At 44.0% G+C, this 234,803-nt stretch overlaps 4 protein-coding genes and 7 long non-coding RNA genes across 19 annotated transcripts; 5 read left to right on the top strand and 6 right to left on the bottom strand.

Annotated features, from left to right (window-relative positions):
- The first annotated feature begins 1,464 nt into the window (after positions 1-1,464).
- On the top strand, positions 1,465-28,423 carry LOC111858802 (ubiquitin carboxyl-terminal hydrolase 13-like). Its single transcript, XM_023840894.2, has 21 exons — positions 1,465-1,650; positions 3,227-3,352; positions 5,226-5,286; positions 7,185-7,306; positions 8,239-8,381; positions 8,467-8,651; positions 9,361-9,455; positions 10,098-10,285; positions 13,183-13,254; positions 13,525-13,630; positions 14,579-14,704; positions 16,586-16,739; positions 17,411-17,585; positions 18,013-18,101; positions 20,037-20,159; positions 21,312-21,335; positions 21,766-21,909; positions 24,071-24,231; positions 26,092-26,305; positions 26,800-26,884; positions 27,768-28,423. Exons 1-21 carry the CDS (start codon positions 1,540-1,542, stop codon positions 27,862-27,864), a joined length of 2,601 nt encoding a protein of 866 aa, XP_023696662.2. The 5' UTR covers positions 1,465-1,539; the 3' UTR covers positions 27,865-28,423.
- A 1,913-nt stretch (positions 28,424-30,336) lies between these two features.
- LOC111858797 (PEX5-related protein-like) lies at positions 30,337-102,536 on the bottom strand. Of its 3 annotated transcripts, none has more exons than XM_023840884.2 (14): positions 101,928-102,536; positions 67,665-67,769; positions 61,513-61,624; positions 57,627-57,836; positions 56,257-56,359; positions 55,271-55,358; positions 52,001-52,096; positions 41,270-41,389; positions 40,775-40,918; positions 38,131-38,201; positions 36,062-36,250; positions 35,031-35,196; positions 33,736-33,893; positions 30,337-32,946 (listed from the first exon to the last, which is right to left on the bottom strand). In XM_023840884.2, exons 1-14 carry the CDS (start codon positions 101,946-101,948, stop codon positions 32,757-32,759), a joined length of 1,773 nt encoding a protein of 590 aa, XP_023696652.1. In that variant the 5' UTR covers positions 101,949-102,536; the 3' UTR covers positions 30,337-32,756. The 3 variants fall into 3 exon arrangements, with proteins under 3 accessions (XP_023696652.1, XP_023696653.1, XP_023696654.1); XM_023840885.2 differs by lacking the exon at positions 101,928-102,536 and adding an exon at positions 68,127-68,227; XM_023840886.2 differs by lacking the exon at positions 67,665-67,769.
- LOC111858799 (retinal rod rhodopsin-sensitive cGMP 3',5'-cyclic phosphodiesterase subunit delta) lies at positions 72,992-146,879 on the top strand. Of its 6 annotated transcripts, XM_072704340.1 has the most exons (11): positions 72,992-73,068; positions 73,305-73,363; positions 75,461-75,529; positions 76,108-76,228; positions 76,539-76,698; positions 82,421-82,513; positions 82,663-82,773; positions 142,474-142,589; positions 143,820-143,945; positions 144,756-144,861; positions 145,540-146,879. In XM_072704340.1, the coding sequence occupies exons 6-11, from the start codon at positions 82,506-82,508 to the stop codon at positions 145,619-145,621; spliced, it is 549 nt and encodes a 182-aa protein (XP_072560441.1). In that variant the 5' UTR covers positions 72,992-73,068; positions 73,305-73,363; positions 75,461-75,529; positions 76,108-76,228; positions 76,539-76,698; positions 82,421-82,505; the 3' UTR covers positions 145,622-146,879. The 6 variants fall into 6 exon arrangements, with proteins under 6 accessions (XP_072560441.1, XP_023696656.1, XP_023696658.1 ...); XM_023840890.2 differs by lacking the exons at positions 72,992-73,068; positions 73,305-73,363; positions 75,461-75,529; ... (2 more) ...; positions 82,421-82,513; positions 82,663-82,773 and adding exons at positions 139,330-139,419; positions 139,537-139,609 and having other exon boundaries at positions 142,501-142,589; XM_023840891.2 differs by lacking the exons at positions 72,992-73,068; positions 73,305-73,363; positions 75,461-75,529; ... (2 more) ...; positions 82,421-82,513; positions 82,663-82,773 and adding exons at positions 139,344-139,409; positions 139,537-139,609 and having other exon boundaries at positions 142,501-142,589.
- Positions 113,157-134,269, top strand: LOC111858800 (uncharacterized). The gene is made up of 4 exons (XR_002841685.2): positions 113,157-116,996; positions 132,016-132,132; positions 132,821-133,343; positions 133,695-134,269. It is a non-coding gene; the product is annotated as an uncharacterized lncRNA (long non-coding RNA).
- A 563-nt stretch (positions 146,880-147,442) lies between the features above and the next one.
- phb2b (prohibitin 2b) lies at positions 147,443-157,074 on the top strand. Its single transcript, XM_023840925.1, has 10 exons — positions 147,443-147,552; positions 148,264-148,393; positions 148,619-148,703; positions 149,312-149,391; positions 150,992-151,176; positions 152,606-152,735; positions 153,889-153,992; positions 154,954-155,031; positions 155,533-155,609; positions 156,244-157,074. Exons 1-10 carry the CDS (start codon positions 147,532-147,534, stop codon positions 156,269-156,271), a joined length of 918 nt encoding a protein of 305 aa, XP_023696693.1. The 5' UTR covers positions 147,443-147,531; the 3' UTR covers positions 156,272-157,074.
- Positions 157,075-166,538: 9,464 nt separating this feature from the next.
- LOC140581464 (uncharacterized) lies at positions 166,539-176,141 on the top strand. Its single transcript, XR_011984538.1, has 4 exons — positions 166,539-166,689; positions 170,946-171,002; positions 171,097-174,145; positions 175,906-176,141. It is a non-coding gene; the product is annotated as an uncharacterized lncRNA (long non-coding RNA).
- Positions 170,020-173,600, bottom strand: LOC111858786 (uncharacterized). Its single transcript, XR_002841680.2, has 2 exons — positions 173,541-173,600; positions 170,020-172,784 (listed from the first exon to the last, which is right to left on the bottom strand). It is a non-coding gene; the product is annotated as an uncharacterized lncRNA (long non-coding RNA).
- Positions 176,142-180,267: 4,126 nt separating the features above from the next.
- On the bottom strand, positions 180,268-189,704 carry LOC140581465 (uncharacterized). Its single transcript, XR_011984539.1, has 3 exons — positions 188,532-189,704; positions 184,208-185,526; positions 180,268-183,854 (listed from the first exon to the last, which is right to left on the bottom strand). It is a non-coding gene; the product is annotated as an uncharacterized lncRNA (long non-coding RNA).
- A 259-nt stretch (positions 189,705-189,963) lies between these two features.
- On the bottom strand, positions 189,964-194,893 carry LOC111858809 (uncharacterized). Its single transcript, XR_002841690.2, has 3 exons — positions 194,747-194,893; positions 194,214-194,408; positions 189,964-193,801 (listed from the first exon to the last, which is right to left on the bottom strand). It is a non-coding gene; the product is annotated as an uncharacterized lncRNA (long non-coding RNA).
- An 18,965-nt stretch (positions 194,894-213,858) lies between these two features.
- Positions 213,859-216,652, bottom strand: LOC111858806 (uncharacterized). Its single transcript, XR_011984549.1, has 2 exons — positions 215,415-216,652; positions 213,859-215,151 (listed from the first exon to the last, which is right to left on the bottom strand). It is a non-coding gene; the product is annotated as an uncharacterized lncRNA (long non-coding RNA).
- Positions 216,653-217,446: 794 nt separating this feature from the next.
- On the bottom strand, positions 217,447-219,371 carry LOC111858785 (uncharacterized). Of its 2 annotated transcripts, none has more exons than XR_011984550.1 (3): positions 219,203-219,371; positions 218,885-218,960; positions 217,447-218,518 (listed from the first exon to the last, which is right to left on the bottom strand). It is a non-coding gene; the product is annotated as an uncharacterized lncRNA (long non-coding RNA). The 2 variants fall into 2 exon arrangements; XR_002841679.2 differs by having other exon boundaries at positions 218,885-218,947.
- Between the last annotated feature and the right edge of the window lie 15,432 nt (positions 219,372-234,803).

Genomic DNA, 234,803 nt, shown 5'->3' with positions numbered 1-234,803 from the left:
AATTTTTGCCCAATCATCCAGAAGAGCATTGGTGAGGTCAGGCACTGATGTTGGACGTGAAGGCCTGGCTCACAATCTACATTCTAGTTCATCCCAAAGGTGTTTGATGGGGTTGAGGTCAGGGCTTTGTGTGGCATGTTCTTCCACACTAAACTCACCCAATCATGTCTTTATGGACTTTGCACTGGGGCACAGTCATGCTGGAACAGCAAAGGACCTTCCCCAAACTGTTCCCACATAGTTGAAAGCATAGAACTGTCCAAAATATCTTGGTATGCTGAAGCATTAAGAGTTCCCTTCACTGGAGCTAGGGGGCCCAGCCCACCCTCTGAAAAACAACCCCACACCATTATCCCTCCCCCACCAAACTTTACAGTTGGCACAATGCAGTCAGGCATGTAATGTTCTCCTGGCATCTGCCAAACCCAGACTCATCCGTCAGACTGCCAGACAGAGAAGCGTGATTCGTCACTCCACAGAACACGTTTCCACTGCTCCAGAGTCCAGAAGGGGCACAACTCCATTCAACGCTTGGCATTGTGCTTGGTGACGTGAGGCTTGTACGCAGCTCCTGGCAATGGAATCCCATTCCACGCAGCTCCTGGCACCAGGTTTTAGTGCTTTTGTCTAATATAGAGATTTTTCATAGGAGCGATAAAATGGTCTTGTAGACCAACTTTTCTGAGAACTTTATGTAATTTCACATTGTGACACAGGTGTTTTTTGGTTGTTTTGTTATCTATTGAACAACGGCAATGCTGCCTAATTCTTTGTAGTGGTCAAATCTGAATTAATTGATTTTTAGCGCAATCTTAAAAGCTTGTGAAAATGATGAATTTCTATGATAACTGGCATACTTTGTAAGATTTTGGTATGGCATGTAGTTCATATTGAACTTCCAATCTGTCGGCCATTGATGAAAAGTGTCTGTTCTCAATAAAATGGCAAATGATCTTTAGTTTTTAATCAATTATATATAAACAAACGGCATATTCAAATTATATTACATGAACGAATGTTAACCCTCTAACGCAAACGCTGGGGTTGAATGAGCGCTCGAAAGGGAACAGTGACCCCTATCGGCAAATAATAAATATGAAAATTTTATAACATTTTCCATTACATCGAGTTTTAGATCAAGCAATGAAAAATTAGTTCAAATGGCACTTTCGCCGTTTGAACTCATTTCTCATTGCTTGATCTAAATTTAGAATCTGAATTATAAAATATCTTTAATAATAGTTGTTATATTTAATTAAAAAACACGTCAAATTCGTCAATCAAGAAAAAAAAAATACTACGGCAAAGGGTAAAGAATGAAAGGTATTTTTTATTTAATCTGGCTAAAAGACTAAAATAGACCCCCGTGATATAAAAATCTAGGTCTGTGTAAACATTGCCCATGTTTTGTAGTGTCGCTTTCTCGGGATGCCGGAGGAATGTAGTCTGTGCGGGTTAAAAATAGCACCTCTGCCTGACAAGCGCTCCGAGGCTCTGGAATAGCTGTGGCACTGTGGATCCGGAGGAGGTAACGCGAAGATGGCCACGGATTTAGGGGAGCTCATGGTGCCCTATATGCCCACCATCAGGGTGCCAAGAACTGGAGATAGAGTTTTCAAGAGTGAATGTGCCTTTTCTTACGATACCCCAGTAAGTCCGCAGTTTGACCCGGGTCGCGCTGGACTAACCGCACGTTTCGTTTAGCCCAACATTACTAGAGGTTAACCGGTTAAAAACTCTTAATAAACTATTGCCGAACACACTCTAACACTGAAAACAAATTTCTGTCCATAAATACATTGTCTGCCATTTTTTAATATATTGCTGATGCCACTGACTACAATCAAGACATTAGATTTACTAAAACAAATTAAATCTATTTGGTTGAGGTTCCTAATAATAAGTTTATCCCGTTTCAAGAAAATGCAAAATACAAAAGAAAATACGATCTTACTATTGTCTTTTACCTAACCTTACATGCATCCGTTTTGTAAGAACTGAAAACTTAATTGTGGTACTTGTTATATTCTGGTGTAGCAGTGTTTTTGATATGGATGTATGACAATGAAATGGCTGTTTAAAGAAGGACATGCATCTGTTTATAATATATATATATTAATTTAAAGGTTGACAATACTGAACATGCACAATCATAAACAATTTAATGGTTACTTGACTGTCTGGAGGCCGTGCCGTCTGATTGAATACAGGATATTTTTATCTGCTGTCTCTTGCAGCTAGTGTGTCACATTAATGATTCCGTAAGTGTTTTTCCGGATTGTATAAAACCGCGGCCAAATCCCAGGTACGCAGTTTATCTGCAGTGTTTTCCGCAGATTATTTGGGGTCTTTGAATAAAATCGTGATTATGAAGCTTTTCCTATACATGCATAGATCAGATATTTGTTCATTATCAAGCCGTTTTACAAGAGCTCTGTGGCCTCCAAATTTAGCTGGACTTTTGAGCCAAAGGAAATGTTTGAAAAGCACCAGGGAGTCCAGCGGCCTCTCATAAATCTTATATCTAATATATTTAGCGTATGAGCAAATTCTTTGATAAACTTAGGGGGAAAAATATATAACAGGGAAACCTTATTATACTTGGACCGCAACCCCAGTAGGACAAGATAGGAAGGAAGCTACTAATTATGGGGGGGGGGTGGGTGATATAAAAAAAAATTCAGGACGTAATTGGACCCAAAATTATATGCTTTCATGGGGCCCAAAATCTCTAGCTGCACCCCTGTCATATGTACATCTAGCAAAGATATCCCCTAATATCTAACGCTGCATTCAAACACCATGTGCTTCCCACATGAGAATGTAAGCATGACTATCACGCTTTCAAACTCTCACGTCCACACAAGGAATCTTATGGCAAATCTGTATTATTCCATTATACACCTAAAATTAGCTACATCAAAAGCGCTGGGGTAGTTTGCAAACCCTACAGACTTACTTACATAAATGTGTGTAACACACAAATGCATGTGCAGACTTGTCTCGAATTGAAAATCTCATGCCAGCCAGCTGACCGAAGTTGGAAACCCTGGTATGATATTGTCATGGTGCTCACTTATTTCCAGTTTGTGAACCATGTGAACTGAACTGGACTTTGTTGCTCTGGTTTGTTTGGCGTGGGAAAACCTGATGTAAGGGATCTTTGAAATCCTTGAGAGTTTCCACACTCTCATCCTCCTCGCATCCAACCTGTGTCTGTTCCCAGGAGTCCGATGGTGGCCTCTATGTGTGTATGAACACATTTCTGGGCTTTGGGCGAGAACATGTGGAGAGACATTACCGCAAGACTGGACAAAGCATATACCTGCACCTGAAACGCACCGTCAAGGAGGTAGGGATTAGGACACGCAGGGCTGTGTTTTAAATAGTCCTACAGTCTTTCAGCACCTTATTATACTTCATGTTAATGTTGGAAAAGCATAGTGTCAAACTGTAATATAATTCAATATGATAATTGCACACAGCAATTGTTTGAGAATGTAAACAATATACAAATGTATAATCATTAATTCCTTGAGAAACAAGATGTATGTGTGCATGGTCTATAGTGAGAGATCCTGTGTGTTTGATATTTGTAGATCTCATTCAGGCAAGCTGAGGTACTCCTCTTATGTTTGGATGGTTTCATGTCTCCAGTATACATTTCTAAAATATTCAAACAAATTTTACGGTGTTTTAATTTTAATTTAGAATCTGGTTTTTTTTTTTTTTTTTTAAATAGGCAAGCAAATTTTATTGTATATTTTGCAATGACAATAAATGTGTCATGTCCCATGCCTTAAATTATTGTGTTTTCACTCTATTGGTCTGGCCTAGTTTGAGTTGCACTTTGAGTTGAGCTTTTTCTTTGCACTATCTGACCCAGGTGTCTGGTGTCAGGCGAAATAGTGGAATTCATCATGTTTGATTCATTGCCAGGTGTGATAAGGAGACAATACGCTTTTGTTTCCAAAGGGATGTTAAATATGGAGGCGCAGTACCAGTCAAAAGTCAGGATAGAATCATTTGCTTTTCAGCAAGATAACAACCCTAAGCTCACCTTGAGGTTATGATGTGAGTATTATCTTCTGAACAAGAAATGAGATGGAGTGCTGTGACAGATGACCTGCCTCCCACAACCCCCAAAATTAAACCCTATAGAGCTGGTTTGGGATGAGTTGGATTGAAGAGTAAGTGCAACGTAGCCAACTTGGTGCCCAGAACTTGTGGAAACTCCTTCAGAAGTCTTGGAGAAGCGTTCTAGGTGGCTGCATGGTCGGATGCTGGTTGAAAGAATGCCAAGAGTCTGTAATGCTGTGTAATAGCTAGAGTCTAAAATGTTGAGATGTTGAACACTTATCTTGGTCATTGAAATATTAGATATGTATTACTTCATTGCCTCAAGGTCTTTCACTATACCTAAAATAGAGACAAATCCATTAAAAGCAGGTGTGTTCAGAATATTCACTGGTACTGTATTTCATTTGTTGATACTTTTTTACAGAATATTCACAGCATGGCTGAGAGAAAGTGGTTCTGGGCAATTAGCAATTCAGTTGAAATATGCACAGTGTTTTCCATATCACTCTGTGAAAAATTCTGTCTGGGACAAGCATCTGTCCCCATTTATCTGTTAATGTAAACAGGATAATTGGATTCCGCTCCTCATTTTCACAGAGCAGGGGCTGCTGGTATAATCTGATTCCGTGGGTGGTTAATTGGCCCTACAGGAGGTGACTGGCTGGCGGGATCCTTCCCACCAGCTGTTTCCAGGCACTTCTGGTTCACTGCCGCCGCCATGCTTAATGCAGCATGGGAGCTTGTCAGCTGGTACCGTACCTCGCGACGGGTCAGTAGCAGCCAGTGGCCACATCTGGATCAGTTTGACCCAGTCTGATAGGTTCCTCCATACACTGCGATTATGAAGCTTGTCACTACGGATTCCCCACAGTTGCTGAGGAATCTGTTAAGCTTTACTGGTTGTTCAGGTGGGCAATGTGTGGCTCAGCCAGTTAAGACTCTGCGCCCATAAGCAGAAGGTCGTCGGTTCCAATTCCAAAGTCAGCAGCATGATTTCAGCACTGGGCCCCTGAGCAAGGCCCTTAACCCCCAATGTTCCAGGGACTGTCTGAAACTCTCTTTCTCGTTGTATGTTGCTTTGGAGAAAAGCGTATGGTAAATAAATAAATCCAAATATTTCTGATGTTTATTGATGTTTTTCACAGAAAGCCACTCATGCTGCAGGGGGCGCTGCGCCGCGAAGACGGAATGGAAAGGTGTTCTTAGGTGAGACAGCTCTCGGCAGCGCCACATCTGAGCAGCGCACAGTTCGAATTCAGTCTCCAGTCTTGGAAACGTCCGAGTGTCTCAGTTGTTTTCCTTGTGACGTGTGACTGCTTTGTTTAACGTGCAGCGGCTCTCGGGAGGAAATGGACTGTGAAAGTTCACAGTAAAGCTGTGGAGTTTACAGTTAAACCTTAATTATTCATACGCCTGCTATAAAGTTTACAGTTCGACCAGGAATGTTTCGTGGTACAACTGTGAACTTCCGTTTTACTTTGAAGTTCATGGTCAGCTCTTCTGGTGTTTAATTATTCTGACAGTGAAGTTTACAGTTTGACTGTAGATTTCACAGCAGAACTTTGAAAAGTGTCCCAATGCGCTAAAAAAAAATCATGGTCGAACTGTGAGAGTGCAGAGTAAAACTGTCAAACTAATTTTCATTTTTACTATGAAATTTCACAGTGCATTGTGGGAGGGCCGTGTGTCACGAAGCGAGATTTGTTGGTTAGCTCGATGATTTGTTGCAATTTAAAGTATCCAAGTTTAAATGGACTTAATCTTCCTTCACTTACATTTAGCCTGGGCTATCTTAAGTCTGGGAAGTTATCTTGCTAACCCAAAAATCCAGCTTTGTGATACAGACCCCAAGTCCTGTGTTGCGTATTATGTCGTTGTTGCAGCCCAGGTCTGTTTGTACACAACAGGTGGCTCTGTCATGTGGTGCTTTTACCAGTTGACAAATCAAGTCTCCTCTGGTGCCGCGTCTGAAAAGTGACGCTGAGCTCCGGGCCACCAGGCCCAGTGAAGACTAAATATAGCCCATTTATTTGTATCTGATCTAAATCTAACATACCACATGTCTGGCCAGGTGCTGCCCGCTTTTAGGCTGGGCTGGCGGGGGGGGGGGGGGGGGGTTCTTCTTCCTATTGGCTGGTTTCAGACAGCTGCTATTCTCCATCAACCTCCATCAACGGTAATGCACAATTTCTGTGGGTGCGGGGGGGCGATGTTTTCAGGCCTGAAAACATGAAGCGGGTTGGTTCCTTTTCACAATCGTGACCCTTTGTCTCCAGCAAGTTAGCCTGGGTGGGCTGTGGGGTCCAGAATGAAAGATGCCCCTCCCGATGGACGTTGCCTTGACAACGGGCAGTTACATGACTCAGCCCGTCATATGATGTTTGCCCATGCTCTGTGCCACACAGACATCCTCTGTTGCCACCGGTCCGGGGAAAAGTGCAGCGTCCGGGGCACGAATTCTATACCAGCCTCATGATCTAACCATATTACGCCCTTCCTGTGATGCCATACGTAGTCTGGGCAAAATGTAGGTGAACGAATATGAAGTCCATTTAAACTGTGGCACCTTAAATCCGACAAGTTACCCCGATAAGCCAGGAACCCCGCAGCCACTGGGCTGTTTGCTGGTTTGTTTACGTGGTGATTATGCTAAGAATAGATGTGAGCATTGTCAGCTGTAATGACATGGCTCTCATGACCCAGATTCACATGGCTTCCACTTAAAAAAAAACACTCTAGTCCACAGTCAGAATTCCTGCCTTTGTTTGCCTTTCATTCAAGGAGAAGCCCCTTGAAAACCAACAAATGGATCCTGCTGTTGTACCCTTGTGCAAAGCCTTCAATGTGAATCTGAAAGCATTATGGGTAGAAAAACGGTGTTTTTGATGTGAAAGCGTCAGTCATGCACGTAGATGTAAATGTCAACAATGGTGTCCCGCATATTAACATTGACGTGTATGAGTTTAACAGGTGAGGTGTGAGTGATATGTGAGAGCAGCGGCGATCGCATGTCGCATCCAGAAACCACGCCGTCAGCTGAAAGCCAGACACAACCTGCAGACCCTGGTGAGGTTTTCCAAAACGTTTCATATGTTTCCTTGAAGATATCGAGCTCAACCGGGATTTCAACGGGGATGACTATGACTATGATGACGAGGCCAAGCTGGTCATATTCCCCCAACACTTTGAGATCCGGCTTCCCAATATCGAGGAACTGCCCGCACTGGTAAGGGCGTTTGCCTGGGTGGGCCACAGACACGTTTTTTTATTTACGTTTAAATGTCTTTGTGGCCTGTTTTGTTTCACAATTTTGACCTGGAAATGCTGAGTAATGAAAATTTATTCATCCATTTATCCAGTTATCCATTCATTCATTCATTCATTCATTCATTCATTCAATCATTCATTCTCCATCACTTATCCGGGGTCGGGCTGCGGGGGCAGCAGCCTAAGCAGGGATGGCCAGTCCTCTCCCTCCCCAGGCACCTCCTCCAGCTCCTTCAGGGGGACACCAAGGCTTTTCCAGGCCAGCTTATATAATCACTCCAGCATATCCTGCCCCAGGTTCTCCTCCCGGATGAACATGTCCAAAGCACCTGCCCAGGGAGGCCTCCAGGAGGCATCTGAGATAGATACCCAAACCACCTCAACTGGCTCCTTTCGACGAGGAGGAGGAGCAAATGGCATCAGGGGCAAATGATTTTGAAAGGAACCATCATGAAAATTTAATGTATTTTATGAATAAGAACAAAAAAAAACCCAGATGCTTTATTACATTGATTAATTACTTAGATCCAAACAGATCTCGGAATTCTCTCTTCCATGCATTTCTGGAACTTGTTTGTTCCCATCAGCCTAGATCGTTTTTTATCACGGAAACTTAAAAATGATCGTAGACTTTCTCTGTGGTGCGCTGACTTATCTTTATATATTTGTGTACAACCCCACAAGTCTGTTATCTGTTACATTTCAGTAAGAGCATCCCTGATTGGCTGGGCTTGTTAAGCTGTGGCCAATCAGCAGGACTGCAGTTCTAAAACATAGCCATCACAGTTTTTAAGAGACCTGCACATAGAATATCCAGATGACCTTTTTGGTTTTTCTGTACTTCTGTACTTGGTGATTTCAGAGTCTCATCTGCTCTTCTGACCTCTGCAGGTGACGATAGCATGCGACGCCATGCTGAATGCCCCGTCCCCCTACAGGAAGCCTGAACCTCTACCCTGGGATGATGAGATCCAAGTATCAAAACATGCCCGGGGTCTCCAACAGCTGGACAATGGGGTTCTGATCCCCCCCAGGTAAATCATTCAGGGTGTAGGTGTGATGGGGCAAGCTGTTCGCTCAGCGAGCTGAGAGATGTGGTCTTATTGCCCGTCCCAACAGAGGCTGGAAGTGCTCCAGGTGCGATTTGCGTGAGAACTTGTGGCTGAACCTGACGGATGGAGCAGTGCTGTGTGGGAAGTGGTTCTTCGATGGTACAGGAGGCAACGGACATGCACTGGAGCACTACAGGGAAACCAGTTATCCCTTGGCGGTTAAACTGGACGCCATCAGTCCAGATGGGGCAGGTGAGGGCCTTCATTCCCAGCTCTTTGCTTTCAAATCACCTGCATGTTCATTGTCCTGTGAAATTCTGTAATCCATACAACGGTGATAGCTATCAATGCAGTGAATAAGGGCTGCCAACCCTCACACATCTCACTGTAATACTCATGCTTTCTGACTCGTGCTCACTCAAGAAATATTGCAGAAAATCCATATTATTCCATCATAAATCAAAATTTAGCTACATCAAAAGTGTTGGGGTAGCTTGCAAACTCTATAGACTACTTACAAGGTAATAACATGTAAATGTGCGTGCAGACTTGTGTCGAATTTAAAAACCTCACGCCAGCCAGCTGGCCGAAGTTGGCAGCCCAGCTTGAAAGTACCGGAAACTCGTCCTGTTTTAATGAGAACTCAAAGGTTTAACAGACTGTGGTGATAAGGAAGTTTAATCTGCATTAGACCAATGGTTCGCAAACTATGCTATATTGGAGGTAGGCAGGTTCCCCTCTAGTGATATGCAAACGTATCAGTGTGTTTAGCGTTGGTCATGACGGCGGTGCGCGGTAAGGGACAGTCGACAGCTTTTACCGTTGCCACTGGTCTTGGTCTCCACCCCGGTCGACAGCTTTTACCGTTGCCACTGGTCTTGGTCTCCACCCCGGTTGACCAGCTTTGAGAACCACTGCAGCAGGCGTGAGTCTGACAGCCACGTGACCGTTTCTTCCTCAGACGTTTACTCGTTCGATGAAGAGGAGGCTGTGCTGGACCCTTGTCTGGCGGAACACTTGGCCCATTTTGGCATCGATGTGTTACAGAAGAAGAAGGTGAGCTGGTACTCGAAGCGGGGAGTGGCGGAGGCACCGTTACCAGGGGCTCTGGATACAGTCGGCCCTTCTGCGTCACGACATTTCCCGTTGCAGCGCTGATATATCGCGGGGTCCGCATTAGAAATTAAATGGTCATTTTTTTTGGAGTTTTTGGGAGTTTTGTGAAAGCCGTAGATGACATACAGAGGCCAGCAGACGACACAGAAAATGTTCAGAAACTCATAAATGCATAAAATATATATACAGTGCTGGCAGAATGCTCTAGTCCAGGGGTCACCAACCTTTTTGAAACTGAGAGCTATTCCTCAGGTACTGAGCCATACGAAGGGCTACCAGTTTGTAACGCACCCCTAAACTTATCTAAACTTCATGTGTAATAAACATGTTTTAAATGCTTTTTTGTTAGATATTGTCATTTTCAAATCTATATAAATGCAAATGTGATTAAAGAAGAATAGCAGCAGGATAAAATTACATTTTTTTGTGCTATTTTTAGAACAGGTCCGTGGGTGACTCGTGTGGTCCTTGGGGCATCCTGCTGCCCGCGGGCACCATGTTGGTGACCCCTGCTTTAGTCCCTCCCACCAGCTTTGTTCCATTCGTCGCTGCTTCTCGCCCCCCCCCCCCCCCCCCGTGCAGCCCGAGACGGGCCGCATGACCAACGGGCTTCCAGCACACCCCGGCGAGTGGGAGCTGATCCAGGAGTCGGGCCACAAGCTGAAGGCCGTATTCGGCAGCGGATACACGGGCATCAAGAACCTGGGCAGCAGCGGCTACCTGGGCACCACCATCCAGGTCTTGTTCAGCATCCCAGAGTTCCAGAGGGCGTGAGTAGACAGCAGGCAGACGGGCTCCCACAGACGACGCTTTTCACTGCTCTGTTCTTAGGCTGCCCTCTGATGATGAGTCAGCGCCCCATCCTGGGTTACTCCCTGCCTTGTGCCCTGTGATGAGTCAGCGCCCCATCCTGGGTTATTCCCTGCCTTGTGCCCTGTGATGAGTCAGCGCCCCATCCTGGGTTATTCCCTGCCTTGTGCCCTGTGATGAGTCAGCGCCCCATCCTGGGTTATTCCCTGCCTTGTGCCCTGTGATGAGTCAGCGCCCCATCCTGGGTTATTCCCTGCCTTGTGCCCTGTGATGAGTCAGCGCCCCATCCTGGGTTATTCCCTGCCTTGTGCCCTGTGATGAGTCAGCGCCCCATGCTGGGTTATTCCCTGCCTTGTGCCCTGTGATGAGCCAGCGCCCCATCCTGGGTTATTCCCTGCCTTGTGCCCTGTGATGAGTCAGTGCCCCATGCTGGGTTATTCCCTGCCTTGTGCCCTGTGATGAGTCAGCGCCCCATCCTGGATTATTCCCTGCCTTGTGCCCTGTGATGAGTCAGTGCCCCATCCTGGGTTATTCCCTGCCTTGTGCCCTGTGATGAGTCAGCGCCCCATGCTGGGTTATTCCCTGCCTTGTGCCCTGTGATGAGTCAGCGCCCCATCCTGGGTTATTCCCTGCCTTGTGCCCTGTGATGAGTCAGCGCCCCATCCTGGGTTATTCCCTGCCTTGTGCCCTGTGATGAGTCAGCGCCCCATCCTGGGTTATTCCCTGCCTTGTGCCCTGTGATGAGTCAGCGCCCCATCCTGGGTTATTCCCTGCCTTGTGCCCTGTGATGAGTCAGCGCCCCATCCTGGGTTATTCCCTGCCTTGTGCCCTGTGATGAGTCAGCGCCCCATCCTGGGTTATTCCCTGCCTTGTGCCCTGTGATGAGTCAGCGCCCCATGCTGGGTTATTCCCTGCCTTGTGCCCTGTGATGAGTCAGCGCCCCATCCTGGGTTATTCCCTGCCTTGTGCCCTGTGATGAGTCAGCGCCCCATGCTGGGTTATTCCCTGCCTTGTGCCCTGTGATGAGTCAGCGCCCCATCCTGGGTTATTCCCTGCCTTGTGCCCTGTGATGAGTCAGCGCCCCATCCTGGGTTATTCCCTGCCTTGTGCCCTGTGATGAGTCAGCGCCCCATGCTGGGTTATTCCCTGCCTTGTGCCCTGTGATGAGTCAGCGCCCCATCCTGGGTTATTCCCTGCCTTGTGCCCTGTGATGAGTCAGCGCCCCATCCTGGGTTATTCCCTGCCTTGTGCCCTGTGATGAGTCAGCGCCCCATCCTGGATTATTCCCTGCCTTGTGCCCTGTGATGAGTCAGTGCCCCATCCTGGGTTATTCCCTGCCTTGTGCCCTGTGATGAGTCAGCGCCCCATGCTGGGTTATTCCCTGCCTTGTGCCCTGTGATGAGTCAGCGCCCCATCCTGGGTTATTCCCTGCCTTGTGCCCTGTGATGAGTCAGCGCCCCATCCTGGGTTATTCCCTGCCTTGTGCCCTGTGATGAGTCAGCGCCCCATCCTGGGTTATTCCCTGCCTTGTGCCCTGTGATGAGTCAGCGCCCCATCCTGGGTTATTCCCTGCCTTGTGCCCTGTGATGAGTCAGCGCCCCATCCTGGGTTATTCCCTGCCTTGTGCCCTGTGATGAGTCAGCGCCCCATCCTGGGTTATTCCCTGCCTTGTGCCCTGTGATGAGTCAGCGCCCCATCCTGGGTTATTCCCTGCCTTGTGCCCTGTGATGAGTCAGCGCCCCATCCTGGGTTATTCCCTGCCTTTCGCCCACCTGGGATAGGCTCTGGATTCCCATGACCCTGAGTAGGACATGCAGGTATATAGAAGATGGATGGATACATGGGAGTTGCATAATAGTGCAATTCATTTCCTTTATAGAATTTTTTCTCCTGTTTTTAAACATGATTAAGGTCAATATTTAACGTTAACAGGAGGCACAGTGGGTCATACCTGCAGGGCTGTGTTTCCCAACCCGGTCCATGGGGACCCCCAGACAGACATTTTTGCTCCCTCCCAGCTCCCGGTAGCAAAATTTGTGGGTCTGTGGGTCCCCAAGGAGCAGATTAGGAATCGCCGCTCTAGGGTCATGGGTTCAAATCCTAGCTCCACTCTGTGTCATGCACATGAAGTTTGCCGGTGCTTCTGGTACCCCATAGGTTTTTTCAGGTAGTGCTGTTTCCTCACACGCTCCAAAGACATGCAGATTGGTTTGTCTAAATCACCCACAGAGTGTGAGTGTGTGTACCCTGTGATGGACTGGCATCCCATCTGGGGTGAACATTAGCCATGTGTCCTGTACTGCCAGAGCCAGAAAAGGCGATAGAAGATGGATAGAATGTTCTGATGTAATATTACATATTAACATTTGTGTGGAATCTATTGTTAACATTAACAGACATCGGGGAGTGGGGTGGGGGGGGGGGGTTCACAAAGCAGGATTTCGTGCTTAGCCACATAAGTTGTTGGATTTAATGTAAGTGAATGAAAATAAAGTCCATTTAGCCCAGAATACCATAAATCCAACAACTTATCTGGCTAAGCAAGAAATCCTGCTAGGGTCACATATGTATCTTATACATTGTGTATATTAGGGGTGGGCAATCTTATCCACAAAGGGCCGGTGTGTGTGCAAGTTTTTGGGATAACCTTTAGGTCAGCTGTTCAAACCCAGGTGTGAGGAATCTTCAGCCAATCAGTCCACTAATCAGAAACCTAATTAGGGAGTTACAGCGAAAACCTGGATACACAGCGGCCCATTCTGGGTAAAATTGCCGACCATGTCATGTCTTGTCATGCATGTCATGTTTAGCACACTGTTTTCTCCAAACTTGTTATTTTTTTTCACTTATCCCACAGGTATGTGGGGAATCTACAGAGGATCTACGATTATTCTCCTCTGGATCCAACAAAGGACTTTGGCACACAGATGTAAGTGTTGGGTTTTGAGTCTCGTTGCATTATGTGGATGAAAATCATGTACTTGCCTGAGAATCCTCGTGAGGAGCTTATCGCTAATGCTAACCAGTGTCCGCTGCCCACAAGATGGCACAACAAATCCAGATTTACTATAAGGCACCGTTTCCTGGGGTCAGATAACCTGGTTTACAGTAACGCACGGAAAGGCAGAGGTCAGGCGGCCTGAATGCTCTGAATTGTGGCTTTGGGGGGTTTATTTACCGTGCGGCTTCTCCCCGGCAGGGCTAAGCTGGGCCACGGCTTGCTGTCGGGGCAGTACTCCAAGCCACCGGTGAAAGCCGAACTCATAGAGCAGGTGGTGAAAGAGGAACACAAGGCGCTGGAAAGGGTAGGTGACGCCTGATATCTACCAAGAAGCTGCCAAAGTGTCATTAACCTCCCTTTGGGGGAACGGTAGCCATTCGGCCATGTAAATGATCAGTGTCGTGTTTTGAAATTGAGACCCTTATGCATGTTAGACCTCAGACTTGGACATAATCCTTTCCTAGAAATTCTACTTGCTAGTGTTTTTATTTTAGATATTGTACTTGACTTGAGAGTCAATCCTCAATCGATATGGGCTTCATGGTGGACGACCCGGCAATATGGAGTTCAGTGTTTCCCAACCCGAGCCGCGGGGCCCCCAGTCAGTCCACAGAAAAATGGAGGGGATATTTTCCTAAATTTCTTAAGCCAGCCACTGTCTTGCCACATGATGCATGGTGAGGTTCTGCTAATGACGCCGATGACATAACATTAAACAAACCTTCTAAAACTGCAATGATTCGTCGATTTCAAATTGCAGCACTCAGTGAGCGATCAATATCACTTGCTTCCCCCCAAAAAATCTTATTTCTGTATTAAAAAACACGGATATAATTCAAGCTTTTATTAAAATGATTATAATATAACAAAGTATTACTAATTCAAGCGTTTATGAATACAATTATAATAATATAATACAATATTACACAATAATAATTTAAGCTCTTATTAATAAAATAATGATAATAAAATATGTATAGTTTTATTGGATAGCATTAAATTATTTTTTCATAATATATATTTTTGTGATTGCCCATTACTGCCCCTCCTTAACCCAATTTTAAATTAATCCCAAAATAATGATAACTATATATGAGCAATTTGTACTCTACAGCTTAATAGTACGGGAACAACAGAGCAGAGTATCAGTCTCGCTTTAAGGTAAATGATGTACTCGAATATGACCTTGGAGCACATGGAGAACGTTCCTCGTGACCCTCAAGGTTTGTCTGATGCTCCCCTCCTCCCCCAGCCCCAGCAGACGGGCATCTCCCCCAGGATGCTCAAAGCCCTGGTCGGCATGGGACATCCAGAGTTCTCCTCCAACCGCCAGCAGGATGCTCTGGAGTTCTTACGGCACCTGATCGGCATGGTGGAGGTACGTGTGGCTCTTCGATTAAGCCCTACATTGTGCCAGATTAGTGCAAAACCAGTTCATGTGTAATGAGTAATGGTTGGGATCACTGGGCATTGCCAGACACTTTACACCATTAAATATCCAAAGGAATCTGGGTAAAATCAGCCGGTGATTGATAGTGATTCATATTTCCCCTGGAGTGGGTCTAGAGGCGACATTTATTCCTTGACTAGATATATATGCTTTGCATTGAATGAAAAATTACATTATATGATGTCGCATGGGTATAATTCACAGTCAGACCTACTATTTCAAAATTACCATCAGAGTTAAAACCAAAGTGTGACTAAACAGACATGGAGGGAATGGATCAGTCTCCATGAGACTCTGCCTCTCGGGTCACGTGTCCTGCTGATCACTTGTCACATGGTCACGTGGACGGGAGGCTTTGGCCAGTTTCCTGTGAAGCTCTGTGCCCTCTGGCAGCGGCACAGCTGTCCCTAAAGCAGCTACCTCCCTTGGCTAAAATTAGGCCCCCTCCTCTCATTACACATAGCACATAATGCTTCTAATTTAGCCCACCGCCAAGACATGACCAGACTTGATTGTACATCATCATCTCATTAAGGAACCAAAACACGGATAGCTTTGCTGAAGGCCGCAGACGATTCTTCTTCTTATTAACATCCCTCTAGTCGATGCTGATGCCCAGTCACCTCCCACATGTCTGGTCTTCTTCTCCAGATCTTTTGATTTCCCAGTGGCATGTGCGTTGTTGTGATGATTGGGTCCCTCCATCTTGATTCTACACATCTCCATCCTCTTTTACCACAGAGTTTTCCAAGCATTCAGGTTTTTGCGAAAACGCTGGGTTTTCTTGTAATATCCCCAAATTCATGAATGTTTATTTCATATTGCCTATCTATCTATCTATCTATCTATCTATCTATCTATCTATCTATCTATCTATCTATCTATGGTAGAGTTCAAGTAAGGTAAAGTTCAACTTTATAAAATGCTTTTCAGACAAAAGTATATCTGTCGATTATGTTCATATTTATCATTTATATTCATCCTAATTATTTGTTTGTTTGCTTATTTAATATGTTTATCTTTTGAGACTAGTGTAGGATGTCTATTCCAACATGGACGTCTGATATAGATTTACGCATCCCCTGATAGAGAATTACGCATCCCACTGGATGGAAGTTAAGCTTAGATGGGCTGTGGTACTAATCTGAATTAAACTGCCTGTCGATCCCAAGGTAGAATAACAGGGAGAAAGCAATAAGTCCTTAGTCTACAGTAAAGTTCCTTAAGCTGTTTTAGTTCCCCTTGGCTCTCTTGGCTTAAATATATCTCTGTGTCAAATATATTTTTAATGCCAACAGTATTTTTAGGGGTGTATTTCTGTGTTCTCTTAGAACAGGGGGCCTGCTGCTGGAAAGCTTTAATTACATTTCCTCTGCAGTGGGGGCATTAGCCAGAAATGGTTATGCTTCTTATCTATGTCACACACGATATGTCTATTATGCAGAATCCTATTTAAACCAGTTGGATTTCATGGAATGGCTTATAAACCTTGCATATTATCCAGAAACATCTTTGGCATCTTACACTACTGGATTTTCCCCACACAAGCATCTACACTCTCTTCTTGGTTAGTTTTTCTCAGTGTTCATATGGGGATTCTTAGCCAAAGTCCTGGCAGGCCCCAGTTTCTGCATTTATTTCTGAAGTTTATATAGTCTACAACTTCAATACTGAAAAAGAAGGCTGAGTTATTATAGGAATGATTACCTCAAGTGCTGAGTTGATACCGGCCATTACCAGCAGAGGGCGCTGTCTGACACTTAGTGTACTGGATGATATCTTGCCTGCTCCGGTACCTCGCCTCCACAGAGGTCCAGCGGCAGCTTTGAGAACCCCAGTGACGTGTTCCGCTTCCTAGTGGAGGAGAGGGTCCAGTGCTGCCAGTCTCGGAAGGTGCGCTACACCCAGAGGGTAGACTACATCATGCAGCTGCCCGTACCCATCGAGGCCGCCACCAACAGAGGTGAACACTAGATGAGTGCGGAACAGTGAACACATGGACAAAGAGTACTGCATGACTTTTTAAGGAATTCTCACAGTGTCAGCGCTGACCTTGGTAGGCAGTACAGAGTTTAAGGGAGTTTATGTAATTCTCTCGGGATTCGATGGTACCCTAATCTCCATCCATCCATCTCTTGTCAAGCACTTCTGCAGTACAGGGTCACAGTGAGCCTGGGGCTAATCCCAGAAAGCACAGGGTAGTGGACACTCTGGACAGGATGTTTTTGCTAATTTATAGAACTTAATTACATGTACTCTAAAGCAGTGTTTAGATTTTACTCTAAAGCAGTGTTTAGATTTTACTCTAAGGCAGTGTTTAGATTTTACTCTAAGGCAGTGTTTAGATTTTACTCTAAAGCAGTGTTTAGATTTTACTCTAAGGCAGTGTTTAGATTTTACTCTAAAGCAGTGTTTAGATTTTACTCTAAGGCAGTGTTTAGATTTTACTCTAAAGCAGTGTTTAAATTTTACTCTAAAGCAGTGTTTCCCAATCTGTTTCTTGGGGACTAACAGACAGTCTGGGTTTTTGCAAAAATGTAGACTCCCTGGCAGGGAGCAAAAACATGGACCGACTGTGGGTCCCCGAGGACCGGATTGGGAAACACTGCCCTAAAGTCTTTGATTGCCTTTCAGAGGAGCTGCTGGAGTATGAAGCGAAGCGGAGGGAGGCGGAGGAGAACATGACTCCACCTCCGCTCCCTGTCAGGGCCAAGGTCCCCTTCGCAGCCTGCCTGCAGGCGTTCAATGAGCCCGAGAATGTGCCGGATTTCTGGAGCTCTGCCCTGCAAGCCAAGTCCGCTGGGGTCAAGTAAGCCGGTCGCTGCCAGCTGTCTGGCTGAACCGCAGGGGGTTATTGGTTTATAGCTCAGCCAATCAAATCGCGTATCAAATCAATTTGTATTTTGTGGAAAAAAAAAATTGTAATTCAATTAAGTGTATGTATTTATTATTAACAACAAACGCAATTTGCTGTGAATATTAGTACAGTCAATCCATCTTGCATAACCACCGTACACAGTTACTATCGGAATAACCATCAGAATAACCATGCTTATAATACTAACAAGTTTTATATGTGAAAAATACTTTTATCCTACTCCTGTTAAAACATATATGATATAAATGCTTGTTTACTTGGTTTATAGAGTTATCCTATGTGTTTGAAGCTAAAAAAATGCTATGCCTATCAGTAAATCAGGATGTATAAACCTGTATTCTTGTGCCGATGTTCCCAGAACTTTCCGTTTTGCCTCATTTCCTGACTACATGGTCGTACAGATGAAGAAGTTCACCTTCGGGGTGGATTGGATCCCGAAGAAATTAGGTATGAGCAAACTTTAATTTTGATTTTAAGAGATCAGTGACCTGGTCTGTGGGTACTTCAGCGATTATGCGCATGGGCTTAAACTGTAAGCTGTGACCTTGGGCAAGTGGCTTGAGTCGTACCTAAATCAATCTGGCAAAATACGTTGATGTACAACTGAAAGTCACTTGGATGAAAGTGGTATCAGTGAATATGTATATATATAATTTGTATTTGACAGTCCTGAAAATAAACCTGATGAGATCAGTCATTCGTTTTGTTACATTTCAATGAAGCGAAGCCTTTTATGAATTCTTTATGTATGACAGCCCAAGGTGTGGATATGGCACCCAGACTGAAGCATTACCACCGCGAACCAGTAGGTGGGGCTCAGAGGCTGCGTTACTGCTGAGTAACTGCTGAGTAAGATGTGCGAGGACAAAGCGCAGAGCGGAAACTCAACCTCCGTCTGATGTTCTCAGTTTACCTGAACAAAAAACACAAACGCTCACCTTCGGGTTAAATTCCTCTTAGCAGACATATCCCTGCAGAAAACAAACCCAATTAATGTGTATCTGTTTGTTCAGTATTATGTGGCTATAGTACTCAGATACTCGGTGCTATTGGACATTTGAATGTAAAACACTATACTGAAAAAGATCTGAAGCTTTACAATGGAATATTCTATAACATCCCATAAGAGTTTCATAGTGTTCCATAAAAATATTCTATGACATCACATTTCCCATCCTGCTTTCTCATGGCCCACAACAAATGGTTGTTTCCTGTCCTGCTGAGTGCCTTATTAGCTTATTCTGGCACATTATCGAGGGCGGTACAGTGGCACGGTGGTGCAATGGCGAGCAGTATCACCTCACACCTCTGGGACTAGGTTTCGAGTCTCCTCCCTGGCTCGCTCCGTACGTGGCGTTTGCATGTTCTTCCCGTGTCATTGTGGCATTTGCATGTTATTCCCGTGTCCTCCTGTGGTGTTCTCCAGGTTCTCTAGCTTCCTCCCACGATCCACAAACACGCTGAGGTGAATCGGAGTTGCCAGATTATATATATGCACCCTGCCTTGCGCCTATAGCTTCCAGGATGGACTCTGGACACCCGGGTATAGAAAAAGGGTCAGGAAAGGAAAGTGAGACACCTAGTGTTGTGGAGGTCATTACTGACCGCGTCACACAGTCCCAGTCACATGACATGTTGTTACTTCAGTACTCTTAGTTTAGTCATGTTCATCAAACTGAAAACTTTTATATATATTTCTGTTAATACGATCCCTTTATTTTTATCTTTAGTATGCCTTATTTATATTTTATAGATGTAGTTAATTGCTCAAGGGCCATAATTGATGCATTTAAAATGAAGTAATAATGAGCTGTATGTGGCCAGAGTTGGACTGGCATCCCATCCAGGGTGTACACTGGCCTTGTGCCCTCTGCTGACTGGGATGGGCTCCAGACCACTGACAAGGATAAGTGGTTGGAAGATGGATAAATGAGTGGATGAGCACTGAATTATTAATTTTAAAGGGCCAAAGATGTCATTTTTTTTTACTCCTAACAACAACTGGTTTAACTTAATGGGAAAATGAAAGTCTTCGGCTCGTGCCTTGAGGTTGGCAGTTTTAATTAATATCTTTATTTTGAAATGTAAGTGATTCATCTAATCAGCAGCTCCGTCACGCCTAATAAAAATCAATTCTCGAAATCGGCTTGTACCATGTGATGTAATGCCCGGGTCTGGGAAAGGCAGAGTAAGTGATACAGTTCTGGTTCCGTCCCAGCATGCATTTTGTTTCTGCCACTGAACAGGGCCAAACACCTGGAGGTGTAGGGGTCAGACTCTGACATACAATCTTATAACAAAGTCTGAAAGGTGGTTTCAGTGCAGCTCTCTGTCTGACCCCTTATGTCACTCTTGGTCTTTCCCCGGCGGTTTCTTTCGCAGACGTCTCGGTGGAGATGCCAGACTTCCTGGATCTCTCTCGCCTTCGTGCTACTGGGCTGCAGGCAGGGGAGGAGGAGCTTCCTGACTTGGCCCCGCCCATCGTCAACTCACAGGACCCCCGAGGTACCGCTCTGCTCGTGCGCCCCCCTTCCCCCCCCTTCACTGTCACACACTCAAGCTGTTCGCTCCGTTGGGCCGTGCCCCTGGGAATTTACATCCACTGATATTGATGCACTACCCGCCCCCCCTCCAACAAGGCCGCATCGGCCATCCCATGAACCCTAGCCCACCCGTCACCCCCCCCAGCATCACCGTCAGACTGTTGCATGGTCACCGCTTCCATCAGCTCCGGCCTTGAGGAAGCCCATGCGATGCCTCTGATGAGCCATCTGTGATTGAGGGGGGCCCACATACGGCCCCCAGTGTGTCTGCGGGGGCCCAGGATGGCTGATCAGCTGCAGAAACTGGCTGCATCATACCACGCCCATCTCTGTAGCCAGCATCATCCTTAATAATAATCACATCATAACGATTCCTCTCTTTCTTAAAGGGGAGGGCCACTTGGTTTAAACCATAAGTGATTTGGACCCTATTTAGGGGGGCTTCAGCCACCACATTTTATATCTGTATTCTTGTACAGATTTCCTACAAATTTTTTGCCCCCCGCACACAGAAAATTTTATCACCAGGGACACAAGAGGGCAGGGAGGTGGGGGTGGCATCCCGTACGTGTCAACCCTACTGGGGGCCCTTAGGGCCCACTTAGGGGTCAAATCCTAGAACGGCCCCCATTTTAAACACATTATTCATCGTCTATGTTTATCCTGTATGGTGTGCTTGTTAAGCAGCTTTGAGACACACACACAACCTTTAATGGCCTTTGCCAGCCATAAATATCCCCCCCTGAAAGAGTGATTCGCGGGAACAGCAAACATCTGCTTCTGAGACGCCGCGCCGGGGAGCACAGCCTTCAGACAGCCTGCGCTTTCAGTTGCAAATTCCCGCTGCGGCTCTCATGCACGGGCGCACCAGTATCAATACATCTGTTTAGTCAGCAGCAGCGAGGAAACCGCGGTCATAACGGCGCATTCATTGCGCGGCCGCTTCTGTTTCGGAATGACAATGCCTTCCGATTGGAGCCTCTTCATCGGCGGCGACACAGGTGACCCTGTTCGCTTCCCGACGACCCTAAATGCGGCTCGATGACGAGCAAAAGCGATCTGAGCACCAAGCGCAGAGTCACTCAGGGCTGTGTTTGTCTCTTCTGTTTTTCAGGGAACCCAAGTACCTTCTCTGATTGTAAGTATTTATCCCGCTCTGTCCGACACTCCCGTTTCCTCACTGCGCTCATTCAGAAGCTAAACGAGCCCCTGTCTTTGTGCCACTCTGACAAGCACACCGGTCGAATGCTAACTTGGCTTTTGAGTATATCTTCGGCCTGTCGAAATGCCTATGAGAAATAAGTAATTGCTAGCGCTGGTGCTTTTTCATCCCCGTAATAAATGCGATAGCAACTATGAAATAATTAAGCAAAGGAATGTTAGGGAGGACAGGCTAGTGGGTCTGCTTATCTGCCCGTTGTTCTATATTGATACACTTCAGAAGACAACTTAAGTAGTAAACAGAGGGATAATGAGGTCTCCAGGGAGTGCTTTGTTTACGCGTAGAGGACGGGCTGTGCTCAGGACCGGCCTGAAGTAGCGTTCTGCATTGCGCCGGCCTTTCTCAGATCCGGAAATAGACGAGTCTTCGGTGGCACAGCTGGCGGAGATGGGCTTCCCCCTGGAGGCGTGCCGGAAGGCAGTGTACTACACGGGAAACATGGGGGCCGAGATGGCCTTCAGCTGGATCCTGGCCCACATGGAGGAGCCCGGTGAGTGAGGATCTGACCCGATGGTGCGGAGCTGGAGGCACAGCAGAGCGATCGAAGCCACCATGCGACACGTGAGCTCAGAGGCGTCAGAAGCAGGTTGACTTTGGGGGGGGCCGAATTTGCCCCAGCGGTGGAGGGGGCGATGTACAGCATATCGTGTGGGAAGGAAGGTGTGGGCGGAGCTTGCTGATTGGGGGATAGGTTTGGGATAGGGTTAGGGTTAGGGTTAGGGGGAAAAGATCTGATCCACCCTATTTCTGACGCCCCTGCAGGAGCTTGACGCAGAAGAGCAAATTTCCTAAACACTTTCAGTCCATTTTTTGTCGTTTTTGAGACGAGACCCCCGGTGAGCTAAAGTCAGGCTTCCTCCTCATATGTTACTGTGCTGGGAATCAAAACCTAACTCAAACCTCATGTAATCCAACAAAGAACTTTTGTTAAACTCCAAAAATTCACTAAGCTGTGTCCCATTGATCGATTAAGGTCTGGAAATTTGCTCTTCAGTTCTGACTATTTCAACCACTAAACACAAATTTAAGATTACAAAAAGTTGAAAAGCAGAATATTGTAATATTACAGAAATAAATAAATATTAAAATATTCAAAGATAATAATAATAAATTAGTGGATGACATATAAACCACCTAAATTCCTAATGGAGAGAAATGCAAGAAATGCATAATTCCCACAAGAAGAGCATTGTGCTAGAAGTGTAAAGGTTGTGGGTTCAAATCCCAGGGATCATGCATGAAATTGTAATTGTATCTAAAGTCACTTTAGATAAAAACATCGGATAAATGAGTAATTTCACAAAGGAAAGTTGTAATTAATAATCAAATAGTTCATAAGACAATTCCAAAATGTCAGAGAAAGTGATGTAAGATTCGTTTATTTTTGTGTTGTTTATGCCGAAAGCTTTGCAGAATCGTCACTGGCAGCTGGGAGTGTAGCTTCAGCAAGTCGCCCGCTGTTCACTTAGACATATTTAACGGATATTAAGAGCTCACGCATTGCCTGTTACACCCCATTTATCTTCAGCCTGAGAGCTGGCAAATTAAAAGCCGGTGCACTTCGAGTCCCACACTTGAACCGGTCCTTTTATAGCTCCGATCCCACGGCACGGTGAAGCGGCGAGGGAGCGAGTCCTTAATGGCGTGGTCTGGGAAGGCGGGACAGCCTTTTCCTGTTCAGTGAGCCCGTGATTACAGTCCCCGCGTCTCGCCCTCGGTGACCTGAGCGGAAGCCCAGGGGACCCCCTCGCATTAGCGTTAGCGGCTGCGTCCCGGCTGCTTGTGCGTAAAGGTCGACTCATTAATGGCCGCCGTCCCCTCAGCCTTGGGGTCATATGAGTACCTTTTACTGCAGTTCCCTGTTCAGCCAGGAACTGGGCGCTTACTAACCACCGTGGCGCATGAATGATTAATGATGTTTCCTGTTTTGTTCTCGGCTAGGCTAAAACACAACAGTGCGTCTTTACTCAGTAAAAAAAAAAACAAACAGTGCTTTTACCTTTGGACTCCAGAGTGATGCTGGCTTGTCTTTAATGAGCAAAGACTTTTTTGCTAAGGCAGGCTTGTCCAGATTTGCAGCTGGTCGATGATAGTTTGAAGGGTAGACTACAGCCAAACACCAAAGGCGGTTTGAAAGGTATCTGCTTATTAAGTGTGTTTTTTAAAGGATTTCTTCTCTAACAAGCCCTATGAATTACCATATAAAATGTCTATAGGTTCTCGCTGAAGGCATCTCTATTTCTGTAGAGATTACTTCAAGCATGCTGCAATTTTCCAAGCCTTGGGGGGGGGGGGGGGGATATTTGCAGACTACAATTGCAGCTTCTGTTTCGTTTCAAAAGCATCACAGGAAACGTCCACAAAGTTTTCTTTGAAATACAGAGATATTTTTCAGCTCGAATATGGGGCCACCAATTAATTCGCCGGACTAATTCTGTGTCAGTTGTGTTCGATGTTTTCTTTCTTGTTAAAAATGTTTGCTACTAATTAGTTTTCATTTACAGGTCATGCACAGTCGTTCTTCATCGTTTTCAGGGCTGTAGTCAGTGCCCTAAGACATGGCTTCACTCAGCTTTGTGATTTAACTGATGAAACTCTGAGCAGTGCAGGCTGGACCCGTGACTGATCTGGTCCCTCTGTCTTCTGTCTAGGCTTTGCAGAGCCCTTACCTGTGCCTGGCTTTGCTGAAGCTGCCCCCTCCGCCCATCAGCTGCCCTCCTTCCTGGGGGGAGCGCCCCCAGAGGAGAGCGTGGCCATCCTCACCTGCATGGGCTTCGCCAGGAAGCTGAGCATCCAAGCCTTACAAGCCACGGTGAGTCTCTGGGCTGCCAGCTCGGGCACCTTGATCGGGAACCAGGATCCGGGTCCACATCCTGGGCAGAATCCAGATTCCAGATCCAGTTAAGGAATCTAAATGTGGCACTGGATCCTAGTCTTGATTTAGATCAGGGATTTTTATATAATTTCTGGTTTAGTTACAATAGCTAATTAGAAGAGTCTAGCTGGAGGAATTATTGTCTAGACGGAACCTGAAAGCTAGACGGAACCTGAAAGCTAGACGGAACCTTCCAGGCTGAAAAGCGGCATCCTACAGGCTCCACGGCATGCAGTAGAGATCCTCTCTTGGACGTGTGTTTAGTTTAGCATGTTATTGGTAAACTGAACATTAAAGGTGTCTAAGGGACTCTCAGTGTGGGCATGTTCATGGGTGTAAATTATGGGGGGTGGGTTGCAACCCCCTCAGTAATTAGAACCGGCCAATACAACCCCCCCCACCCAAAATTCATATTGTCACGATGAATGGGTGTTACATCCTTGGCTATTTTGCTGTCATTTCATGCAATAATAACATGTTTATCTTGCTGGTAGAGTAGCATTAAGTCATTCATTGGAAGGGGTCTTGGCGGCGCAGTGCATAGAGCTACTGCCTCACACCATTGGAGTCCACTGCTCGAGTCTCTGCCCTGGCTCTACGTGTGTGGAGTTCGTATGTTCTTCCTGTGTTGTTGTGGGGGCTCCTCTGGGTTCTCTGGTTTCCCTCCACATCCACAAACGTGCCAAGGTAATTTGAAGATGCCAGATTGCCAGTATGTGTGAATGGTGAGTGTGCCCTGTGATGGGTTGGTGCCCCATCCTGGGTTATTCCCTGCCTTGTGCCCATAGTTTCTGGAATAGTCTCTGTGACCCAGCATGGGACAAGCAGGTGTCGAAGATGGATGGTCGAGAGGCGTCTAAAGGCTCAAGCCATCTGCTGTATGATCTTTGTGCTAAATTGCATATGTTGTCCATTTTACGCATGTAGTTTGAGGAATAATATGTACATAGTGAAACAATTTAAGCATTCAAGGTGAAGCCAGTCATGAGGACACTGTTTAAAGCCGCGTTGCTGTTTGTGGGCACATTGCTGATGACGACAGATGCTCAACGTTCAGAGACCTTCAGCGTAAACACAGGGCCGCGATTCTGCTTCTCTCCGCATGTCCTGCGGCTTTCTGTCACGCCGTGACGGCCGTGTCGTCTGGAGCCTCTCAGCTCGCAGGCCCTTAATAGCTCTGCGTCGTGGTGGCGTGGAGGGATGGAAAATGCAGAATGCGAGTTCAGCCTGGGTCAGATTTTTTAGGGTCAGCATCTGGAAAATGACTGGGAGGCTGTGATGGGTTTACGCCAAGAACAGTGGGAGAGGCTCCAGTCGATACCTGGATCTGATTTTGTGACTATTTATGGTGCGAGAGAAAGAAGAGAAAAAAATGTGTGTTTGCTGTATCACACTCACCATTTTATGTGCAGGTCCTAAGGCAATAGAAAAGAACTGCCCTAATAACAAAAAAGAAAATGTATAGCATGACAAAAACATAAAATAAAAACATTCAATTTCGGAACAGCTTCACAACTGCAGGGTTTATAGTTTTATTTCAAAGTCCACACATCTTCATAAAGCCGTCGCAAAGTGTTATAAATTGCAGACAACATTTCCAAAATATACTCAGTCCACGGGATGTGTTTTCAAGAAAATTTCTGTGGATTTTAGTTTTTAGGAATTTAATAAAACATGTTCATGTTGAGCATATGAGGACTGAGTGAGTTTTGGTTCCCTCAACGAAAATTTCCCCCTTAGGTGAATTCCAAGGTGGGATTTAGTTACTGCAACGTGTTTGTCTTTCCTGTGGGTCAGAATAACAATCTGGAGCGGGCCCTGGATTGGATCTTCACCCATCCCGAAGGCGAGGAAGAGAGTCAAGGCCCGTTTGAGGCCGCTGAGGAGGAGCCCACAGAAGATGACACCTTCTCCAACGGCTTCGCCTTCTCCAGCACCAGGGGCCTCAGCAGCTCCCCCCCATCCCAAGACCAGCTGCCCCCACCCCCCCGGGTGAAGGACGGACCTGGCCGTGAGTTTGGCCCCTAGCCCGCGTCCGGGTGTGCCTGCTTTACACCAAATTAAATGTTAAGAAAATTCGTTATCGTGCTTCGGAACACAACGCAATAATTTCATCATTCCGACCAATTTGGACACAAGCATGTCATGTTACCCAGACGATTCCAATTCATAGCTAGAAGTTCTAGACCTAGTATTAGACCGTTTTAAACCAAGTTTTTCTGTTGCTGTAGCAGAATTGCAGGATAAGTAATGTGTTGTGTTTGACCTGGAGTCGCATAAGGCTGCCTGGCCAAGGTTGTTGATTCATCATTAGGACACAATGAACTGGGAAACAGAGATGGAGCTGAAAAAATGATTTGTGGGGAGGTTAAATAGCAGCCTAGTGCAGGTCTGAAAAGCTCGTCGGAAACTCGGTCTGATGTTGTTGTTCGGCTGGGAAATGGAGGGAAGGTGGCCTAGGGTATCTGTGTTTAGCTCCAGTAAAATTCCCTTGTTCTTGCTCAGGGTATGAACTGTTTGCCTTCATCAGTCACATAGGAACGTCGACAATGTCTGGCCATTATGTGTGTCACATCAAAAAGGAAGGAAGGTGAGTGTATTTTTATAGCTCAGCAAGTCTTTATGTTGGAAGCAGGATCATTTCCGGTTAATACTGCTAAGAACATGTCTGTCAGTCAACAGCATTTGTATATTATCGATGTAGAACCGCATTTCTCACCCCAGGCCCCAGGGACCTCCAGACTACCCATATTTTTATTCCCTCCCAGCTCCCAAAGCACCTTAGTGTGTATGTTCTTGATTGCTTGATTGTTTAGTTCAGGTGAGCTGGGAGGGAGCAAAAATGTGGGCTGGCTGGGAGCTGGGAGGGAGCAAAAATGTGGACTGGCTGAGGGGCTGGGAGGGAGCAAAAATGTGGACTGGCTGGGAGCTGGGAGGGAGCAAAAATGTGAACTGGCTGGGAGCTGGGAGGGAGTAAAAATGTGGAATGGCTGAGGGGCTGGGAGGGAGCAAAAATGTGGACTGGCTGGGAGCTGGCAGGGAGCAAAAATGTGGACTGGCTGGGAGCTGGGAGGGAGCAAAAATGTGGACTGGCTGAGGGGCTGGGAGGGAGCAAAAATGTGGGCTGGCTGGGAGCTGGGAGGGAGCAAAAATGTGGAATGGCTGGGAGCTGGGAGGGAGCAAAAATGTGGAATGGCTGAGGGGCTGGGAGGGAGCAAAAATGTGGACTGGCTGAGGGGCCCCCAGGACTGGGTTGGGAAACACTTATGTAGAATGTTGCTACTACTAGACATGTTTAATTTATTAAGTAATTTTAATAAGTAATTTAATGAGTCATCTGCACATCGGGTTATAGGAGTCTTGGTTTACCATATTTTTTTTTTAATAAGTGCACAGACTGACCTGACTAGTTTTATTACTAATTCCTACTTAAGTATGCAAACTGGGGCTTGATGATTGCTTTGCTCCCATAGGTGGGTGATCTACAACGACCATAAAGTCTGCCTATCAGAAAGGCCTCCCAAAGACTTGGGGTACATCTACTTCTACCACCGGCTGTCATGCAGCTAGGGCCGGGTCCACGGCTGACTCGGAACCCCAGGAGGAAGAGGGGCGGTTTGGGAGCCGCTGGAGTGCCCAAGGGGCTCGGCACCTGCCTATCATCATCAATCGGGAGGGGGGGGGGCTTCTCTCAAACACGACACACAAGAGCCCCAATCCACCAGCATCTGCTGAAACGTGTTATTTGTGAAAGGTAGTGAGGAGATGCTTGTCAGTTTAGCTGTTAGTGTGAGCCATCTCTCTTTCTTTTTATTTTCCGTGCCTTTCACTCATTCAGTTTGACATTTAGAACAGGAGCCTTCAACTTCATTCAGGATCTGTTGCAGAGAACACCAACACCAAGTTTTAAATCGTGGTAAACAGGAACCGTGTACAACTGGCCAACGTAATGACTCCTTCTACAGAGGCCATTACCGGGATTAAATCACTGCCGTAATCATGCTGCCTGATGAGTAGCCCTGCCTTTAAGTGGCTTGTAGGCTGTCCCGGCTCTGAATGCGTCTTTTTGAACCTGGGGGTTGATTGAGTGTGCCCAGGGGGCAATGCTGTGAAATCAGAATGTGTCGGGGGGGGGCGGGTGGGGGTTGGGGGGGTTGCAGATGCCAAGGGTTTGGGAATGAGCAAGCGGATGTATCTCGTGCGTAATTTCACTCTGAAGACGGGGGTCTTTCGAGAGCCGCATCCGCCCATGATCCCGTCGCCCAAAGAGTCACAGACTCGTGAGGGAGATGCCCAGAGTGATTGTCCTGGTGATGTCTTGCCTTTGTTTTTACATGAAAGCACTTTATGACAGAGATAATGTGTCTGAAGAGACGATTGCACACAAGTCCTTGACTTATTTTAGGAAAAAACTCTAACATCACAAAGCATAAAAAATTAAAGCTAAAAATGTCAATTGTTTTATACCAAATCATCTTCTTAAAATGCGTAGTGCATTTTTCTCAACTGCCAAATTGTTTTTCTGTGGCCTATATACAATACAAATGAAACTTTAAGATTTTTTTAAACCAAAAGTATAAATCCATCCAGATTCATGTCTTGTGGGAGACATAGTATTAAGGTTTGTTTTCTTCCCCCAGTAATCACAATTTTGCTGTATTTCCTTGGCCTAAATACAAATCAGCAGTGGATGCCTATGTTTCAAATAAATACAATTTCTGGTTAGTCATCTTCATTGGGGAATCTGTCATCATTTTTTTCACAGGGGACAAAGATACACATGAAAGTATCTTTCTATTTGAGCCTTTGTGTTTCAATCAAATTAAAGTCAAGACATTGTTACTGAACAATGATGTAAACAGTCATGAGGAGCAAAGTTTGTATAACAATACGATGTGTCTGATGGACAGTGAGCTGATGTGTGTGTGCAGTTTTGACTTCTCCAAGCTGAGCCGATCGGCAGTATTCTCTGCTGTCTATCTGCAGAGTCATTACTCCTCCACCCTCAGTATACATAACAGAGCCATTTCAGACAGGTATTTTGATATCCATTACTGCCAATAAATATTAGACTGTGAACTCAGTACATTGTCATTCGGCGTCGTTTAGGACTCAGTTTTGTTAAAAACTGAATAACGTCGTTATCATCATAAATACATTTTACTTGGCACTAAAGACATCGTAATTTGCATATTTCCACTGATTATTGCTAATATAAATTATTTTAATTCTTTAGTTTTTTTACCCCCATCTCTATTCACATTTTTTTTTTATATTCTCATAGTTGTCACCGTTTTGGCTGAGAATACTGTCGCACAGCTCAGCAGCAGTTGTCATGGCTACGGTATGTCTGTCCCCGGTTCGGTGCTGACCTGTGTCGCCAGGAGCGGTCAGACGGAATTTGCCTGTCATGCCTCTCAGCACATCTCCGTTGAACTATGACATTAAATAAATCTCCACATACAATTGACCCTTTTTTATTACTGAGTGATGATACATTTAAGAATATCTTATTTTGTTACCTTATATATGTTCTAAAATCTAATCGCACCATGTAGAGTATTATAGAGCATACCTGCACACCCCAACATGGCTGAAGGTTACAGTTATTATTTACTGGTGTGTTAATTAATAGGATCCCGCATCGTTTCTGTGCCCATGTGCTGCAAGGTGACCAACGGCACCATTACAGACGAGGCTCTCTCCCATTACCCAGTGTCTGTGGTCCATGCCGTGATTCTGACGCATCTTTCATTGTCGGTGTTTCAGCCCAGTTAAGTTTTTTACTTGCTATTTATTTGCATTATTGTTACTCACAGATCGACAGCATTTACCCTATCGCGCTGTGAATTTGACAGGTAAGTTTGGTGTTACTAAAATGTGTAATTAATTATTATGATCCCCGGCTGGTAAATATGGGTTTTAAGCCTAATACGGAAACTGACAATTTATAACCGGGACAAAGGCTTTGAAAATGTGGACTAAATAATATAGATGGCGACTGGGAGAGGGCAGCAAAAAGCACATAACACCCACACACCATGGCAGTGTATAACAAGGCTTTATTCTAAAACGCGCTAACATGTAGGGCTTACCGTCTCGTCGCCGATTTACGCGGACTTCTGCTAAATTGCACTCTATTACCGCGCAATGTTGCGTGGTCACAAACTCACCATCATGGAGCAGAACATTTCTCATCATTACTCATAGCGTGGCCTTCTGTCAGGTTAATTAAATGCGCATTAGCTCAGTAACTTTCTGGCTGAAAACACAAAACCAACCCTAACGTGCTGTTTACGCAATAATTACACGTAGGCAACATATTTGAATATCTACAGCAATTACATTTAGTTACATTGTATTTACAGGGTACTGCCCAGGTAAGGTAAAAGGAGACTAAACGATGGACAGTATGCACTATTACTCTAATATATAGTATTAATATATATTATCTACACTATTCCAGTCATAAAAGTGTCTTTTGTTTATGTACTTTATATATGTGTATATAAATAAAGATTAAAAAGTGCATTGTAAAGAGAAATATATTCCATTAACTTGAGTATGCATTTTATGTACAGTACGTATAAATAAGAAACAATAACAAATTGGCTTGTGAGTCTCATGCATAAAAAAGTAAATCGGCATTCAAAAATAAAGGAATTGACTAGCTCTTGCATGCAACCTTTGTGTATTTATATTTCAATTTTAATTATTTCTGGAGCATGCCATAAACTGATTCACCTGAGAAAAGTTTTTTATTTTCTAAAAAAGTGTTATTTTACATCCTAAATAAACTCACGGCTATGCATTCTGGTATATAATAGAATATATATATTTTATATATATATATATATATATATATTTAGTTCTGAAAATACATTTGAAAACTAAGGGAGATGTATTATTCTTCTTTAAAACACAGGCCACTGACGTAGTGGACCAGAGCTGTTACCGTAACGCTACGTCTGATTTCTAAAGGAGTACCTTGGTAACTCTACAGAAAAGTTAACATCTCGACACGGATTGTACATTTGAGTACAAGACGTATCTTAATGGCAAGGGCTGGGTTTTTCTTCTCCACTGACAAGGAAATAAATTTACTCCAGCGATGCTAACAAATTGATACGCGTCCCACATGGATAAGAAATGTAATTTGTTCTCCGGATGCTCTCTGGATGTTTTGCGTTAAATTGATAAATGCGATCTGCAATTTTATTGTATTATTTCAGCCGTGCGCAGTGTTTGAAGGTGTCATTTTCCTCCGAGTTGTTCTAAATGTGGGGATCGCAGTGAATTCTTATTGACATTTAAGTATCTCCTCACCCGAGGATGGTAAGGCTATAGTGCCAGAAGATTCTGTACTAACAGAGGACAGTTGTGATTAATTTGGCGACCACTATGTATTGGCCTATACACCCAGTATTGCTTTAAATATTCAACTCAGTCCAATAACTCGGGTGAATGTGTCACGCTACTTTAATCATTGTTCAGACCTTTAAACTTAAAATGTTAGAGTAAAATTACTTATGCGTTTGATCAGTTTTGGATACTGAGGGTCGACTTCATCAGATACTATTTTGGAAAAAAGAGTTTTAAAACTCTTTTTTAAAAAATAGCATATATAAGACTCTGGGTCTACAACGCAATGAAGACTGTTTAATTTAAATATTTACCTAACATCTACCATCCATTAATAGTTTGAATAATCATTTGGAGATAAAGTTATATCACCTGTATTAGTTAGTAAAGCGGTACTATGCTTCATTCAGACTTTAACTGAACAATCATCTGACTCAGTGGGCCTTGTAGGGGCAAGATTGCTTCATCGATGGATTTTTTAGAACCAATCAGAAAAATGAGGTAGAAATGAGGTTTGTCTCAAGACAAGTATAAGCGTTTCAGCATGAAAATTCCTCCAGTAAACTGCAGCCTCTTAATGAGCGCTCAGACAAATATGCTTTATATCCAACTGGGTTCGTGCCCCGAGAACCTCACAAGTCCTGAGTCTTGGAATCACGTTAAGAACATTTTGGTCTCTGGAGGGTAATTTCATGTATAATGGGAATGGCCATAAACGCAAAGGGCTGTGGTTCCAATTTGTCTTACATACACTATGTTCTGACTGCTGATCCATTCCATAACTGTGTGAAGCCTTTTGCATTGCAGCTTGACAGAACCATCGCTATCCTCTGGTGAACAGACTCCACTATGCATTTCAAGCTCGGCTGGACAAGTTCTTCTAAGGCATACTAGCGCAATCTCCTTCTGGGAAACTGAGCGCAAATCCATTGCAACTGTCGATCTTCAAGCACTGATAGGAGTTCCAAAAGTGCACTATTAAATGGCTTTTTTCATAGCGTGCATTAAAATGGGTGGAAAATAGGGCAAGAGTGTGGTGAAAACAAGACTGAGATAAGACTTTGGATTCTCTGCCGTTTTTGGATTTAAAGGGTCTGAGGTCATATGTCCATGTTAAAGGCCTTCATAAGTAAGTCCAGGTCTCCTACACTGGCTGCTTGGAACAGCTCTGGCTGGTCCATCATGGACAGGGCTATTCTGAGGGCTGCCCAGATGTTGCTAGACATAACATGGTGGCTCCTGTTCTTCCTCTGTTGATTCAGGGCTGTTAGGAAGTTACTCACCGCCTCCCTGTTGGCGAGAGAGAGAGAGAGAAGCGATCTTGGATTGCAGGGGTGTGGCTTAAGTGATCACAGAAGCATTTAAATGGCAAGGGAAAATTCACGAGAAACAATACTACATTCATATGCTCATATATTCTGTTCTATATTCACATTATTATGATTAATACTAAAGGATACTATTGATGATAACAATAACAACAACAAGAACAACAACACTACCATCCATCCAGCCTATTCTGGAGACTACTGGCACAAGGCCAGGAACAACCCAGGATGGGGCGCCAATCCATCACAGCAACAACACTACCAAGGGTCTTTATCACAAAGTGAGATTTGTTTGTTGGTTACATAGATAACTTATTGGATTTAAGTATTCCAATTTAAATGGATTGTACCCTCATTCACTTAGATTTACTCAGACTACCTTAAATCCAACATGTTACGCAGCTAAGCCAGAAATCCAGCCACACAAATATGCTCATACTAAAGGTGATAAACTGCCTATATCACAAAGTGAGATTTGCCGGTTAGCAAGATAACGTGTCAGATTTAAGGTAGCCCAGTTTAAATCTACTTCGGTATCTTTGTTCACTTACATTTAGCCCAGACTACCTTAAATCCAACAAGTTATCCAGCTAAGCAAGAAATCCAGCTTTGTGATACAGACCTCAGGAATCTATGTGCTGGGCTTGGATCCTGTGATGTAAATATGATGTGGCGGATTGCATTAGTAAATGCCAGTATGTGTATTGTAATGGGGGGGGGGGGGGTGGCACGGAGGGTCGCGCACTCTGACCTGTGTGCGCCAAGATTGATGCAGCTGATGCCCAAATTGTAGCGGGACCTGATGAAGCCTGGCTGTAGCTCCAGGGCCTTGGTGTAAGCCTCCACCGCTTCCTCGCTGCGGTCCCCGTTAGCCAGAGTGGCCCCGAGTCGGTTCCACAGCAGGTAGTCCTGGGGTGAAGGTCAGGGGGCAAGGAGAAAGACAGCACCTTTCATCCAAAGTCATTTCCGCTCGATGAGTCACTTTCTCAGGTTGCGGGAATTATCCTGTGTCTTAAGAACCCTGACTGCACAAATTACTCATGATTGGTTTTAAGATGGAAAAAGGTTCGTACATTAGATGCCCGTCAGGAGATGGACTGTGATTTGTTTTGCTGCACTCTATTACTATTGCAATGATATGTTATTTTTGCTCTAGTGTTATTTCAAATTCAAGGTGCAGAGCACACTGCTCCAAATGGCTCACTTGCTGGATCCTTTTTAAAGGTAAAAAAAGAAAACCTGCATTAAAGAATCCATTAAATTCACTGGAGCTGTTTGATATTTTTGTTCTCTCTGATTGATCTACACCGAGGACGAAAACATCCCTTCAAAACTGCATGTCCGCAGTGAGTTCTGGCTATGCAGATTTAAATGTTAATGGACCTGTTCCAAACACCTCCAGATATTCCTCACGCAGTCCTAAAAGGAGCATCGCAGCCCATTTCAGCTTCCAGTGGGATCCATTTAGTCTGCTTTGCCTTAATCCTTTTGTCCTGCAACCTTTACCTAAGTGAGTAAGTCAGTAAGTTGACGGACGACGGCGACGTAGGGAAATGATTTATGGTCCTAGTGACTCACATTAGGGGATTCGTCAGTGAGCCAGTTTGCAGTGTCGATTAGGATCAGGAGGTTAGGGATGCCCGTGGCGTCCCTCACCGACGGCGTGAAAACCGTCTGGCAAGTCGACACCCTCTTAGAAGTTTCTCCCTAGGCAGCCACCTACAGTATGTCGCCTCTAGGATTGACCGGCCCTACATTATAGTAATACCATATACCTCAGTATTCTGCTTATACCACAGTATTAACCATAGCATAAAATTTGCCATAGAGTGAAATTGTTGGGGAACTTTTTTGTGAGGAATCATTAGCGTTGCTTTTGAAAATACCGGTCAAAATACCGTTTACCGCGGTATAATGTCCGGACGGTATGACAGCATGAGAAATTAGATAGCGGCCAAAGCTTATTCCCAACGCGTGAGTTTGATTGACGAACCCAAGTTTTGTTCTCCCGGTATACGTCAGACGGGCAGGCGGGATTGGGCCTACCTCGGGTCGCACAGACAGCGCGGCGTTGAAGGCTTCCACTGCCTTGTTGAATTCGGAGCTGAGGTTGAAGAGCACCCCCAGGCCCGTCTGCAGGTCCGGGTCGATGATATCGGGGTTGTGCTGAACGGCCTCAAGAAAGAGTTCCTTCACGTCGGCCAGCTGAGGGCTGAGGGCACAAAATTTCATCTGATTGCGTGAAATACATATAAACAAAGAGCATGCGTATGTACACATAGGCGCGTGAAATACATATAAACAAAGAGCATGCGTATGTACAGAAGGTGATATTGCTATTACTGACTGTTACCGACTATTAAAAATTACAGGTATGGTTAAAATCTGTTGATCTGTGGCATTCTATAATAATTTAGACCAGTGATTCCCAATCCGGTCCTCGGGGACCCACAGACGGTCCACGTTTTTGCTCCCTTCCAGACAGTCCACATTTTAGGGAGCTGGGAGGGAGCAAAAACATGGACTGTCTGCGGGTCCCCGAGGACCGGATTGGGAAAATATTTTTTAAATTTTAATGCATATTTTTATATAGTAATAATTTGAAATAAAAATCTGTAATTTGCTCTTCAAATAGGCAAAATGAATATGTAAATATTGCACAACATATGAAATATTAAAATCGGGATCCTGAAAGAATGTGGGACTACGTTTTGTGTGACAGCAAACGCCTGTAATTTGCACACTGCGATTCATACAGAGATAGAAAGTTCAGGTTCACAAAGTACAAGTCCAGACCAATATTTTGTTTCAACCAATCAGTTGACTATAAAGAATCACAGTCACAGAGTACTCAACTGGCTGGCTGAGATACAATCTCACAGGATTTGTACTTTCTGAACCTGCACTTTCCACCTCTGATTAGAGGACCCTGAAATAACAGAGGGATCGTTCTACTGATGGACAGTGCAGTTCCCCGCGCTGAGAGACACGAGGAGCTGAAAATGCAGCCTAAAGATAAGCAGAACTGGAGGGCGGTTGTGTCTCGCCGGCGACGTTCTGGGGGTAACAGGCCGTACCTGGTCACGCTGGAGGCACGGGGCGAGCGGGGGGGTTTTGGGGACCTCCTGGCCAGGTGCTTGTAGCGGGGGTTGTGGCAGATCCACCTATGTAGGGCTTCGCAGGCCTCTTGCCGCATGCCCGTGTTGGTCAGGCTGACGGCCAGAGCCATGAGAGCCTGCAGGTTGTTAGGGTGCAGCTCTAGACACCTGAGGAGATGTGAAGCCAATGGGGGGGGGTGGGAGGGAGAGGTTTATGAACAATGTCTGTTACTCTGTACACCCTTAAGCTCACTGGTCCCATCTGCTCCAGTTCATTCACATCCATCCATCCACTGTCTATAGCCGCTTGTCCTATGCGGCGTCGCACCCGAGACGGGGCGCCAACCAATGGCAGGACACTCACACTTCCCGTATTTTTACTCCTCTTTCCTCATTCTTTTCTATTCCCGTCTGTCTCTACTTTTCAGTATTTGAATGCCCGTCACTTAAGGGACAACAATAATAAGAACTGTTAATTAAACCGCCAGTATAGCAATGGTAGCTTAAGGGTTAGGGAAGGCTGTTTATGAGTGAAAGGCTGCTGGTTTGAATCCCTGCTCAGCAAAATGTCACTGGGTTACCCTGAGCAAAGTACTTCTTTAATGTGAGAAAACTGTTAATAGCGTGAACTTGTTGACCATCTATTCGACACACGTGAAATGACACCTGGGTCCGGCCTGACAGGTTAGCACACCCTTATCAAGAAGCTTAGGCCAATTAACGCTAAATTGTGAGTGACTTTGTTAAATCAAGGCTGGTTTCCTCCTCGCAGCGATTTCTCATCCAATTATGATTTGCAGAGCCTGGAACGGAAGGGTCCTTCAGACATGCAGTAGCATCCTGTTTCGCTTCGCTGTCTTTTGCTGTTGTTTTTTTTTCATTGTGAATGTCTAATGAAAATAAGAAACAATTAGGCTTTAATTGTTGTTTAGTTAATGCTCCACTCAGCCACTGCCCCAGGGATAATTACGAAGTGTCTTATATTTAACAGTATCTCTCAGCCTTTCAGCAGTGTAGACTTTACCTTTCCAGCTAATCTTTTAGCATAATTTATGTTTTTTTTTCCTTTGGAAGAGCAGTAGCTGAATTTCAAAATTTTCAGAAAATGCTACATTTATTGCCAGCCTGAGTTATGGTGGGTGTTTTTTTCTAGGGCTGCAAAGCACCAAAAATGGAATCAGTTAAAGCAGATTTAGGTGCCATGAAGATGATGCCTATCTGTGATTTGTTGAATGCTCCTGGTAATCCTGTTATTTTTGGAATTTTTAAAAATTGAGTTATGCAATAACATGGCAAATCAGGTTCTTTAAGGTGGGAAAGTTCCTGTAATTTTCTCAAACTGGGATTTTAATCTAGATATGTTGTAAATAATTCCACAAGAAAATAAGGATATTTATTAATGTAATGTATGTGTCAGAACTGATTAGGAGGGTTTTGGCAGAATGATACTGACTTCTTAGATCACGGTTTCCCAATCCAGTCCTTGGGGACCCGCAGACGGTCCACTTTTTCACTCCCTCCCAGGTCCATGTCAGACATGGAGTGGGAAACACCGCCTTAGACGAAGACGTGAGATTTTCCTGACATTTTAGTGCTGAAATATCATTCAAGGTTAAGTGTCTGAAGCTTGAGCATTTCAGCGAGGAACCAAACATCCCTTAGCTCAATTAGCCGTTCTGAGTGAGGGCGACGTGCAGAGCGGTAAAAACAAACCCATCAATAAGATGGCTGTAAGATTTGCTTCCCCTGGGACGCTAACAGATGTATGTGACACAGGGGTAGGAGGATGGAATGGGGAGTTTATTACGTTTTAACAGAGCGAGAAAACAAAATGGCCTCCATAGATGGCTGCATTAGCGCTAACATAGGGATTAACAGACCAGGGAAGGACAAGAGCCTTCAGACACGCTTCTCCAGTAAATGAGACTGTTTTATACCATTAATAATTATTAACTGACTGCAGGTGAGCTAAGCAGCTTGGCTCTGACCTTGCCCTGCTCCTGGAAAATCCACACCCCTGTAGAGATCCATGCAGTGCCCCTCCTTACCTCTGGAGGGAGACGATAGCTGCTTGCTCATTCTCGTTCTCCGCTTGTGTGGTCCCCAGCACCTGCCAAGCCTGAGGAGACAACGGGGTCGAACACACAAGAAAAGACAGAGAAGCCCTTTAAAATGAAAGCTGTCCCAGGTTGGACACTGTGCTCCGGTACTGACACCGTAAGGTAATTCAATGGCGACACACAAGCCCTCAACCTTGAATGCTTCATCAGAATGATGTGCTTCATATATTTTGAAGCTAAACAGCTCCTATTATTGCTTACATTACTAAGCAGACTCTTACCTTAGGCAATTTTCATAACTTGCAATTTTACTGCTTAATTTTTAAGTGCCTTATCTCTCATATGTGGAATGTGCAACCTTCTGATTTCCTAAATCACTATCTGGCTGCCAGTTGACTCTCAACACAGCATTAATTAAAAGGAGAATTAATGACATGCCACAGTGCTTAACCTGAGGTCACGGCAACATAGACTCTTTCAGGTGCAAAGAGTTCATATAAAATCTCTTTCAGCTCAGAAGAGGTTCCATCACAGTCTCTTTCGTTTGAGAGGTAACCACTCCAACTGTCTAGGACCCTAAACCAAACTCTAACTCTAACTGAGCACAACAATAGCAAACCAGCAGCATCCATTAGCCTCGTATTGCTGGTACTGTCATTGTGGGCGTGGCGAAGGAGGGACGGCCCACGTAGCGGATCTCGGCAAACAGGGTTTTATTAAGGCGTACTAAACAAAAAGGGAGCAAAGACAGCAAAATAAGTAGGCAGGAACAAGACCTAAACTATAGCTAAACAAAAGTAAAATAACACAAACAATACATGTAAGCAAACATGGGATCAGGGGAACAGAGAATCACTAGAAGAGGGGGACACGGGATGACCAGTGACACCTCCTGGCCAGACAGGGAACAGGCATAACAAAGGGGTAGGACAGGAACCGATTCTGACAGGTACTTGACCAAAGTACTGGGTCAAGTTGATGACTCAGGGTCTTTATGAGCCCCTAGTGTCAATGGACAGAGCAATAATCTATTAACTGTACATCCCAATAGAACAGCCTGTACAGATTAACTAACCCTGTACGTCTACCACTGGTCTATTACAAAATCAGTGCAAGTCTGCAAAGCCCTTCAAGAATGATGCCAGGTTAGAATATAACTACCCCTCTGGGGTTTTAGGTTTGACGTCCATGTGGTGACACAGGGAATTGGTTAAGGATGAATGAAAGCGCTGCTAGTTAAACTGTAAAGGAGTCTGGTGAGGCAGGATTAGATGCTCGCGGGACGTCCCCAAGGCAGAAGCGTGGAGACGTGCCAGTCCACAACAGGAGTGCAGAATCAAATCAACCGCAGTGGGAGAGGAAGCATCTGCGCTAAAGGAAAGCACAGGCGTATTTTTGGAAAATCTCGGCTGGTGTTCTCTCTCTTTCTCCCCCAGTAAACAAATCCACGTTTTAAATAGATCGGATGTGTCATCTAAGGGTGACCTATATCACACGAGCAGTGAGACAGTGTAGCACTTAAGGACGTGGACTTATAACCCAAAATGTACTGGCTTAAACTCCAAGGGCTGTCAATACTGTAGTAACCTTGTGCGAGGCGCTGGGTGCAAATTTCTAGCAATCGCTGTATACAGTAGAGGAGTCTAAATTCACGTTTTTGCTCACGCCAATGGATCAAATGGACCCTCTGTGGGTCAGTGAGGACTGCGTTGGGAAAAACTTAGTCACTTGGGTAAAAGCATCAACAAAATGACAAAATTGTGGTATTCTTTGGTGTGGAAACAGCTGATATAAATGCACAAGTCAAATGCTGATAAACAAAAAAAGCACAATAATGTCATCCATCCATCCATCCATCCATCCATCCATCCATCCATCCATCCATCCATCCATCCATCCATCCATCCATCCATCCATCCATGTTCTAGATGTAACCCGTGGAAGAAGTGTGGCAATGGTTATAGGTAATAATATAAGTTCATAAACCTAGTAAAGGGGGCTTAAAAGGGTTAGATGTATATTGCTAGTAATGTATGTAGTGATAGTAAGTTGACCAATTCTGTAAATACTAAAAAAAAAAAAAAAAAAAACGTGTTCATGTATTGTTCTGTGTTTAATGTTATTTATAATATTGTTTTTATGGTATTATTATGGTAAGAATATAATTGAAATGTATGTATAATTGAAATGTATAGTTTACGTTAAGTAACCAGTGAACCAATGAGAAGGGAGTATGCGTCCGAGGGTGGGAGGAAGGAGGAGGGAAGAGAGGCGAGGGAGGGGCGAAAATGGCATGAGAGCAAAGGGCGTCTACATATCCCCGATTGGTCTATGCAGGGTTAGGGGGGTCTACCCCAGAAGCTATGGGCACGCGGCTGGGAATAACCCAGGACAGGACAGGGCAACCCAATAATTAAGAAACCTTAATTAAAAATAAGAACATCGGAATGCCTTGTGGTCACTTAAAACTCCTTTTCCGTATAATTTTCCCCGCCAGACCCTCTCTGGCTATGCTCACTAGAAAGCCATCTGAGAAACAGCCAGGGTGTCGTGTTGAAGTCCATGCTGAGGTAACCCTTGGTGGCAGCCCTCGGAGCAGCCGAGGGTCCGTCTCACGCTCTCTGTCCCTCACCTCTGAGTCCTGCGGGTCCTGGAGTATGGCAGCCTCCAGCAGCAGCACGGCGTTGGGCAGGTCCCCCTCCCTGGCCTTCCTCAGCCCCTCCTCGAAGGGGTTGGGCCACTCCCGGTACGGGTTGTCCGTTTGGAAGTAATACCCCTGACAGGGATACAGGCAACAAGAGAGCAGCCAGCTCCAAACTCCCTCTAATCACTCAGATGAAACAACGAAACATTTGGACTTTTGATTTGAAGCAAGTGTAAGAGCAGCTTATTCCTGTATCTATTAAACCATTGAGGTATTATTAGATGTATGGTCGGAACAGGATGTTCGGCGATGTTCGCCATTGTCTTTGGAGATGCAGATAAAACTCCTGTAAAAATTCTCTTTTCGAAGCCGCTTTTTGCCTAGGGCATCTACTGCCTCACTCCCTTTGAGTGTCTGCGTTCCCTGGACATGAATATATGCAACAGAGCGACGTCACGTTGGGCGGCGTGTGAAGAAAAGCACCTTTTCATGTAGCGAGACGGTAGGATGAATGGTGCCTTCGTTCTCAGCCTCTTCCAGCCAGTTCCTCCGCACCAGCTCCTCCCACTCCACCTGCATCTTGTCCCAGAATTCTGTGTCGGACTAGGGGAGTGGACAAGAACGCCGGGGGAGGAGCAATGAGTAGCCAATCATGACGCTGAAGAAGAGAAAGGACACCTGCGTGAATCAGGTAAGCATGTGCTCTGTGATCAGCTAGCATCTTAGCATAGTGAATTGCGGTACAATTTTAGCATACTGAATCATAATCATGAGCAGTGCCTCTTTATCACAGGACGTGTGGCCGGACTTATATTTTCAGGCCATTATATTGCCAGTAGATTCAGAAGATCTAGCTTAACGTTCAACTGTCTGCTATTGCTCTTTAAACACAAACTATTCCTGCTGAGCTTATTTAACACTCGTGCATGGGTACCCATGGTGATCTGCCTCGCATCCTCCATGCCCGCTGGCGCCGCCAGCGAGCCGCACCATTAACCAGGCGCCTCGCTGCGCTCTCAGGGCCAGTGCCCCATGACCGTGCCCCCGAAGGCGCGTCCTTGTCAGAGGCATAAGTGACCCCTGACCTCTCCCGCTGTGTCGCCATGGATTACCGCTGGTCCTCGCAGGCATTGACACAGAAGATGTCAGAAGTGCCAGGAGACGCAGGGATTAGCGCGTCCGTGTTGGCATGCATGGGCAAAAATTTCAGATCTGGTTTAGTGAGCCAAGACGGGGAACCCCCCCCAAAAAAAAAAAAAAATGAATGCTTCATTGTAGTGATAGAATTAATGGAGTTCCATTGTGTTCAGCTTAACCCTCTGTCCAGGAGAGATTAGCTACCCAGCCAAGTGTAAAACAGGCTAATAGCAGGAAGTGGGCTACACTGATATCGCTGCTTTTCACTTGGCTCTCACAAGCGACTGTCCATCTACGTCACATCAGCAATGGAGACGTGAGGCGTCTACGGCGGCGGCCAGACAAGCCAGCAGGTGATAAATCGTCAGTATGTCAGGGCTTTGTTTTTATTTTTTTTACTAGAATCTTTCCATTCTGCTAAGCTTTTGGTGCGCAGGCCTTCAAACATCAAACAAACATGAAGTATTTGTGCATGACTAAGAGCAAAGCACTTTTAATCTATCAGTCAAACAAAAAAATAAGCAGACGAAGATACAGACTCCAAAATAAACCACCTAAAAAAGGCCCGCAAAGGTTTAGCATACACGTACATGTGCAGGGTCTTAGCGGAAAGGCTGGCTGAAATCTGGACTGCACTGGAGTTGAATGTCACAACACGCCTAGTAAACCTGTGAAGCTTAAGATTCTCCCAGTAATTGTTCTGGAAGCCAATGTGACAGGAATCAAGCGAAAGATCCGATTCCTTTCCTAATTTATTTCTTTAAGTTGGGTTGCAACTTTGAACTGACTAAAGCTCCTTGTGGCCAGCGTCCGAGACTCAGCTTGCCGGTGGTGCTTATGAGAATTCCTAAAGTCACAGCCGCGTGAAATCACCAACACCCAACCCCCCCCACCCCCCTCCTTGAGGCAGAACTCTGCTTTTGGGACCAGTGACATCAGCAGCGGGTTCAGCGGTCCACTAGGCCATAGTGAACACAAGCTGAAATCTACAGAAGCCTCTGGTAAACCATCCCTGTTATTAAGCAGGCGTACCTCACCATGCCTGTCCACTGACTTTAAGATGAAGAACAGGAGTACTTTACACTGAGCAATTAGTCTTCTGCTGTCTTGCAGAGGGTGGCGTGACATTTCCTATCAAGCTAATTTCGTGGCCTCTGTCTCAGCACCAGCGTTCCTGCAGGCCGCGTCTACTGACTTCTCTGACTACCACTTTCAATCAGGCCTGACACCCCATCTGTGATTGGCTTACGTAACGCAATATGGATGATGCGGAACAGTTCCCGGAGCCAGGTGCTCTGCTGGGGTGGGCTACAGGCAAGAGCTTCGGCTAGGATACCCTGGCTGCTGCTCACGTTGGAAGACACCATGTATCCAGCTGGACTGAAGGATGCAGATGACTGAGCGGGTGGGGGCCGACTCCCGGGGTGGGTCTGTCTCTGTCAGCCATACCCCTAAATCTGTCACAGCTGTGCGCGTAGGTTTTCCAACAGGGCTATTTAGGATGGGGGAGGTTCCAATCATGGAAAGCACTTTATAGGCAGAAAAGTGAACACAAACTTTCCAAAATTTGGGGATGGTGTTTGGTTCAGGGGACGGTGGTTGAATTGGATTTTGATGCTGCGCCTGTGATCAGAAGGTTGTTGGTTTGATTCTTAGGGTCAGTAGAGTGGTTTCACCACTAGGCCCTTCAGCAAGGCCTTTAGCTGCCAGTTCCTCCAGGGTCCAGCTGATCATGTTATCTCAAAAAAACTGTATGTTGCTATGGATAATAGCGTCTGCGGAACAAACTTAACAGATGCTCCTTCAGCCAGCACTGGACGCACAATGTGGGAACTGTACGAATGAGCAGTCTCAGGGAAAGAGATTTTTAATGGGCTTGGTAATGCACAAAACAAGCGTTTTAATGAGGTGACGCAGCTCAGTGAGACCACACAACTCGCTCATTAGAGCGATGGTACAGAGCCGGCATCATGGGATTATTCAGATTACACAGAGCCAATTAAATCCTCACTGTATGCCGATCTTACTTAATGCAACTGGCAGCGCTAAAACAAAGAGCTGCTCGTTTGACCTCTGCCTTTTGCAGGAAACCGTCTGGGATAAATTTATGTCAGTCCGATGTAACAGGTACGCTAAATTCCTCAATAATTTCATTTCAACACAAAGTGAAAACCTCACAGTAACATTTTTGACTAATTGTCATATGTGAAAATAATGCAAATGACCTCAGCAGAAATAGCCAGCTGTAAAAACCACTGTAAGCTTATTTACATTTGCACTGTGACTGTAAACAGCTTAAGTTCCTCAAAATTAAACCGTGCGCTTAGCAGAACCTAATAAATTTTAAAATTTTATAGATTTAGGGCACTCCGGCTCAGGTGCAGGAGGGAATGTGCTACTCAGGAAGCAGTCATGCAATAAGATGCAATAATGTAGCACAGAGTGTTTGGTACAATCACATGCCTGCTGTTGTGCATAGCCTGTTCGCGTTTCATTACCCTAAATAAGGCACCATCACGAGGAAGAGAAACCAGCATTATAGATGGTCAAATTATCTATAACAGCCATGTACTGTGAGGGTAAACGCAGCCACAAAAAAGTACTAATGGAATCGTCAATTTATCTACCTTCAGCAATAGATTTTCCGGTTAGGGCAGTGAGGACCCAGGTGTATTCCAAGAAGCACAGGGTCACAAATCTACCACAGGGCACTTGTACAACGGCACGAATTGGAAATTTACAAGCAATTCATGTGAAAAATGTCCATCCTTCGATTGTGAGATGGAATATTTGCAGGCAACTGACACAACAGACAAGCATGCAGACTATGCAAGACTACAGATCCAGTGCTGTGGTTTACATCACTGCCTACTCTGGCACCCTATTAAAACACACGCATGCACACATGAAACATTCATTTATCTATTTATACAAAAGGATATTTACTGAAGCAATTCCGTTAAATTAGTTTTCTCCTAAGTGCAACCATAATTGTTCACCTTGATGTTCAACCCACGACTAAAAGCAATACATTCACTACTAAATAAATCTCTACACTGTAATCTGCTGAAATCCAATAGGCTGACCTATGATTCCATTAGTCTGAAATGTGCATCTGAAAAAAGGAGAGGGGGGGGCACAACTGAGCAGAGGGCAAACCAGGATTCATTTTTTCACGGAGGATGTTGAGGAATACAGTAGCACGCTTCCTTCCTTCCTTCATTCATTCATTCATTGAGCAGCACCAGTTAAACTGCACCACATTCAGCTTTTTGCAGTTTACCGTGCTTCCATTCGTACTGCATGGTGCATCAGCTAGACCTCGGCAAATAGCTGCTTTAATTCTGCACCAAGACACCTCATTTAATTTAGGTGAAACATACAAGCTGTTGCATTATTAATTATGCAGTGACAGCCATCGGAAGACAAATTCCCCATATCCTCCTCCACTGGACCAAAAAAAAAAAAAAAACAGTGCCTGAAGTGACTATCTGTGATATACTTCAGTTATTTAATGCAGCAATAAATGCTGAACAAAATAAAAGCTTTAAAACATGTAACAATAAACACCTTTCCTTGACAACTTCCTTCCATGTTATCATTTATCAAGTCATATTCCCATGATGCCTTAGTTCTAGTAGCAGGGAGTCATCATCCCAATACAATGCTTCCTAAATCCTGGCCATTAATAGCACGACCTTCAGGATCTCCTTGTGTAACTGGAGATAGGGTATTGTTTGTCACATGTTTATTGTGTGACTACTATACTGACCCACTACCAAACGTTATTCTCCCAGTCCTCCAGTAGAAGTGCTTTATTCTCTCTATGGCCCCCGTAATGAAGCCCCCCAGTGGCACGATCGTGTTTGAAGCTGCTTTGTCGTATCAACACAAAACAACAGAACCAGAAAGAAAAATATATCATGCTAAAATATGGCAGGGAACATCAAGCAACTCGCAATATAGCTAGTAGAAAAAATTTAATACTTCAATATGATAAAATACAATGTAATTATGTTGTTTTTTTAATCCAAGTGAAGAAATCCCCAATGCATTATCAAAGTCTTTGTAATATATTACAAAAGTTTGCTTGGTCAGACATCGATATGCCTCTACTGACACGCGGACTTAACATCGATGCAAGTTATTATTCCGACACTGAAACAGTACAATTCATTTATTGTTACAACCCTGGAATTTAAGAGAACCAAGAAAATGCACTTCTGTCAAACATCGACATTCTCCTATTTGTAGGCCTGGCGACAGAATCCGAATTAAGCTGAAAAGGTCAATTTGCTTACATCTCACGTTACGCAATACAAATCGTAAGTGTTGTGTGATTTATTTCACAGCAGAACACAAACTTTTGCCTCCGACATCTGACAAAATGGGATGTAGCCATTAAATCCGTTTTATAATACTTTTTAAGCAATAATTTGATAATGTTGGAACACTGCATTGTATTGAATCCTTTTGCTATCGCTGCGGAATTCGATGAGGCGGAACAAAAGCAAGGCCGTGTTAGTAGGGCAGTCGCCTTGCAGACGGACTGAATCTCAGACCGTGCAGTTTGTGCCCCATTTACAAAGGTGCTACATTTCCAGGTGGCATTTGGTTACATCTAGTCAGAAGCAGGTCTCCAAACCGACATGAGGAACAAAAACGAAACGCCAAAACAAACTGTTTTAAATTGAAATTTTTTTTTTGATTGTTCCGTAATGGAATGTTAATTTGAATCGCTGATCAGTTACATTGTTTTTGTTTCCATGTAACTTAGAATACTCTACTTCAGATTCTTTTTGTCTCGCCTCTAAACCCTGAAATGTGTCGCATTCTTTCATGGAATGCAGCATTTTATGTGCATTAACCATTTGCATAAAAACCAGAATATTGCCATTTATTTGGAGTATGTTGGTTTAAGAGGGATGGCATCTGGAAAATCCATTGTGAACATGAACCAGCAACTAATATTTGTTTTAAAAATGGGCCGTGGTGAAGCGACTTCTAGGGGCAACGCCGGCAATCTGCAGCGGCACTTGCAGTGATAACACAGAACAGTGTACCCAGTAAGTGCTACAGAACACCAGAGGACGGCCTGATGAATTTCGATGGGGGGTCATAGTAAAACGAAAACCCCCCAAAGACATCCGAATGTCATTAACCCCTTGAGTTTTAACTAATACCTGCGCGGAGCTAATAACTCTTAATGGTAGATCATTTCTTTTAATAGAAGACTGTGGTTTCAGGAAAATTATCGAATTATCAAATACTAAAAGCAATGGAAATTGGTTTTGCAGTCAATTCATCCAGTATTCGCAATGTGGCGCCAAGTCTTGCTCTGGGACGGGAGTCAACAGCTGAAGAACAAACTAAGCGGATGGCATCTTATGCTTAAAATTGATCCTGCAACATGCAGAGAACAATCTGTCCTTGGAAGCAATACACACAGCAGCAACAGAGGGCACCTTGTGTCTGCACAGAGGGTCGGCAAATGTGGTCGACGAGACTGGGAAGCATCTGGAAACACTGGAATTAACTGCAGATCCTGATGGCATGGATACATGTACTGTAGCACAATGTGTGATGTTCAGTTCATACTTTGACGATTAGCAAATCAAAAATGCATTAAAAACAGCAAAAATCACCTACCACAATTATAGAAGGCACGTTGCAAATGATGCACACAGAACAGAATCGCTGTTCTAAAAAGAACAGATTGTGCGAGGTACTGGCGTTCTGCATGTGACATTCTTCAATGGCTGCATGAGCTCTGGACCTTAAATGAGGATGTGTCCCCAAACATGAAAGAGCGTGTGCGTCAGAATCAGAGGACATTTCTGACCTAGTATAACCTGTGCGGCAACACCTGCAAAAATGCCACAAAATGTCTCCAGTTCACAAAGCTAACCATTCAATGTGTGCGGGTCACCGGCAAAATCGGCTGCTATTTCACAGAACAATATGTCCAGTACCTCAAAAGATGCGAAAGAACAAACTTGCAGATACTTTCGTAGCTGCTTCAGCTATTGATCCCACGTACAGAGCACTGAACTGAAAAGGTGAGAATTCACCTGTCCTGCACACGGGGGGGGCTATTCAAAACCTCCCAATACTGCGACCTCGGCAGAGCAAACTCTCCCCTTGTCATCCAAAGATGATGATGAGATTGAGCAGATGGTGATTGCAAGAGAGAGAAAGTCGACCACAGTGATACTTCCTCACATCTAGACCATGTCTTTTCCATCTCTTGGACGCTTATTCAAAAGAAGCCAATCTAAAATGCGGTGAAAGTGTTTTTAAGTACTAGTCTCCCATGTCTGTATCTAACTCAGACTTGAACAAACGGGCTAAAAATGTGATCGCACTGCCTGTCACAAAAGCGGGAGTGGAGTGTGCATTTCCCCCTCAAGTTCCTAGCATCATGACAAGATTGTAGAGGGCATTCTCTGCATCCGCTTAAAAAGGCAATCTGAGCTGTAGCCGTCTGTTCTGCTTTTCTGTCCCGAAGGTACCATTTTTCCAGTCATTTGGTGAGATTATAAATAATGGCTAGTAGGCTTGGTATGCTTATTAGATCGAGTTTTGTGTTTGCCCGTATTTAAACAATATTTGGTTGGTCTTCACGTTTCTGAGGCCCACGGGTTTCAATATGTAGCTGTTAGCTTTTCCAAATTATTTAAAGTTAAACAATTTAATGCCCACGACAATAACTTAACAACAAACATGAAAGAACACAACGTATCATTTATTATTCTAAGATGCAAATCTTAATATTCATACTAACAGCTTCACAAAGAGATAATATGCCTATAATTTGTTTTCAGATTCATAATTTGTTTTATGCATTTATGCATATTAGGCATTTATTTGTTTTTAGGCTACAGATTCCTTTGGCAACAAGCATACAAGCTAATTAAAATCACAAAAGCAAGCTGCCAAGCACGAGACAATAGCACAACAAAGAGTTACGTCAAACAATGGACGCAAGAATGACTTGCGATGTTATTTTATCTTTAAATGCGAATGTTCTTTTGAGCGTCTGACTCTCATTCCACCATGCAAGCAGAATCAACAAAATAATATAGAAAAATATGAGTAGTAAAATATGAGTAGTACCCTGTAAATATGACAGTAGCTACATGAAATGTCAGTGCAGCCAAATAGGCTGCATCAGCTCTTCCTGTTACCAAAACTCGTCCTGTTTAGAGTAGTGTTTCCCAACACTACTCTACTCTACTCTACTCTACACTACTCTTTGCAGGGTCCTCAGGTCCCTGCAAACCGTCCATGTTTTTGCTCCCTCCCAGCTCCCTACCAGTGGTAGCAAATCGCAAGTTATTGTCGGGAGTAGATCAACGACTTAGCTAAGTCTGGGTTGAAGAAATAATGCGATTCCTAAGTTGTAACAACTTAAGGGTTTTTCCCATCGACTTGGGAAAGAAATCCGTTGGGTTCTACTTTCCAAATGGTCGTGAAACGATAGCAGCCCATTTGACAGATCATCCTCTAGAACAGTGTTTTGCAATCTGGTCCTCAGGGACCCACAGACAGTCCACATATAAGCTTACACTATTTAATTTGGTGATCCTTCTGCCTTATTTATTTATTGTGCAGTCTGGAGTAGCGGCAGTTTCATGTCACTGCTAGTGCCCCACCGCATTCATGCCTGTGACCAATATAAATCTCGAATCTTGATTCTGGACCGGCGACTCTCGGTGAGCCTCCCCAGCTCGGAAGTCGACCAACTTCCCGCCTCCCCAGCGGAGACCGGCAGCTTCCCGTCAGTTTTTTATTTATCGCCAAATACGCTCACCGGCATGGCGGATGGTTGCCCTGGCGACAGATCCGCCCCGCAGACACGCTTTCGGAAATCGGGACTCCACTGCCGTCGTTATCCAGGGGCGGAGCTCTTATCAGCACTCGTGCAAATCACACGCAAGCGCAGTATTCAATTAGCTGCTTCTGGAAAGCCGTTCTGGTCTGTTCCCCTGCCTTTCGCGAGCTTATATTAAATACCAGCTTTGCTGACCCGCGGCTGTTTGCCATTATTAATGCTTACAGCACGCAATTACATAGCTAGCATTCACCTACCGCCCTCAGCATGCAAAAGATATATAGAGTCTTATTCATGAATGAATCAGTTCAAATGTACGGCACTTAAAAGAGCGAGGAGGCCGGGAGATGAATCCAGAAGCAGGTATCTCACAGGAGCCAGCACTCGAGTCCTGATTAAGATTTTTGATCGATCGACCGTCTCGTCCGCGTGCATCGCTCATGTCTCCCGCCTTATGGGAGCATTCATGTTCAAACCGGGCCGGGAGCAGCGCGCATGTGACATTCAGGAGGCTCCTGGTGGTTTGGACCGGAGTCGAGAATTCAGGCTGCATCTGATAAGCCTGACAGCTTTGGCCCGAAACACGATCCAAGCCCGAGCAGTGTGGCTATTTTTAAACACATGCCTCACCTGTATGTCAATATTTATATTTATAAATTCTGCAGTTGATTTTCGATGTACAAGGTAGCTTATCATAAATACTGCTGTTTGTTACTGATTAAAAAAAAAATTCCAGTATTTTTAAATGGTGAGTTCTGCCATTACATTTCTCAAGTGTGAAAGAATCCAACTTTTTTTTCCCCTTAGTATCTAATTTTTAAACAAAGATCCATCCATTGCTTTGCTCCTACTTTGACATTCTTCCCTCCCAACACCAGTCATGTGCTTTCCATAGATTCCTGGTCCACAGCATCCTACCACAACTCACAGTGCACATTCCCACATAATGCTTTTACTGGAAAATGTGACTGGACCCAGTTCAAAATATTAGTTGTTCATTCACATGTATCTCTTTTTGGCTGAAGCTTTCGTCCAAAGTGACATACAAATGAGATGGATAATGATAATAAGCACGGAGTAATTAAAGAGTCAACTTAGGTCCCACTTAACGTTAGTTTCCAATGATTGGGCAGAAAGAAGTGCAAGATAGTTGTGGGGGAAATGAGCTACTCAAACCCTGCTTAGAAACCTTCCTTATGTAATCAGAAATGTTTGTAGTTTGGCGGCCAGACTCTGACACAACCTATAATCAACACACAATTATCTTCTCAGAGAAAAGAAAAGAAAGTCTGAATGCAATATACAAAAATGCAGAAGACCACGTAGTGGTGCCATGCAAACCCTCTGCCGACGGTCTGCAGTAGACTGCGAGCCTGTTAGGGTCAGAGGTAGGGGATGAGGTCCTGTCCTCCTGTACGTCAGGCCTGGTGAGAACCTCCTGCATGTTGTGGAGGGTGGTCAGTGTTTCCTATCCCGGTCCTTGGGGATCCTCCAGACAGTTCACTTTTTTGAAAATGTGTGGACTGTCTGGGGGTCCCTGAGGGCTGGGTTGGGAAACACCACCCAAGCCAGACAGCTTGCTGGCAGAACCGGACGTATCACCGACAGCTAAGAGACCCTGAAGCTTTGTGGCCCTGGACTGATCGCAGACACCGTGCACAGTCACGTAGCCTGAGAATTCCGATGCACGTCTCACTCCTTAACAGCCCGGCAGCCTTGTGGTGTATAAAAGCGGGTCGAATCAGGTCACCGAGTGCAACTGCAGAAACCAGAGCAGATATATCCACATGAGAATGGCTGACGCCGACACTTCTCTGTTGCAATAAGTGGGAACATTGTGGAAACAGCTTTAAATAACTTTCGGCTGATGGTTTCATGAGCGTACCCCCTTACTGGACAGAGCCTTGTCCTCCGGCTGCCGGCTTGTCCCATAATTACCGTCTTTTGGGCTATTTATGTGCATAATTCCGCAAAAAAAAACTAAAAAAACAGATGGTAATATCTTTATGAGACTAAATCCTGGCAAGAAAATGACTACGAACCTTAAATAATGGTATGCAAAGATGGTGGAAAAAAAATGTCGGAGCTTTCAAATTAAATGACCCCTCGGCACAGAAAATGTCGTTACGGGTAACCTGCCTGAAAACGGACCGTAAAGCATCATATGAACAGGAAGAGGAATATGGTCGAATGTGAATAGCTGTCTGACTGCTGGAGAATGGTGGAGACCCATTCTCTCTCACCTCCACTGCTGCCTTGGCCTTCTCAAACTCCTCCTCCAGGGAGTGGTTTCTGGACAGGAAGGCTCCGCCCCTTCTTTGGTCTTTGCTGAAGCGACGCTTTCGGCCCAGGCAAAGGGAGACAGATACAGTTGAGGGGTCAAATCAAGTAAAGACAACGGGGCCTTTATTGTCTGGCCAACCATGTACAATAACACAGAAAACGCTGTCATGTGATAACGAACGGTGCCACATTCAGCAGCAGAAAAAATTACAGCTCGCAGTTACATAGCTAGCATTCACCCCCTGCTCTATTTTTAAACAAACCTGCATCTTTAAATCCTGGTTTAATCCTGGTTCTGCTGGCAGAAGGCTACACTGAGCAGCAGGATGTTTCCAGGTTCAAAATTTCTAAGACAGCAGTACACAAAAATAAGGTGAAGCAGGAGACACTGGGAACGAGCAGAAACCAGCCAGGTAGAGGGCGGAAGCGACTTTCTAATGCCAGAGACGTCTGTTAACTTATCCGACAGCTTCTCATGAATCGAAGGATGACATCAAGTGACCTTCAAAAGGAATGGGGAACATTAAGTGCAGGTGTGAAGTGCACTGCTAGGACAGTTTGTATCAGGCTGCTAGAAGCAGGACTGAAGTCCCACAAAGCAAGGAAGGAGTCCTTCATTAATGAGAAACAGAGAAGAACCAGGCTGCAGTTTGCAAAACAGACATGGACCCTTAAATTGGGAAATGAGTGAAAAACAATCGTGCTGTGGTCTCTTAATTTGTTCCGGAGTTGTTTACACATAAAATGTAGAGAGGACAAGTGCAAAAAAAAAAAAACACGCAATGCAAACAGTGTTGGAATATTTAGAATTTAGGCAATGATGGTAGCAGCAGAGTTGCAAATACAGTCGACCCCTCCACACTGCGGGGGTTGTTGTGGGGGTCTGGCCCCCCGCAAACTGTGTGAAATTTTAGCCTCTTTGGTGAGCAAAGCAACGCATTTCAGATTTTAGCACAATTTAGGGCATGTAAAGATACAGGAAATACGGGATAAGATCACTGAGCGTGAGGAAGCGCCATCAAGACGCTCGGCTTACTCTGAGCACTGCACATATATTTTAAGCATTTTTGAGCTACTGAACTTTCTGTGCGTCCTTTTTGTGTTTGTGTGCCGCCTGCGGCTTTTGAAAAACCCCCAAAAAATTCCCATTTAATTTCTTATGCCGACTCCACGATGAATCGAAACCACAAATGGGAAAGTCGCCATGCAGAAGTTTGCTGCAAATAGTATGAATATTATAAAAGAAAAGAGTACATTTATACAAACTCCAACTCATTCCTTGCTTCCATCTGTACCGTTATAGCACGTTACTAAGCAGTCATAGCTCGCTACTCTGGTGTTGCGGTGGAGTTGCTGGTTGGAGTTCTTGGTCTGCATGTGTCCATTCCTGTCCATGTCCTGTCCAAAGCTAGACCTAGACCTGTTTGTTTTCTGTTTTTAGACGCCGGTCTCACCATTACAAGTGACACCAAATAGTGACATTATCAACACTGTATGTCATGTCACCATCTGTGTTTCCATGACGTTACTCATACTATTAGATGTCAAAGCAAACTGGTCAAACTTGGTCTTGTACGGTAGTTAACCTTTGGATGCTGGATGCTGAGGACAGGAGCTATGCAGCAAAATGCCCCGGGGGCTTCTGGGACGAGGACCGGTCCCCGCCAGTCTGTCACTGTCTGCTTTGCCTGAGGCTTACTCTTCTCGCTACAATCTCCAAAGTTTGGTGCATGTGTCACCATGGTCCAGGGTGACCCACTGGCCCTGTTTGCATAAAACCAAAGTCCATTAAACTGTGTCCCAAATTTTACTCTGCTTCTTAAAAAGAAGACTCGAGCTGCAAAGAATCCCACAAGAGCTGCATTGCCGAAGAGAGAAAGTTAAGGGGACAGACTCGTCAGTCCATCATGCGTAAGGTGGAGGTTGTTTATTTTAGAGAAGGACTCTCATGTCGTATTTGCAGACCCATCGCTGATTAAGATAAACGATTAAAGACGACAGCGCATCCCTCGGGGCCGGCACACGCGGTGCAGGAAATGGAACCACATGCCTGTTGAATAATTCACACACAACTCGTCCGAGAAGGGCAGGCGGGAACCAATCACCATGGCCCCCCTCCAAAGAAGACTACCTGACACAAGCGAATGACCCTCCCCGCTGTGCCAGTTGCAGAGGGACCTCTGGGAATTTCCCCTGGCATGCCTTGAGAAACTTGCTGCCGTTTGCAAAAAATAGGGCCTGCTTTGCTCTCCTCTCTCCCTCCTGAATGGTTCCGTGCACCTGGTATAGAACCAGCAACACCTGGATGCCATAAAAAGTTGTTTTCTTTTCCAAGTATAAAAACGTGTGAGCTGCCGGCCTTTGATCTATACCTCATCGTGCAGGAACATACCTGTAACATCACCTGCAGCAGACATGTCATTGCTCTTCTACAGAGCAATGACATCTCTAAAAGCAGCTGAGATATACGGCCAACCTTACCCGGAACACACACCTGAAGCTACAGAAAAGACTGTTCTATTTTAATTCTTTTGGTTACTTCATGTTTCAAAACACTACAGTGATGCAACAAAACGTTACAGTCTTTCATATGAGACTGACTGTGGGGGAGCGTGCCTGCAGTTGCTCCCAGGCTACCATTTTTCATTCTGTGACTGTTTACTGAATGTTAAGACATGGAAATGTTCAAAGTGTCCAGTTTTCCTGATGTTGGATTCCCCGATTTGTACATTGCAAATGCACCCATGACCTTTGTGGCATAAAGAAACAGCGTTATCTACTGCCATACCCTTCGTTTGCTTTTACATTATTAGTCTTTGTTGGAGCAGTAGATGTATTAGTGGGATAAAACAATATTTTATTATAAAACAATAATTTGAAGATTAATTGCATTAGAAGGACGTTCACTTGGTAATGTTATGTTGAGATAGACAGAACCTTTGTTAAAATGTAAAATACGAAAATAACAATCCATTAATGTTACAGTAAGAATGTTCTCTGCCATCTTTGAGAAGATCTTCACATAACATTGACTGAAGTTCTGAGAACATTGCTGCTTAGCTGGAAATGAGTCATGTAACTAGTTTAAAATCACAGCTCAGTAGTCTGTTACCAAATTCGGAAACATCTTGCCTGATGAACGTTCATGTTCCAGAAGATCTGCTGAGGGCAGTATAAAAGTACATTCCCTGCCTTGGTATCTTGGCCCTGATACAGTAAAATCCAAGTACCTGAGATACTCCTTCCAGCTCCACACTGGTATTTACATCCAGAGAGTATTTTGTGTTGGACTCAGGAGGTGTTTTGTATTCTGTGGTCCTGAGAATGGAGAGAGTTCACAGTGTAAGTAAATCCTCAAGTATTATAAAACAAGCCATTTAAACAGTTGTGCCCTTCAGGTGGTCATGCAGCAGGAATTACCAGCTATGACGGCAATGATCTCATCGCCACAGCCTCGACCATGTTGCACGAGACACTTCCTCTCCCAATTGTTGGCCCACATGTCACTCTTCACAGTTAATATTGGAGTTTCAATTGACACTTGTGGGGTGAGGAAGTTAAATCAATGCAACAGAAGGAATGTCCTTCACCGTCAGCAGACAATTTACATCTTACTGAAGACCGCTAAAGCCACCACTGCTAGCTTAAGCTGAAATACATTTAACTACAGAATTTGAAAAAGGATTCTTATACTGATGAGGTTCATTTCAGTCAAACCGGCCAAAGAATACCTGCTTATCAGACATAAAAATGCAAAATCAAAAAGAACATAAGTGAAATGATTTAAAAAAAATATATATTCTGTTTTAGATTCCACAATTACCAGTTTGCCCAGCCGAATGGACTATTTAAAAAATACAATGGGATTTCAAAACAGCAGGAACATTTTAGGTAGTGATGTAATTTGGTTTTGTATTATAATGGCCAGAAGTGAAAAGTTCAGGTTCAGAGTATAAATCCAGAGTATTTTCTTTTAACCAACCAGTTGAGTACTCTTTGAATGTGACTCTTCATACTCAGCTGCTTGGTTGAAACAAAATCTTGGTCTGGATTTGTACCTTCGGAACCTGAACTTTCCACCTTTGCAAGTAGGTGTGTTGATGTGAATGCGAGGTGAATACAGGTATTCAGCCAGATCTGCAGACTTCCCATAGACAGACATAATCTTCCTATGACCACCTACTGTCCGTCCAACAGCACCAGGACGGTATCTTACCAGAGGAACTCGCTGGATGAGTGGCGTGAGGAACACCTCCTCTCCAGCTTCCGCTTGCTGCTCCTCTCCCGTTCGGGGTGCAGGCTCACATCATCCCATTTGTCTGGGGGGAGGAAACTGGCAATGAGCGCTGGGCCCCCTGCTGGGAGCTCACATGGGTCTCTAGACAAGACTCTGACCTTCAGAAAACAAGCCTTCAACAAGCAAGGAATACAGTCAGCACATGAAAATAAAATGGACACAAAGGTCATGTTTGCGGAACTGTAAACACAAAACTGACTGTATTGCTTCCATTAAAATTGGCTGACAAATTATTTGGGCTCATTAGTGAATTAGGTGCATTACTTTTCAATGTCAGCCTTTTTTTAATTATAAAAAATATATATATTCAGTGTCTTCAAGGTATGCCCAGTCAGCAATGTCCTATAAACATGGCAATGCAGAAAATCAGTAGCCCCTCCTGCAAATAATTTAACAATATCCCGCAATATCTTTGGATGCTGCAAGAATCTTTTAACTGAAGGTAACAGAGTCAGATAAACGTTAGAAACATAAATGAATCTACAGTACTATGCAAAAGACTTAGGCAGTGAAAGGAAATGTTTAAAGCTATTTATCTGGGCAGTAAGTGTACATTTGCCCAGAAATCACAATTTAACATTAGAACATAGGATATTAAGAGTAACACAATAGAAACTAACAAGAATTTCCTCTGTTCTCCAAAAAAGTTACTGATTTCTTGTTAGATGGCAAGAAAGACTGTTTCAGTTCCCAAACCTCTCCCCAAGGGCACCTCAGTCATTCCATGAATTTGTTACATATCACAACCAGCTCACTTAATTGATTAATTTAATTAGTCTGAAAAGTGGGTGAGGTATTGATTTCGCCGTACGAGGTGTCGAGCCAAAAAGCACATGGTTGTCTTGGATGGTTGCTGCAAATGCTGGGTTGATTTCAGGAGAAGCTTCGACATGGTTATTCTAACACACTTTGACAGACATAATATCATAGTTTTACACCAACATAAATATTATTTAAACATCATTTTTGTTCACTGCTAAAGACTTTTGCACAGTACTGTATATGGAATTTACAAATCTGTTAAAGGTTCTGTTTCAATTGCACGAAACTTTCTCTGTGTAATATAGTAGCATTCACACAGCTTGTAGCTGTCAAACAGAGACCTATGAAACACTCTCATTTTTATACAATATGATTTACCATCTATTTTGTGTGTGATCATTCAACCAGACACTTTCTCTGAGTTTAACCAAAGAGATTTTTTTCCTGACGTACAAACTTGCCAAGTTTTGGCAGGAAAGTTTTCCAGACCTGTATTTACTTGTAACTGTGTCTCTGCAGCTCCATACCTGAGTCCAAGGACATTCGCTCTGGATTCCAGTAGCTCGGAGTCGTCTGCTCCATGTCCACCTGGATCAGTTCCGTCTCATCCGGCTTCTTCCTGCTGGTGGTGCTCCGCCGGCTCTCCCCACGTGACAACAATGGGCTTTTTTTGTCCTTGCTCTTTCGACTCTCAGTGGGCTCCCCGAGGTCCAGCAGGTCCAAGGCTGTGGAGAGGACTAGACAAGGAGAATCGTACTGGTACCTCAGAAGTTCCCGCAGATGTTCCCTGTGTGATTAGAATAGGATTCCCTGTCTTTAAATCTGAACTTGTCATAGCAAGCTGGTCAATTTATTTCTGTTAGAAATAAAAGCTATACTCTACGAGCATCTGTATCAGTAGGTCTGCTGAAAACGTAATTTGTTTGCAGGCAATACTAGTCAATATCTGTTCAAACCATAAATCAGTTGTTAATTTGCATTTAAATTATTTACTATTGATGTAATCATAAGATAAAACGTTTAGATCCTAAAAGACATATTAACTGCTTGACTATTTAATCATAGATATATTGGTGAGTTTATTGCATCCGGTTCAGAATCTAATTCACCAGTAGCCTGATTCAGAGTTTCAGACATGATCATTCCCAGTAACTACTTCCACCTCCAAGTAATCCTCTTCTATAATCACCCAATACCTCATATCCCGATATGGTCAACGAAGACTTGCTCTATCTTGGTGGTTTGTCCTCAGTCTAGTTTTCTGGGAAGGAGTCTATCTCTTTCTGACTTCTTGGTCTCTGATCTTGTGTCTGTCTGTGATTTAGATTTGTTTTCTTAGTCCTCATGCCGACTTGTTTTGCATCACGGATCTTGTTTGCCCAGCACCTGATCTTACTCATCCTAAGACCTTCGTCTTTCGCCTGACTCATTTGTCCCCGGTGCTTGAGTCCTGCTCAGCTGCTGTGTGCCTCATAGTTGGCACCCAAGCTCCTGCCAGCACTGAGCACCTGGAGCCTCGAGAAGAAAGGACCGCCTGGCACAGAACCTGACCGGAAGGGTGTACCCTTCTGCCTGAGATGGTGTTCTGTGCTCAGAACCTTGTTAATTAAGTTCTATCTCCTATAATTCTGTCCTATTGTCATGACAGCCTCAAAGGTTTGGCTTTCTAAAGAATGGGATGAACTTTACCAGAACAAAAAAAAGAATCATTTGAAGGATATAACATTTTACTATCTCTCAATGCAGCCTCAAGCTCTCTGTCTTGTCGTTTTTCCTGGCGTCTGTCCACCGTACCGTCAGGTGTAAGTTAAATGTCAAATCATCGTTGTCTAGCGGAAAATTCCTACAACAGATACATCCATCCATCCGTCCCTCCATCCATCTATCCCTTCGTCTTCTCACCTCTTGTCAGGGTATTAACAGAGCTTGGAGTTTATCTCATGTACCACGGGGCACAAGATCAGGGTTTGCCCAGGCTAGTCCACTGCAGGTTCCCACGTTCACACACACATCCATTCATGCATCAGGGGGATTCAGAGATACCAATAAAACTGTGTGTCTTTGGACTGCAGGAGGAAAACGGAGAACTCAGAAGAAGCCCGGGTAACACAGGGGGAACATGTAGAACCCAACACACACAGCAGAGATGAGATTCAAACCACCAACCTTGGAGGTATGAAGTTATAGTGCAGCCCACTACACCACAAGCATACACGAGCCTATATTGCACGTTCTGCACCAAAGAAAAGTTCACCAGGAAAAGTGGGGCATGATTTTGAATGTATGCATTTGTTTATCTGGTTCTATGCCATTGATCGATCACTTAGAGCGGCCATCTGTTGGTAGTTAGGCTGGGCACAACCAGTTAGAACAGCAACATGCGGTAGAGGACCACAGAAAAGCACAGGAGCCTAATTTTCATAGTTCCACTGATCTGACCAAAGGGGATTAAGTGTTCAAATTGCATCAAAGAGAAGAAAACGTTTTCATGGCATAATGGTGATAGGAATATTTTAGCCTTGTTAGCCTAAATTAAGCAGGCTCCATTGTATAAAGCTTCATAACGATGACGCTGGAAAACATGCTAATGCAGAGGTTTTTAATTAAACGGTTGGCTTCACCTGTCGCTCTCTCCTCAGCCAAACCCCGGTGGTCTCTACCCCCTTTTCTAGTCTTAACCTCATATGATCTTTCAAAATAGTCAACTGGGACACAATACCTCAGGCAGCGTCATTGTGAAATTCTATCATTTTGTTTAATCCCTGTGTCTAAACTGGAGAATTGGTTTTGAGGAGAGTTTATATTTCTACGCCGAGACTTTTGTCTGTTTTTTCTTTTTTAAACCAGCTAATTGATTCCCACTGGGAAACACACTGTTAGACAGAGACCTGTGAAATGTGCTCATTTTCATACAGCACCATTCACCATCTATTTTGTGTGCGATAGTCCAACCAGACACTTTCTCTGAGTTTGCCCAAAGAGATTTTCTCCCGACTTACAACTCAGCTTGTTATAACTTGCCGAGTTCTGGCTGGAAAGTTTTTCAGACCTCACCCACACTTCTGATTAAACTTAGCCTGAGGGCATAAAGAGTTCTCCACCTTTTTGGATTTGCTTCAGCTGCTCACGTCCATCTAACCTCCATCTGCATTACGACCAGCAATCGTTCCACCTCAGAAGGTCAGGTGCTCTCTCCTCAACAGGCCCCAAGCCAAAAGACGTCCAAACACAAGCTTTAATCCGCTGGAACGTTACTTAATCGTATGGAATGATATACTTTAATGATCCCTAGCAGAAACTTCTGGAAGAAAGAGCACTGAGCCACTGATGTTCTATTTGAATTATAGTTCAAATAAAAATCACCAGCACATTCACTAACCTGGCGCTTGTCCTTCACATGCCTGTTTGACCGTGACACCCCCCCAGCAGTAAATACATAATGGGAGGGTGGCCGGCTCGCTTAACCATTAAGTAATTATTCCTCTGGAAAGTCTGGATACCTCTGCCCTCTCCACACGATTAATCTGAGGAAGTTCTCAGTGGGATGTCACACAAATCAGGAATTCTCGCTTCCAGGTGGGAGAGGCACGCGGTTTACTGACATACACCTTCAGCTCAGTCTTTCCAGACTCTTCTCTGCTGATTCACTGAAGCTCATGGCCTCTTAGTTATAAGCTTGCAGCATTTGACAATTAAACAGTTAACTTCACCTTCTTTGATAGGTAAACAGTTTGTTAGTATATAACTAATTAATTAATTTGCCAAATAGACACTGGCAGCCCACTGTAATTGTCTAGCTGCACCTTTGCAAACTGAGAGTTTTATCAAAATAAATCAAAATCAATGCATATGTGCAGCTTACTGTCCATGCAGTGAGTTTAAAAAATGTCAACGGTTGATCGCACTTGTGTTCTTGGCAAGAGCATTTTTGCTAACAAACTTGTGATGCAGTGAATCATGGGATTGCCCTTATTTGGCGAGGATGCAACCGATGCATGCTTGATATTTGCAGATGGTAAAGGACGACATTTGGAATTTTTCTGTCCTCTGTGCTTTGGTTTGCAGCTGGTTGTTGGCAACCTGGTACGTAAAACAGGTACAATCGCACACAGGTACGTTCAGACACACATGTTGAGAAACGCCTAAAGAGTTTTTTTTCCCCTGGGAATATGAAAAGAACTAAGCAATGCAAAAGCCTTTAGCACATAATCGACTCTTCAAGGGTGTGATCGCTCCAGACCAGCATAAAAAAATAACAATCTCCTGTCAAGCATCGCAACATAACAGGTCAGCCTGGCCTCAAAATGCCACATTACTGCTAAAACGATGTGGAGTGATGGCCCACATCAAGCTGTGAGGGCAGGAGGGAGAGTCGAGCAACGGGAGGTATGGACCGGGGGGGAGGAGAGATACCCGCGGTGTTGGAGGTCACTGGGCGGGCGGCTGCATCGCACTTGGTCTCGGTGAGGAAGTCGTCGATGGACGGACTCAGGAGTGGCCGACTCTCTTGTTGTTCGCTCACCAGCTGCAAGTGGAAGGAGACGGTTTGCTCAGGGACGTTCAAAGCATGTTCAGGCCTGTGGCTGCATCTGAGCGCATAAAATGAAAGGATACAGGTGGCGAACATATGTAGTATTTATGGGGAGCTGCTCTTCAATGCTGTAAATGACTCCCAATTATGCTGAAAGCAAATACAAAATAAACCTGAAAGACAATCAAAATGCTGCCTAAAACAACGTTCTTGCCCATGCCGGACCCCCCCCCAAACCCACAGTACAGCAACACCCGAGGCCTGAATGCGCTATCAACGCATTGTTGACCAAATGCTCCGGGCCCTGAGAGCTGCAGCCTCCCCAGGTCTGCGGTGACACACGCCCGATTCCCTTTAACAAGAGCACGGCCGAAGGACAGCGCATCAGACCGGAACGCGCCTCCTGTGCGTCTCGCATCGCTAGAGCTGCAAAGCCAACCGTGATTGATGCATCCGCCGCACCACCAGGGCCTTTAGTCGTTCCGTTATGTTTATTATAATCACCAGACAGGTTTAATGCACATGCATAGATTTGCTTGCTACCTTTATTGTCACGGTTTTCACTGTGTTCTCCTTAAAGCTGATTGCCCTGATGTAGCTTCCATTACTGAGTCTGTTCCGTGTGATGAAATCATATAAATCATCATTATACGTATGCTGTAGCTTAAAAAAACAGCCTGATTTGGCACTAGTGTTTAAATCTGCTGTCCCCCCCTCCCCCCCCCCCCCACTGGCATTCGTGTACATATGTTTACAACGTTAGCACACCCTGAGGTCAGCCTATACGGAGACAATCTGGCCGTGCTTCTGTGAGTCTGACATAACGTGAGAAACGGCTAAATCGAATCAAAACAATGCCCTCGATGTTCATTCCAGGATTAGAAATTTTGACCCCTGCTGTGTTTTTAGTATTGATTGCGTGTCCTATTCTTCTGCCGAATGAAAGAGGAACATTCAAGAAATATACGGGAAATTCCTCTTAATCTGTGTCGGAATTTGTCCCATGCCCACGAACCCTACTATACAGGTTGTGTGTCCATCTTCCACAATGGAGGACACAGCAGACTGCGGCAATGTCCTGCCGAACAAATTGTAGGTTATTTCTTTTGTCAAAAAAACATGCAATGGTAACAATAAGCAGAATGATAAAAATGGCTCATTCTGAAAATGACAAAGGAAGCCAGTTAACAGCTACAGGGGTCAAGGAATGAATCCATTCCCTTGTCTTTGAAATAGTGCATCTCAGTAGCTGTTTGCATTTATTAAGCTTTTGTCATGAATTTATTCTTTAAGGTGAGGGTGGTCAGAATTCCTTCCTTGTGTCATCTTCTAAGCCCTGTTGTTGCCTTGAAATTGCCTGGTCACTTGGAATATTTAAGTCTCCTGAAATTCATTTAAGGTGGGAGAGAGGTGTGGACTCCTAGACAGCACTCGCAATGATGTATCTATTTGTTTGCGTCAAAGAGAATACAAATACAGTTCTGCTGAAAAAGGATCAAGATTGTTTTCTAGCTTTGCGTCTATTCAAAGTGTGAATCACGGGTCTGATGTTTTTAATATTGGACGACCTTGACATCAACAAACAGCATATGGCTTGGAATATGGCCGGAAGAGGCGGGGAAGTCCTGAAAGTTACCACACAGGTTCATCAGCAGAGTCGTACATTATGTAGCAGACTACGTTTACGTTACTAGTAATGAGGTTGCGTTCCAAAAGCTCTCTCTCCTTTTTGAAAGGAAAAGCAGGACGCTTGCTGAAATTACTAAAAAAATGATGAAGAGGAAGGAAGCCCCAGGCACATCGCGGACCAGCACTGCGGGACTGTTCCTCGCCGAGGGAGCGGAGACGGGCAAACTGCTCCTTTTTATTAACTCGCAGTAGGAGCTTTCTGCCAAAATGCCTCTTTCCCCCTAGAGCGCCTCGGATCGGAAGGAGGAAAGAGATTAACAGATACGGGGGAGCGGGATCTGGAGACTCGAGCGGCATCCATCCTGTGGAAACAGACGAGCAGTCGTACCCGAACAGCATGCGACACGAAACATTTTCCTGCAGTTGGTGCATGTGATGATGGGGCTACTTACCTCCCAGCTTCCCTCCTCTTTCCAGTTCCACCCTGTGCTTGTTCTGCTGTGTCTTTAACACGCCCCAATATTGGCCAATAATCTTCCGGCTCGATGGATTCTATTTACCGTTATGCCTTAGAATTATGCTTCTCAGACTAAAAAATGAAAAATGCTATTTGCTAAATTAAGATTGACGTAAGCTAGTTTCCACACTTATGTAGGTTTGATGCAACATATATGTGTTGAACCCATGGGGGGAACTCTAATAAAAAGAACGCAACCCATCAGAGCCATTATTACTTGGAACTTATATTGAAATTTGGACAGAGGCTCGTGTTTGAACAAGCTTTATTTACAACTGCGTGGCTAACAAGCAGCAAGGCCTCCGCAGCTTAGAGCTTCTCCTGAAATGTGTGGCATGTTCCAGGTGTCTTATTGGTGATTACAAATGCAGGGACGTACAGTAACTGGCACCGTTCTGACATTGATATTGCTTTCGATACAGCTGAATGGCTGGAAAAATTACAGTATCATGCAGTGACCCAGAGCAATGAGGCACACTGAAAAACAACATCAGAGAGATAATGCAGCGCACAACTGACTCCTACAGTGTCCTTTATGAGGAATGACAAACAATCTCAATCGTCTGTTTACTGAATCTTCTAGAAATAGGCTTCTTACTTCATGAAGTAACTGGAATCATTAGATTTTTTTTTTTTTATTGTTCTGGAGGCGATTTTTCTGGAGGGTTGAGGAATTCAAAAACAAGCTTAGTGTTGTAGACAATGGCAATCTGCAGTAAACTGGTTGACAGTGCTTACTGAACAGGGAGAGATGGTTTGTAGTACTCTGGGGCTGTCGGACACTCGCCAGTGGAGAACTCACAGAAGAACAGCGACAGGAAACTGAACTGTTGTATGTCTGTGACATAATGTTCAGGTGGAGTTTCCAGGGCCTGAATCTAGTCCTTTAAATTTATAACAATAGTTATTTTGAGAACACTGCGCCCAGCTGAATCCTCTCTATCTAAGTCCCCCAGCAGACAGTCCTGTGTGTGTCACAATCCCCGGAGAGGCGCCGTTTGTTCAGTTCATTGTTTGCGAGAGATAGTGCCGGCTTTATAAAATGACATGCAGCACCTGCAGTTAATAAACCAACTTGACATCCTGACAATGACATTGATCACAATGCTTCTCTTATTATCAGTAGGTTATTAGATCGTGACGCACCTGCTGTGTGCGCGATCACACTTGCAGAGAGATTGTCGGCTCGCTTTTATTGCATCATTTGCATCGAGAGCTAGAGCTTGCTGATAGCGCTTAACTCTAGGTGCGAGTGTGAATTGGTCTATTCCAATATTAACTCAGCAAACCTCAGGAAGAACGTCCCTCTTAGTGTGGCAGCAGCACCTCCTCTCCACATACCCACCCCCTTGTACCCTTTAAACAGCTTTGACCATGGTTGCAGTTCGCTGTTCGATGCCTCGGACCCCAGACAAAGCAGGAAACACGTCGAGTGTCCTATCTGCTGACCGCTGTGGATTCACGGCAAAATCACCTGTGCGATACAGTCCAGAATCTCACCAAGTCAGCAACTAGTTTTCCAGTTCTGGAAGCGCATACATTATCCAGCGTTTGGATGAAAGCTTGATGCTGAATAGGAAAAAAATAAATAAAAACATACATATGCATGAAGTCGCTAACAGGACCGGTCAAGCGGAAAGCAAAGGCATCCATCAGAGGAAATCGGAAGAGGGTCGCAACTCATGTGGGTACGTCGAATGTATCTGAAAGAGCCCTGATATGCATATGGGCCATACTGGTTCAGTTTCGCGATGCTTCAACCGCTCCGCACTTTTGCAAGCTCCGCCAGCCACTCGCCGACAGATGTACAGTAAAAATTGACAGGGATGCAGCAGATTGCATACGAAGATATTTTTTGCATCATTTAGTTTGAGCGCATGAGGGGAGACGACAGCTGACCCCTATGATTATTTAACAAGATTTAGTAATTGCATGTTTACTACAGAGCAGACTGAGAAAAATTATGCCCACAAGTATATCCCATGTAGTGTAAACATTCACTCATATAGTCACATCTATTTGAAACAAATTAAGTAAATTATATGAAAAAAACAGGCACTGGAGGAACGTCTGGGCAACTCGATAGCTAAATTAAATTTGCAATACAGACATAAATAGCTTAAATATACATACATTCTGCAGTGAAATCCACCCTTCCTGTGTTGATATGAAAATATGAATTCGGGATGAGACCGGACTAAGTCACGGTGCTTGCGTAAAGAAATCGATATTAAGGAACAGTCCTGGGTTATCTTTATGCATATTTATAGACATTATATCAGTTAAATCATATTGCATGCAAGACTTTTTTGAACAGTATGAATCAATAGTTTCTATTTACGTTTCAGTCAAAAAATTGTATTTTTATTTCTGTAGCTAGGAAAGAAACAATATATTACAGATATAATATTATAAATAAATATTAATTTACATTATGTAAGTCTGTCAATTTTTGGCCATTATCAAATTCACAGTTTGTAAATATTAAGATATTTTACTCTGAGTATGCCTTTGTGTTATATTTAAATGAAAATATATTTTTTAAATTGACAATATGGTGTGTAATAATAGCAGACACTTTTACACAATCTGTCCAGGTTGTGTAAAACAGGATTAGCCTCATTCTGTTTGATGGTGATATTTTGGTCACATCCGGCTTCCACACCAGTTTACCCAGTACAGGCTCTCACAATGGGTCATGTTTGTTTTTTTTCTAATATGTCATTATAGCATAAACACACAATTAAGGAACTGACTCAAACGGTGGATATAACAATGCAGGCGTCTTGTTACCTAGTTGCATAATAATTTTAATCATTTTGATACATCCTTTGTAGACATCATTTTCAAAGGAAACGGGTAGATCATAGTATTATTATTATCATGTTAGTATTCTGATGAAACAGCCTGGTGAAATCTGAGAGCCTGGAAAATTGTGAATTCAGGTATGAAAGATCCACACTGTGACTGAGGACCCCAACTAAGCTGTGGGATTCCTTATTCCCAGACATATCACTAAATTGATGTCTAAATTCTAATACGAACTGCAGAAGGTATCCAGCTGACATCAAAAGGGTTTAAAAAAAATTCAGAAACTGAGATCCAGGTTCATAAATAAGAAGAAGACAACTGAACAGAAAAAAAACAGAAGTTCCCAGTAAATGAAAGAAGACAGAGCTGCCCATTTCCCCAGGGCCTCGCAGTTACTTACAGGACACATCAAACCTAAGAAGCACACACAAAATGATAGCCACCTGAGAAGCGAATGCAGGACGGGCGCGCGGCAAGCGCTGGCAAGCCAGGAAGGTCGCAATACTGGCGTGCTGCAGCGGCCGCAGAGTCACCGTGCAGCGCAGCACCACAGCAAACAGACAGACCACACGCACACACACACGTATGCACACACGGAATGTGTATCTGCGCTTCCAAATCTCACAAGTGGATCAGACTGAAAAACAGGTCACTGGAAGCCATGCAGGCGGTCATCCGTTGCATTTTAGGAATGCAGACACAAAAACAGAAATTCGTCTAGCTGCTTATGAGGTACCAGGGCACAGGATTTCCTGTCACCATGAAATGCTGCCTTCCTGACTCTTAAGCTGGGTATGACTCTCTAAAGCACACCACTACTATGAATTTGCCGAGTCTTAAACGTTTATAACTATTAATAAAGCCTCCATTACTGTTCGACACAGTAAGAGATGGGCCTGTTTTGTTTTATACCCCATAAAGCAGCTTGCGATGACAAAAAGCAGACTGATACATTTAGTTATTAGTTTTTTAGATGTGGCATTTATGGTGAAAGATAAGGTATGGGATGTTACTGATTTTTACTGACCCCAAACTAGGAAGTACTTCCTGTTGGGTCACTGCGATTGGTCTGCCCACCTTGTCTGTCACAGTGAGGAGGGGTTTTTCTTCCGAAGACGCCTTACTTGGTATCTCCTTCAGCACCATGGCAACAGTCTTATCTGCGGCCCTAGAGTCTTTCCCCTACAACAGTGAAATCAACAATGACTTGTATCAGGACAATTCGTTCATTTATTCAGTCCGTTTCCCCAGAACTGGCACGTTACAAAACTCAGCTGTGTATTTCATAGTAGCAACGGCAAACTACAGCCAGGCAAAAGGGGGAAAAGGAAAAAAAAACAAAAACGTATTTCAGTCACATTTGTTTTCACCAGACATATATCACAGTTGCCCATTTCCGGCGACCCAGCTTCACACGCTAGATGAAAAAGATTCGCGGGGAAACAAAGAGCGTGCGCAAATTAAATCAGAGCAGCGGGAAGCTTTACCTCGCACGGCATAATCCAATTTGTTACGCATTTTAAATGACTAGATTTTTACCTTTCGGATTGCACGGATCATCGCTTTTCTGACGCCATCCTGAGTGAGATATCTTTTAAGAACAGGCCTCTGAGGGCCCTCTGAGGAATGGGAGAGCGGGAGTGGACACCTGAAATTAACAGAACAGGTTCCAAAAAACTGAATTAGCTAACCAAATGCACACTAGGTCTGTCTGATGTCATTTACGATTTACAAAAAAAACTTTGTTTTTATTCATTTTCCAAAGGAAACTTCAAGTGATGTCATAGGGTATTGAATGTCAAAGAGTGACAACTAAAGACAAGGTGCATTATTGCGATTTCATGTTGTTAAAATGCATTCATGTGGGAGGGGCAAGAGAGGGCATCCAGCCAATCACAATCAGACATGCTGATTAGCTGGGAGGATGCACTGGTCAGAACGAAGGGCATTCTTTTTCAAAAAATGGCAAGAATTAAACATACACCTCTCTCTCTCTCTCTCTCTCTCTCTCTCTTACTGTGAATTGTGCTGTGAGTCGGGACTTGACAGGCCCCTTTTCACTGCAATTTGCCACTGGTGCAAAGATCAAGGCCTGGTTTGCCGTATCTGTGTTTAGAAGATGAGTGCGTATTCGACACACGCTAACGGCTACATACAGACGGGAAAAGGCGTCAAGGAATGCATAAAGGATGCTCAATGCTAACAATAAGGAATGATGAGGGATTTCTTTGTCGGTGATGTGTTTCTTCACGTTTTTGCTATATTCTGCAACATCTTCTCTCTTGGACTATCTGTATTTTGGTAATTAAATGCTTCTAAGCAGCTCTTCGACCCCTAGTCGCTGCTGATTACGAATCAGCATTATTCGCGAAGGCGTATTTAATCTACCGCAAGCTGGGGCTGCCGAATCCTCAGCTCTCTTAATTGCAATATGACAGAAATGCTGACTGCCAATAATTAAAATGCTCCAAACATGTAGCCAGGTTCATCTAATTGCAAAAGAAGTGCTTAAGTTAATTAGCATGCCACCACATTTCTGGGCACTCGCGCAATCCTGTATCTTTTCCTCTGAAGGGTCTCAACATGTAATGATGGCTACGCACCAAATCTGTCTTAAGTAGCCATAATCTCTATTTACTACACAGATGCTACGCAGAATACAGATTCTACACAAGTGTGGTTTATACAGTGTCCATATCGAGCATATGTTAACCAGATGCCATCTCACCGATTAATTTCTTCCTCTGAAAGTCGCCTATTTGCAGGGCGTTTCGTACAGTTAGCTCTATTTAATGACATTAATCACTGTACACCTTTGCCAGGGAATGGGAATACTTCCTGTACAGGATATACTGTTATCTGGTAGAACAGTGTTTCCCAATCCGTTCTTTTGGGACCCGCGGTCGGTCCATGTTTTTGCTCCCTCCGAGCTCCCCTCCAGACAGTCCACTCCGACTGGGAGCTGGGAGGGAGCAAAAACGTGGACCGACTACAGTAACAAAGGAACACTACAGTATAAGGTTACAGAGAGTCTGGAGCTGATCACAGGAAGCAGTGGGTACAAGGCAGGGATGCCAGTCTATCACAGGGCACTAGGCTGGGGTACACCCTGTACAGGATGCCAGTCCATCACAGGGCACTAGGCTGGGGTACACCCTGTACAGGATGCCAGTCCATCACAGGGCACTAGGCTGGGGGTACACCCTGTACAGGATGCCAGTCCATCACAAGGCACTAGGCTGGGGGTACACCCTGCACAGGATGCCAGTCCATCACAGGGCACTAGGCTGGGGGTACACCCTGCACAGGATGCCAGTCCATCACAGGGCACTAGGCTGGGGGTACACCCTGCACAGGATGCCAGTCCATCACAGGGCACTAGGCTGGGGGTACACCCTGTACAGGATGCCAGTCCATCACAGGGCACTAGGCTGGGGGTACACCCTGTACAGGATGCCAGTCCATCACAGGGCACTAGGCTGGGGGTACACCCTGTACAGGATGCCAGTCCATCACAGGGCACACGCTCACCAGCACAGACACAGAGGAAACGTGCAGGACCCCATGCAGAAAATGGTGGAGTTCGGAATCGCACCCGTGACCCTGGAGATATCAGGCTACTGTGTCACCAACCCAGACACTGTGAGCTACCTCCATCAAGGAATGACATTCCTATTTACTCCTCAACACATGCAGGAGTGGTATCTAAAAGTTTGTAATAAATAATGACAGCTGGCGAATATCGCGTTTGTGATCTTACTCAAACAGCCGTAAAGTTGCCAGATGTAAATTCTGCAGATACTGAAGTGTACGAGGTTGTGGTCAGCTCTCCAATCAGCACCAAGGACAGCTGCCGGTCGCACGTGGGCTCGCATACGGGTCACAAACGAAGCCGCTGTTCGGAGTCCCACTTTTCCTTTTTAGCACAGCACCTAGGGTCGTCCAGTGGAGATCATACTGTAGTGGAATAGTGTAGTTTCTCTGGAATAGTCCTGCTGAGTGAAAAATCTACCAAAGTCATGGTTTATCTCTCACTGAAGGCGACTATTCATACTGACAAGCCTCGACATTGCAGTGGTCTTTTCTATTTTCTGACTCAAAGAGAATTTTAGTTCTCTATAAGTGAGGCCTTGTGGGTCATGATGAGAGAGACAGCAGCCCAGACTCTGTGTTTCGCAAAACATCCCTGTGTCCTTAAACTGATTTTATCAGTTTACCAGGTGATTTTTGCTCTGATTTGTCTCTGATTCTCCTTAGATAGGAGAACCTAATAGCCAAATGTAGTGACAGCTTCTCCAAAAGCATCTTTATATCTGTAGTGACATTCAGTTGACGTAAACAGAACCTGTCCTGAAGAAAACAGTCTTTTTTTTATTAATCACCTGTTTATAAAGGAAAGTATTCAGCTCTGAATTGTTTATAGACTCACTACTTTACAAGCTTAATCCTTTTCACAGTGTTCAAGGATCTTAGAACCAGGCAGCTGAGTAAGGGAGGTTTGCTTACAGCTGATTCTGTTCAGAGACCACAGTGTTTTTTTTACCAAGAGCTCTTTTATAACACAGGCTGCCTGACTATTTCTTTTATCGCCTCACAATGTCTGACTCAACCAGATTAAGCACAACCACCCAGCTCACTCACGCTTCCTGTGCTGCTTCAGAGTGAGGGACACAACCAGGATTAACTGATGAATAGTTAAGATAGTAAAAGCCAATGGCTTTAAAAGAACTCGATTAACACAAACTGTCAGGATGGATATAGAATCCAAGAGCAAAAGCCACCAGCTTGGGGTGGGTGTCCTACAACAGTGTATCTCAATCCGGCCCTCGGGGACCCCCCAGACAGTCTATGTTTTTGCTGGGAGGGAGCAAAAATGTAGACTGTCTGGCAGGGAGCTGGGAGGGAGCAAAAATGTGGACCGCCTGAGGTTGCCAGATGACCCTTGCTGTTTTATCTTTGAATTTGGTACTTAACCTGAACTGCTTCATTAAAACATTCAGCGGCATACAAGGTCAGATATTATCAGCTCAGATGTTAGAAATACCACCCAGTAGGCAGAAACCCTCAAACAACTGATCTATTCTAAGTATGTCTTCTGCTGGTGTTGAACTGAGTTGGTTTTGATGTGGTTAAAGTGGTACAGAGTGTTCTTTAAAATCACAATGGCATCTTAACATCTATACTGCCAGGTAGAACATCCAACTGTCTAACCATCATGTCTAGTTATCTACATTTACTCAACACTCTTTATCCAAAGTGTCTCACAGTACAACAAAGGGTTGCAATTTATGTGTAGGATACAAATCCGTAATCATTGCAATGCTAACACAACACTCTACTCGGTGAGCTACACAAGCAACCAGGTTCTTGGGGAGCCTGAAAACCCATCCAGGAAGCACAGGACAAAAACACACCAGAACTCTTTCTCCATGATGCCAATCCACTTACATCTGTCTGGTAGATTATTGTTACAGAACAGGGATTCTGTCCTAGAGCAGCAGGGATTAAGGGCCTAGCTCAAGGAACCCAGTGGTGTTATGGTTAGTCAACCCACACACCTCTGGGTACAGAGCATTAACCCAATGAAATGCACACTATACACTACACACTACGCACTTCATGCACACTACGCACTATTTAGAGACGTAGTTCACCCAACTGCAGTGTTGGGCTGAGTGCTCTGTGACTGTCACTCTTTATGCTCAACTGATGGGTAGAAACAAAATCTAGGTCTGGATTTGTAGCTTCTGGGCCTGAAATGCCCAACACTGTCTAAGTGCATTGCGTTGGATTGTGGGATTAAAGCCAGTATACAGTGTCCAGTACCCTGGACAAAAGCAACAGGCTATGCAGCTACATTTTTTATTCATGTAGGGAGCGTAGTGTTTATCATTGCTGTGGAATAGCGACTCAGCATAGCAAACCAGCACCAGGCACCTTGGAGACTGATGACAGAATATTGTCACAAAAATCCCAGTGGCTGGTCTGTCCCTAGAGAGTTCCCACCTGGCTAAAAATCAGCATGGCCAATAATAGGAAAAGTGAGTGCTGTCCTGTGACTCTCCAGGGGCCATTGCTCTGGTGCAGGAAAGCCTTTTTCTGGAATATGCCAGTATGCTAAAAATTAAACTGCATTTCTTACCAGATTTTTCAATCAGTAACAGCCTAATCCGTTCTGTGTTTTGCCACAATGCACTTTCCGGAATAAAAAAAACGTGGCAAATGACGGTCATAAACTTAAAAAGAAAATATTCAAGATAAAATGTAGTCGGGTCATGTCTGATTGGATGAACACATGTAAATACTTGTGGTGTTTCAGGTGTATGTTCCGTTGGGAGAGAAGGACTACAGTGACGTCACTTTGTAGTACGGGAATGAGCTTTGCAAAGCTCATTGGGATTGCTGTGCATACGTTACTGAAAAAGCCGGGAGTTAGTCGAAGCGGCTGTTGGGTGCTGAGTAGCTACAGATAACTTTTTTTGTAAGTACAAAAATGCAGACATAAAATACTCGGTAAAAGTTGTAGAACTCTGTATGAAAATAGATCAATGGATTTCCTTCGTTGAAGGAAAGTATCCAGAGTAAGGGGATGTTAATGTAATACCTTCTTTCACGTAAGATTATCGTCGTTTGGTTGGTCGAACACTGTGCATGGTAATGGCGGGTTTTCTAGGTGGACGATATTAGCGGATTTATAAATTATTTTATTTCATTTAGTTCTGAGTCATCCAGAGGATCGAGAACCTACAATAGTGAGTTACGGGGGTAACTAAGTTGTAAGTATTTCCGATGTCTAATGTAAATGTAGGTAATACATGACAAATGTGTCGTGTCTGGTGCTTATGTTTTGTGTTTTGTCCTCCTAGTGTCACCACTGCCGTTCATTTTGTACTATTTTAGGAGTATAGAGAATATTTTTATTTGACACCTCGAGTGTGTTTATTTATTTAAATACTTGTTTGATATTTCCGCAGTGCAAGGGGAGAAATACGTTTTTTCCGAATTTAAAACCAAATAACATTGTGTATGTTATTTCTGTTCCTTTTCTGTATTCTTTTATCTTGTTACACGTTTTGAAGGAAACCGACTTAGACCCTCTTAGTGGTCTCGCAGATAATAAAGATCCCCATTAAAATATATTTGTTGGTGGCGTGGCGTGTGTCTCCCTATCCCGCGCCGACAAAAAAAAAAAAATAGATTATTTCCATCACAAAAACGCAGTGGGCACGGGGGCCTTGAACACGAGTTGAATGATGACCACACATTTGATGTACTTTCGGAAACCTTTGCAATTCAAGCCAGAGTATCGTTAACGTGCGTAGAATAATACAAACTCAGGTTTATCATCCGATTCAGTTTTACTCCTTATTTTCACAGAATTCTAATTCTAGTGACTCTGTAAGGTGGGACACGATGGGGAAATGCATGTCAGTGGCTAAAACGAAATCAGTTGAGTAGATTTATAGATTCCATTTGGGTTATTGCAGGCATTATACCATTAAATGTTCCTTTCCTTAGCATCCCCAGTACACATGACCAAACCCTTTTACAGACCCTTTATTGCACGGGGTGTTCCCCTCCTGCCGATGACAAAAACAGCTGTTTATTGCTTTTTCGTTCCCCCGCTGATTTTGTTGAACCCATTTCAACTCCCATCACCAAACAAAGCTTCCTGCCACCTCAGTATCTCACGTTTCCCCCATCCTGTGTGATGTGAATATTTAGGGAATACAATATATATATATATTTTTTTTTTTACAAAATAATTTTTAGTTTATGTTCCAGGGAAAGAAACAGCACAAACACACCCTGTGGTTTTCACTGACTTGTAAATACGAAGCACAGACCTGCCTTCAAAGATCTGATTTGAACTCTGCAGAGACGCAAGATAAGTGTCTTTGTGCAAACATCTGTTTAGGGGGTGATTTTGTGTTACCAAAGAATTAATCACCAGATTTCTGCAGCACCAACTCTAATTAAGTTTAGTTGGCCCTGCCTGAACTATGTCAAGAAATAAATCAGACCAGCTGCGTATTGTGACAGCGTCCTCCATACAAACCAAGTTACTCGTCCTCAAAGGTGTTTGAATACATCTGTTTAGCACCAACGAGTGACTTTAATGTACAGAGTCAGTAAAATACAAGCAACAATGTATCGTTCCTTATTCTGCCTATATACTGCTCCAAAGAAACGTGGATTTCCTCCACCTGCCTGACATGATTCAAAGGTGACTTGACTTGATCTGCTTCCGGGTGACCGTAAGCATTCCACCTTCTTGGTGAGGCTTGGAATAAGGTTACTTGGTCTATTCCTTTCCCATGACCACATATCCTGTGGCATTCCTGGATGGGATGCGAGTTCAAAGCAGGACACACGCGCTGAGCACTGGGCAATTTATAAATACCAACTGAATAACCTGTAAGACAAAACAAGAACTCCAGTGGACATCCTTGAGAAAGTAGGAATCGAATCTCACAGCCATGGAGGGAGCAAACTTGTTATATACTGAGTCAGTGCACAACCCAGATTAGCCAGTAAAAGACAGAATATCCAAAACACCCATCAGTCCGGCATCTCGGGTGACGTGACTCAATTCAACAGCATTCACCTGCAATTCCCCACAGCTGCCTGATCGATATAACATGGACACTGCGGGATGCCACCATATTTTTAGCCACCAATGTGAGAATGACGACAGTAAAAAAATCACTTTTAATTTAATGAAAGCTCCCTTGTTATTCCCTCTTCAGCATACTTAAATAGAGACCCCAACTCCCCCCAAACAAGGACATTTTCTAATGTATGTTGAAAATGACGCCTGTTGTGGCAAGCAGATTGTTAAGCACTGATTTCCATTCTTGTTTTTCAAGCAGGGGCTGAATTATACATTAGCTGTAAGGTTATGGAAGGGTATGGACAAAGTATGAAAATCATATACTCAGGTAAGCATACTCTGCAGACACACTTCAGGGGTAAATACGGGAGTAACTATACTGTTATAGTATTTTGTATGTACTCAAGCAGAATCCCAGTTTTAAATTGCTTAATAAAGTACAGATTCTGGAAAAAAAAACTCAATTACAAAATCAAGAGTATTTATACCTCTGGTAATGCATTAGGTGATAACTGGTGATTTCTCTCCTGCCCCTTCACCACCTTAGCTACTGTGTGGTGAGCGTACTGGTGCAGAATGGCTGCCGTTGCATCATCCAGGTGGGGGCTACACAGTGGGGGTGTTGAAGTGGCCCCCCATTGGCTCTGTATAGTGCTTTGGGTGTCTTGAAATGCTCTATATAAATGTGACATTCATTCAAAAATTTTCCTTCAAGCCTTCCACCGAACTCTGTCTCCCAGAACTGCCCCTCATGACACCAGAAGCCCGTACTTTACATCCTCAATCATGATATAAATATGCATGAGGACCTGGAGGAACCATTCCTCCAGCCACTAGACATCAAGTCCACTCTTCTGCTACCTGCCTACCACACCTACCTCCCCAAATTTGATCCTTCCTCCTTAGCCACAGCCAGAAGCTGCCCTTCTCAGCCTCCTTGGCCGGCATCGCTTCCTAACCCTCCAGCATCCTTCAATAGATGCCAAGTAGATGTTCCCATGAAGGCTCACCAACCCACCTCCACTAGGTAACTAAGAGTTCTTCCCCATTCTTCCTCTAATGCCCCCACTCTTTTTTTCCCCTGGGATTGTAAACTGGACCATTATAATTTTACTGTCTGCTGAATACCTTACTACAAAGTCTTAAGGAGGTTGTGTTAATGTAGCAGGAACACATAGCTGCTAGCTAAGCTGTACTCATATGGTCCAGTGTAGACGAGAGCCAGGATTGTTCCAGCTTCCCTCGATATGAGACCCTGCACAACCTCTTCGTGCTTCACAAAGTGAATCAGCGGTACTTGTGGGAGACGGTGATCCGTTTGCCTTTACTCTGCACAGGATCTCGGCCAGCTTGCACCAGTCGTACTGCCCTTGAGCTCAGGCGATCTACAGTACAACATAACATGCTGCTGGCTGGCTCTTGCAGCACCAGAGAGGGATTTCCTCGTCATCGCCATACCACCGGGAAAGGATGTCAGGGCTTGGGCGAGTATCACAGGTGCGTGTGTGAGGAAACGTCACTCAGCCAAAGGTCAGCCCTCCCCCTCACTCTGCCAAATGTGCCCCCCCCCCAGAGTAACGGGCAGCCTTGTAATCGCAGGCTGACCGCTTCGATCTTATGCATGAAACAGTCGCCCTCCGTGATGCTGAACTTGTCTCCAGTGCGGAATGGGTTGCGGTGGTTACTAGATGTTGACTTATTCTCATCAGGTTAGATTTTCATCTCACCGCGCACGTTTACCGGCGAGTTCGTATGTGACGCACCCCCGGAAACCCTCCGTTTGAAATGCAGCTCGGTAATTGTGGTCAGAGAACATCTGGCAAGGTGACGGTCAGATCAATGCATTGTAAGGGGCTGTTTATAGCTTTTATTTACCCAGTCAGAACTAAATTTACTGCTGTGATCGTTGAATTTAGGTTCCAACCAGTTGGACACCAAAAGGCCGATTCAGATCAATGGCACAGGGCCGCCCAAAACTCCGGAACTGTCACCCGATGAGAGAATATTTTGACTTCTGAATTGCACTCAGGGTTCACGTCACATAAAGATATTTTAAAGGCCAATCTTAAAGGCCTGAAGCTGGCATTATCTGCCATTTATGACAGGTTGATGCTGCTAGATGGACTCGGTATGCAAATGTACAGCAACTTGTGAGGCTAAAACAACGATGCATTCCAAACAAACAGTGACAATTTAAAGCAATGTTTCCCAACCCAGTCCTCGGGAACCCACAGACGGTCCATGCTACCAGCTCCTCGCCAGACAGTCCACATTTTCGCTCCCTCACAGCTACCTGGGAGGGAGCAAAAACGTGGACTCTCAGTGGGTCCCCGAGGACTGGATTGAGAAACACTGACTTAAACATTCATAATGACTGAATCGCTTAACCTCAAAGTAAGGTCAGACCTTCAGTTTTTTTCCCTGGGGTACATCTGAAGTATTGTGGCGTCATATTCTATAAAAGTCCTGGGTGCACTAGGACCTCGTGGTTCAGTAGATGCTACTGGAGACACTTTTCCCTGTACTTAAAAGCCTGCATACTGGACCTAAAGTGGAAGTCAAATGACTCTCCTTCCTTCTGTAATAAAAGTACCACACAATGCTTCTAGAACCTTTTATTCTTGGAGCCAGAGTAAATGAACATTGTAAACATGCCATGTCCATTAGAACCACGATTTGCAATAAAGTAATAACAGTGGCAACATTGTTGTAAAGGGAGTGCATTGTCACCTTCACTTACAGGGATGTAAATAATACTTCAGCTTTAGCGAGAGACTTTTATTATGAAACGTAGTTGAGACGTTTTTTGTCCTCACCTGCTAGGCCCGAAAATGATCCAGAGCTGTGCTATAAACGGAAAATGATGTGGCCCCCACAGGCCCTAGCAAGCCTCGACCCGCTCATGGATCTCATGGCCAAGATAAGTGGAGGACAGATAACGTTGGCTGGCTCCACCCCCTTTTGTCATTTTTGGGATGGGGGCGGGGGTGAGAGTAGGGCAGGATGTCAGAGCGCATGTGACCGAGGGAACATCGCGAAGAACATTACGGGATTTAATAAGTGGCATGTGGGTGGTCTTACAGGTCACGCTGTCTATTAGTTTGAAGTGGGCAACGCCCGTTTTGCCACGTACTTCAGCAGCTCAGCCCCAGAGCAGACGGGCCCGTTGCAATGATTCATTCATCACCACACAAACATGCCCCCCACGACACGCAGCACGGTGCTGGGAAACCTCTCGCCTCCGATACCTCGCTGTCCCAGCCACACCAGGTGACAGTTAATATTCTCCTCATCCCCTGCAGTCCAAGACCTGGATTCTGAACACCTTCAATATCATCCTCGCAGGAAAAAATGAGCTATAAATATTTTAAATGGGCTATATAATAAAATCTAATTTCCAAAATTACCCTGGGTACCTTGACAAATTATTCCTTTATACTGGTACGCGTGCACTGAATTATATTTTAGCTAAATGTAAAATGGTTTAGCTTTATTTATACGTGACATCTGATATAAAATGTAACAATTTTTATGAATGGATTATCCGCTTAGTTGGTCTTGTTGTGGTTACAGTTACTATAGGCGACACTGTAGTCAGGGAAGGGCTACGGGTATTTAGCTAACTTCATACCTGATTAATAGCGTGTTTCCGTTTCCCCACCCCCTCAAGGACTCCCCAGTGACCATCTGGCTTCCTGGTCCCGCCTCACTGGCTGAAGCCCCCCCCCCACCACACCTGCTCTACCATGACCCAGCAGGTTTCCACGACAACCTTATAAACACAGCAGATCCGGAATGTAATAATCCCGCAGGATGCGATCACTGAGGCAAATAAGCTTGGCCGTGACGCTTTGCCTCTCCCACAGCCTTAGTCTTTGGTTTCCTTCATTAAGGCTGAGTTTCAGTGAATCTTCAGTGATGGCCATTATTAAATACCTGCAAGTTCACTGTGCCCTTTTCTCCGAAGCCCCTGTGGCCAGCCTCCCTGCCCTCTCAGGGGTCCCTCTGATTCCGATCCCCCAGGGCGTCCCTCCTTCCCGGCTGGGAAGCTGTTTTTCCACGTTGCTGCAGCCTGGGTTTCTCCGGTAGTTTCTCAGCCGCTGAATCACAGGGATTCCCTCTCAAATAAGCGTGACGATCCACTCCGAAGAAACATCTAATCACTACTGGAACTGTAGCATATAACTGTGGTCAACATTTGTACCATTTATAATTATAATTTGTTTGTAATTTTACTGGTATTTGTACAGCCTTTATGGGTTTTTTTAATTTTAGATTCATTTCTGGTCAGTAGTTCTGCATCACTATTTAATTTCCCACTTGTGATGTTTGTATTCGTCTGGTTACTCATCCATTAATCCATCCATCCATCCATCTTGTAACTGCTTATCCTGTATAGGATCATAGGGGACACAAGGCCGGTGAACAGCCTGCATAGGATGGCAGTGGCCCTGATCATCCATCCATCCATCCATCAATCCATGAATTTCCTAAGCTCTTCATCAGTACAGGATTATTAATCATACTTTGCCTCCAATCATTTTATACCAATGACCAGAGTGATTTTTAATCAGCTTACCACAGTCACAATTCTCTGCTTTGCAATTCAATATAAAATAGAACAAAATTGATTCATTTAATTGAAATGGTCAGTATAACCAGGGACGGATTATGGGTTGTGTGGGCCCCTGGGCAAAACGTTTGCGAGGGCCCCCAGCACCACCACCACAACCACCACAATTCCCTCCATGTTTCCATCAGAGGCCCTGTAGGGTCAGGGGCCCTTGTAGGCAGAGGATCAAAGAATGTAGGCCCTCTAAAATAGACAAACGAAAATACATTGTTGATAAGCGTTGCAAATTGTTTTGGGCTAGGGGCCCCACGGGCCCCCTGCACCCCAAGGGCCCCTGGGCAGCGGCCCCGCTGGCCTGGTCCGTAATCCATCCCTGAGTATAACGCAGTGCAAGTGTGAACTGCCAGCAGCCCAAGTGCAAAGCCACACACTGCAGTTCTTTTACTGTAATACAGGGCTGACTGACCTGGGGGCTGTACACAGGCCTGCATGGGCCATCTGGCTTGCTGGGTGTTTTTCCAGTTGCACGATGGGTTTGTGGGCCCCCCCCCCCCCCTCCCAGCCGTCAGAATTTATCATGGGACAACCTGCTCCTGATTGGCAAAATTTATCATAAGCAGAGGTGGATAGTTCATATCCAGAAAGTAAAAAAAAGAAAAATCCAGACCAAGATTTTGTTTCAACCAACCAGTTGCATAACTCTGTGACTGTCACTGTTGATTGAAACAAAATCTTGGCTACTTTCTGGACCTAAAATTCCCACCTCTGATTGTAAGGAATCTCAAAGTCCAGGACTGAGTTTTAATTACAGTCCAGCCCTGCCTGTATGCCACACGGGGAAATTCCTGTTGCCATGGCTCCCATCACTGTAGTTCCCATCACCGTGGTTCCCATCACTGTAGTTCCCATTGCCGTAGTTCCTATTGCCATGGTTCCCATCACTGTGGTTCCCATCACTGTAGTTCTCATTGCCGTAGTTCCTATTGCCATGGTTCCCAGCTATGCCTTCTCCTGTATAATGCTGACCCACTGATTTGTTGCTGGGAAGGTCACACCTGATGAGGTGGTAAGGGGGGGGGGGGTTGCGGGCAAAGCCCCAGTCACCCACAGCCTCACTGGAGGGCTGGACCTGTCTGGGCCTGCCAGGCTTTCACTGCTTTCTGTTTATAGAACAGCTCTAATGAGGAAGGGAAACCACTGCGTCACTCCACTGGGGGTGGGTGGGAGGGGGGTTTCCCTTCCTGTCCTATGTAGGGGCCTGACCTGATTAACAGCCACCCCCCAGCTGCGACCCCCTTTAAGCAACAGTAATTCGTTTCCGTGAGGGACCAAACCTCCTTGGTGCGCAGTGAGGATACGGCCCGTCAGCCGTGGCGTGGTGCAGCCTCTGCGGGCACCGGCTGGTTAAGCCCACCTGCAGGGAGACGTCCCCTTTGTTCTGCCTTAATCAGTTTACGCCGATGCTGCTCCCTCCGATCAGAGAGCCAGGCGGCCCTTTTATCCAGCTCTCGGTTTCGGAAAATAAAGCTCCTCTTATGTGCCGCTCCGAAGCCGGGGTGCGGCGGGGTTTAATTTCCGGAAGCTCCGAAGTCGAGGCCGCGTCCGAGAACAGACACCGGAGACGGGCGTCTGCCAGGAACGCCAGCGTGCCCCACGACCTGGGGATGTTTTTTTAATTGCGCTCTGCGGACGCGATCGGTCATGCCAAGACCGAGACACGTGGGATGGGTCAGACGCGCGGAGGTCGTGGCTCGTCCAGCCGGCACGGCCGGTGGCGGCACTCAGCCAGGTAACTTCCGCCAAATCCGGACATGGTTAGTCAGCGCCGGATGTTTACGAGGGCCGGACAGTCATCCTGTCTGAACCTAGGGGACAGCAGTGTGCCCCAGGGTAGGTGTGTTGGCCCGGTTCCCCCGACTGGTGTCTCCCCAGTGTCACACTCCCCGCAGGGCGCCGTGTGCCATGTAAATAGTTTAACATATCCATCCATCCATCCATCCATCTACTAACTGCTTATCCTGATCAGGGGTGTGGGGAGACCTGGAATCTACCCCAGGCAGCACTGGGTACAAGGCTGGGGTGATGGCATCAGTACATCATAGGGCTCTTACACCTGTCTCTCTCTCTCTCTCTCTCTCTCCTTCTCTCTCTCTCTCATGCACAAACTTTTGGCATTTTTAGTTTTTTGATTGCATTTGCAGGTCTTTGTGGGGACCTGAAAAATGGTCCCCACAACGTCAAAGTAACAAGTATTTATTACATTGTGGGGAACATTTGATCCCCACAATATAATATAAGCATAATCCACACACACGTTTGTATTCTTCTCTGTGGAGACTATCCATTCATTTTTATTGGGAAACCTTAATCCCAACAATGGCAGCCTTAATCCCTACCCAGCGCTAACCTTAACCATAAGTAACCAAACAAAATACAAGACTTTTGACTGTGGAGAGGAAACTGGAGTACCCAGCAGAAACCCTCGAGGCACAGGGAGAACATTAATTTGATATTAATTTAGATTCACTATATTAAATTATCTGTAGTAGCATCATTATGAATAAACTGATAACAAAATGCTCCATTAATGCTGTACAAATGTTTTCAGGACTTTTTATTTTATTTTTTATTTTTTAATTCCATCAGAATGTGAAGGAAACATATTGCATGCGGGAGCAGTAGGTACAGCGTAACTGAAGAGGACCCATAGCCGTCCGTCACGCTGCCTGTCATGTCGAGGTGAGCATGTCTATGCATCCGTCTCGCTGGCGCGTTTTGCCACCGGGGAAAGCTTTGAGCTGCTCTGTCAGTCCGCTGCTACGTTTTCCCAAAACAACAGCAAAAAAAAAAACAATTTCCTCCCATCGGCACTCTGTTTTTCCTCCCAGGTGTAGCCGATACGCTTTGTGTTCTGTGATCTCCCATGTCTGCGTGGCACCGTCTGAGTCATCAGGAAGACATGTCTGCCCCTGGGCTTCTCCCAGTCTCACTTTTTCCAGGTCAGTGTTTTTGGTGCTCGTCTGAGTTCTTGCTCCGCGCCTCACCTAAGCAGCCGTAAAAAATCAGGTCTTCAGGACTCCGGCGGCCCGCTCGGGTCGAACAGATTAGGTGGAGGCTTTGAGGCTCGTTGCTTCGGAAGCAGGGTCCGCGGTCCACGTAAACCGTTGCGGCACCATACACGCCGTCTCCAAGCCCAGCGTGATGCCATGCGGGAATAGCTATTTGTTTTCACCTTGCAGATTACCGCCATATTGTTGCTCGTGCTCCCTTGGCGATTTGTGTCCCTCGGGTTTGTCAGCTGCGTTGCCAGGATACCTCCTACGTGGAAAAAAACCCCCATGATTCCGCAGAGCGGAAGGTAAAATGGTGGCTGAGGGCAACGGCTTGAAGGTTGACGGTTCAAGTTTCGGGAAAGGTTTTTTGTACTCCTGCCACCCTTGAGTATACAGTAACCGCTTCACGTTTGTAAGGGTGACATTTCCGAAGATCCCAGTGAACGTGAAAAAGTTTGCTAGCTGAACGATAACATTAAAAGTCTATTTATCACCAATTTCTAAACAAACAGCACTGTACTGTACGCTTGGCCTGTTAAATTGCCATCTAGATTTTTATTTAACATACAAACCATCTAAATTATGCCCCTGTAAATGAGCATTAATTATGGGGGGGATAATAATCAAAACCACCCAATACAACCCGCTGGACCCCCTTAAATGGGTGGAGACTTCAACCCCCCAGTACTCAACCCAAAGTGATGCCCTTTCCCCTGTATGTACAAAGTCATTACTATGAGCACAGGGAACACTATGTTTTATAACCACTATTAAAAATGCAAACCCCGGCCCTTAAAGGTTTTAGAGTTACTGCGGGAAATGCAAGATTCCACAGTCACAATGACAGCTTACATGTGAGTGATGCTGGTGGCCAAGACAATGAGCACTGTACCCAAGCCAAAACTTTTAATACTAAAGATATACTATGCATTTACAGTACACTAACAAATACTAAGTATCACTAATATTTATATATTATATGATTTGACATGTTCCGAATCATTTTTGGTATTGTTTTTGGCTTACACGTTGCGTGTAAGTTTTTGCAATCCTTCAGCAAGCTCCAAAAATATTTCCATTTCATTGTTCACGGCCAACTCACAAAAAACCAAAACCGCTAATGTCAGATCCATGAATGGGTGACTATATAAATTTTCATATCCATTCATTGTCCTTGTTAATGTAAATGTGTACAGATCACCTTCAGTCCTTCTGGGCTCCGGCAAAATATGCATCCTGCAAAATGTGCCTTTAAAACTTATTACGTTCGTGCCCTGGAAATATCCAGACTCAGTCTAGGTATGTCTAGCGAGGCATTAGCTTCCGGAAAGCTTTAGCTGTCAGTCTACAGGGAATATAGCTGGAAAGATACAAAACAGTTCAATTCTTCCCGTGGAAAGTGTGGAGCTCTTAATCCAGGTGAGTCGTTTAGAAGGAAGTGGAGTCATTCTCACTGATTCCGATACGGGTGTCTATACCTTTATCATACTGCTGGGTAACTGGCAGGGAACACGGTTTGGCTCTCAAAGTCGCACCATATTAAATCTGTATATATCAGCATGCTGTGTTAACACAAGCGTTTATACATTTTTGTTATTATTATTCTGATGTTGTCGTTCGGGCTGCTAGCTGGATACGGACAAAGTCAGCCCAACTGGACCTCACATGCATGTCAGTGTCATCCGCGTCCATAGCGTGAGAGATCTGAGACAGATTTCACGGCAGGGATCTATATCAGAAGGACAGCAATTCTAATGGCAGATAAAATGGACCCCAGTGCCACCTCGTATAGCAATCCTTTCTAGTTTCGTTCCTTCTAGTGTTGTCAAACGTATCAAAAGTATCGATGTATAAAACTGTTGCAATGCTGGATTTTTCGTGGTATTGATTCCGCAGCCTGCACTCGCAGTTCGCCGTCACCGCTGGGGCTCGCAGGCTACCAGCGCGCATGCCCACGCCGGAGTGCAGTTTCACACCTGCGCTGTTATTGATGACCGGTTCCGAGGTGTCGTAAGTCTCAGCACCGCGCTTAATCGATAAAGAGTGTGACCTGAGTGGCGTCTGGATATGCTTGGCTTTGCGATAAATGAAGACGGTAAACCACAGGACATCCTGTGCCACAAGTCGCGCTGCCACATAATACTGACAACGGGGGCAAAAGTCACGAATTTAACGAAACACCTGAAAGACCACTACGAGACGTTAGTTTCCAGAGATAGGTATCTTATTTATGAATGAACGAAACATTAATCTGTACCTGCCTTACAGGTCAAAACATTTTTTTGTAGTCAGTTAAATATTTCCGCATTAAGACCATTTCCATAGCCAGGGGTAGGTCTCGTCAATCACATTATTGATACCGTCCCCTTCATAAGCTGTGTGTTTTATTTATTTTTTAACTGTTTATTTATTTAACTAATTTATTTCATAATTAGTCATGTGAAACATTAGTTAGTCGAATTTTTATTCAGGTGAATATTTAGCTTCAATTTTATTTTTAGCCCTTAAATTTTATTATTATCGAGGTCGGACCTCGGTGACCTCATAGCTGGCTACGGCCCTGATTAACACAACGGTCTGCAGTAATTTTTACCTGTGGATTGTGTTTGCTCCACACGGTCTTGTGAGGTCATGTTGCTTAATGTTGTGCAGTTGTTATAAGTGTTTGTGCTTTGAGACAAGATAAAGAAGGCATGTAAAAGTAATGCATATCTGTTCCGTTATGCATTGTAATAATATAAAGTAACATCTAATTCTTAATAGTGTTTTTTTTGCTATTTGTGAATCTCTGAACATGATTGCCGCACAATTACAATGGCTGCTACCAGACTTAATATTATGCTCTTATTGACAAATCTGTGCGATGGATTTTGTAATATAGTGACATGTGTTTACAAAAGGTTTTTGCAGTTGAAATAAATATTTTAATCAACTTACATTATATACTGTGAGTACTGAAAATAGTATAGAATTTTAATACTTATCTCGTGCGCACGCCGAAAGTAAGAGCATTTTATTCTTTTGCCCGAGTCCCTTCAGGTGCTGCATATTTCTTGGTATCTTATCCAAGTTAGAGATTTTGGTATCATGACAACAGCACTTCCTACTTCAGGCAGCAGAGCTGTGAAAGTCACCTGCTTTTTTCACCCAAATTTAAGCCCTATTGAAATGCCAAGTTTCTTTGGTGGAACATATCATCTAAGCCACAAAATGACAGCAAGACATCACACGCGGCCCATATCCTGCTTATATTTTGCATGACATTAAGTAACTGGTCGTCCTTGCCATTAAAGGCAGACCTGTTTCATTTCTCCCGGAAAGCATCAAGTGCTTTGATTTAAATGTTACTCAAGCTTGTTGTCTTCTTGCTGGAAGGTCAAAAATGATAGAGATTTTTCCCATGGCCAGGAGTAAAGGGCTCTAATTTGTTTATTTTCTCTTTGGATGGCCAGTAAGGTATGACATTTTTTCATGGGGGGGGGGATTTGCTAATGATGGGGGGAACAAGGTAGTGGCCTTTACTTTGAGGAAATTAATGATGTTTGCAAGGCCACTGTGTCATATGAGTGGAGGTGTTTGTACAGTGGGGGCTTTATGTGTCTTGTTCCCTCACCCCGTTCCTTGCTACGTGACTCTTCCTTGAGCAAAGGACAGAGGTGTCTGTCTGCTGGCTTTCATGCAAACTCAGGTGAAAGCCCTGGGAGATACAGGAAGGTGTGATTGGAGCAGGCGTGGGACCTGTCGCTCCTTACCTGAACGTGCTGGTGAAATGTAAACCAGACACGCAGCGTTCAGGGCACCTAAATTCACACGCTGTCCTCCATCTTTTTATGTATTTTTATTTCTCTAGTAAACACTTTTTTCTCTTTTGAGAAAAGAGGGACAGACAGTCCCTGGAGCACTTAGAGGTTGAAGGCCTTGTTCAAGGGCCCAGTGCCGAAATCTCTCTGCAATGGGATTGGAACTAGCAACCACCCGATCATAGACACAGCACCTGTCTCACCTAGAACCTGAGCATAGTTCCGGATCATCCAAAGGCGCGTCGCTCATTATTCTGCCTGTAAAGTGGAGACCTGATGTAGGACAAGCACACACACCCCCCCGCCCCCCACCGGAATCTTCTTGTTTGTTTTCCAGCTCGGTGAACTTTATCAATGGGCGTGGCCGGCCAACATTACTCCAGAGGGTGACAGGAACGGGGTGGCTGGGGAGCCCTATTGGGGGAGACGACATCGATCCTAAGCCAGACCTGGGCTTGGCATGGGGGGGGGGGGGTCCAGTTTCTGTATTTCATTCACGTTTTGTTCCTCCCTAACCAAAGGTATCAAAGATCCATCGGGCCTCTCAGTAGAAGAGGGCCACTAGAGTGTCATCAAATGGGGGGAGGGAATGCTTGCACATGTAGATCCCTCGACGGGAAGTGGGACTCGGAGAGCGAGGGGGAAAAACTCCGCTGCCGTCAAACTGTCGAACACAGCCTGATGAGTGCGACCCCCCCTGCTAATCGCCAAGGCCTTAAGCGACTCGTCTCCTGCCAGCTCGTACTTAAACCCCCCCCCCCCCCCCGGCTGATAGCCGGTGATCAGGTAATCACGCCACTCATCGGCACCTAGGCCTCACTCCCGTGTGGCACTTTGAGCTCCGGGGGTCTAAGGAAGGAGTTACTCCCCCATGAATGGAGGGCCGCGGGCGGGTACAAGGCACTGCTGCCTCTCCGTCGATTCCAATTTGATTTGTTGTCAGCGAGCGATAAAGGTGACGCAGCTCAAGCTGAATCGGCTCGTTTGCAGCGTTCTCCGAGGTCTTGCCATTTTTTGGCATTTCTTTGTTTCTCTATTAAAAATGTTGAATTTCAAAAGGTTGCCTTGACATGCTACTATGCGCTACTATGGTGCACTTATATATAAATCTCTCCATGCCAAAAAAAAGATTCCCTGTTAAGCCGGGTGTCTGCATTTGGGATGGCGAGGCGGGACCGGAGAACAGGATCTTTATTTGGGGAAAACGAGATGCCCCCCGCAAGGGGAAAGGGAATGGACAGGATGATCAAGAAGGACTGACGAGGAAATGGACGCAGTGGGGGGTTGGGCGGGGGTAGAGCTCATAGAGTGTGTGGGACGTGCTCGTGAGGTGTTAAAGGTCATGGCTTCTTCCAGGTCAGCGAGGGCTAAAAAAAAAAAACATACCTATTTATACACATCACAGGGGACAGTCAGAAGATATCAGCTGATCGCCTGACACTGGTCACCTGACTCTCCTTCCCAAGATCTCCCATCCCCTTATACGTACCTAAAGGGACTGCCCCCCTGCCTCGGGTTCGTGCCACACAGCATCTCCCATGGTCCCATTCAGGCTCTCATTCTTCATAGCTGAGTGATGTCACAGAAGGAGCACAGGAGCATGAAGGATTCCAGCTGCGCCGCGGCCCTGAGTCGCATTCAGAGCTACGCGCACCTTTCAGAGGCAGTAAGGGCACACGTGTGAGCCTGCTGAAGCAGCACGTTCGCGGGACGGCTGCATGATCCGCTGGCTGCCAGAGACACATGCTGTTTTGCCGAGGGCGGCGGTGGGTGGATTCCGTGGGGTTTGGCCGGGGCACGGTCTCCAGCAGAGGGCGCACTGGACGGGGGGAGAAGGCGGAGCCATCTGTGCTGTGACTTCCAGAGTCTCATGTTGGGAGCCCAGGGACCTGGCCATAGGGTCAAACTGACTTTGCCCTTGTATCTCTCTCTCTCTCTCTCTACTTTTATTCTTCTCTACTCCTCTCTCTGCCCCCCTTTCTGCCCTTCCGTCTCTTTCTTTGTTTATCTCACGCTAAAGCCCGAGCACGCATGCACAGACGAGCACGCATATGCCGAAACTGACGCGCACGCGGGGAAACTTAAACACACGCGCAAAAACACATAAACGCACCGATGCCTCAGTAAATAATCCCTGCTCAGTTTCCCTCCTGCGGTGCCATGGGAGGCATCAATTCCACCACAACAGCTGAAGAAAAAAATGAGTTATAAAAAGCAACTTTCCAGAGCGTACGATAAATCCGCCGGCGGAATTCCCATATTGGTATAAATAGGAGTATGGAGGTCCTTCTAGGTATCGTACAGTGACGGAACAGCCAAGGGTGTAATTGAAAATGAAATCCCGGTAAACAGAAATATGTGTCTGCTCCCCCGGCATGCCACTCGAAAAAATTGAATCATGAAGTAAAACCCTGGATAATTGAATTTACCCTGCAGCACAGAGGTCAGGCGAAGAAAACCCCTTCTTGAGATGTACTTTTTGAATCGCCGTTCTTTCTTAATTGGCTCTCCTTTTCCGTAACACAGGTCTGACCTCACGTGAGACTAATCGACCAGTCAGTTTCTCTAATGGGGAACGCCGTGGCCCTTCAGGTGCCGCGTGAAAGCCGACAGAAAAGAGTCCAGCAAAAATCCTCACGCCTTCACATCCAATCGGAAGATGCGGAGGAGGACCAGCCAGTCGGAAGATGCGGAGAAGGGCCGGCCAATCAGGAGAAGCGGAGGAGGGCCGGCCAATCAGAAGAAGCGGAGGCGGGCCACGGGAGCTTGGACTGAAGGTGCCATGCTGCTGGGTCAGCAAAAATAGCAACGCTGGACAACGGAAATAGAAACATGAGCTGGAAGCAGGGGCGCTACAAACAGAGACCCCAGGCTTTCGTGGTTAGCGGCCCCCCTCAGCTTACCACACCCACGCAGGGGCCCAGACAACTGCACACATGCTGAGAGGCAGCCTGCAGAGGGGGCCCCATCTGCTTTGCTGGCTAACCCCAAGTTCCTCACTCCCAGCAGGTGCGACAAGCTTCAGACATGCGGCGGATCAAGGAAAGGGGGAAACTCACCCTATCTCACTCTGCGCTGCTGATTCTCATTGGTTCAGGCCTCCCTGGACTACCTGACATTCTTTGCACGGTGTTTCAAGGAGAGTGAGATTGGAGGAACATCTCCCACGGTTCAGGAATCCAGACAATAAGTCTCCAGATCATAAGTCACGCACAGGTTAACTGTTTATGTTCCTTAAGCATCTATTTGCATCTAATACATAAATACGTCTCTGTGCCTCAAATTTGCATACAGATGGGGTTTCTGTCAGGGAATCCCCTCTCCACCTCTGTACGGAGGTGCGTGGAGTGGAGGTCTTTCACAAGGTGGGACAGAGGATACAGGAGAGCGTAGTTCAAACATGCAAATTGCTTCATTATTCAAGGGTTTGAAGTCGGAAATGCTGGTTTCCGTGAGACTCTGCCTTAAAGCCAGAGGCTGCTATTATGGGAAACGGGGCTCAATGTTTGTCCGCTTCGCAGTCATACAAATACAGCGCCAGAGACGATCCAGATTAATGCAGCAGAGCGCAGCAACATAACGTTGGTAACAGCCTGGTTGGGAACTCATGAAGAGGAAATCTGTATTTCCTGATTACCATTCATTAGTCATAAAAGGGTGTTTTGCTGTTGGACGTTCATTCATTCATTCATGAACGCACCCACCCAACAAGCCAGTAAACACAATCCAGAAACTACTTGCCTAAGCGACAGATCATTAACAAAATGTAGCAATTTAGAACATTGGTAGTTTATCCATTCAGAAATATGTTCTTCACTAGGACAACCTTTATGTAACTTTATGTAAATCTATCAATATCGGTCAGCTACTAAGAGGATGGCACAAACAATTAAGAAGAGCTTTAAAATGCAGGATTCCCAGCTAAACGGGTCTGGGTCACGCATTACTGTGCCTTGCTGGCCCGCGGACAGTAAATCACTCGATTAATGGTGACTTTGACGACTGCTCCTCTCTCCCCAAGGCTCTGTTTTGGCAGACGGCGATGTTTGGCCGCTCCGTCATTAGACGGAGGCAGGGCCCTTGTCGTCAGAAGCCTCGGCCTCTCAGGAACGTCGACGCCGCGGCGCTAATGAGTTTGCTAGCATCGCTGTCTGCCCCCTGCACCCAACGGAAGCGGAGGAAGGACATCAGATCTGGAGAGCCGCTGCTGCCCCCCCCTGCCCCGTCTTTTTCATCACAGATAAGCTTTTCCGCCTCCATCTGACCGTTAATAATGCCATCAGCCGGCCCTGGGAGGCAGCAGGCTGTGTCCTACAGGAGTCCGCGTGGACGTAATTAGCCCCTGCATGCGGCACGGGGCCTCGGCCCGCACACTGAGCCGCCACCACGTAGCTGCGCTCGCTAGTCTGCGATCAGTCGCGGCCCCCCTTCCTCCCGAAATGCCATGTCGGCTAATTGGGGGAATTCCCAGTTGTGGGTCGGGAAATAATCGGGTACTGAACAGACATCAGCAACCCTCCCCCCCCCCACCCCACCAAGGCCAGGGGGATAAAATTCCTGGGCTGGAATTCAGTCCCACTGCGATCCTGGATGGTGAGTCTGGAGATTTTTTTTTGATGGAAGGGGGATTATCCTCTGCTTCTGTAATGAAAACGACTTCTAAACTCCATCACTTAAACTTGTGTCCTACAAGTACGTGCTCGGGCCAGTTGTGCAGTAACCCGCTCTGCCAGTGAAAACGGTTTATAAACGCTGATCCAGATGTTCACTGCGTGACTCCTGCAGCTGGGCCGCTGAGCGGTTTGCTCACCACTGTCCCTTCAGCCACATCCAGCCTTCTCCTCGGGTACAAGAGCTCGTATCTGAAAGTCACAGATGAGCCCACTGATGGAATTAAACTCGATGATCGCTGTGCTGTGCCTGTTTCAAACACCCCCCCCCATCAGAACTGAAAGCCCCGCATTTGAAGTGCAGATCTTTAGATTCTTGGAACCTTAATAACTATCAATTTTGGCCTCTAATTAGTTCGATTTTACTACGTAATGTGAAAACTAGCACAATTAGGAAAAGGCTCTGTCCCCCTTGAGTCATTTAATGATATATTCATTTAGGCGAGATGTCATATGCAAGCCCATTAGACTAACAGAGCATCTGTAATTGAGGGTTACAAAGATAAGAATTTTACTGTTTCGGAGTTCAATCTATTATCTGGCTCACTGGGCAGAACTTATGTCTGTCTGATGGCACGATCATAAACATATACTATTGAGCGGAGAGCTGTGCCGGGTGCTCTTCAGTTATAGCGCTCCATTTGGGGGTCTCTCAAAGTATTTTTGATGACTTCCGGCATCCATCTTCACACTGTCGGTGCTGCCACCGCCTGCCACAATTCCGTACGAGCGGAAGCTGAGCTATCGCTGTTTATATTGACCACTTACAGGAATGAATTCCCGCTTGAAAAAGTACTCACCTGGGACGTGAAGACAGATTTTAATGTCTGTTCACTGAAATTAGGTTAATATAGTGGCTGCAGTAACATATCATTGTATCAATATCAATCCCTTATATTAGTGTTTCCGAATCCGGTCCTTGGGGACCCACAGTCGGCCCATGTTTTTGCTAATTCCGAGCTCCCTGACAGTCCACTTTTTTTTCTGTGAGGGAGCAAAAATGTGGACTGTCTGTGGGCCCCCGAGGACCGGACTGGGAAGCACTGCCTAATACAGCTAAAAATTCTTCAGGGTGGGAGGGGCATTGTAGGCCCCACCCATCTTTCTGTAGAATCACCCTAGCAACAGAATTCTGTTTCTCCCTTGTATTTGCATTTGGAGGCCATGTGGTTTGCAAGGGATTATGGGTACATACACATGGGAACTGAGGTGATGGTGTTTATTTATTCATGTCTGAAGAGTTTAAATGATTGATGAATCATGTTCCTCAGTATTACTCCTTTATGTTGGTGGTGATTTTTATTTAAATTTACTCCTCAGTGTAGCCCACCACAGACATCACATTTATATTTATGATATCATATATATTTCGAACGATGAAAACACAGCCTGTTATATTTCATAAATTAAAATGAAACACATTCCTCCACTGTATCGATTTCCTGCTTGCCATTTTTAGACAGACTGCGTCGTGAAATGTGCTGTGAAATTGATTGCGCAAGATTATTCAGATGGAATCTGTTTGACATGAAACATCACCGCGCGGAGCCCGCCGGAGACTCGAGAGCCCAAAATTATAGGTTTTGCAGACGCTGGGCGTCGCAGCAAAAGTTGCGTCCCCATCAAACGTTACGCGCCATGGGTCTGATCCATCCTGCGTCACACCGCTGCAGTGTAAAATTAAATTGCTCAGATCACCCCTGAAGTATATTAAAAAGAGGCTTGAGTGATCCAAAGATGTCAGAATGCTGCATGAGATACAAGAGACAATTAAACAGCACAAGGAAAAGTACAGACAGAGTACAAATACTCCGAAACCATTGCAAATTTTTCTAATGACCGGCAGAAGTTGCACAGAAATCAAGCACTGTCACAAAAAAGCCCCCAGCATATTATATCAGCGCCCGCTGCATCACGTGGAAAAGGCCTGTCCACACTGCAGCGCCCCCTGCGTCACGTCAAAAAGGCCTGTCCGCACTGCAGCGCCTCCTGCGTCACGTCGAAAAGGCCTGTCCGCACTGCAGCGCCCCCTGCGTCACGTCGAAAAGGCCTGTCCGCACTGCAGCGCCCCCTGCGTCACGTCGAAAAGGCCTGTCCGCACTGCAGCGCCCCCTGCGTCACGTCGAAAAGGCCTGTCCGCACTGCAGCGCCCCCTGCGTCACGTCGAAAAGGCCTGTCCGCACTGCAGCGCCCCCTGCGTCACGTCGAAAAGGCCTGTCCGCACTGCAGCGCCCCCTGCGTCACGTCGAAAAGGCCTGTCCGCACTGCAGCGCCCCCTGCGTCACGTCGAAAAGGCCTGTCCGCACTGCAGCGCCCCCTGCGTAACGTCGAAAAGGCCTGTCCGCACTGCAGCGCCCCCTGTGTCACGTCAAAAAGGCCTCTCCGCACTGCAATCACCCTCTGCCCACTTTGTATTTTACACGACAGTCACTTTCAGGCACGTTTGTTTTCCGGGTCAGCAAATCGACATCTGCAGACAGACATGTCCCTAATCTCTCTCTGCCGTTCTCCGTCTTCATGACAGGTGTAGTTCCTGCTTTGCTTTAAGATTCTTTTTTTCCCACACAGAATACTAGATTACCGCACCTTCATAAGGCATTCATTATGCATTTATAGAATATTCAGTGCACTGTCATAAGGCATTCATTATGCATTCATAGAATATTCAGTGCACTGTCATAATACATTCATAATGCATTTATAGAACACTCATAGTCTCATTTATCTATACCTTAAAATACCTTAACAGCTTTAATATACATCAATAACAAACATTATCAGATTAAATGATTGTAATGTTTGTTATTATCATATAATGTTTGTTTTTCGTGTATATTAAGGCTGTTAAGGTATGTTAGGACAGTATTTCCAAACCCTGTCCTCGGGGAACCCCCGGACAGTCCACATTTTTGCTCCCTCCCAGCTCCCAGCCAATCAGGAACACTGAATATCTGGTACAAGCAAGCTGGGAGCTGAGAAGAAGCAAAAACATGGACTGTCCAGGGTTCCCCGAGGACTACCATGGGTTGAGAAACACTGTGTAATGATATTAAGGTATACTTACATGCTTCTTATGAATGCTCTATAAATGCATTATGTAAGGGCATTGAATGTTCTATGAATGCATTATAAAGGCATCATGAAGGTGCAGTTAATGTAAAGCATTACCGAATATTACTTTAACAGTGCACTAACAGATGTGAAAGGACAACACAGATTACCTTTAGAAAGCAGTATGCTAAGCTTAAGCTCTGACAAGTCCCATTTGGCACGGGAAGCGGCTGTTTCAGACAGTCTGCCCCAACGTCCAACCACTATTTCTCAGGCTGCTTTTCAAATGAGACATTAATCAAAGCGGTTTCTCTTGTTGGCATCATAGCTGATTTGGCGTGTCCTGCAGTTGGAGGAACTGGGTGGTAGGCGGCTGAAACATAACAAATTATCTGGCACAAAAAAAACATTATTTTATTATAATGATGATGTTTTTTTTGTCATTTGCACTAGTACAGGTGGACTGGAAGGCTTGTTTTCATATATTCTATTTGGTTTCCGCTGAGACATTCTCACACATATATAGAGGTGAGGGCACAGGCCACTTATGTGGTGACCTAGGAAAATTGGAGTGGGGGCGGGTTAAGGGCCTTGATCAAGGACTCAATGGAGATGTGACTATTCTGGTGAGCCTCTAACCGACAACTTGGCACACATCACAAGCTCAGAGGCTTAACCCAAAGAGCCTCACGTGCACCACCCTGCAAACCCAGAGGAGAAACACCAACGCTCACTGTACCATCCAAGCCAGGATAAATGCTTCTGAACATCTTGATTGAACATCCTGAAGCTAGAAAAGAGCAAGAATGGAGTGTGACCATCTAATCCATGTCAGCAGGGAGAGTCTGTAAACTACACTGTAAAATCAAATATGTTGACTTAGCTTAAAAAAAGTATGCAAACTCATTGCCTTAAAAAAACCAAGTCTAATGAACTTAGTTATAGTAAATTAGTTCAGCTTAATTATTCTAAGTAGGTAATACTTAAGCTTACTTTTTATACGTAATTCTCAATAAGTGGGACTTATGTAGCTTACATTTTTTAAGTGAGCACTACTTAATTGTAATTATTGACCTCACCATACCAATTTCAGTAACTGATTTTCTGGCTCAGTTTACATACTGCCTTTAAAATGAAGACTGCTGTACAATAAGCATTTGCAATATATGTAAGAAATCCACTAAAAAGAATGAAATAAACAGTTGATATGCATCACATTTGTTTTAAATGCAACAGAACACATGCACAATTAGTCAAATTTTTTAATCAATCCTTTATTGTCCCTCATGGGGAAATTGTTTTTATGCCTCTCTCAAGTAGCTCTTTGTAGAGCAAGCTGTCCACGAAGGGCAGCCACCTGTAGTGGTGCCCAGGGAGCTGGGGGTTAAGGGCCTTGTACAAGGACCCACAGACATACTGAAGCTGGGTTTGAACTGGCGACCGTGTAATTACAGGCATACAGGCTTAGCCCACTGAGCCACATGCTGCCCCCAAATGTAGGAAACGTATGAAAACACTGTGTGCTACACTGTAAAACCTGACTAGTTAGCTCAACAAACTGTTTGAGGAAACCGATTGCCTTAAATCATTTAAGTTTATGAACTCATACAATTAAAGTAAAAGTATTTTTTGTATTGAGTAAAGGTAACAAGTATTTATAATTTAAGCAACTTAGTTAAATAAAGTTGAGGATCAGCTGTATTCATTAACCATTCCAATTAAAACGATCCAGATTTCACATAAGCACTGAGTTCTTGCTGTGTGCTTATTGGTAAGTCTCCAATAATCATGCACGTGTCACTAATGTCAACGAGAGACAGCTGGATGAGTCCTTCAATCAAGGAAACAAACCAGTCACAGCGCAAGAACTGAACTATTAATCCCAACACAGAAACCATTCAATTTTAAAACAGTTTGCAAAACCTTAAGTAGCTCATAGTGTCCCTCCTGACGTGGTTAGGTGGTCACCCTAAGTCTGTGTGCAACAGCAAGCAGACATTAATCAGCAAGACTGACCTTTCAAACCTCTCATACGTATCGTGGTCCATCTTATTATGTTACGGATAGCTACTTTCCCAGCATAAACACTTTCACTGCCTAGCCTAACAATATTTATTGCTAGAGGGAGAGAAATTTGTCCAGCTAAAAAGCACTCAGCAGTCAGTTTTAAGTGCAATGTAGTCCGACGGTATCCAGAAGGTAACTGATGCAGCATCTTTTTAAAAAAATCCATGTAACTGGGCTTAATTATTTCAATTATTTCTCTTGCAACTAATTTGTGTCTTCGCAACTTGGGCTGGTTCGGTTCCCTAGTGATTTTACATCACACACGGACCGGTATTCAAACACGTGTCTTTTAATTACACATTGACGCTCCAGAAGCGAATCCAGAGACTGGGGATGGATTGCGGCAAGAAATGCGACAGATGTCCAGCGTCTCGGTGACAAGGGTGGAATATCAAAGGTTTGTGGAGGGGGGAAGGGGCCTGTTTCACCTTGGAGAAAAATGACACGGTGACAAAAACAAGACACCTGCCGGCTTTTCCCTCCAGACCCTCAGGAGCAACACGTCCTGAGCACCAGTGTAATGCAGAATGCGATGCCAACATCAAGAAAAGTCAACACATTACGATCCTGTTGATGAGCCTTCTGAGAACCTATATGCTAATGGCTTTGGTGGATCTATGACAGCACCGCAAACCGGGGCTTCGACACGCAAACCTGCTGCCATCACAGCTGTGGCCTTTACTCAGCATAGCAGATGCTTATAACTTATTATGTTCTTTACACAAGTTGCAGGTACATTTCAGAAGGGTATAGTGCCATTTCCTCTCTCCTGGGATCTAGCCCAGATGAAAATTTGCAATTTATGCCTCTGAGCTCGGAAAGAACAAGGCGGGAACGTGTCCAAGTGCCCGATCAAGAAATAATAACTAGACGAGTTGTTCGGAAGCCACAAATACATGGCGGTCGCTCACGACAGCTTGCAGAGCACCTCTCTCTACTGTAACAGAAATTTCCGGCAAAGATCAAATGCAGCAGAGGTGAAAGGGGAGTTATTAAGGTTATTAAATGGTTTTATGAAGCAGATGTGCATGGATAAGTTTCTCGGCACTCTTTAGTCACTCACCATGTGGTTTTTAATGGTGACAAGAACACCTGGAGCTGTGTGGATGCAGAGAGGCGGCATGCATTGTTGCAGCAAGCATAGATAAGCAGCTGCAGTCAGGAGGATGCTGATTGGCCATTCGCATTATTATCTGGAGGTATGAATGAATGCTTATGAAGGACTCTAAGCAGGATCGGGAGGGAAGTGAGCAGCAAATCATGGTGAATCTCTGCCAAGCCACAGCCATCAGCTGGGACTCAACAAGGTGTCTCAACCAAATGAGCTGGGAAGCTGGCAGTGGAGAGGAACACAGATGCCCTCTATCAGGGCTGACAAGTCACCCTCATCAGGGACGCCCTCTGCTGACGGAAGGCCGTCGGCTTCCATTCGGACCATCAGCTGTGCTTGAATTTCCATCACTTCTACTCGCGGAGCTCAAGCTTTCAATCGGTGTCAGATTTGAAGCCCCAAACGTGCAGGAAAGCATCTCTCCAACATCATCTTTTGGCAGTTCCATTTTTTTCTCAAATGGCTAATGGAAAAATGTCTCCCAAACAGTCATGTTACATAGGAAAATATAAGAAAAGCATGCTGGGATATCCCATATATTATGGATGGGGGCTGTTATCTCCTCTGCTATAGGCAGATACCCAGATTCCCAGTGCAATAATACTAGTAGGATGAGTCACACCGTGATACACTGACGACAGTGTGCACATCAGCAGCTCCAGGAGTGCGCACACGTGCAGAAAATTGCTTTCCCTTCCCAAGGAACAACGGATGTGGATTTAGGCAGCTTTGCTCTCGACCTGAGTGGGTTTACCTTAGCCCCGGTGCACAGCGATTCCGGAAGCGGCTGGCTTGCACGCGCCAGGTGACAAACTCGCTCGCTCGCCAGACCTCGCAAACCTGCCAGCGTGGCATCTGCAGGACTGGATACATCTTGGTTTGCACAAAACAATAACTTGGAAGGTGCACAAATAGCAGAATGTGCAAAAGTGCTTTTTTTTCCAGTTATCCTAAGAAGCATCTTACTTATTTTTCTGATAAACAATATGGCAGAATTGAAATGGAATATTCAATTGGAATACAATACTGCTTTCGATATCCAGATATTAGTGATGAACTAGTCATTATTAATATTTAATGTGTAGCCCTTAAAAAAGAAAGCTAACACTCAACTGATTGAACCATTTACTCAGTACTCAAAACATTCTCTTCATCGACCCACCCTTCTTTTCCCCATTTATTACGTGTGATTCAATTCACGCAACATTCTGTTCAGAGAGTTGGACTAACAGATGAATCTTGACAAGTATTCAATATTTTCATAACAAAGTCAGATGTTAGTAATTAGAAAGTGGAGAGTCTTTCTTGGGAAATTTAGCCTGTGGAGTATGTGCTGAATTGTAGGTCTATTCAAACATGTCTTCATTATGTTATTATGCATGTTTCATAAATGAACAACGGCGAAGTGTGGCTGAATGAGCAGACAAATCATCTGACACTCAGCAATGACATCGTCCACTCGTTCCTGCAGCTTCTGTGACAGGGTGAGGGCGGTATCACGTTTCACCCACCGTTGTCTGAAAGGAAAAGACTAGCATCACAGGTTAAAAATAGGGAGGTGGGGGAGGCTGCGATATATCGAGTGTCCGCAAGACGACGAGGAACGTCTGCTCGCCGTTAATCACCCCCCAGAAGGATCTTGGAAACAGCCCAGACTGAAAGCACTCCATTACAGATCAAATCAATTTTACCCTGTGATAAAAGAATACAACACAACAACGAATGCCAAGGATGTTTCCGGAAGAATTAAGTCTTAAGTCCAGCACCAGCACTATTCATCTGGACAAGGATGAAGCGCTGGAAAGTCTCAGGACAACTCGGAGCTACTTTTTGATTCAGAAAGTGAACAAGATTCGGTCATTCACATTATGCTAAATATAAGTCATATTTGAATACGTGCTCAAATAAAATAAATAAATATCCACATCAAAGCCACATGGACTGTAAATACTCATTCAATTAGACATATACTGAGGCATGATAGTGACAAAATCCACATAATAAGCAGCAAAATATGTTTTGTGGACCCCAGTAGGGCATTAAGCCCGTGCACAAGAAATAAGAATTTCACTGCACCACTTATCTCTGCAGTATTTCACGTAAGAGAAGAAGCATGAGAAATTCATTTCATTTGCTGGTTCCCCCAAAACTTCAATGCGTGGAAGGCGAGTAACATCTGCTTTCAGCTGGCGGAAGCACATGCGTGTCTCACATTTGAATCAAGAGTATTACTTAGTGCCTGTTTACAGATACACAAATCACAGTCTTGGTTTTCTTTCTTGGCATTCCTCCTCGAGTGTTGCATAGAGAATTACTCTAAATAAAATAATCCTGGTTCACTGAGAAGCTGAATAATAACGAGCTCTGATGCCAATAGCAGTCCGAACACAACACTGAATCTATTATTAAATGGAGAAAGACAGCCAAGACATTAAGTGAAATTAAATTTATAAGTAGGAATAATAAAAGATCGATCTGGTACCTTGGGTGTTTCATAATGTAATTTGTATTCCATAATGTATGGGCATCACATTCAGAAGGCACTATGAATCATACTGGCCAGGTTGAGAAAAATGACAGGATGCACAAAAAATGTGCTCATGATATCATATCACTTTCCATAAAAGCCCAGGTGAACCGCTGTCCTGTGTTGCTGATCTAGTACACTTTGGTGCTAAGAAGAAACACAAGGAAACAACTACATTTCGTATAATTGTCCTTTAAATGAACTGTCTCCTTAAGTCCAAATGGGATATCCTAGAAACAGCTGAGTTAGCTTCAGTAAACAGTCTGAGTTAACACCATGAAATATTAACCCCTGAGGGTAATGCTCCGTGAACTGTACAGACTTAAGTACTCACGGAAATGGGACTCTCCGAGAAAATGCCAATGAGTTCATCCATTAAAGTCCAATCTGCGAGATTGAAGTTACAAGCTTATGCCGATGTTAAACTACAAATTCTGTCACCCCTTTAGGCAGGCAATGGGTCTTCATTTATGTGTTTGGCTTAAATTCCACTCTCAGTCTGCCAAATGGCTTGATACACAAATTATTTTCACGGGGCAATAGACATTTAAGCTTTAAAATGTGGCTAAGAAACGTATTTTGTTTGCCAGATCATTTGATGTGAACTTAATTAAGGGAATGTAGGCCTAGAACCTGCATAATTGAGATGTTTAATATTCTCCTTTAATGAACATACAATACATATCTATATCTCACACAAATGACTACAATGCATATACCTATAGTTTGCATTCAACATCATCAATGTATGTAACATTTTCTTCTAATATTGCATCGAATCTGTATTTGGCTAGTAAACAGAATGGTGATTGTCATGGCTTGTATTATGGAAACTTAATTGCAATGCAGTGACTGTCAGGACATCTAATAATCCAAATCCTCAGCAGCCTATAGGGTATTACAACACGCACGTTGTTGCATATCGGTACTTTTGTTGCTCAACAACTGAAACTATCACGCTAAACCAAAGTTGAGTAACTTTGGACCCAAATGTTCCAAAAATAATGAAGGGATAATTGGCAAACACTTTTCGTATGAAAAGAATATGGCACACAAAGAGTTCATAGATTATTATTATTATTATTATTGCTGCTATTAGTAGTAGTGGACTAGTAGTATTAGTATTATTGTAGACTGAATGTTGTCCCGGTATATGTCTCCTGTATAACTAAAGATTGCGACTGAAAACATGATTTGGGAATCGTGTGACTCGTAGGCAAAGGCGAACCTCAAGGTTAAAAAATGACCACACTACCTTCGTTTATGACGTTAGGTTCATAAAGTACGTCAAATGCCCTGACATGTCAGGAACTGCAAAATGTGATGATCTGAGACGTTGGATTAACTACCCACTATTAAGAGTTATCTCTAGATTATCTTTTGGCTTTGTAAACACGCAATAATTACCTGCGGTCTTATGTATGGAGCCCTTTTTAAGTTGGTTTGGATCTTTTTTTTAGGGGGGGGGGGTAGTTCACATAAACTGCACATGCACGTCCTATTAAAATAAACCACAATATCTGAAACATTAAAATAAAACACCCTTACCCCGATTCACATCATTCTGTGACGGGACATACAGAGACGCGCATAACACGTGAGTTACTGTCAAGCATTTCATCTTAATTACTCCTTCCTGGACCCTCTTTTGTATTATGGCTGTTTTGCATCGTCATGCAAATACAGAATATTTAAGCATGAGGATGTCCTTGGCAGGAGCTGCGTCGCCGAGCCAGTGATACGGAGTGTGAAATTCCGTTTATATTTGTAAACCCTGCGCGTATCCGTCTCGCGGAAATTCTTCCGCAGCCGCCGCCACAGAGACGGTGGCAAACGCGACACCCCAAAATGCAAAAAAGAAATCGAGCCCTTACCTGTAAATGCCCCTGGTACATATTGAGTAAAAAGTCAGATATTTTCCCCACCGCTGTCGGTCAGTTGAGTACTTGCTCTACACCGTGACTGCGGGGTCTCATATGTGCGAAGTGACGCTGAAATCCGCTCCTTAGTTTTGGGTCAAAACTACCTTTCGGCGCGGCGGACCGGAGCTGCGCCAGTCGGCGGCGGCGGCCGAGGAGCTGTCCTTGCCGAAAGTGCTGAAAGCCAGAGTTGCCTCTCTTTTCCGGGCCGGTGTTTTCACACACAGAGAAGGCTTTTATGCACCGGCGAGAGGGAAGTGAAGTGCCGGAGCGCTCCCGACGCTAGGCGCTCCGGCTCCGGGGACGCGACGGGACAACTTAGGAAAGCCGCGAAGGACCGCGCCTGCGACCTCTGCGCACCGGCTCCGCTGCCTTCGCTCCGCTCCCCCTATACTTTCACGCCTGCCATCTCTCCAGCGCGCTTTCTCCGTGCTCCCCGGCTTCCCTCACTCCGCTCCGCTCGGCCCCGCGCCCGTCCCAGCCCGGCTGATATGCGCGCAGCTGGAGCCGCCTCCTCTACTCACGTGTTTCTCCCAGAAGGACATAAGTGAGCGGAGAACAAAGGCAGGGGGTCTGAATGGGCATGAGACAGCGTCACCCTAAGAGACGCCTCTCTACTGATCAAGTTATTATTATGCATTATCTTATGAAGAGAAGAATATAAGACACACAAAGAGTTCATAGATTATTATTATTATTATAAGTAATAGTAGTAGTCTTTTTATTAGCATTGGTGTTTTTCTGCTACTGCTGCTTTGTTTTGTAAATGATTTATGCAAAACAAATGGGGTCAAAGGTAACAAATGTGCACAGATTCTGACATCGCACTTACTGACATGGCAAGCGCGTTGTGGTGCCACGTAACAGATACAGCTGGGGCTGAGTGCCTAATCCCGGGAGCCGTGGGGAAGTTCACGCATCTTTCTAAAGGCGGCTTTGCTAAGCCGCACTGTGGATAAGGATGGTGGTGACAGCACCGAACATCTGCTGTTACTGACTGTTATTTTCTGTAAGCGCAGAAGCATGTCAAGATGTAGCTAAATGTTAAAAATAGTTGGGCAGTAAAGAATAAAATAATAGCAATACTTAAATTGCTCCAATGAAAGGCTTTTTTGGGGGTGGGACGGTGGTGTCGTGGTTAGCATGGTTGCCTCACACCTGTAGAGCCCAGCGTTGAGGTTTCCAGGTCATCCTTAGGTCTCAGTGGTGTGTGAGCGCGCCCTGCAATGGGCTGGTGACCCATCCTAGGTTGTTCCCCGCCTTGTGTCTGTAGCTTCCAGGATTCACGCCCCCACAACCCTGCACAGGACAAGTAGGCATGAAAGATGGATGGAAAGGTTTCTTTAAAAATATGACCGATCAATCTAATAGGCATAATACTCTATGCAAGTGTAAAATATTATTATCATTGCGTAATATGATCAAGACATATATTTATCTTATGATATAAAGGTAGCTGTCTTCCTCAGGGATGACTCACAGCTCCCCGTCTATCACTATATACTGTAAGACAACCTTCAGTAATTCGTAATTAATAAGTAATTGATCTTAATAATATATAAGCTGAGGTTCCGGGAAAGCAAGTTGTGCAGCATAGTTTGTGAATAGTCCTATCGTCTGTGTCCCTGTGGTCATGTGATGGGCCTGGTACCATAAACACTAGAGACTGTGCTGAATTCATCTTACACTAGACCACGGCCTGTCTGCAGATCCAGTCAGGTGTCTCCTCACTCTGTCATGGGCGTCTGGCACATCTTGGACAGGGCTGCATTTTAGGAACAGGATACGAAGGCAGAAGTATAGCAGAGACCAGGAACATGGTGTAAGTGAGACCCATCCTACACCCAGAGGTCACAAGTAACGCTGGGCAATGGTGCGATTGTGGTGTTTTTAAGCAAGCAAAATGATTTCTTTTCGCATGGTGTTCAGCATGGATTAGCTTATCGCATGGCGTTGCATGGTGATGGTGGCGCAGGAGGTAGTGCTATCGTTTGGCAACCAGAGGGTTGCAGGTTTGAACCCTGGGTCCTCCTGACCCAGTCAAAGTGTCCTTGCGTAAGACCCTGAACCCCAAATTGTTCCTGGTGTGCAGGTTGGTGCCTTCACGCCCAGTGTAGGAATGTGTGAATTGTAAAGTGTTTTGAGTACTCGTAGGAGTAGAAAAGTGCTATATAAAATGCAGTCCATTCACATTATTTCCCGTAAAGACTGTTCTTTTTCGTCTGTGAAGGTATTTTCCTGTCTTTAGTTAGCAGGTACATTGCTTACGTCACCCTCAGTTCCTCTTTTTTGAACTAAACTCACCTTCAGTTCAAAGCTGGGTACCTAAAGAGTTTATTGCCCAATGAAAAGTGTTTCTGTGACTTTCATTACATGGAAAAAAAACAGAAATATATATTTTCATTATGAACTGCTGTAATATAATAATAATTCTTGATTCCAATAACAGAAAAGAACCAATATGTTTATGTAAAATAGTTTGATATTTTATTATTAGAAATATACTATTTTATATTTAATCTATTAACATTTATTTATATATATTATACTGTCTCTTTTTTAACAATGCCAATTCTTCACTGAGCTCCTATTGCAAAAATATTCTCTTTAATTTTCAAGCATGTGTCTCCAGGTAAAGTGAGCTTCAGCGGACCACACGGTGAGAACCCCATTTACAGCAATCAACAACTCTAACTTCCATCGGAGAGCCCTGTCGGTAATATTAACTTCCGCTTCCCACCGGAGCATAAGCCTTTAGTGGGAGCGTCTGCTTTTGAATGTGTCACTTCTCGTAGCTGTAAGGGCATTCCCCGAATGCGTATCCAGTTAGCCTACATCGCTATTGTCGCTGGAAGTGCTAATATGGCTCACAGCTTTTGTTTTTTTTTTAAGTTTTCCAAGTAGCTTTTTTTGTGATGATTAATTAGCCACTAATGATTTCCTGTTCAAGTGAAGGGAGCATTTACATACTCTGCTGTCGGGATTTTCAAAGGCTCTCCAGAAGAATCCAGAATGTATTTCCAGTATCCGAGTCCTGACAGGGTGGACGACCTTGGGGCACCTGAAGCAGACCAGCAGAATGATTAGAACAGCGACATTTTGGGCTCGAATGGAAGTGGAGGCATGTCTACATACTGTAAATGTCTGTGGATGCTTGGTTAGATGTCAGGTCTGAATCGTTTTGACAGAGGACTAGAAGTGGCACAGGGTCAAAGTCCATCAAACAAAAAATGTCACAATAATTACATCCAATACAGCCATTCGTCATGATGGAAGACAATACAATTATAGTAATTATCAAACCCTGCAGCCCTCTACTAGGATGCATGGATAGATGGATCTATGGATGGATGGTTTAATTATCAAAAATAATGATTTGAAAAGAAGAAAAAATGTGCAAACAATATATTTTGAAAGTACAATTCTGGGAATAGAAAATAAGCAAAGAAGCCATTAACATTTTATCAGTGTCTGCGGAGTTGTGAGTCATTCTAGCACCTCTAACGACAGTGTAGATGTAGAGTAACTAGATGTGTCTTCCAGGAGTGCCCTTACAACAACGTGAAGTAACACATTCAAAGAGGGAGCAAGCAAACTCTGAAACCTGGGGAGATGATAAGTCAGTAGCATTAAGTAGCAGTTAGCATCGACCTTCTAAGAACATGAGTGCAACCAGACTGCGCTGGACAAAATGCAGCTTACGGCTTAAACGCCCAACACCTTGCTGAGGGCATCGGCACGCACAGCTCTCTGTGAACAAGACGAAGGTCGTTCTACAGAACTTGGGAGCAGGGTGTGAGCTAAGCCTCTGATCGGAAGGTCGCCGCTTCGAGTCCGGCTTCAGCAGAATAGTCACATATCTGTGGGCCCTTGAGCGAGGCCCTTAACCCCCAGCTCCATGGGTGCCACTGCAGGTGCCCAGGCTCGCTCTCACCTACATGGAGAGTAAGGTGGGGTAGGTGAAAAGTCAATTTCCCCATGGGGATCGGTAAAGTGTCATTAATAGCACATACCACAGACAAAAGTGCCTCAAATTTATTCAAGCACTCAATAAATAAAAAAAAAAAATTCCCAGAAACTTGTCAAACAACCAAAAGTTAAATATAAAATTTACAGCATAAACGAAACGCTTATTTAGTAATGCAATAAATCTGTCAGTGCATGTCCATAAATTCAAAATGGGCTTTGCAAAATCAAATCAGGTTTAATTTCCTCTTCTAAATGTCCTTGATATCAAGGGCATTCTTGCAGGATACGTTTAAGAATGATCCATCTCGTCAGCTTGCATCTCCCCACAGTTCTGCAGTCCAAACATGCATCTCCAGGTGTGACAAACAGCCCGAGCTCTGCATCCCCACCACGGCGTCAGCTTCTGTGGGGTTCTTGATAGATTGTTTTTGATTAAACTGCCTGTTTTGCATGCCAGGTAGTTCAGAGTCAATTTCTCTGCAGCTCCTTGCGTGTTTTCTGTGCATGTGTTTCAAAAGACAGTTTTCCTTCACTGACGATGTCTTTCTCTTCCATCCGTGCCTGTTATCCTCATGTTGTGCTAGTTTCCTTTGGGTTCTCTGATTTACTCTCACATTCCGAATACGTGCAATAAGCGTGTCTGGTGTCTCTAAATTGCCTATATTGTGTGTGTGTGTGTGTGTGTGTGTGATGGACTGGTATCCCATCCAGGGTGTGCCCTTTGCTGCCTGGTACAGGGTTTAGGTCATCCTGTGACCCTTACCCAGGATAAGGACTTGCAGGACGGATGCTATTTATTTCAGAGGATTCCTGTCTTTGGGATTCTCTTCAGCTCCTGCAGATCAATAAATTAATTCAGCACCATGCAGCAGGAGACAAGGAGAAAATTGCGTGCAGAAAACTTATGCCTGATTTTATTACAGTCATCGCTATCCCTCAGCTTTCTGCAACTCTCAGCGAAGAACCGTTTTTCCCAGCTTAACCAAAAACTGTTCAAAGAAAGCTCTTCATTTCTGACAAGTGAATCTGAATGTGATAAAGAAAAAGAAGAAATTGTAACACAGGAGTAGGTGATTAAACACTGCTGTTTGCTGCTTACTGGATGATACAGGATTACCGCTCCTGTATCAGCTGATGGACTGAATCTGTAACACGGATGAGAGAATGTAATGTCTTGTGTGATGTTGCTTTGTGTTTATAAACATGAGAATTAATTTCTAAGGCCGTTTTATCCAATTCTGCGGTTAAGAATATCACAGCGAAGCAGATATTTTTACTCTGAAAAATGTTCTCGTTTTTTTTTGCTTGTGTAAACAGGAAAAAGGGGAACAAACATTACAAAAATTATTTCACTGCTTCCCATTAAACCACCATCCACCTGAATGTACTTTCAAGGTTAGCAGGCGAGTGTGTGGCTCGGCTGGTGCTGTTTGTTTACCTTGCCTGCGGGCCTTTGCATGTGCAGTTTGCATGCTGTCCCTATATTTATATAGCCTTCATATAAGTCCTCAGATTTCCGCCCGCAGACCAAGCATAGGTGACCCTATGTCTCTAAAATGTCCTTGCTGTGCGTCCCTGTGCATTCCAGTGTGTGTGATGACCTTTGACCTGTGCTGGCTTGTCTGTCCACTGCATCCTAACCCTTGACCTCAAGAATGGATCCTGGATAAGGACGTAGGTTTGGTTTCTGCATGGTTGGGGGACCATATCAGCCCCGAACCACCCGCCACACTAAACGCATCTACAATATTGGCAAGGGAATATCCCCACCCTCCATGCCTAAATTCACACTCCTTGGTTCAGGAGTCACTGTTGGAATGGAGAACATGGACCTTTAAGTGTCAACTGCACCATGACATGGCGGTAAACCAGTCCGTTGCAGAAATGCTCACACGTTTCTGTAGCTGCTTAGCTAGGGTGACCAGATAATCCATGTCAGGGAGGTGACTTTGAGCTACTTCAGGTTTTACAAACTACTTTAAAGCTGAAAGGCTCCTGTGCTCGGCTAAATGGTTCAGTTCTTGTTGTGCTTTGACTGGTGTGTTTCCTTTATTGAAAGATTCATCCAGCTGTTCACATTAACATTAGTGACACATGCATGATTACAGGACACTGACCAATCAGCAAACAGCAAGAACTCAGTGCTTAAGTGAAATCTAGGTGCTTTCAATTTAATTGGTAGTTTAGAAATCCTGTCCTAGTTCAAAGTGTCCTCCCTGACATGGATCACCCTAGGGTTAGCCTCTCTGCACCAAGGAGCAGGAACCCAGGAGCCAGCGATGTTCTTTATTTTCCTTCCTCTTCCTTTATTAAGCCTTAAGTGGTATTGGTGTAAACTGGACAGGAGAGGAGGTCTGACCTTGTACACCAGGTGTGACATAGCTGGACTAGGAGCAGTGATTTTAGATCAGGGATAGAGAACCTGATCCATGGAGGGCCGGTGTGGGTGCGGGCATTTGCAATGGCCTCTGAATCAGCCAATAACAGTGGGTCCCCAGGACTGCAGCTGAGAACCACTGCGTTATCATTGGCTGATTGGGAGGTCATCCCAAAAACCCGCATCGGCTCTCCATGGATCAGGTTCCCCACCCCTGCTTTGGAAGGATGGGGGTGCTGGATGAGGGGGCGTGATGGGGAGAGGAAATGAACTATAGCTCCATGCTATGGTGCGGTACACTCAGATAAAGGCATGTTCCCAAACCAGTAAAGAACAGGCTAACCGGCATTGCAGCTCCAAAGTAATCTAGGACTAAGACTTTGACTCCCCCTCGCAAAGCACTAGTGTGAAGTGATCGTCTACGGCCTATGGGCCGAAACAGGAAACGGGGCATGGAAAGCGACAGAAAAACAAACTGGGGAGTAAATGTGACAGAGAATGACGAGGGCAGGAACTGGGTACTGTAAAGGGAACAGCACAGAAGAGGCTCCTGCAATGCTGTTATTAAAATTGATTGTCTGCAGTGCTGACTGTAATCTCACAGTTAATTAGCTTCACAATGCCCTTCATGTCTGTTCATTTTACTGAGTGTCATAGACTCCCATATAAATCACGAGATTTATGGACACAAAAATGGGTGAATAGGCTACCATGTTTGGGGGGGTGGGGGCTTGGGGGGAGTGCTATATTTATAAAACAAATGGAATCTCCCACAAGCAGCCTTTCTTGCTCCTTTATATCAGTGTTTCCCAATCTGGTCCTTGGGGACGCCCTAGATAGTCCACATTTTTGCTCCCTTCCAATTTCAGGTGGGAGCAAAAACGTGGACTGTCTGTGGTCCCCAAGGACCAGATTGGGAAACACTGCATTATATCACAGAAGCCAAATAGAGGAGCTGTTCCATACAATACAGTTGCCAAGTATTTGAAGTGGGTCAATGATCTGCCAGATACTTAATTACACTACATTTGGATTGCATGCCATAGGGTGGCTGGACCTCGTTAATTAATGCTGCACAATGCCAATGACAAAGCATGTTAAAGACTTTCTGAACATTTCATTAGTGTTACACCAGTTTTATATTAAGTCTACTACATAAGTATACATGATTCTGTAATTATTTTTGACCCTTCAATAAATAATGTCAGCGTTCATTAATTAATAAGTATTATTAATTAGTAATTCCCCACATAATTATTCTCAGCCTTTAAACAATTAAGCAGGCTAAAACAGAAAGCAACTGATCAAAATTAGTTTCAAATTAGTAATTCATTTTGGTTTTTTTTTTATTCAATAAATAGTGTATATGTATCATTTCAAGCACTGCATGTGCATTTTCTAATAATAATCGATTACCAGTTACAGTGTAGCAATCAGAAAATTCAGCTTAATGTATAAAAAATGGCGCAACTAATTATCTTGATTTTATGTGATTAAAATTACGCATTTCATTCAGATAACAGCTTAATCAAAGAAAAAAAAAGTGTGTTAATTAATAAAGGCCTCAGCAGGAATGAAAAAATGAGCAGGCAGTGATGCCCACAAGGGTGACAGCTTGACACCTGCTCTTGCTGTCTTGGGTTGGGGATAAGACATTCCTGCGGAGTCCCCCTCGCTGACCCTGTGTGCCTCTTCTGAATCTTATCAGCTCATTGAATCATCGGCGTAAGACTTAATTGGCGTCCGGCGAGCTGTGACATCTCTGGTTAATGGAGTGAACGTGTATCTATGTATCCAAAGTCCAGGTGATGTCTATCTGCAACTAGTTTGCTAAAAGCTCAGAATTAGCACCTGTCGTTTGTCCCATGTACGTGTGTGTGGCTGGGGCTGTGATTGGCTGTTTGAGTCTCTAACCCCCACCTCTGCTGTCAGGGTTCACATTCTCTGCAGTCTTTGCAATAAAATATCCCCACATAGCAGACTGAAAACAGACAGTTTCTTATTTTTTGAGAGTAAATTCGCCCCCCCCCCCCCAATGCAGAAAGGCAACAGTGTCGATGTTAATAGTGCCTTGCCATTCAGTGTGTACCACAAAAGTGATAGTGATGAGTCTTGAAGGACACCAGCAATGATACTGGATAGTTGTTCGACTACCGGATCTCATTGATGTTCTGGAAGGGAGGCATCAAATCCATAACAATGTTCTAAAGCTTGAGTGGAAAAAACGGGTTACCGTCATGAGAATGTGCGTCACAGTCGCCCAAAACTGTGACAACCCCTTTTATTGCTGTACTTGTCAATTCTGGTAATTTAGGGCATCAGTGGCGAATGAAATTAGTTCTCTGAGTCTGTTCTGGGAGGTGGACTGCGTTCATTCCAGTGACAGATAAGATGACTTGTCCTCATCTCTGCTCTCCTCTGCTACAGAAACTCTTGCAGGAAAATCAATTTTGTTTTTACTCATTGGGTGTGATCGCATGCTCCACGCTGTCTGAGAAGTTCTGACTATGGTTCAGATAAAACCCATTTCGATCCATCCATTGCTCTTCTGTACCCATTTGCCCTATGTGGGGTCAAAGGGGGTCTGGAGTCTATCCTGGAAGCTAAGGGCACGAGGAAGATTTTATCCCAGGATGGGGTGCCAGCCCATTTCAGGGCACACTCACAATTTTGCAACTCCAATTCACCTTAGCATATTTTTGGACTGTGGGGGAAAACTAGAAGGAAACTCCACGACAACACAGGGAAAAGATGCAAACTCCACACACATGGATCCACAACAGAGACTCAAACCCTAGTCCTAGAGGTGTAAGGTAACAGGGCTACTCGCTGCACTACCCTGCCATCTCCATATAGAAATGTGGAAGAAAATGCTGATTATGACAGCGATAAAATCCAACCTGCTACAATGTCTCTTCGGTCATTCAAACAGCTTTGACCCTCAAACTCACTTTTTGTCCATCTGATTGCATTGATGCTTCGTGCTTTTAAATGATGATCAGGACTCTTTCTTTCAATCCTTGAGTTAAGCCGACAGAGGCACTTTCCAATCACTCATGACCCTCAAAGCAATGCTACTATCAAATATTATTTCAAGAGATGGATAGTTCAGGTCCAGAAAGTAAAAATCCAGACCAAGATTTTGTTTCAACCAACCAGTCACAGTTACACAGAACTCAGCTGGTTGGCCGAAACAAAATCTTGGTCTGGATTTTGACTTTCTGGACCTGAACTATCCAGTATGGTTATATATCAGAGTATTAATGCACATTTAAGCCTCAGCCATTCCTAAAGAATATGGTGCCTTTGGGGTCCCATGTGGGTTATCAGTGGAAATATAAGCACTGTAAATGTAATAAGTGAAGGCTTACAGTCATCGTGTCCCATGAGGCAGAACAAGGCCCCTCCCATACAGCTTGACAGGCGTCATAATTAAAGAGGCATCTTCAGAGCACAAGCAATTGGGTCAAACCACATTTGTTACTCCATTAAATACGCAAAATAAAGTTAACATCTGCCAAAAAATTCTTTATTACTATACTATGTAATAGCGCTCTGATAACACGTTTCAATATGGCAGTGTTTCTCAACATTAAGCAGGGGGTGACAGCAAGTAGAAAATGCTACTTGATCTCTCCGTCACTCAGCCATTGTGCTGTTTTAATGGATATTGGTAGAACGCTCCGTCACACTCTTTTTATAGAAATCCAATTTCCCAGCATTCATGTAGAAATGGATTGATTTCTGCATTGTTAATCCCCAGCACACTTGTCTGAGATATGGTAGTTCCACTTATTTTGATGATAGATTTAACAAATGTCCTACATTTTCTATTCTGATTCGTTCTTATTAATCTTTGAGCAAATTGAAAATATATTTAACTTACCTCATTTTTCATTCTTTATCGACAAGACCACAATAAGAATGCGTCAGAATGCCACGTTTGTTTCCGAAGAAAATATATTCATTATGAAAATATTATGTTCTATTGGTGTTTGTTTTGATGCAATCTAGGAATAAAAGCAAACGTCGTAATTGACACAAACACACGACTTTTTGTTCCCTCTAATGGTAGAGATTTCCAGAATAAATGGTCAGCCATTGTCGTCTTTTAAAGAGCTTTGAAAATGGGAATGTGGAAACAGATATTCATTCCATCACAGATGATTAGCTCAGCGTGGATTTTACTTAAGAAAATCACTTTTTTTACGCTGGGAAAACTGGAGATGTGTAAATCCCAGCCCTATCAATAACTATGAAAATGGATGGGTGTTAACTCACAGGTATAATGTTTTCTAAGATACAGATGTCTATCCTTACAAATATCCATTGTCTTTACAATCTAAGAGGACATAATTCTGTCCTTTTTTTAAATAATGAGCAGTATAAACATGCCAAGTTTTATGCATTTATTTACAATGCAGCACAAACATTTTAAAAACACCAGCAGCACTGGTCACTCTATCTTCATTGTCAGATCTATAAATTAACATGTTTCCATTCGGAGGTTTAAATGGGGGGGGGGGGGGCTTAAATATTAATGCCATGCTGATTATTCGGTATTCAACAGCAGCCTGGTTCAGATGACCTTTCCTGGCCTTAAACCAGAATTGAATGGGAAGCAATCCTCATCTGAAGATAGGCCGTGGGTTAGGGGTCACTGAGACTGCATTTTTAATATCTCGTTAACGTAGCACGAGGTGAGAGTGGGGTGAGGTAAAGATGCTGTGTCGAGCAGGTCCAGACTTGTCCGCATCCGCACTCACTGGCTCACTAGCGACCACAGTTTACACCTTTGCTTTAATTAAAACAGGCTCATTTTCTCTGTTCCCTATAAGGTTGGCTTGCCAGGGGATGGGCAGCCAGCTGACCTTGGACCTGGTGACGTATTTTCTCCTCCCTACTGGAGAGTTTTTCGTTTTCTCTCCTCCATTGTCTTCTGGTTTTCTTTCTTCCTCTCTTCCATCTTCCCTGACCCAGTAATGTATTGCCACCTACTCTTGTCAAGTGCCTTGGGAACGAGACTGTTGAAAAGTGAATTGAATTGAATTGATGCTCCGCATCTCATCCACTTTAGCTTCTCACTCTTGCACACGTGTGCACGTGCACTTACCAGCATGCCACACATGTGACTCGTGTGGCACTGCATTAAATCCAGATGAATAAACGAACAAAAACATAAAAATTGTTACATGAAGTTATCCATGCAAGACAGTTAATCTCACGTGGACCAGACACCTGGCAAGCTGAAATGGGCAATAACTGAGAACCGGACCATTTGAATTATAGGAACAAAAGAGTGTGGTGACTTTGAGGAATGAGCTCCTTCTGTTTTTTTTGCACTCGTGCTATCTCACCTTTCAGAAAACACACACTCCGGATGAGTGCATGGGATCTCTGGCCATTATTCTCAGTCTCATCCTGGTGAGTCGTTTATCACGCTCATTCGCCCGCTTGGTGTCATAAGGTGTCAACACATGGACTGAACACTTAAATGGAAGCTCCTTTCATGAGCCTCTCTACTTGGATGGCGGCAGCTATGTCGGGCATCTTTTGTGCCCTAATTTGGTGCCCCGCTTCATTTCTGTACCATGCAACTTTTCATGGGCTCCCAAGCAAAGAGACAGTAAGCAGCAGATGAATTACAGCCCAGTCCTTAAACACCGTACAGTCCCTAACTGAGTATCATTAATATAACTTGAAAAATTCAAGAACATAAGAAGAAGTGTGCCGATAAAAGTAAAGCTGGATGCACACCAGTCCGACGACAAAAAATCGAAAATCGGCTTGGTGTGGTCCAAGCTTAAAGATCCATTTTTGACCACTCTTAGTATAACAAGAAGACACTGGAACATTCCAGAAAATACCATAGAAGGTCACTGATGTTATGGACTATGGACTCTGGATTTCCCCTTCTTTTAGTTCTGTATAAACACTTTGCTGAGGGTAGGTAGGTTCACTCAACGGCAGACATTTCCTTCAAAACAGCCATGACATTTAAAAAGCCTTTGAATAAGTTGGGGGGATGGGGAGGGGGCAGAGGACCATTTGACCCACATCACAGAAACCGGGGATGTAATACCTTCCCCATCCATCCCAGAAGTCCCTCAGCATGTTAATGTCGCCTTCATTTGATGTGAAATGGTAGCTTTGTTTTGGTGGGTGGCGCGGCTAATTGAAAACTTAGCTTGCTAATTAGCGGATTAGCGGAACCCTGTCCACCGCCGCCTTGCATTTCGTGGCTGTGAATATTGCCGCCTCCCATTGCCTGGGCTTTTCGGCACCATGAGGGATTCTCGCTCTTTGATGCAGAAGTGAGAACAGAGAGTTAAAGCACACAGAAGAGTGCCTTTATAAGGGGGCCTGAACACAACAGCTATGGAGCATGCTGACCTCTATAAAACCTCTATATGATTTTCTAATCATCTACTTTGTTGTACTCTGCCAGCGAAGCCCGACTCTCATAATGTTCGTCAACCAACTGAACCCTTCAGGTGCAACCTGGCCATCCCTAAGGTTGGATCTCCGGAACAATTGCAAAAAGACTCGGTTTGATAAATGCAGATCAAAACAAGGATATTTTTTGCAGACTAAAACAGGCTAATGAATAATGCATCAGATCAGTAAGTGATATGCACACAAATGCCATCCATCTCAAATCACTTGCATATTAAAGCATGCATGACTGTTGCAGAAGGCAGGGCCTATCGCAATGTGGATTTGACAGGTGTATGAAGCAGTCATCGCAGTTATTCAGCTCCTACATTGGAAGTTTAAGAACCTCATTTCCATGTAAATGACTATTAAATGGGAAGCAGGACACCACTAGTGCATTCTGGGTCGGATATCCAGCCTGAAAGATTCACAAGTTCCACCGTCCACAACAAACCATACCATGAACTTCCATGCCCTTCCACGTGACCTGGGCGCACCTGAAACATTTCAGACCTTCGAAACACACTTTTCCCCTAAATCTCTATTTCTATTTTTGTCTTATGGAGATTTAAGCAGAACACCCCCCCCCCCCCCAACCACCACCTTTGATCTATTAATACCGGATGTGGTGAGGTGTCCGCAGCATGTGCCATGATGAAAGCTGGATCAAAGGCCAGTTGTAGTTAATTGTGGGGATTCTAAACGACAGGATGCCCATTGATACTCCAATGGGATTTACAATGAAAATGATAGGGACTCTGTATTATGATTTGTAGGCCTATTCCTCCATTGTGTAATGGTTCTAACTGAGCCTAGGCCATACATCTGCTCTTCTGCTAATGATCTACAGGAGAACCAATGACACACAACTCACAGCTGGACAAATAACCATCATCATCATTATCAGTTTTTGCTCAGGGGGAGACTCCAGTTACATGATTAAAATATGCTGGTTATTAATATTTTAATTACCATCCAGTCTAGTGCCTAAAAATGGGGGCCTATTACTCTTTTCTTGTGAAAATGGCCACTAGCCGTCTGACCGTCATTTTACAGAAGAAAAATAAAACCTTAATGACCTCAGATTAGATCCTGCTTTTGTTGCCCAAGATGAGTTCTCTCACCAGAGGCTGACTTGCCCAGACCCTTCCCCGTAGGGCTGACTCAGGCCTTAGAAATATACCCTTGACCTGGACAGCTGAGAGTGATTAGTCTGTAGGAGGTCCTCACTTATCCAGCTCCAGGATCATCACTGGATGGGCCAGCTGCCATGAAGAACCAATGACTTCTATGAGAATGCGGTTGGAGTCAAAAAATCTGACAGCAAGTTAGTTTGAGAATCACAGCAATAAGAACAGAACCTGCCTCTTCCATAAACCATTTTGAGTTATTCCTACTATTCTTCCTTCTGCTCAAAACTATTCCTGCTGTGATGACTGGATTTTTCTCATCCAATATCGACCACCACCAAAACCACTACCACAATAACCGTTCCCGACAATAAGAATAGACATTATGATACTCAAATTTCAAAATCTGGCTTTATAACTCATTGTTATACAATGTTTTGTTCTCTGTTGACACAAAGAGCCTTGAATTTAAATATCTGTCAGCAAAGGAAAAGATTAATCATTGATTTAGCTGTCAAAGACCAATAGTCTGAACGCCGACCTTCTGCACCTTGCAGAAAATAACCATCTATCTGAATCCAGGATGATAATGGATTATTGAACCCAAACAGAGCTGGCTGTCTCTTCTTTAAATTATATTTCTAATTTAACTCTTCTCTTCAACTTTACATTAATTCATTGGCATATATAGTTTCTAAACTAAATAATAATCTTTGTTATTATGTTAGCATGTGGGGATATTTGCATATAATTTCTGTTTACTGAATGGCAGAACTGTGGAATTTGACACGGGGCACTTTCCTTAAAACCTGCTGTTTGTGGCAAAAAAATAACATCTCGCCTTATCTCATCTTCTGACTACTTTTCCTGGTGAGGGTCGCAGTGGCAGCATGCTGAGTAGGTAAGACCGGACCTATTTTTCCAAGTGAGTCATCCAGGTGTCATCCTCATAATGTCCAAACCACCTTAGCTGATTCCTCTCTATCTGCAGGAGCAGCGGCTCTTTTCTGACATCTCTCTGGACATCCAAACTCCTCACTCCATCACAGAGAGCAAGTCTAGCAGCCCTGTGGAGAAATGTCATGACCTTGTTCTTACAGCTGAAGACCATAGGTGAGGAGAGGGAAGTGGACTGACTGATCACCATGGACCTCCGTAGTCCTGGAAAAATGCAGTCACAGCACTGCATGCCCCTGACCTCAGCACATGGGCAAAGTTTTTTCTGGACGTGCGAGTTGAATTTATCTCACACAGAAGCTTCAGCCAGATGTTTCCAGCAAACCTTGACTGCCCGTCTTAGTCATCTTGGCCCATCTCACCATCTTTATATACACCAAATCCAACTCACTACCCAATGGTGTTCAGTTAATGGTTCTACCCTTCTTTTAACCCTTGTCCAAAACAGACTACATCGAGTCACATGACATGACCACAAAGACGATCATTAGCCTCCTTGGGTGCTCTGGCACCACAAACACTTACTGTAAGAACATCCAAGGGTTGCGAGGCGGAGACTCGAACCCAGGTCCCAGAGGTATGAGGCAACAGGTTTAATTTTGGGAGGTAATTCTACCCAATCATTGCCCTTCAGATATTTCCATTTTTACCTACCTGCCAGTAGAAGCACAGAGTGCATGAGTAGTACCATTTAGTGTGGTGGTTCTCAACCTCTTTTACACTACAACCTAATTTTTGCCATACCAATTCAATTCAACTTATGTCAAGTATAGGTTTAAGTATACGTTTAAATTAATGCTATGGTCAAGCACATAGTGCACTCTGCAATTTATGCCAATCAATGCCTATTGCACAAATCTGATTGGATGTGTCTGTGAATTTTAAATTAAACATCTGTGGTTTATCTTCCTGGATTGGTTGAGTGTTAACTAGTCGCACTAAGCAGTTGCAGACCCAAGACCTGTTTATAGGCCTAAAGGTTAATTCTAGGATTGGGGCTGGGAAATCTGATCGTGGATCAGCATAGGAGCTTCCTGGTTTTAAAATGCTTACATTTCCAGCTCTGCCTCATGACCCTTTCAGAACTTGCCGCGACCCAAAGTTGGGTCGTGACCCATGTGTTGAGAATTGCTTATTTAGTGCACCTCACCCGCTCTCTCTAAGAAGGCCATGTACTCCGGAATACATGCTTACATACAAATAGTCAATCAAGCTAAGCCCTACCAGAGGCTTAGGCTCAAGTTCTGTGAATCATTAAGATGTACAAACCCCTCCAACCGGTCATGGTTCTTGGAAGAGTAAAAGTAACATGTTAGACTGATTATAATCAGAATGTGATCCCACTCACCTTCAACCGAGCTCTGCTTTGATACATAAGCAGTCAATTCTTCATACTGACTGTTGTGTCCCTGGGGGTAAAACACTGATTAAATAAAAGAACAAGTTTACACCGGTTTACACTGGTATATGAAGCGATTACATATAGATTTCCTAAATCTCATAAGCCTCCCAAATCACCAGAAGGCAAAGTATTATGGACATGATCGCTGTCCAGCAATACCAGTTTCTGATAGGTACTACTAACTGTTAATCTCACTATGGAGGGGAGGGGGGAGACTGGAGGCTGCAATAGTCTGCAGTGTAAATGTGGTTAATAATATTTGGCAGATGTAACCCATTACAAGGAAATGCTCATGTAGCCCAAATTTTGGACTTAGAGTCATGTTAAGTGTTGTTCTCATAATGTTCTGGTCCATTGATACATCCATCCATCCATCATCTGCCGCTTGTCCGGGGTTCGGGTCGCGGGGGCAGCAGCTTCAGGAGAGGCACCCAGACCTCCCTCTCCCCAGCTACCTCTACCAGCTCCTCGGGGGGGACACCGAGGCGTTCCCACGCCAGCCGAGAGATATAATCCCTCCAGCGAGTCCTGGGCCTGCCCCGGGGCCTCCTCCCTGTAGGACATGCACGGAAAACCTCTCCGGGTAGCCGCCTAGGAGGCATCCGCACCAGATGTCCAAACCACCTCAACTGGCTCCTTTCGACGTGAAGAAGCAGCGGTTCTACTCTGAGGCCCTCCTGGATATCCGAACTTCTCACCCTATCCCTAAGGGAAAGCCCAGACACCCTGCGGAGAAAACTCATTTCGGCCGCCTGTATTCGCGATCTCATTCTTTCGGTCATTACCCATAGCTCATGACCATAGGTGAGGGTAGGGACAAAGATGGACCAATAGATCGAGAGCTTTGCTTTTTGGCTCAGTTCTTTCTTAGCCACGACGGACCGGTTAAGCGCCTGCAAAACTGTAGACGCCGCTCCGATTCTTCTATCCAGCTCCCGATCTCGCTTACCCTCACTCGTGAATAAGACCCCGAGATACTTAAACTCCTCCACTTGAGGCAGTACGTCTTCCCCGACCCGAAGAGGGCAAACCACCCGTTTCCGGCCCTCTAGTACCCTTGCAAGGGTATAAAGCTGGTCCAGTGTTCCACGGCCAGGACGAAAATCGCATTGTTCCTCCTGAATCCGAGATTCGACTATCGATCTCACCCTCCTCTCCAGTACCCCGGAATAGACTTTCCCAGGGAGGCTGAGAAGTGTGATCCCCCTGTAGTTGGAACACACCCTCCGGTCCCCTTTCTTAAATAAGGGGACCACCACCCCGGTCTGCCAATCCAGCAGCACCGTCCCTGACCTCCACGCACTGTTGAGAAGGCGTGTCAGCCACGACAGCCCCACAACATCCAGAGCCTTCAGGTACTCCGGGCGGATCTCGTCCACCCCCGGGGCCCGGCCGCCACGGAGCTCTTTAACCACCCTGGCCACCTCAGCCCCAGTGATGGGCAAGCCCCCCCCAGCACCCTCGGGCTCTGTGCCCTCAGATGTCTCAAAGGCAGTGTGCGTAGATGTATCTGAGGCAGGGTTGAGGGGGTCCTCAAAGTATTCTTTCCACCTCCGGATGATGTCCCCAGGTGAGGTCAACAGCCTCCCCCCCCCACTAAAAATAGTAGGAACCAGGAGCTGCTTCCCTCTCCTGATACTCCGGATGGTTTGCCAGAACCTTTTTGAGGCCGACCGAAAGTCACTTTCCATGGCCTCACCGAACTCCTCCCACGCCCGGGTTTTTGCTTCTGCGACCGCCCGAGCTGCGTTCCGCCTGGCCCGCCAGTACCCGTCAGCTGCCTCCGGAGACCCCCGGGCTAATAATTCCCGGTAAGCCTCCTTCTTCAGCTTCACGGCCCCCCTCACCTCTGGTGTCCACCATCGGGTACGGGGGTTACCGCCACGACTGGCACCGACCACCCTGCAGCCACAGCTCCGTACGGCCGCTTCCACAATGGAGGTCCGGAACAGTTCAGACTCAATGTCCCCGACCTCCCCCGGCATGCAGTCGGAATTCTGCCGGAGGCACGAGTTAAAGCTCGAGCGAACAGGAGCCTCTGCCAGACGTTCCCAGCAGACCCTCACTATGCGCTTGGGCCTACCAGGTCTGACCGGCTTCCTCCCCCGCCACCTGAGCCAACTCATCACCAGGTGGTGATCAGTTGATAGCTCTGCCCCTCTCTTTACCCGAGTGTCCAAGACGGAAGGCCGCAGATCAGATGATACGATTATAAAATCGATCATCGACCTGTAGCCCCGGGCGTGTTCGTACCATGTCCACTTATGGACACCCTTATGCTCGAACATGGTGTTCGTTATGGACAAACCATGCATTGCACAGAAGTCCAATAACAGAACACCACTCGGATTCAGATCAGGGAGGCCGTTCCTCCCAATCACCCCCTTCCAGGTCACACTGTCATTGCCCACGTGAGCGTTGAAGTCCCCCAGCAAAACGATGGAATCCCCCCGCGGCACGCCAAATAGCATACCGCTAAGGGAATCCAAGAAGGCCGGGTACTCCGAACTGACATTCGGCGCATAAGCGCAGATGACAGTCAGAGACCTATCCCCGACCTGAAGGCGCAGGGAAACAGCCCTCTCGTTCACCGGGGTAAACTCCGTTGTTAATGCACCGAGCTGTGGGGCCACCAATAGCCCCACCCCAGCCCGGCGTCGCTCACCCGCCGCAACTCCAGAGTAAAAGAGCGTCCAGCCCCTCTCCAGGAGATTGTTCCAGAACCCAAGCTATGTGTTGAGGTGAGCCCGACTATATCTAGTCGATACCTCTCAACCTCACGCACAAGCTCAGGCTCCTTCCCCACCAGAGAGGTGACATTCCATGTCCCGAAAGCCAGTTTTGTCAGCCGGGGATCGGACCGCCAGGGCCTCCCTTGGCTGCCACCCGATCCACAATGCACCGACCCCCTGACATTCCCCTTGCGGGTGGTGGGCCCACCTGGGGACAGTCCCGCGTGCCTCTTTCGGGCTGTGCCTGGCCGGGCCCCACGGGCCAAGGCCCGGCCACCAGGCGCTCGCCAACGGGCCCCTCCCCCAGGCCTGGCTCCAGGGTGGGGCCCTGGTGACCCTAGTCCGGGCGAGGGAAACGGGACTTTGATTTTATAATTTTTCATGGGGTTCTTTTGGATTGCTCTTTGTCTGGCCCCTCCCCTAGGACCTTTTTGCCTTGGGAGACCCTACCAGGGGCTATTGCCCCCGACAACATAGCCCCCAGGTTCACGGAGGCACGCAAACCCCTCCACCACGATAAGGTGGCAATCCAAGGAGGAGCCATTGATACATTAATAAATAAATAACACAACCAGAGTGACATTAAGAAACATCACATGCATAATTGCGTGATATGTCTCCAAGCTTATGTTGTTCTTGCTCATTTGACCTGCAATTTAAAGAAGGGAACTGCAGGCCTGTCATCATAGTGCTACAGAACTTGCTCTCACATTTATCATCCAATCAGCAAGCAGACTCCGAGAAAGACAATGCAAAGGACTTACGGAAAAATATATATATATTTCATGCAGATGTGAGATCTATTTATATGCACATAAAAACAGTGCTTTTTCTGGAAAGTAAAAGGTGCTGTGTACTAATAATTTAGTTTGTGTTTCTGGTCAGGTCTTTTAATGAGGAGTAACAGACTACCATATTTGTGATAATATCAGCATAATTTTCCTAATAAGTAAAAACACTTAGCGTACAAAAAATGTATTCTGTTATTTCCTAAATTACTTATGTATTTTAAGGTTTTCGAAGGGATACATTTTAAAAGTAATTCCTAAAAAGGATTCAGTAGAAACCATCACCAAAAAAACATTGCGTAAAACTTTAGTAGATTCATTTGTGGATTTTGATTTAGTTTATTTTTGTCTGCGTTTGAAAAGCTATTGTGAAGTCTTTTTACGCCAGAGTTTAATGTCTTTGTTGAATCAAACCAAGGTACATGAATTCATTATTCATACAGGGTTCATACAGAACTCAAACTGAATCTAAGAAGTAAATATTTTACATGCTTCAGTGTTTTATTGTTACACGATAACATTCACGCTTATTGCCTTCTAGTGATCTTTGTCAAGGCAGTAAAAAGACACCTGAAAATTATTCCTGAAAAGGGCATCAGAATTTCACTGTGCCACCGATCTCCTACAATGCTCATATTAGAAAAGGTTTACTTGGTCTTTAAGCCCGTTTCGTTTAGTTCATGCCACGATACTTTGTTTTTATTTACTTGTTTTTCGGTGATAGCATCCTGACAATATTGTGACCAGACAATATGGTCATTAGACGAATTAATCTTAAATGTTTGTAAGCAAGTACAAATTGCTGGACTATGAGTATTGTATGAGTACTGCTCTTGCATAATACCTTATGCAGGACTCATGCAGGATTATTTGATCACCTAAAGCATCTGTAATCATCACAAAATAATGTCGGGTTCATGAAAAGTTATCTTGGGGCTACTTTTTGAAAATACTTTTCTATGAATTAATGTTTCACTACAACTTTAAGAAACATTGAGTTTCTGATTTCTATTTTACTGGCCAGATGGTTTATTTTCAACATGGAGCCAGCAGATTGAGTTTTTGCTCAGCAAGGCCATTTTCACGCTCTGAAACGTAAAGCCCTTGAAATTCATTCAAGTTTTGGGGACAAACGATGCATTTTCTCCCCTTGTCTGGGCCCAGCAGACGTGGAGCTGCAGAAGCAGCTTCGGTGGTTCTTGTCAGCCGGTGGGGAGACACAGAGAAGCAGGTCATGGCTGCCCTAAAAGAGTCCTGGGCAGCTAGGGGGCATTTATTGAGGGATTGCTTGGGCACTAGGAGGCTGCAAGGGTGGGAAAAAAAAACATCCTGCAGCCAGGTTCTCATTTTTTTGATCTCGTTCCCCTATGACACGATTCCTCATGGTCCATGAACAAAAAGGCCCCCACCTAAATAGGCATTTGGCAGCCTTGATGCCCCGTGTGTTTGGACAGTCATGATTTATCTGCAGCCTAATGTATTTATCATGAAGGTACGTGGGCGTGAGGAGGCAGTACCAGTACGGGGGAGGTTTCCGCTTGTCTTCTTTCACACGTCCTCGGGATTCGGTCGCAACCTTGCGACTCCAGATACTGGCTGGGGCTTCTACACGATGGCAGGGGGGGTCGCAGGTGGAGATGAAACCTAACCCCTAATCCTAACCCTAACCCCTAATCCTAACCCTAACCCTAAAACATCCTGACTTCACACCAGTGCACATCAGTGATAAAAAAATTTATTATTTTCAACTGACATACTCAACTGATGGCTCGAAGTTATTAGGTAATACAATATTTGGTATTTGCGCAAAATTCACCTAGTTGAATAAACTGACAATATATGGGGAACCAAGAATGTGTGGGAAGAACTAAAGAATTTTTACAGAACCTACTGAAAAAGACTTTCACAAATGACTCAACCACCCATACTAGGCTATGCCCCCCAGGTCTTCCAAACATCAGTGACGTCAAACTCAAAATACTTTTCTGAAAGGCTTCGATTCATTTCAGGCAGAGGATTTGAAGCATTATTCTGAAGTATGTGTCAAAAATGGAGATGTGACATAGCTTTGCTGATACAGATTTCGCTACATTGTAATGTTTTTGAGTCTTTCAAATTGCTTCACTTCTGTATAGCACCAGAACATCCATCCATACATCCATCTCCTAACCACTTATCCTGCTCAGGGACATAGGGGGCTCCGGAACACGTTGACCCAAAAAGACCTCTAAATAAAAGGTACAAAATTATAACCCACATCCCCTGTGTGTGATTGGCTGATACCGGGCATTGAAAACTGTTTTCAAAGTTCTAAAAAGCCTGTCTAAACCTCAGTTCTTTGAGAGGTCATGCCTCACTCTTCCAAGGGTCTCGCACCAAGGCGTGTTATTACTGTAATCTGTCTCAGTGTATTCAACTACTGAGCAATTAGATAACAGACACCAAATGCGGCAGCATCAAATCAACGTTTACTGAAGATATCTTTAAATCATTGGGACTGGACTGACTAATCAACACAAGCGCAAACACACTGACCTACACTACCAAACTATCGTACACACCAACCTGTAAATGCTCTTTAGCACAATATTCAATACTGGATTACTTTTTGCACTAATTCCTAAATTCTTGCTGCTATGTTAAGGAACGTCTACTGTTTCTCCACTACCTCAACTCATCACCTCAACACCATATTATTATGTTATGTTATGTCTTGTTTATCGCACTTTTGTTGTTGCTCTTGTTTGCACATTCGCACGTGCACTTTATTCTATGTTGTAAAATTATGTTGCCAATCTGTCTTGTCTCTGCTAGCCAGCTAACTAGGCCTCTTAGCTAGTTTTAGTTTTTCTGTTAATTTATGTTGTAAATCTATGTTGCATGTAGCACCTTGGTCCTGGAGGAACGTTGTTTCGTTTCACTGTGTACTACCTGTATATGGTTGAAGTGACAATAAAGCCTACTTGACTACTTGACTTGACTTGAAATCCGCCACAGGAATTTTTGTTTTGTTGAACACCATTTGGCCACCAGGTGTCACTGTGATGCAATGTGTAGAACGTGTTGAAAGATCTTTTCCATTGTTCAATTGTTTTAATCTCTCACAAGCCTCATTTCTGTCAACACTAACAAATATACAAGCATTTTAACGAAAACCAACCAATAGCACTAAAATTCATCCCCATTCCTACACAGCTGAAAAGATCAATTGCATTCAAACACATTTCCAATCCCGCACACCTGACTGAACACTAGTACTGTATTATCTGACTACTCACATGGCATATACGCCATCTTGATTGAAAGCATTGAATTGCCACTTCTTGGTTGTGTATGAACTGTGTACAAATTATACCCATAGATATTACATTGTCTTCTGATACCAACAATGAACGTTACACACATGCAAAACAACTTTGCAGGATGTAACCTTACAGTCACTGTGCAAGGGGATGTCTCCCATTACAATTAAGAAAAATCCTTTTGTTTCCCAGATGGCTTGGGAATATCTATGGATCCCCCAGAATGAAGGACAAAATGTACTGTTAACTTACAATATTGATTTTGAAGAACTACATAAACACACTAGATATTAACCTGTCATATAGCTTTTCTATTGAGTTTGCTTGCATATAACATCAATTGCATCTAACTTGCAATTTATTCAAACTAGATTTAAAAAAAAAGTAAATATGAATGTATAGAATGTGTACGCATATGAATATTATAATGTATTTTTTTAATGGTGGTTTTAGTAGGGTGGCAGCTACCACTGTGTGTGCAGTGGGTACCACTGTCACCTCACACCTCTGGGATCTGGGTTCGAGTCTCTGCCAGGATTCTGTGCGTGTGGAGTAGGTGTGCATGTGTGAGGGTGCCCTCTGATGGGTTGGCCCCCCCTCCTGGGTTGTTCCCTTCCTTGTGCCATTAGGCTCTGGACCCCCCGCAACCCTGAACAGCATAAGTGGTTTCAGAAAATGGATGGATGGATGGATTAGGAGAATACACTTTTGTAAACTAACAGAGAATAAAACCACAACTAATATTTTTACTGAGCTTATCTTATTCTGTCAAGCTGTTGTTCTAACAGAGTTCAGAGTTCTGACATAGACATTCAGCTCACGAAGACTCGGAGATTATTTGTGGTCAGTTCACACAATCCATTCACTCAGACTCCTATTCAGATTCTCAAGATCAGTTTGTCATTAAAGGAAACTGACTTTCTGACTCGTTCTCTGAAGATCTGATCTTTGCTTGGAGCTGTTGCTCATTCAGTTTCTGAAGTTACACTTGAATGTGGCACAGAATTAGATACAATCAGTATCAGACTCTGATACACTGCAAATCCCCAGGAAGCAGTTGTGAAGTCATTACACTCCCATAATACTCAGATAAAATGTAATTAGATGCTCCAAACTTTTGAGCTGAGCTGCCATTGCCTGTAGCAGGTGCACTTTGTCTTGCACGGGATGTTTGACTGAGTTACTGTCTCGAGAGACGATCCCTGGGTGATTGAACAACCCCTCCACTAGCATCATGCAGTGTGTGATTAGGGTCAATCCCCAGGGGTCTATTTTCAGCACTGCAACAACCTTGTAGATTCTCATTGTCCAGCTTAGCCATGGATCTTCAGTATCTCTGAGCCCATTTAGCAAGGATTTTAGAAAAGGACTCTATTGATTTTTGAAAATGGACTTTGAGCACAGGATCAGAACATCCAACTCACATGAATATAAAAATGCAGCTTCCATAGACCTGTGCTGGCTCAGAGGATAAAAGACAGATGCGTGGATAAATGTGTAACGACATGTTCAGCTGTTATGCAATCTTGCCATTAAATGTCGCTTTCGGTTCACAGAGCATCAAGGACACCTTTAGTGGCCTCCTTGCATTCATAGTGCTCTTGAACATCTTTCATTTCATCCTCGGTAAGATCTCTCCATTATAAAGATTGTGTCGTGCGTCTCCATTCCCAGAGAAATCTTTTCAAAAGAGAGAAATACTGCTGGATGAGGAACAGGTGGGAAAATAACAAGGGTGGTCAAATCTGGTCCCGTAGAGGCATCTAGTAACCACCTGGGTCCTTATTATCCAGGCAGATGAACTTGTATCCCAAAAGACAGGAGGTCTCTTTGCATCTAAACACCACACTAAACGAAGGGTATCTCAAAGAGAAGCTGAGCCTCAATGATTTAGGTATTTACTGTAGGTTATAACTGCTTTTTGATCAAGATCATTTCAACTTAAACCCATAACAATTATTTATTCAATCTACTGCTCTATAACGGATTAACTCTCTGTGCGTGTATGGGTGCTAACACATGCATGTTCATGTCTGTGTTGTCAGGGTCAGCCCTTGTGGTCCTACTGTATCCCTTCCCCATTTGACCAGCAGGCGTTGCTGGTCATCCCGTCCTTCATGTTAGTCTTTGTGTTTCCCTTGTTCTCTGTTAGCCTCATAGCTCGACACATTGAGCATTCAGTTGTCTGTGAACCCTTCTGTCCTGTGTTAGAATCCCACCTCCTCTGTTTTTGTATTTTGATCCCTAGTGTTTCATTTGAGTTTCTCTAGTTCTTGTGTCTGATTTTGTAGTTGGTTTTTGTTTTGTTCCTTGTGCCCCTGCTTGTGTCTTTACCTGCTTGTAAGTCCGTAGTGTTGGTTTCTGTTTCCCTGTTTCCTTGGTTAGTTCTTAGTTTCCCTGTTTTGTTCCTTTGAGTTTATTAGTTTCACCTGTGCCCTGTTTTCCTGGTCTGTTAATTAGTCTCACCTGTCCTGTGTTAGTCTTATTACCCAGTTTTGGTTTCTGTATTTAAGTCCCTGCTTCTGTTCTGTTCTCTAGTGGTTCGTTGATTGTGTTTGATTGTGATGTTAGATATTCTCAGTGTTAGATGTGTATTTGGTTTTTGTTATTTAGTCTTTGTTTATCCCCTTTTAGTTTTTGACCCCTCGTGGTCTTTTTGGTTTTGTTGTGTTTGTAGTGTTTTCTGTTTTGTTTAATAAACCCCGTTTTTGTGGTCTTGGTGCCGGCAGTGGGTCGTCCACCTTTTTCTGTGTGCACTATGCCACATCTGCTCGTCCGAGCCGCCCGGATCCATGACAGAACGAACCACTCCCAAGGACGATCCCCAGGCTCCAGAACACCTGCCCCCCCTGAAGTTCTGGTCACCATCCAGGCTCGTATGGAGGAGCTCCGCGCTCTTCAGGCCGTCTGGAAACGGTTATCCCTGACCCCTACTGTCCTCCAGTCACCATGGTTGTGCCAGGCCCTGACAAAAGCCGGCAACCAACTTATCCAGCTCTCTCCTGCCTCTCCGGAGGAGGAGGTACGTAGAATGGAGAGGGTTTTTTGGCACCTGGTGGACCTGGCAGGGTCGCCTGAGGTACCTGACCCAGGTTCCAGGAAACAAGCTGCCGCTGCAATGTCAGAGCCCTGTCCAGCGGATGTCGCAGCCGCCACGATGCCCAAACCCTGCCCTTGGGAAGTCGCAGCCGCCGCCGAGATGCCCGAGCCCTGCCCAGGGGAAGTCGCAGTGGCCGCCACAATGCCCGAGCCCTGCCCAGGGGAAGCTGCAGCCGCAATGCCCGAGCCCTGCCCAGGAGAAGCTGCAGCCGCCGCCGCAATGCCCGAGCCCTGCCCAAGGGAAGCTGCAGCTGCAATGCCTCAGCCCTGCCCAGGGGATCCCCACATCATCGTGGCAATGCAGCCTAGGAGCGCAGCGCACCTGCCTGCTCCTTTGCTGCCAGCGCCAGCAGCTCGCCCCTTTGTAGGGACGCGTCTGGCTCTTAAAGGGGCCAGGTCGGTTGGGGACGCCATCCCGCGGGTCCCCAGGATTCCTACACGGGCGACATCCCCTGCCAAAGAGCAAACCCCTGCTCTGGTCTCCATGGTTTCCGAACCTCCAGAGGTTCCAACACTGGCGGTCAATACTTTGCCCCCAACTGTTCCTGACCCGCCAGACCTGCCTGTTCCTGACCCGCCAGACCTGGCGGCTGCATCGCCACCCTCAGAGGTGCCTACTCCGCCCGAGGTCCCGCCTCTGCCTGCGGCTCCGCCTGACACCCCGGCTCTACCTGACGCCGGCACCTCTGCTCTGCCCCGGCTTCCTCAGCCTGGCCCACAGGGGGCCGCCGCTGCATACGTCGCTCCACCTGAGTCTCCCATGCCTGGTCCACAAGGGGCTGCCGCACACGTGGCTCCGCCCACGCCCGGCCCACAGGGGGCTGCACACCTTGACTTTGCTCCTGCATCCCTGCCCGAGGCCGTCCTGGCCCTGAGGCTCAACTTTCAGGCTCCTGCCTCCACCCAAGCGGACCTTGCCTGGTGCTGGTGGAGGCCCAGCAGAGGGCCAGGCCGGTTCTCTGTTTCCCGAAAGGGGAGACGGGGACACACCAGGTGGACCAACCGCATAGATCCAGGTCCTTTTCCAGTAGGCCCTAGTCCATTACGCACTTCCCCATCATCCTCCAGTGTCTGCCTCCATCACTGTCCAGTCTCCTCATCCTCCGGTGCCTGTCCCCGTTCTGTAGTTGTCTCTTCCTCGTCGCATTTCAGTTCCAGTCCTGCAGTCACCTCATCACCCTCCAGTCCTGCACTCCCTTCCTTGTCACCTTCCAGTTCCCATCCTGCAGTCTCTTCCTCGTCGCTCCCCAGTTCGTCTCCTCGTCAATGACCTCTGGTTCCCGTCCTCGTCCTGCAGTTCCTTCCTCCTCGCCCTCCAGTCGGCCACCAAGCCCACATCCTACCCAACCTTTCCCTTTTCTGTTTCCTGGCCAGCTGCCCCAACGAGTCCCATTTCGGCCCTTCCCTTTCAGTTCATCTGCCCCATTTCAGTCCCAGCCTCATGTCCCTGGTCCTTTCCCTCGCCCTGCTCCTTTTGTTCCTTTCCCTTCCGGTTCCCCAATACAATTTCATTTTCCGCCTCGTGTCCCTGGTCCTGTTCCTCAGTGTCCACGTCCGTTTGTCCCTGGTCCCCAAGTTCTGCTCCCTGCTGTGTTCCCTCGTCTAGTCTTGTCCCAGCTCCTGGTGTCTGCTCTGTCTGTTTTTGTTCCCCTCTTGTCTGAGTTCTTGGTTTTGTCTGTCCAATTCCTTGGTTTTTGTTAGTGGTTTCCCTGTCCTGTTCTGCGTCTTGTACTGTCCGCCCGTTCTGTGGCCCTGGCAGTGCCCTTGCGCGTGTCTGGTGTCCGCGCGTTAGGTGGGGGGTACTGTCAGGGTCAGCCCCTGTGGTCCTACTGTGTCCCTTCCCCGTTTGGCCAGCAGGCGTTGCTGGTCATCCCGTCCTTCATGTTAGTTTTTGTGTGTCTCCTGTTCTCTGTTAGCCTCATAGCTCAACACATTGAGCATCCAGTTGTCCGTGAATCCTTCTGTCCTGTGTTTGAATCCCACCTCCTCTGTTTTTGTATTTTGATCCCTAGTGTTTCATTTGAGTTTCTTTAGTTCTTGTGTCTGATTTTGTAGTTGGTTTTTGTTTTGTTCCTTGTGCCCCTGCTTGTGTCTTTACCTGTTTGTAAGTCCGTAGTGTTGGTTTCTGTTTCCCTGTTTCCTTGGTTAGTTCTTAGTTTCCCTGTTTTGTTCCTTTGAGTTTATTAGTTTCACCTGTGCCCTGTTTTCCTGGTCTGTTAATTAGTCTCACCTGTCCTGTGTTAGTCTTATTACCCAGTTTTGGTTTCTGTATTTAAGTCCCTGCTTCTGTTCTGTTCTCTAGTGGTTCGTTGATTGTGTTTGATTGTGATGTTAGATATTCTCAGTGTTAGATGTGTATTTGGTTTTTGTTATTTAGTCTTTGTTTATCCCCTTTTGGTTTTTGACCCCTCGTGGTCTTTTTGGTTTTGTTGTGTTTGTAGTGTTTTCTGTTTTGTTTAATAAACCCCGTTTTTGTATTCTTGGAGCCACCAGTGGGTCGTCCACCTTTTTCTGTGTGCACTACGCCACGTCCTCGCGTCCGAGCCGCCTGGATCCATCACATGTGTGTTTGTCCATCCTTTAGCTTGTGTGTGCTAGTCTGTATCCCTCAAGAGAATATTGCAACACAAGAGTCCCTGCACTGCTGGGGAATTTGCACAGTCAACCCAGCCGCAGTGATTCTGTTATCTGCAGCCCAGTTGCCCCTGAGTGAATCAAGGGCTTGAAAATTAAGGAGTCACCTCCATGTCAAACCTCAGTGGTCCTATGCAACCATAATTTATGTACACGATATAAAACTAGATAGCCATTCATCTCAACAGTTCGTGCGTGCTTTTCCAGGATAATTACTATCACGGAGGATCTCAAATGGTGCAGAGGTTCACAGCAACTCCTGTTTTAAATACCCAATTTGCCTTTCCTTCCAGCTGATGGTCTGACATCGTAAATCCAAATGATGGCTGGACAATATTTAAATTTCACAGGAGTTCTTCCGTAATAAAAACGTCAATGTGTTTCAAGGTGTTTGTAGCTCATTTGGGCAAGTTACATGCGGCATGTCCTACATTTTATTGGAGTGGGTCCAACGTCTCCCAGGTTACATTAATAAATCTTTATTGAAAGTCTTCAAACGGACATAGTGATGTCGTTAGTTCATACAGACATGCAAAACATATTTCTATGCAGAAGTGTACTTTTACCAGCTTATGAAGGGTCGTTAAAATCCTTCATGTAAATTAGCATAGATAAGCATGCCAACCCAACCCTGCTTAGAGGACATATCTAATATTCCTGGGACAAAGCATCATATCGGCGCCTCTGTTGGCATCCAATCGTGTGACTAAACCTCAGTCTCCCATCCCTACAGCCGACATACTACTTGCCAACACCCTTAGCTACTTTCTCGGATGGCTGCACGTAAAATATATAAAAATAACAGTATAAAATAAAAAATATATGAAATATGTTCAGATGTACATAATCTATACATAAGTGATAAGATCAAATTGACTGTGCTGTGTAATATAAGCGCAATGTGCGAGACCTGAGGAATGTACCGACAATTTTGACAGTATGATCTGAATGTAAACAGTACTCATTGGATTATGGGTAATATAATATAATATAATATGGGTACAGTATATCAAGAATCCAAGTATTTCTTTTTAATTTTTACTATAAAATTATTTAAAAAAAAAAAAAAGCATTTATTATAAGGCCTTTCTGGATAACTAACTAACAGGAAGTTGAGCCTTAGTCTCCGAAGTTACATTTACATGTACAGTTACATTCAATGTCAACAAAAATCAATCAGCCGTTTTTATCAGTCTGGTCTTGCTTTGGTGATAACAGCTGAAACAACACGGAGAAGGAACCTGTGGCTTTTGGAGATGTGCAGACCTCGCCTGGAGATGTGCAGACCTCGCCTGGAGATGTGCAGACCTCTCCTGATCCTACTAGGAAGCTTCAGTTCTGTTGCCGTTTCCTTGAGCATATACACACGTTTGCATGATAATTTGAACATCATACATTATATAACTGCTATTTAATATCTATACATTAATGAACCGATTATCACAACATGTTGAGATCATTGTATACGATATGAATATATATGAATATAGTATAAACTGATGCTCCTTGGGTTACGATGGTCCATGTTATGATATTTCAATTTTATGATGGGTATGATTATTCAATAAATGACATGAGATATTCAGCACTTCCCAACTGTAGGCTAATGTAAGTGTTCTAAGCATGTTTTAAGGTCGGCTAAGCCAGGTTATGAGGTTTGTTAGGTTAGGGGAACTGTATGAAAATGCATTTTCGCCTTACAATATTTTACCTAACCATAGGTTTATGAGAACGTAACCCCATCATAACCTGGGAACATCTGTAGTAAAATCATTATATATGTGACATATTCATTAATATCCATTATTTACATCCATTATCGTATTTATCATGGCTTTATTTGTTTAGAGATGTTAAAAATCATAGCATGCTGTCTCAACAGCTGTGACAGAAAACCTATTTTTGGTGGAGAAAGATGAAAGGAAGCAAAAATCGTATTAGTAAAAAAATAAAAAATAACATGAAATGTTCAGAAGGTGAAATATGTCGGTCTTTGAAGGGGTTCTCTTTTTTTTGTCAACAGTCTGCTGAATGGTTCTGGCACTGTTTCGCTTGCTTCACTTGCTGATGAACTGGGACTGGGATGAACTGACCAGATCCACGGCTCATGGTTTTATGGATAGCGACGCAAAAATCGAACAAATGGAACAAAACAGAATGTAAACAAACAGAACAGAGCTACAAAATGCAATGGCCAAAGAAACAATATATTGTTATAGTGATTTTTCAGATTCACGTTATTGATCCCAGAGGGAGGTTCCTATGGAGATCAAAGACGAAGAAACTGTCACAGCCTGAAGCAGTGAGACAGGAGATATGAGGCTTCAAAATTCACGTTTTCACATTTTGGTTCCTGCTTATTTCCACTGGGTTATAATACCAGGTCATCTTTCCCATCACTGTCAGCCTCTGCCATTATTTGAAACTGTTGACTCTTCCATCTTTCCTCAAAGAAAATCCAGTCCTCCTTGAATCTTTTGCCGATTGTTGTCAACCAAAAACAGCAAACAGCATTTCTTTCCCCCTCATGCTACCCTGATTTTCAGGTAAATAAATGGAAAATGAACAGTTACAGTGTATGGATGTTTCAGAGTTAATGCATGTACACCTCTGAATTTAGATGGTATGTTAAGACTGCAGTCCTTTAACTCATACCCATTAGCAGCTGTGCTTCTAATTTAAATGGGGATCATAACTGCGGCCACGTGCCTTTGAAAAAGTAGGGAAAATATCATTTCAAAAAGTGACAGTTTATTTCCAGTTGTTTTATTAGAATGAATATGCAGGTGTTACAATATGCCCACAGAGAAATGTAATTCTGTGACAGATGTTTCTGCATCAAATTGCTGCTCCAATTGGTTTGTTTTCCCCAGTGTTCACTAATGTTTTTTTAAAAGCCTGCCTGAAAAGAGCCCACACATGAAGATGTGAGGAGAACATGTCACTTGGTATCTTCCCTGCGGTGCCACGAACTCAACAGCGATGGGCTGAAGTCATCAGTTTGTGACACATTAGCAAAAGCACGGGTGGGCCCTTCCAAACTCGCCAAAAAGCATCGCAAAGTGCCTGCGACAGAGGGGTAACCCGGCAACCGCTTTGATCTGTCACCGTGTTCCATTTTGTGATGTCAGCGCTTGACAGCGGCAGATGGCTGCCTCCTCGCTGACACGGCCTGTCAGAACCATCCCCTGAGAGCATGAGCGCCATCTGGCTGTGGGAGCGGCTCGTGACAGCTCGGCTGTTATGGCTTGTAAAGCAGACACATTGATTGGGGCGAACTTGTACAACAGGCAGCGGCCTGCAAGAAGGCTCACACAGGTGGGGCTCACACAGAAGGAAGGGGATATGCGTAATGTTAATTGATTAAACTTACCAGAGCTGTTAATGTCTTGATTACCTGTGCAGTCTTACTCTGATTCTGTACCTCTATTCTCTTCACCTGTATGTGTAGCTCGTAAATTAGATAGATGGGTAGGTAGATAGATGGGTAGGTGGGTGGATGGATTGATTGAATGATTGATACTCAGTAAAGGAGTTTAAGTATTCCACTATGGTATTCCATGGTCTTCTGTGCTTCTATGATCATGAGAAGTGGATACAGGTGACCAAAATGAGGTTTCTCAGCAGGCTTACCAAACTCACTCCCAGTGACATCATGAGGAGTTTGGAGATCCAGACGGACCTCAGGTAGGAGTCAGCTGTGGTATTTTGTAAATCATATAAGAATGCCATCTGGAGGGCTCCCAAGGATGCTGTTCTGGGAATGTCCTACTGGGGGAAGCCCCAGGGGGGGTCCAAGGCATGCTTGGGGATCATCTCCTAGATGGCTTTGGAATACCTAGCGATCACCCAGAATGAAGTGAAGCCTGTGCCAATAGCAAAAGAGCTCTGACCTGCTTGGTATCCTGCCACCACGCCGCCCAGCATGGTAAGAAGATGATGATGATGAAGATGATGGTGAACGATAGTAACTGAGTGTCATATAATCTTTATTTAAAATACAGCTTTAAATATTTCAGTCCATTGTTATTTCTGGCAACAGTGCTGAAAATTGCAGTCAGATTAATGAGTTTAGAGTATCTTGTGGCTTTTGTCTCAGTTTGCAGGAGTGGAATGTCAATTCTGGCCCTCTGGTACAATCAATGACGTCTGATAGATCGTGTTTTGCAGTCATCTGCCAATCACTAATCGGCCCTTCAGAAGAACTACTTTTGATACCAATTCTGTGAATAACGCTGTGTAACTCCCGTGAACCGTTTTCAGTACCTGCATTCTTGTTTTGTATCATCTGAGTATCTAACATAGGCTCCAACTGGATGGATGGATGGATGGATGAGCATGCAATACCTATATACATTATGACATGGCTGTCAGAGAAGTACTTCGCCCCAGAGCACCTTGCTAAGGCTTAGCAGTACAGTTGTATAAAATGGGCTTTTTAGATGTTCAGCTCTTCCGTACTGTCAGGGTTACAGCTGCATTTGGGAGAGCAGATCTCACAAGGCTTTCTTGTGGATGCTCACAGTTCAGGAGTCACTCTGATCAAACAAAAACAAGGGATGGAGTCAGAGAAGAGGACACATGAGAGAGTGTAAGCCGGCCCTGTGTCTGTCCCCACCCCACTCCATCAGGGCGAATTTCCTGAGTCTGAATTCAAACCATGGACCTAGGAATGTAAAAATGCTAAAATTATATTGAGATAAAATGCCCCTCTCATGTATGACTATCGACAACTTTATAGGAATGTCGCTTCTTCAAAGACTTAAAGTTTTGGGCTGTGAATTGTCAGACGATTCTCTGTGTTGCCTTCATTTACTGTAGCATAAAATACTGCTTGACTCTATGTCTCTGTCTATCATTTCACCATATCCTGCAGCCCTAAAAGATCTGTTTCTTCATTTCACCTTTTCAGTTTTGTGTGATGTGTTACTGAAGTGTCAGTGCTCACTGGCTCAGATTTTTTTCCCACAAACAAAAAGTAAAAAGGTGTGTTCGAAACTACCAAGAGCTCAGCTTTCATTTTCGTCTTTTTTTTCTTAAAAAAGAAGATGAGAAGTGGTGAGACTGTTCGCTACCCATGGAAGCTTCATGGAAATCTCTGCCAAACTATAAGTCCCAGGATTCACAGTCTGGCCGCTAGAATTTAGATTTAGGACAACCCTTTTTGGGCTATAAAATTTACTATTTTCTCTGCCTCTTGACTGCAAGGAGGAAAGGCTTTCATCTGAAACCATCAGGGCAATGACAGTGAGAGTGCCCTATTAATAATCATAAACTATGCTTCCATTCATCCATCCATCCAACTGTTTATACTGGTCAGGGTCAAGGAGGGGCTGACTCTCCCAGACTGCACAGGGTACATACTGGGGTACATACTGGATTGTAAGCCAGCCCATCAAAGTAATGATAAAATAGCACAGCATGCAATTTTTATATTGAGGTAAAACTGGCTTCTTCTAGATCTATATAAGTCAACTTGATTCAGCATCTATGTCTGATATTTGACCTTTTGGCCTTTATGATATCATGTGATTTATTAATTCAGTGTACTTTGAACTATCAACAACACCAGACAGAATCCACGATGCTACTAATAGCTACTTTATATTGATAATCTGAGTTGCAGGGGAATTTGGTGTTAATGTAGTAATGTAAGGCTAATGAAACAGATTTCATTCCCAGATTGGGTACGAATAACAGGACGCTGCGTGGTTAATAGCGAAATAGTTTCGGTATTGTAGTCATCAGTCTGAAGGACACTGTGTAATGTGGGTCGTTCCCACTATGACATTGCACCAATAGAATTCAAGTTTTTTAGTGTACTGTCTGTGCAAACGATAACCATTTTGTCTGATTAAAAATTTTTTGACAGGCTTTTGTGAAACTAGGAAATATATACGTCAAAATATACCCTGTCTCAATGTTCAATTATTATGAAGACATACGTCAAACCCAAGTAATTTAAGAAAAGCTATATCTGCTGGTCACACTGCCTTACACGAACTATTTAAAAAAGAAAATAAATCATTTATCTGGCATTTATGGGATTCAGTAGCAGTAAAGAACGACAGATCCATTTAAATTAAATAAAGAGTTCTTCGCGTCTTTTAGTCCCATCATTTAAGCAGAGTTACACAGGTCAAGGGCAGCCTAGACTAAGAACATCCAAATATAGCCATCCCTCCTCTCCCGCAAGTTTCCGGGAGTCACACGCAAATTGACAGTAGCGCCCTGATCCTTCGCGAATGTCGTGCATTGTCGCACAAGCACCCCCGCCACGCCCATGAAGCCTGTCAGCTTTCACTAGGATTGGGGGCTATCTATTCTCTTAAAAGTCATACCATCAAACCGTCCAGGGTATTATACCGCGATATTGCGGTAGGCCTATATGGCATTTTGAGAAACAGCGCCACTCCGGTATGTCCAGAAAATTATTACCATAATACCCCATTACCGTATTACCCCCTAACCTTAGTCGGAAACGTTTCCATAGCTATGCACCCCCCCCCCCCCTCCCCCGGTAGTCCCTCACCCGCCTCCCTGAAATCAGTCATGTCTAAGGGATGTCAGCAAATATCATACAGTTTTGGACCTGGAAGAATATGACGCTATAGAAACTTTTTTTTCACAAATGTGTACAATATGGCATACGGTTGTTCGTAATCATTTTCACCTCTGTATTACGTACGTTTTCTATTGAACACTTGCACACAATTACCGGTTCCGTAAATGTCTCTTCATGGGTGTAAATATTAAAACAATGACTTAGAAATTAAAATAAATACATAACACTCATTACATTTTAATACGTCAAACACCACTCCTGCGCGCCATCATTAGCAATATCAAGCCTTGGGCTATGGAAGATAATTATAGAGGGATTGATGCAATCAGAAGTCTTTGCACTCTAAAGGCAGCAGATGGAAACGTGTAGAGCACAAACATTAGCTCTGTCCTCACTGTCAAATCACGTCTTACAAACTTGAAGAGATTTTAAGGATTAAACATTAATGCAGCCCGGGAATTCAATAGTCTCCATGTGAAACCATGTGAAAAACAACGTCCTTCAATAGTTGACGATACTGATAATTTAAAAGTGCAGACTAGACTTTAATAATTACGACAAAGGGAAATTAACACTTTGATGGATTTGTATCTTTTTCCTTGTGTGACCCAAAATGTATTGAAAAAGCCGCTACCCGCTCTTACACTGCCATCTTCTGTTGAAATACTGTAATTTCACCTTACGCCTTGACTGAAAATTCTTGATATGTTAAACGCATTTCGGTGTATTCATTTTATGCAAATAACTAACGAATATTTTAATGTAAGAGAAAAGTAAATGGAAAAATATCAAAATGAGAGACAACTTGAAGTGTGTGATAACAGTGCCACCCACTGATGTTTCTATGCATGGGTACTGGGTCAACTTTTATACACTGAGTACCGTAGCAAAAATTGTCCCAGGCAGTGTCATGCTGGTCAGCAGACTATTACTTTTTACTTGATTTGTTCAAGTCTTTGTGAGTGTGGAATTGGGATGACATCCGGCAAACTTTATCTGTGCTCACAGGGTCGGGCAAGTCCATTCGCTATTTATGTACAGTCATTTCCAGATATGACACTAGGTACAACATTCCTCTTCGTTCCTCGACTCCATCCAGCCAGTGGCGTCGCACAAATAGCGCGTGCGGACAAATAATGCGTTCGCGCAAATTTTGGGGATGTCATGCTTCAGATTATGCCAGAACACTTCAAAGGGACTGAAGGCAAGACTGTGACTTCTAAAATAATGAATCTCTTCGAATTTTACTAGTTCACAATTTCATAAATTGTGCGCTTTAGATTAGCCAATGGGTTACAAAAATTAAGGGGAAAAAAAACAAATTCAGCAGATTTTTTGTCAATATCACTCGTCTGTAAGGAAGCTTTGTCGCACTTCATAATGAAGAATGACATCACATGTCATGCTTATATGACATTAAATTCAAATTAATTCCATTTTACTAGCCTTTTAAAAGACTTCCAGTGCTTTAATGTCTGAGCGACCTGTGCAGCAAACGCACAAAGCTTGTGCATTTGGTGTCGAAGATGGCGAAAAAAAAAGTTACATGTAGTTAAAAAATTGAAAAAAAAAATTGTGTTGCCATGATCTTAATGTGCTGTAAAATATTTTTTTTTCGAGAGGCGATAGGTGCATGCAGACATTCTTATACATGGTGCGAGGTATTCGAATGATCAAAGTTCACAAAACAGTGTCGGTACTAAAATAAAATACGGTACTTCATGTGCAGATGCATAATTATGTAAAACTATATTATTCTAGCTCTGTACTATATGTTACAAGAATTGCTGTTTGTAGGAATCATGCATATGTTCTCCCCTCAATGTTTTGCACTGTATTATTTACACGAGACGACAATACAAACTAGACAATGCAGCGACGTTACGCACCAAAATGCAGTTGCCACTGGTGATGCGTCTCTCCCAGACAAGCCCCTCCCACCACAAGCGCCTCTGAATTCTGATTGGTTAGTTCCGCCGTATTTTGATTCGGCCGCAGGCGAACTGATCGATCGGATTAACGGCGCGAGGGCGGCGCGCGGCCTTAGGTGCTCTGCGGTCTGTCGTTGCTTTTTTGGTTTTTAAGATTTCAGTATAATTTTATAACTGCTGCGTCTTCCTGTATACCGAGTTCAAGCGAGCCGCTTGTTTTTCTGCTTTTTTCCTTTCGTTCAGGGAAGCAGAAGATCCCCTTAACGATGTCTTCTGATGAGACCAGAGCCGTGGGCATCCTCAGGGGGTTCAAACTGTATCCTTTGCGGGCGTCCCGGGTGTGAACAGACCGCGTCCGCCGGGCAGCCAGGCAGCCCTGCGGGGTGTTACGCCTGCTAGGCCGGGCGAGGGTTCCCTGGCGAGACGTTGTTCCTCGGACAGCTTCATGAACGGCGTAGTTGACCAGAGAAGCAGCATGTCGCTGGGTGAGGGTTAGCGGTGTTAATTTAATACCTGCGAGTTTTATATGTGTAGTAGTGGGGACGGGGGCGGGGGGGGCTCATTCTGACAGCATGCATTACCCGTATCAACGCGATCGTTAGTACTTTGGAAGGATCCATGTTAGCAGCTTAGCTAATTAGCCTGGCCAAGCGGCTATCAAGAAGTGCAAATGTGGTCTTTTATTTCTAGATCCCTCATCTAACCAACCTCAGTGTTTGCGACATTATAAACGGGTTACAAGCATTTTTTTTAAGTATTGTTAGTTAAATGATTTAAAGTTTGCGATTTACAGATATCAGTATCCACAGTACAGTACTCGACTCTGCATGAGACTCCGAGTTTATTTGGGGCCTATACGCCTCCTGCATCAGTTACCGCGAGCCCCCCTCCTGGGATTTGGACTGGCAGTCTTCAGAATACGTTATTTGCTAATGCACAAGTTGTATTATTTGAATGCTAGTCTTTTAATGTCTTTAGGTAGTAGATCCCGTGGTGAGCAGGTGCGTTCTCCCCATTATGGACCTGCATAGACACCAGAAGTCTCTTTGGGTCTAAAGCCAGACTGCCCCCTAAAATAGTACTTTGATCAGCCACTTGCAGAGCCACTGAGCCAGAAAGATAAATTATTCAATTACTATTAGCGTTCTTCAGGATATGACAGATTAGCTCTGTGCCTGCTGGTGCTCTCTTCTTTCCTGGGACATGCAAGGTCGTTGTCTAGGCTACTTATAAATGGCCAGCTATCTTGCTTGCTTCTTATCACTTATGTTCCAATATAAATACAGTGAGTGTTATTTTGTCCACTTGTCATGGTTTTGTGTTTGGTTGTTTGGTGACTGTAGATACCACTGAAGTTCTCACCGACAGTATTGCAGGCTGAAATCCTGTTGAATCTCTGAGTGTAACGTTTGCACAGTTCTGTGTTACTTCAGATATTATTCAATAGTTTAAAGATATTTTTAAATATTAACTGATGACACTGAAATTGCCTTTAGTGTTGCTGTGGTGGCATCCCGTCTAGGGTCTGTCGTGCAATTTTGTTTGGAGAGAGGGCTAACAAAAAACAGATGGATGTGTCAGTCTTGTGCTTTAACCAACCAAAAAGGAAAAAGATACCCATACGTCAGGATGTTAGTGGGGCTATTTTCTTTAAAATTGTCCCAGCAAATGGCAGCAGGACCTTTTAAAAAATCATAATGGTCAGTTACCGCATTGCAGATCCTTATATATTATATGTAGATGTTGGGGCTGTTTGGTGGCTGTTCTGTGTGTTAAGTCCCCCCCCCCCCCCCCCCCCAGCTAATCCTCCTTATCCCAGCATGCTTAGCAGGTGTCTTCCTGTAGACATCTGGCACGGTTATACTGAGATGTTGTAGAAGAGCAGATGGAGAATAGACATCTAGTGATCTTAATGTTGCGGCTTTAAGGACTTGGTTACTTATCAGGCGATGTTGCCGCTCTATGGACAGCTGAGTGGTGTGTTTGATTCATTTACTTCGTTTAGCAGGCGCTTTTGTACAAAGCGATGCGCGAATGAGCTACGTTACAGACGTATGACTGCCAAGGGGTCAACTAGGCATAAGTACAGCTGAACTTGTGATGAATACACAGGTACAGATGTAATCTCCAATAAAATTCAGTTTTTAACAATAAATATCGATATCTGAGTTTCAAGTGTTGCAGTTTCTTCACATTGTTTTATCAGTCTCAATTTATCACAATGTGCCTGGAGCAAAAGCTGAATTCAAGCGAAGACTATGTTAATATCGAACAAAAGTTGAATGAAATATTATTTAAATAAATGTAGTTCATATAATTTCATTGGTTTTCACTTTCAATGAATGTGAAATATGACACCATTTACATTCGGTTTGATTATTAACATGACCGATTACCAGAAATGTGTAGTATTGCCCTTGAAGGTCTAGATTCCCGTGGAACAATGCAAGCTTAAATTAATTTGCATGATTTTATTACCGATAAAGACGTCACTTTTCTCCTTGAATGATTGTCTCTAGGCACATTAGCCCCAGTGGCTAATCTGTGGACTTATAGAGGATGTTAGATTTGCTAAACGTGTATGTAATTTAGCCTAAGCTTGTCCTATTCCTGGAAACAAACAGACCTTTAGAATTAGCCAGTGGAGTCTGGCACTATGTATGATTATTGTCCAAAACATGACCCATATATAGCCCATGCTCGTTCTTCTTGGAGGAGACTTCACTCTGAGCTGGACTGGTCTTTTTTGTGGTCTCCACCCCAAGTAGAGAGACCACAGATGGCCCCAGGACACGGCTGGGGGCTCAGGTGCCGGTGACACAGTAGTCTTTCAGGCATTGACAGGGGCTTTTGTTTCATAAGCAGATACTGCCGACCTTTAGAAAAGATCAAATCCTCAAGTGTTCTAACTGATGCAATCACCCTGCTCACCAGCTGGTCCAGTAGAATGAGGTCATTTGTGCGGTGGATTACAGCTGTTGGGTACCCCATACCATCTGAATCACCATATGGACTTCATGGAACACCTCGTTGACCTGGATGCTGGAAGACTTGATCCCTTAGAACTATCTGGCTCAATGTATTGCCTTATTTGTTGTTTTGACTAAAACGGGCTCTGTGCCTTTGTATTCATTTTAGTTTAGGGCATTTAACCTGAAGGTTGGTCCCTGTGTGTGTTAGCTTTCCTTCCTTGACAGAAGCCTCCAGAAATTGGATGAACCTCCGTGATGCAGACAGTGGGAAGGTTCTGTGGCAGGGAACAGAAGATCTGTCCCTTCCTGGAGTAGAACATGAAGGTAACAGGTCATTTCCTGATTCATTAGTTAACCTTAACCTGACGTGAATAGCCATGGTCCGTTATCTGAAGCTACGGACAGCGTCCATCTCATGATCATTGAGCTTCTACAAGCTTCTGTGAGACTCTTCCTCTTTGTGCCTGTATAAGTGGTTGCATTAGTTTATCATTTAATAGCAATTAATTTCGCCATTGATCCCAGTGTTTGACCTTGGTTCTTGCCAAAATTGGCATTGATTTTATGATTTAGTCCTGAGAGATAAGGCAGTCGATACTTTCTGGAGTCTCAAAATGCAGTCCACATGTTGCATGTCATTTATCATATTACCTATTACATGTCAGCAAAATTATATTTCCTATCAATATATCCACCCTCTAAAATTGGTTAGTATCTAAAATCAAATATGATATTGTTAATTTGCTGGTTTAATAAGTATGTAGTGAACAGTAATTCTAAATATCATCTGTGTTTACGTTCTTTTGACTTGTTTTCTACACCTTGAGTGATTTTTATCTGTGCCTGATTAAAGAGAGTCATCACAAACGGCCTCATTAACCAGCTAGATAATCTGCCATAAAAACTACCTCCCTGTGTCCCCCTACTAAGCCCACCTCGAGCAGTTTGGAAAGAGCACGTTAGTGTATTCATTAAATTTTCATGTTTCTTGCTTCCCGTCATTTTGGGGCGTGTGGCTCGGTGCCCTTTTCTCTAAACATCGCCCCCGTCCTCCACGGCTCCCACCCCCAGCTACATATATATGTTTAGTTTGTTTGTTCTGTGTTATATTTGTTGTATATTTGTTCAGAGGACACCCATGATGTTTATCTGTGTGTGTCACTATCACAGCAACGGAAAATAAAATCATATTTAAATCATCCGTCCATCCATCCATCCATTTCTTATCCATGTTTGCTTATAGCTTGGAGGCTAGCCAGGCTGCATAGGGAACAAAGCAGAGGAACGTCCCCAGATGTCACAGGGCGCATACACATTATAGATAATTTACATACATCATTTCCCATAAACACATGTATATACATCGCAGGAGCGAACTGAAGTACCCACAGGAAACTTGAGCAGGCCGTTTATACCATCTAGGTAGTTAATTTCCTTTAAGTCCAGGTTGGATTTCCTTCAGTAAGGCTAATTGAGAAGCTTTGTAGCAATGTTTATTACTACAGATATTTACTGTTACTACGAATTGTTTTATCTGTCTCCTTTTTCCTGCAGCTCGAGTTCCCAAGAAGATCTTAAAGTGCAAAGCCGTGTCAAGGGAGCTGAATTTCTCTTCGTTGGAGCAGATGGAAAAGTTTCGGCTGGAGCAAAAGGTCTATTTTAAGGGCCAGTGCATAGAAGGTGCGTGCATGCATGTGTGCGTGCATGTGTGATGCATGTGTGCGTGCGTGCATGTGTGTGTGCATGTGTGAGTGCATGCATGTGTGAGTGCATGTGTGGCTCCTTGGATTTTAGTGTCTGACAGAAGATAACAGGGTTACTTTAAAAAAAAAAAAAAAAAAAAACCAAAAACATTTTTTTACTTGCCTTATGTAGAAATGTGTTGCTTTAATGCTATAGTTTGGTTGTTAGAGTATAAAGACTCTGGTATATCTCTAAATATACAGACTTTTGCCTTTGTAGATTCTGTTGCAGGTGTTAATCCAGACCCAACCAATAACGCTTATGAATCAATATGGTTAACGTAAAAAGGCTTAATGTTGTTTGAAGTACAAAAATACAATGTAGAACCACCAAATTTACACACACATAACTACTCACTGTAATCCCCCCCCCCCCCGAGTCAAAACTAACAGCAAATGTTAAACCAGTTTTTACATTAAGTTCCCACTGTTGTTTATATTGATGTCTCTTTCGAAAATTATTGTTAATTCATTAAAGTTCATTAAATGCTATTTTATTATTAAATTGTTAACAGTTCTTAATAATAACTTTGAACAAACATCTGATGTGGACATTTGATCAAACAGATTGAGAAACCCTGTTCTATATTATGCCTAAATATCCAAGAAACAGATGCATGTAGATGGTATCGAACGTGAACAGTAAAATGCATGTACATATATTTCTGCTGTATATGTATCTGTTTATATGTGCATATCATACTAATGCTTATTTATCATGGCGTTGCTGTTGTGTTTTTCTGTTCAGAGTGGTTCTTTGAGTTTGGCTTTGTGATCCCGAATTCCACAAACACGTGGCAGTCCTTGATAGAAGCAGCACCAGAGTCACAGATGATGCCAGCAAACGTTTTGACGTAAGGAACCCTCCTCTCATGCATTAATAAGACGTACATTTGATCATGCAGAGACATTACTGCATTGGTTCGTATTCAGCCTCTGCTTATCCAGTTACGGTCACAGTGAACCAGAGCCTATTCCAAGGCATGAGGTGTGCGACATTGTATATTGGTTGTGGCATTCACACGCTAAGATGACTACAGCTCTGGAAATGTGGTGTAATCTACTATCCTCAAAGCCACCCAAAGAAGCATAAACACATTAATCTATTACTGCAGCTTACACGACCCATGTCACTGTTCTTGCTTAACCAGGAACACGCATACGAAAATGTTGGCCAACAGGCAGATACTGAATTTAACATGACAGGAATGAAGCATAACATTTACTGGGGATGCAGAGGTACAATTGTGCCCCCTACTGGTCAAGTGAAAATGCTATTTGAACATATTAAGTTCAATAAAATCACTTTGTGAAGTTATATTTCAAAATGTGACTTGTGTTAGTCATATCATTGTGTACAAATAGTTTGTTGTAAATGTATTTACTATTTTTTCTTTTTGCAAACTCATCTGCGTGAATGACTGGTTGGACTCACTCTCATTGCACCCCCTAGGAGAAAATTCTGAGTCACCTTTGGAATAAATTGTCAGTGTCTTCTAGTATAGTTAGTGATCTACCCCTTTATTTTCCAGAGGTAACATTGTGATAGAGACCAAGTTCTACGATAATGATCTTCTCGTCAGCACTTCCAAAGTACGACTCTTCTACGTCTGAAAGTGGAAACTTTTTAAAATTTTTGTATCTTTTTTTTTTTTATTTTTATGAGAAGTATGGTGGTTTGGTGGACCTGCAAAACTTCCTGAAATGGACTTAATCTCCCATGGATATATAATTCCGAACAAGATGAACAAGAAAAGAGTAACAAAATTATCACGATTTTAACAGGTGTATTATTTTTCATTGTTCATTTTTCTGAACTGTTATATTTGCAAGGAAAGCTGCTTCATCACTACATTCCTTCCGTTTTTGTGTGCTTTTTTTATTTGGCAATAAAAACTCTAAAATGGACTGTTATTTAGTTATGGGAATTTTATTCATATTCATTCTGCAGCTGGTTCAGAAAGCAATATTTGTATGACTATTTTTCTAGGTTTTATACTCTAGTATTGTTAATTATTTTAATATTTATGTATCTGTCTGAGAAACGAACATATTTTTCTTATTTTGTCCCCTTTTTCATGTTTAATTGCTTGAGATAATGAATGTTTACATGTACCATGTACCTTGTGTAATTATGTGCTGAAATATTTGAGCTGATATTGAACTGTGTTACGCGTTAGAAAAATATGCTTCCACACCAGTTATCCTGATTACATATTGCTGTTTACAGTTTATTATATGGTAAATTAGTTTTTACATGAAGGCCAATTATAAGCTTTCATGATTATTCGGTGTGGATTGCAATGTTAACACAGTTAATGTGTGAAAAACTTGCGAGCCATTGTGGGTGTGCCCTGCCTTAATCATTGTTACTTCCCAGGCTTGACTGCGGATGGTGGCTCAATTTGCATATAGTTAGTGGTAGTGATGTGGAGGGTTACAGTTTCAGTGGAGCACAAGCAACTTATGGCAGCGTTTCTCAACCCAGTCCTCGGGGAACCCCGGACAGTCCACGTTTTTGCTTCCTCTCAGCTCCCAGCACGCCTGTACCAGGTATTCGGTGCTCCTGATTGGCTGGGAGCTGGGAGGGAGCAAAAATGTGGACACTCCGGGGTTCCCCGAGCACTGGGTTGGGAAACACTGACTTATGGTGATGTCTGTCGCATCTGATGTGCTTTTGTTATAAATACCAAGAGAGGAGAGTTTCTGTCCAAATAACTCGCACTTGATTTCATCTCCTTCAAGCAAAAGTAAATATATCTTTAGTGTGAATTTGACACTGAAGGCTATATTTATAGATTCTCTCACAAAGGTTTATGTAAAAAATAGTTAAAATATGATTTTTAGATTTTCAAATAAAATTCTAAGTATATATGTTGTCCTCATTTGTTGACATCCATCTATCTGTCAACCACAGAGCAGCAAGGCTCTCCTGCTGTGATACCAGCCCATTATGAGGCTCACACACTGTCAGCCCATGTAACTGCATGTTTTTGGGTGGAAACCTGCCAATTATGCAGAGGTCATCTTTATAAAGTACTAATCCAGAACAAGATTTTGTTTCAACCAACCAATTGAGTTCAACTTGTTGGATGAAACAAAATCTTGTTCTGAATTTATACTTTATGAAACTGAACTTTCCACTTCTTCTAACATGATGAGAAAGTACAAGCTTCATATACACATAGAGGCAGGATCTGAACCCACAATCCTAGCGTTGTACTGAACCGCATTCGATATTTTAATATTTAACATTTATTTTTACTATTTTAATAGAGAAATTAAAATAAAATGTAAATAAATGTAGTTTAACTATTCAGCTACATATGAGTGTGGTTTGAAATTTTCTATTCATATTTGAAGCAAAAAAGCAAAGACCATCTTGTGAAAAGGCCATACCTGTAACAGACTACAAAATACATACGTGCGTTTTTGGACTACAAAGCCCACAGGGCGTCTGAACAGGAAGTTTTGTCAATTGACCTTGGTTCCACACGACGTAGGTGATCGCAAGAGGAGACAGCATGGCGAATAAAGAACCAAGTGTGAGTGTTGCATTTATTATTTAAGCTATAATGGTAATGCATGCGTCTGCTTGTAATAATGAAGCTTTATAATTTACTGGTTATATGTAGATTTCTGTCTTGGTAGTAGGTTTCTAAGTATAGCTTTCCGAGTATAGCTATCTTCCAAGCATGACATTTCCCCCAAATCCTGTTAGCTAGCAGATTAGACTGCTACCACTATACTTTTTTTTGCGATTTTATCTGTTTTTATTAAACCGATAATTAAAACAAATTGCTGTGCATTGCGGGGTTTTATCCAGTTAATGACATGTGTTGCACAGATATTTGGCCTCGGGTATTTGATTTTTGCCCAAGATATTTGGGTACAGGTAAATTATAATTATTTGCCCGCTTCAAGTTTGTCGGTTCCTGTTGAAAAACATTGTGAAAATTGTAATTTTTCGCTAATGGGAAAAAGATGGAGTGAGCTTTCATTAACAATTTGTACAATATTTATGATATTTTCAGAACTTTTTTGATAGAAATTTCCAGACACCCACGTTATGCCGTAATGTCGTGCCGTAACGTACGGCACTTTTCTTGACGATCGTTCGCATGCGAAATTTCTTTTCCTCGCGGGTGTTCGATTATACTTCCGACCTTACGGTATTTCTTTACAATCACAGGGATTTCGCGAAGGCCTTTTATTATAAGACATTTGAAGTTCACTCTCCCGCTCTCTCCTAACAGCGGTTCCTGCAGCAGCTGAGGGACTTGGCCGGCAGGATGTCCACCGGCTCCCGGGGACCTGGCATTGGACTCAAGCTGCTTATAGGAGCTGGCGCACTTGCCTATGGGGTGAAAGAGGCCATGTATACAGGTATCAGGTCTTATCTGTCTCATTTCTCTTACTCTGACCTCTTTGCTCATCTCTGTTTTGTTGAAGCAGTGATTTGGCTCCTTCTGGTTCCTCAGCACACCTTTTTTGTGGCTGGAAAATAGGCAGGTTACCTTGGTCTCCAGTAGCGCTGTCTCCCATGGTTAGCCCTGCGCTGTGGCTAATAGCCATTAACTGTAGTGCTAACGGGTCACCTTCCGTTCCCAGTTGAAGGAGGACAGCGAGCGATCATCTTCAACAGGATCGGCGGGATGCAGATGGACACCGTGCTTAGTGAAGGACTTCATTTTAGGTACCTGGCTCTGTGATTGTCGTCTGTCTTTTCCCAAATGCCGTTTGAAGACGTCTTGAAATGTTATGGAAGCAACTGAGATGTTCAAATACTCCTGAGCTTTTTGATTCATCTTGGTGTGATTATGCATTGCTGGCTGCCTCTGGCCTTTTGCCTATATCCTAGGCAAATGTAACCGATGATTAAGGTTATTCAGGGATTTTGGCTGAGCTGCAGCTTGAAGAAACTTCCGATCTACTGTAGAAGTCAAAGCAACTCCAAGCAGGCCAAATGCAAGGGTGTAAATTTGGGTATGGAAGGTAGAGCCATGTCCCTGCTAATATTGTAGGAGTACCGTGTGTTTAGTAGGGGAGGGGGTCCCTACCGATGCTGAAACTAAGCCTACGTTCTTGGTCAAATGCCGTGTTCACAAAATCGAGGACTTTGTGCAACTGGAAAGGAATGTTATTGAATTTTTGTTGCTAATGAAATAAAGAAGCCTGTATTTGCTAAATATTGTCCATTTGAACATCACATTTGTTAAAGATGCTTATGCCTGAATCACTATGGCATGAATGTAGCCTTATCCATCTGCATGTGTGCTAATGAGTGTTTATTTGGCATTTCAGGATGCCATGGTTCCAGTACCCTATTATTTACGACATTAGGGCGAAACCTAGGAAGATTTCCTCACTGACTGGAAGTAAAGGTGATTGCTGGAATTAATCATTTTGGACTGAATGTATGCTAATGGGCATTTTAGCTGGATTTCAATAGTTTTAAGTAGAGATGGGGGGCGGGGGAAATCAATTCAGTTATGTATAGCGATTCTTTTGTTGGGCGATTCATGTCTCGAAATCAATTTTTCATAAATGTATAATTTATATCTGTTTGGATTCAAGGTGGAGAAACATTGCAGTTCCACTTTAATCCTACAGGTGGCGTGCTCTAAACTATTCCCACATTGACAGGAAGCAGAGCTTCCCATGTAGTAGCAGCCAATTATTTTCTAACTTTTTTTAGCAATAACAGGAATGGCGGATGATGGCAGAGATTCGTGCTGCTCCTCCACAGTTTAAATCCAAAGTATATAGGAACTTTGGCTTTCAAAATTTATACGGTAAAGAGGAGTTGGACATGAGCTATTCTGTATGCAAACTTTGTCCTGCGAAAGTTAAGCACATGTGGTAATATGAGGAACATACGGGCACATAATGCTAGACATCATCCTGAGACAGACAAGGCAGCAGACAAGCATAAAAGCTTTTATGCCACGACAACTGCAAATGTAGCTTTTTGTTAACTTCCCTAAAAATTTATACTGTTGAAATTGAAGTTATTTTGCATTGTTCAAACACTGAGGAGGAAAATTATTTGCCGTATGCTACATTTACTCATGTTCACTTCAGCTGTGCAGCTATTGAATAAAACTTTAGTGGTATGACAACTTGGTCACTGGTGATTCCTATCCGTAGACAGTAGTATACAGTCATACTCTTGATTAGCAGATATATGCCAGCATCACTTAATCACCCTGTTTACAATCCTCATATCATGTCTTCCTTAACTCAGTTGCTCCAGACTCGTGTTCAGTGTGGAGCTGGTTTGCTTGTATAGTGAAGCATCTATCAGTCAACTTTGGGGTCAATGTATGATAGTCTTTTATATTTTTTTCAAACAATATGTACAGTACCAGTCAAAAGTCTGAACACACCTACTGAAAATCACTTGTTATTCAACAAGCTGATGACCCTAAGCTCACCTTAAGGTGATGTAGTAAGTATCATCTTGTGAACAAGGACAGAGATGCCCCCCCCCCCCCGACCTAAACCCTATAGAGCTGGTTTGGGATGAGTTGAATCAAAGAGTAAGGGCAACGTAGCCAACTTGGTGCCCAGAACTCCTTCAGGACTGTTGGAGAAGCATTCCAGGTGGCTACATCTGGAAGCTGGTTGGAAGAATACCAAGAGTCTGCAATGCTGTCATTGAAGCAAAGGGGACTATTTTGAAGAATCTAAAATTTGAGAAAATATTGAGCTGTTCAACACTTCTCTTGGTTGTTGCAATATTGTATCTATATTTCTTTGTTGCCTCAAGGCCTTTTACTATAAGGTGAATGAGAACTAAAATAGACAAATAATTAAGAGTTGCTGTCCAGACCATTGGCCGATACTTCATGTTTAGGCATCTGTTTAAGCACATTTAAGCATCTAACTGGTTGAAAACATTTTCTGCTTTAATGGCTCTTCTGTACTATCAGGTGTTTTCCCGCATGGATTTGTTAATGGCTGTTGTGGCCCCGCATGCAGATCTGCAGATGGTGAACATCGCCCTGCGTGTGCTATCGCGGCCCGTAGCCTCCAACCTGCCGGTGATGTACCAGCAGCTGGGCATCGACTACGACGAGCGCGTGCTGCCCTCCATCGTCAACGAGGTGCTGAAGAGCGTGGTGGCCAAGTTCAACGCCTCGCAGCTCATAACGCAGCGGGCCCAGGTAGGCGGTTCTCGCTCACTGCGTTTACCATGAAGTGGATAGTTTGTCCGATCGAGTTATCGGCCTTTTCCTGCTCTAAGGCCATCGGTAGGTCGGAGAGCAGGAGAACTCGCTTTTGCTCTGTCAGGTGAGGTTGAGAGACCTGTTTAAAAAGCCTAAATTTCGAGGGATGAGATGGTCTTGTGGCTCAGGTAGTCATCCAGGCGGCTTGGCAAAGAATGACCTTAAGTTGACTCTGATGTCATCCGGCAGCACAGAAACTGAGCCAATCGGCTTAATGTCACTGCTCAGACAGTCAGACTTCGTAAATGTGGGACACAACGTCATGTGACCGAAGGCTAATTTTATGTTCCTGATAAACTCTTCTTTTGGCAGCAAAGAGGGACTTTTGTATGAAGGTTACCTTACAGGTTAACCATTGGCCCTGGTTAACCTGTTACCCAAAGAGTCATGTGGGGAACTTTAATCCTTGCGATTCAGCTGCCCCCCTATGGGGCGATTATAGTAGCAAAATCATTTGAAGATGCGTACAGAAAGTTGTGTGACTGTATCTCAATCCATGTGTGCGTAATCAGATTTGTAAATGTGCAGTTTTCTATAAAATTACGTGTGAAGTTTAACCTATCAGTTTTTATGTTATTGTTCGGCTAGCGGACTGCTAGGGGTCAAGGTTGGGGGGGGGGGGCACGTATTATTTGTGAATTTTCACATTTATGGGATCTTCCAGCCCTAACTCTCAAAAGCGTGAAGGTGTTACCCCCATTTCACCAGCTACTTAAGGAAGCGGAATGCCAGGTCAATGGATGTTAAATCTGGCCATTTTTTTATTTGTCTTTGTGTGTTGAACTGACCGCAATAACAACAGCAGTCACATGCAGCCTGTTTTTGTCACACTGGCAAAATCGTTCACCATTCCTCTACTTAGGACATTTATAAAAGTCCGCATTTCACATTCTTCGTTCCTTTTTTTTTTGCTCGTTTGTGGTTCCACTGTCTCTGAAATGGAGTCGCGAGCGTAGAATGTGCACGTTTATATACATGCAGCTAGCATTGCAAATGTAGGGTGATTAGTGGGTGGGAATAGGACGGTTTACACAAGGTTTTATAAATCTGACTTTTCCTACGAACATCGAGTTTGACAGAAGAAATTCCTGTTCGTTTTTATGGTTTTGCTATTAATTTGTAGATGTTCAGATGTTGAATTTGTTTTATTTTTTGAGAAAATATACACTTAATACCCAGATAAACGGCTGTAAGCATTTTCTGTGACTGCCTAAGACTTTTGCACAGAACTGTATATCTGTACATTCCAAGCATTAATCCCCATACTTTCAAAACCAGAATTCAGTGCTATCATCCTGTGTCTGCATATGTTCTGCTTTGCTTTTTTTTGGCAGATCTAACTCCGAAATTGTCTCCCCTGCTGTAGGTGTCCCTGCTGATTCGCCGGGAGCTGTTCGAGAGGGCCAAGGACTTCAACATCATCCTAGACGACGTGGCCATCACGGAGCTGAGCTTCAGCCGGGAGTACACAGCCGCTGTGGAGGCCAAGCAAGTCGGTGGGTAGCCGTCTGTCGCATGGCCGTCGGGGTGAAATGTCTGTCGCGTGGCCGTCGGGGTGAAATGTCTGTCGCGTGGCCGTCGGGGTGAAATGTCTGTCGCGTGGCCGTCGGGGTGAAATGTCTGCTTGGTGCAGTACAGGCGGTCCCCGAGTTAAAAACGTCTGACTTCCGGACAACTCGTACTTATGAACGGGCTGCCATAAAGCATATTATATCAAATATATAATATAATTGGGGGCAGCTGTGTGCTTATAATCCGACGGTCGCTGGTTCAAACCCAGCCTCAACACCTCTGGGTCCTTGAGCAAGGCCCTTAACCCCCAGCTCCCTGGGCGCCCCAACGGGTGGCTGCCCTCTGCGGACAGCTTACCCCACAAAGAGCAAGTTGAGGGAGGCGTAAAAAGACAATAAATAAAAAATAAAATAAAGTATAAAAAATTTGGGTTAAATACAATGGTTCGTGATAACGAACGCACACACTATGATGTAACGGTTGTGAAAATAGTGCACAGCTTCAGTGGTTTGTCTTGAGGAACTGCACAGTACTATGTTTAGCTATTTATATTATAAGTTATAACTGGGTAATTTTTTTTATTATGTACTGTTTCATTATTTTTCCGACTTGACTACAAATTCGACTTTAGACTGACATTGGGAACAGATCTCATTCGTAACCTGAGGACTGCCTGTATATGCAAAACAGTCAACCTGTACTGGAGTACTGGCAGAAGGTGAAACGATGAATCTGAGCGCGCACATCCAGTCAGGTGATGGGTAATCGCTGTAATTAATGAAAGGTACCAACAAAACGATTCTTTTCTTAAGACACAGGCAATGTTACAGCTCATAAATTGAGTAAACAAAACTTGAGGTGTACTGGTCATCTCTAGTGGCAAAATCTGACCCTGGCAGGATGTAAAAATATCATTCATGGGATCAGCTGCATAGATTTTCAGCATATTAGTCCTGCCGCCTTGATGATACAATATCTGGGGGGATGTTGGACTCCATACCGGTGTGGTTTGATTGTTAACCAGCAGAGTGTGCTGTTGAGCTTCAGGCATTTCAGTGAGTCTCCGGCAACATATATGAGCAGATGCTCCAGGATTTTAGTGCGTGTCTGTAAACCGCCCCCCTTTTCTGTCCTCAGCCCAGCAAGAGGCCCAGAGGGCCCAGTTCTATGTGGAGAAGGCCAAGCAGGACCAGAGGCAGAAGATCATCCAGGCTGAAGGGGAGGCTCAGGCTGCCAAAATGGTGACATTTTCAGAAAACTCTTTCCGAAATTTTCCATATTTATTGTATGAGTATTTTGTGGTGTTTGCTAAACTTGTTGTGTACTTGGATGTGCTGCAGAAACATATTTTCCCCCTAGGGACCAATAAAGTATACAGACTTACCGTGGGCAGGAATAGATGTTTCACTTGGTGGGGGGGCAAAACTAAAAAAACAAAGTGCTTACCTTATGCGTTAATGCATGTGTCTGATGAACACTTAGCCTATTATTTTCTCTACCTGTAGGGGGAGCCACAAGCTGCTTAAACAAAGGCAATGTCCCAGCATAGGATATAGTGCAATAATTACTTAATTACAATTTCAGCTCAGGCAACTGGAGGGGCACTGCCCTGTGCTGCCCCCCCCCCAAAAAAAAAATCCACCCATGCCACTTACCTACCCTTCTATCTCGGAAGGACCTTTCTCGCTACCTTGATAAATCGCTTTCTGTGGCGGGTGTCACACTCAATCTGGCCATATATGCTTGTTTTTGTAGCAACTGCTGATTTCTTTTTAATTGTTACTCATCTCTGGAAGCTTTTCCTCTGGAAGTTTCCCTGCCCCCACCCCAATAATGAATAAAAAATGCAGAAGTGTGAGCTTCTCTGAACAGATGGTGGAAACTGAGGCAGTACTAGTCTTTTAAAAAAAGATGGTAAAATAGTGGGGCTGATTACATGAAGTGTGTAGCCCAAGTCAGAATCTCCGTTTAAATACCTGTCCAGGTGCTGAGTTTGACAGTAGCCCAGGGCCCTGAGTTATTAAAGCAGCATTTTTGCTGTAGATTGGGTCCCAGCTTAACCGGCCCAACATTGCAGTAGACTAGAGTTCCATCATGTAGACTCTGCATTTTGAGTTCTTATCACTGGGGTCTCGTACTGTGTCGGCAGTCAGACGGTTCCAAACGCAAGCCGTGACGGAACGTTGTCTTTCTCTGGGACAGTTGGGCGAAGCGGTGTCGAAGAATCCCGGGTACCTGAAGCTGCGAAGAATCCGCGCGGCGCAGAACATCGCCAAGACGGTCCGTGGTCCCGACCCGCCAGCCGATGCCTTTCCCCCCGGATTAGGGAGGGGGCAGATTTCTGAGGATGCACTTACTGCTGTGCTTATGACCAGTTTGCCACAGAGGGAGCCAAACTCTTACTCATCCCGTTGAATTGAATCATACTTCATTCTTGGCTGTCATAGGCTTATACTTCTTTCCAAGGGGGCTTTTTGCGATATATGTTCTCCATCTGACCATGACTCCTTATTTTAGCCTGATTTCTTTACATCCCTTATAGAACTTCATACAATGGAAACACTTATGCCTGTGTATGATAGATATATATATAAAATAGGGTGTATGCATATATATGCTTTACATATACTTTAGTTATATATAATATATTTATTAGTGAGAGGCAAAGATAGTCATTGCTTTATGTAATTTGTCATAGGCTGATAGGCATATTGTGGTTCTTTTTTCCCCCCCGATGATTATTACTTTTATTTCTCATCGTGAATTTCGTCCGTCTTGCAGGTGGCTGCGTCGCAGAACAGAGTATACCTGAGTGCAGACAACCTGGTCCTTAATCTCCAGGATGACTCCTTTAACAAGTACGTTCCCGGTCACCTAAGTGCACCAGCTGTGATCTCTGGTAGATGGTTTAAGGTTTCCTGGGTAGGGTAGGGTAGGGTAGGGGAGGGGGCATAATGAAACACCCTGAAATCCTGAAGGCTTTTTCTGCAAATAAACTGCTTAAAGCAGCGGAATAATTGGTTTGTTGCTATTTTTGGCTGTGGGCGAGCGCGGCTGCAGGAAACTCTGTTTTTTTTTTTTTTTTTTTTCTGTCTTGCGGCTAATGCCTGGCAGTCTTACATCCGGCCCAGATTTAGTAGCAGTCTGTCTACAGCAGTGGTCTACACACCCTTTGGACTGCTGGTTGATGTCTGGGCCCCCCCTTTGTGCTGCACTGCTCTCATTTGGTGCCGCTTTTGACCTCATTTATGAGGATTAATTACTTACCACCAAAAGCTGTCTGAACTGTATCGAAGCAAAATGACTTTAAGCATTTGTTTATTAATATTTTTAAAAAAGTTAAGTACCACAAAATTCAGTGTTGAGGGACTAAAATGATTATAAATGGCCTTATTAGAATGAAGGTGACCCCCCCACCCCAGTGTGTCTGCATAATCTGTTTTGCAAATGAGCTATATTCTTGTGTAAATGTTCTCTTTGTTGTTCTTTCAGTTTATCACTGGGGAGTGTAAAGAAGTAACCTGCTCTGAGCGAGATCGCATTCCACACTGTACCGTTCCCCACGACCCAGCAGAACGCACCGACCACCTCTTTGTTTTGTATTGGCATCTGTTCCAGTTTGGAAGCTGGCTTTGCTAGAGTTCTTGGGATACTGGAGCCTGAAGTCTCAAACACACTTTGATGGCTCTGATAAATGACTTCTGTACTCGTTCTTGGTGTGACATTCAGAGAGCAGCTCAATCTTAGAAACTGGCAACTGTTTAGGCTTTAGATTGACATGTCTGGGCTTTAGCGTGTCCATCACCACTATCATCATCCTATCCTGACACTAAAACCTTATAAATTCTGACTTTCTGAGCTCTGGAATGTGTACAAAGTTTTTCTTCATCATGCCAGTGGATAACCATGCAGTCTGGTAGACTTTAAATGTGCTGCACTTAATTTAAAATACATACAAATTTTTAATTGGTTTTTGAAGAGAAAAAAAATAAAACATCGGGTGGTTTGTTTTGGGTGGAGCCATCCTGTGATTGTCAGGATAGATGTAATCAAAACACGTGACTTTTCAGTAGCTCAGCAATGCATGACACACTCTGGAAGCTCTGGGTGACGTAGGGCCGAAGGGCTGATGACTTCTTGGTCGTTTTCACCATAGCAGGTGCTGTTTTGATCAAACTTACTGAAGTAAAACCGCCCAAACTGTCCCACTTGCTTGCAGGGAGGTAAATAACCAGACAGATTAATACTATACCAGCTTTAAGTCAAAATGGTGGAATGGCGTCAAATGCGAGTGAAAAATAAATGTATTGAATTTCAAGATTCTCTGAGGCTTTTACCGGCTTTATTTGTGTTAAAATGTTAAAACAATACTTCCCTGAAAACCTATAGCAATGGATTTTACGCCTTGTCCTGGGAGTAACCGCTATTTATGTTGCATAAATAAGAAACCGTCGGGTTAAGACGATGGTCTCAAAAATGTCTATAAATTAAGAGTTTTGAAAACGTAAAAAATGAAAGGTAAAAGAAAGTGTGCCTGATAATCCGGTTATAGACCCTCAACAATGCTGACGCTATTTCATTAACTATTTTTAAGTAAAATATGCATTTAATATCGTGTTGGGGCAGATGACCAAAAAAATGCAAAAGATTCTTTACACTCCAATCTACTGTTCTTCCATTTTTCGTAGAATCTGTATTTTGTTCTTTTCAGTGGTCGCCGAATTATATCCCTGCTTTATAATAAGGCAGTCAGACCTCGCGAATCAAGTAGTTTGTTGGAGCAAAACGAAGCTCCCAGCTGTCCGTCGCTAAATACCGCGGGTACATGGCGAAATGGCACATTTACCGGAGTGGCGGATGTGAACGCGGGGGGGCCGCTTCACGCGCTTTATACCGGCCGCTGCAGCCCGAGACCTTCCCTGTGTCTCGATGCCATATAACGTGACAAAACATCACTCAATAGCGGACCTACAGTTTTTACTCGTTTATAATCGGATAACTTCCTGGGGAAAATCGGGTTAAATACCTTGCTCAGTGGGCAGTCTTCAATTTCCTAGTCCTTTACAAGCCAATACGAGAAACCGTAGAATAAAGGGACAGAAGGTATTTCAGTGAGGCCATTTATTTTAATGGGTGGTAATCACGTTATTCAGGATTTAGGCTGTGGGACCAATAGCCTTAGTATGGAATTGGACAGCTGTGTTATAATAATGGATTTTTCATGACCACAAATAAGCGATGCTTCTCAGGTTAAGAAATTTAGGGAAGTGATACCGACATCGTCTTTCAAAAGTGTTCTGAAAACCGTTTCTGTTCTTTTTTTATTTCAGTAATTTTTTTTCGTGCTTAATTTAATGAAATAGTTCTTCCAAATTATGTATTTTAAGTTTGAGTGCCGACATTTATAAGTGCTCGAAACATGTCACAGTAGAAAGGAGAGTCGCGCTTCAGAGAGACTGGTTTGAACTATCCCCAGTTACAGCGGGTGCGATCGGACACATATTTAAACGAGTTGTTATGTAGATAAATGCATTTGACGGGCGGAATCCTCGTCCATTGGGCTTAACAGAAACAATAGAACTAAGATGCGAGGGGGTTAGTGGCAGTCAGCACTTGAAAGACCATTTTCCCCCGTCATTTACCTCCTTAAATGGTGAAAGCTCAGATTTAAAATAAAAAAAGTTCTCGCACCACACATTTAAGGGTCCAACAGATGCTTGACTGTGATCCCTTCAACTGCAGTTCAAAAGCGGGCAGAACAGGGATTCCGTATTTTCTGGACAATTGCCCAGGCCTAGTGTGACTGGGAGCTGTGGAGTGCGGTGATACATGTGGAAATGGCCTTCGCTATGCTGACCAGATGGCGATAGCGGTGCCTTAAAGAGATGGACGTGGGTGAGGTACTGGAGTTTCTTTCCGCCAGTATCAACAGTGGCAAGTCCTGTAATTGTAAATTATGAAAAGTTAATCTCCATAAGAAGAAATCGGACATGTGGTATTGAGCAGGGCAGACTCAATTAATTAATTATTTGGGCGAATAATCACATTTTCTTCATGATGTGTTTTTCGTGGTATTGATAAACATTATTATAAATAGGCCTTAATCTGATGGGGCGTTTGATCGCTTCCCCACTAGGTGGCACCAAAAGCTTGATTATTAGCGTCCTTGGGCAGCACTCAGTGTCCGGGCCCTCAGGCGCATGGATGCGTACGAAGGCTCACGCGGTGCGTGCGTGCGTGCGTGCAGCTAGGCATGGAGGCGACAGGGTGCGCCGCAGAGCGGACAATGTGAAAGACACAGGGTCTTGGGGATTTAAAAAAAGGTCGTGCCAGGGTCGCTGCATGCGGAGTCAAGAGCAGATTGGATATTCATGAAGACCAGCGAAGGGAGGGTGGGGGGAGTTGTCTGTAGCTGCTCCCAGTGAAAGCAGCTTACAAGCCCCCCCCCCCCCACACACACACGCCTACTGCATTGCAGCTCTATAGAGAGATCATTGTGCCTTAGCCATTGCCCTACTTTCAAGCTGGTGCACAGCATGTGGCTAAAGGTCAGTTCACCTTGCCTTAAATTTGATGACGATCGGTTCTGTTTGTAGTCCAAGGTGATACTGATGAGAAGCGTTCACAGCTGGGGCATCTATAGAAACAGGCTGTCCATAATGTGACATCAAAACATTCACTATTTGGCAAAGTTTTGTTTCCGTATTCTATTATACCGGTGAAAAAATGGGACTTAGTTTTGTTGGCGTCCATGTGCAGCTCCTGCAATCGGCTGCAGCTCCTTCAAAGCTACGAGGAACTTGCCAGCCTGCATGCTGTACCTAAGCTCGGACTAAAGGGGGATCTCAGACAACATTGAGGTCTTGTGATTTTGCCCCTTTCCGCGTTGCATAAACAAGCCTAGGTTATTACTCAGCGGGTCCATCTCCATGGAAACACTGACCTCATGCCGTGACGGGCAATCTGGGGCGGTTGTCATGGTGACCGGCCGTGACATCAAACCTGAGCTCCAGGTTGCTATGGCAGCATTCATACTGCTTCAGCAGCTATTTCTGTGCCATGCTGAGGGCGAGTTCTTGTTTTTCCTGCTCGAGGTCACGAATGCCTTTTCTTGCGGCCCCTTCCCGGCTGAGAGGTATCCACACTTGTTTGTCGTTTCTCCCCCCCCTCCCCCTCCCCAATCCCATGTTGATGCTGGATGCTTTTCTCCCACTTTGCTTTTGTCCACGTAAGCCCGGAGCTCGCTGTGTCTGGAGATTATCCTCATTACCATGGTGCCTGTCGCCTAGCTGCAGACCGGAGGCAGGAATGTGACACGCGCGGCAGTTGAAAGTCATCGCTTGTATCCGCAGCTTGACGAAAAGGATCTGCAGAGGGCTGTAAGAGTGTGTGGGTGTGTAGGAGGATGAAGGCGAGGAAACTGGAAAGCCAGGCCCATTCCATCATGTCAGCGTTTTACACAATCCCCTTAAATCACTCCCTCAATTAGAATTCCCCTTTCCTGTCCTGTTCAGAGAGCAGGGAGGTACGTTCATCCATATACACACACGCACTTGAGCAGTCAAAGGCAGGACGCTGCTGACTGCTCTGTACTGCCAAGGGCAATGGGGTAATTACACGCTGTGAGTCTGGTCTAGATGCTGCACTGCATTCACCTCTCCACCCCCCATCTATCACCCTGGAAACGCCAGGGAGCATTCTCCGCCTCCCCCAACGCCTTTACTGCTCCACACGTACTCTAATGCTGACGGCCGCTATTTGTGTTTCAGGTAACGTGGAGCCAGCCGAACATCTGGTTTTATTGTTCGGGGGCCCCACTGGATGCATGGTCAGCTGAGTGTATGTGTGCAGACAAAGACAGTCCAAGGTGAGGCCAGCGGGCTTTCAGGGTGAGAGGAGCGTCACACGGCAGGAGGTGATAGCAACCAGCTGCAATTGACATCTTGCATTCGTTGTCTCTCTCTGATGCTGTGACTCCTCTCTCTCCTGCCCGAGTCCAAGGCCCTGACAGGGTACCAGTGCACTATAGCGCCCCACAGTGGAGGCGGATTAAACGCGTGTCCTTCTTTAGCAGGAGTAATTACTGGAGGACCAATCAGATTATTGCTGGTTTTGCAGCGATCTTTTTTTTTTTTTTTCTGGTGGGGAGGGGCATTGGTTTACAGTGGTGGAAGGTAAATTAGTTTTGCTATTATATTGGCTGATGGTGAAACTGTGTCAGCAGGCAGAAAGGACCGTGCAGTTTGCTAGGTTGATTAATTAACTTGCTTTTTTGGTAGAGTCATTAAAATGTTAAATGGGATTCGGAAATTGTGCCCCAGTTTAATCTGTGTGAGTTTCAGCCCCCTCCAATCACGTGGCAGCTCCTCTGTTTTACCTCCGATGTTGTGCTAGCCTTTGGTAACTCAGCCACTTGTTTTTTGGTGCGATTTAAAAGAAAATATTTGACCAAAAACAATTGCTCATGCCTAAAAATGGCCGCCAGGACCCAGAAGTCTTTGGGAAGCCTGTGTTGATAGCCTGGTTTGCGAATGGTTACTGGTACAGCTTGTTTGTTTTGTGTTCAAAACTATTTCAGTCTGGTTTTATTCCAGAAGTCTCATTAATGTCTTCCTGTCACCAGGTCTTACAGGCACATTGTAACCCTGTATTCCTAAGGTGACTAAACAAAAGTAAAAGGCTCTTAGTCCACTTTACACAAACTGTTTATATGTCTGCTTAGAACTCATTTGGGGAAAGGTATAGACAAATGAAATGTAACTACGCTTTCATGGTAAAGAAACGAGTTTTAATAGCACGTAAATTTCGGCAAATGTTGGAAATTTGCCGTTTTAATTTACTGTTTGGATATGCTTTGTTTTAATGTATGTTAAACATTTTTTTAAAGTTTGTGTAGTGTAGACGTAGCAGTAAATAATTGGTTGTCCTATAAATTTGGGGTTCCCAACCTCTATGCCAGCAGCAGAGTTCCCACCCATTACAGGATTGCCCAGTATTGAAAAATAAATTCCCGTGTCCAGTATTGATCCATGATAACTAGCGAATTTGCCCTGTATTTCCACTGCCCATCTTACCGGTCCGTGACGTTTTTGCCCCATATAATCATCAATAGAATAGAAACCCCCTACTATAAATAATAGAATGAAATGGTAAAAGGCCACTTCAGACTGTTCATACTGTAGTAAGGACGTGCCATGGACTGACTAACAAAAAAATAGCCTCTACAAAAGCAGTCGCAGAATGTGTGTTGTTACACACAGGCGCCCCCTAGAGGTGAGGAGGTGGTGTGGCTGTGGGATCACAGCCTGATTGGATATTGCTGGGCTTCCCCCCCCATACACACACCCACACACACACAGCCCCTCTGTGGGGAACGACCTGGCCACTCTGGGCCCTGTAAAGCTTGTCGCAACAAACGCCTCAATGTGGCAGCGGGGGGGGCGACTGCTCGTGGCAGCGATTCAGTGCCGTGGCATTGATTAGTAACACATCTGCCCTCTTGTGCACTGCTGCACTGCTCAAAGGGGGGGGGCTTCTGTTACTCTAATCGGAACCCTTTACTGCTTTTGGAATGCATCTAACAAACTCTCCGGGGGGGGGGGGGGGGGGAATGGGGGCGGCCAATCCTACAGTATGCTTTTGTGGGAACTTTTTTTTAAAAAAAAAGGCCTTTTTTGTGCTTAGTTCAGGCAAGATGCCCAAATTTTGCCATGATTTGGGTGCATGAGCTCACAGGGACTGACGTAGACTGCATGAAGGGTGACATTTAATGGCTGCTCTCAGTGGACGGTTTACGCTTCTGTATGGTTTTGGACAATGCCTTTAGCCTTTACACTTCTTCAATTGTCCCTACACCAGACAGTCCTGTCTCCATGTAATAAGGGGGATGGCCTGAAGAGGGCACCGGTGAGCGTGTACTAAGTTTGCAGTCGACGATGCGATTTTGGCGATAACTTGATCTGGCCCAGATGGCGAGTGTCGGGTCTTTTTCACGCAGGCAGAACGTAGAAGAGGAGTCATGGCTGATTAGAGCAGCCCCTCCCCCCCCCCCCCCGGGGAAATCAGGGCCGGCCTCTCCCCTCCAACACAACGGGAGCCACAGAGGTGCGGCTTGGCCCATTTGTCACCTGGCCAGTGGGGCAGAGGGGCATCATGGCTGACCGGTACGCATTCCCAGTGCTGCCATTGCAGTTAGCATGTGGCTATTGCTACTGTGCATTCCATTCAAGTTTAGCTGCAGTTGACATTGTTACGGCTTTTTGTAACTGAACTGAAGCAACTAAACAGGGAAAATACAGGGACTTAAAACTGTCTTAAAGATAGCAAAACCCTGCCTTATGGTTGTGTTTGACTTAGGGTTAAAAACCCATTTGCCCAATTTAATGTTCAAAACACTCTGGGTTTTCAGTGCTGAACTGGATGTTCCTCGTCTGGTTCTGGTCCATCAGGGAAGGTAAACAACAGTGCTGTCATGGTTTCGGTTGCCTACCTACATATCACACGGGAGTTTAGCTAGCTGTCCAAATGAACATTTTTCATTTTTCTAAGAGATAATTGGCTTGTGCGGGCTTCACATCTCCCCGGTAATTGGAATAATAATCCTGCAATTATGCCGTTTAGAAGCGATTTAATGTGATCCCCAATAAAGACCTTTATGTGTCTTAGAAGGCATATGCATGACATGCAGTGCTGCTTCTAAAATATCCAGCACTTAAAGGAATTTTGGTTTTATTTTTAATCAATCCTGTTAACTGGCAGCGTCACAACAACGATAAAAATTGGTTGCATTTACTGTTGTTTCTTCAATGGTGTTTTATGCCACATTGCACAAGCTGTAGACTGTCCCACAGAGCATTATTCTAAAGACAGACCGTATTTGTATTATGTATTATGTTATTGCAGACACTATGGCCCCTGTCGTTAGCATGCTGATACACACAGAGCTCCCTCACACGCTCATTCGCGGGCAGTGAAAACAACGTAACGCAGGATAATGATGCGTTTTGTGTTCGGTCCTCGTGCCCGGGCAACGAGCCCACACCCTGGCACGCAGAGTGTCGCTCACATCCCATAATATCGGAGCCTTGTTCACCGAGGCCTCGCTAAGCTGCCGTATCCGTGCCACGCGTGGGCCGGCCCCTGTTTACAGACGCATTTTGTCGTGGGGAATTTTCGGTATCGTAAGTGATCTTTTTTTTTCTTTTCCCAGAGACAAGGCTGAGTACCTTGATTGAGAAATTAATCGGCATGTCAGGGCAGCCAGAAAGAGACTCTTGTGTGCAGCAGAAATTCCTCCCAAAAATGCATTTTTTGCATCCTGGAAGCCCCTTGTGGTTCAACTACAGGATGGTGCAACAAAGCAAACTGGGAGCGACACTCGGACCTCATGCTCCCGTTTGTGAAAGGCGGGGTGCAGAGGTGCAATGAGAGCGTTTATCTCTGCCTCTCCTGGAAGGGCCCGACGCAGGAGCACGTGAATCCATTCTGGCAAATGGCCGCAGACACATATGAAGGTTGTGAACTGAGCTCACGAGCGGGGAACCACTGCTGAGGCTGAATTGCTAGTGGATCACCTGATTAATTGATTTTCTAGATACATCCATATGATATACATCTGTGTAAATGTGTCAGTGTGCTGGTCTCTTTGTATAAAAAGAGAGTACATTATATGAGAGCATGATAATAGTTACAATAATTACCTATGAAGTAATGAAACGAGAGTAACAATAATTTATAATAACAGTCAATTGAGTATAATAAGTCTCGCTGAATTCATTATAAAAAGGTTTTAAATGACTCCTGACTCCTCCCCCCCCACCCCACCCCATTGTCTGAAAAACACTCCCAAAACTCCACTTATTGCCTTGCGAAATACGATGGTTTGCCGACAGTGTGTTTTGTCTGGTTCAAATTAGCCGTGTCGCACCTCTTCAGGTTAACAGAGATTTGCCTTTACTGAAGGCTACTTGCCCAGATAGTTGTGATCTGCATATGAAATGATCGTCAGCTATGAAAAACCATTAAGCAATAATCCACCGAGATTGCTCCTAGCCGGATAGAACGGCTTAGCACCACTAGTGCTAATGTTTATCCTAGACAGTTAACGTAATTATTAGGTTTATCAGGTTTTCCCCAAAGATAAGTGTTGTCCTGTCACCCTTGCTTTCAGTTATTTACATCTACCACCAGGGGTCAGTGAAAGTACCAAATGCAACACAGCCAAATGACTCAGAAGCTATCAGACAAAACATATTCCACCCAGGTCTGGAAGTCAAATGTCTCTGGGTATCATAAGACCAACTTAAGTCTGAGTTGAACCATCTTTGAACTGTGACTGGTCTGGAAGTCTAAATTGTAATAAATCTGACCACTTATGTTCCCATTAAAGAGTTTGCGAGTTCATTTGGAGTCACTGAAGACAAAATACAGACAAAAATCTGTCTATACTTGCCCTCACTCTCTTCACCTGCATATGACAAGATCCATTCAGAATTTTCCTAGCCCAAGGCCCTGCCTTGAGCTTTTACCTGGTCTTTACGATGCTTTTCAGAGATTCCACACGTCTGCATGCCGGTTATGAATGGACTGAAGGTTACTGGCCTTGTGAACATGGAACCAGACCTATTGTGGAATGGGAATTACGTATTCTGTTTTAGAATAGACGGCCAATGTTTTTAAAGGAAATGTTACCAATAAAGAGGGAGGCCTTTGCCAGCCATTGTTTAATTGTATGCATGATGGAACCTCCTTAATCACAGTACCGCAGAAAAAAAAATGTTTGACCTGGTATGGTCTTATGCATAATTATTTTCCCTGCAAGGTAAATTTAATACTGGTCATAGTATTGCAAGAAGAATTATTATTGATTACGTCTCATAAGACAGTTCTTCATATATTTCAAAGTCATTCTTTTGACTATGTTTACATTCCAGCCCATGGAATCTAATGTTCCGAAGGAATTCCGCAGGAAGACTCTGTGGTCCTGTAGCACACTGTGGAGAGTCCTGTTGGGAAAGTGTCCCCTTTATATTCACAGAGACTAGCATCCATGGGCACTATAAAGGAGCCGCTTGTGTGTGGGGGGGGAGTTTGTCTGTGTCAGTGAGCAGTGTGAAACATGCCAGGTAATCCCGACAGGAAGGCTGGCCATTCAGACCCGCCCTTTTGCAGAGAGAGCAATTCTGACAGCAGATAAATAATAAGCTCCATGTCCAGTTATTGAGCGATTTACACATACAATTATCTAAATTATGGCAGGGAGCACAAACTAAGGGCCAAATCCGAACTTCCATAATAGTGTACCCAAAACCCAAAGCTCTGTCTGCACCATGCAAAGGGGAAGTTTCACATCATGGAAAATAACGACTCACTTCCAGCTTTTTCTTAAGTGTCTGCCACAGTCCAGCTTTCTCAGGAAATTTTTACAGGCAACCGATAAATGTTATATAGTATTTGTCACCATATCACAAGACTAAAAAATAAATGCAATTCTACAAATTGTATTGAACAGATTCCAATATGATTTCACGTGTTTGGGAGGTTTCCTAAACAAGCTACCTTACTAGATTACAGGCCTAACAATTACCTAAAAGCATAGCATTCAAATTTAAATACAATAATTTATATACAAGCTACCAATAACTGGATTGTTATCTAAGAGCTGTTGTGTATTGGAACAACTCCGCCTTTCCGATTAATGATTGGTTGTGAGAAATGCTTCCTGAGTAGCATACATTCGCTCTCTGCTTTACTCTAGTAAATTATCTTGGCCAATCGGGGCTCAACCATCGGGGCCACGCCCACCAATTACCTCTCAGCAGACGCACCTGTGGACTTGTTAACCCAGCTATAGTCAGGTGTGAACAACTAGCAATTTACCTTAAAATCCCAATGTGGCGAAAGGCAGAGAAGAACGGCAATCTTGATTCGGGGAGTGATGTAAGGCTGTTTCTGTTAACAATTTTCTGGTTCTTTAAGAGTTAGTAGAAAACCTTAACATGAAATAGCACTTGTGTTAATTGAGACGTATACCGTTTTCAATGAATATTCCCTTTAATGGATTGCAAGTGAACTACACCACATTTTTGTTGATATTACAGTGCAATTCCCTATATTGGTATATAAGAAGGGCAAACTGGCATTGCGAGTAATTGGACCCTCGTATGGGACTCACAGAGATGGTCTCCATGGGAAATGGAGAGGGGAGATAATGTGTTGGGGAGAGCTCCAGTTCTGCCGCACGGTGAATATTTAATGAGTGGGACTGCATTTTGGAGGGGATGGGGAAGGGTAAAATGACACCTGTGGTCTCCTTGGAAACCAGTGCACCAGGGCCTCATACTTTTTACATTTACATTTTACTTATATTTAGTGGACGCTTTTGTCGAGAGTGACGTACAAGTGAGGCGAACGGCACATTGCAAACATATGTGCTGTCAAGGGGTCGACGAAGCGTAAATGCAGCTAGACTCGGCTTCTAATGAGCGCCCAGGTACAAGCAGTATGGGAGCAGGAGCTACACAACAGCTTCTAACAAAGAAGGAACCTATCAATACGATTCAAAGATCAAGGTAGGAGATTTGGCTCGACTTAACATTTGATGATTCAAAAAGGATCATACTCAGTCCATCAAATCTAACAGACCCGCAAATTACAGAATAAAGGAAAACAATAAATTATATATTATATAAAGGCCACTAGCTACGTAATCTATCTCTTTGATATTTTTTCACTAATATATCAAACCGCAGCCCTCCATTTAACGTTTATCCTTTAATTAGAGTAACCAGGATATCCATAGTCTAGAATATCCATAGGATATCCATAGTCTAGATATCCATAGTCTAGTTTGATTGTGGCTGCTGGCTAGCATCCATAAGTCAAGGTTGTCTTGCTTAACAGGCTATGCTAGTGATGGCAAAATGAAGCCGCACGAACCACTTGCTGTATTTTCTGACCCCACTAGATGGTGCTGTTTAAAAAAAGGGCTCAAAGCATGCCCCAAATCAAACCAGGAGCACCCTCTAGTGTGGTCAAAAAATACAGCAAATGGTTCATGAGGCTTCATTTGGCCATCACTAGCATAGCCTGTTAAGCAAGACAACCTTGACTTATGGATGCTAGCCAGCAGCCACAATCAAACTACTCTGTTCCTCCAGCCCCAAGCCCTCGAGCAGTTTAAGCAAAGCAGCTGCATGAAAGGCACAGGCCGCCCAACCTGTGCTATATTTTTTGTATTGCATTAGCATTTGCATTGAGGGAGCTTGACGGCCTCAAACAAACTCATTGATCAAACTCCACGACTGAGTCCAGACACGTTTCCTCATGATTCCCTTCAGCCCAAAGTGTCCTGTGCCTGAAGCAGTCCTGCGTTCGACCACAGCTGCACATTAGACCTGTGTTGCCCAATCCGGTCCTTGGGGACCCCCAACCTCTCCATGTTTTTGCACCCTCCAAATTCCCTACCAGACAGTCCACATTTTTGCTCCCTCCCAGGTCCCGGTAGCAAAAACGTGTGGGTCCCCAAGGACCAGATTGGGAAACACTGCGCTAGACATTTGAAAGCTCTTTCTGAGAAGGGTCAGTCACTTTAGTCAGTGTTTTTAATATAGCACAGAGTAACCTGTGTTCACAGCACGGATTGTAGTTGCATCTCAGTCACAGTTCATCTCACGGAGTAACCCATACAAACACACTAAGACAGGAAATCACATTTCTCTTGGCATTCCTGTCCCATTCATCATGCATATGCAGCTGTGACTTTTTTGAAGGAGATAAATGTCTAAAAAGTGAGAATAAATCCCTTATCCTGTGAGGGTACTGCGGGTATAAAATGCATATATTTAAATTTTTGTTCCAATGTGCAAAGGTTTATTACGTATTTAAATCATTCACAGCCTGGTGCAATCCCTAACATCCTTCTTGTAACAATAATAGGTAATTATTTTGGTTTCTTTTCTGTCCAGTGTATAAATGTTTGACACCTCAATCACTGCTCTCTACAATGCAGTATATTATACCTGTTCAGTTTCACAAGGTAATACTTCCCATGCTATTAATCTGAGCAGTAATGTGCTTAAATGTCGCTCCTCTACATGTTAAAGATACTCCCTGATTGTCTCGCATAAGCCTTTGAATCACAAAGACACGATAACATTACAGTGGAGGATCTCTGCCGCTGGAAAGGGATGTGTCTGGAAATTCCTGTGATTTATCCCAGATATGGTCAGAGAATAGTGCCCGATTGCAGCTTAGGAATTTCCTCAGATTAAACCTTTCCCTCCCTCGCCCTAACTGCCAAGAAATGAGTGCATTATTCCTCCCGTGTAACATCTCCAGTTACATGAAACCAGATGCTCCTTCTGTAGGTTTCACACATACTTTCAGAACTGTGAGAATTGTCTGGGCTCTCAATGAGCTACCACACCGAGAATAAAAAAAAAGGGGTGTATGTTTGCTGGTGTAGACGTAAGGGAGGGGGCCCTTTAAATGACAGCCACGACCTCATCGTGAGCCACAAATGAACCTTTCCATAATGCATCCATCATACGCCAACCATGGATCCACACTGTAGATATTGAAATTGACAGATGTTGCTGGGTTTTTTTTACATAGATCTAAATCATCTAAACAACCTCACATCTACCGCCACAAGTCCCAGCTGCTCTTCTGATTAAATGTTAAATGGGAATTGCTTTATTCAATATATAGGGTATGGATGAAAAAATTGATGTCATTTTCCTGGAGGAATAGCAGTTCTGTGATGTGGGAGACCTAGAATGTTCCTGTTCCATTATATACTTTACACAGACACATTCACTCACTGGTCTATGCTGTTCCAAGACAATTATCCATAGATAATTATAACCTCTTTTCAGTGCATTCTCAAACAACCTCTTTTAAGACAAAGTTTTCACAAAGGACATTTGTTGTGCTTTGAAACCTGAAAAGCCACAATCAGATCTTGCTTGATATTGGAAAAAAGGGGCAGTAGCTTTAGAATCTTAATGCTATTCACTCTGAAGTCAGTGAACTGCCTGTAAAAGGCAACTGAGATTGCTAAATATACACAGCGGTTATGAATTTTAAATGGGAGTACAAGGAGACTTTAAATAATTGAAAACACGCAAAACGATCAATAACAACTTCCCATTTATTATTGATTCACCATAACACAAATATCCCTGCACTTTTGGAGAGATGCAGAATCTGGATGAGCATGTAAGACACTGCACTGCCGATTGAGTAAGTTTTGGTTCACACGAGCAGTTTCATCCAATGCAATTTAATAGAGAAGCATAATTACATATACTGTATTGAGTGACAAAAGAAAAAATTCAAAGACGCAAAGGCAAGTGAATATTAAGTTTGTAGGATGTTGTTGCAACTTATAATTATACAAATTGCTTGTTAATAAAAAATTGACAGGCACTACCTTGACATAGTTCATCTGGTTGCTAGGTGATCGGTTACACCTGTGTGAATTTGTGAATCTATCTCACTGAACACGAATCACACTATAATCTACAATAACTCAGGAGTTTATTTAGTGGTACAGTCTTTTATAAAAGAGTTGGTAGCAAAATAATGCAAGGAAGTCGCACCCAATTTTAAGGAAAACCTATTTAAATGGAATACCTTTCTGTGAAAACTTTTTAATCAGATTGAAATATACAAAGAAACACTATGAATAAAAACTTACATATTACATATTTTGCTTGAAACAAAGACTCACTATCACTTCAAAGACACAGTTGTTACACCATAAAACTGTTACACTATATAACAATTACACTATATAATTTATACATGTTCTGTAAAGCTCAGATCAATGGTGATCTTTTTTATTGAGCTGCGTTTAAGAAATCACATCTCATTCTTGTGTTTTGTTCAATCAAGCAGTTTCTACAGAGACCTTTCGGGGGGGGGGGGGGGAATTAAAAACAGTTCCTTTTATGGTGTAGCCAAAGAAAAAGTTGCACTTCCTGACTGTTGGCTCAAGATATGCGCTGTGGTGTTTTTCCACTCTGGTTCGTTCTTTTGTTATCTTCCCGCTCCCTTAGGTGTTTGGTGTTTTTTTTCCTGCAGCAAAGGAACCAGAAGGACCTGCCCATACTGAGAGTGACATGGGGGGGGGGGGGGCTTGTCCCATCAAGCCAAGGCTTCATCTTTCCCTCTCACTCCTACTCTAACAGGAAATGAGCCAGGATCGTAGCGAATGGCCATCCGCCGTGGAGTCATGTGCCAAATGAGTATCCTTTGAGAATTTTGTTTGTTTCTGCCTGCAACTGTTCATTAAAAATCTGTGCAAAGGCCAGCATTTCCCATAACCTGGAGCAAAATCAGTGGGAAACCTTTTTTCAGCCCAACAGTAAAGAATTCTATTGTGTGAAAGCAGAATATGTTACTGCTTCATGCTCTAATATAATATAAAATACTCCGCTCTGTATCCTTTTTTGGAAAAGAAGCACATTAGGAGGAACTTACATTTCCTAAGGATCTCCTAATGTCAGTCGTAAATCAGCAGAGGAACGTTTTCACTGCCTAGAAGCGTTTCTACCTGTCGTAACATATTGAAAAAATGTGCATGAAACATCAGTCACGGTGTAACGTTATGCATAATTCAAAGACCTTATCTCTGAGGAAGATAGGTCTGGCAAATTCATAAGTGTCCGTACGACTGCCTCTGTGCTGTAAGTGAGATTTAGCTCCTGTAATAATATCATTCAAATCTTTGCAGAACAATGTCTACCCATTAAAATGGCCAACAGAAGCTCTCCACTAACTATACCAGCCCCTCTCCTCGTTGTCAGCCTTCCAGAGATCTCTGGGAAATGTCAGTGAGCTACTAATTGGGTCCCTGTAAAGAACACAGCCACAGAATGTTCTAGCATGTATCCAGTGCAGAGTTCCTCACACTAATCTGATCTCTCCAAGCATGCAGTGTACATTCTCCAGTGTTCTGAGACACTGTACATGAACCTGAAAAACAAAGTTTCACTTTGTCTTGAGAATTCCAAGTTGTATCTGTGTACTTGTCTACCCTCAGCACTTCAAAAAAAAAAAAAAAACAGGAAATGTTAAACAAAGAACTGATATCCAAAAGCCTAGCCAAAAAAAAAACCATGGTACCATCAACTTGTGGTGATACCATCAGCCTATGCCATGAGGGACAATGCAGCACGATACCTACTCTGCCCCGCCACTTTCTCTGCAGAGTTGGAAAAAGAAAAGTACCCTCAGATGTAACATTTTCATTTGGAGGTTTCTGCTGGTTCATTTCTTGCTTAGTGCTTGCAGATCATTATCTCAATTAAGCCAGAGTTACATAAATGAATAAGCCAACCAATGCAGTAGTTCATTATTCAGTGAATACATTACAAAGACCCATGGTGATCTAAACTATTTGTAGAATAAGGGTGTCTTTGAATGTGATAATTGTACATTTTCAGAACGTAAAAAAATGACTGACGCAGGAACAGGACGTGTATGGGCATGAGACTGCATCTTAAATTCCTCCCACAAACATCTGTGAATATGAGACTTCGTTTTTTTTTTTTTACATTTTTACAAGTAGTGTGGTCTCTCCTCTAGTATCTCGTCATTACTGTCCTTAATGATTTTTCTCCCTTTGTTTTACTAAGACAAGGAATTGTATACTTTTGTCTGTAATTCATTTTACGTTGCTACTTTTTACAAGTTTTAGAATAGAAGTGATATATGCTTTTATTTTATGTTTTTCCAACGTAGTGTATAATGAGGTTTTAAAAAAAGAATTAAAGTATCTTTCTTTTAACTGATTTTTCTTTCAAACCTTTGCATTACATAAGAAAAAATGGACTCAAAAGAAAACTATTCGGGAACTGCCTGATATAATGGCCGAAACATCAGTATAGGAGGCTGAATCCCGATCCTGGCGGCGTCCCGTGTCCGTATCTTATCTGCAGCTTGGAGCCCTGTAGTCGGATTTCAGCCTCGCTGTCTCCTCCTTGGTCCGCCATTTCGCAAAGCCGACAGAACGCCATTCGCGGGTCCTGTCATGGAGGAACAACAAATGGTCTTTGTTACAGTGTTAACGTGCAGGCATAAATGGCGTAAGTCTGCCTGTGCTCTTTTCAGACGGTGGCGCCATTAGCGATTATGACAACGAATGAAACTCCATTTTGTATATGAAGGTTAAATTCTGTCGCATGAAAAGCAGAATGTTTTACAATCTTCTACGATTATTCAAATTGCATTATAAATTTAATATAACAAAATCTGATTCTGATTATATATTTTATCTGTAAAGGTTAAATCAACATTTCCTGGTATTTTGATGCACAAGCGCAGTTTACAAGTTTTTAAAACGGGTTTTAATTTTATTTTCATTTTTCCTCCCAGTACATTTAATTTACCCCAGTGTATATTTTAAATACAACATGCCCGCCAGGAAGAAATTAAACATTTGTTACCAAACTGAAAGGAATACTTTATGCAAAGATGCATTTATGTTTAAGATGTTTGATCGTTTTCACTACAGAATTGCATGGTATGAAAGAAAAAAGCTTTTTGTTACTAACAGTTAGGCTACTTGTCATTTTAAGGAAGTGTAATCTAAAAGTGCCTAATTTAAAAGCAGTTAACGAGCAGAGTAAAGTCGCGGAGTGTTAAAATGATGTCTCCAAAATGTACTTCTATTATTTTCAAACTAAAGCGGTAGAGATAAATCCCGGGCTTTCCAGCCGTAGCGGAACAAGTCTGATGAGATACGGTCGATGATAAAACACTGTTTAAGCTCGAAAGCATACCCTTGCACCTCGGAAAAGTAGGATACGCTGCACGTCTTTCGCCCAAATCCTGCAAACATATACGATCTGTCTATAGTCTATTACATACGTACAAGCAACATTATATCTTAATTCTCGCTTTACCGTAAATCATTAATCAATACTGTGTTAACCTGAAATTGCGTATGCTCATAATAAACGTAACTGGAGTCTTCATGTTCTACATTGTAACGCTTAGAAGGCAATTTGTTTGCGCTGTTATGTTAAAACGTATCAAAGTTGAACGAATGTAGTCGTATCACCACCATATACCGAGAAAAAAAGCAGAACTTGCAGTCGGAGTGGGGGAATTTTATGTTGTTGTTTTTTTTTGCTGCGTAAGCATGCGTCAATAGCGGGGAAGATTGTTTATTTGCTTGGCTAACAGGAGTGGATTAACAATATATGTGACTTTGAAAAGCACAAGGCTGTGGTTGCATCTGCAAATATGTATTTTTTTATTTTTTAAAAGCAGATGGTAGTAGCGGAAAAAAATGCAGAGTATTGTGCATTGGGGTCAGGAGGCAGCGCTTCGGAAACGCCTCCTATTGGTCGGAAAAGACGGCCACTTGTCACGCGCCAACCAGGTAAATTATAAGTGCTGCTGATCCCCGAGGACTGACGACTTCTAAATAGGCTACCTAAAAACACTATTTAGAATTTGCCAAAATGCTTCTTTCCCTTTTATACGCTATTATCCCGAAAGAACAACAATCCATATATCGACGGTACAGTTTTATTACATCATAACGTGTTTGAAACCCGAATAAATGCGATTTTCTTAATTAGGTTGAAACTGGGAAAAAATCGCGGTCGATGTTTATTCGTTAATTTGACAGTAATTAATCGAGCTCGGCGTTGCACAGACATTGAGATCCCTCGTCATGTTCTCTAAGCTGTAACGAAATCTCGGGTAAAAGATCCTAACTTTCGTTGTTAAAAACGATAATATTGCTCCTATATTTGTCTTAGATATTTCATTCTACTGCAGATTCACCTTACGTGACATTTACTTGCGAAATGTTAAAACGAATGTGTCTTTGTAGCAAGGGCGTACAATCCAACTTTATGTCGCTAGATATTCAGTTGTATTTCCCTTCTTTAACGTTAGGTGGATTCATGAGTTGCTCAACAATGAACTGATAAGGCTTCAGTGGACTTTAGTCAAATATTTTGCTTATCATGTACTTCTTATTTACTCGTCTCATAGACTTTTAATCTGAATTTCTAATTTGAATATGAGGTTTGATTTAAGGTATCATCGAAATTAAAGGCATGACACAATGACTAAGGCCAGCCTAAGAATACCTGTAATTGAATTCCCTTGCGTATGGTCTCGGGACTTGAACACCACTCAGGGCTCGATCTGCCTTTTCAGCGGGGCGTATTATTATTTCTTCGCAAAAACATGACGCACGCCTGATCTTATTTTGAGATAAATTGCCCAAGAAATGAAGCAGCAGCACTATATGGCAGCAAAGAAAGTTAGGCAGCTATAGAAGACACCTGGTGTTATAAACACACTAGTTCTAAAAACATTATATAAAAAGTCTAAAAATAAATACGGATCTGTTTCAAACTTTGCAGACATGTTGTATGAGTGACATACTGGAAGTGATCATATATTGTCAGATAGCCCCAAAACTGAAACAGTGCCACATAGTGATAGCAAAAAAGTGAAATTTATGACACTTGATCCCTTTATCACAACTCAAAAAGTATTTGACAGATCTTTTTCCATGTTCAAGCAAAGAGAGAGGTGACTAAGATGCTTGACCATGTGAACATAAAAAATTTAAATTGAAAATATTACTCTAGTTGATCTTTGATTGATCTTATTACTGCTTCACAAAACCATTATATCAATGAAAATCTACTGTCAGGATCCATCCCTGCCGTGTCCGTTCCCCTCTTTGGTCAGCTGGTGGCGCCGGCCATCCCATTTGTGTTCCCCCAGTCCTGCGCGCTTCACAGGTCCTAGTGTGCTCCCCTCTTCCCCGTGTAGCTGTTTGAGCTGAGAACCAGGCCCCCCTACCATCATGAGTTCTTTAGATATTTTTGTTAGATTCTGATTTGTTATTTGTTAGAACCTTTGAATTTCTTTGTCACCTTGGTAATTGTTCTCATATTTCAACTTAGGCCTTGGCTCTTGTGTCTTTGGTTCTAGTTTACCCTACCTGTGTCTAGTTTAGTTATTATGTTCTGCGTACCTATGTTACCAGTATCTCTTAACATTTGAATCTGAACTGATTCTGATTACTACCCTCACCTGTATCTTGTGTCGGTAGTTTTCAGTGATTGGTTAACTGGTTATAGCCCACACCTGTTTCCCCACCCCCCCCCACAGGCTGCACTTGAATCCCAAGCTTCACTCTCAATTGTGTGTATGTCTCAAAAGGAGAACAATCAACCACGTTTAACCATTAAGAATGTACCATCAGGCAAGTCGGACACCTTGTTCCCCAATATTCCTTGTTGGTTTGTGGGCAGGGAATTGGCATCCTCTACGTGAAAGAGCCAAGAGTTAAAGGCACTTTTTATGTTTATTGAAATTTGTTCAAACTATAAATAAATAAATTGTGTAAAAAAAAAAAAAAAGTGTTTTATATTGTTATTTATTAAAAATTAATCTTTAACATTTATTTCACTATCACATTCAGCATTTTTTACTTTTACTCTTCTACTTGTGACAGGATTAATTTTCAGTTACATTTCCTCTTAACAATTTGGGAATCAACCTATTTAAAAATGAATGCCACACATTTACAAAGTGAAATGTCTCAATATCCTCTAACCTAAGCCCAAATAAGCAGTTGGAAGATGGATGGATGGAAGGATGGTCCCAACATTTTCAGAATTTTACAAGGAACTCTTTCCAGTTAAATGCAGTCATTCAAAAATATGTTATCATTGCAGTATCTGCAATATATTCCTTCGTACCTTAGTTTGCCATGTAGCCTGGTCAGTAAGCCTGCTTACATTATCTCTGCTATGTCGATCAGAAAACACTAGATGGCAGTAAGTCTCTTTAATAAATATTTTTGCACAATTTGTCCTTGTAGAAATGCCATTTTTTGCCTAGATGGAAAAACATAATTTATAATCAGTGCATTCATAATTTTATTAACAGTGGTGTAAAAACAAATTTTTATTAAAATATTCTAATAGGAATAATATGAAAATACTGAAAATGTTAATTTGGAAGTTTCTAAACAATGCATTTGGCTTAAAAAAACACCTTGCTATCAAAATCGTTCTTGGCAGCATTTATACTTATTAATTCTTAATTGTCAGTCATTTTCAGTATGTATAATAATTATCATCAGAATGTATAATAATTATCATCAGAGGCTTATGAACAGAATCAGGGCCCCCTACTCTTTTCCATGATATAGTAGTTGTCAGCGGTAAAGGCTGTCGACTGGGGAGGGGGGTTAACATTTTATTAAACATGGTTGATTGAGCCCCCTTTGTAACAGAGGCCCTTGGGCTTCAGGGTGGGTAAACCCTATATTAACCTATATGAAGAACTGGTCACTGTGGCTGTACTTGTCAGCAGCAAAGAGTGAAAACACTAATCCAGACATACTAACTGTATGATTAAGATATACTTCGAGTATTTAAAGTTTAACTTCACCGAGACCTGTGTGACTGTGCTGCCCCTGATGCATTCGGTCAGAAAGAGGAGATGTTTCTTTAACATCTAAAAAATTTATGTGAGTTCCGTTTTTTTGAAGGCACTTTGTAGGACCTTCTGGTCAGTGGAATTAATGAAATGCATGGTGTAAGTTCTGCTTGTGGAAGCAGCCTGCCTGTGTATTTGCAGTCTAAATTTGGCTTGGATGCTAAAAACAGCACGGTGACATCACTGCTGACTTTTTCCCCAAAAACGAAACACAATACAATAAAAATGTATTCTGTTGATTTCAGACCCTTGCACATTTCTGTTGCTTATAAGGTGAAATGATCTGTTTTGTAGCTTTTTTTTATTATTTATTGTTATGCACAATAGATAAATACAGAAAATGTAACAAATTCTAATCACTAGTCAGAGCTTCACCAAGAAATTTTTCTCTCAACGAGCTGAGAAAGTGATCTATAGTGACACAGGAAATCCCCTCTGCAAGTAATTCTACATTTTTTCTTACTATCAGTACACAAGCTAAATCATAGTTCTGTTTAGCAGTAATGTGACACTGTACTGACGTTGATCTAAAGTAATTACGCTTGGCCAAGCCTAAAGCCTAACGCGATTAATTATGCTGTCAGACACTTAATGAAACAGCAGAACAAAAGAAACTGTATATTTATTTGTCGAAGAGTTGTTCAATAAATGAGCACATTAAACCTTATACTTTTGTTTGATTTTTTTTGGGTGTAACCGTTCAAGCCCAGCAGGAAGAACCTGTAACATATTTTAGAGTTTGTTCAGAAATCGTAACAGCATGTAACGCAGTGCGCGCAGCGATTGCAGTGATCGCCATGGGAGTGTCTTGCAAAACCAGTGCTGTTGATTGCAATGCTGTCGTGCATGTTCTCTCTGTCTGGCGCCTGTTGAATGTTCCAACAGTGTCTAAAGCCTTGTGGCCCCAATGCACAGATGTATTTGGTACCAGCTGCAAGACATTTCTATGCACATTTCAATGGGGCTTACCGAGGGAGGAGGATGGTTAAGGACTTGTAATAGAATGAAAGTTGCCGTTTCAGGTCATGGGTCGCTCACTGAGGTGATTCGATGAGTAATGGCAAGCCAATCAGATTTTTACTCATGTTGCGGTGACCTTCTGTAGGTGATTGGAGAAATTAGGCTTCAGGATCCACTGTGGGTGGGATTATCTTGTGCTGTCGCTCTCTAAGTTGTTTATCCTACTTCTCATTGGTTACTTTGGTTAAACCAGTCTGTGACTAATAGAGCGTGATAATCTAACCCAACACAGGCTTACAACCCTCATCTCTCCCATCAGCACCTTCTGTAGTCTTGGCTGCACCCTGGAACCATGCCATAGGACTGCATAACACAGCACGCAGTTTGGGCTGCTTCTGTCAAGGTGTTTATAAGCCTGCAGGGCAAGAATAAGGAACATCATGGCTTTTGAAAGATATGACCTCATATTAGTGTGACAACTGTGCTGCCTCGTTCTCGAGGCTGAGGACTTAGCTTCATGACCTAAACCAACTGTGCTGCCTCGTTCTCGAGGCTGAGGGCTTAGCTTCATGACCTAAACCAATTGTGCTGCCTCTTTGTCCATTATTACAAAAGGCCCTATTGTGACTGTTCGCACAGATTGATCATTGTTGGACTGTGGCAGAACAATGTCCCATGGGTTTATTTTTATGCTTAAGGTGGCAGAGTTAAATGCTGATTACCAGCTACTTATTTCAAAACCTATCTTGTCACACAAGATGTCACTGTCACACACATTAATTGTGTTATCCCATGCCTTCCATGTTTGAAATGACTTTCTGTCCTTTTTTGTAATTGCTCGGGCATGACCGGTTTAACAATAAGCGGTAAGAATGGTGGCATGTTTTACTTCATAACGAAATTAACCCTACAGATACCCTGATTTTACTCATAGAAAGCTGATGCTCAAGGCAGTAGTTGTGGCTGACTGGTTTCTTATAAATGATCCATTCAGGGCTTCAGCGATTCAGGGCCTTTCCTGGGAAGGACGAGATGTAAGGGGGATGCCGTCCAGCAGGGGGCAGCGGTCTGTCACGACACACTCACATATTAGTACTGTTTAATAGGGATATGAGCATGTTTGTCACAGTCGGCACAGGGAACATGCAGCTCCCACATTCTGAGAGCTGGGTCTGATTTGAACTAGCAACACTGGAGTTTATCCACTAGGGGCACTGTGCTGGCCTACATTTATTCAGCTATATATGAAAAGGGCTCTATTAAGCATTTCTGGCTTTTACCTTTCCGTTAGTGTGTTATATAGTGTTATGTGCATGTAAACAGTCCAAACACACCAAAGCGAGTAACTATCACCACAGAAACTCCTCTTCTCTCATCTGCCTGAAACACCTTGTTGGAATTCCTGTTCTTACTTATGTGACATAGTGAGGTCACGTCGTAATACAATCCTTATTGGCTGTCAGTCCTTATTGGCTGTCAGTCAAGGATCTGTCTGCGGTCTGCAAGACAGGGGGCGGAACGTGTATGACAAGCTGACCAAACGGGCAAGCTGACCAATCAGAGCACATTAGGCTCATGGGGGGTGGGACTTAAAGTTACACAGAGTGAATAGAGATGTACAGTATGGGAAAAATAATGTGCTACATCATTAATGCATGTAAATCTATTCTAGTTGATCCCAAAAATAAAATTATGAGCAGTGAAAATGAGAATAATAGAACCTCTTTAAACCATAATTACCATGCAGTGAATATACCTGATATACTGTATCATTTATGGTTATAAATATATTTCCATAGTATTTGTCGTGAGGCTTCACCTCAAACTCATATGCAAAGACCCCCTAACAAATGGTGTTGTACCTAATAGAACTAGCTTTTCGCATAGGGTGGCCTGGAGATTGAATGGTGTGTTGCTGAACCGGCCACTAGAGGACGTTAGAGGGTTGAGAATAGCAGCCTCTGAAAAGTGGTACTTTCCCCGTGTGCGTATATGTGTGACTGTGTGGGTGTGCGAACAAGAAAAGAGGAAAAAGCAACAGGTTTTAGCAACCGCAGGCCAAACTGTATGTAAAGAAGATATGAGGAAGTTTACTGAACAGCTCTCTGTGGCCCGTATAGCAAGTGGAAAGGGAGTATTGCTTCTCAGCTATGGAAAATTTTAATTTTATCTCTTTTATAATAGATTTTAATGTTATTGGCACCTTGCATCATTTTGGAGAGTTCCAGCTCTTTTCGTTTGACTCACATTAACGTTCATGTATCTCAGTGAGCATTCTGAAGCCGCTTTCCTCCTGGCAGGGCAGACGAGTCCAACAGGAAGTGGGCAGGCCTCACACTTCCTGTCTGGGTTTATCTGAATAGTCACGGTGTAAACGAGGCTGTGGTGGAGCCGCTCCCTCGGTTCTCTCCAACCCTCTGACCTTTAAATCTCCTGTGGCCTCAGTTCTGTCCATTCAGGATGTCAACACACAACCTTATTGAAAGATCAGCACGTGTCTGAGGGGCTTTGAGAAGAACTTTCCCCTTTGAAGGGCCTTCAGGGATGGTTCTTCAGGGATGGTTCTTCCCTTGGTTCCCTGTGAATGACACTTGCACAAAGGGCTCAACAAAGTAAATTCATTGTCAGTCACACGGAAGTTATATTTCAGATGTTAAATCAAAGGGCATGATTCTCAATTAGAAACCTGGATTTGGTTTCACGGTTTTTGAACGAAATCTCTCTCCATTCTGCTTTGATCCATCCTTATGATTCATCTGAATGGATTTACCATGTTACTCGACCATTAAATTACTCATGATCTACAACCTTTACTTCCTAAAAAGTTTTTGCGATGGTGACACAAAACTGCTCATGGGAGTTTTACTTACACAAAAAATGTTCTGAGGCCAAGACATCTGATTGGTCGGTCCTGCCTCCTCTAGTTACTTGGACCCACCTCCTCTACAATCTGATTGGTTATCTCTCTGAACCAATCATGTTTCGCGCTGCCCTCTGAACATTTTTGTGTAAGTATAACTCCCATGAGGCACAAAACTACATTGTTGATCTTACAATCCGTTAAGCTAGATGGGTGCGTAACAGAGGCTTGCAGAGCTGTTATCTATCTTGCAGCAGGAGGGTTAGTCTATAAACTATTAGTCTAAGGGTGAGGATTTATGAATTTCTCTAACTGTCAAACTGTTGCACCAGAAGTCCTGTTATGTCATAGGGTGGTATTAACTTCCTTTATTGCATGCATGTATGTTCGGATGAGTATGGGAAATTGAAAGTTTCTAAAATTACCTTGGGTAAAAGCATCTGATGAGAAAATGATGTCATTACACTTAATATTTGTACCCTAGGGTGATAGAAAGTAGAATGCTTGCTTTCTAAAATCGAAAACAGATACACTGAGTTCTCACTTTCACAAGCTGCTCGTGCTCACGCCTAAAAAAATGTGGGCAAGGTCTACAAGTGTGGACAAGCAGCTGAGGCAACCTGAAAGGTCACCGTCAGACCTGCCGGTTTGCTTTGACAGCCAGCGACAGCATGGCCCTGCCCCCCCGAAGCACTTTGAAACAGCCAATCAAACGCCTCCAGGAAGTTTTTCGACCCAGGCTGTACGGCGATGTCCACACTTCCTGTCTGATACAGCCCACTATACTTTATCTCACACGTGTTTCTTTCCAAGACTGATGCCTTTAATTTGGCCATAAAGTATAAACATATTGAGAGAGAGTCAAAAAAACAAGTAGCAGGATTGATTCAATAACATTAAATCAGACGGCTAGTTTATTTGATTTAGAGCTGAGGAGGGGCTTCGTATTATAAATATCTCGACTGAATAAAAGGCCGTGATAAATGGCATTTCTTTTATGGAGGCTTTCACAGGAACAGATGATAACCAGAGCTGCAATAAGAGGATACAGAATCTGCTCTTTTTTTAGTTCTGCGCCACTGTATATTATGAAAAACATCTGGATCTGAAGATTTGTGGGCGCCCTGCCCCAAATGTTTATGGTAAACAGAACACAGCATCGTTTTCAAAGCATTGCCGTAGTTTGCTACTCAGCTGATGATGATGATGATGATGATTATGTAGTGTTTTACCCCAGTTTCCACCCCCAACCCCATCATTAATGTAAGAGCAGAAAACCTCAGAGCAGATTTGTCGGTTACCTCGCAGGTATCTGGGTTGGGTGTCTGTTAAGAGTTAACACAACCAGTTAATCAACACCAGGCCCCATTAGTAGGGTTGCGTGGGCTGTTCAAAGTGCATTTCAAATAAATCAGACTGGCACAAGTCAGTTCCCTGTGTGGTGTTGCATGCAGGCTAAATAAGCACGTTTCTAAATGGAGGAACAAGGCCAGCATATAGGACCCTCCCTAGATAAAGCAAGAGCATCTATGTTTAATCATTGATAGTGGGTCCTGGGAGCGAGACCTGCACAAGTTCTGAGAAGGCACCTTGGGCACATTGATCTCCACTTCTGAAAGATAGCAGCAAAAACTGCTTGGTTTCTCTGTCTGATTTCATGCAGGTTCTGCTGGTGCGCTTGCACACTTTTAGCGAATGCTAAAGGTTTTGTTGCTATCGGCACAGCTTTCTGTAGGACATCCCAGCCGAGTCCCACAACTATATCAAGTACCATATCTGTCCCTCTCAGCCACTTACCACAGATTAATGGTACCATGTCAAAACATATCAGAACGTCACCTGGAAAAAGATGTATTGATATGGATAAGGTAGAAATATTTTCCCTCTGTTCTAAGACTATAAACATCTTCCGAAGATGTATTGTCCCAGGAACGCATTACATTATTGATTCCGTTTTGCTGGTGGCATGTTTATTTCACCCCAGGTGGGCCCACCACCCGCAAGGGGAATGTCAGGGGTTCGGTGCTTTGTGGATCGGGTGGCGGCCAAGGGAGGCCATGGCGGTCCAATCCCCGGCTGACAAATCTGGCTTTCGGGACATGGAATGTCACCTCTCTGCTGGGGAAGGAGCCTGAGCTTGTGCGTGAGGTTGAGAGGTATCGACTAGATATAGTCGGGTTCAACTCAACACATAGCTTGGGTTCTGGAACCAATCTCCTAGAGAAGGGCTGGACGCTCTTTTCTTCTGGTGTTGTGGTGGGTGAGCGACGCCGGGCTGGGGTGGGGCTACTGGTGGCCCCACAGCTCGGTGCTTTAACAACGGAGTTTACCCCAGTGAACGAGAGGGCTGTCTCCCTGCGCCTTCGGGTCAGGGATAGGTCTCTGACTGTCATCTGCGCTTATGCGCCGAATGTCTCGCTGGAGGGATTACATCTCTCGGCTGGCCTGGGAACGCCTTGGCGTCCTCCCTGAGGAACTGGTAGAGGTAGCTGGGGAGAGGGAGGTCTGTGTACCTCTCCTGAAGCTGCTACCCCCGTGACCCGAACCCCGGACAAGCGGCAGATAATGGATGGATGTTTATTTCAAGGTTGGGGTTATTGAGAATGTAAAATTCAGGGAGATGCTAGAAACGTATCATTATGCAACATGGCGATGATTATATGTTGTGTTATATTAACAACTGTTAAAATTAGCTACCTGCGAATGAGTGTGTGTCCTGCGATGGGTCGGCACCCTGTCCTGGGTTATTCCCTCCCTTTGGCCTGTATCTTCCAGGATAGGCTCTGCGACCCTGCATAGAACAAGTGGGTATAGAAGATGGATGGATGAATGGATGGATGGATGGCTATCACAAATCCATCCTGCAAGTAACTCAGTACCATACGTGAATATGTTGTTTTCATATTCATGCTCTATACTACTTATCCAGTAGAGGGTAGTAGTATTGATCATTCATGTTAGTAAACAGTGGTCCTGGTCTGAGTATTTTCACGGATCTGTGTTTTCAAGACCCTGTTTTAAACATAATTTCGTAATGTTATGCCATTACTGAGCGGGTCACTGGATGGAAGTGCCCTATCAGAAATCACTCACACAGGAAATTTCTCAATACCAAGAAGGCAAAGAACGTACTTGCTAACTTACCCCCCTGGAACAGACTTGGGACACAATCAATTATGGAACTGGTGTCATTGGCAAGGATGCAGTCGATGTGTCCTTGATATTTGGGGCGGGGCAAGAATAACATCCTTTTTACTGTCCTTGGTACTTCTGTTCTTGAGTATCAGAACTGTACTTCCTCAATGGGAGATGATGTCAGACGGTTACACGAGAACACAAGAACGGTCAAGTAGCTCACTCTCACTATCCGCACCCTTCCTGCAAGTAAACTTTCTTCCTGTTGCAAGCTCCAACGTGTGGACAGTGTTCAACACCGGGCTACAAATGCAGTGCAGTCTCCCCTGTAAAGCTGTTTGTACAGCCACCGATGTCAAGATGGCATTCAGGGAACATTCCCCAGCCATTGTACTTTACGAGAAGTTCCATTCGCCTTTTGTTCTTCAGCCTTGCCAAGCTTAACACAGATGACAGCAGTTGGGGGACATCCTGGAGTAATGTTTCAATACAGACATACAGGATGTTCCATAGGGTTCTTCTCTGTTTCCGCAGCAAGTATTCCTCTTGATTTATGAACGTTTGTAAAGGCTTCAACTTCTGTCATTCCCACTCTACATTTTCAGCCTGTGTTGTTTTGTCATGTTGCAACAATTTAACATTATATTAAGGACCTCTTGGCTCTGAGAATGCTATTATAACATAATCAGTCTTTGTTAGGAAATTTATGTCTAAATCGTATGCATTGAAATTGAATGACATCCCATCCAGGGAATGCCCAACATTCTACCTTGGGCTTTCAAAATAGACGCCAAGTTTGCTGTGACCCTGTGTCAGATCAGCAGTTATGGAAGATGGGTGGACCTATTTACTGATTCCACTTTTTATTCTAGTTTTGTAATGCACTGATGTATTATTCAGTGGGTAGCACTATTCATATGGTCTCTCCATGGTTTCTTCCTCCAAATGCTCCATTTCCTCCCCCAGTCCAGTAGTGTCTCTAGATTGCCCGTAGTGTATAAGTGTGGGCTTGAGTTATCCCCCCCTTTGTGCTTCTTTGCCTTGGGTCCTGAGATGCCTGACATATGCTTCAGGCCCCACCATGATCCTGACCTGGATAAGTGATTAGAAGTAAGATAGATGGATGGATTATGATTAAATTGAAGAAGTTCCTAGGGAGTCACTGTTTCTTATTAGTATGAACGAGCATTTATCCTGCGCCTGTAAAGTCTAGCATCTCCTCTAGGCCTCAGTTCGACCATGCCTGCCTTTATGAAAAGCCGGTTTTCTCGGACAGAAAGACCTTGACAAAGGCCTCAGAGCCTCGGACATCCATGTCAAGTGGTTCACTGTGGAAAAATAACAAGTACAAGTGTGGGGATTTAGCCAGCACTGTGCTAATCCACTGGTGTGGGCTAAACTGATTAGTGGGTAGGCCACTGTTTACACAAGACCACAATAATCAACACCAGTAATGCAAATGGTGCTGGACTGCGTGAATCCCCAGTTTCTCTGTCTGGCCACTCACTGTCAGAGCCTGTCTGGTCGGCTTTTTTCAAGACAGCTGTAGAAAAATGAATCTTTAGACAACCACACTGGGAAATAAATGCAATTTCCAGTTGTCTTGGCCTGTTAGGTTGTCTTTGGCACATTCTGGCATGTGTGGCAGTATGGAGAAGGGTAGCGAGGTTAATTCACTACAAGATAAAAGCCCAGATCCTGGGTCACATAGCTGTTCTTTGGTGTCTTTGTTGCACCTTCAACAGAATTCACTACAAACATACTATCAGTATAGGAATAACACTCAAGAAGTGGCTTTGAACTGGTCCTCTGTAATCTTAGATAATTTGCTTTCCATCTCATTGTGTTGACCGTGTACCTAACTAACAGTGGCCCTTTCAGAAACTGTTTTGCATGGTCTGTCCACCATGTGACACCAGGGCGTCACCGTCACATCACATACCTTATTTAGACATGTTTCAGTTGAGCTGTAATGTGCTTGAAATCCTTTTTTTTTTTTGAAAACCAACAGGGCTAAAAATCACGTCATTAACTGGGCCAAGTTTGTGTCTCAATTTCAGATTCCTGGCAAGTAGCCGTTTTAGCCTCGCTGTAAGAAACTGTGGTCGAGCTCGACTCTGTTTTCTTTCCCTCGGTACGTTGACAAAAGATCACAATAGGTTACTATAATCGGCTTGCGAGTGCCAATGGGCATAAGCTTTCTCCCAGTGGGAGAGGACGTGGTTTTCTCCTTGGCATGCTGGAATTAAGGGAAGTCGACAGACCGGATTAACTGGCTGGAGGAAGCTGTGTCTGCCTTGATTCTCAGTCACCAAAGTCACTGCCATTCTGCTCACTGCTCATTGGCGCCTGTGGTCCAGTCATCTACCCTCTGCTCTGTTTGTTCTGCACTGCCAAGCGTATCGAATACAATGCAACATTAGGGACGATGGCGTTATAAAACATAACATTAGGAATTTTAAGGGTTACGTAATCTTCCCTTTTTTTTAGGAACGTGGCCTGCATCCTGACACCATAAGTCACATCACATAAGATACCATCTCACCGATACCATCTCCCGGAATTGGCATCGCTACACTTTCCCTGGATACGTGTCTCACTTTAACCGGTACATGTTAATCATCAGCATCCTCACCTCCCACCTTGTTCTGATCTCACCTCTTTGGATGCTTTGCGTTAATAGAAAGACTACAATGCAAACACGTTGTAGAGGAATACGAGGGGAAAAAGTTAGCTAGGGATGCTGACTTTAGCTAGGGATGCTGACTTTAGCTAGGGATGCTGACTTTAGCTATGGATGCTGACTTTAGCTAGGGATGCTGACTTTAGCTATGGATGCTGACTTTAGCTATGGATGCTGACTTTAGCTAGGGATGCTTTCGAGCCAAAGCTGGATGTGTAGCATCTCATAACAAGGCCAATTAAGCTTTCATCTAATATCCTTATTTGTGGGAATGTATTTTAGATAAGGCCTGATCTATAAACCAAAAAAAGCTTTGTGGGGTGATACTGAGCTGTTAACAATCAAGGCAAGGCAATACTCTCCTGGAAAGGCAGTGACATCAAATGACCGTGTACTGGGAGTGTAGAGGTTCAGCTAGGGACATATCAAGGGCTGTGCATGTCATGGTGAAAGGTTCTTATCAGTTTTCAGCACAGTGGAATTTGGCTGGGCCAGGAAAGTTAGACACTGGTCCTACCAAGCATTATGGTACCAAGACATCCCTATGGAGGCCCCTGGACTCCATCCAACTCCATCTTGATGATCTATGGCTACTGTTGGTGACTTGCACTACCTCCTCGTAGCATGGGACCACCATGTGGCAGGCTGGAGAAGCCCATAGCTAATTCTCCTTTGCTCACTGTTCAGCCCAAAGCCCAAAGCACTCCAGAGTTGCCACAAATGTGAATGAGTGATAATGTGCTCCAGCGGGGTCAAATGCGCCCTGTGATTGGCTGGGAGCCACATCGCCCCCCTCGCAGGTGGTGGCTCACCAATCAGGCAAAGCTCTGCTTGTGTGTTTGTTAGGATATGGTGAGGGGGTAGGGGAGTGACATATGGTGAATGGATGGGGGAGGGGTTGCTTCACACATAAGGAGGTTGGGCAGGCAGTTGTGGGGGGGGGGGGATTTGTGATTCTTAACACCCCACTATTATGACATAAAGTATTGTTCAAATATGAATTACAGTACAGCCCATCCACAGAACAATGAACTAACAGGTATACATATAGCGTAAGAAAATGCAAGATTGAGAACAATTTGAGGTGTTTCACAAGAAGAAAAAACCCAGATGGTAACATTGCAAAATGATCATATGTGTATCCAGTTCATCATTCAGGTTTATATGAAAATGGGGCAATAGGTATTAAGGTAAGTATTGCTTTACAACTGACAGGTTAGTGGTTCAATTGCCTTGGGAGGTCCTGCTGTGCATTCCATGTAGTTATTTGTGCAGAATGACATACGTGTAAAGACCACAGATCTGGGTCAACCAATATACCTGGAGCAGTTAAAGTTAAAGGCCTTTCTGAATGGCTCAACTGTGGTGAGTATTCCACCAACCTTGGGATTTGAACCCATGACCTTCCAGAGATGGGCACAGATTTAGAACCTACTGAGGTGCACACCACATTTATGGCAGCAGCCACTAAACTCTTGAACGAAGCCCTTGTCAGGGTCTGCCCCATCAGGCTGTCATGTTACCATTTGGCCAGCAGAGGTCGCTGGCCATCTCGTAATCACCTCTTTGTTTCCAGCCTAATGTGCTAACCATCCACACCTGTCCTAAGTTTGGTCCTCATTACCTATGTATATATGTGTCTGCCCTCACCTGATTCCCCAGCTTGGTGATTGTTGCTTGTCACAGAGTCAATATCTGCTCATGTATGTACCCTCCTTTGCAAACCCCATTTTGTGGAAATCCATGTCAATGTGTGGATTGTTGCTCCTTCCCTGTTTCCGACTTGACAGCCCTTAATTGATCTAAATAAAAAACCCAAAAATATTGCAGGTTCTTTTTTTTTTAATATAACGTCTAGAAAGGAAAGGAAATGTAGTTGAATACATGTAAAATTTTCAACATAGGTAAGTATGTGAATTGTATTTGACGCCTGACAGCCAATTTGAAATTCATATGATTTTCCTAACAGGTAAAAATCATTCAGATATGATTTGGTCAGATTCATCTTGCTTCAGGTCAGAATATAGAGCTGCCATCCTTGCATTATTGATTACCTCTCTAAATTATACATGGTTTAATGTGAATCTTTTACATACGCATGGAAAAAGATTGTCTAGTTGAAAGAAAGAACATGCAAACTGGATTGGTAGAACTGCCAAGCAGCACAAAATCGGCAAACCAAATTCCTGATCTCAATCTTGCAAGGCTTAAGCAAATCATTTGATAAAGTCTTGCATTGCTGCTGCTTTGAAAGATAGCTTCCTGGACTTCCTGTAATGTTGTAATGTTGTATTTATAAATCTGTCGCCTACCTTTTGTGTTCCATAAGGAGGTGCTGTTTCACTGGCTCAGTCAGAATTTGAGCGATGCAGCAAGCCCGCCTCTGCTGCTGCTCCCGAAATGGTATGTCACAAGTGCAGAGCTGGTCCTTCTCTACATTTATGCTCTTGCTGCCAGTATTCACAGTGCAGAAACTGCTGAACTGTCCAGTGGGGTCTATTTAGGCATTACAACTGTGTGGTAAAATTGTGCAATTGACCTTTAAAATAATCTAGACTGGTCGAATGAGTAACAGATTCCCCTCTAAAGAAACCAATGAACCTGATGTTTGCACGATATTACTTTGGATCCTGCTCAAGCACTACACTTGACAATGTCTTTTATGACAAATATAGAAAGACAGAAATCCAGAAAGAAACTGGCAATTTGTTGTTGTGAAATAAATCTGAGCTTACAGCCAGTGCCGTGATGTTTTTGTGACGGAAAAAAAGTATGGAATCAAAAGACATGCAGAGGCCTGTGGGCTTGGAGTGGGGTGGGGGGGGCGGGTGACAGTGTTCCTCTACATTACAAAGATAATCACAGTGAAGGGGGTTGGATTTGCTTAATTCATTTACATGCTGTTTTAGTTCAGAATCAGTGCTACCTTTCCCCCATTGATTGTTCAAACATGATTAGCCAATGAAACAACAAAACTCAACCCACTAGAGGGGATTCTTTTGGAGTCCAGGAAATATGCGGCCAGACCTTTTTTCAAAGAGGATGGAATGCGGAGGCATTAAAGTCAAAGGTCAAACTATGGTGAATGTTCCCCCATCAACTTTAGTTGTCTTTGCTTGAAATCAAAGATCCAAGCAGAGCAAGTAACACCAAGTGCTGTCTTCTGTGTGTTTTTCATGCATAGTGTGTTTCATGGTGCCAAAGTTTTGTAGTTAAAACGAGACTGCAGACTTTATTGCATTCTTCACAGCTAGATATCATTTTGCATAATCGGATTGGCTGGGACTAAGCAGACTTTGTGGAGTACAGTGTTGGGCGTCACTGTAATACGTGGATGGAGGCTGGATGCGCAGTCAGTACCGTGGGATGGGAGCCATGTCACAGCAAATGTGAGATTAGAGAAAGTCTGCAGGTTACTCTGTAATGTCATCATCCAAGTGAGGACGCGCTGCGTGTTTGCATGGTTTCCTAAAAGGCATTACAGTGTACAAATCAAGATTCAAAATAAATGCTATAGTAGCTGTAGAACTACAGTTTACATAAAAGCATCTTTTCTGGTGTGTTTGGTGCTGCATACCCACTACTAACATATTTTTTATATATAAAAATTATATATAAATGTGTTTGTGTGTATCAGAGAGAGAGAGAGAGACAATAGGGAGGAGAAGGAGTGAAGCAGATATAACAAGATGGATTTGGGTGGTTGGAATAAGACCCATAAAAATGGGTATAAATGAACAGATTTGTTGCAGTAAAGTGAGAGTGAGAGTACTAAAAATTCATGGTGCAATTAAGAATGTGTTTTATTATTGTATATCAGAGTCTGATAGTGGTGCTGATGTTGTAGACGATGTGGTAACTTGCAGGCCTCGTTGAGAAGTTAGACAGCCCTGGAGCCAGTGTTCTTCTCAGCAGGAAGGTCTACAATGTGTTGTAGTTTACAGGGGCCAGATACATAACCATAACCCCAGCAGAAGCTTATGGCAGACATCAGGATGCTCTCCATAGGGGGTCTCTAGATGTGAACCAGGGTGGTTCTGTTACCCGTGAGTTTCCTCAGCTGCCTCAGGAAGTATAACCACTGCAAAGCTTTCTTAGGAAGAGCAGTGATATTCTTTCTCCATTTGAGGGAGCCAGTGATGTGTATTCCTAGCATCTTGCTCACAGTCACAGTTGTGTTCACTTGTCTTGGGGAGGTGGGGTGAGTCACCCCTCTATCATTTTGACAATGTTAAGCTCTAAATGATTCTTTGAGCACCACGATATCAAGTGATTCATCACCCTTCTGTAGATGATCTCATCTCCATTTGTGCTGAAACCTGCTGGTGTGGAGTCATCTTCAAACTTGAGTCACTTTGTGGGGGGTTCAGCGGTGGTGCAGTCCATTACGGACAAGGAGAACTGGGGAGGACACACAACCCTGAGGCACACTGGTGCTGATGGTGAATCACAGCTGCACATACTGGTTCCTGTTTGTTAGTAGGTCACTGGCTGTGACAGTTTGACATTCAGGAGATCTGGCCTAATTATGGTGAAGGCGAAGCTAAAATTAACATATAGGATTCTTACACAAGTAGGTACCTGAGTTGTTCACAAAATAATCCATCAAGCTGTTAAGAAGTTTGTCTGGGGCAGGTTTTCATGACAACTGATGTCACGGCGATGAGTCCCTAGTCAATGAGGCTGGATATTTTGTCATTCATGGGAGTAGGAACAATGATGGACGTCTTTAAGTGGGACAGGGACCTTGCTCTGACTGTGGGATAGGCTAAACATGTCAGTGAGCATAGGTGGTAGCAGGCCTGTGTTGTGCTTCATTGTGGCAGTGGAGACCCCTTGAGGCAGTGGAGATCGCTTGAGGCAGGGGAGATCGCTTGAGGCAGGGGAGATCCCTTGAGGCAGTGGAGATCTCTTGAGGCAGGGGAGATCCCTTGAGGCAGTAGAGATCCCTTGAGGCAGTGGAGATCTCTTGAGGCAGGGGAGATCCCTTGAGGCAGGACCAGCTGCTTTGCAGCAGTGCTGTTTTTCAAACAGCCTGCAGACTGTTGCTTCGTGACAATGGGGTGAGATGCAGAGGGTAGAGGAGCAGGTTAGAAAATATGAGGTCCATGCAGATTTGGGGGATGCGGGGGGGGGGGGTACTGGCAGAGAGGTTAAGCTATGGGCATTATGGGTAGAGTCAGGGCTGGTCAATCCTACAGGTGACATAGCCAGCCGCCTAGGGCATCATCTACTGAGGGGGTGTTGACTTATCAAGTCACTGATGAAGTGAAATTGGACGGTGAGGTCTGCCTAAGGGCACCTACATTTAATCGTGCTGCACCTATAAGAAGACAGTTCCGTATTTCACCAAATATCTCAGTTTTTGTGCGTTTCATCCAGTTGTTCCTGGATACTCTCGTCAGGCCGAATTTCCGGCAAACACTGCGCCTCTGCCGTAAATCAAAGAGATTCCAAAGGAAAAGGCAAAGGAGTCGGAATCTTCTTCTACGTGCAGCATGATCAAATGGAAATTGCTGCGTTGCATTTCCGATAAATCTATGAGGGCCATGTTTTCATCACGCCCAGAACGGCTCCACATAAGCCGCAAAATAAGGACATTAATCATGGGCGCCATTGTGCTCTGCGACAGCGCTTTCCTCCCATGTTTCATTCGACATAAATGAGTTGCACGGTGATGACAAAAGCGTGCTCGGGCCCAGGACGTTAGGGGCAATGTCAGTGCAGACCAGCAGGGGAGTGGGGGGGGGGGGGCAATGGTGCTCGGGCACAGTACAGGGCAACCGGGCCAAGTGTGAGTACATCCTGATTACATAAGAACATAAGAAATTTACAAACAAGAGGAGGCCATTCGGCCCATCAAGCTCGTTTGGGGAGAACTTAACTAACAGCTCAGATTGAGGGTTTGTGGTGCATGAATGGTGGCAGGTACTGGGAAAGTACAAGTTCATAAGCTATATAATTGGTCTTAGAAATACATGGAGGCAACTTAGGGGAAGCAGAACTAATGGTGAGCAAATGGCAGTTTTTCATGTGCAGAAGCCAAACATTATAGTTACGGTCATAAGCCTAGGACCGGCGTCTTACTTGATCTTGAATATAGCATGTTTCCGAAACGTCATGAGTATATTTAAACGTACAAATCCAAGTATCAGATAAAGTCTCAAGATTTACGGTCAGATCTGAACTGCACCTCATGAGGTAGCGTAGAAGAGAGACTGACTAAAAGATATACACCTTTAATTAAGGTTCAGCTGTGGAAGAATTATGAAGAGAAGTGTCTGTAAGGATTCCTAGCCATTGTAATGACATGCTTCCCAAAGCACCCACCTACAAGACTTTGAAAGCTCGGAAACAGAGGCCTGGCGGATGAAGAAATTCAGATGCATTACATGAAACAGATTCCAAGATCTAGAAGTATTTCCCTGTTTCGGTCTGTAGCTGCCACAGTTGATTTTACTGCTTTTGTTGATAGCACAGAAGCTATTTTAGATTAGCGGTCGTTAGCGTTTGTGTGGATCAACTGGGCAGTCTGGTAAATTGAAATCACCTTTCCTGTTCTGAAGGGCAGCAGTGTTTGTAAACAGAGTTTAAGTTCCAAGTTGTTTGAGCAAGATGGTTTCTCAACTGGAGGTTTGGCCTTCTGCCGGTACCGGGAGCCGGAGGGTGATGAATCATCTGATAGACGACGGCTGTGTTTCTTTTTCCTCCCCTCCATCGGGAGGCTGTTTTTCTCAGCGGTTCCGCCAAGAGAGCGGACCCACTAGGTGGGCTGCAGCCACCGGTGAACCATCTGCTTCGGGGAGTGCCGGCTCTGCTGGCCACAAAGCAGGTCACCTGCGTTTTCATCTCCTGTGGCCTGCTCCACATCCGAAGACTGTATGTCGGCTTCAAAGACTTGTGTGTTCGTCTCTCAGGACCTGTGGACCATTTCAATCATTAAAAAACTGATGTTCCACAAATCACAGCAGGTATACTTTAAAAAAATCCAGAGTGGACTGGTTTTCTTGCATTATTTCTCGGAGAGGCTTGGACAGTATCAATACATCCAAGTGTGTTAGCAGTATAATATATCCATCCATCCATGTTCTGTACCCATGGGGCAGGGGAGGAGCCTATCCCGGAAGCTACAGGCATGAGGCAGGGAACAACGCAGGATGGGGCGCCAACCCATCACAGGGCACACTCACACGCCATTCAATCACACATGCACACCTAGCGGTATAATAATATAATTATTTTAAAGGATTTTGTCGTGCTGTGCTTTTAAGGGAATCAGTAGAAACACATAATACATCAAAATCTCTTTAAGTAAGAGGAATGATAATTTACCTCCGTCGATTTACTGTATTTGTATTCAGCTCATAGCCGGCTCTTCCTCCATTTGACGCATTGTTATTCAGCGGACTGAGTTTTTCCACGTTAGCTTGCCCATTAAATCACAGGCAGCTCCCAATATTCCGTAGTGGTGCTCGTCCTCACTTACGCGGCCGGTGCACGTTATACCTACCGGAACCAACAGTAGTGCTGAAAATAAAAAAAGCACATGCGAGTGAGTCCGCTTGGCTGAGAAAGCGCCCTCCGGTGCCTGCAGGAGCACCTGCACTGCTGATCCCCTGCGTGGAACATGCGTCCAAATGTTCAGCAAATGAGATCTTTTATTTTAGGTAACTTTTAATAATATACTGTTTTTGTCAGGGTACTATAGGCATAATCAAGCATTATCATAATCAAATAAGAAAGGAAATGTAACTCTTACAAATGCTATATGTGCCTTTAGGTTTTGTGTTTTCATGAAGAAAGAGTGTCTTTGCATCAAAGGTATTTTTCAGTTGCAGACTGGCATAAAAACCCAGAGGACTTACCTTGTTGCCATGTGTATCTGGGCTGGGCCTTTTTCATTGGTGGAGAAATAAGTCCTCTGAGTCCATTCTGCTTCTCACTCCTTTGCCCTGTGTAGTCTGTGTACCTGTGCAGTTGTGTGAGTGAGCCTGGATTCTGTGTGTGGCTCAGTTTTGTTCCACACCGCAGCACTGGTCTTATGGAAACCTCTGCACGTTGGCGCCATCTAGAGACCGGATCTGTGTCAGACAAAAGCAATGTCATGCTTATCCATTTATAGAGCTCTATATTTTATTACAGCAATTTCACATTAAGTAACTTATTCAAGTGGCCATGACTGTAGGTTCTGACTGCCCTTAACCACAATGCCCCCTGCTGGCGTTCTTTAATTTGACGCTACAAAAAAAGTAGCGGCATTTAAAATTTTTACGAGCTGTTTTAGCTTGTGAGCTCTTTTAGGTGGTGAGTGATTATTTCAGCATGTATTTCATGTATTTCTTGAGGAAGACATTTTGAGGGAATGCCTTCAACAACAAGGAGTACTTAGTAATAGCCCACTTGTCTGTCTTTTTCCAGGGGGGACAATGATGAGGATGCAAAGGAGAATGTGCTGATGGCCCATTTTACATAACATCCGAAAAGCCCCTCAACAAAAAATGGTTCTGTCTGAGACGAGTGGCCCTGTTGTGGCACAATGGCTGCCTGTATGCCTTTGTGAGCCTGAGACATTCAGGGTAGAGGTCTGCTGTTATGCAGCCAAAAGTCTTGATTGCCCAAAAACGGCGGGCGGACACCGGGCCCAGCGGCTGCCACACAACGGCCAGGTCCTCGCACTCATTTGCAATTTAATTGACGCGTTATGTTGCGCAATCCCTCAGCCCCCTTGACCCGGTGCCGCTGGTCGCGGCACAATGGTGCCTCACGCTGGGGCGGTTAATTAAGGAAGAATCTTCAGACAGGAAGGAAGCGGCTGTGCCAAGCGGCAGCCCCCGGGAGCTGAACCCCACCCCTCTTCAAAAGCGACAAAGTCAGGGCACGACTCACGCCGAGCTGTGCTGAGTGTCGCACTGGCCGACGCGTGTGTGGTGCCGCTGTGAGGAGATTTGACTGCAAAAAGTCACCTTCACCCCCCCCCCCGCAAAAAAAAAAGTCGTTTCTGAAAACTGACACCAACTGCTTGCTAGCATGAATGTGAGATGTATGAAATTAGCCACTTAGCTGATGGTGTCGTCTGAATCAACTTGCGATTTATTTATTTAATGCATCTGTACAGCTACATACTATAACATTTGCAGTTAAATGCCTCACTGCCCCCCTCCAGTGTAGTTAAGCAGGTTAAGGAGCCTGTGCTGTGTTCAGAACGATGTGGCTGGCAAAGTGATCACACGAGTGTCTGGTCCTTCTTAACTGCTGCGCTGCATGTTGCCTGTTTAACAAGGACACGGGAAGCTCTTCTCTTATAACCTGTGAGTCCCCTGTCAGGTCCGGAAGGGTGATCCTGCCCACCCTGGTGTCACTGCTTGGTCCATCAGCATCTGAGGGTACTTCATCTTCAGGCTGTAATTCTGCAGCCAGGATTCACCCCACGAGGCCTCTTGGTGGATCATCCCACTCCTCCCACCTCCAAGTTCTACAGGCAGTGCAGGCAACAGAGAAGCTAATAATACTTATTATAGGGTAATGCCCCCCCACACACATGCACATCATTCTGCATTATTATTACAGTGTAATTCCCCTCCCACATACACATCACTCTGTATCATTATTACAGTGTAATTCCCCTCCCACATACACATCACTCTGTATCATTATTACAGTGTAATTCCCCTCCCACATACACATCACTCTGTATCATTATTACAGTGTAATTCCCCTCCCACATACACATCACTCTGTATCATTATTACAGTGTAATTCCCCTCCAACATACACATCACTCTGTATCATTATTATAGTGTAATGTCCCCCACATACACATCACTCTGTATCATTATTATAATAGTGTACGGCCCCCACATACACATCACTCTGTATCATTATTATAATAGTGTGAGGGCCCCCCACATACACATCACTCTGCATCATTATAATAGTGTAATGCCACCCCACATACACATCACTGTGTATCATCATCATTATTATAGTGTAATGCCCCCCCACATACACATCACTCTGCGTCATCATTATTATTCTAGTGTAATGCCCCCCCACATACACATCACTCTGCGTCATCATTATTATTATAGTGTAATGCCCCCCCACATACACATCACTCTGCGCCATCATTATTATTATAGTGTAATGCCCCCCCACATACACATCACTCTGCGTCATCATTATTACAGTGTAATGCCCCCCCACATACACATCACTCTGCGTCATCATTATTATTATAGTGTAATGCCCCCCCACATACACATCACTCTGCGCCATCATTATTATTATAGTGTAATGCCCCCCCACATACACATCACTCTGCGTCATCATTATTACAGTGTAATGCCCCCCCACATACACATCACTCTGCGTCATCATTATTATTATAGTGTAATGCCCCCCCACATACACATCACTCTGCGTCATCATTATTATTATAGTGTAATGCCCCCCCACATACACATCACTCTGCGTCATCATTATTACAGTGTAATGCCCCCCCGCATACACATCACTCTGCGTCATCATTATTATTCTAGTGTAATGCCCCCCACATCACTCTCTATCATTATTATTATAGTGTAATGCCCCCCACATCACTCTGTATCATTATTATTACAGTGTAATACCCCCCCCCCCCCACATACACATCACTCACTCTTGTCTACTGGGAAGGCAGCCCAATATGGAAGCAGCCTCCAAACAGCTCCCTGGGCTGTGGGAACAGTGCGCCAGCTGGGACATGAAGGAAGTAGGCAGCCAAGTTTTGGGGCGGGGGGGGGGGGGGCACACACTATATTTAAACAAGCCTGAAAAATGAGTGTGGGGCAAAAGGCAAGACAGACAGGACTTGGCAGGGCCTGCTGCCGCAGCACGGGCATGGGGGTCGGGGGAGTTATTTCAGTTCCAAACAATAAGACGGCAAGCAGATCCGGCACCACTGCAGACCCACCCACATGGGGCGACGCGGGGGGGAGACCCTCCACAATAAACTGATGCACTTAAAAAGCATAATGTCCTGATGTTCTGTCTGATCCTCTGCAGTTTCATAATATTCCCCTAGTCTTTTTCTTGCTTTTTTTCACTCTAGGGAGATCGCCAACTGCCATGCTTCTATTTATAACAAGGCCCCTCCCCCGCTGCCCTAAACCAAAACCATTCCTTACTGTGAGGGGGGGGGGATTTCCTAGTCTGGTGCCTCGTTGTGTTTCTTGGTGCAATCCAGATGTTTTGGAAATGATCCTGATCGGTTGGGGTTGGATCTGCTGTCCGGCCATTCCAAGTCATGCTGGGAAGCGGCTGGTCATGGGCGGGATACCTGCATATCTACGCGAGGTCCCCTACCCTAGGCGCTCTGGGGTCATGTGATCGGCTGTCTGCTTTGGCTGGAAGATGTGTGTGGGGGAAGTGAAGACGGAGTGGGGGGGCCGGGGGGGGCGGGGTTGGGGGATTTCCATCCAGGCCATCAATTTGCCGAAGTCAACAGGAAAAAGAAAATGGAAACTGCCAGGGATGATTCCTCACCCCCTCCGCCCACCCGTCTGTGTGTGTTTTCTCAGCACCGAGCCCGGCTATTGTTACGGTCACTCACTGAAGGTGGCCTGAGGTCCGGAGGTGCAGGGCATGCTGGGAAAGGAGGCCTAACAGACAGCAGTGATGGCGGCCCAGCACTGCAAACCAGAGGTGTGTGGGCGGGTGTTTCTCATCAGCCCTGCCGTTTAAACCCTGCCAGGCTGCCCCTACCTAAACTTCTACTGACTCCCCCCACACCACGCAACTCACGCTCAGCTCTCCTTTAATAACTCATTATAAAAACACATTTCTGTAAGGTAGCAGGTAGAAAACAAAACAAAAAAAAAAGGAAACAGACGAATGAGAGCGCACTCCTTGCGCACTCCAGCGCAAGGGCAGGTCTGGGATCTATGCCCATGCGTGGAAGGTCGTGAGTTCAAATGTCATGCTCGGCTGAGTAATCGTTTCACAGTTGGGCCCTTGAGCGAGGCCCTTAACCCCAGCTGCTGCCTGACCCCACTCTCTGATCTGAACTTGAAAATCGCTTCGACAAAAGCATCAGCGGAATAAATATAACACAACATAACTCACTGTTACTTTATGCTTTGTTATGTAATTACCACATCAGAGTAACTGCCTGTTACACAATGGCATGGCAGGCCTGTGTGCACTCAAGTTCCAAGGAATATTGGAAGTCACATGCCTGAGATTGTTTATTTGCTATATTGCAAAATTGTCATGTACGAAGCATTTAAGGACAGTGAAAGGTGAACGTGTTAAGCACTAGAAATTCTCATGCATGTGTTTTATTTCGAGCATATTACTGGTCCTTGTAATCGTACCGTGGGTGGAACATACATCTAGTGTGGGTGTCTATCGTTCTACTACTGCTCCCGTTGGAGCTTCAAAGCCGATGCGTTCCATGTTCCTGTTGCACAGAAGCTCAGGAACCGCATGCAGGTAACGGGCTTTGGAGACTCCATCTTAGGGATTCGAACTGCAGGTACATTAATTGATCCCTAGTGTAATCCCACAAATACATGAAGTAGGATTCAAAATGGAGGACTGTGATAGATGTCAGGATAGTGCGTGTACGAGGGAGCTGATCATCTGCTAATTTTTGGTGAATGTACTTTTATGTAAATATATATCATGCAATTAAAAAATCTCAGATGTACATGTAACTGGGTTGCTCAAGGATGAAGATCTCTGTATGGTTCTGGGACGCAGAACTTTGAAACTCTTTTTTGTCGAACCAAAAAAAACTGCAGCAGTAAATAAAAATAATAGAAAAAGGCAAATAATAGTAAAAAAAGCTTCAAGGGGAATAATACGATAATGTATCAGGTGGGCTTTTCGGATTCATCATTATGATGCATCTAATGGCCGGTGTCTAACCACTGTGACAACACAAAGGCTGATTAGAATTTGTCTATTTTCTGCATGGTGTGAAACTTGTGGTGCGCAGTAAACATGCAGATGACACAGATCTCAGTGCAAACACACACAGTTTCATGGGGGGGCTGTCGGCCACCTACAATTACTGGAGTTTGACTGTATTTACTAAAATACTGACTATACCAGGAAGTTTTAAGAGAGCAAGCATGTTTTGGTTTATTGCCTACAGTACAAATTTAGTCACCGCTCTGCATTATCAGATTAGTTTATGAGTAAATATCAGTAGCACAGTACTCTGATGTAGATTTACGTAATGCTCAAAGCCAAAGTGCATTTTAATCCATCTTACCTAAATAGGGACACACTACACAAACAGAAGTTAAATTTACAAATCAGAAACGGCCTTGCTGTCAATTGAAATGGTTCCACATTTAATAAATATGTTCAAAATCACCACAAAGGCCTAACCTTTGGTTCTAGCATATTCCAATTTTAAGTTTGTATGTAAATGATTTGATTGCAAGGCTTCCTTCCAAGTCGGGTAATTCTGCAAATTCCACCTCCCAACTGCTAGCATTTATGCCTCGAAAACTGCTATATACTATATCGTCCACTAGGGGGAGAGAGTACAGCGTTTTGGTGTTAGATAAGGTGGGTTCTGTGAAAGGCAACAGAATACGTAGAGAATGGTGTCAGGTTAATATTTTAATCTTTTGGCTGCTACTACTATCCACTTTTTACTAAAAACAAAGTTGTGACTGAGTAACTGACAGCGGCCTTGTGAGTTATTTACATGGTAAGTGAATGGAAGTAGAGAGAAGCTGACGTACAGCGGCGTTCATGGTACAGTGAGAATGTAGGATTTTGGGGAGTCGTTGGGTTCAAATGCCAGAAGAATAACAAAAACAGTAAAAAGAAACATGAGTTAAGTTTTAGCAAAGTTGCCTCATACCTCCTAAATTGGAAGCTTAACTCCGCCCCCACCCAGTGCCTGTCTTCGTACGCTCTCTCCGCGACGTGTCTGTTTGCGCTGGGTGCTCTGGATCCCTCCTGCAGCCCGACAACATGCACTTAGACTAATTAGCATCTCTAAATGACCGTGGCGTGCGCCCTGTGATGGACTGGCATCCCATCCAGGGTGTCCTCTGCCTGCTGCCTTATATCGCACCTGACTGTACTCCACCTGTAATAGCGGGTTGCCATTTTTGGCATGATTTTGGGGTTTAGGCTTCAGAAGGATGAGCACATTGCCACTGCGGAGGACTGGTTTGGAGATCAGAATGCCCTGGGCACTTTCTTCATGCTTATGAATGTTCACTTTGATTAATTTGTCCCCCCTGTGTTTCCAGCAAAGTGGCACCTCAGTGTCCTTTACAAGGGTGACAAGCACGCAGTGTGTGCAGTGACTGTACGTTATGACTGGAGGGAACCATTCAGGTTCTGTTTTGAGGTAACAGCCGGCCTGAATCCAAACAAACACTTTCATTGATGGAGCGTGCCCGCTTTTCCCTGTCATGACTTTCCCTTTAATACTGTCTACTGACTTCTGGTTGAAAGCTTCTTAGTGCAGTACTCATGGTCTTGGTCTTACCGTAATGTCTGTGTTATAGGTCACCTTAAAGATGCTCAGCAGGTTTGAGGTTAGGCCTCCGTGTAACTGCAATGATCCAAATGTTCACTCTTTGCAAAGCAAAATATTTGCATATATACCCGTCTTCCTGTATTCAGAGGATGTCATGTAACTTCTGCTACCTGCAAATGAAATACACAAAGCGTGTAAGTGTTCCCATTAATGTTGTTGCCTACTAATGCTTATTACTGTTAATTCATTATCTTTTTCAAGGCTTGACTCTCACTTATGGTTCAGCACCACCTGGCTGACATAAGCTAGTCATGCACAAGCTGACTAGTCATAGTTATACGCTACTATTAACTTGATAAGTTGAGTTACCAACTGTACTATTATCCTGCAATTTTTATTACTATTACCACTTATGAAAGCTTTCTAAATCTTTGTAGCTGTGTGGCTTTTATTGGCTTGTTTTGTAGAAGGACGGCCCACTGTGTCCTTTGTCGCAGCAAATAGTCATTACTTGGCTTTTTTTCTGATCTTGAGGGTCACATTTGATGCACGTCCCTCTTCATACGCTTCAATGCCCAGGAGCTTCCATAAAAAGAGGGACTGAGAATGCCTTGCTTAAAAAAAATTTAATTAAATTGTAAATTTTAACCCACCACCTCCAACTGACAACTTTTATCATCACCACTCTCAACCTCCCACTTTCCCTGAAAACAACGTCACTGTAGAAAACAGCAGGGGCGCCCCCGACCGTGCTGATGTCACCCGTCCTCTTGGGAATGATGCCTGCCCTCAATGCGGGTCCTGGTCGTAGGGGATTGCCCGGTTCGGGATACCTCGGACTGCCCTCCTTTGCGGAGCAGACACCGAGTTCAGTGGCTCTGACACTGGAGTCCTGAGCCAGTTCCCTAGGAACCATCTGGCATCTTTCAGGGCCGGGCAGGCCTGCCTTGTGAATCTGCTCTTCACGATTCTGTTCTGGCGCCGGGATTGTTTCCCTTACTCATTTCCCCGCAGCAGGACTGGGTGTTCCACCCCGTGGTGTGGGCCATCAGACATCCTATTCCCTAGTGGGATTCATCACCAGGCCCCTGAGTTTACTTCACTTGCTGGGTTCGGCACTTGCCAAGTCCTGGTCACTGTCTGGAGACCAGGCCTAGCTTATCAAGGCCAAATATTTGGTACAGGCCTACTGGTTCTCACACAAACGCCTTGACTACTTGAGTGCAGCAGAGATCTGGCTATCTCTACTGAAGCTGCTACCCCCGCGACCCGAACCTCGGACAAGCGGTAGTTAATGGATGGATGGAGTTACCATTTGTCTTACCAGGGCTGTCGGGGAAGGTCGTCCTTCTCCCCACTCACAGCCATCCAGTAATATTCATCCGGCCTAAGGAAAGCCACCACCCGCCAAGCAGGTCACTATGAATAGCGCAGGGTGCAGCCTTCTGCAGGCCTGCTTTGCGTACAGCGGTGCTAAAGCACAAGCGGCGCAACCGCTGCGGCGGAGCGATGCAGCCCCGCCGGATTGCATCACAAATGCAATGACTGCCCGCGGCCAGAACGATTCGCTCCAAGAACCCGTGCGTTTCACCGTGCCCTTCCTGAGTTAGCGCGTTTATTTTTTGCATCGCGTCGCAGCTGCACATGCCTAAACAATAAAGCTGAACCGGGAATAGAATATATATAAAAAAAAAACATGCTTCATTTATTAAATAAAAACTTGCTATATTAAGGCACATCTGAACAAATCATAATTAGTACTGAAATGAACATTGTGTTTCAGTGACACAGGAAATGAAATGGCTAGTATTCAGAACAGAGACAGAACTACAATGAAAGCAAAACCATCCCATTGCTGTTAAACGCAGGGGATTCTGGGAGTGTGGCATGGCAACCTGTGTCGTCTTTTCAGATCTTTTTGGGAACCATGTGTCCGATCAAATCCATTTATCACAGGGCTAGTCACCTTTAATCCCGCTAAAAGAAGAATTGGATGAGCAATACGATTTTGCCAATGCTGTTATGTAATTTCAGGGCAGCACGGTGGCACCATCGCCTCATTTCTCCAGGGCTGAGCGTTTTCCCACTGCTGCTTGGTGCTCCTGGAGATTTCATGTTCACCCCATATCATTCAAGTTTCCTCCCACCGCCTGAAAAATAGGAAGTTAGACTATGTTGTGTCGCTATATTGCTCTTACTGCATGATTGCACGCGTGCATGTATGCGCCCTGTCATGGCTGGCATCCCAGCCAGGGTGGACCCCAGCCTTGTGCGTGTTTGATAGGTTCCCGGCTCACCAGGACAAGTACATAGAGGATGGAAGGATATATGATGATTTGTTGATCCCTGAATTTTTTCTGATTCTGGCGTCCATTTAACACCCTCATAAGTTACTCCAGGATTGCTGGAGGATTCTGCAATGACAGCTGATTAAAATCTTTTTTTAGTTTTAGTGAAAGGATTAAATCTTAGTCTATTCATTTGTAGTCATTTTAATATTACTATAATGTGTAATTAATTCATTTTACCTTGTTAATTCAGTGATTACATGAGAAAGTATCCGCTGAAGTGTAAGTAATATTTAAGTTGCAAAAATGTAAACTTGAATGCATCTTTACAGAAACTAATTCAGTAATTAATGGGTGAATGAACAAATACTTATTATTGTGTAATAATGACAAGGCTGTCAACTTGTGCCCATCCCACATTAGTAAAAGTTGTTAGACTGGCTACTCCTTATTAATAATAATCTCATGTACATATAATAGTGTTAATATGTTGCAAATTGTTGTGTTTTATATTGACATACATTTTGTCATAACACCGTATTTTCACCATTGTCCCAGATTCATCTGCCATGAAGGATAGTGAATTTATAACAGTATTTTCAAATATCTACTGTAACATCTGCTTCACGGCTGTGTTTAAAGTCTGTCCCTTTCCAATCCTGAGAGGCTTCTACTGGAGTAATGGATTTTGTACTTCAAAGATAATAATTAACTGCTTACACTTTAGTAATTTCAGTAAAATATTGACAGGCAAGATGGAATAAAAGACAACAGGCCAATTTGTTGTCGTTTGATTTTCATTACACATTCACTAAACACTAAGTGCATGTGCTCCCTGGAAATGTAATAGGAACATGTTTAGCTAGGGAGTTCAGGACGCTATGTTAAAATATGAAACTCATACATGCACAGTCTAATTCATTTATGACGGTGTAAAACTTGCCTCTGATTATGTTGGCCATGTAATTTCCCTTATTGTGAGTAATAACATTTCTTTGTGATAAATAATTTCCAGGTGAAAGAGGAGATGAGTTTTTAAAGAACGGTCTTTCACAGTCCAGTCTGGATCCCTCTTTAGACACTCGATTCTGAGCTTAGCATGTGGTATCGTGGCCATCACCGGCTAGAGTGCGTTCTCTCTGGACATCTCCTGGGCTCCGCATCAGCACGGAAAGGTCAACCAGTGCAGGCACACGATAAGATCGTCCCTTGGTGGACTTCTGTTCCAGGACATGTCCACTGCCTGGGGACCAGGGACAGTCCAAGAAATGGACACTGCAATCCCCAATAATAAGGACGGGAAACCTAGACTTCCCTGATCCTCCCATAGCCAGAACCTAGACCACAAAACAGACAGATAATTAGAAAAATAAAATAAAAACTCAAATTAAATATTAATTAATGGTTATTAGCTAACTTTCATATGTTGCAATATTAATATAGTAAATTCACTTTGTTATATCTCTTTAGGTCTTTGTTGCAGTCAGGGGACTTTGTTGCAGATTGAAAGTGTGTCAGTGCAGATACAAGTAAAACGGCAGAAATAAGCCAGGAAGGATTTTCTTAACCTGTATTCTTAACTCTAGGTTGAACATTGCAATTTTTTACCACAATTATATTTTCTAGTTTAGTTCAAGTTGGGACTGTATTACTCATTCCATTAGAATGTTTTTTTTATGCATTTTGTAGTGAGTTTAAGTTTGAGTTCTTTTCGGTTGAAGATTTCTTTCAGTCTGGAAGACATACATGGTGAGCTTCCAGATTTTATGCGGCTCGGTGGGTAACCATGGGGCTTCACACCTCCAAGGTTAGGGCTTCGATTCACGGCTCCGTCCTTGCTGAATTTCCCTCTGAGTACTCCAGCACTCCGCAACCCAAAAACATGCAGTTGGGTGAAGCCACCCTGCAGGTGCCTGATTTGCTAATTATTCAGAGAACGAAACGCTAACTGTAATAAGACAACAACGTTTTAATCCGCCAAGTACTTCATAAATTCAACGCGACTGTTTAAGTGTACTGCACAATCACAACCTTAGAACGGATCACGTCCAGCACACAGCTCCAGTAATGTGCTATGCTCTCAGCCACCCACTTCTTTCATTCTCCGTGTTTCATGAAATGATGTAACACACCCAAGGGGTTCTACTCCACCTCTTAGCCGTGTAGAGCATTGACAGAAAGGAGAAACTGCCCATCCAAACTCATTCAACGGCATTCAACAGAAAACAAATTTACAATCTCTGAGCCCCCTCTCACTACAGTGGGGCCCAGATACAGACCCCTTTATACCTTACGGTGCTTGATGCACCATCAGACAGACGTTATTTCTGCTTAATCCCAGCACTTTAATCCTGAACTCTACGGTTGATGCTCGTGATATTTTAGGCATGGATTAACATGAAACCAGTATTCCACTCATTAAAAATAATATTGCCTTGCCTCATAGCTTTCCATGCCTTGGCTCTTCTAAACTGAGAGGCGAGGAGAGCATTGTGTCGGGGGTGCATGGACACCACGGATAGGCATCTGCAGCTGCAGTGCCACTTCCCATTCAACCCAAAGAATATGACAGAATATTGTAAAATACAGTGAAAACCACAACTATAGAACACCACTACTTAACAACTTCTAAAATCTTCTGCAGTAATACTTTTGCAAGGTGTCTTGGTAGATGTCTTTTATGACACCTATAATTTAAGATGTTTTAGTGAAGAATAGTATAGAATAGTGGTTGTAACAATGCAGGATAACATCTGCATTGAAATGAAACTTAATACATTAAAACAATGGCTCATTACCCATAACACTGGTTTGGTCTGGATTGTTTTAACAAGTTTTACAATTATATGGTACATCAGTTATTATACAAGTATTCTGAAACTCCACCTGATGTTATCATATTTATTCTCTTGCAATGCAAGCCCGCTAATAAGTATATAACAATAAGTAATGAATTACACTTTGCAACAAGTATATGCGTTTTAATGATTGAACCAGTGAGCCACTCCATGATTTCCATGAAACCATTTTAATGCTACTTAAATTGATGGACTTTCAGGTTATCCAATCAGTGATCGCAAAGCGTCAAATCTGCGTTCGCTCCAGTTACGCGGCCAATGAAATCTGTCCTGAACCAAATCCAATGACAATGCAAATAAACGGAGTTCGTACGTGAGCCATGTTGGTAGGGTAAGTTATTTATAGTCATCCCCCTAAATATTGTCTCTCGGCATTTCAATTCCTAGTATGTTCTGCTTACTTTTATACTTGCATCAAGTTATGCGCTCACTGCATTGAAGGCACAATATATGCTCTACTCTGCTTTCAAGTGATATGCCGCCACTAGTGCGTCGAGTTGCGTCCATTTTTGTTGTGGCACAGTCTGCTTAGCCAGCTATTGAAGATATTGTAGCTAAGGTAACCGTTCGGATTCGTATTTCGTGGTGCTGTAAAATGCCAAAACGCGCGCTGATCGCGAAGAAACATGAGGAACGTGGTTTTTAAAATGATTTTTATTTTATTTTTTTTGCTTTGTGTAACGCCGACCTTCACGTTTTAGCGGCTGGAGAGTTTTTTTTAGAGGTCCTTAATGAGACCGCGCCATGCGCGCTCCGGCGTTACTCACTGGGGACGCTTCCTTCAGACGTGGGCAGGGGGCGGCCCGTTCAGCTGTCCGCCAGCGGACCCAGCTGGAGAGACCCCGAGCCGCCAGCTTTCGCAAATACACATCTATAAGTGATACTGGTGTACTGGATTGCATGTACTGGACTGCAGCGGCCCGTTACGTCGCACAGATGCCGAGTTTGACTTCCCTTCAGAATCCCGAGTTTAATTTCAAGTCCCAAGTTTTCACGGTTTGTACTTAAGTGAGTAAACACCACGAACAAAACCCAACTTTACCGTAGCGACCCCCGCTATGAATAACCAAGCACACGGAAGCCAGAACTGGGGGTTTATTTCCCGAAACAAGCGCGACGTTCGCTATTTTATTTTGAAAGGCAATAAAAATAAAATGTGGTTTACAAACGAATTGCGTAAATCTCAAAATGCACGAATCACTCAGAGAACAAAAAGCTAACTATGCAAGAGGGCCAATTTTTATTTTTTATCTGGCAGGTATATATTTTAAAGCAGCTGGTGGTGTGTGGAATGTTTTTTAAACACCGGTTCTTGTACTTAGCACGTGTACTAGGTACGCTAATATATTCATCGCGGACCGGCACATTCGCACTGGTTTCACTGTGCTTGGGTGGTTACGTGGGAGCTCTAATCCGGCACTGCACGGCTAAGAACGAACATCGCTCCGCTACAGTAATGAGTCAGAAGGTTAGCCGAGGGGCGTGTCCTCTTAGTTTGGAAATACTATCCATTGTTCCAGCTTAGCGAATCAGAAGCAGACGTCTCTCTAGCGGCTGGCCAATCACGTAGCGATGGCCGCCCCCTGACTCCGCCTATTACTGTATATTAAAGGCTCTCCCACCGCGTGAACTCGCCACTGGCACTTAATAATTGTGTTTTCGTATTGCTTCCAGTGGATTGCTTTTTTTTTATTATATTTTCACCGGGCTCACCATATCAAGCGTTAACGTAGAAAATGGCAGACACAAAAGTAGATACCAGTTCGGACCTTTCCGCCAAGGTAAGGGGAAGCGTAACCGATGTACGAACAATCCTAAGTATTATATATCAGAATTACATTTTATCTTCTTATAACCAACATAACTGATCTTGTAGTACAAAACTAATAGTTGTTGAAAATGCATACAGCCTCCGGCGGATTTCACTAAGAGCATTTATCTGTTCGTCTCCATACTCGGTATCTGCATGCAGGGTAAATAAGTGACATGAAGGACGATTGAAAATGAAGGTTTAACAAGCGCTCTCGTTTGGATGTTAAGGGGAACATGTTTGGAGGCTTTGCTTATTGTCCTGAGTGCAGCAGTCCGCGCGGGTTCTTTGTTTATAGGAGCGTGTCGGTTCCTCTTTGAACGCGGACGCCGTGAGCCGGAGCTGCGCGTTCGCTTCGCACATCGCCAGTTAAATTTAACACGTTTGGGGATTTTTTCCCTCCACTCTTTCTCTCATCGAGTTGTACATTTGCAGGACGGAATTTCACAATATGTGCTCGAGTTCCGAAATCTGGAAACAAAAATGATAGCTCAATTGTTTTTTCTTAATTTGTTTTATATAGGAAATGCGAAGTAATCCTTCATATGTTCATTTTTTTGCTTTTGTATCTACATTTTTTTTTAAGTGTGGTGTTTTCTAAGGAGGCTTACTGTAGCAGTGGTGGGTGATTTTTTTCCGAGAATAGTTTACGAGTTGACAGTACGATTCTATGAATGACACCGGTTAGTCGGGAGAATGTGATTTACTTGTCGAGAAACTTAGCGAGCCCGGTGCTGCGCATACTGCCGCTCGGATCGCGGGTTCGCCGATTGGCTGGTTTATTATAAGAGTGTTTAGAACCGTCTCGCGGCGCGAACCCCCCGGCGGAAAAGCGGGCACCTCCGTCGCGCGTTTGGAGCCAATAGGCAAGTTATCCGGAGCCTCTTGGAGGATCTGCCTGGTGTAAAGTGCGATTCCGGGCGGCTGTGGTTTCGGAGAGCTTTCATTCAGGCTATTTAGGTTCTATTTAAACTTTTTATCTGGAGGGAGCTTCGGCAGCCGTACGATAGAGTATTTTGGGTATTTTTTGCGCTGATGATGGTCCTGATCGGAATCCGGCTTCGGTCGAAATCGCGCTGCATGGCGAAGGTTAATGCCCAGTTTTTTTTTGTTGTTGTTTGTTGTTGTTCAGACAAGAGTGCGAACGGCAAATAACTATTAATACAGTCCCAATATACTGGCTGTAGGTATACTGTAAGTTTTTACTGAAAGTAATTTGATGTCTACCTATAAAGCCTTTCGGAAGGAGGGGGCTCTTGGAGAAGACTATCGTGCGGATCGATCGGTTACGCTTGACGGCGCAGATCCAAGTTCAGTTTTATAAATGGGGTAATGGCACGGCGACCCATTTTTCAATCCGCGATGTGGTATCTGTGAGCCCTGAGGCATCGCCGACGAGCCGCGTAGTTCTTTCCTCTCGAACAAACGGGGTCTGAATGCCTAGCGCTCGCCGCTCGCTTCTGCACGCTGGATTATTTATAGGAAATAGGCAGTGAAACCTATGTAATGGCATCGATGGTCGCGGCAGCCGGTAAACGGCTTAAAAGCTATGGATTACATAAACTGATTAAAACGATTTATTTCAGATACTTTTATTTCTGCTAAAAAGACGACGTGTGGTATCGCCGGAAAAATCGATATTTAAAAATACAGTCTGTGAAATATGTACGGGAATACTATTTCTTTTGCTCGGTTCTTTGCCAGAGAATAAGTAATTTAGTGTGACCTAAATACTTCATACTAGGAGAACGTGACTCCGGCTCTGACCTTAATAAGTTCTTGGCGCTTTAAAAAAGATATTACGGGTGAATCAGAGACCTAAATTGGGATGAAATGAGTGTATGCTTTCGTCGCTATTGTCCCCCTTCACTCTAGTGACTTAACCAGCCTCTTTCTGGTTGTCTGCATTGGTGCTCGTTTGCTGTGTTTAAATCGGGCAGTGCACTATGGGAGTTGAGGTGTTTTCCCCGGGCGTGTCTTCTTCAGAGACCTATGGCGTGCAGGAAATTGAACTACAACACCCACCTTATCCCTACATAATCAGAGTATCAGATTACACGGCTTCTATATCTATTGAAGTAGGCGGGGTTCCGAGTATAGCCGCGACCAATGGGATGTTAATGATGGAAGTGTCGCATTTCAAATGCAAAACGAAAGCTACCTTTTACGGCGGAGGGGGGCGTTGATGAATCTGAACGCGCTCCTCGTCTTTCTCCGCCACTGAATGGTAAGCGCGGGTGGTTGTTCGCTTTTGGCGAGCCCCACTTCGCCGAAGTGAGTTTACACTTAGGGGAAGACTAACATTTCAGTTGATAGTTTACTACTTGAGCATCTGGTTCAGTTTTCCGTTTATTCTGCTTCAGGAACTGAAAGAGAAGAAACTTGTGGAAGAGACGGAAAATGGAAAAGAGGCACCTGCCAATGGAAAGGCAGTAAGTTAAACATTCCTTATGCGCGTTTCATTGTGTATTTAATCTGTGCCCCTGCATTTTTAGGCCTTCTGAATGTTCATGCCATGTCTAGTGGTGATCTGTAACTGCTGTTTTGTGCTTTGACAGGAGAATGAGGAGAATGGGGAGCCTGAAGTGGATGATGAAGATGATGATGATGAAGTAGGAGAAGAGGAGGATGAGGAAGATGATGGAGATGGTAGGTTGCTGTGTGGTCTGCTTGGTCTACATCTCCAAAGCTGTACTGTGGAACACAGGGGTGTTAAGCTAGTTCTGTTTTTTAGGTGATGAAGACGATGATGAAGATGAAATTGAGTGTGGCACGAAGCGGGCAGCCGAGGATGATGAAGAGGATGATGAGGTACTTTCTGGTGCATAAATATGTGCATTCAGGAAAACAGCCGGGATGTATTCTGATGTCTGTCCCCTTGCTTCTGCTCTAGGACGACGTCGAAACCAAGAAGCAGAAAACTGACGACGACGATTAAGGAGTTCCCCCAACAACCTGGCAACCCTCAGCGCCACCCGTCAGCCTGTCCCTTGGGTCCAGTGGTGTGTGGCGAGGGGGGGGGGCAAGAAACATGGTCATCTTAAGTAGAGTTCAACGACCGAATTCACCCACCCAACTGCAAATTTTTTAAAAACCAACCAAGACTTCAAGGCTATAAGCTCTCGACTAAATACTTTAAAAGAATTTCTTTGTATTTTTATTTACATTTTATATTTTTGTACATATTGTTAGGAGGTCAGCCATTTTTGACATTGATCTCTGGTGACCAAACGGTGCTTTGAAGTTGATGCTTCTCTAGAAATGAATTATACTTGTCTGACCATGTCATTATCTCAACTGAAACCTGTATAAAATCAAAGGCCGTTGAATTCAGAGCATTCCAGTAAATTTGTTGTATGTACTTTAGTTGTACCATAAGTAGTTGGTTTGTATGGGATGGCAAGGCCAAAGAAAAGGGTTTTTCTTTTCTTTTTTTGTCTACGAAATTGTTTATTGTGGCCTGTTTGTATGTGTGAAGTTTGTTGTCCAACAATAAACCGGAATTTTATTTTGTGAGTTCCATTTTTTTCCCCCCTTATTGATAAAATTGACTGTTTTAAATAAAGAGAAAACAAATAGTTATACCTCCTATTAAAATGGACTTTTGAATATTTGCAGTTGTATTACATTTTTACTTTTGCTGTGTGTATTTTATGCTGCATTTCTGCTTTGACTGATTCTTGGGTCATTTTCCATGTCTAAGCACACTTTCAGTTTTACACAAGTTGCGATTGGAGACGTATGACATGTTAGCAATTCCAGCATGTCATTTTTGCTTTTGTGCTAACTCGATCACTTCGCGCGTAGTCTTGGGATGACAATGCAGTGCATTAGAAGGTTCATGTAGTGACCATCAGGTGCATTTTCATAAAGTCGACTTAGAAGGGGCTGTAATATTCCTGAATGCCAACTATGTCAAGCTCGTGGAGAACATGAGACATGGGGTATCAATTTCCTCATTTGCCCCAGTTTTCTATTAATGGCAAATGAATTTTTGAAGACACAACCTAATCAGTACCTGTTTGTATATATTTTGCACGTGTGCCCCATTTATAAGGCTGCGTGTTGGTAGTTGAGAGTCAAGGGCATTTGAGCTGCGGCGCTCCCACAATCCTACATGCTGGCCTAAATTCTAGTATAACCAGAAGTAGAGGAGACTGCAACTTCATTTAAAAAAAGTGATACACGTCGGTGACATCATAGTCCTGAATTAGATCACAGGTACCTAAGAGACATTATGCCATGTAGTGACTATTCTTCAAATCTGCACACAGCCATACCAGAGTGATTTTAGAAACACGGCCATTCAGTCTCATTGACATTAATCCTGAGAGCTTTTCCTTTCAATATGACTAACGAGCATTTCCTGCTGTGCAGTGGTCAGATATCAATCTAATATTCTGCGCAGCGCAACTTCAGAGTTGAGTCTACTGTCTTTCTGTGAGAGAAGTCACAGAAGTCTCTACTGCAGAAACACCTTAAGGCTTCAGAACATGCAGCCGTGTTTCAAAGCATGGGGCAGAATATTGCCTGCTCCTTCTTAATAATGCTTGGCATTCATAGTTATTCTGTATTGTGCTTGTTTAGACAACAGACACCACTCTCTGTGATGCTTGTAGGTCTCTCTTTCATGTGTCTATTGAAAGAGTAGTCTATTTGATGGGACACCTCTGATCAGACTTCAAAGGCGGCACTGACAGAGGTGTCCTATAGCGACTGAGAAGGACTTCGAGTCTGCATGGGTGCACTGCCATCTTCCGTGGACAGGAACGATATCACAGATTACAGTTCGGCAACTATCCCTTGGTTACGATTCCAAGCCCTTGCTGTAGAAAGGATGAACAGCAAATAGCTGTTGCCTGATTACTGAGGTGTACCGGGTTGGGTGTGGGAGGTGGGACGATGTATGTGTGTGTGTGTGTGTGGGGGGGGGTTGCTCTTCAAAACCAAGAGGGGTCATGTTTAAAGACGTGATGAAAAAAAAAACAACAGAGAGGATCTTTCTCTGTAACAACTATACAATGCAACGGTCAGGCTTGTCACCTGACGGGGTGCTAGACCTCGCTCTGTTTGCTTTTTGCCTGCAGTCAAAAGACAGGATTTCCAACCAAAAATGTTTCCAGTTCAAACCGCAAGAAAAGATCTGGCAGGGTGGCCTTAAGAAACACACTTACGCTGAACGACCTTGGCAAAAGCATCCCGTCATATGAATTAGTAAATTGTAAGCTATATTACAGTGATCTATTTAAAGCTGAAGTGTGTTCCTCTAGCCATCCAACAAGAAATCAGTCATTTGGGGGGACTTTTTAAAACTAGTTTCATTTTCACCTATTTATGGCGCTTTCCAGAAGGTAAGCATTTCACATCACCTCCTGGATAAGACCCCAGGCAAAGAAAATGCTCTGCGGTATCGTCTCTTTGTCCTCTTAAGTCGCACTTCAGGCATTCGTGCCTGCAGAATGACAGGGGGCTGACATTGTGACATCATGGTGCTGATGTGTTTCTGAAACTCCAAGAAGCACAATCAGAGGAGGATTCCAGAATGAGTTTTATTGGCTGCAATCAATCAGCAAAACATCCCCCCATTTTGCCCTTTTCATTGGTGCATTTACACTGCTAAGTAGCAGGACATTGTCATTATATTTGTCACACGATCCTCCAAACTAAACTAAAGCTTTAACAACTTCCTCACTTCTTGCCACATTCTTCTTTGTATGGCTCCTGATGACCTGTTAGCCTTTGGCTGCGCCAAACAGACTATTGTCCAGTGAACCAAAAATAGCAACAAAAGCATGACCATGCAGATTAATAGCAGGTAAGCACAAATGTTGCCTCACGTGTAGGTATTTGGTTCACAGTGAGTCCAGGTGAAGTCTGGTCTATTTCTGCTTCTAAAAGAACTTCACTGCTGACTAGCTTGAGTTAGTCTGTTAACTGGTGTCGACTGGTAAATAGACTCTGTTCTGTAACAGGATAACACTGGCGATAACACTCATATGGGGGCACTGGGAGTCTTTATCCAGATATTCTTGTGACACCAGGTTGATGCAGTAGTGCTGGATGAACGGGCACTGTGGGTGATCTGGCACCCCCTCCTGGCTGTTCCGACAAAGAAAACCGTAACGTTATTATTATTTGTCCAAAAAGACTGTTGTTAGTTGTCAATAGCTACAGAATTCAGTGGAGTCTATTGGTCATTCCAACTTTCAGTTCCCTGAGTTTAAAATTGTTGTTGTTTAAAATTGTCCAGTGGCCTGTACTACGAAGCGGGGTTACTGGCTTATCGGGGTAACTTGTCGGATTTAAGGTACCACAGTTTAAATGGACTATATATTCGTTCACTTACATTTTGCCCAGACTACCTTAAATCTGGGGAGCCTGTTTAACAGAACTGGTTAGCATTTAGTCACAGTTTAGCTACAGGCTTGGTAGGTGGGATGATGGGTAGGGCACCAGCCGCATGACTGCAAGAAAGAAGGGTAGCGAGAGGATTTCGGCCATGACTGAGCATAAGCGTGACCTCCTGCCCAGTGTGGTCTGATCCCCCCCCCCCCCACTGCCATGGCCATTCCATTAATAGGTAACCTGCAAGTTTTCAAGAGGAATGATTCAGGCCCCAAATACAAGTCATGGACCACAATATTTTTGTTAATTTAATGTCTTTTAACTGAAAGACCCGTATGGTTTACATTGCAGAACATTTACATAAATGTTTTCAGTTGGTTCTGCCTACAGTGTTCAGAAGGACGGCGTTGGGAATCCTGGGACCAAAACCAGCAACCTTTTAGTCACATATCCTCAACTACTACGCCATCTGCTGGCCCTGTACAGGAAGCAAAAAGAGTGCATGTTGTACATCCCTCATTGCTGTGAGATTGAGTTAGGGTTAAGGTTTGAAATTCTTCAGTATGTTATTTACTAGTGTAACAGCTCCAGTGGTGTAACCTACACTGCTGGTTAGTGGTTTCTGTGTCTAGTCACTATAACCTTTCGGTTACATTAGAAGGAGAAGACTGAATAATATGTCACTTTTTAAAAAAAATGTATAATAATTTTCACTTCCTTAGGACATAGGACACTACTCACCAATATATGTGACATTTCACTGCTGCCGTTTCCAGGTTGAATGCATTCCTTTCTCGTCAAACAGCAAAATTGATTATTCCCTCCCCCTTGATGTGGAGAGCACACTTCACATTGTTACGCCCTCCGTATTCAGCTGGGTGTCGACCGGCGTATTTCAGCTTGGGTCCGTGCTCCGTAACACAATACCAAGACCACCACTGGAGTTACACCCTGCTTACACCTCTCCCACTTACAGTCCTGCGTGCACTGGGTTCACTGGAGTTACACCCTGCTTAACACCTCCCATGCTCTCCCACTTACAGTCCTGCGTGCACTGCGTTTACCACTAGCTTTCGTATACTACAGTAGCGAAGCATTCTTTATTTCTACCGCCCTCCGCCCCCCACCACCTCGAATAATACTGTCATCCTTACTATATGTGGATCCAGGGACACCATGACTAAATGGTGGTATAGATGAACACCTTTGAAGTCAATTCTCAATTCTGTTGACTCAGCATATGTTCCTTTGAAGTCCCTTGCCAAGACACTATTTGCCCAAACGGTTGCATTTCTGCATTACTATCTGTGTTAGTAAAAGTTGCTGATCGATATGGAAGTCACTGGTCTCCCACACACCTGTACATGTGACCTTGATGAACTCACCTGGCCTTCGGAGTCCTCCTGTTTGTTTTTTTTTTGTCACAAAAACCAACAAAACTGCCAAACTTACATATTTACGTACATCTGCTAAGCTGTGCTTACCCGTCAGAGCATTCAACAAGTCTCCAGAAGACAGACAGGCTTGGTGTAGATTTCGGGGGTGCTTGCAGACCTCCCAGGTTCACTTCTTGTCATTTGACGTTCAGTGTTGTCCCCTCAACATTATCCCTCAATCCCATTTCTGGAAAAAAAAATGTATTGCTTTTGTATCCGTTGCATGGTCTCTTTCAGTCTTCTTCATCCTGGTCTCCTGTTCCAAAAGAAACTCAACCTTCTCGTTCATATATCCCTGTATAGTGCTGAGCTCTTCAACGAGAGCCGTGTAAGGAAAAGTTGAGGGTGGAAAAAAAACACACTACATTTTCTGGTTATGCTGCCAAATTAGATTAAAAAAACAACAAACAATAGACTTCACGTTTAACATATAGGAGATGGCTGTCCCTCTTTGCTTTGCTTTGCAGATGTGGCTTTCTGTCTGTGTGCTGGTGGAGCAGCTGAATGCAAAATTGCTACATTTGAGAAGAGGTTTTAGTTCCTCTTCAGACCTCCCAGATTGCTCAGTAGAACCGGCTTCGTTTTCTGAGCTTCTACTACCACCCTGTGGTAGAAAGTGGTATTGCAAGTGCTCAGGCGCTGCGGTTTTCGTAATGAATGACACGTATGGAATCAAATGCGTTACATAACATGTATTTTAACATGAGATTTTATTTAATAGAAAGGGAACTACACACTTCTGCCGCGCAGTTTAACAAATTTGATCAGTAAGCATCTTGACTCGTCTCGTGGTTACATGAAATCGCCCGCTTTTCATTTAATAAATTGCTTAGCATATGGCAAGTAGCTTCGATAATTGCAGCATAAAGGTGTATTGTCAAAGTCCTTTAAATAGCTTTGTGATGGTTTAAATATCCTACTAAATCGCTCCATTTGGTGAGTATTCAGTCGTGCGAGCGGTAACTATGTTCATTTCGCCCTGTAAACTAGACGCACTATTAAGAGTTTACTGTGCACCGACACGGGCAACAATGAAACACCCCCCACCTAGTTCACTTCCTTGATGTATTTTACTTCCTCTGTATTTTTTAAATTCACACCACCGACTGCCTGCAATTCTGTAATTGTAGTGTAATTGTAATTCTGTAATATCCTCAACCCCCCATGTCTTTTATGTGTTCCCGTCCTGCAATACAGGTTGCAATTTACGTATTGTATGCAGGCGATGCCCCCGAAGGGGTTTGACTGAAGAGGTTTGTGGGGGGGGATCTACCCCCCCCCCCCCCCAGACTCCTGCACCCTCCCCACCCCTTAAAACCCACGCTGCGACCCGAGAGACAATACTTCAGCTTGGCCTTGGCAACCGTCGCCTCGCCTGGCAACGGGGGGGCGCTGGTAGGAGCCGGTGTTCGGCGAAACAGCTGCGAGAAGCGACGGCTCTAATGGTCTATAAATAAATTAGCGTGTGTGGCAGCTATTTGTCAGATTCATTAAATGTAATGGCGGCCTTATATCGTTACAGTCGGGTGCACGCGCTGTAGCCCTCATATAAAACGCTCCTCTGATGTAAGCGTGACCTCCTACCCAGTGTGGTCTGATCCCCCCCCCCCAGCCCCCCTGCCGCCGTGTTATCACTTGTCCGCATTCCAGTTATGCTATTATTGTCAGGAGAGCTCTACCTCATAAAAACATTTATGCACCTACATGCATAATGTATATGAAACTGGATCTACATTAAATAAGTTAAAGCTCTGACACATTTATTCTCTGACAGCAGCACGTAGACGTGTGTCCAGAGTGAGATCTTCACCCTCCTTGGGGTTGGATGGCATCCCTGTGGTTAATGCCTTTCTGAATAGGTTCCGGAGTGTGTGTGTGTGTGTGTTTGTTTGTGTGTGTGCCTTGGAGAATGAGGTTATTTTTTTGGCTTGGGAGATGAGAGACAGGACCCTGGGTTGGGGCAGGCAGGGCAGGTGGCCAGGAGAAGGTGGTAAGTGGGCACCAGGGACTTAAGACCTACCCGTCAGAGAGGCTAAACTGCACCTGAGACCTGTTACTGATCTTCACCCAGTGAGTGGGTGTCTATTGGCAAAACACCACAGCGTAAACCCCTCCCCCTCAACAGCCATACCCGTACGCCGTATTAGTGTGTGCTTGTACGTGCTCCGTTTTAGCGTGCGCGGCTGTCGCCGAAATTTCGAGCGTATGTTTATATATGAGCGTATGTTTATGTATGTTTGTTTGCTTGTCTTGGACGGACCGCGGTTATTGCCGCAGTCCCGGGGCTCGTCCTGTGAAGCCAGACTCGGGGCAGCATGCTGATGGGCTGTGTCTTTAGCGACGTTGTCCCACTAAGAATCAGGAAAGCTTCGAAACCGGCTCCATTCCTTTCACCGTCCGGCTGGCGAACTGCACAGTAGAATCACAGCAGAGTAAATCGCAGCTGGTTTTCTCTTCTGCCAATAAACACTGGCTCCTAATGTTACTCTGCCTACAATCCATTGAGCTCTTTAGCTGAATTCAGGGAGCTATATGTCTAAGTGAACACTACTATGAATCCATTGCATGAATCATATCACCCCACATTGCGGAAAGACTGCAGTCAAAGAAATTCATTTACATTTCTGAAACACATTGCAACTTATTTCGCACAATGGCATTACTGCAGGTGACCTGAATACAATACACAGACACAAGAATGACAGATTCACTTCCTGTGTGAAGGCTGAGCAATTGGTGCCCTATTGTGTGCTGCGTCCTCTGTTCGCTGCGTACCTGAAACAGCATTGTTCTCCGAAGAAATTCAGTGTCTCTTCAATGTGCAGCGCCTGATCCACCCTGGAACACAGGGCTTTATAATATAAAACAATATGATTGATTTCTCGGAACTGAAAACATTCTTTGCCTGTCACATTTTTTTAATTGTGTAATTAATTCAAATAATGACATGATGAATGAAATAAGGAGTCTTCATTTAATAGTTAAAAGATAGGGGAGATATTTTTGTCTTTGTAAACAGTACAAAGTTGACTCTGCTGTCTTTAATGCTCAATATCTTTACCACTTTAATATTTAGTCACCCCAGTAGCTTACCTGCATTTTTTCCCCATGTTTCTATGCCAGTAGCACGGAAGATTCCGGAATGTGTGGGTGGCCTGAGGTTTAGTCTCCATGTGTCCCTCTGTATCCTGTCCCTGGGTGACATTCTCAGGAAACTGGGCTGGGGGGCCGCACTTGGATCTGAGCCGATAAGGAGCCAAAGGACAACAGCGTCTATGAGGCAAATCTTTAATGAGAACAAAAGGGGGTCCATGGGACCTTATGAATGGGAACGAGGGATTTAGCACTAACCTGGGGCACAGCAGGGGTGGATACCCTGGCAGATTGGGGGGGGGGACAGTATTTACACTTTACTAACTCCTGCCAGCGATGTAGGGGATAAATTGACTTGTGCTGCTGACCCTGTTGTTAACGGCACTCTGCCATTACTGGTTATGTCAGCCCTTAAACACAACCTGTAGCTCTGTATTCTGAATTGTATATGTGTCCAAAATTCACACTGCAGTGTATCTGCAGTATGTACAGTAATTATTATAAATTATTCTTAGTTAATCTATCTATCTATCTATCTATCTATCTATCTATCTGCAGGGGCCCTTGAATATGTAAAATTATTAAATTGTATACCCAAGGTATCATTTATAAATACTGACACAGTCGGGGGAGTGAGGGGGGGGCAGATTTTCTCCCTACACCCGTGTTGCTAACAAAGTAAATGCAGTTAACATGGTGGACATGGTTAACAAATCAGAAGTTCCCAGTTTCCAACAGAACAACCATACATGCTAGAATTTATCTGTATGTTGTAGCAGAGGTGCCGTTTTATATCAGGAAATGTGCAATAGATGCAGGTGATGAAAACAATAAATTTACATGGGCAAATGTTAGTTATTCTGGTGCTATGGCTTGATGAAGCCCGCATGATTAACACAGCAAAAGCGGGGCTGGGATATCTGAAAGGGGGGTCTGATTCCTCACCAGGCCAAAATAGACAAGATGGCGGGGGGGAGGGGGGGGGGGCGGAGTCAGAGCACGTCCAAGATTGGACGGGAGGCAGGGAGGGGCTCAAGGACCAAAAACAGCTGAGAGCCAGCTCCCCTGTAAGCCAAAGGCCAAGTCAAATGCTACCCAGTAGTGCCGGCCTATCAGTGGCAGCCTGGAGTGTTGACAGACCAATGGGAAACCAGAATGCCTGTCAACTGGGCGGGGCCCAACTTCCCGTATGATATCAAAACAGATCTGTGAGTCAACAGAGCAGAAAAAGAAACGCTCTTATTTGAACATTATATTAGGCTTTGTTTGCCTCCCAAACATTGTTTGTGCCTGTTATATCCTGGAGTTGGCCTCCAGTCTGATGTGAACTGTGACACCTGCTTTTGTGTGACCCGCTTGACCATGACGGACTTGGTAATTTTCCTGTCTGATCTTATCAGAAAGCCAATTAGGAAAGAGGAAAATCATTTAATCACCAGCACAACTGCCCATGCATAACATCTGAACCATAAGCTTCAGTTTGCCAGGCTATGAAAGCTGTCCTAGCTTAGCCCATACAACTGTGATCCGTGTTTCAACTTCCGAAACATTTTCAGTGTTTTCTGAGGTACTTGGTTGTTGTTCTTTTTGTAGATAATCAGCTCTTGCTCCAATTCTGCTTCAATTTGTTCGGGAGAACTTACGCCTAGTTGACTCCTTGACAGCTGTATGCCAGTAATGTGCAATTTGCTTCACTTGTATTTTGCTTCGCATAAAACGCGTCTGTTAAATAAAGTATATGTAAACATGAACATAGCCTACTGTCAACTGTATTCGAATAGCTGACTTCCGACGGTTCTAAACGGATTGCTAATTATTCTGAAGTCGAAGTACTTCCCCACAACTGCGCTCAGGCGTAAGACCAGCGCCGACGTGGCCCAGAGCGGCATTCAAAGCCGATGTAAATGTACCCGTAAGAGAAGACGGCATCCACAGCCCGACACCTGCAGGGCGAGGAGACAAGCCGGTTTAACGAGACACACAAGCCGTATGTCGTCTCTCTGCAGGTGGGAAGCACCGGATACCTGATCCCATATAGCTGTTTAAACGGAGACTTTATGAGAGGAACATTTTTGGGAGTCTCGATCTAACCCGGGTAATTGAATATAATATATTTGGATCATATTGTATAATAACCTGAGCACCTATTTTGCCAGGTAAGAAAAATAAATAAATACACACACACACACACACATTTATATATATGTATATATATAGTTTTGGAGCGATAGATGCGTTCTTTAAGGAATTTGTATAGGGTTGCATTTAGACCTCTTGCAAACTGATACTTGTGAAGTAGAAAATGGCGGTTATTCCCTTTGTAATAATTTCTTATGCAATAATTACGGTTTAAATGCAACAGAACCTGAGAAGCTGCCAACGCGGCCGAACGCTGCGCTTTTTAATTTGTTTTTGCAGCGGAAACCTTGTACTTTGCACCGTAACCACCTTGTGGACAGTTATTGTCATTATTGTTTATTTAGTTTAATATTTGCCAAAAATCCTACTGAAAGACATTCTAAATTTGCTTTTATTCTAGAAGTTTTTAGCTTTAACGTGTCCATTGTAGTGATCGTCTCTGGGCGTAAACGTGGTCTAAGAAGCTAGTTGTTATTTTTAATGGACCACTAACTATCTTGTCTAATATTAATTATGGTTATTGGCAGTGATGTTGTCTCCATCACGTGGAAGCTCTCGTTACTACATTATAAACTTTTTCACAATACAAAATATCCCGACGCAGGTAAGTACGAATAGAAGGTGAAATCAGAAACATGAAAATTGTGGTTTTGTGTTGAGCTTTAGTGACGGATTGACTCACTCTCCAGGAAAAAAAAACAGCGAAACATTTTGAAATATCTTTTATTTACACGAACGCATCGCCCCTGTCAAAATAAAGACCTCGGTTCTGGCTTAATAAGCAACAAAATGCATGCGCAACAATTCTTAATACTGACACAGCATTTCCTGCTATGGCAGCCTGACCAGACCCCTCCGCTAGTTATTTAGTGATTCTTTCCAATGTATCTCGTGTATAATTGCCATAATTGCCCCCTAATGGTGTGAAAACCCCACATCACATGTAAAGAAACTCATCTATTACAGTATGACTCAACAAATCCCTGTAGGCCGTACATTTACAAATAAATATATATTGAAAGGCCACTCTTAAGCTAACAGCCATAAAGACATACTTCAGTATAACCCAGCAACACCAGTGCAATTAATTTATTTATCAGTTTGTTAGTACATCAGTATCTACTAGCTGTAGCCACCTCCCAAATTAATTCCGTTGACTGTGAAAAGTGTCACATTAGTGGTTATACTGTTCTTTAAAATATATTAAATAAATAAAAGAGGAAAACACTTAAGCAGTGTTAAAATGTCGCAATGACGTGCTATTTTGTAAACTATGTTTGGCTCGGAAATAACAATATAGGTGCAGCAATAAGCATAACTTAAAAGGAACTGAGAAAAGATCATTTTTTTTTGGTTGCCTCGGATGGACTCCCTGAAAAACCAGTGAAACATGAATTGCTGAGTTACTGTAATGTGTAGGCCTATACAGTATATGTCAAGTATTTGCTGTCGAGGGTGTTGCGTTTTCTCCTTTGATTTGTATTCTTTCTTTTGCATCATATTGAATTGCCTTTATAACTATGATGTCTGTCATTAATGTTGCCGAGTTGGTTCGGGATGAACGTTATTTTGTTTAACCGTGTACTGTAGATGACAATAAAGATTAACTTAATGACGCGAGCAGTCACTGCAAAACAACGCTTCAGAACTTGCATTTCTTAAGCTGTAGTGCTTTATATTTCCTTGAGAGACGAAGACAATTATTAGCGTATTACAACAGAAAAGGTGGGGCGTTTAAATTGTATTAATGTATTTCTCTAAGAAGTAAGGGTGAGGTGTGGTCGGGGTATTCGGGTTTGTGGTTCCTTGCTTGGTTTATGATGATCGGTGGAAGCTCCTTCAGTCTGGAAGTGTGGTGGTAAGCAAACCCTGTTGTTTATTACATTATATTTTTGTAACCTGAGAAAAAATTATGATTTTTTTCTAATCATCAATATAATTATAGAGTTATTCGGAAACTTTTATTAGCTGTTATTTGTTATTTTTTTTAATCCTGTTTTCAAAGTATGGTCACTGTCAAACAAGGACAATCGTTTAAGCTTTTAAAATGAGATCTTAGAAAAGAAATTACGATTACTTTGTTGTGTAATTCTTTACGGCCACAGGAGGGCACCCTCGTCTCAGTCTGACTAATACTGTATTTAAAACCGCAGGGTTTTAAAAAAAAATATTTATTTTTACAAAATGGACGTTCAAAGTAATAAATACTGACACTTATTATTTCATGCAGAACAACGACGTAGAATCTGTAACTTAATTCATTTACGTTTGTTTTATTGTCATAAAGAAAGGGTTTATTAAGCCATAAAAAAACTGTGTGGGTGTTTTTCATTATTCATCTGTTTTTGGTGAATATGAATTCTTAAAATATGCTTCTTGATTGTTTGAACTGAAGTTTTTAAAACTTCTTTAAATGTCATTCTATTATAACAATAGTACAATGAATCACAGCAAATTCTTTTTCCGTTTCAAATAGGCCTCCGCTAATTTTCAGCTTTACATCAAATAATTGATAGGCTTATCTTAGAGTATAAAAAGTTAATATTTTTGACAATAAAACAATATTCATGATGCTATATATTTCTGTAGGTTAAATGAAAGGTGTCAGGTTTCATGTGCAGTGGGCGGGATGGTGCTTGGTCTTCATTGGATAGCTCTGGGTTCTGAGTTGTGGCACATCCATTGCTGTGTGGCGCTGCTCGACTTTCCAAATTACTTTCCTCAAGTGCGGTAAAATAAACTATTAGAATAAAAGGCATGTAATTGAACCTTGCCGATAAAGAAATGACCACACATTTACAGTTCATAGGCTTCGTCGACACCCGTCGCAGTAAAATGTCCCCGAGTGTGTCCTTCACTCCCCCATTACTCTCGAATATATGACACACCAATAAAGTTCTTTTTCTCCTGGTGAAATTTTGGGCCCAAACCATGTTGTTCTCTATTGCATCTTCTTTGAAGTGGGCCGTTTTTTGAATATTAGTTATTGTAGAGTATTAGAATGATATAAGAAGACATACAGCTGTGGAAAAAATTAAGAGAGCACTCTATATATTTTTTTTTTTATCTGAATTTTTAAATCCTGGTTTAATCCCGGCTCTGCTGGCAGAAGGCTATACTGTGAGGCAGGCTGCTTCCAGGCTGAAAGTTTCTAAGACAGCAGTACATAAGAACAAGGTGAAGCAGGAGACACTGGGAATGACCAGAATCCAGCCAGGTAGAGGGCGGAAGCGACTTTCTAATGCCAGAGACGTCTGTTAACCTATCTGACAGTTTCTCATGAATCGAATTATGACACCAAGTGACCTTCAAAAGGAGTGGGAAACATTAAGTGGTATGAAGTGCACTGCTAGGACAGTTCATATCCGGCTGCTGGAAGCAGGACTGAAGTCCCATAAAGCAAGGAAGAAGCCCTTCATTAACAAGAAACAGGGAAGAACCAGGCTGCCGTTTGCAGAAAACTCATAAACTGAGAAATGAGTGAAACAAAAAATTGTGCTGTGGTATTTTCATTTTTTTTTTTTGAAGCTGTATATCCTTCATGTGATTATGCAGCCATAAAAACCACAGATACATTTCCAAATGTGTCATATTTGATAGAACACAACCTCAGGTGGTTAGGATAATGTAGCAAAGTTCCTCCAAGGTCTGCATGTACTGAATCTACCTGGCGTTGCCTCAGTTACAGTCTTTGTTAGTCTTTATTACAGTCTTTATTACAGTCTTTAAAGTCTTTATTACAGTCTTTGTTACAGTCTTTGTTGATTTAGCTGCTTGAAATGGATTGACAAGCGTAGACCATAGAGCTGGGCAGAATCTGTGAGATTTTTGGGAGCCACGTGTGGAAAGGCCCAGCTGACAGGCCCGATACGATGAGTCAGTCCATCAAAGTTGATTCCATGGGGTTTCCAGAACAGCATGGTTCAGAAAGGACCATCAAACAGTACAAAGGCATGAAAGATGCCTTTGATGACGTACTAAACCATAAAAAGCTATTCAGCGAAAAATATCAAGAAAATAAAACGGCGTGCTATGCAAACAAAATATGTGTATTTTTTTCTATGCATCATATTTTATACGTATTCTATATGTAACTGTGAGTAAGCTGGGTATGCAGAAATGCACATATCTAATAGTATAAGATAACAATAAATGCATTTAGGGACAAAATAACCAAGATGACTCATTAATGGCATCAAATTGACCCATCAGCATTCAGGACTGACATTCCATTTAATGAGCGTACCTTATCACGTTTCACGTTTAATTGCTTTATCCAGTGTGACTTACAGTTTCACCCCTTCATGTGGCTGGATGTGTTAATGGAACTGCACACATTAAGTGGTTTGCTGAACGTCACTGCAGCAGGACTTTCCCTGGGACTAGAGCCAGCACCTGTCAGAGCATGCAGAGCCCACAATACCAATAGAAATTAACTTACTCTGGGAAATATTGTCTAAGTGTAATGTAGTGCCACCTTAATTGTTTTGGTTGCTTCCATCCATCCATCCATCCATCCATTGCTAATTGCTTATCCAATAGAGTGCTCTGGGGCATTATAACACCCATAAATGATACAAGATCATAGTTGTTGTTTGCTTCTGACTATATATAGGCAGTTTCTTAAGTAGGTGACTGGGGGCACAGCCTCTCCACTCAGCTGTCTGCCATTTAGCTGAACACAGAGAAAGCGGTCAGGGCTCAGTGCAGAAAGACAGAAAATCTACTGGGTCGGGTATGACGTGTGCCATTCAGATGTGCCGACTGTCATTGAATATCGCCATGGCGATTATGCAGAATGACAGTGACCGGAGAACGAGGCTCAGCCTTGGGAGTTCAATGCTCTCCTCTCTTTCCCGCTGCACAGTTAAGAATGAATTATTTAATTCTTTGAAAAAAAGTCCATGACAAGCTCCCATAGGAAGCAACTAATGTCTATATGTATAATGTTTTAGTTGAATGGTGTTGCGGCCTTGTCTGAGACAGTAAAGGTTGCGCGAATTAAGCCGTCACTGGAGCGTATAAAAAGTGTGAACGACTGAGTAATAAGCGACAGCGTAAAGTATTTATGGCGCATTACTGGGAATCGTGCATGCATGAGGACGGCACTCGCATGCCGAACCCGCCCGGTCGCATCGGATCGTCAGCCAGAAATCTGCCAGCTGTCACTAAACACTGTCTGTCGCCTCTGTCTGACGTGTCCGATCAGCGATTTCGGGCCCCGTCGTATCACATGCTGTGGAAGCCGGATCGTGTTTTGATTAATGTCGGGGGGAAAAAACCGTTTGACCCATTTTTGAATTAAAAGGTTTTTGCCTGTGAAATCCTTTGTTTGAGAATTCCTATGTAGTTTAAATTTAAATTTTATTTTAAAAAATTAAGAAATCTGAATCATGACAAATTTTGTTTGTGCTTCCAATTAAGTATTCATCCATCCATCCATCCATTCATCCATCCATTCTTGAACTGGTCAGGGTCTCATAGGGGGGTGTGTATTACATACAAGGCTGAATTTTAATTGTGTATGAGAGTTAACTGAAAATTTTTAAGTGATTCAATTAGTGATTTCAACTGCTTAATTTAAGAAGAATAACATGTAAAAATGGCAGGAAGCTTATGTCTATTCAGCGGTGTTCCCTGAACAGACCAGCAGAACGTATTTAATCTTTCCACTTGGGTCACATGCCAGGCTGCCGCCTCACTCTGATGGGCGGTGGGGCATCTCTGAGAGCACGGAGTCGAAATCAGATGTACAGCCAGTCAACTGTGAGCTTCTTGTCAAAATATCACACGTTTCCATCAGGCCTGTGGCAGCCTAAGCAGTTTAAAGGAACTGTGTCAGCTTAAACAGGGGGGCCCGTAGGGGGGTACAGACCAATGTGATCAGGGTGTGGGGGGACCCACTGAACTGCTACTGGCCTGCCCACCATGCTGCATCAGGAAGACAGAGCACATCCCGATGCTGCCTGCTGTGTGTGACAGTGAGGACTGCATGACCTTCCAACGTTCAGCTTAAGGCAGTGTTTCTCAAACAGGGACCCCCAGCCGGCCCACGTTTTGCTCCCTCCCAGCTCCCTTAAGGCACAGGATGAAGACACAATAAAACATGAACCTGTTTTTTTTAACTACAGTGACTTTGGGTGGAATTAAGAAAAAAAAAATAAAATAAATTGCAGCATGCACGACAGACATGGTCTTGTGCGGAGGCTCTGTGATCCCTCTTCCGTGCGAGGGGATCGCAGCCTGATGGGCACATCGGCAGGCAGCCCGTGGGAGTGGGGGGGCGCGCTCCTCCTACGGTCCAGGGATTACTGCAGACACGGAGTATAAATATTTTCCAGTAAATAGACGGCAGAAGACAAAGCGACCCCGTCGAAACGTGCAATTAATTACAAGCATGAAAAACGAGTGCAAAACTATTAAAGTATACCTCTCGGTTATTTTCATAACATCCTTCTTTCCGTCGCTTTGGGCATCTTAAACCAACGCTGGAAGCCCTTAAAAAGAATAACGGTGTAGAAATGATATTTTCTGCCGTCGGGACAGGAATAGCAGCACACATCCAGCGACAGGCATCGTAGTTATAATTGACACGTCGTGCAGCGGGCTGCGATGAGCGCATATGACAGATGCTGCTTTGTCTCAGGACGGCGGGGTCGGATTGCTGGCGCAGTGCCGGCTCGCCATTGCAGTGAGGGTATTTTCTCCCGGCAGCAGGTGCTGTCATGAATATTGCATTAGGACGTTACTGTCCTTGACAATAAAATGTGTCATCTTAAACGTGCAATATTTGCGTTATTGTCATTTCACATAACTATTTATTTAGATAGGCTGTTTGATGTGGGCGCTACGATGATTTAGACACAGGCCTACGTTACTATCAATTGCGATCATAGACGCATAGGTGCGTTTTCATTGAACCTAATCCATCTTACTTGATCGATAACTGACTATCTATTTATTGTGCAAAAAGATGACCATATTCATAATGCCGAACCAACCTTTAATATACCGGTACATGATTTGTGTCTCTCAATATAATGAATGGCTGCACTAAACTCTTTTGTCCACCAGGTGTCAGCATAGCGACACTTTCAAACTGTACTTCTCTTCCTTCCCCAATTTCAAAGGTACTTCAGGAACAATTTCGCAGTCTGTTGTGCTCAGTGTTCTACAAACAGGGAAGCATTATTTTTTGCACAATCCCAACGAAGCAGCATAATCAGCCGAATCTTCGTTAACTGCTTTCAAGCGGTCATATTATTATGAAAATCATTAACCTGAGCTGATACGATCAGCGTCATTCCCATCAATAAAAAACAAAAGGTTTGACATTTAGTCCAAATATTATTTTGCTCAAATGTCACCACGACTTCATTTTATTTGTGCTTTCTGTTATTTTGGGAAGGACATTAAATTTTGTTTTTTAATAACCTATCAACCCGTTCAGAGGCTAAGGAACTACAGAACAGAAGATCTCTGTTATGATTTCAGGAAGGACTGCATGACTGCTGCAGTGGCTCAGTATCAGCAAAACTGCATTGGTGTCAATCTGTATCTGGCCTTTGGCTCTTTTGTACAGAGATCATTTGCATTTGAGGTCCTGCTTTGCCCTTTTTCTAGGTCAGCATTGGTTAATGATGCAGTCAGCAGACGATTCCTTATTTACAGGGGTTGGAATCAATGACCCGCTGGAAATGTGAATAAGAATTCATCCGATTAGCGACGCCACGGTTGGGTCTCCATTTAAGGCGCGCCTTTTTTAAGTCCCTTGTGGGATCCTGTCATCTGTCAGCCCATAGATAGCCAGTTTTCAGATCATAATGGAGATTCTCCTTGTCTTGTCTGGGGAACAGACGCCACACCGTGGACTCAGAGATGATTTCAGTGGCTCTGTCAGACTCCTACGTGGAGACTGCTGGGGGACAGTGTTGGGCATTTCAGGTCCAGCAAGTACAAATCCAGACCAGGATTTTGCTTCTACCAACTAATCGAGTATAAAAAGTCGTGGTCACAGAGTACTCAACTGGTTGGTAGAAACAAACTCCTGGTCTGGATTTGTACTTGCTGGACCTGAAATGCCCAACAGTACTGGGGGAAAGGAACATCAGTACTACTCAGTAGTATCCATAACGCCAGCCCATAATGTATTAGAATCAGCTTATAAATAAAATCATTACACAGTATATATATTATGAGGACATTCAGGGTTTACCATTAGACACACGATAAATACCGCAAAATCAAATGAAAGCCCTTACGTACTTTCCACAGGGATTAGGTCCTCGACAAAATATCTCATTACATAAATGTGTAATGAAGAGCGTGATATGAAATGTGAATGAGTGATGTAGGGTTGGGATTACGGGCCAATGTCACTTACAAGCTGTAAACGACACGGGGGTAACAGGCACAGGGAGAGTCATAATTCCCGCAGCTATCACAAGCGGAGACATAAACACTGCATGTCTTGGAGCTGGAATCCTGGGTAGGCCAAGTTTTGGGGGGGGGGGGGGAGTGTTGGTACCAATGGGCGTCTTTAGAAATTAGGGGCAGCAGGTGGGGGGGTGGATGTAAACAATGGGCGGAGCGTTTTGCGTCGGTTGCTCCCACTGAATGACCCCCACTCCTTCGAGCAACACAAAGAGCTGTTGTGTGCTTCCTGGGGGGGGGGGGCGGCTACCGCGCCTGACTGCCAAGCAGCCCCCCAAACGGCTTTCTTTTGTCTCCCTCTGTCGCCAGCCGCTTGACACCAAGCGCCCTTTGTGTGGCCCGACGTCGTGTCACCGAGCCAAACCGAGAAGACAAGGAACATCTTTTAATCCTCAGGTCCCTGGGCCTCAACGCTCAGGCATAGATAGATAGATAGATAGATAGATAGATAGATAGATAGATAGATAGATAGATAGATAGATAGATAGATAGATGGATGGATGGATGGATGGATGGATGGATGGATGGATAGATGGATAGATATGACCCTTATTATCCCTTATTTGCACTCAGCTGGAGAGGCAGTGAGTTGCTCCAATCTGGAGTGTAGGACACATTGTGGACTTACTCTCCACGGCCCCTCCTGGGCTCCCTGAACTGGGAGCTAAACTCTTTCTTCTCTAGCAGTAGAGGCTGACAGGTGAGATAAAGATGAGTTATTGGCCCAGTTTTATTGCAGCCTCTGTACTGGCTTTCAGTGCTTTGTGGAGCTGGCTGTCGTGTAAAGTGTATACCGCGACTGCCAAATGCACTTAAGAGGGTTTTTTGTTTGTTTTTCATTACGGCGAAGACAAAAAGCTGTCACTCAAATGGGGAACTGAGCCGAATCCTCATGTTGGGGACGTTTTTGTTGCATCTTTTCTCATATTGAGAGTAAAATTATTTTTTTCAATTCATCCGTCCATCCATCCATCCATAATCATTTACCCTGGGGACACAATGAGCCCAAAACCAGGAAGAGGCAGGGAACACCCTGGTTATTTAGGGTCCCCTAACTGCATGGGAGAAACCTGTGCAAACACACACACACACACACACACACACACACACACACACACACACACACAAATTAGGTATCTATATCTTTATGGGGACTATCCATTCATTTCTATGGACATAAGCGTAATCCCAGTTGTGACAAGCTTAACCCCCACTCAGCCCCAACCTTAACCGTACATAACCAATCAAAATACAAGATTTTTCCCTTTGTGTCCCCGTAAGGTCAAAATAACAGGTTATTATCACATTGTGGGGACATTTGGTCCCTACAATGTAATACATACAGCCCCCCTACACAAACACACACACACAAACACAGATGGTTCAATTTATTTCAAAAGCTAACACCTCATATTTTCTCATCTGAAAGGAATGGGACCCTCTGCTGGTTTGGAACACCACAGAACCGGACGTAATCTAGCACATCTGAATAAGATGGAGTGATGCTGTTTTTTGGGCAAGGTGAAGATGCCCGGCTACTCTCATGTAAATGATATTAGCGGCTGTTTAAAGGGGAAGGATCCCCTTTTGAGGAATGTCTAAACAACGGGGATAAACGTAAACACATTTTTTTTTGCGCTGTCACATGTTGGCATTCCCTGCAGAATTACTGGCCTGACTGCTTTCGTTTGTTTTCTCATTTTTAATGAATGCGCAGTGTTATGCCTAAATTAATGTATCAGGGCGGTAAATATTTTAGCTGGTGCCAGAGTCTGTCAGAGCGAGCAGCGGGACGGCCTTTGAGGAAGAGCGGTTGCCGTAGGTGACTAACTGTCTGTGCCTCTCTGCCGTCTGTGATTAAGTGCAGCTTCACTTTCTCGTCCCTGAGCATTTTACAAGTTTGTCTCGCCGGGATCTGCTGACGCAGCCCTCGTGACAGGCTACGTCTAGTTCACGACTGCGGGGGATGTGGCGTTACCGGAGTCTATTCACCAAAAAAAAATGTAAAAAATCTAGAAACTGTTGTTGAGTTTAAATTTATTTTGTGAAGCTGGTGAGCTGCAGAGTAATAGTTCAAATTATGGAAAAACTATTGACATTCAAACTATTAATTTCCCACTTAATCAATAGTAATTATTCAGACATAACAACATTATGGTGTAAAAGGGGAAAAGGTTATAGGTGTCGGTGTCCTCGTCTTTTGCTTAAGCGTCGATACTGTGAAATGACACATTTGTTTTGATCCGAACATGACCTTGATACTGATTTCCTAGCATTGGATCTACTGATGGCCTGAACTGGCTGGAACCAGTAATCTTGCCTTGCTGGACTTCACAGTAAAAAAGTGTGGGGGGGTGTTTTTACTGCAATTCGCCGTTGCTGGAGGTCTCTCCTGCTGCGTTACATTTGTGCATATTTATGCATTTCTGGAATCAATTGTGTTGAAGTTTATCCTCTACCGGGCTTTTTGAGAGCTGTTAGCAAAATACTGGTCTGGGCTTCTTAACAAGAACTCATCTGAAACACCCTGTCATGAAAATGTACATATGAATATCCCTATAAATCTGTAAACAGCCAGTACTGATTAGAGATTGAAGTAGATATAAAATTGCATGGAAAAAGACTGAAAAACAGAGAGTGGAGGAATCCTCGTTTATTATCATAAGAGAAGTGTTTTCTGCAGACTTTACGTAAAGGGTCTGCCATCCTAGGAGCTGCTGGTGGTCTTAGGTGAGGGGCCAGATGAAGTGTGATTCACAAAGTCCCCCATAAAAAGTAACAGCAAGGACAATCCAGGCCTGGGGGGGGGGGGGCACGGCAGCCATAACCCATAGCAAGTACATGGCCACCAACTGCAGGGGGGGGGGCTGTGGGGTTTGGGTGCAAAGTAGATCAGGTGGCAGGAGCCTTGGTGGGTGTGTGTCAGACCATGTAAGGTACTGAGTTCTGAGGCACATGGTGTGTAAAAGTCGCCATTGTTCTACTGACTCAATAACTGCAGAGTTCCAGACTTCCTCTGGCATTAACTCCAGCACAAAACTGTGCACCAGGAGCTTCATGGAGTGATGAAGCACACTTCTCTGTCTGTCAGTCTGATGGATGAATCTGGGTTTGGCGGATGCCAGGAGAATGTTACATGCCTGACTGCATTGTGCCAAATGTAAAGTTTGGTGGGGGAGGGATAATGGTATGGGGTTGTTTTTCAGAGGTTGGGCTGGGCCCTTAGTTCCAGTGAAGGTAACTCTTAATGCTGCAGCATACCAAGATATTTTGGACAGTTCTATGCTTCCATCTTTGTGGGAACAGTTTGGGGAAGGTCCTTTGCTGTTCCAGCATGACTGTGCCCCAGTGCCAAAAGCAAAGTTCATACAGACATGGTTGGGTGACCTTGGTGTGGAAGAGCTTGACTGGTCCACACAGAGCCCTGACCTCAACCCCATCAGACACCATTGGGATGAACTAGAATGGAGATTGTGAGCCAGGCCTTCAGATCCAACATCAGTGCCTGACCTCACCAATGCTCTTCTGGATGATTGGGCAAAGGATCCCACAGACACACTCCAAAATCTCGTGGAAAGCCTCCCCAGAAGAGGGGCAGCTGTTATAGCTGCAAAGGGGGACCAACTCCATACTGATGCCTATGGATGTAGAATGGGACGTCATAAAGGTTCCTGTAGGTGTAAAGGCCAGGTGTCCCAATACTTTTGTCCATATAGTGTTTCTCTCGGCTGCCCTGGGAAGGCCTGGGTATTCATTCCCCTGGAGGAACTCGAGAGAGTGGCTGAGGAGAGGGAGCTGAGGGCATCCCAGCTCAGACTGCTGCCTCTGCAACTCGGCCTCACATTGGAGAATGAATGAATGAATGAATGAATGAATGAATGAATGAATGAATGAATGAATGAATGAATTTTTTCCTACTTACCTACGCATATATCTATGGGTGAGGAAGCTGTTTGTGTGTGATCTCTCAGAAAATAATGTCTATTTTACACAAGATCTAAGCACAAAATGAATTTGGCATTAGAAAATATTACAATTTTTTTTCTCTGTGTGAGCCCTTTTGCCCCTCCCCGGGAAAATCACTTAGGAGGGTTATAACGTCATGTGTAACTTGTAAACACTAAAAATGTAAACAGGCGGTTAGCAGTCTGCTAGGCCTACCTAGAGAAGGATGTGATTGAGGTTCTACAAGTCAGGCCACCTGTGACCTGTCAATATACTTGTGGCATTGCTTTCGCCGTCTGGGGACAGCAAGGAAAACATTTGCACTGTATTTTAAAAAACTCTTTTTATTTGTGTTTTACAGTGTTGGTCCTTGGCATTCCCTGACCCGCACTGCGCTTTGTGGCACCAATCTGTGCTTTTTGTCCTCATAAGGACCCGACCGATTAATCCACACATGTGATTTCATGGGTATAACAGTGATGAGATTTTAAGGCAGAAAGGCAAAGGAGCTACATCGCAGTGTGCACTGGCCGTGCACTGGCCGTGCACTGGCAGCCAGTGGGGGCAGCCAGTAAGCAAGTCATGTTCGTTCTATGCAGACTATTGAGTGGTTAAATGTGAAATAACTCGGATTTTATTACGGGGTACGATCAACGTGTAAGGTTGGCAGCGAAGGCTGTCAGGGAAGAACTCCAGGCATACAGGCTCTGACGTTGGATGAGATAAACAGCTTTGGAGGATGGATGAATTAAATATTCATGGGGCAGCGCTGGACAGGTATTTCAGCACAGGATATTCAAATATCGGTAAATATCGTTGGATGACATTTAGCAAGTAATCCATCATTCATTCTCCCCTCAGCGCTTATCCACTGCGGGCCGGGAAGCTCCACCCAGGAAGTGCAGAGCGCAGGTGTCCCCTGGATGGATGCTGGTCCACTATAGGTCACACACACAGTCACACCCGCCGGGCAAGTTAGAGATGCCGCTTTACCCAACCACATGTTCTCGGAAGAAACCGGAGTACCGGGCGGAGACTCACACAGGCGCATATAACCCCCTCCCCCCCACCCAGAGCAGTGGTG

This window comes from Paramormyrops kingsleyae, chromosome 21, assembly GCF_048594095.1.
Source record: "Paramormyrops kingsleyae isolate MSU_618 chromosome 21, PKINGS_0.4, whole genome shotgun sequence".
Taxonomy (NCBI): Eukaryota; Metazoa; Chordata; class Actinopteri; order Osteoglossiformes; family Mormyridae; genus Paramormyrops; species Paramormyrops kingsleyae.
Note: the sequence above shows the minus strand (reverse complement) of the source record. Positions and strands in the feature narration are given on the sequence as shown.

Coding starts and splice junctions, on each gene's coding strand:
- LOC111858799 (XM_072704340.1), top strand. Junction 142,590..143,819: donor TCCTGGAGTAGAACATGAAG/GTAACAGGTCAT, acceptor TTTTTCCTGCAG/CTCGAGTTCCCAAGAAGATC. Junction 144,862..145,539: donor ATGCCAGCAAACGTTTTGAC/GTAAGGAACCCT, acceptor TTTATTTTCCAG/AGGTAACATTGTGATAGAGA.
- LOC111858802 (XM_023840894.2), top strand. CDS start 1,540: ATGGCCACGGATTTAGGGGAGCTCATGGTGCCCTATATGCCCACCATC. Junction 5,287..7,184: donor GAATGGAAAGGTGTTCTTAG/GTGAGACAGCTC, acceptor GTTTCCTTGAAG/ATATCGAGCTCAACCGGGAT. Junction 24,232..26,091: donor TCCAAGCCTTACAAGCCACG/GTGAGTCTCTGG, acceptor CCTGTGGGTCAG/AATAACAATCTGGAGCGGGC.
- phb2b (XM_023840925.1), top strand. CDS start 147,532: ATGGCGAATAAAGAACCAAGT. Junction 148,394..148,618: donor GAAAGAGGCCATGTATACAG/GTATCAGGTCTT, acceptor TTCCGTTCCCAG/TTGAAGGAGGACAGCGAGCG. Junction 148,704..149,311: donor AGTGAAGGACTTCATTTTAG/GTACCTGGCTCT, acceptor TTGGCATTTCAG/GATGCCATGGTTCCAGTACC.
- LOC111858797 (XM_023840884.2), bottom strand. CDS start 101,948: ATGTACCAGGGGCATTTACAG. Junction 55,359..56,256: donor TCATCCAGCGAGTTCCTCTG/GTAAGATACCGT, acceptor CTCCATTCTCAG/GACCACAGAATACAAAACAC. Junction 52,097..55,270: donor AGCTGGAAGGAGTATCTCAG/GTACTTGGATTT, acceptor CTGGGCCGAAAG/CGTCGCTTCAGCAAAGACCA.